This window comes from Daphnia magna, linkage group LG6 (assembly GCF_020631705.1).
Source record: "Daphnia magna isolate NIES linkage group LG6, ASM2063170v1.1, whole genome shotgun sequence".
Taxonomy (NCBI): Eukaryota; Metazoa; Arthropoda; class Branchiopoda; order Diplostraca; family Daphniidae; genus Daphnia; species Daphnia magna.
In genome coordinates, this window is record NC_059187.1 from 6,685,890 (window position 1) to 6,933,203 (window position 247,314).

General features: G+C 38.9%; 15 protein-coding genes, 3 long non-coding RNA genes and 4 pseudogenes across 21 annotated transcripts; 14 read left to right on the forward strand and 8 right to left on the reverse strand.

The window, feature by feature from the left end:
* The first annotated feature begins 2,744 nt into the window (after positions 1-2,744).
* On the forward strand, positions 2,745-4,292 carry LOC123473934. The gene has a single exon (XM_045175575.1). The coding sequence runs from the start codon at positions 3,096-3,098 to the stop codon at positions 4,290-4,292; it is 1,197 nt and encodes a 398-aa protein (XP_045031510.1). The 5' UTR covers positions 2,745-3,095.
* Positions 4,293-19,013: 14,721 nt separating this feature from the next.
* Positions 19,014-21,175, forward strand: LOC116924189. The gene is made up of 6 exons (XM_032930686.2): positions 19,014-19,308; positions 19,371-19,484; positions 19,559-19,657; positions 19,746-19,974; positions 20,034-20,461; positions 20,527-21,175. The coding sequence occupies exons 2-6, from the start codon at positions 19,398-19,400 to the stop codon at positions 20,617-20,619; spliced, it is 936 nt and encodes a 311-aa protein (XP_032786577.2). The 5' UTR covers positions 19,014-19,308; positions 19,371-19,397; the 3' UTR covers positions 20,620-21,175.
* Positions 21,176-22,490: 1,315 nt separating this feature from the next.
* Positions 22,491-23,969, reverse strand: LOC116924190 (trypsin-1). Its single transcript, XM_032930687.2, has 7 exons — positions 23,810-23,969; positions 23,540-23,747; positions 23,317-23,464; positions 23,128-23,244; positions 22,907-23,036; positions 22,752-22,847; positions 22,491-22,652 (listed from the first exon to the last, which is right to left on the reverse strand). Exons 1-7 carry the CDS (start codon positions 23,859-23,861, stop codon positions 22,573-22,575), a joined length of 831 nt encoding a protein of 276 aa, XP_032786578.1. The 5' UTR covers positions 23,862-23,969; the 3' UTR covers positions 22,491-22,572.
* A 4,875-nt stretch (positions 23,970-28,844) lies between these two features.
* LOC123473935 lies at positions 28,845-30,335 on the forward strand. The gene is made up of 3 exons (XM_045175576.1): positions 28,845-29,022; positions 29,093-29,203; positions 29,294-30,335. The coding sequence occupies exons 1-3, from the start codon at positions 28,845-28,847 to the stop codon at positions 30,235-30,237; spliced, it is 1,233 nt and encodes a 410-aa protein (XP_045031511.1). The 3' UTR covers positions 30,238-30,335.
* Positions 30,336-53,106: 22,771 nt separating this feature from the next.
* LOC123473936 lies at positions 53,107-54,442 on the forward strand (annotated as a pseudogene).
* A 16,826-nt stretch (positions 54,443-71,268) lies between these two features.
* On the reverse strand, positions 71,269-103,330 carry LOC116925950 (zwei Ig domain protein zig-8). The gene is made up of 6 exons (XM_032932718.2): positions 102,293-103,330; positions 100,872-101,052; positions 77,291-77,454; positions 75,820-76,075; positions 72,759-73,055; positions 71,269-71,589 (listed from the first exon to the last, which is right to left on the reverse strand). Exons 2-6 carry the CDS (start codon positions 100,954-100,956, stop codon positions 71,450-71,452), a joined length of 942 nt encoding a protein of 313 aa, XP_032788609.2. The 5' UTR covers positions 100,957-101,052; positions 102,293-103,330; the 3' UTR covers positions 71,269-71,449.
* Positions 74,094-75,213, forward strand: LOC123473649. 2 transcript variants are annotated; one of them, XM_045174710.1, is made up of 4 exons: positions 74,095-74,365; positions 74,443-74,650; positions 74,768-74,944; positions 75,006-75,213. In XM_045174710.1, the coding sequence occupies exons 2-4, from the start codon at positions 74,443-74,445 to the stop codon at positions 75,014-75,016; spliced, it is 396 nt and encodes a 131-aa protein (XP_045030645.1). In that variant the 5' UTR covers positions 74,095-74,365; the 3' UTR covers positions 75,017-75,213. The 2 variants fall into 2 exon arrangements, with proteins under 2 accessions (XP_045030646.1, XP_045030645.1); XM_045174711.1 differs by having other exon boundaries at positions 74,094-74,650.
* A 5,748-nt stretch (positions 103,331-109,078) lies between the features above and the next one.
* LOC116925009 lies at positions 109,079-110,896 on the forward strand. Its single transcript, XR_006647894.1, has 3 exons — positions 109,079-109,439; positions 109,510-110,159; positions 110,262-110,896. It is a non-coding gene; the product is annotated as an uncharacterized LOC116925009 (long non-coding RNA).
* Positions 110,897-113,017: 2,121 nt separating this feature from the next.
* On the forward strand, positions 113,018-119,454 carry LOC116926671. The gene is made up of 2 exons (XM_032933600.2): positions 113,018-119,149; positions 119,218-119,454. The coding sequence occupies exon 1, from the start codon at positions 113,660-113,662 to the stop codon at positions 115,823-115,825; it is 2,166 nt and encodes a 721-aa protein (XP_032789491.2). The 5' UTR covers positions 113,018-113,659; the 3' UTR covers positions 115,826-119,149; positions 119,218-119,454.
* LOC123466248 lies at positions 118,719-119,350 on the forward strand. The gene is made up of 2 exons (XM_045175577.1): positions 118,719-119,149; positions 119,218-119,350. Exons 1-2 carry the CDS (start codon positions 118,719-118,721, stop codon positions 119,348-119,350), a joined length of 564 nt encoding a protein of 187 aa, XP_045031512.1.
* Positions 119,455-127,632: 8,178 nt separating the features above from the next.
* Positions 127,633-129,436, forward strand: LOC116926910. 2 transcript variants are annotated; one of them, XM_032933836.2, is made up of 5 exons: positions 127,633-128,064; positions 128,126-128,229; positions 128,298-128,421; positions 128,485-128,975; positions 129,045-129,436. In XM_032933836.2, the coding sequence occupies exons 1-5, from the start codon at positions 128,020-128,022 to the stop codon at positions 129,412-129,414; spliced, it is 1,134 nt and encodes a 377-aa protein (XP_032789727.2). In that variant the 5' UTR covers positions 127,633-128,019; the 3' UTR covers positions 129,415-129,436. The 2 variants fall into 2 exon arrangements, with proteins under 2 accessions (XP_032789727.2, XP_032789728.2); XM_032933837.2 differs by having other exon boundaries at positions 128,126-128,213.
* A 455-nt stretch (positions 129,437-129,891) lies between these two features.
* LOC116934566 lies at positions 129,892-130,966 on the reverse strand. Its single transcript, XM_045174983.1, has 3 exons — positions 130,588-130,966; positions 130,444-130,526; positions 129,892-130,394 (listed from the first exon to the last, which is right to left on the reverse strand). The coding sequence occupies exons 1-3, from the start codon at positions 130,604-130,606 to the stop codon at positions 130,035-130,037; spliced, it is 462 nt and encodes a 153-aa protein (XP_045030918.1). The 5' UTR covers positions 130,607-130,966; the 3' UTR covers positions 129,892-130,034.
* A 992-nt stretch (positions 130,967-131,958) lies between these two features.
* LOC123473937 lies at positions 131,959-133,161 on the reverse strand (annotated as a pseudogene).
* A 224-nt stretch (positions 133,162-133,385) lies between these two features.
* LOC116925038 lies at positions 133,386-135,129 on the reverse strand. Of its 2 annotated transcripts, XR_006647986.1 has the most exons (4): positions 134,498-135,129; positions 134,351-134,437; positions 134,048-134,269; positions 133,386-133,973 (listed from the first exon to the last, which is right to left on the reverse strand). XR_006647986.1 is itself a non-coding variant. In XM_045174982.1 (2 exons), the coding sequence occupies exons 1-2, from the start codon at positions 134,208-134,210 to the stop codon at positions 133,603-133,605; spliced, it is 534 nt and encodes a 177-aa protein (XP_045030917.1). In that variant the 5' UTR covers positions 134,211-135,129; the 3' UTR covers positions 133,386-133,602. The 2 variants fall into 2 exon arrangements, 1 of the variants encoding a protein (XP_045030917.1); XM_045174982.1 differs by having other exon boundaries at positions 134,048-135,129.
* Positions 135,130-159,214: 24,085 nt separating this feature from the next.
* On the reverse strand, positions 159,215-163,103 carry LOC123473650. Its single transcript, XM_045174712.1, has 3 exons — positions 162,865-163,103; positions 162,528-162,763; positions 159,215-161,525 (listed from the first exon to the last, which is right to left on the reverse strand). Exon 3 carries the CDS (start codon positions 160,351-160,353, stop codon positions 159,259-159,261), a length of 1,095 nt encoding a protein of 364 aa, XP_045030647.1. The 5' UTR covers positions 160,354-161,525; positions 162,528-162,763; positions 162,865-163,103; the 3' UTR covers positions 159,215-159,258.
* A 951-nt stretch (positions 163,104-164,054) lies between these two features.
* LOC123473790 lies at positions 164,055-165,443 on the forward strand. Its single transcript, XM_045175129.1, has 4 exons — positions 164,055-164,592; positions 164,654-164,728; positions 164,821-165,053; positions 165,109-165,443. Exons 1-3 carry the CDS (start codon positions 164,392-164,394, stop codon positions 164,863-164,865), a joined length of 321 nt encoding a protein of 106 aa, XP_045031064.1. The 5' UTR covers positions 164,055-164,391; the 3' UTR covers positions 164,866-165,053; positions 165,109-165,443.
* A 98-nt stretch (positions 165,444-165,541) lies between these two features.
* LOC123473791 lies at positions 165,542-166,058 on the forward strand. Its single transcript, XR_006648063.1, has 2 exons — positions 165,542-165,603; positions 165,765-166,058. It is a non-coding gene; the product is annotated as an uncharacterized LOC123473791 (long non-coding RNA).
* A 17,900-nt stretch (positions 166,059-183,958) lies between these two features.
* LOC123473719 lies at positions 183,959-184,485 on the forward strand. Its single transcript, XR_006647987.1, has 3 exons — positions 183,959-184,176; positions 184,283-184,349; positions 184,421-184,485. It is a non-coding gene; the product is annotated as an uncharacterized LOC123473719 (long non-coding RNA).
* Positions 184,486-188,761: 4,276 nt separating this feature from the next.
* On the reverse strand, positions 188,762-189,324 carry LOC123473718. The gene is made up of 2 exons (XM_045174984.1): positions 188,938-189,324; positions 188,762-188,874 (listed from the first exon to the last, which is right to left on the reverse strand). Exons 1-2 carry the CDS (start codon positions 189,212-189,214, stop codon positions 188,789-188,791), a joined length of 363 nt encoding a protein of 120 aa, XP_045030919.1. The 5' UTR covers positions 189,215-189,324; the 3' UTR covers positions 188,762-188,788.
* Positions 189,325-193,866: 4,542 nt separating this feature from the next.
* Positions 193,867-194,545, forward strand: LOC116925032 (annotated as a pseudogene).
* A 29,354-nt stretch (positions 194,546-223,899) lies between these two features.
* On the reverse strand, positions 223,900-227,802 carry LOC123473802 (annotated as a pseudogene).
* Positions 227,803-230,437: 2,635 nt separating this feature from the next.
* On the forward strand, positions 230,438-233,075 carry LOC123473715 (uncharacterized protein DDB_G0283697-like). The gene is given in 12 exon segments (XM_045174979.1): positions 230,438-230,456; positions 230,459-230,512; positions 230,849-230,883; positions 231,074-231,106; positions 231,108-231,189; positions 231,192-231,280; positions 231,347-231,532; positions 231,735-231,803; positions 231,870-231,963; positions 232,021-232,098; positions 232,167-232,285; positions 232,822-233,075. Coding segments are annotated over 12 exon segments (972 nt in total). The 3' UTR covers positions 232,936-233,075.
* Positions 233,076-247,314: the final 14,239 nt, after the last annotated feature.

Here is a 247,314-nt window from a genome sequence, read left to right on the forward strand (position 1 = left end):
ATTTTTTGTAGACAAATCCTTGTCGAGTTTTTGAAAAGTGTTTCTCCTTTTGTCAAACAGATTCAGGTATTCATTTTAAATAGTATATAGTAAACAAAAAACCTTTTCGTTTGTAAAACCAGCGCCCCTGGTGGAAAAAAATTAAACTAGTTTTGTCGGATAACAAGATATGACCTTCCCTGTTTAAAAAAATTCTCCTTAATTAAATATTGATATTACACTATAGCCATTAACATAGAATATTAACGAAAGAGTTTTTTATGTAACGGAATAATTGTATTATGTACATAATGATTCCTTACATACGAAATAAATATCTATAAATAGGGCATGGTGCCATAAGACGCTATAGAAATTAGGGGCAGTGTTCGTTTATTTGTTGACCAGCATGCTGGTCAACAAATCCTATTAGAAAAAAAATTAAAAAATTAGTACCCTATAGCTTGTTATTTTGTCAGCAAAACTGTAAAATTTAATTGCTTTGCTGACATATTTGAGCCCGATTTCCCGGTCCGCGCTAGGTACCCGCCGCCGTAAGACTCAATGTAAAAAAGTCCAAAACAAGGCCCGCGTTCGGACACTTTTTGCGGGTACTGTATAATGACAAAAACATGAATTAGTTAACTTTATATACAGCTACCAATCACTAGCGCAAGGTATAATATCGTTTTTTAAACAGGCTAATCTTAAGACAATGCTTTGTCTTAAAAAAAAAGAGAGAATAAGCCCTCTTGGTAAGGCCGAAAAACCTTAGACTTAACATATAATGACAAAAACATGACAAATTAAACTTGAAATACAGCTACCAATCACTAGCGCGAGGAATAATATCGTATTTAAAACAGACAAATCTTAAGACAATGCTTTGTCTAAACAAAAGAAAGAATCAGCCCTCTTGGTAAGGCCGGCAAAAAAAATTAAACTTAACATATAATGACAAAAATATGAATAAGACAACTTTAAATACAGCTACCAATCACTAGCGGAAGGAATAATATCGTATTTAAAACAGACAAATCTTAAGACAATGCTTTGTCTAAACAAAAGAAAGAATCAGCCATCTTGGTAAGGCCGGCAAAAAAAAATTAAACTTAACATATAATGACAAAAATATGAATAAGTCAACTTTAAATACAGCTAACAATCACTAGCGGGAGGAATAATATCGTATTTAAAACAGACAAATCTTAAGACAATGCTTTGTCTAAACAAAAGAAAGAATCAGACCTCTTGGTAAGGCCGGCAAAAAAAAATTAAACTTAACATATAATGACAAAAATATGAATAAGTCAACTTTAAATACAGCTACCAATCACTAGCGGAAGGAATAATATCGTATTTAAAAAAGCCGAATCTTAAGACAATGCTTTGTCTGTTACTTTGAAAAAATGAAGACAAAGGTATGTCTTAAGTCGGTGAGCATATGTTGTTAGCTACATCCTCTCGAATTAAGTTAACGGTCGCTCCTGGATCTAGAAAAACGAAAGTTTCTATTTCCACTCCGTTAGCTTGAAGTAACACGGGAACGATAGCTAGGGAAGTGTTGATGGCCGTATCCCTGTTTATAATGGACATTGCGCGACCATCAGACGACTTTGCTGATGACTGAACTGGGTTTTTAGTTGCTGAAGTATTCACGGTATAAACTCGAGACGCTCCGTGCAATAAGGGATGGTGTCGCTGATTACAGTTCTAATCTTAATTTCACTGAGTGTCCTATTCCTCTAGAAACTTTAAGTTTATTTGCAAATAAATTTGGGGTAAGTTGGCCATGACACCTACGGGGTTGTTTGGCAGTGTTCGCTGAACTGAAGGGGAGGAGTTGTGGGAGGAGCTGAATAGACATTTGGTTGAAAATAAAATGAATTAATTGATAAAAGAAGGGTGAAATTTTTTTTTCACAATAGGGTACAGGCATGGAAAACAAAGTTTTTTTGTTTTTAACTAGGCTAGGGTAATTTTTCACGGAGATCATTTTTTCGAGAGGTTTGTAACCTCGAAAAAATTTATTTCGTGATATATATTCAAGTTTAAAGTTGTATTAGGCTCCTCCTTCCCAAATTTGGCTGTTCAGCCATCTTTGGTAGGAGGAGCCTAATTAGGGCCCCAAACAATGCTTACGACGCTAGAACGGTAAAGTCATTGAAGTCTTTTTGTTAGTGAGCATGAGTAACCATAAGTATTGTGTTGTGAGCACTTGCTCCAACACATTGAGTAATTATAGTGAATTCTTTACTTTCCCGAAAAACAATAAGAAGAGAGCTTTGTGGCTAAATAAAATTGGTTTTGAGGCTAATAAATTTTCACCAAAAACACATCTTCATATTTGTAGTCGTCATTTTGACGTGAGTATTGTTCATTTTCGGCATATTGCTTGACATGTGATGTTATATTATAATGTGAATGACATTGTTTTCCTTTTATTATAGTTGAAAATGACCTTAAAGATTACAACAAATATTGTAATAGAACTGGACGGTACAGTTTCAAGGAACACATAGTTCCACATTTGAACTTGTCGTTAAGTGATGGTAAGTCTGTAATTTACAGAAATTGTATACATAAATTTGTTTAAAGCAGTCGTTCTGCTTTTGTAGATGTGTCATCCACAGAAATTCAGTTATTTGGGGAAAGCTATGAAACAGAACTTTGTGCCAGTAAGTTCATGTTACTCAAATTATTTGCTGTTACACCTTTTCTAATTTATACTTCATTTTAGGCCCATCACGAGATGTAAATGATTCATATCAATGTGGAAGTGAACATTCCATACTATGTGCAAGTAGCAGTAAGTGTTGCTTTACCGTTTTAAATTCTTAAATGGTTTTAAATCTCTAAATTAGTATGTTTTCTTTAAAGGAGAATTACCATTTGAAAATGAGTATCTTCCTATACAGGCTGAAAGTTCACAGGGATTCCCTGAACTCATTGGTATTGTTGTGTAAAATGAAAGATCTACATGTTGGAATCTTATAATTCTCTATTTTACAGAACAAACAGTAAAAGTTCATAAAGAGACTCAGGTGAATCAATTAGATCTTCTCACACTAAAAGTAGAGCATCACACAACTGAGTGCGTTTCAGTCAAGCCAAGAATGCGCAGTAGAGGAACCCAAGTAAACGACAACATATTTGGCTGGAAGCTAGTGGACGCCGCAAGCAGCCCTATTTGTGCAACTAGAAAGAGAAAAGAAATGACGTCCCGGAACTGGATAGTGACGACTCCTATTTCTTCTAATGAAAAGAACAGCAGTACATGTAATCATGCATGCAGTACTCCCTTAAAAAGCCCAGCACATGTTAACACAACAAGAAAACGCAAGAGGCTAACATTCGACGAGAGTATGTCACCTGTTCCTTGTATTAGTGATCACGACGACGAGTCGTATCGTCTTCCCTCTACTATATGCGTATCTTCTGAAACCTCTGTAAATTTAAGCTCTCCATGTCCTTTTCATCTTCGAAATAGCCATGCTGAACGGGAGAGGGCTAGAACAGTAATGGAACGACATTCTAAAATTTACTTAGGAGTTGATCAAGATTGGCTTTCAGTATTGCACCTCATCACATACAAAATGGAAAAAGTATATAACAGTGATAGAATTCTAGACACTATTTACATTGTATTTTTAGTGTTACGTAAGCTTAAACTAAACGGAAGCTTTGATATTCTTGGCCATGTGTTCCACATTAGTGTAAGTCAAGCAGCAAAAATGTTTCGAAAGCATTTGCCATTTTTATCGGACCATTTCCAAGAACTGATTGTTTGGCCGTCCAGTAATTCTATTAAAAAGACATTGCCAGTTGGGTTTCGAAAAAGTTTTCGGAAAGTAGAAACCATAGGCGATTGCCTTGAAATTGAAATTCAAAAACCAACGTCAGCGTTTGCACAAGCCCTAACTTGGTCAAGCTATAAGAGCGCCAATACAATTAAGTATTTTGTATCAATAACACCAAATGGCATTTACAACTTTTGTTCGAAAGGGTATGGGGGACGAACCACCGATGAAATGATTACATCAAATTGCGGATATTTAAATGTCGTCAGACCACACACGGAAGTAATGGTGGACAGAGGATTTAAAAAAATTGAGCCTATGGTGCTTTCCAGGAAAGCAACATTAGTAAGACCACCAAGTGTATCTGCATCACAAAAGCTGTCCAAAAAAGATTTTCTAAGTGCTAGAAAGATAGCTGGATTGCGAATACATGTAGAACGGGAAATAAGGAGAATTCGCGAGTTTAAATTTCTTGCTCCCCATGCTGTTTTAAATAACCGTTGGTGTGTCTAGCTGACCATGCAATCCTCCTTGTATGTGGTTTGATAAATATGCAATCTAGTTTAATAAAATAACTCATTGTGATTGCATTCTCAGTGTAATGATTGTTGTGATTTCCCAAAATACAATCAGTCGTTACGTAATAGCTGTTTGCCAATAGATTTTTCCAAAAAAGAAAGAGCACTTTTCATATGACATCTTATTAATACAGGATTAAATAACACTTTAACAACTGTTATACTCTTCGACTTCTCGAAATCGGGAGACGCAACACAAAATAAACCTTTTTTCTGCCAGAAAGCAACATTTGTAATTGTATCTGAGTTTCACAGTGTAAAGTGATGTCTTCCCTTGAATTTAAGTAATTCAATCGAGATTTTGCATTAATTGGACATTTGATCTCAACCACATACTCTTCAGAAATTGCATCTGGAGATGCACCGAATACTGGGAACTTTGGTTTTAAAATTAAACCACATTGTTGAAAGTGAATGGAATATCGTTCTTGAAGAACTGCCAAAACCTAAGACAAAGTATTATAAGGCAAAATATTAACAAGACATCCAATATTTAATCAAACCTGAGATTCTAATCTTTTCCCTCGAGACATGGCACTAGTTTCCCTCAATTTTGCACCTTGTATTAAATTTATTAGAGACCCATTTACTGTCCTGCATTTAGAAGCTTGGTCTAATACTGATGCTGTGATGCGAGAGAACCTGTTAATAAAAATTTGTTTAACATTACATATGTGAAATTCAGCAAAGTTAGGTCAAATGAATACCTTAGTCTATTCCATAGTGGATTTTGATATTGATTTTTCGTAGCATCTTCAGCTTCTCTACATAGTTCTTCCTTCATCGTAGCTGAACAAAAAGATAAGAACTCAGTTATTGATGTTGAAGAAGGATTTTTGTTCTTGAAATCAATTGAAAGACAATGAAGATCAACTTTGTCAAATTTTCCTATGTCTAAAAAATGACGAGCAATTTCTGGAATCTTGAATGAAGAAGTAGGATTTTGAAAAGTTTCAGATCGATGTGCTCAATAACCTCTTTTAAAAAGCTTCCTTTTGGTGTACATTTTCTGTTGACTACATTTTTCTTTCTTGACGTTGTCAACTGACTGGCAAATATGAATTTTTCCTGGGACCCAACTTTAGATAACTTGCTTTTTTTCCAATAACATTGTCTTTCTGTGGGTGTTGGCTCCTCTGTTCTACGGTGAACCCTACCAAGAACAGCCAACTGATGTTTACATCCTCCAAGAGAGGAAACACAATCGAAACATTTCATCGAAACTATCTCTGATTTTTGAGCGTTTACGATCAATTCAACTTTGTAACTAGCACTAGTTACTTTATGTTCTGGTGCTATTGCGCATATTAGACTATAAAGTCTCCCAGTTCTCTTAACTTTCACATATCCTATGGCGGATTCGCCATACGATTCTCTCCCATTTCTTTTTGCTTTTACGTTTGATATTTCAGGGGAAATGAAATTGTCGTCTTTTGCGATAAACAATCCCATCATCACAACATCAACAAGTGGAATGTTGTCGTTATATGCCTTTTCATACCCATCAATTAATTTATGCGACATTTTAAAACCAAACTTCCCGCACAATAGAACAGCAGTGTCGTCTGCATTGTTTGGGCCCTAATTAGGCTCCTCCTACCAAAGATGGCTGAACAGCCAAATTTGGGAAGGAGGAGTCTAATACAACTTTAAACTTAAATATATCGCGAAATAAATTTTTTCGGGGTATCAAACCTCTCGAAAAAATGATCTCCGTAAAAAATTACCCTAGCCTAGTTAAAAACAAAAAATCTTTATTTTCCATTCGTGTACCCTATTGGAATGCCGTTTTTCACGAAGGCCATGTTCAGAATGCAGATTGCTCCTGGGGTTTTTTTTTAATGGGAGGTTCTTAGAAATCAATATATTTTTTTAAGTAATCGATAATTAATAGAACCATCCTCCATCAACCAATCAGCCCCATTACGATGATTTAACAAGAAAGCAGATTTATGTAACTTTTTACACATAAAGTGATATTTTTATTTAGAATTTAGTACTAAAATATAAACCATGATTTTTATAAATTGTACTTTAAAAGAACAACACATTATTTTATTAAAAACCAGCGAGGGTTCATACAACCCCACTATTTTCGGGTTTTTCAAGAATGGGGGTTTACACTATAATTTTTTTATCTCAACCAATCTTAAGCAAATAAATATAACAAAAATTCAGGAGCTATAAAACACAGTTGCCTATCGCTGACAACAGAAATATTTCAGATATCTTTAGTAAAAGCCAAGATATGACGATTTAAAAAAATGTACTAATCAGCCCCGGTCTCCCCTACTAGGTGCTGCCGTCACGTGTCCGTTGTTGAGCCATTTCGCTAGGTAAATAAGTTTCCGATACCTTAAAGTTTCTTTTGCGAATCACCACTGATATATACAACGATTAATTGACGATCTCGCCCTATTTTTTTAAATAAGACAAGTTGAAGCAATAGAATTCAATTTCCCTTTTATATTGTTAAGCCGGCATGGAAATCAACATACAATATTCAAATGAATTATTTCCTTCGAGGCTGTTGGTCAGTATTTCCGAAAAGCTGACTTGAGGTTACCGTGCGTACGTTCTGGGTCCTTGTGTTGCGGATTCTCCAGCTCCTAACGGGTTGTTCCAGTTCAGCAGGCACAAGTGTCTCCTCAGTTTCACCGACTTCACTTCTTATTTCGCAATCAGCAATATTATGGATGAAATCGTCCGGCTCGGACTCTGGAACTCCTGGAGGAGTAGGGGGATCCGGAAGCTGCTCGACTGGTTGCGGACTATATGGCCGATAGAAACAAGGTTTCTTTGGCACGATGGAGAGATAAAATCCGCTAGCCTTGGTCCAGTCTTCAAGCGTGATTGAGCCGATTCAACCAAAGCAACCCTTAAAGCTTCCGGTGGTTGTGGTGGTTGAATATAGGTGTCGATATCTCTACCAGCTGTGGAGCGAAAATAATCCAACCGTAGGCGACGCGGAGTAGCATCAGCAGCTTGTGGCTGAGAGATTGGCTCCACTGGCGGACGGAAGATACGGGATTGACTGGGTGGACTGACGGCTCGTTCAAATAAATTACGCTACTTTCTGTGAAGCTTGAATTTGAGGAAGCAGTTCCGGCGTAGAAAGCGCTAAATAACTAAAGTTGGCAGGAAAAGCTGTGTATAATTAAACCTTAAAAGTTTAGTTACGTGAAGCAGTAAGAGTAACAGCTTGAATGTCTTCGGTTTGTCTCCGTTGGGCGATGAGTCTTGCCGTTGTCTCGTTTGCAGTCTCTCGATATGCAGGTTCCCGATCTTTCATATGCTGGAAACGATATTGTTCCTGCCGAAAGCCTTTGCGGATCAGCTTTTTCCTCAGTTTGGCCACCGGGGTGTTCTTCTTTCGCGGAAGGGTGAAGCTGTTTTACTGAATGTCATCCAATAGGAATTTAATAAGTTATTATTGACAGCCCTGAGAAGGTATCGACGATAAACAATACACAAAACAGATGAAGTGTATTATCAAACGACGGCCCTGTAAAGGTTATCGACGATTGAGAATGAACGAGACGGAAGAAAAAGCAATTATCAATCGACGGCCCTGTAAAGGTATCGACGATTGATAATGTACGAGACGGATCAAATTAAATTAGCAATCGACGGCCCTGTAAAGGTATCGACGATTGATAATGTACGAGACGGACAAAAATTAAATTAGCAATCGACGGCCCTGTAAAGGTATCGACGATTGGAAATATTACTGACGAAAACTAACAATCGACGGCCCTGTAAAGGTATCGACGATTGAAAATATGAAAGACAGGCACAAAGGGAATTAACAATCGACGGCCCGGTAAAGGTATCGACGATTGAAAATATGAAAGATGGGCGAAAACGGAATTAACAATCGACGGCCCTGTAAAGGTATCGACGATTGAAAATATGACGGACGAAAATTAACAATCGACGGCCCTGTAAAGGTATCGACGATTGAAATTGTGCACAGACGAAAACGAAATGAACAATCGACGGCACTGTAAAGGTATCGACGATTGAAATGTGCACAAAAGAAACCAAAATGATCAATCGACGGCCCTGTAAAGGTATCGACGATTGAAAATGTGTGGTGGACACCAAAATATTACCAATCGACCGCCCTGAAAAAGTATCGACGATGGTAAATAGGACGAAATATGCAAATACTGACAAGAATTGATCAACCACCATAGGTCGGACAAAACTGCCAGATAACGAATGCTTACGTCCTGTTGAAGTGTCCAAATGATTAGCCGGGGTACCCAGGGATGAATGACCCCGTGGATGGACAGGCGATGGCGAAGTTGAACACAAACGATGTAGTTCCCGGTCGATGCACCAAAATGTTAACCACCGAAATAAACGAACTCGGAATGTGGTTAACTCAGTGGCAAAAAAGCCACACTGCGATGTATTAGACACGAACATGAGGTTACAACACAAAATAGGAGGTGACAGGTTGCGACTGTCCACCACGACGAAAACGAATAAGACTGATTCGTTGCTGCTTCTCCCTCCGTTTTCGACTACGACGGAAATACATGAGGGAGGAAAAACAAAAGAAGGGTGCTAATGCAAAAATTAGCTTTAAGTGTGAAAGGGGGTGAATGAGGTGGCGTAAATCTAAGGGAGGGTAACCTATTAGCAAAACCAAGGGATATTAGTTCAGCCAAGGTCAGTCAAGTTTAGACTTGTCTGCCCCTCGGAAATGGCACAATCGCACACACACACACACACACACACAAACACACACAGACACACACATACATAAAGACAAAACGTTAATTAAAATTACAATAAACCCTAACGACTTCTGTCTTTAACATACCTCTTCATACAACCATTAGGGAAAGTTTCTGCCGTTAAGTGGCAGCACCTAAAAAGGTCCCCTTACGCGCTCTTTATAGAATATATAGGTTGGGAAGCCGTCGCACCTTCGCCAAGTCGAAGGACCCGATTATTTAAATTTTAAACACTCACTCACGGTTTTCTATTTCATTGGATTTATACTTCTTTAGTTCTTGGGCAATGATAGAGTTCCAAATTTTCCATTTCCCTGGAAAGAATTTCCATTTTGGTTGGGTTTTCTGTTTTCCAATTTTTTCTTTCAGTTGGATTTTTATGAAAATGGGTGTGTGGTCACTGTCTAGGTGGTGTCCTAGATAGATTGACGATCGAGGAACAAACAGAGTCGAGATCAGCGTGAGATACAGAGTGGATTGCTTTAGACTAGTAGGGTCTGTCCGGGTGAGGATATTATGGGGGGGTAGGAAGAGAGAGGTTGTCAGAGGTGGCGAGAAGTTTGCTGAGTTGTCTTGATGTGTTTGATTTTATTTGTAGTGGATGTTGTCGACCAGTATGGGCTGTGACCATTAAAGTCCCCTCCTATGATGCATGGATCTTCCCGGGTAGAAAGATATGCAAGAAGGTTGTTTATAGATTCGTTTCCATTGGGACAATATATTGAAAAGACATCAATGTAATTTTCTAGTGATATTGTGATGGTAGCGCCTATAGTTTCGCTGTTTCCGAATTGGCTGAGAGGTATTCTTGTGGTTAGGATATCCTTTTTAACATGGAGAGCAACGCCTCCACCTCTTCCAGTCGGTCGATTTAAGAAGCAGTTTGTATAGTTTATAAAATTGGGTACATATCCGTCAGACCACCAAGTTTCGCACTGTAATACTAGGTCGAGATTGTATGACGCTAGGAATGATTTGAGCTCCTTTTTTCTTTGATCGGTTTAATCCTCTTGCATGGAACTGAAGGGTTTTTATTTTACTATGCATTTTGGCTTATACAGAAAAGGTTTACCCATGCGTCTGGTATTTCATCGTCGATGTCCATGTCTTTATCAGGGAAGTCTGGGAAGTTGAATATGGGTGTGTCAGTTTCTTTATCATTGGGAGGCTTAATCTTGTTTTTCCTTTTGTTCTCTATTTGACTTTGTCTTTTAGGTTTAATGTTTGCATGATCCAGGTAAATTTTTCTTATAGATTTGTCTGGGATTTTGGCCACAAGTATTCCCATTTTGTTGATGGCTTTTTCTGTTTGAGTTTGTCTTTTCTCAAGTTTATCCAGTCTGTTTTTTAGTTCTTCAGTTTTGGAGGTTGATTCGGGGTCATGCTTCTCCACAGGATATTGCGATCTTGTTTCAGGCTCAGTCAGGAGTTCGTGTTGGGGGATGTTGTGCTCCTGAGAGTGCTGCTGGTTGAAAGTTTCAGCCTCTCTAAAAGACGTTTGGAGCTGGACTGCTACTTTGATTATTACTTGCCTCTTTTGGTACAGAGGTCCCTGAGGGTTTATGGAGCTATTTCTTTAGACTTACAATTTATGCAGAAGCTTCCTCTGTTGCAGGATTCCCCCTCTTTTTCATGGCTTTGGTGTCCTGTTAGGCACACTGGTTCCATACGGCATCTTTGGTTGGTATATCTATGGTATTGGCATCACTGTTGGGAGTGGTTTAGTCTCCAGCATTTTCTACATTGAAGCGACCGAGGAATGTATGGTTTGACCGTATAACACCATTCTTGTATGGATATACTGCCAGGTACGTTTCCTTCAAAGGTTATTATCATAGTCATGTTATACCCTTTTCTTGTTGGTATGCAGTTGTAGTTTTCAGCTCCTGCCTTCTCCATTACTGCTGCCATCTCTGGTTCGTCTGCTAGTTCCGCCGGGACATTATGGATCACTCCTTTGCTTGCTCAGTCTGATTCACTGCGGGTTACAGTTAGTCTGTGGTCCAGGATTTCAGTGGCTTTAAGAAGTTTTTGTTTTTGTTCTAAGGTTTTGGGGTAGAGAAGTAGTAAGTTCCCAGCTCGGTTGGGTTGGATTTTATCCAGGTGGTAAAAAAGATGGATAAGTTCAAGAGCGAATTTCTTTTCTGTGAAAGGGAGTTCACAGAGGGTAATCTCGGAAATGAGTTTAAGGCACACAGGAGAGATTGATTCACAGGTTATTGAAGTTTGTTGAGGGGCCTGCCATGTTTAGTATGCTGTTGTTCGTAACAAAATGCTAAATCTGCTATTACTTTTTTTTTTATAAATTTTTGTTTTGTTTCTCAGTGTGGGTGTGACATGAGTGTGGTTTTATGAGGATGTGTAATGTGAGGACAAATTTGGACGCGTGGTTGTAATACCTTTGTGTGATTTATGTTTCACATGATTGAGTGTTTGGGGAGTGTGGAATGTGGTTACTGTGTGTATCGACTATTAAATGTGATCAAATTTACGAAGAGTTGGAGTTTTATTATTATTATTATTTTATTTATTTTTATTTTTTTTATTGGTGACAATGAGTTATTGCTTATGAGTTGGTGAGAATAGTTCACGGAGTGGACGTATGACTATGTGAAAGTGTGTTGTTAGGAGGATTGCATGGATGTAATTGGGTTTATTGAATTTTGTCTCGTGAGGAGGGATGAGGTGGGGTGTGCAAGGTTTCGGGAGGAGTATGCAAGGCTTGGGATAAGGGTGATACCGTGTCTCGTGTCTGGCTGGAATTTGACTTGGGATTGGAGGCACATTTAGGCTGGTTTTACAGCACTCTTACGATCTCACGTACTTCTATACTATATCCAGGACTTCACTAAGACACTTCCTCATAGTTTCTTATCGTTTGGAATTTTTATTTTTTTAAATACAATATTGACGGAATTTAATTGGAGTTGTAATTATGGTAAGTTTCTAGGTTTTTGTCACAATTACTTTAGGAATCGTATGACAGACACCTATCCTCGTCACTGGTTCGAAAGTAACTCTCCAAAACCCTATTGATCTGTAAACTCAAGTTCAGTAAGTCGTTCGATCCCACTGACTCATGAATATATAGTTGACTAAACAACACACTATCTAAATTCATCTGCTAAAAATTGCACTGCACCGCTTGCACTGACTGAAAAGGTCGGGCAAGAAAATGCAGTTTTTGAGTGACCTCGGACGGTGCCGGAATGCTACTGGAACGTACAAAATCGATGCACCGAAAAATTGGATTGCACTAAGATTACCACTCGAACAACTAAATCTCGGGGCAATTTCACCAGTGCAGAAAAGTGCAGCCATCCGAAATCGACACTAGATTCACTGTATGCTTTTCCCGTATGTATGTAGTGAAAGTGACCTAAACCAAGGCCTACTTAATACTTAAGTCCTGTAAACTCGAATACCTCCTATGGCGGTGACACGTTACCTGGCAACCACTAATCAGAGTAAAAACAAGGGTTTTGACGACACCAACTGGCGCTCGCTACTGCTTCGAAAACCTAAATCCCAGATTAAGCAAACACAGGGTTTAATTGTATTTTTTAATTAAGAGTATCTTAGAATCCTTAACTTTTAGTTAAAGAATTCCAGTAAGTGTAAATCCCCTCTTTGAAAGAGATTTGTGTCCACCAGTAATATTTTCATCATAACATTTCACCATTACAGATAAATTTGCATCTGTGTTGAGATGTTGGTTAAGGACTCCGTCTAGAGATTTATGGATATGAGAATGACGGTTCAAGGCTGTTATATGTCATGTTATCAATGTGAGTAAAACTTTATAAATTTTTTATTTGATATCTAAGTGAAAATTTTTGATCCGTTTATATTATTGTTATTTCGTTTAAATTTTACAACTATAAGAACAATAAGAAAATTTTTAATTAACATGATAGTAAAACTTATATTTTTTTAACGTACTATTTTTTTGTTTTTAACAACTCAATTGCCATATTGCTGTCAAACTATCACACTTTTCATTTCAAAAAATTTATTTCCTTTTGTTTTATCTTTATTCATGTGTTTATGTAACCATGACCATAGCTCACTTGATGTAATAGTTCGAGCCTGAAGCTTTGCCTATCTCGCCCGTTCAATCTTTTTGACGCACGCCCTACCTCCTTTTTTTCCAACTTGGAATGGACTTCAGCGCATTCTTCTGGTGTCGAAGAACAACATTTTCAAAATATGAACATGCGTTTTTTTAACATTTCGCTGATAACAATTGCGTTTTACTTTTATTTGCAATTTTTGTCTAAATTTTGTATAAATACAAAATGCTATGTTATTTTTCTTTTTAAGGTTTCCTTTTTTTAAATATTTATATTGTATATATAACGATTGACGAGAAGCAAAATTGCGCATTCTGTTTATGAATACTTATAACCAGAGGGTTTCATTATTTCATAATCGGCTCTTTCACGTCCAACCGATTAAAAGTAAGAAAAGCTTCTGTCGATAAGTGTATATGACAATCAACTTGTCGAAAAAATGGTTGTGAAGTGCATCGTAGATATATGCGGGAATTGTAGAGGGAAGGAGGTAAAGGAAATAAGGTTTATTTTGCATGAATAGCCAGCAGATGTAGTTTTGCGAGATCTTTGGGTAAAAGCCGTCCGCGAAAGTGTGTGGGTTACGTAATGGAATGAGATGCATTGGCGGCTTGTCTGCCATTTGTAGCAACCATTACCGTGAAAGTTGTTATTGCGTAGTAAACGGGAAGAGGTTGAAATCCCAATGAAATGCCTACTGAATTTCAACTGAAAGAGGTTTTACTTTAATATTTATTTCACCGAATCTTTTTGGTACTATTCTAAGTCGACTGCTAAGTTAGCAAGTTTACAAAAAGTATATATATTAACCTCAAATAAACTGCAAATGTCATTTCATGTGTTCCCAAACCACTTGGGGTTCTCAACCACCATCCAATTGTAAGGACGGGGAAGGAAAATAGAGAGTAGTAAAGTAGAGTGTGTTTCCGCTTTCCTTACTTTCAATATTGGGAATATTTGTATATGATGATGAGTTTTATTGTAGCACAGTGTTTTACAAAGAACGAGATCATGAATAACAAAACGAGTTTGATTAAAGGGACTTAATGGCACGTCAGACTGAAGAAAACTGATAAATACTAACTACGACCAACAGACAACTGAAACATGACTGAAACAAGACTCTCTCAAGACTAACACAAGACTGATACAAGACTGACACAAGACTGACTGACAATCGGGGAAAAGGGAAACATTTATACGAAGGAGCAAGGTCACTTAGGGTTAGGTGTCGCAAGGGAAATTAATATTTTGCGTGTAAATGTAACACCTATGTGAAGAATTCACACGTTTAAAGGCCAGGTAGAAGGAAGATTGAAGGCTGGAGCCATCGGTAGATGACCTATAGGCGGAAGAGGGGAAAAGGGTTGTAAGCGTGGGAAAGGAGAAAGAGATGTAAGGAATGCGGCTGGGCGTTCCTTACATAACATACTGTGCTTCAAGAATGCGTCCCGCAATCTATAAAAAAGATATTAGGTCAAAGCTGAATAAGGCAAACAAAGGTGCAACCTTTTTTTTTTGTTTTAAGAGGGGCCGTGTTTTCCGAAGCGGTGAGAATCAAGAGGTCCAAGAATGCGGAGATCCACCCGGTATCTGTAATGCCAGAAACGTCTGTAACATAGCCATGTCCAGGGCTGAAATGTCCGTAGATGCACGAGCGTTGAACTCGACGTGGTCTCTTCGGATTCAGACGTCTTCTTCAGTTCGTTAGCTCTTGTGGCTGAGAAGGAGTGTCTAAACCTAGTACACCTTACCTGTCAGAAAGGGGAGAATGGCGACTGGGACTATGTCTATTTCTTAGCACACCATCGCGTCAGTCGAAGGATAATGAGGGATGCGCTCCGTCTGGCGGAGGATAATTGTATATAATTTTTTTTGATATTTTTGTGCACCGATGAAAACCAAATTTGATATTAGACCTTTAAAGTTAGTTTTGAGGCTTAGGTTGTTGTAAAATATAAAATAGTCAAGAGAATTAGAAAAAGAATGGTGATGTCAGCGAAGTCATTTGAAACAGTAAATGCATTGGTCAATAGTCCGTGGATGAATCTCCTTTCCGTGATGGGTCAAATGTCCGTGGATAAATCTTTTTTCCTCGATGGCTGTTGAGCCACTTGTGCTGATGAACATGTTAGGGATAGTAAATTGTGTTTGGAGTACCGATGAGAATGGTGAAAACTTGGTCAAGAATTGGCTGTTGGAGATGATTGGTGACGTCGTCTTAATTTTCGATTTGGAATAAGCATAGAGGTATAATGGAGATAAGTGGTATTTTTCATCTTCGTATTGGGCCTTGGACGGCTTAATGGATCGCTGAATCGCTGAATACTGTTGTAGTAGCCTTTTTAAGTAGTAAGGTTTTTTTTCAAATTTCTTGAATTGCTCCCAATATTTTGGTAGAATGGACTTAATCAGGGTGTTGGAAAGGAGGTTGTTGAACTGCTTTTTGATGCATGATGGTCTAAAGTTATCAGCAGATGAAGCGGTTGTTCTAGTAAAACAAAGAGCCGAAGATTTTAAGGTAGTATTTGTTAGTGAATAGGTATTATCTTTGATATTGCTCGGTTCTCGATTTCAGTGTGTTTGAATTTCTTTAGTTGACGAAAAATAGCCATTAATCTTGATATTCTTGGAGAAGATTTGATCCTCGTTTTGTTGATGGCTGTTAAATCTTCTTGAACAACCGTTAAGGTAGCGCATTTTGTTAAAGATTCGTTTTTCTCCAATTTTGTCAAGGCTTTATTTGAGGATTGTTCTCCAATCGTTGTTGGAAGTTCAATGGTGATGGAAAAAAATTCGCTGGTGCCTATGCTTGTGTTATCTGGCGTTTGTTTGGCACTGATGGTTATAGCTGGTTCATGTGCAGGTACTTGAGTTTCAAACTTACGTGTAGAAATGTCTCTCAAAATTTTTCAAAATTTCTTCAATTGACGTGTAATTTTTTCGATCCATACTGTCTTGATCATCGTCGTATTAATCTTGATAGTTTTTTGTATTTTGAATAATTTTTCAGTTATGGCTAGGTGGCGCTAAAATGTTGGTGTACGTTAACGGAGGCACGGGTCTAAGTCTTCTTAGGGGTTCAGGGATCGAAGTTCACTGTCACCAAATGTAAAGAAGGGGAAGTAAAATAGAGAGTAGTAAAGTAGAGTGTGTTTCCGCTTTCCTTACTTTTAATATTGGGAATAGTTGTGTATGATGATGAGTTTTATTGTAGCACAGTGTTTTACAAAGAACGAGATAATGGATAACAAAACGAGTTGGATTAAAGGGACTTACTGGCACGTTAGACTGAAGAAACCTGATAAAGACTAACTACGACCAACAGACAACTGAAACATGACTGAAACAAGACTCTCTCAAGACTGACACAAGACTGACACAAGACTGACTGACGATCGGTTCAAAGGGCAACATTTATACGAAGGAGCAAGGCCACTTAGGGTTAGGTGTCGCAAGGGGAATTAATATTTTGCGTGTAAATGTAACACCTATGTGAAGATTTCACACGTTTGAAGGCCAGATAGAAGGGAGATTGAAGGCCGGAGCCATCAGTAGATGACCAATCGGCGGAAGAGGGGAAAAGGGTTGTAAGCGTGGGAAAGGAGAAAGGGATGTAAGGAACGCGGCTGGCCGTTCCTTACACAATTAAATCCCATGGCGATTTCGAAGAAAACAGCCTGGCCCACGGTTAACTCAAACATGAACCTTCAAATGCCGTTCATCAGACTCCAGCAATCACCTGTGGTTGTAAAAATAAGTTACTTTAATTATTAAACATAAATTAGCATAGAATTTGTTCTTACTTTTATGCAGACTGTTAAAAAAGTTACGTCCCCAACTTGTGACGGTGTTCAGGCTAACAGACTTAGGTTCCCAACTGGTGACTTTTTACTTCCGAATGGAAGTCCCGCTTCACCAGAAGTAGTTGAAGAATGGTGCTCTTCGACTAGCTGCCAAAATATGAAATATACTCATTTACAGTATCCTCCACAAAAATGAGGCACCCCCCCAGTAGCCCAAAAAATAAAACTTCCAAATGAGCGCTAGATGGCATAGTTTTTAATTGCAAAATACAAACAAAAAAAAGCATGCAACTTTTTTTTTGTTTGTTTTGACTGCAAAAGCGAGACGGTTGCCATGATTTCAGTATTTTTTGCTGCGAGCAAAATTTGGAAAACGGAGAAATTGAGAAAAAAGTCGGGGAAAGGCTAACCTCTGAATTGTTACCTTTCCCCCACCCCGACTTTTTTCTCAAGTTTTCCGTTTTTCATATTTTCTCGCGACATGAAAACTTATTGGAAACCATGGCAACTATTTGAAGCTGTGTGATTTCGACGGACGGGAAAGATTCCCGAAACAAAGAAGAAGATTTTGCCCATGCACAGACCGCTTGGCAACATCTTACTGAAAAAGACGCTTATCGTAAAAATTTAGCGAATGACAAAAAGACTTCAATTATGCTTTGAAGCTAACGGCTGGTGGAAGAAAAATTAAACATATTTCATTTGTCAGTTTGTTTAAATTAAATAAATCCTCTTTTCAAAAAAAAAATTTTTTAATTTTTTCTTGGATTTATTTTCGAAATGCTATAATTTTTTCCGTCTTTTAAAATCGTCTGTCACCAATAAGTTTTCATTTTGAATTTGAATGAATTTGAAGTGATTGTTTTTGAATTCATTTTTGAATTCAGCGTAAAAAGTTGAATATTCAGCATTAATTTCATTGTTTTTGGTGTTAGCGGGGGGGAGTTATTCGTTTTTGACAAAATTTTTCATAGAAACCAAACGACCCAATTCTCTTTCCTTATCTAGGCGACTTTTTTCGAGATTTTTTTTTCGTCACAAACGGCAAACTCCCGCCAAATTTATGAAACCATTAGATGTACTCAATTTTTTACACTGAATCCGAATCTGAATTCAAAAACAATCACTTTTCTATCTATATCCGTGTAATTCACGCCCGAACGCTTTTTCACGCTGGCGCATATTACTCAATGCTAACTACCTTCGATAACAATAAAATTAATAGCATTTATTCAACTTTTTACGCTGAATTCAAATATGATTTCAAAAACAATCACTTTTCTATCTATATCCGTGTAATTCACGCCGAACGCTTTTTCACGCTGGCGCATATTACTCAATGCAAATTACCTTCGATAACATTAAAATTAATAGCATTTATTTAACTTTTTACGCTGAATTTATATCTGAATTAAAAAACAATCCGTTATAAAGGCATGTACGTGTAATTCACGCCAAACACTTTATCACGCAAACGCATATTATACTATACAAACTACCTTCGATAATATTAAAATTTATAGTCTGTATTCAACTTTGTACGCTGAATCCGAATATGAATTGAAAAACAATCACTTTTCTGTCTATGCCCGTATGATTCACGCGAACGCTTTTTCACGCGAACGCTTTTTCACGCGAACGCTTTTTCACGCGCACAGGCCTAATGCTATGCAGCCTACCGCTTTATTCTTTTTCAGATTATTATTATTCCATTTTCAGACTTAAAGAGGAGGGGGGCTGAGCTTACACACCCAAACTTTAAGCTAACTGTTCGATTACTTATCTTTGATAAAATCAATTAAATAGTATACCATTTTCGTGATTCTCAGATCACAAAGATTACGCTGATGCCCACGGAAATGTTAGAAATAAGGTTTTGTTTCCCGAATATGTAAAAATTAATCAACCAATCGCCGTCGAGCACGATGGCGGGAATTATTTAGCGTTTTTATTATTTAGCGCTTCTTATTATAAAAACAAGTTGATAATAAACTGAAACGGATCTGTGAACGGAAACGGGTCCGCTCACTGATTTGAACAACGCGCTGCTTTGTCAAAAATCGGTTAACTGAAACGAATCCGATTATGAATCAGCTAGAGGCGCTAGAGGGTAGGCATAACGTTATTGCCTTCATGCGACTCTAGCGTTAGAGAACGGAAACCAATCCGTTCTACGGCCCTCAAAAAATCCGTTTTTTAACGACACGGAATCGGATCAGTATCAGTTCACTGGTGAAGACTGTGTTGTTAAGTAGGCCTTGTTATACGAGATAAGTTTAGCTCGAGAGTTTTATTGCTTAATATCGCGGTGTCTGCTATATTTGGTACCATGTTTGAATTTCCACATAGTTTTGTTGTTGTTTGATGAAGTTTTTTTTTCTTGCAGGAAGTTCACTGTATTTTTTTTTGTGCTATGGCGACGAATAGTTTTTTCAGTGAAGATGATTTACAAGAAAATGGTCAGTTGCAGAATCAACAAACGAGTATTGAAATTCTTAGGGTAAAATGGATATTTATGTCTAGATTTTTTTCTAATCTATTTGCTTTAATCTTTATTTACACTACTAAATGAAGGGAAAGAAGAGGAAACCTGTGAAATATATTCCTTCACCTAGTAAGCCTCCCCACAATAGGAAAACAATGGAATCAAGAATTGCCTCATTAAAATATTTGGTGAACATTTGTTTTTACATTTTCTTTTAGTATTTAATCTTAGTCAGTCATCATAACGAATAACTAATCTTGTGTTTTATATAATTAGATCAATCAATTATTTCATGAGAACAACTGCCACATTGTTGCCTTCATTGCCCAAGAAAATGAAGTAAGATGGTCCTCTGATTTGATATATCCAGAACATATTCCTGAATTGGTTCCAAAAAAAACAAAAGAAGGAAAAAAACAGTTGTCTCCCATCACAGAATTTATCGAGTCAGTTCAAGTTGAAGGAGTGAAGAAATTATGGACTAAAATCTACAACAAACAACAGGGTAAAACAACTACAATTTTCTTATGAAGATTACTTAATTGTAGCAATGATCTATTTTAGCTATTCGTGAAAAAACACCTGAATGGACCCAAGCTAAGAATAAGAGAATAATGGAAAGCAAGTCAAAAAGAGACGGAAGAAAAAAAACGCAGCTGGAAGCTGCTGACATGGCCAAGACAAACTTGTCGCCCGACTTTATTTTGAAACAAGAAGCTAACGTGCTATCCAGCAACATCATCGCGTCTGCAGCCAGCGGGGAAATAGTGCGTGATGGAGACATCATTGCTGAAAATACCGTTAACACTGAAGGGAATGCTGAGAAAGTCTCTCGTCAATGCGCGTTGTCTAACGAAACGGCTGCAAAGCCCGTCATTTCAACACCTCTAATAAGCTGCACAGATAAGAGAGGAGGAAAGCAAGTCGACAAAGTGTATTCGTGGCAAGGACAAATGTATTTTTGGTGTCCGTTTGCAAAACCATGCCCTAAGGTAAGGTCTAAATTTATTTTAAAGTAATTAGCCACTAAAGAATTAAACCTTTATTTTACATTCAGTATATCCTAACCGTTGCTTTTCCAAAAGACGCGAGGGTCATAAATCTTCCTGAGGATCCAGCAAATTTAAGAAATTGTTACGTCGACTTTTGAAACTCCGGCATAATGTTATCTTACGTACCTCGCTTTCCGTGTTCCCTTCCAAGAAGAATTTGTTGTTGCTATTCCTGAATCTATTTGCAATTTTCAATGAGCAAATGAATGGAGGCAAATAATATTTGAAAATATTTCTCTTTTATTCTTTTTCGCGCCTCCCTGGCCGCTCGGTTTCTGATCGGTTTCTGAACGGGTTGCGTAATCGGACTGCATAACCCAATCACATGCAGTAGATGTTTTATATCCTCATAACCAATATATTTTTTATTATTGCTAATATAATTAATCAACTGTAAGCCGACCAGAACTCTTTAAGTGTCCCTCTTTAAGCGACCATTTTACACAATGGCGCCAGATCTCCCGGACCCTATGCGACCCGCGGGGAAAAGTTAAGTTGACTCGATCGGAGCCAATGGAGAGCGGCTGATCACGACTGATTGTTGCTGAGCCCTAGCCATATGCGAACATATATTGAATTGTTTCTTACTTGTTGTGAATCATTAAAGATTTTTTCATGGAAAAGTCCGGAAATATACAAAAATTTTATCATTTATTTATTTTTGAAAAATATCTATTATCATCAATTTTTGTTTTCGCCGTTACATTTAGCATATCAGAATCTATTAAACTCGGTTCAATTGATAGTAAAATATAATAATTTCTGGAAATCCCATGAAAGTTTTTCTTTAAATTTTTATCGGCTAACAAAGAGTCATAGGACTCTTATCGAACTATGTGGCCTCGGTGGATTTTTTTTTCTTTCTTTGCTTTTCTTGTCTCTCTCATACGACAGAGGAGCTAATGCATCACGTGTTCTCTCTGGCTTCCCCTATCCTTCTAATTTCTAAGACTTATATCGCTATGATATTATGCATTGATTTAGATCCGATATGTTGATTTATTTTGATTATTCAATTATGATGAAGTTCTCATGGGAATGTGGCCTGTTAGTCAGGATTAGTTATTTTTCTTCAAGCAAAACTTAAAAGCTGCGTTTACATTGTTATTTGCATAATGTTGATAGAAAATAAAGCCAGCTTAGAAAGATACTGTATAAATGAACTCGTATTTAGTGATTATGTTGTCAAGTGTACCCAGTGTAAAATAAAATCATCAGAATCCATGTCTTCATCTTTTTGTATTTGCGAGGGGACGAGCCCTACACAGTGGCAGCACTCGCAGCATAAGAGCACAAAAAATAAAGAAGAAAGGAAAGAAAACAAGAACCCGCTGGAGTTTTTTCCTTTATGAAAAATGCTTATCCTTATACATTTTGATCCTACTCAAGGCCTAAGTGGGCGGGTACACTTTAGTAAAAATGTATCAATTGGTGTATTCTCATACACTAAAACGTGGGCACTGGGCACCATCACTTACATGTAGAAATTTGCGTTTACCCTAACTTCAAAGTGGCCTGAAGTGGCTAATCATTTTAACAGGGTACGGCAATAAAACTTTCTACACAAAATTTAGCTATGGCGCAAATCTGACCTTTAAATTGAGTAGGCTCTCTTTATTTAAAATATAAATCGAAATTACACAAACAGTTTAAATAAGAATGAATTTACTAGATAGAATTAAGATTTTAAAAATATACCATAATATAAAACATAGAATAGGCTTTCACAATTTGAAAGCATTTAAATAAAAGATAACTTAGCTAGATCTTTTATTTCCCTACTTTCGCCCACGGCCCATCCCTACCATGTTAATTTCCTTCCTTTAAAAGCAAAACATTCCGAGATCGCGCAACTCAGCATCCGTAATTGGTGTATATTATGTAAAATAAGAAAGTGTTCCCATTTTTTTTTTCTAAAATAGGAATTGCAGATTACCCCAAAACGGAAGCCATTTTTTACAGTGTGCCCTATGATATAGTACTATTTATTCCCTTATACGAAAACGTGTACAGAAGTGCTACAAAAGTTCAGCTAATATACTTTTAATAGTTTAATTGTTAGCGACAGTGATGGTGATCCAGTCGGAGAAGTAAGATACTTCTGTGTAGACGCCGTAGTAACCAGGTAAAGCTATATAAATTAGTAAACCACGAGGGAGTAAGGATGTTTGCCAAAATTCAAAAGATAGCCTACTTTGACACTATCAAATGATCTGAAATTAAACTTTACCACAATCTTTTCCCCATGATACGATGCCAATTAGCTGCTGTGGCTGACTGGTGAAAAGGGGTCCACCAGAATCCCCGTTGCACGAATCCAGTCCTCCTTTAAAATAAACGATATCATTAGTTATATTTCCAAGTTTCATTATCAAATGACGAAACCTTCAGGGACGCCAGCACAGATGAACGAGTCAAACATATCGACCGGGCCATAAGATCGTCGACACTCCATATCTGTTACAGTAGGAATGCTGACTTTATTCAGTACGTCTGGTCGATCAGGGTTGTTGAACTTGCAAAAAATCGAGAATTCCCCAAGTCAAATTCTGCTAGTTGCGATAACTTATGAGAATGATTTGTAGTTATTATGCCAAGCTACTTACTTCGAGATTACCCCATCCTGTGACGGTGACATTCGTTCCAGCAGGGGTCTCTTGTCCCATGGCTGGCAGAGCAATAGGACCAATTTTGCCCGAAGAAAAATCGAGTGGGGATAGCAGCTTTATAACACAATATTTTGCATAGTTATTGTTACGCGAAGAGATTTAAATATTGTAGATTGCCCTGTATACCTTGATTAAGACAATATCATTTTCTAGTGTAACCGTATCATAATCCGGATGCATAATGAACAACTCGACGTCAGAAAATTGTTCGTAGCCGTTGGTCGTTGAAAAGCTGTGTTCACCGGCAACTATCCTAGTGGCGCCGACTACAGCACTGAATGAAATTACTATTGTAATTAATATAGTCAGCATTGACATTGGCAAGAACTAATTTAGATAACGCTATTACTTCTCTGTGCAATGGGATGCACTAACGATCCAGCGCTCATTAATAATTGCCCCACCACATCTGTGACTGTAAGATCCGCCTACTGTTCTTGATTGCATAGAGACCATAAACGGAAATTCGTTCGGTATTGCCTCTTCACCGCCAACAATTAATGGATTGACAAATAAGTTTCGACTCCATCTTAAACTATTCCGTGTTGACGGAAGAGCTAAATGGTGAAAGCAAAGCAAAGTAGCAGTTATCTGAAGAAAACGGAATGATTTTTATTACCAAGTACGCATTGTAATAAAATTGCTCCAAATACAACAACAAATTTGACCATTTTTCTGCAAACCGTGACAGCTCCCAACAAACAAAATTTATGTTGCTCGGAAACTTTCTAGTCACTGCAATCTCTTATCGGTATCCAACCCAACTGTGATATATATATATCACTCTGGCAAATCGAAGTTTGTTTGTTTTTAAAAATCAGTCAACGCAATCCCCTAAATTTGTTCCTTACGTATCCTATCATGCCCAGCCATCTATCATAGATGAAAGATCTATCATAGATAATACATAATATAAGTGAAGCTTATCATGTCTGCTCTGGTTTCGTATCAATGAAATTTAGAAATATCTGAAAACCAAATGTGTTTTAAACTAAACCATAGCCTTTATGCGTAGGATTTTGCATTAACACGTGTCAGTTATAGGTAGGCACAAAGATAAGTAGATGGCGAACTCATTGGTCAATGGAAAGGCCAGCAGACAAAATATTCAAATTTTTCCACCTTACCTTGATCAACACAGTCTTCACCCGTAATTGGAAATAGATCCGTTTACGTTGGTCGCTCAAAACGGCAACTTGGTCTCCGCGAGACGGTCTCGAAGGGTCGAGACCGTCACCCATACATCCCAGTGGGACTATCCCGGCCCTCTGATTGGCTCTCTTCACCCTTACATCCTTCTATGTCTTTCTGCTTTCCGCTCCCACATTTTCCTGATGTACACAGTGTGGTTTTCCGTGGGGCTGCCGCTTTGATTTGTTTGTTGCTTTCGTGTATTTTTATTATTTACATTTATTGTTTGTTCTTTATTAAGTTTTACAAATACAATATTTTTACTTACATTAATTGTTTTTTTCATTTTATATACTAGATTGAATTAATTACCGGTGTGTTTTCTTAAATTAGTGTAAATTGTCATCCCATGGGCCTTGGGTTGGCGGTTCCAAAACCCGATCTTGTAATGATCGGGGAAACTATAAGTCCAAAACTTAAAAAACTTATAGGAATGGATATATCTGGATAAGATCTGTCCATTTCTGCAAAAATATTGCTTAAAAACTACTTATTGGAAGAGTAACCCGATTTGCCATTTTTCCGGTAGGTCGGTGCGGTTTAGCGGGTATCTTGTAATCCCCACCCCCGAATAATACTTAATATTTAAATAATTTTTTGCGGGAAAAGTATAAGACCAAAATTAATAAATTTTACAGAAATGGATAGATCTTATCAAGATATATCCATTCCTATAATTGTTAAAACTTTTGGACTTATAGTTTTCCCGATTGTCCCAAAATCGGGTGTTGAAACCGTTTTTCTCCAGCCCGCACCAACCCAGTTGCCCATGAGAGTTCATTCACAATAATTCTGATGGAAACACACCAATGTTTAATTCATTCCTGTTTTATAAATTGAAAAGCGATTTAATAAAGGTATAAGTAGTGTAATAGCATAAATTAATAAATTAAAAACAAAAAACCAACAATAACGAAAAAATATTCATACACAAAAAAGTTTAAAAAAAATTAATATTGTTACTTAAGTCTATTGGATCTAGTATATATATCTAGAGCGCAAAAACTACAAACAACGTCTTGTCCAAAATTTGTTTGTTTATGAAAATTATGTTAATTATTTTACAGAAATGGATAGCGCTTACTAAGAGCTATCCATTTCTGCAAAATTTATTAATTTTTTCCTTATAGTTTTCCCGCAATAAATTATTGAAATATGACGTATTTTTATGAGGGGGGTTCCTTTGACCCGCTAAACCGCACCGACCTACCCGTAAAATGGCGAAGCGGTTTACTTTCCTAATTAGTACACCCTAAGCAAAATTTTTGCAGAATTGGATAGACCTTATCAAGATTTATCCATTCCTATAAGTATTAAAACTTTTGGACATATAGTTTTCCCAATTCTCCCAAAATCGGGTTTTGAACCTTTTTTCTCCGGCCCGCACCAGCCCAATTGCCCGTGGATGACAATTCACAATAGTTATAATGAAAACACACCAATATTTAATTTATTCCTGTGCTATAAAATTTAAAACGATATAATGAAGATACAAATAGTTTATTAACAAAATAGTAAGTTAGAAACAATAAAAATAAACATAAATAATCATAAGTAAATAAACATGAAAAACAAACAAATGAAGGCGGCAGCCCGACTACTCCACACACGCCACAGCCCCACAGGCCACACACCACAAGCAGAAGGGGTGGAGGGGCTATAGGGTGAGGAGAGGGAGAGAGCCAATCAGAGGGCCGGGATAGTCCCACTGGGATGTACGGGTGACGGTCTCGACCCTTCGAGACCGTCTCGCGGAGACCAAGTTGCAAAACGGATACTTTGTGTCGTTACCAACGGATCAGTTTCCATTAACTGATGTGAATCCAAAGCAGAAAAAGGGGTAGAAATTTAGGAAATTTAGGGAAATCACGGAAATTTAGGGAAATCACGGAAATTTAAGGAAATTACGGAAATAAAAATAAGTGTCCTTAAAACGTCCGATAAAGTGTTGTTGAGGATTATTTAGTAAATTTTAACAAATTCAGGTTTATTAAAGGTGAATTAGTCGTGGACTGTTGGTAATTTCGTAAAAATTTACAAAACACCATTATTTGGAAGCATTTTTTTGTTATGTAGCTATATGGCAACTCTGTAGTCGCTAGATAACAAATATAGCAGACGACGTAAAGACTTAAAGGCGCTATGAAAAATCTAGAATTGGATGTTTTCTGTCTTTTGAGGAAGAATGGAATAAATCTGGCTTCTCATATGATCACTATCCTTAAACAACTAAGATATAACAACAAGGGATCAACCACGAGCCGATCGGGGTCGCTTTTTTCCAAATCGGGATTCATATTTCGGGGCATCGGGGTGGGGCTTTCGAGCTCAATCGAAGCACGTAATCAGCGATGCAACCCCGATTGCACCCAATCGATTTATAGTAAAACCTAATCGTTCGTGTATTTCAACCCGATTACAACCCCGATTATACCTTATTCTGCCTGCCTACCTCGATTTATTTTACAATAAATGCGGCTTGACATTATAAATAAAATAAAATGAAATCCTTTTCTTTAATTTGATTCCATTTTCTCTTGGTTTATCCGATGGGTAATAGTAGAAATCGCGGAAAAATAGAGAAATCACGGAAAAATAGGGAAATCGCGGATACTTAGAGAAAAGTACGGCAATTGCGGAAATTTAGAGGCTGTTCATAAATTACGTAGTACGCTTTAGGGGGGGAGGGGCTCTGAGAAAATACTACGGTTTGCTTCAGGGGGGAGGGGGGGTATTTCCTAGTTTACTACGTAGTGTGCGGAAAAAAAATTTTTTGAAAAAAAAAGTAAAATTTGCTGCAGTAGCCTGGGGGAAATGGGGAGGAGCTTCCAGACAGGCCTAGACATGAAGGGGGAATCCCCATTGAATGGCAAACTGGTTGTTTCGTTTCGTCTCAGTTAGTCGTTGACCCCGACCTTGGTCAACAATGTCTCAGCCTAATATTTACCAACAATTATTTGAGGCATATTGTAAGGCTTATCCTCAATCGAAGCACGTAATCAGCGATGCAACCCCGATTGCACCCGATCGATTTATAGTAAAACCTAATCGTTCGTGTATTTCAACCCGATTACAACCCCGATTATACCTTATTCTGCCTGCCTACCTCGATTTATTTTACAATAAATGCGGCTTGACATTATAAATAAAATAAAATGAAATCCTTTTCTTTAATTTGATTCCATTTTAGACAAGAAAAAAGAAACTTGCCAAAAAGAACTTAACAAAGAATGGGAGTCAATAAAATCAAGTTCAGAGAATAAACCGTTGTTGATAAAACCAAAAGCTGAAGAATATCTTAAAAAGCTTAATGCTATTGCTGCAAAAAAAAAGGTGGATTAATGCAATTTTTTGCCAACTCATCGATATCTCATTTAAAAACAAAAACAACCATAGAAAGGCCCCAAGAACTAGAATTTCAACCTGATTCGGATCAGTTTTGTGAACCTTTATTGACGGACTCTGAAACAGAACAGAACATTTGTTCAAAAATTACGAGTTCTGCGAAAAGGCCTGCCCAAGAAGCAACTAAAAATGAAATTGATCTATTAAATGGGGATTTGGTTGGTCTTTATAATCGACAAAAAATGGGCATGCTTACTATAGAAGAACAGGAAATTCTTAAGGCTAAGAAAAGAAAGCTGGATGAATGTAAGAAAAAACTTAAAAATTTACAAGATCGCCAACAAAATCAAAAAAAATTCCGTGATAATCGTCGAGAAGCTCTTAATTCAGCTGTTGTTGCTGACCCTAATTTAAAATCAAAACTGAAGATCAAGGACTCTGGCAGTGCGGGTAGGCCTCGCGTCGAAGAAACACAGCCTTTGTTGTTGTCTGAAATTGTCCGAATCGCTAGCCATGGATCAGCGGCTCATGAAAAGCGACAAGATGAAATCTATCGTAGCATCTTAACCTTGGATGATTTAACTGAGCAACTTACTAAAGACGGATTTCACGTGAAAAGATCATCAGTGTACCTTCGATTACAGCCTAAAAGGAGTAGTAGCCACCAAGGAAAGCGCCATATTGACACGGTTCCAGTGAGACTTATTCGGGCTCAGAACGACTTTCATAAAAGTCATCCAGATCAGAGACTGTGTCAAGCAACTATACGTACCATGGATGAACTTGCATCTCTTTTGGGACCGTCAGAAGTGTGCTACATCTCTCAAGACGACAAAGCAAGGTATTTATAATTTCAAATAATTTCTGGCCTTTTATTAGAACTTTTTTTCTATTGTCACTGTCTTTTTATTTACTGCGGTTATAAAATTAACGTGGAATTATTGGTTATTTTCAAAAGAGTGGCTATAGGGATAACGGCAGCAAATGTACAGGCCCCTATGCTTATGCACATGCAGTATCGGGTAAAACTTCCGGACCATGATCGGGTTGTCGCAGCTGGGCACAAGCTCATCCCATCTGTATATGCAGGCATAGCTGTTGACTGAAATGGCCTAGGAATGCCCGGTGCTGTCGGATATTCAGGTCCAACTTATGTCGCCATTCGCTCCGGCAAACATTGTTCTTCAACTGCTTTAAGTCATTGTATGGACTTTGAACGATTACTGAACCTCCCTGAATTCAACTCTATAACAAAAAGTTCAGATGAGAGAGTGAAGCCGATTGTTATGTTCTCAGGTATAAAATCAAATTGATGAATGAAATTTAATTTCTAACACTTTTTGTATAACTATTTTCTTTCTACTAGTTGATGGGGGTCTTGACGAAAATCCTCGTTACAACAAAGTAATTGAAGTTGCAATACATCACTTTGTGTCACACGATCTTGATGCGATTTTCATCTTTACCAATGCACCAGGTAATATCAACTTTATAACAATCCTATTGGATGAGATTTTTTACACACCCATATACCAAACGCCTTTTCATTATATTTTCACATAAAAAGGCAGGAGTGCCCATAATCGAGCAGAGCGAAGGATGGCCCCTTTAAGTCGCCCACTATCTGGGTTAATTCTTCCTCATAATTACTACGGGAACCACCTTGACGCAGCTGGTAAGACCATCGATGTGGACCTTGAAAAACAGAACTTTGAAAAAGCTGGGACTACTCTGGCAGAGGTATGGAGCGAAGTAGTATTTGATGGATATCCTTGTGTTGCTGAATATGTGGATCCGAATTATTATGAATTCAGTCAAGATCGGCTCAACGTGAAAGATCAGTATTGGTTTTCGGAGCATGTTCGCACGAGCCAGTACTTTACGCAAATTGTTAAGTGTAAAAATCTAATGTGTTGTATTAACGAGCCGAGAAGCTCATACTTGGCCGTTGTTCCTACGCGGTTTATTCCTCCTCCGATTCCATTGATCCAAACTGACAAAGGGTTAAAAGCTTCTGATCGAAGTGGCTTTGAAAGTCACGTCTTTCCTTCTTTATTTTTATCGCTCCATCTTTCACGCGACTTATTGCCTAATTCAACTAAAGAATTCCTTACGCTCCCTTATGATCGTTACACACCTACAGTTCAGTCGCAGTTATTGGATCGAATTTGCCAAAAATGTTCGCTTTATTTTGCATCGAAAGTTATGCTGAAGAGTCACATGATTGTACACAAAAAGAAGACTCAAAGCGCAAGTTCAGTTGTTGAGAAAGAGTTCATCGTCACAAGAACTAGACCTGTTCGCATCGCAGCGATGCGACAGAGAGAAATGATGGCTATCATTGTATCAGATGACAATAATGGCTTAGAAGCAGAGGACGCAGAATGGATTGACAAAGACGAATTGTATATTTCTGGAATCCCACCATTTGTCGAAAAGCCTTCGATCTTATCGTGCCCAGTTGTGACGCTTGAAGAGCATTTTGATAATCCATGGGAGAACGATGAGTGAATTAAAAAATAAGTCATATCCTGCCTATTAAATTGTTTATAACGCAGTTACACCCAGAATCAATCAATATTTGTGAGCAAATTGTTGTTTCATGTAAAAGTTAAATGGTTGCTAAGATACAGTTTTTTTAAACCCTTTATTTGCCTACTTTTTAAGATATAGTTTTTAGGGGGGGTCTTGCCGTTTACTACGTAATTAGGGGGGAGGGGGTTTCCGATTCTACTCAGCTTACCACAATAGGGGGGGAGGGGGTCCAAAAACAGTAAAAAAGCTACTACGTAATTTATGAACAGCCCCTTACGGTATTTTGGAAAAAACTAGAAATTATGGAAATTTACGGAAATCACGGAAATAGAAAAAAAGGCAAATACGGAAAAATTTCTCGAGGTTCACCCTGAAAAAGAGTCGGCGACCCCTCTGATTAAACTAGGACACGGTGTGTTTTTATTTAAATTAGTGTAAATTGTCCCGGTTTGTGTGGTTCCTTGTATATTCCATAAGTAATTTTTTTTACTTTGCTTCACTTATCCACCATTTGTAAGGCCTTGAACCCTCTAAATGGATGTTAAATCCACCAGCCGCCCACAAACTTCGTATGTAGCTCGGAACAAATGTGTTTCCCAATATCTTGGGAAACCAACGCCTCACTGACGAAATCCTGTTGACCGCCCTCACTCTAATCGAGAACATCCTCAACAGCCACAAGCTTACCCCGGTAAGCGAGGACCCGAATGATCAAGAATACTTGACCTCCAATCATTTACCGTTTGGCCGTGTGACTTTGAATCTCTTGCCTGATGTCTTTACCGAACACATCTCGACCTCGATTTCCTTCCGCTGCAGTTTTGAACCCGTGTTTTTCCTGCTTCAAAGTTGTCACTTTTTCGACGACAACATCAAAGTTTGTATTTTCGGTGTAATCTTTGTGTTTTGTGTTGGTGTCCGTGACGACACCCCCTTCTGGATACCCCCGTTTCCTGACGAGACGCATGGTTTTGCAGCCATTGTGTGTGGTTGTCGTGTTAGCTTTCCCGTTGTGCGATTGTCCGTCGTTTCTGTTGACAAGCAACCAACAGGCAATTATCCGAATACATCGGCTTATCTAATTGCAATTGTCATTTTTTCTTCGTTTCATCTCACACGCGTGGAGTGGCAACATTTTTAATGAAAGGTATCCTCGTGATCAAGTTTTATTGAAATCCGTCTGTATATTCGAACAGAGAGTGGACTACTCAAAGTCAGGTAGAACAATGGTATCAGCCATCTAATCACATCAATCCTAGGAGAGAACATCACATGTTAAAATAAAAAAATTTGCACTATTACACACACAGTCTCACCCCATATAGCACATTTCTGCCTTCGGATATCCGAATCATGGCCGAACATCCGTTAGATATCCATGTACTGAATGGGTAGTTCCAGGGATGTCCGTCGGCTAGTCACCTTGGAAGTGCAATGGATGTGCGAAAATTATATCCCATATAGCACATTTCTGCCGTCGGATGTCCGAATCATGGCCGAACATCCGTTAGATATTGTCGCGGGTGAAAAGGGATATTGGTTATCTCTTCGCAGATATGAGTCATCCGCTCCTTGGACAAAGCTGCGATCGTGGTGAAGAAATTATCGGGAGAAGTCCGCTCCAAGAAAGATACGCAGATATGCAGTCCGGAAGGGGAGTAATTCGCGCGACGGTATAAAACGCTGCCCTGAATCTGCGTTAGATGAGTCTCCATCGGGTGAGCTCCCGGAGCTAGGCTCCGTAGGAGTAGTTCCCTGGAGTCTTCAGACGCTCTCCGAGTTTGGTATGGTAATCCCTTATTGTTACTAGTTAAAAGTGAATAATTGTCTAGATTTAAGGTCATCACTACTTGTATTGATTTATGTTCATGTGACACAATACAAAGCCAGTGTGACAATATCTATGTACTCAATGGGTAGTTCCAGGGATGTCCGTCGGCTAGTCACCTTGGAAGTGCAATGGATGTGCGAAAATTATATTCTACGGACCTCCTTCCAACAGCCAAAAAGATTTTCAATTGTTTCATTTAAGGATCGGCCTCGATCCAATCGGGGTGCTTTTTTGCAAATCGGGTTTCTCATTTCGGGCCAAGGAGGCGTGGCTCAGGGTGGAAAATTCTTCTCCCCGAATTCAATTGGGGTTTGCAATCAATTGGATTGCAATCAATCGATTCATCAATGCAAAAAACATTATCGATTGACCCGATCTATCCGATAACAACCCCGATAATAGCTCGTTCTACCCGCTTGCCCCGATTTTTACTCTGAAACCGAAAGAACGGCATTTTTTTTTATTGCTTCGGGGCAACGGGTTAACCTCAAATTTTTCCCCGCACCGCCCAGGTTGAAAAAGTGGCACCTCATTTCAACCCCGAATGCACTTTATCGGTGCGGGGCGGTTAACTCGATTAGAACTAATTGGGGCCGATCACTAAGTTTCATTATTAATTGTCAAAATTTCTTGAGAGGGGGAAAACTTAACCGTGTTCAAATTTTTCCCTTGAACGTATTTTTATTTGAAGTCCAGCATTTAAAATGAAAAATTTAAAAAATAAAGGAGTAATGATCTATTTGCCGGATGGTTTATTTTAAAATTTATTACAAAAAATGAATAAAATATATGAAAGTCGTGAGTTTGTTTGCACAAGCTTTCCGTTTAGCTTACGGGAACCAAGCCATTGAAAAGTAACTCACAGAAAATAAATATTATTCGGCATCTAATAATATTAAAAGCAAGTATACTTATGATAGGATTATAATTTCAAATAATAAAAAACTACTTTAAACTTAATAAATCATGCTGAAGTTTAAAATTCAAAAAATATTTAGCATAAATTGTTTAATTTCAATTTATATACCTCTGGTTTAACCTAAGTTCGACATCATCTTGACTTCTTAAAAATCCTGTATGTGATTTGTTATCGAAAAAGCTCAAGTGTTTTACAACAATTCGATTGTATTGTTCGAAAATGATACATAATATATCTGTAGATTGGCACAGTGGAATAAGATTCGAATGTGATGCGGGAGACCCGAGTTCGAATCCTGGTATAGCCTAATGTCTGACGGCGCTGTTTAGGGCGGTCAAAACCAAAAAAAAAAATACATCCGTAGGACATCCAAATCGGATATCGGGCTGTCCGGAGGATATCAAAAAGATGTACTCAACATCCGACCCCGACATCTGTCGGACATCCGACGGACTGCCTTGTGTTATGTGGAATTCTACGGACCTCCTTCCAACAGCCAAGAAGATTTTCAATTGTTTCATTTAAGGATCGGCCTCGAGCCAATCGGGGCGCTTTTTTCCAATCGGGTTTCTCATTTCGGGCCATCGAGGCGTGGCTCAGGGTGGAAAATTCTTCTCCCCGAATTCAATTGGGGTTTAATCCAGGTACTTAATCAGGGAAGCTAACCCGTTGCAATCAATCGATTCATGGATGCAAAAAACATAATCGATTGACTGTTTCACCCGATCGATCCGATAACAACCCCGATAATAGCTCGTTCTACCCGCCTGCCCCGATTTTTGCTCTGAAACCGAAAGAATGGCATTTTTTAAAAATTGCGTCGGGGCAACGGGTTAACCTCAAATTTTTACCCGCACCGCCCCGGTTGAAAAAGTGGCACCTCAATTCAGCCCCGAATGCACTTTATCGGTGCGGGGTGGTTAACTCAATTAGGGCCGATCGCTAAGTTTCATTATTAATTGTCAAAATTTATTTGTTTCCAAAAGGGGAGAACTTAACCGTGTTCAAATTTTTCCCTTGAAAGTATTTTTATTTTAAGTCCATTATTTAATACGAAAAAAATAAATAAATAAAGGAGTAGTAAAAATATATGTAAGTCGTGAGTTTGTTTGCACAGGCTTGCCGTTTAGCTTACGGGAACCAAGCCATTGGAAATTAACTTACAGAAAATATATATTATTCGGCATTTAATAATATTCGAAGCAAGTATACTTATGATAGTATTTTAATTTCAAATAATAAAAAACTACTTTAAACTTAATAAATCATGCTGAAGTTTAAAATTTAAAAAATATTTAGCATTAATTGTTTAATTGCAATTTATATACTTCTGGTTTAACCTAAGTTCGACATCATCTTGACTTCTTAAAAATCCTGTTGGTGATTTGTTATCGAAAAAAACTCAAGTGTTTTACAACAATTCGATTGGATAGTTCGAAAATGATGCATGGAATGTATGTAGATTGGCGTAGAGGAATAATATTAGATTTTGGTGCGGGAGACCCGAGTTCGAATCTAGACATAGTATAAAGTTTTTTCAGGATTAGAGGTCCAATACATTTCATATTTATAGCCAAATGAAAGCCCGTTCGGATATCCTTAAAATGCCCGACGGCGCTGTTGAGGGCGGTCAAAACCACTGAAAGTTACATCCATAGAACATCCAAATCGGATGTCGGGCTGTCCGGCGGATATAAAAAAGATGTAGTCAACATCCGAACTCGACATCTGTCGGACATCCGACGGACTGAATTGTGTTATGTGGTACCTGGAATGAGCTAGGCTCATCAGTAATAGTTACGTCAGTAGGTATCATTAACTGTATCAATTCACATACAGTACGAATACAGCTTTCAATCACCAGGAGTGTGCACGAGGGCAACACTGACAGATACACAGTACAGCAATATGTTACTGTCGTCTAGTCAATCAACTAAAAAAATAATGTTATATAGCTAAATAGGGTAAAAGAGCGAATTGGGACAGCGTTTGGGCAAACAGTCTTCCTTATGGAGAATGCGTGTAAAGCCGATCTGCTAATTTTTGACAAAAACCCTAATTCGTGGGACACTTTTTCTAATTTGGGACAATCATATTTTTTAAAATTAATTCATTCATTCGATTCAGTTTTTAATTCTGAATCGATTTGCTTAGACACCAAACGGGGTGCAATAGGAAAATATTGCGAAATTTATGATTTAAAAAACCAAAACAAAGAGCTGTCAAAACGAGACTTCGTCTGTACAGGCCTGTGTACTTGCAATCGAAACTCATGTCAACCACAAAATATTTATTTTTTATAAATTTATATCATACTTTTCTCTTTAATTAGCCAATAGGCCATCATATCATGGTAAAAAAAAAAATAAAAATAAACGTGCCTGGAATTTTCGAGAAAATAGCATAGAAATTGCCGCAAGGATGCCGTAATGTACCAAGTTATGAACCGAAAAAAATCACCTAAAATTTACTATGTCCTAGCCAGTATCAAAGTAACCATGTTCCTAAAGTGTATCTTTTCAAGGCGGTAAAGTGTGTTACTACTGCAGGCCAAGAATATTAATCTAATTGGTGATTGATCTTGATCTCTTTTTTCCATAAGCACCCATGACGCTAAATCTGGACAGCAGACTACGTAAATATGGATAAGTTGTACGTAAATTTTGTTCGTATGGCAGTGACACAGTGGTAGAGCATTAGTCTGTGAATTCTACAGTCGTTGGTTCAAATCTGAATAGTGATAGAATATTACTAAGTGTTTAAGTTTTCAACTAAGTTTTTATTAACCATAAGGATTTCTACATTTTTTTGCCAAACATTGTTACTTCACCAAAAAGATTTAAAACTAAAATTGTTCCAAGTAATATTGACATCGCCGGATTCGCTTAAAATCCTTTTATCAATCGGAAGAATTCATCACCAAAGCCAGCTAACAATATTCATCTAATCTGCAATTGCAGTTCTCATATTTTTTTTACATCAACTTCCATGACGCTAATTTGGGACAGCAAACTGTACACTAAATGGCTCGTCATTATTTTAAGTTACGTTTATGATGATTATCAGCATCTGTGGCGTAGTCGTAAGGCGTTGGCTTGCAAACTCGTTGGTTGGAGGTTCAAAACTGCTTATGGTGTATCGCTTAGGTCTTTTTCTTGATTTTAGATTTTTTTTTCACATATTAAGAGATATTTTTTAATCATCAAAGACTCCCTAAACTGACACAATAACAGCAAGTGTTTGTGATAAATAGATTCTTTTCAGTTTCCTCTACAATATAATTGATTTTTTTACTGAAATCATGCGAGAAAAATTATTTAACTTGTGTTTGCAATTGTAATGTTTTTTTACATAAGCTCCCATGACGCTAATTTGGGACAGCAAACTGTACATAAAATGGCTCGTTATTATTTTAAGTTACGTTTCTTATATATAAGCAACTGTGGCGCAGTCGTAAGCCGTTGGCTTGCAAACTTGGTGGTTGAAGTTTCAAAACTGTTTATGGACCATCTCTTAGGTCTTTTTCTTGATTCTAGATTTCTTTTCACATATTTAGAGATATTTTTTTATCATCAAAGACTCCCTAAACTGACACAATAACAGCAAGTATTTCTGATAAATAGATTCGTTTCAGTTTCCTCTACAATATTACTGATTTTTTAAATAAAATCATGCGAGAAAAATTATTTAACTTGTGTTTTCAATTCTAATGTTTTTTACATAAGCTCCAATGACGCTAATTTGGGACAGTTGACCACATACTAAATGATGTTATAGTTTATTAATATATATTTTCAATGGTGGCATAGTCGTATGACGTTTGATTTCTAATGTGATTGTTGATGGTTCGATACCATATAGATGCCAGTTATGAATTATATTTTCTATATTTTTTTGAAATCACTTTGCGAGGTATTTTTGAATCTCAAAATAATACTTAAACCAACGCGATTTTTAAAAAATTTTTGATTCACAGATTTGTTCCAGAATCTTTAACAGAACTGTTTAATGTTTCACTTAAATTATGGGACAATACTCGTCTAACCTGCGATTGGAATTTTCATGTTATTTACATTAGCCCTCATGATGCTAATTTGGGACAGCAGACTACATATTAAATGAGAAGTTACATGTTTTCATTATAATACGTCATGAGAGCCGAGTGGTGTGGATGCTTGGCTAAGAATGAATGAAACTTGTAGCTCGAGGTTCGATCCCGAGGCAAGACATTCCTTTTTCAAGCAGGTAAAGTCTGTTTCATAAGGAAATTGCTGAGAAAGGCACTGAGGAGACTTCCAGGCAGTGTTGCCGTGTATTACAAACATGAAAATTAAATGTGTCTTTCAACAATGGAACCAGAAAAAATCGTGTAATTTTACAAAAGGAAAAAGAGTGGCATAAAGTACAAACAAAACAATTATTTTCTCGCCATCTTATCTTCCATGTTCCTGTTTCTTCAAAGTTAAACAAATAATAAAAAATTAAGGAAAATGATGGAAACTTAAAAGTTTTTGCTTACTTGACAAAGGTGTTCAAGCATGTAGGACAACAAAAGCTAGGAATGCCAAATTCTTCCAAGATGTCCCTTCGAAAACAGGCGTTATGGATCCACGAATCGCAAACCCTACATTGGTTGCAGTCATCCTCTGTACCTGTGCTTTTACACAGCATACAGAGGACGGTTAACAACGTTTCTTGGGATTCTTCGACAGAAACATTCCCGACTTTCTGTCTGGCTTGAATCTTTGAGGATCGCCGTGAACCCTCCACAATGACCTTTTCCGCCGTCTTTCTAGCCTTTTCCCCTTTTGTTTTTGGCCTGTAATGCAGATGAAAAGGTTGAACTAGAAAAATGGAGCATTAAGCATATAAAGATTTATGATCATACCCTGAAAACGCATCATCTGTGGACAAACCGGCGTGTGGGATATTTGCCTTAGATGGCCCTGGTGTAGGCAACGATTGAAAATTTCCGTTCCTATTAAAATTTTCTTAGATCGATGTTTCTTGAAATGAAAATTTTGACTTACATTTCCATGTATTGGAGATATCCTTCATCCACGTCATCGTCGAACTCCTCATCTAAGTATGGCGCAATTTTTTTCTTCAGAGCTTTTCCCTTTCCTACACTTTTCCCCGTTTGGTCTTGCCTCCGCTTTTCCACCTCCGCCAAATGTTTCTTGGCTTTCTCTGCTGTTAGGATGGCTAACGGCGGGTCACGCTTTCGTGAAGGTTTCGGAATCGTTGGTAGGGGGCAAAAACCAGGTTTGACGAAGGCCTGGATGTGGACACAGCTAGAGCTGCTAAGTGTAAAAATAAGCCTAGCTTAAGATGTCAAAGAAATATAGCTATTGTTGCCATTTTTCTCTGATGTTTCCAAAATATCTTTGAATAAAGTCTTTCCATAAATCGTATTTAATCCTATCCATATCACTCAGCTGGTCCGCGATTTTTGAAACTTGCTCGCCCTGTTCTTCTGTTCAAAGAATTTGTATAAACCTGTCCATGGTAACTGGTGAAATATTCTTTTCAAATTCTGCCATTATTGAGTGTCCACTCTTGAATTTTTAATAAAATATTAAGACAAATTGAAGAAATAAATATAATAAAACCTTACGTATACTGGGTTCAGAGAAGAGCCTGTACAATCCGATAGCAATCTTGATGCATTAACTCTAGTTAATGGCACCGAAGCAAGTGGCTGCTTTTCGCTATTGGATGCATGTTTAGACTAACATTAAAAATGATTTGTAAAAAAATGTTGCCAAGAAAGCAAAATGTAATGCAACAACAATCTTACAATATCAGAAAATCCGTGAAAATAAAGTTCCGATTCAGATGAAGAACTTTCTTGTGCAGGAGGATCTTCGCACCCGTCCAACGAAGAAAGAGGGACGCCATCGATATTTTCGGTGACCGTATCGCAGCTATCTGTCTCATAAGATTCGTCATCTTTTGATAAACATTTGGAAATTCTAAATGCAAAACGGTGTTGGTTAACAAGTCTATAAAACATTGAAGCAGGCCTAATTACAAACTTACTTCACAGCATCAGGATTCCACGAATACAAGCCACAAACTCTGAAACCCATACAAACCCATACGAAGCAGAAAAATTTTGCCACACTTCGTTGAGCAAATGGGCCATGTTTTTCACGTGACTTTGTTAGTTGGATGCTTTCCTGTCCACTCATGAACTTTAGCCTTCCACAAGCCTTTCAAAGGCTTGAAGAGGGCCACATCACAAGGCTGCAGAATATGAGTGGTGTTGGGGGGGAAGCAGATGAAAACGATGTTTCCGTACAAATATCTGAAATCCGGATATTTATATGACTGCGATGGCCATCCAGATACATAACAACGGGGAAGTGAACCTCCTTGATCTTCAGTTCTGGAATAAACTGATGCAGCAACCAATGGCAGAAGGCATCGACCGTCATCCACCCTTTTTTTGTGAAAAATGCTTTGAAACCAGGTGGCATTTCCTCTTTTGACATCCACCGCTGCGCCCTTTCGTAAGGATAGATAAGAAAGGGGGGTAAGATCTACCCTGCCGCCGAAAATGTCGTCAACACAGGAACACGAGTCTTAGCTGAACTTTTCAGTGAGAGATATACGTCTTTACAGCCAAGCTCTGCTAAGACTTTCCCTTTGCCTGGTGCAATGAGAAAGAAGCTTTCATCGCAATTGAAAGATCTCGGGGGGTCCGTGAAAATACTCTCTAAGCCATTGTCACTATGAAACAAAATTTAAAATGAATAAAAAATGTTACGATATGTTTTCATGCACTATGTGTTTTAATCGATAAACACACTACGAATGTGAAGTGGTGCATCTAAGTGAGGGTGTTACGGGAACGTAGATACTACAAAAAATTAAATGACGACCAACTTGAAATATTTTTCAACATGCTTAGCCCATTGCTGAAGGTCATGAGGAGTTATCTGGCTCTTCCGGAGATCTACAATTTCCGCCGTTCTGAGGGACAGGTTGTGCCACTTCTTAAACTTTGGAAGCCATCTTTCCGTCGGCCGATTGTTTGCGAATGCTGTCACCCTTTTTGCCTTATTCAAGGTATGCTGAATAAAATCCAGCAGTTCCTTGTTTGTCACCGGAAACCCTGCACTAGCCATACTCTGAATCCAATTTGCTACGATGATTTCGTCGTCTTCTAAGAGAACAGTTCTCTTTTATTCTTAACTGGGCCTTCATTGTTGCAATCGCTGGCATATTTTAAGTTCTTATTGTGCGAGTATAAGCAAAATAAAAATTAGCATTAGTAAATTTGGTATTTTATGAGAAGTTTTTACTATCTAGGAGAGACCCATATAGCACATTTCTGCCGTCGGATGTCCGAATCATGGCCGAACATCCGTTAGATATCTATGTACTCAATGGGTAGTCCCAGGGATGTCCGTCGGCTAGTCACCTTGGAAGTGCAATGGATGTGCGTAAATTATATTCTACGGACCTCCTTCCAACAGCCAAGAAGATTTTCAATTGTTTCATTTAAGGATCGGCCTCGAGCCAATCGGGGCGCTTTTTTGCAAATCGGGTTTCTCATTTCGGGCCAACGAGGCGTGGCTCAGGGTGGAAAATTCTTCTCCCCGAATTCAATTGGGGTTTGCAATCAATTGGATTGCAATCAATCGATTTATCAATGCAAAAAATATTATCGATTGACTGTTTCACCCGATCTATCCGATAACAACCCCGATAATAGCTCGTTCTACCCGCTTGCCCCGATTTTTACTCTGAAACCGAAAGAACGACGTTTTTTTTAATTGCTTCGGGGCAACGGGTTAACCTCAAATTTTTCCCCGCACCGCCCCAGTTGAAAAAGTGGTACCTCAATTCAACCCCGAATGCATTTTATCGGTGCGGGGCGGTTAACTAGATTAGAACTAATTGGGGCCGATCACTAAGTTTTATTATTAATTGTCAATATTTCTTTGTTTCCAAAAGGGGAAAACTGAACCGTGTTCAAATTTTACCCTTGAACATATTTTTATTTTAAGTCCAGCATTTAATACGAAAAATTGAAAAATAAAGGAGTAATTATCTATTTGCCGGATGGTTTATTTTTAAATTTATTACAAAAAATGAATAAAATATATGTGAGTCGTGAGTTTTTTTGCACAGGCTTTCCATTTAGCTTACGGGAACCAAGCCATTGGAAACTAACTTACAGAAAATAAATATTATTCGGCATCTAATAATATTCAAAGCAAGTATACTTGTGATAGGATTTTAATTTCAAATAATAAAAAACTACTTTAAACTTAATAAATCATGCTGAAGTTTAAAATTCAAAAAATATTCAGCCTAAATTGTTTAATTTAAATTTATACACTTCTGGTTTAACCTAAGTTCGACATCATCTTGACTTCTTAAAAATCCTGTATGTGATTTGTTATCGAAAAAGCTCAAGTGTTTTACAACAATTCGATTGTATTGTTCGAAAATAATATACGAAATATGTATAGATTGGCAAAGTGGAATAATATTCGACTGAGGAGCGGGAGACCCGAGTTCGAATCCTGATAAAGTCTAATGTTTTTTCTAGATTAGAGGTCCAATACATGTCATATTTATAGCCAAATGAAAGCCCGTTCGGATATCCCATGGACTACTACATCTAGAGGACGAGACTCTTCGAGGTTTCCTATGTCGGCCATGTAATTTTTTTTACATCAGCAGTGAAAAAAGCACAAAAAATTATTAGTTGACTTAATAAATGTTCCTATACTTGTAATTAATAGTTTTCTAGATATTTGTAATTTCCTTACAGGAGAAAGGGAAGAAAGTCCGTTTCACCGGTGCTACCTAGCGGCCAAGTTCCAGAAGCTCTTACAACTAAACGTCTGCGACCGGCAAAATTTAGAATAGCAGTCGAACCTTTGTATTGTTTTGTTTGTTTTGACAAGGACTTGGTAACTAGAACTTACATTAGTCGCTAGGGGGCACCGGTGAAACGACTTTCTTCCTGTTCTCCTAATACTAAAACTTAAATATCTATTTCATTTCAAAGATTTTCTAAAATCCATTTGCATAATTGTAACCGCCTTTAAAAGCTCTATCGATTGATGTGTTTTATATATTTCCCCGTGAAATTGACCCACCCGACGGGCTTTAAAACGGCGAGATAGGAAAAGAGTCCCATCCTCTAGATGTAGTAGTCCATGGATATCCTTAGAATGTCCGACGGCGCTGTTGAGGGCGGTCAAAACCAAAAAAAAAATACATCCATAGGACATCCAAATCGGATATCGGGCTGTCCGGAGAATATCAAAAAGATGTACTCAACATCCGACCCCGACATCTGTCGGACATCCGACGGACTGCCTTGTGTTATGTGGGGAGTGGGGCCAATTGAAACGCGGGGGAATTTAAACAAAAAATCCAGCTCTCGACGCATTAGAGGTAGAGATTTGCAAAAATTTGGGGTAATAGCATTAGGGGATGTTGATTTTTTTTTTAATTTTAAATTAGAAGCTCTCATAGTTTTTTAGTTTTCTCAATTAAATTAAATTTTGACTTCCACTTGATTATTTTTATCGTTTTATTTTTTAAATTTTACCCCCTAAAAAATAAAAACTTTTATTTTAAATAGTACAAAAATGATCTGCGTTCATTTCTCTACAAGTTTGTTGCATTTGTTTTTAAATAATTGCTTTTTAAATTACATAAAATAATTAATTTAGTGAAGACCCATGCGAGGGGCAATTGAAAAACCCCTGTTTTTATTACTAGCGATCGGCCCCGATTAGCCAGAATCGGGTTAACCGCCCCGCCACGGAAAAGGGTAATCGGGGCTGAATCGGGGTGCCACTTCGCCAGCTGCGGTGGGGCGGGGCAAAAAAAGAGGTTAACCCGCTTGCTCCGACGCCATTTGCAAAAATAGCGCCTGAATTCAAACTACGAAATTGAGTCGGGTTTTTATCGGGGCAACCGGGGTGAACTCCCTGATTTTCATCAATAATAATTGATTTCCACTCGACCGATTATATTTTTACGTCGATCGATTGTTTGCAATTGGGGTTGCATCCCCGATTAGGCACCCCGATACAACCCTGATTGGGACCGGGGTTTTAAAATTTTCACCCCGAGCCCCGAACACCCCGCCCTGAGCCCCAAATTTTGAAACCCGATTGGCAAAATGCGCCCCGATTAGAGTCGAGGCCGATCCCTATTTAGCACCCTTTGCGTGGATGCGCACCAAATCAGGACTCCTTTTCTTAAAACCGGCAACACTGTTCGGTAGCTCACTTATGGGGACCCATGTTGCTATAGCCCCGCCGACATGTTTCAATTGCCCCGACATTTTTGCGTTTTTTTTTTAGTTGTCGGGTAATCGGGTAGCATATGGAAACACCAAATTATTTTTATCATTATGCTAGCTATATCTTGGTAAATTGTTAGTGGGTTATTGGATACGTTTCCGTCGGCGACGCGGGAGATCCGCGTTCTAGACTTGGATGAGATAACTGTTAACAAAATTATTGCGTTTATGAAAACAGTGTAATTGTTTACGAATTAAATAATCATTAATGATATATAAATACGCGTAATTGCGCATCAATTTATATATCTCATCAAAATGTTATTTAATGATATTCATTAGTTAGATTTCCTCTGAATACTACTAACGCAAACAAGCTTTGAACGCGGATCTCCCGCGTATCCGACGGAAACGTATCCAATAAGCCACTAACAATTTAGTAACACATAGCTAGCATACTGATAAAAATAATTTTGTGTTTCCATATGCTACCCGATTACCCGACCCGATAATGGGGCTCGACTTCACCAACTGTGAAGTCTATAAATAGCAAGTTTTCTGTTAGACACAACACTAGGGTCTACCCCGATTGGTTTTGGCAACCGAATTCCGTTCTATTTTGTTTGTCCAGGCAGAGGAAAAGGAATAACTGTGAATATGTAAGTAAGCTAAAGTATTGATTGTTTGTACATATTTAATAGTAATTTCCAGCCGCGTTTATATTGAAACAATTAGTTGCAGATGTTTATTTCAATTTGGCACCAGCACCTTACAAAAACTGCGGAAAAAAGGGAAAAAGTAAAAAACTGAGAGAAGATTCGGGAGATGACTGACAGACTGGTCTCTCACTGACTACAGACTGTCGACTGCCCCCAAGTGAAGTATTTTTTTGTTTTTTATACCGGGAAACAGAGAGCAGGGTCAAAATGAGGTGAAGCATGTCCAAAATGATAAAGTCAGGCGGAAGACGACTGGCTTTACCGGCTTTACCTAGAGTAATAAAAGTAGAAAGTGCGTCATTCGGGGCAACGAATATAGGGTCAAAACAGAGCAACGGCTAAGAGATGCGGGCAATAAAAACAGCATGTTCAATTTTACCGTTTGAATTCGATTTCGGGAACACTACGAAAAAAACGAGGATTTAGGGCTGAGCGTAAGAGTAATTTTCCGCCTGGTGCGAGCGCCATCTGCCTATAAATGAGTTTATGCATGGAGTGAACACCAACACACCCACAAGAGGTGCTCTCGTCTGGTGGTCCCCGCAAAAGGGTTCATCTTTTCTGAGAGGGAAAATAGCCATAGTGGAGCAACCAGGGTTCTATAACTCTGAAATATAAAAAATTGAATTTAGGCAATTAAAAAAGAAAATATTTGTACTAAACAGCAATCAAAATTAGATTTTTTGCCAAACAAAAATAAAATTCGAAATTTTATTCGAAATTATACAACTTAAAGTTACAATGAATAAGTCAAATTTTTATTCGACGAATAACGAATAAATATTCGGTTTTTTGCGTTATTCTATTCGAAATTTTATTCGACAGAACACTGCTTGTTTCCCCATAAAACAACGCGGTCCGTCGGATAACCGATAGATATCGAGTTCGGATGTTGAGTTCATCTTTTTTATATCCGACGTACAGCCTGACATCAAAATTAAATGTTCGATGGCTATGATTGCTATTGTTTTTGCCGACGTAAACAGCGCCACCGGGCATTCTTAAGAAATTGGAGCGGGCTTAATCTGGTTATAAATTGGACATGTATTGGATATCTTATCTGAAAAGCAACAGAATTGTGTGACTAGATTTGACCTCAGGGTCTTCCGCACCACAATCGGATGTATGTTGTAAACGGCGCAGTTTTGATGGTAATTTCATGCCTTAAAGTGGCATGGGTGCCTTTCAGGCATCTAAGGCAAGTTACAGATAACGAAAAGGTGATGTTTGCTACTAGTGGCTCGTACTTCAGCTCATCGGCTAATCCCTCGTATACGTTATTTCTTATGTCGTAATTTTACTTTAGAAAACGGACAAACAACTATCAAATTTGTATTAAAAAGTGATAAATACCGAGTTTAGTAAGTTCAGATTTGCTTGTGTGAAAATTGTTATTAAAAAACTTCCTTAGTATATGCTGTTATATTGGCACTGCGATTGGTTGTGGTGACTGCTGTCTTCGTAGAATCAAGACTCCGATCTCCTGCAGCACGCTGCGCTGTGGTGCTGTCTCTCATTTCTCCCTGATGCTTCTAAAGGGGTTACCATGACTGAGAGATTTGTAAGATTTGGTGACTGCCACCCTAAATTAGCGAAGTTCCTCTCTGGAGCGCCACTCAGACCCCAAAGAATCATTCTACGTCCTCCCATTGCCTTGTTTATTTCTCGCTAAAATGAGTTAGTGCTGGTGGGTTCTTCTCTTTTTTGTAAACCGTTTCTTCTCATGGTGCCTGCTTCTTTCCTCATTTACACCTTCTGTTCGACTAGCTTCGCATGTCTATACCCGAATTCCAAACTGACCTCTTCCCGCTGTCCGAACGTCCCCTTTTTCCCGATCGGTCTCTCCTTACCTACACAATCCTTTCCTTGTGATAACAAACTCTTAATATAATTTCCTCTTCATCACCTTATATCCTGTTAGGACCCAGATAGGAAAGGTCGTCACAGAGAGGTTTCAAATCAAGTTGAAGTATGTTTATATAAAGTGAAAAATATCAAACGATTGCAGTATCAGGTAGCTTAGTGATATAGCATCGGGTTGATAAGAATAATGCTCATGGTGAAAATCTTGCTGAAGTAAGATATTTATGTATTTAAATTACGTGTAAATAAAGTAAAGTATATATCTTACTATTGAACAATATTTTACTTTAAAAAGTAAAGTTTTATATGTTTTAATGAAGTATGTATTAAAGTTTTAAATATTTTTTTTATATTAAAATTTTTTTTATTAAATAGCATGAAATCATAGCATGTAAATATTTTGTTATTTATTGTTAAAAAACAAAACATGCAACTCTGAAGAATTTCAGGCTGCAGACGGCAATTTTTTATCATTGTAACACGATATAACAGTAAGGTACACTATCGCCTACCCCAAAACCGGCGGGTGTTTACTAAGTGGTTCCAGGATTCCCCGCCAGGTTCACTAGTCTAGCAGACCGGTCGTCTACAGAAGAGATAGGGCAAAACACCTTTTTTAATTTTTAGAATTTTTTGTATCAGTTCGTGTAAATGCCCTAGGGCTCCTTTACTTTCCCGATTTTTAGGGACCAAAATCTAAATGACGGTGTAATTTGGGATTTTTTTTTTACTTTTTAAATTCACCCCATTTTCAAAAATTGCGCGCTTTGCGGCGTTGCCTAGTATTCAATATCATTTTTTGTATCGACCAGTGACAGACAGTGAAGCAGAGCAGTGGTTGTAAGAGGGAGACGCCGATTATAAGTTATTGCTGCTGGCTGACGCTGTTTACGGTATGTTTCTTTAAGAAATAGAATTTGCTTAACATTCATTTACGGATTTTAAATAATATGATTGTTTTATTAGACTCTAAATGCCAAATAAATGCTTTATTTTCGGCTGTTCCACTGGTTACGAAAAGAACAGGAACAATGAAAGAGTACCAACATTTTCAGTTCCCAATGCCGACTCTTCTTTCATGAAGTCGAAAAAAGCTGCTAAACGAGGCAGGTCTGACAAGACGCTGAATACAAAAAGAGTTAGGCAACGCCGCAAAGAGCGCAATTTTTGAAAATGGGGTGAATTTAAAAAATAAATAAAAAATTCCCAAATTGCACCGTCATTTAGATTTTGGTCCCAAAAAATCGGGAAAGAAAAGGAGCCCTAGTGCATTTACTTTTCTAACAAACGAACTAATAAAAAAAAATTCTAAAAATAAAAAAAGGTTTTTTGTCCTACCCCGCAAATATATCGATCTGCGATACTACCGCGATATATTCACGTATCGCGATAGTCAAACCCTAGCGTCAATTATAGACGGGAATTAATTAACGTGTTTACAAACAATGATGTATTGTTTTATGTTAAAGCTAACCTATAGTTGTCAGTAAAACGGTCTGGAAACACGCTCGATCAGCTTAATATCACAGCCAAAGTTGCGTTTGAGGACATAACACTTTCTGCAACCTGTCTATATCTCTGACTACATGGCACGAACGGCTTGTTCACGTCTCAATGAATACTTTTTTTTAACTAGTCGCAGGCTTAAATTTCAAGATTGATTGTTCAGATTATAAAGCTGTTTGTATCGGATGCACACTAGGAAAAATGCAACTCTGTTTCTCATTTCCTATAGAATGAAAAAGAGGTATTCGCATAGGACATCTAATTCATTCAGATATAACTAGGCAATTTAAAAGCCCTAGCCCCCGACGTAAGGCCTCTCCCCATTTTATTATGAAATATAATCCGACTCAAGACCCCAGGTTAAAAAATTTGTTAGTAATTTATCGACTTTACGTCCCTGTCCGCCGACGCAATGTCCCTTTGATTTTATTAAATATTATCCCGACCCAAGACCCCGTGCTTAAAAATGTTAGTAACTCCGACTGAAGTCCCCATATTAAGACGTCCGAAATCGTAAGGGCCAGCGTGAACGATTAGAGAACGGATAGCTGAGTTGGTTTTATTTAAATTACATTTTATAGGTCAGACGAGGAAGCAAATCAGATCATACTGATAGAATGTAAAAATAATAGAAAAAATTCATGGAAAATAATTGTAAATTTGGTCAACTGGAGTGCGACAATAAAAGCAAGGGTTGACTGTACCGCGGACTAATCACGGTACATTACACCGCGATTACATTACAACAACATTACATACAATCTAGGTTGCTCGCACATTCATGGCAGACAGTGTGCCCACAAGGAATAAAAACTTTATTTTTAGGGGTTAACATTGCACACATCACAAATGTGTGCAGGCTGTTGGGCTGGTTCGATATGAGCATGGTCAACAGCAACAATAAAAAGGGCTGCAATTACAGGCTCCATAACAACAGGAACCGTGGCAGCCACAACAGGAACCCGACGCGGTTGACCTGAAGATCTTCGAGCTGCAGGCTCAACAGCAACAATTTCTGCAAGGGCTCTTCCCGGAATTTGTACCTGGCGTGGGTGGCCTCGGGGTCGTCGGAGAGGCTCGTTACCCACATTCGCATTTTTAATCAGGAATTTACGGGGGCGACCACGGCGACGCATAGCTGGAACTTCATCGGCATTTTCAGCTGACAGCTGGTGTCTACGGAGAAATTATGTCTAACTGGAGCTTGCTCTTCGTGAACTATACCAGCCTGGTTCTCAGGATTATCATTTTCTGGCGCTAGATGGGGCAGCTCATCAACCGATCTATCAATCTAGAAAAAAATTAACAAAGTAGTTATTACCGAATAGAACAAAGTATTCATTAAAGTGAACCATTGTAAGATAATTAAGTTATCTGATCAAGTACGAAAAATTCACCAATTACGTCGAGAAACTGGTACAACTGAATGGCGCCGGTTGTCAGTTGTTCTGTTAACTGTTTGATGTTACGGCCTGAAAACGCATCTGCATCCGTATGTAGTCTTCCATTACGGTGTATGATCCGTAGCAGAAATTCCTGAAGCTGTAGGCTTCAGCGAGCTAGACGTCCGGCTAGATCCTTCTTGGTTAGTAGCCAACACAGAGCGTGGTTATCGGTCACCACCAAAGTATCCATTCCCCATATGTAACTCCGAAATTTCTTGACGGCCCAAACTAAAGCGAGACACTCTTTCTCCGTGATCGAGTAATTTGACTCACTTGGAGACAAGAGGCGAATCACGTAGGCCAGGGGCCTCTCGATGTTGTTTACGCGTTGTAGTAACACCGCTCCTAAACCGTAATCGCAGGCGTCACGGTGTATCTCGAACGGCCTTGTAAAATCGGGATAGGCAAAAGTGGCCGCACTCACTAGAGCCTGCTTCATCAGCCCAAAGCTGACTTCTTGCGACTCTTCCCACACGAAGCAACCACCGTTTTTAAACATGTCCGTCAGGGGTTTGGCTGTGTGTGCAAACTGAGGAATGAACCGGCGATAATACGAGCAAAGCCCCACAAAACTACGTAAGCACTTCAACTGTTCACTCGGCTTACATAGGGTCGACGGAGAAGGAAAGTTTGCGACCGCATTAATTTTTTGGGGTCAGGCCTAACTCCATCCCCACTAATGACGTGGCCCAAGGCCTTGACTTCGCTGGCCCCAAACTGACACTTCACCAGCTTAATTTTCAACCCAGTCTTCCGCAAGGCGGTCAACACTTGTCGCGCTCGCACCAAATGTTCCTCCGCATCAGCCGCGTAGATGATGATGTCGTCCAGGTAAACGAGGCAAATCGTCCATCTCAGACCGGCTAAAACCAAATACATCATGCGTTGAAACGTTCCCGGTGTGGAGGCCAACCCGAAGGGCATAACCAGAAACTGATAAAGCCCGTCGGGGGTGACAAACGCCGTCTTGAACTTATCCTCTTCGTTTAGTGGTACTTGCCAGTACCCACTCTCCATATCCAACGTCGAGAAGATGCTAGCGTTCCCCATCCGAGACAACGTCTCTTCGATCCTCGGCAACGGGTAAACATCCTTTACTGATATGGCGTTGTGGCGGCGATAGTCGACACAAAAACGCCAACTTCCATCCTATTTCTTCACTAAGAACACAGGTGATGCCCATGGGCTGGTTGAACGTTCAATTACACTTCGGCTCAGCATTTCGTTCACTTGTTTCTGCACAATAGCCCTCTCTTTTCAAGCACTCTTGTAGGGAGACTGATGTACCAGCGTAGCTGTACCAGTATTTTTACGATGCTCTGCAATCTTGCACACCCCCAGTTCTCCCTCCTTCAAAGCAAAACTAGTGTCAAATTCCTCGAGTAGCTCAACCATCTTCTCCACATCAGCAGGGGAAAGCGTCGATGCTACTTGAGCCCGAAAAGCTTGACGAGGAATAGAGTTCACTCTCGACGTAACATATGAGTCGCTTATTGACTCAGCTGAATCCTCCCCAACATCGTCGCCCAGCGAATCTGGCGTCTTCCCTTCATCCACGGTGACAATGGAGGGTTCCACAGCCTCCATCTGCCCCAAAACGGTCCCCTCCCTTAGATAGGCGCGCCGATTGTTTAAGTTAACCATCAACACTTGTCCTAACGGTTGATCCGAAGACAATAGTCCTTTACCCACCGTCACCCCCTTGGCTCGAGCCAGATGTTCCGAGGGTTCAATCATCCACGTTGCCTCATTGAGAGTCGTGGCTTCTATCTCCACCGGAACAATGGCTCTGGGCGGAAGCATTCTACCGTCTTCGTGACCAATCTAGGTGCTTTCACGGCCTCTAGTTCTTCGATTACGTTAACGGGTAAGTCTCCGAGCAATAATTCAGCGCCATTCGGGACGTAATTTATTTGGAGCCGCTTGAACTGGCTCAAAAAATCGTTGCCCAGCAGTAACTCGATCCCTGTCATTTCCAATAGAATTACTTTTCCACTGGCCTTCATTCCTCTATGCACGATTTCTAGCTCGAGGTCTCCCAGCGGGGGAGCTCTCTGGCCGTTTACCATGATTACAGACGGTCCGTCCCATCCCATACGACGAGCTCCTTGTTTCTCTTGCAAGCTCGGAGACGCCACCGACACCACCGCTCCGGTGTCAATCACGGCCTTGATCCTTATTCCCCGGCACACTACCTCTTCGGTTATCAGGCGAGAAGAGTCAATAAGCAGTACGTCCGCCTCTCCTGCGTCGTCTTCGTCGACCGACACCATGCCCACGGTGTTCCGGTCATCTTCTTCGGAGTCCCGTCGCCTAGCCTGCCAAGCCTTTCCATCTTCCTTACCCCTATCGTTTCTCCATCTGTTCTCTCCCTCGTCTCGACGATCACTCCACTGACCGCCCTTCCCATCTTCTTTCGGGGCCACACTTTTCTGGTCTTGGCCCTTCTCCGCCCTACAGAAACGTGCGATGTGCCCCGCTTTGGCACAATTATGACACATAGCTTCCCATCCGAAGTCCGAGATGCGAACGACACATTATTTTGAGGTCACCCCGAGTTTCCCCGTCCACCCTCCGGCCTGGGAGATTTTGACACGCGTTTTAACTCGGCGATCTCAGCTTTCAATTCCAGCACCAGGTCTCTCAATTCGGTCCCAGCTTCCTCCTTTGGAGAAGGTAACCCCTTCATTGGTCCCAACACGCTCACGGCCCATTCGGGCCGAATAGCCAACACTGACGCTTCCGTGTGCAGCTGCACCGCAGTCAAGAATTCCGCTGTAGTTCTCGGGCTAGTCACCCAGATCTTCTCGACAAGGGTAGGCTTCAAACCACGAAACAGATAGTCCACTTTTGTCTCTTCCAACATCCCTGGGTCTACCCTCCGACACAAATCGATGACGTCGTAGAAGTATTCCACCCCTGCTTCGTCTATCCTTTGCTTCCGCTGTCGTAACTTTGCCTCTTGATAGCGGCCATAATCTTGCAGCTGGAAGGCGCCAAGAAATCTCGTTCGTAGTCCGTCCGTCCCAGGCACAGCCACCACCCCCGGCGCTGCTGCCACTGCCGGTTTATCCCGCCACACCACCGGCGCTCCCGAGCAGAGAAACCATTTCCTAGCCGCCCCATCCAGCTACATCCCAAAATTCCTGGCCATTTCAGCTGGTCCCCAGCGGTTACAGAGAGCCTAGGGTATCCCATTTTACATTTTTTGTCGAATTTTTTAGCGCACTACAGGATTTGGGTTGTATTTTTAGTCAAAAAACGCATTCCACTAGTTTTTCCAATAAAATAATATGTAGGGTCCCCACAACGCAAAAAAACCTTTTTTTTGTGTTTCGGGTCTCATAACTCCAGAAAATTAAAATTTTTAATGCGCACTGAAGTAATTTATGTTCATTGGTCAATTTTAAATACATGTCTCAAATTTCATTAAGAAATATTAACATTTAGATATCCCACAAACAGTTTTTATTTTAACTGGTTGGCAACGTTGGGAAAAATGAAAAAACCCGCCAAAGTGTAGTACAGAAAAAAGTATTCAGTGGAAGGTGTTTACTAAGTGTGGCTTAAGCAACTAAGGAGAATGTCAAAAACGACTAGAAATTCTCAAAAGGAGGTTTTAGAAGAGTGGCAAGTTTTGAATATTGCCATAGCAATAGTATTTGTTACAACCTCTTCGAACACTGGCTGATTAAGCGGCTGTGTCATATTGATAGAAAAGCGTCTAGGGAAAGCTTTACTATGGTTCGCTTGTAGGCATCATGTCTACGAAGTACATGTTAAACATGTATGTGATCATATCAATGGATCCAGATATAGCCCTTCTGACTTGCTATGTGTCCGATTCAGCAAAGAATGGCCAAACATAAACCATCAAGAAATTTCGGTTAATAAACGTACTTAAAAAATTTTTCTTGATACTAAAAACCTATACGGTCACCTTAAGGACCTACAAATGCTTGATAAAGGTGAAATCTGTGATGAACTACGAGCTATAGCTGAATCCGTTGGTGAGTGGGGCAATAAACTGTTGGAAGAAGACGTTTTCCCCCGCGAGGATTACAGGGAGCTGGAGCGAGCTGGAGCTTACTTAAGTGTATCTTGGCGTGGTTGTGTACCCTTTCAAATTTCGAAAACCAGGTGTGTTCTACGAAGCATAATGAATGAAATGATGTGCTGTTTTATTAACTACTGTAGCTTAATCTCGTTTGCTCTCTTTTTTTAAAACAGGCGCCCACCATCACGCTAGGTTTATGGCGTATGCTATATACTATTTGAAGATGCAGCTTCTATCCAATTCATTCGAAATGTCTGTTGATGAGGTGCGAGGCGTCAAAAGGATGGCTAATTTCATAGTTTTGTTTTATACAGGAGCATTTTTGAAGTCCCGCCTTGCATCTGTTGCCCCATCATCCGATCTAAAGTTTCTGTCATTGATGAAAATCTACGCCAGGGAAGATAAGTCGGCTGTAGAAGTTTGTGTTAAATCTGTTTTGAACCATTTGTGGTATTTGTCAGAACAATTAGTGGTTTTTGCAATATTTGATCACGATCTACCTTCGTCACTTAAGCCTCGCTTACACTAGAGGTTCTTCTTAAGTTTTTAGTTCCTTAATCTTTTAAGTTCTTAAGAAGTTAAGCTAAGTTTTTAATTTTTCAACTTACACTGTCAAGTGACTTTTTTTTTAAAGAAGGTGGAGTTAGTTTTCGTGCAAACGCAAATAAATATAAGCAGACGAAGTGCTATTTTTGTGTTGATGTTGAGCGTCATCAAAATGGATAACTACGATTTTTACGTGTACCAGTGGAAACGAAATGTGTTGTTGGATTCACAGCTCTTTTATTTGCGGTAACTCTACTTAAAAAGAAATATCTTATTCGTAAAAGACATCCGAAATAAAACTACAAATATAATAACCTTTGTGGTGGCACCAGTGCAAAAAAATTTACGAAGAAGTACGCACTAGCCGAATATTCCTATTGGCTAGAGCTTAAACTTTCCTAAAAGTTTAACAACTTAAAAGCTCAAATATCAAACCAGTTTGATATTTAAGATATTAAGCTTTTGAGTTATTAAGCTGTTAAACTTTCAAAAATTATTAGTGTAAGCTAGAAACTTAAAAGCTTAAGACCTTAACTTCTTAAAATTAAAAGCTTAAAAGCTTAAAAAACCTCTAGTGTAAGCGAGGCTTTAGACTAGACATGGTTTCAAGGCTTCTGTGTATTTCCCGCCCAACACGTTACATATCGCAAAAGCCTAAATTCCCGAAATTTGATCCATTGCTAATTAATTTCCCAAGGCAACTCATTACTTTTCTAGGACCAAGAAGCTGGTTGCTTTTTGATTTGCTCAAGCTTAAAGAAGAACAATTAGATTGGATGCATTCTACATCAGTTGATAGCTGGGAAAAAATGACCGGATATAAAACAACGGAAAAAATTGTTCGCTCTCTCGAAGTCGTTAACGATTTTGCCGAGCGCGGGATAAAATTAGTTTCTGATTTTAAAGACGTATGCAAAGATGTCAAAGAGCAGGAAGCTCTTTTTCAGGTTATAGAAAATCACCGCAATCATTTTAGTTCAGCTACCAAAAAATATTTCAAGGGTGTAGTATAAAAATCTGTATGGTTTAGCGAAGAAATTCAATAAAGGAAATAAACAAACTGTTTGTGGGATATCTAAATGTTAATATTTTTTTATGAAACTTAGGACATGTATTTAAAATTGGCCAATAAACATAAATTACTTCAGACCGCATTAAAAATTTTAAATGTTCGGGAGTTATCAGACCCGAAACACAAAAAAACAGTCCAAAAAACGGTTTTTTGCGTTGGGACACCCTAAGAGAGCCGTACTCTCATAACGCTCTAGCCAATCCACTGCATCCTCATCCTTCCTTCCGTAGAAGATCGGAGAAGCCCGCGACTTCAATTGAGGGGCAGGTGGTCGTTGGGCCATAACTAATGGTGACGCGGTCCGAGAAACCGCTGAACTGCCTGACGACTCACTCACAAGGTCCTCTTCGTCTACCGAATCTGCAAGTGATGACTCTCCCGAGGATATGGGTCGGCTTCTCCAACCGTGCCAATCCGAGCCCTCCTGACTGGTGCCCTCTTCCACCTCGGGAGTCGCTCTGGGCCCTACCGCGTCCTCTTGTAGGTCGCCGGAATCCCACTGAAGTGACTCCGTGTAGTAGGCCCCTTCTATCCCCGCTTCCACCAAGTTAAGCCTACTCTCGCCTTACTACCTGGCAGGGGTGGATAGGTAGCGGATCGCTCTTTTGCGCCCGCCTCTTCTCCCGAGTCGTCTGGATCCACAACCGTCCGTTCCCCTAGACCGCTGTCTCTCGGCCTCCGCTGTCGCAAGAACTTCCGATAATTGCACCCCCGATTCGCCCTCTCTCCAGAACTCCCGAATAGATTCCCTGATTCAGCTCCGAGGCACGGGGCGGGGTAACTAATCACTAAAGTGGTTTGCGTCCCAGTACTAACACAAACTTTGGTCGTGACTTCCGGTTGAGCTTCCGTTTCGTTGGCCCCCCTACGTACCCTTACTTCGCCCTCGGGTGATGCTTCAATCCCCCTTAACCGTTTACTTTGCCGCAGTGGACCAGTACTCATCTACACCCGATCATTCAGGATCGACGAACCCCCCGGTAGACCTATTTAAACCCGCATAAAACAAGACAAGATCCGCTTTCTTACTTGAGTTGTGGACGTTCAAACGAATAAGAAGCTCGGTCAGGCCTGTGGTCCTATACCCAAGCAATTTAAGGTACCAATACACACTGGTCACACCTTCCAAGGACCTCTCAACTGCCCCTGTCTCCTAGTTTCTTACTCTCTCACTTCGTCCCCTAACAACTCAGAATCAAGCTCAATGATCTTACCTTATTTTACAAGGTCTACCCTGCATCTCCACCATGTAACGAGTTATCGCCGATGGGTTCGGTGAATCAATCTCGGTGTATTAAATGTCTTGCGATTGGATTTTTCCCAAGGTGGCATTTCACACGACCAGCCGCTAACCACTGATCTTCTTAATAACTGCTTCCTACTTCCTGCTTCCAAAAGCTGCGAGCCGCACCCTCGAGTTCATTATATTGGTAAAAATCTTCTACGCGAGCTAACATCTTTTAAAGTCGAGTAATCATTTTGGTCGATGTCAACCCAGATAACACACACCTGAGCCAAAGACGTCCCATAGATGTCAAGTTGGTACGATTGCGACGTCCTATGGACTCCCCGTTATTTAACGTTCTTGTGTTTGGGACTGGTTTTGGATGTGGCAATGTCCGCCTTGCCAGCATCCAATTCCTGTTCCTAGTACAGCCCATGGGACGACTCTTGGACGGGGGATGTACGAACTTTACACCAGTTTTTAAATCATGGTATGCATATGGGATAGGTATAATATAAATGATTTTCCTAAATAAATTTCAGTAATGTGACTACATATTTTTGGCTTATTTTTTAATCTTTAGTAAGACAGTAATAAATATAACAAAAGGATATTTGTAAACAAATCAATTTTGTATATTTTCCCGAAATCTCAAATAAACAAGCTTCTTGTTTTGAGATCAGTTTCAAGTTAAATGATAAAAAGGTTTAAATTAACAGAGATAAGACTTCTTCTTTTGCCAATAATTTGATTAACACGGGACAACAACATTTACAGCACAGTTTAAAAAAACTTCACTATCGTCTTGAAATTCACAATCATAGAAGATGTCTGTTACTACGACATTTTCTTCCACATAGAATTCTCCGTCGCTTTCACTCAATGGATCAAAATCTCTTCCATTAATTCCACTTTCTCTTTCTGATTTGCCAGAGTTTACGTCAATATTTGAATGGTCACTAAAGTCACTCTCGGGAACCACATCTCCATTTTCCAACACATTAACCAGAGAAATATAGTTGTTTTCAACAAATACGTCGTTATCATACAACCCTTTAATTGAAGCCAGATGATTCTGGAGTTTTCTTCTTTTTTGCCATCCAGTTAAACCTATAGCAGTCATAACGATCACAAGTCAAGGAGATGACGTAAAATAATCAAATTGTTTCGTCGACGACCCCATAAACTTTACATTGCTCACATGAGGTTGCAAGCAGACGACAACTGAAGTGGAACAGTAAAGAGGAGAAGCGTTGCCATATCATACCTTTCTATGACCAAAGAAATTGAAATATTTGAAAAAATTAAGCGTATAGACCTATACCGTCTCTGATTATAAATTTTGAATATGGAGAAATTTAAAGAACGACGTTGACGAGAATTTTAATAGATAAGTTGTGAAAAAACTATTGAATGATGAAGCTGAAGCCATCTAGTGAGCATGACGTCAAAAACGATGGGTATGAAAAATATACCCGCGTAAAAACAAAGGACTCGATTAGTGTAAACATTTCCTATAAGTGTTTTGTTAAAGCCAAAATTTAATAAATGGTACGGATAAGGTACATCCACAAGGGACTGTGAGAATTTATCGCGTAACGATGCAAATGACTTTATTTTTGTTTTAGAATGGATCGCTTTGAGATGTCTTATACTGGAGCCTGTCTCAGACGTCCCATTGGTACATCTTTGGGATTCGATTGGGACAAAAATTCCTATCTGGGAAGTTGTCTCGTTCATTGTGCAGTTGGCGTCGGGAAACGTTCGGTCCGTGAACGGCATTCGTAAATTTGCGCTTGGTTTCATTTTTTTTATATTTTGACACGAAGAAATGCTGACGGTGAACAACAATCATGACTCGTGAATAGTTACGCTAAGGTTTCTAAGTAACTACTTTCGATGAAGTAGATATAGTGGCAACTTTATATAGAAGATAGTAGAAGTAGATATAGCGATTTACTTGTAAGAAGAAAAAGATGTCGAAAAAACGATGGAAAATGGGGTCTTGGGTCGGAATAATATTTCATAAAATCAAAGGGGCATTGTGTCGGCGGACAGGGACATAAAGTCGGTAAATTACTAACTTATTTTTAAACCCATGGTCTTGAGTCGGGTTGACATTTCATTTTAAAAATATGAAGGGGGCCTTGGGGGCTAGGGGTTTTAAATTGCCGAGTTATTCAAAATTAAAACTATTGTTTTTAATGTTAGGGGTCTTGCGTCGTAAGGAAACCCACATAGCACACTTCTGCCGTCGGATGTCGGATTAATGGCCGAACAAGCGTTTGATATCCATGTACACTATGAGTAGTTCTAGGGATTTCCGTCGGATAGCAACAATTGAAGTGCAAATGGATGTTCAAAAATGTGATTCTACGGACGTCCATTCAACAGTTAAGAAGATTTTTTGATGTTTTGTTTTTGATTGACAAAACAATTTTTGTTTAAAACTAAAGGGGACTTTAATTTTCCACCACAATGTGTTTGGCTTGGCACACGAAAGGGCTACCTTGTGTTTGGGGGTGTTTAAGACAAACTCTTGGCTTTTATAAAAATCTTGAAAAAAAAACTATAATGAGAAGTTAAGTTTTACGGTTTCATTTACATTTTTTTATATCTGTGTGCTCGATAATTTGTATGAGCGATTCGTAGTGTAACAGGAACAGCAAAATAAAAATAATAGAATGAAAATAGTACAAGTCTTCGTAAGTTTTAAATTATTTTATAATTGTACTAAGCTGATAATTATATAAGACAGCTGGTGGACATCCCCAGCAGCAAATATTTCACAAATATTTCACAATAATTTGATTTAGTAACAAAATATAGTTGAAATGCATATGAAAGGGATGGCAGAATGGTCAGAGACTCCGACTACGAAGTGGGTGATCCGGGTTCAAATCATGACTCGGCTATGTTCATTTCAATTATAGTGACTTATTAATATCCAAAAGAAGTCCTGTCGGATGTTCTTAGAATGTCCAACGGCATCTTCCCGGTAGGTCTTGTAATATCTTCAGTCTATATTCAAGAGACATCTAGTTCGGATATCGTGCAGTCCATCCGGACATCCTACGGATGTCCGTAGGATATTACCCTTATCCGTGATTGATAAACTGTGGATGTCCGTGAGACCGACCTGTGCTATGTTGTGAGGGGGTCTACGGTCGACACCCTCCGGGAATTTTTGTCAAAGGCGTCTAAAGTCTCGTTTCCGATCAGCCTAACTCACTAGCGAACCTGGGGCCGAATTCCGAACCTCGTTTTAAGCAAATTCTTACAAGTTTTTTGCTTAGATCGCGAAAATTCTTAAGCTTAGGAGCCAAGGTTGATTCTGAACACCTTTTTGGACCGCCTTAAGTCAAGAATTTTAAAGCTTTTACTGTTCAAGCCAATCAAAATTTTTGCTTGGTAAGGCACCTTTTCGTTTGCTTGAACAGCAAAAAGTTACCCAAAAGTTTCCTTGATACGAAAAAGTCGGCTAAAGGCCATTAAAAAGTTGCTGATTAGTACATGTAGGGTGCCATAACGTATTTGTTGACATTGTTTTGAATTACAGAATGGACCAAAATGTTTTGTTTTTAGATGAATTGGAAGAAGAGCTTGAAAATATTGACGGTTTCTTAGAAAGTGAATTCAGTGTCAGTTCTAGTTCAGCAGAAAGCGATGCCGATGGTTTGGAAAGCGAAGATAACGAAGAACCTTTGCGAAAAAGACAGAGAATGGCATCTTTAAGACCATTCTACGAGCAGAGAGTTGATATTTTTACTATTTTCGATCCTGAAAGAGTGAGGCGAACATTTTGTTTTAATCAAGCATCCATATTGTACATAACAGGTAAGTAAAACTTTTGTATGACTACATCCAAACAATACTTTTTTTTTGTGTCGTAGGTTTGATTGAACAAACAACGGAAGTCGGTCTGCAACATAACGTTGTTGCCCAATCCCCAAGTCCTTGCTGCCCTGCACTTTTACAGCTGTAGCACGTTCCAGTCTGTATGTGACAATGTACACAAGATGAGCCAGTCTTCAGTTTGTCGAGCAGTCTTTGCAGTCTCAATGGCTTTGTGCAAAATTAGTCGTCAACACATAAATTTCCCAGCTAATCTAACACAAGTATTTATATTATAAATTTAAAGGTGTTTCCTATATTTACATAAATTCTTTAATTTTTTTTTGGTTAAACGAGGATTCAAAAATATGGCCAGGATTCCTGGCATTATTGGGACCATTGATGGTTCGCATTGTGCAATAAGAGGCACTGACGACGACAATGAACAAGTAGATGTCAACAGGAAGGGCTACCATTCAATAAGTGTGCAGGTTCTTTTTATTTTTGTCTAAACAAAGTTATTAATTTTGCGTAAAAATTCCATGCGTTATCAAAATAGGCCATCTGCGACTCAAACGGACGTTTTATGAGCATATTTGCAGCTAAACCAGGAAGCGTACACGATTCGACCATCTTTAAAGAAAGCGCGATTGGGAAATCTTTGAAGAGAGGTGGCTTTGGTGAAGGTTTTCTTGTGGGAGACAGTGGGTATACAAACACACCATATCTACTAACACCCTACCCACATCCATCCAGTCGGCAAGAGGTAAGATGATAGGATGTGCTCTAAGTGTACCTGTGTACAGTATCCTGCACAAAAAGGTGAACACCGATTTATTTTGAAAAAACCCTTCTGTGGGTAGAAAATATTAATAGTTTACCTTTTTAAGGAGAGGTAGGGAGGTTATGGAGCAAAATCATCATAAGGGGGGGTAATGTCAGTCCAGACACTTAATTTTTGCCCTGGGTATTAAATGTCTGGAAAAAGTGTAGACTGTATCATCGGTAGACTCCCCTACCCCTACCCCGCGTTTCTTAAAAGATCTGAGGTCTACAGAGATATATGCCCACCACCTTAGTTCCAAATTTGCTTAAAACAGCTGAATAAACAAGGTCAACACTATATAGTTGATGATTCACTTTCATTCCCAATAATCACAATTGTTCTTCACAAGCTTCGCTTGTTCGAACAATTTACAATTATTGTAAATTCCGTTCTCATCAACTATTTAGTGTCTTCAAAGCACAATATTTAGCAGGATAAATAAAATTTAAATAAATAAAACGGAAAATGTTATTAAAAAAAAAAAAATCGGGATAAACCAGTCTGACGATGAAGCCATCAGGACTGCTGACTCTATAAGATTTTGATTAGTCGACGTCTCCCGGCGATAAAATTTTGAGAAAGTTGACTCGCTGGCCCAATGGCCTTGATTTAGGATCGTCTGAATAGGGACTCCGGCTGACGCTGCATTTGACGCAGCCGCTCCTCTAGTGGAATGAGCCGAGAAGATAGATGTGTCTATGCCAGCTTCTTTTAGCTGGTCTTTGATCCAGCGGCCTATAGTAGAACCCGTTACCGGGTTATGAGGTTTATTGGAACCAATAAACACACCTGAATTGTTGAGAGATGACCGAAGGTTGGCCGTTCTTTCTAAATAAGAGCGGAGGCATGCCACCGGACAAATAAGTGGGTTTTCCCACTCATCCAATGAGTATCTCATGAGTGGACCGGAACGCTGGCTCTTTCGAAGGACCCCTAGGTTAAAAAATACTTTTGTGGCAGAGAACGAAACAGAGTCGAGCTGGATGGAATTCAGCTCGGAGCATCTGAGGAGTGTAGCTAAGGCTAATAGAGTGACTGTTTTGCGGGCCAGTTGGATAAGTGACATATTCCTTCCGGCCGTGGAGACGAAATGATTGATGACCACGGATGGGTCCCATGTAGCGCTGTATTTAGGAATCGGGGGCTTGCCTTGGTAGATGCCCTTCATAAGCTGGACTACTAGTGGGTGCTTTCCGACATCCTTGAGGCCTGAAGCGGTTAAATTAAGGGAGGAGGATAACATAGACCTTTGAACATTAGTCGTGTTGTAACTCTTGCCCTCTTTAAACATTCCGGCCAGGAAGCTTAGTACCTCCTTTACACCACTAGACATGGGATCAGCATCCCGTCTATGGCACCAATCACACCAGTTGACCCACGCCGAATGATATGCAGCGTTGGTATTCGCTCTTGGTGCGGATAATAACAGTTCGATGACTTCATCCGAAAACCCTTGGCTTTTGAGGCATCCCCCGATAGCTTCCAGGCGACTAGTCGGATTGAATAGTTGGCTGTGAGCTGGTGACATTCCCCCAGCGGGGATGTCAGCAGATCTTTCTCCGGGTGTAGCATGCGTGGGGTGTCCGTCGCCAGTTTCAGCAAATCCGGAAACCAGGGTTGGCTCGGCCAAAATGGTGTTATTAGAATTATTGTTGCCTTCTCCTGGACCAACTTCGTTAGGCAGCTCGCGATTAAGTTGAACGGAGGGAAGGCGAAGGCTTTGAGAGACTTCCAGTTCAATGTAAATGCGTCCGTCATCCATGCGCCCGGCTAAGGGAAACGGCTGACGAATATTGGAAGTTGCGCATTCCATGCGCTGGCGAAGAAGTCTACTTCCGTCTTCCACGTCTGATGAATTTTTTGGAATGCGGATGTGGATAGTTTCCAATCGCCTGCTGCTACAGGTTTGCGGGACTCTGCGTCGGCTAAAAGATTCGACGAGCCTGGAAGGTAGATGGCGTGAAGATCGATTGAACTGGCTTCACACCATGAATAGATCTCCAGGGCCGTTTCGCAAAGGGCGCCTGACTTTAAGCCGCCTTGTCTGTTGATGTAGGATACTGCCGACGTATTATCTATGCTAATCTCGATTGATGTAAAAGATGCCGAGGTGGCGAAGCATTTAATTGCGTTAAAGGCTGCTATCAATTCCAACTCATTTATGTGTCAGCCTGAATCAGTTGTGGCATCAGTGCATATAAAAATTGAGGGGGGAGGTGCGGTCAGTTTCCGCCCTGCCGAGAAGGATGCCTTCGAAATCCACCAGTCCAGGTCGCCCCTGGCTTTTTGCGAAAGAGGAAACCGGGCTGAGAGGTCAACCTTAGCCGATTTTGAATGTTTGGCGTAGAAGGCCTGAAGATTTCTGCAGTGCGCCGGAGCGTAATTTACTGAATGAGCGGCCCAGTTTAGAATCCCTAGCAATGAGGCTAAATCTTGGAGTGATGGAGAGCCCGACTTGTACGCAAGAGTTCACATTTCCTTTAATTTCTCTACTTTCTTTGATGGGAGGGAGAAAGTCATAGCGATCGTATCCATGCCTAAACCGATGTACTCGAGGGACTGAGTTGGCAACATTATTGACTTTTCTACGTGAATAACGAAACCGATTGACACGAAGAGGTAGAAAACTTGATTAACAGCCTCTTCAGCTGATTCTTTGGAATGGCCTATGATTAGTATGTCGTCGAGATAGATGACGAGACGCACGCCACGCTGTCTAAGGAAGCTAACGATTGGTTTCAGCAGTTTGGTGAACACCCCGGGTGCTGGACCGAGGCCAAATGGCATTGAAATGAATGTAAAAAACTTCTCTCTCCATTTGAACTGAAAGAGAAACCTTTGTTCTGGGCAGAGGGCAATGGTAAGGTAGACGTCCTTCAAATCTATCTTTGCTAGCCATTCCCCTTGCCTCGCCACGTGACGCACGGTATTTACGCCCTCCATTTTAAAATGTTGGTGTGGGATGAACTGATTTAAGCCTTTTGAATTCACAATCGGCCTCCATCCCCCCGAAGATTTTGGTTCAACAAAGGACCCGCTTATGAAACCGACACCGTCTGAAGGGGTGATGGCCCCTTTTCGAAGTAGAGAAGAAATCTCAGTGTCGCAAATCTCTAGTTGTTGATCGTTCATTACTGCATTACGTGGGATCTTTTGTTGGGTGGGAGTGGAGATGAAATCGAGACTGAGGCCGTGTTTGACCGTACGCAAAACCCACGGGTCGGAGGTGATTTTAACCCAATTGTCAATTAAACGAGAGACTTGACCGCCAAAAGAGTGAGATGAATTTGTAATGTACCTGTCACGTTGATCGGTGTAAGGGTAGGAATTTCTCGGCCGCTGCTGATTGGAAGTAGAGTCTCTAGCAGGGTCCGGGTGGCGATCCTTGGTGGGTGGAGGCTTCTTGTTGACCTTGGAGATGCCTTCTTGTTGACCTTGGAGATGCCTTCGAGGGTAGATTGCGCCTTCGCTTCGTTAACTAGGTGACGTAAAAACTTCCGACCGAAGAGGTCTTCTTCTCCCGACCAGATATCGCTTCTATCCAGAAGATTTATGAGCTCGGGGTAGACTTGGGCGAAGATGTTTTGCCGGCGAGATTTGATAATATCTCGAAAAAGTGTTGCCCAAAGCCGGATTGCGCATTGGGTTGCGATAAAATCGCTTTTCTTCCTCTTCTTTAAATTGGCGCGACTGGCTAGATACAAAAGAGGCTTGATTAAATCCAAAATTTTGTAAGACAATTTCTTGAGCGTCTTCTCCGTCGGATCTATGTTGGTTTTAGAAGCGTTGGAGTTTTTTGAAACTTTCAGTCGTAGATAAATAGATTCGTCCAGAGTGGGGTTTACTAGAAACTCGGACTTCCGCTTCAGGGTAGGTTTAAACGCCTCCCTACAGGCTTTAACTTTTTCGTCCTTGATGCCTGTGACGATCCATTTGGCGAGTGAAGTGGACCCTGATTTGGAAAATTAGAATTTTCGAGTGCTAAACTTTGAAAGAAAACTAGAATCTGAGCTAGACGAGTCGGTGGAAGACTCAGAGCTTGAAGAGTTTGAGTTGTCAGAGCCTGAGCCTGACGGCATTCTTGCTTGGGAGCTAAAAAAGATCTGAGGTCTACAGAGATATACGCCCACCACCTTAGTTCCAAATTTGCTTAAAACAGCTGAATAAACAAGGTCAACACTATATAGTTGATGAGAACGGAATTTACAATAATGATTATTTAGTTCGTAAACAATTACACTGTTTTCATAGACGCAATAATTTTGTTAACAGTTATCTCAAACAAGTCTAGAACGCGGATCTCCCGCGTCGCTGACGGAAACGTATCCAATAACCCACTAACAATTTACCAACACATAGCTAGCATACTGATAAAAATAATTTGGTGTTTCCATATGCTACCCGATTACCCGACCCCATAATGACAATAACGAGTAATGGAAAGACTATTTTGTATTACAAAAATTGTTCTACTTAGCCGGGGGGGGTAGGGGAGTCTACCGATGATACAGTCTACACTTTTTCCAGACATTTAAAACCTAGGGCAAAAAAAAGGTGTCTGGACTGACATTACCCAACCCCCCTTATAATGATTTAGCGCCAAACCCGCCCTACCTCTCCTTAAAAAGGTAAACTATTAATATTTTCTACCCACAGATGGCTTTTTCAAAACAAATTGGTGTTCACCTTTTTGTGCAGGATACTGTACAGTATCCTGCACAAAAATCCGAACACCGATTTAATTTTTTTAAGCCACCTCTTGGCGGGGTAGCGGGTTTTTTTGTTTTTTTTTAAGGGGGAGGGTAGACGGGGTGATGGACACGACAGGGTAGGGTTGGGTAAGTCTAGACATTAAAAAAATGCCTTAAGGTATTACGCTTTAAGGCAAGTTATAGGTCAGGACATTTTTGCAACCCCCAGGGTGGTGTGTTTTTTTAAACGACAGTTGGAAATTTAGGGCTTGGGCTTGGTAATGTTGCTTACCGAAACAATTTAGTTTATGTTCCAGCTGCCTGTGAATGTTTACGTCGTTGTCGATGGCGTAGGTGTAGCCTTTCTGAATGTGATGCTGGAGATCGGTGTTTGATTCCAGATGAGGTGATGAATTATCGTCGTTAGCTTACGATAAATTCTCGTTCATATATAAAACAAATTTTCATCGAGCAATATGTTTTTTTTTGTTTATTAAATAACTTAAAAAAATAATAATTTACTTCGTTCTAAAAAAAATAATATTCCCAGCATATGCGAATGAAGAATATTATAAAGATACCAAATATATTGTAATTCCTTATCGGGAATTGAACACTGATCTCCGGCATCGCAATCAGAGGCTCTACACATATGCCATCGGTATCGACAAAATTTTGCACAGGCAGCTGTGTAATTTATTTTGGGTAAGGAATATTACACAGCCTAAATCCAACATTTCCAACTGTCGTTTAAAAAAAAACACATCACCCTGGGGGTTGCAAAAATGTCCCGACCTGTTACTTGCCTTAAAGCGTAATACCTTAATTCATCGGAAAAAAAATTTTAGACTTACCCAACCCTGCCCTATATGTCCATCACCCCGTCTACCCTCCCTCTTAAAGAAAAACAAACAAAAAACCCTTTACCCCGCCAATAGGTGGCTTTAAAAAATTTAAAAGATGTTCGGATTTTTGTGCAGGATACTGTACATAGTTGTACTATTCTTTTCAGATCAGATTCAATAATGCTCACAAATCCACAAGATGTGTGATCGAGAGGAGTTTAGGTATGCTAAAACGGAGATTTTATTGCTTACATGTTAAGCTACGACTGAGACCCGCCAGGTACTGCAGGTATTTTACATAGTACCATTTTACCTACATAATCCGATGTAGATTTCGAGAATTATGAAATGTTGTTAATTACTTCATTCCACAAATTAAATGCAGTCTTTTTTGACAGGGTTATTCTGGCATGTTTTGTCCTTCATAGCATAGCTAAGGAGAGAAACGAGGCCGACTTTCTCGATGAAGATTTTGAAGCTGATGTTGATGATGAAAACCAGGATAATCCAGCCCCACGAGGTGCAATCACTGTAGATCAAGGTGCCGGAAGAATAAAAGAGGAGACAATGTTGCGAAGGGCTGGTTCCAGAAAAAGAGATCTATTAGCCGCGTTACATTTCGGCCCTTGAATTTATTTAACGACCTTGACTGATTTACGTGGACTTCTAGGAGCAGAAGTAACTTGTCAGTTACTATTGAAATTTAAAAAAATATCACTCTGAACAAATTGTATTTATTTTTATTTAAGTGAAAAAATTACAGGCCTGCTTCGCGTGGATTGTTAATTAAGCCGAGAAGATCTTCGGGAATTTGTGCGTCAGTTAATTTGGGTTCCAATCTCAATGCCCTAACCTCCATGACGCTCTTTAGAACTTCTAGTCTTATAAGACAGATTCTTTTAGATGAATAAACCTCCGAGCGTTCACAGGCTAATCTCTTCGCCCTCCTTTGCGTTTCACGCAAACTTAGCGGTGTTACGCTACTACGGCCAGCAAGTCGAAGTCCGGCAGTCGGAATAGCAGATTGATTGTCACTCGCTGGAACACGCGGGACGGGAGTCGAAGGTACAACCGGGACGGGAGTCGAAGGTACAACCGGGACGGGAGTCGAATGTACAACCGGGACGGGGGTCGAAGGTACAACCGGGACGGGAATCGAAGGTACAACCGAAACGGGAGCCAAAAAAACACGTGGAACGGGAGTCGAAGGAAATGGTTGACCGCGACTCGGAGTATCACTCACTGTTGAGGGGCCAGCACCATCCTCAACTGGATCCAATATTATAATTTCTCCATTGGCATCCACAAACCCAGACAAGCTTTCAAAATCATTTTGGTTCTCCACATCAAAGGATCTAACGTCGGAAGTTGGCAGATCCATAGGAACAATTTCGTCATTTTCGGGATTGTAGTTTTCACCGTCTATGGCATTAGTATCTATTCCCCCTGTGATGAAGTTAACAGACAGGGCTGGGTTTTTTTCTCCAAATACATTTTCGATAATTTTGACATACAAGGGCTTAAGTGTGTACTGCGGACCACCACCAGTCCCAGTTATAGATTTTCTATAGGCACTCAATGCCTTGTTGGTCTCCGTCTTTATATTACTCCATTTTTTTAACTTCTTCGATCGTTTTGGGTCTGTCGGTAGGAGCACCAAGTAAAATACACTCAAGTGTTTTGTCCCATGCCTTCTTCTTTTCGTCTTTTGTGACAACGGCACCAAATTTTTTCCATAGAACATTCCATTTTAAGATTGAGGCAAAGTTTAAAACTATTTAGTAAACATTGGCGAATTTTTTCTATAAAAGTGTTATTAAACTTATTGCCTTTCTTAGTGCGAATTCGAACACTAATATTTCCTGTTGTTGGTTTGACCAGTTATTCTTATCACCATTATTGCTTTTATTGGCCATATTACAGCAAAAACAAGTTAAACTCGAAATAATAGGTCGTAGGTCATGTTACCATTAACAAGAATAGATACAAACTAAAAGGGTAAACACTCTGAAAACAATGTCGCGTGTTAATTAAGACGACTCCTTTTTGTGCCCTTAGGTTGAGCGGAAGTGAACCCTATTGGCTGATTTTATGTACCCCCGTACCCGCCCACTAAAATTTTGACTCAAGCTAAGAAAAAAGTGGCGAAGAAAATTCTTGCCTGATCAAGAAAAAACTTGCCAATCCAACTCAAGTTAAGCAAAGTGGCCGACGAAGTAGAGTTCGGAATTCATGAAAAGAAAACTTATGCTTAGGTGGCTCAAGACAGATTGGCAAGTTTTTTTCTTTTGCTTATGCTTAGACCGAGGTTCGGAATTCGACCCCTGGTGTGGAATCTTTTAACCCCTTACTAAACAGCTGCCGCTCTGGAGATAGGACGATCGTGTTTTTTCCAATTATATAGTGGCAATAGCATGAGTACTTGCACTTGATGTTGAGAAATTGAGGGATTTGTTGGTTTAGGATAACAGACACTGAATTGTGAATGCCAATAAATGTGTTGCAAGTGTAAGCACAAAATGCATTTAAATTGCACGTAGGCAAATCTTCCTTCTCAACGGCCTCCATCAGGGAAGAACTGCTACCCTTGGCTGTGGCATCTTTTACATCCATGAAGTGAACAGGTTCAATAATGAAATGCCACTTACACTTTTCCCAGTAGTAAACAATAATGGCGAGTTGTTGACATTGGAAATATCTGTAGGTTTGTCTATTACTACAAACCAAAATTTTTCAGCAAGTTTTGTTTTCTGTGCATCTTTTACGTATGTTCCAAATCCTTGCAAGAAAATAGAACCATCAGTGGTTGTTAGTATATACCACAGTTATAAACATTCAGTAACCATATCTGTTTGAGCATTTTGTTTTTTCCAGAGTTACCTTAGGAAGAATTTTATCATCTGGAAACATTGTTTTCAACAAGGCCACAAAGCTGTCAACCAATAACAGTGAAAAATTATGGGATGCTTCATAAGCATCCCATAATTACTATTTCATTTTCGAAGAACTAGGATAAGTTGATATGCTGTTCGAATTTCGGATGGAGGATAGCGACTATATGATAAGTCCTTTTAATGCTCATTTGGTCAATGAAGAAATTACAGCTCTATCAAATCTTACTCCTCGTGATTTTTTCCTTACAGCTAGAAAATTTTCTTCGTACATGAAGTCTACAGAATAGGCTCAGGGGATCGGCTACACAATTTCTGGCGTTTTTACGGCATTCTGACATTAAAGATTGATAACTCGAAGGTTTGGTTAAATTCAAAACGGATATGCAAAAGAAATCTTAAAAGCATTTCTCCATCACTCGAGTACATTATATGGCAATACTTTCATCACCTATAATATCCACAACCTGATTCATCTAGCTGATGATGTAATGCGTTTTGTCCAAAATTTCATCGGTATCATTAAGCGCTTGTTGCGTAAAAGTGGAAGACCGCTGCAGCAGATATTCAAACGTTTGTTTCGAATGCAAATGAGTTGACATGCATCATCTTCCGTTGAAAGAACTGGACTTAAAGAGGGCATTTTGCTGCCCAAAATGAGTTAATATTTTTAGTCTCTTAAAATTGAATGATTTTCTTTCAATTTTGAATGTGGTAACTACTGTGTTATCATGACTGATAAACCTTTTGTTAAAATTGAGAACTTTGCATTACTTTTTTTTTCATCCATATTAAATTCCACTACGGACGTTTTTAAACGTAAAATGCCTCTTGGTCTAAATTCCGTCAGCAATCGGTTGGATATGGTTGTGATGCTAGCGATATGTCTGAATACCAGCCATTATTACCTCCTGCTCTTTCTGAAGGAGTGAATACCCGACAGGAACGGTATCAGCATGGTGGTCGTGGAATTGGCACTTTTCTATAGCAACACAGCCAATCTGGTCCGTCTTGGGGAGGTAATCTGCAACGCGATACGTTTCAAATATTTGTTATGCAGTAAAAAGAAATGCATGAAGTACACCAAAACATCTTCCCACAAGCAAGCGGACTACAATCCAAGCGGTAATCACAAAGTCTGAATGATATGCCACACGCAGGTAAATTATAGTAGTGAGAAAAATTAATCAATGTGATAACTCTTCTATTTTAATGTTTCAGGATTACGCGAAACAAATTTGGAATTTCAAGAAGTCCATTTTAATGATATGACTACGAAAATCGACAATCTTTTGAACTCAGACTGAAACCGTGCATTTGTACTATCCAAAGTTTGGAAGAGAACAAGGACCAATTTTCATTGCCTATAAATTGTTTCGGTGCTATAGAAGATGTCGAAAGTATGGGGTGGTAGTGGAATCGCAAAGTTTTTTTTTAAATAGTTCATTAACGAATAGGAGATCTAAAATAGGTTTTTTTTTATTCTCATGCATCTCAGAATGGTTGGAATGACCCCTCTCACGTCCTGCGTCAAAAATTTCTTTTAAAACCAGGGAATTTGACCATTTATTGGTTTTAGACTGTTTGTTTTAACCGTTCGGTGACCTCTACATTGCGTGTTTTTTACCATTAAAAAATCGTTTGCTGTACTTCGTTTACTACGAAACGCTTTTTAAAAATCGTCTTGTTTATATAGTAAAAAAATTTGAATCGAAACGGTTTTGGGTCATTTTGAAGATTTCAAACCCTTTTTTAGTGCCGTGGAATAAACAATAACTGGAATATTGGATCATTTATTGGATTTGTCGTTCGCAGTTTTTGCAAACTAATTCATAAGCACCACTTGAATGTCATCCTTCATCTGTCGTGGTGCGTTTATTTTTCCTGATAAAACAACAGGCTTCTATGTTTGGTCTCGATGTGTTTATGCATCTTGCTTCCTTATTCTCTTGCACCAATTGACGAAATGTTTGATGGAGAAACATATCTAATGGTGGAAATTTATTGCCAAGTGTTGAACGAAATTGATTCTCTAAAATTACTTTCGCTTTTGGAATCGTAAGTTAATATCCGCCATTTGCGATGAAGCAGTGCTGCTTCATGCTAGCTCTAGGCTAGCAGACGACGTTAAGTTTCATATCAAAGTAGAGAGAACCTCAGAAGTATGGGGTACACGAAGAAAGCGCAAAGCCACAGTTCAATAATCCCCACACAAGGCTCACAAGTTGACCCTCTTTACGCTTGGTGCTTGGTGCTAGTCCACTTTCTAAAGCTCTCTATAACAGCACAATTTACCTTTGCTGCTGGTTACAAATAGTCTTGCAAAACTACCTCACTCGCAGATAAAACTAATTATTTTGCGATGATTTCTCAATGATGTAAGAAAAAAAATTTTACTGTATAGAGAGCCACATAGCAAGGAGTTTTTTTCTCACTACGGAACAAAGTTTTTCCGTCCACTTTCAATTCCAGCTTTATTATGGCTACAAAGAAACGATAATACAGAATGGAGAAATAATGTGTCGTACATTACGAATACAGCTGGGACAGTTGGTGTCAAGGAGGCAGCCGAAATTAATTATACAGAGAACTGGATATTTCACATTTTGTTATTTCCAAAATCAAACAAAATCGCATTATCTATAATAATTGTACGTTAAAACAGATACAAATAGTTCAATGAATATTCGTGAAATTATTGGTGTCCAACAACTTGAATCCTGAAGTAGTAGTGATATTCCTGTATTACCATGTTGCATGGCAGCTGGATGTTCACCTAAGAAAATTAGAAAGAAATCATAAAGGTTTGAAAAGATTTTGAAAGATTTATTTTTAGTGCTAAAATTTAATTTTTTACAACAGACGATACATATTTATAATAATAGATGGTCCACATAAAATGTAACTTTCGCATTTATTCGAATGTTTGGGACACAAATGTCTAAGCAAAAACAACAATGTTGTTGTGTTTTGTTGTGGATTGTTGAAAAATTCTTAGCCTTGTTTTTAAGTCCACAAATCCCTTTTCTCCCAACATGGTTGTTAGGAAAGTTCCATAAAAGAGAGCTTAAGTTCTATTTAGACCAAAGTTGCGCATAGCTCACTGAAAAGCGAGCGCGCTCCAAGCTTTCCGCTCAGTGCTTCAAAGTTAGCGGATTTCCGCTCTAGGTCGCAAAAAAAATAATAATAATGAGCGCGCTCTTGCTCAATTTTCGCTCTCGCCCGATGCAAAAAAAAAGTCCCAATCAAAAGCGACTTTTCTTAGTTTAGGTGGCATGGAAAAACTTGAAGTTCTTTCTTAATCTTCAATAACTGATCTAATTTTTCAATATTTAAAAAGAAATTATTGACACTTTTTCATGTTGCAATTTTTTGTGTCTTTTGCGCATATGAGTAGTTTTTTCACAAAACTTTTGCGTTCATAGATAGCGCACTAAGTTTGAGCCGAATTTTTTTATTGCCGACTGATAGACGGCGTTTTTGTTCGAGGGAGTCGCTCAGTTGGTCAAACGCAAGCTCAAGCTCGCGTTTTTTTTATTGAGCGGCTCTTGCTCGTCGCTCAGTGAAAATCACGAGCGAGATCTTTTTTCGCTCTCGCCCAGAGTGCGCTTCGCCCAACTCTGATTTAGACAAATTTTTAAATGAGAATGGGAAATATTTACTTAAAACGAATACATACTTAGTACAGAGGACATTGCTGCGAGTTTATTCCCTCCATTTGTTTATGTTATAATTCTATTAGGTTCTTAAGTTCTCTTAACATACGAATATACGAATAACCTCATATCTCTATCCTGGGAACCTCCTAAATGGCTTTTAGCTTTCTGAACGCCTCGTGGCTGGTATAATTTTTAAATTTTCTAACCTTCCTGCTCTAAACCACGAAGTTCGTTCCTCTTGTTTAACTCACGTTCAGAATGCACTTACCCCAACCATGATACGTACCGTTTATGACATGAACCATAGTCGATGCTGGGTCAGCAGCCGTTGTTAGGCATGTGTAGTTTCCCGAATGAGTTGACTGTAAGTTGCTTATACGCAGGCGACTGGTAAGTGTGGATATGGAGGAGTCGAAGTGTTGGTCTATTCGAACAACTACTTGACTGTCATCAATAACACTTAAATCGTGATACCAAAAAATTGTTGCGTGTTCCACTGCTTGGGTAACTAGGCAGGTTAGGCTTAGCGTGCTGCCTTGTTTAACATACATGTCCGAGGAACCAATCATTTTCGCCTTAGATTCTGTAAAAAAAAATAGTTAATTTAATTTTAATTGAATCCGTAAGTTTTCTTGACATGGAAAGATGTCAAGAAGTTTATCATCTCTTAGTTAATCATCTCTTCCTAATGTTGTAATGATAAAAAAAAACAATGCTAGTAACATTACAAGAAATGTTTCAAGTTACATTTATATCCATCAAAGAAAGAAATCAAATGAATCAGGTTTTCGTTTTAAAATATCCCTTACATGACCTAGCCGAACCTAACCGAACCTAACCTAACCTAACCTAACCTCTGAATCAATTTTTACCATGACATACAGTACCCGCCCTTAGTATCCGAACGCTAGGGCCATTTAACCCAGCGTCTTATGGCGAATGGTGTATAGCGCGGATAGTGAAATGGGGTAGGAAAAATTAAATAAAGCTACAAAAAAAATTTCTAGTGTTAAATAAACAATAAGCTATCCAGTACAATTTTTTTGTTATTTTTTACCTACAAGATTTGTTGACTAGCATGTTAGTCATCAAATATCCGAACACTGCTTCACCCTATGGGGTGCCAAATGACACAGGGGCACGTTTTGTATCTTGTGTATCGTGCATCGTGTGTAGCGCGGACAGGGAAATGGGGTAGTAAGAATTAAAATAAAGCTACAAAAAAATTTGCTAGTGTTAAATAAACAATATGCTAACCAGAACAATTTTTTTAAATTTTTTTACCTAAAAGATTTGTTGACTAGCATTCTAGTCAACAAATATCTGAACTCCGTTTTCTACCTATGGGGTGCCAAATGACAAAGTAGCTAGTTTTAATAATTTTTTCTTTAATACAAAGAAATATTTTCTATTTCCCAAAATTATATGGTTAAATAAAATATTCATTCAGCTATTTCCCCTTATCTGTAATTATACTTAAAATTAAATGCTTTAGGAAAACGAATTTTTTAAGTGAAGAGGGTAGGGGAGAGGGGGGTTAGTTGTCAGGTGGGGCAGGTTGTCTTTTTTCTAGTTAGACCACTTAGAAGTGAAAACAATTCAAACTTTTAATGTGAACTGTGTGTGACAACTTATAGAGGGCTCTCCCAAAATTTCACAAAGTTACGACGCACTAAGCAGAAATTACAGTTAAACGCGTGGTTTTGGTGGCAAAACTTTTTTTCGAGCCTCTCAGAACTTTTTGTTTGGTGTTAAGTGTAGGCGAATTACAGTTTAAAAACAATAACAGGCTTTTAAACGAATAGTTCAACTATTTAAAGAAAAAACAATCGAAGTTGTAAAGTTTTCAACTAATAAAGTTTTTATTTTATTTGTGGAAAACAAAGCTGTGGGGTAAGTTGGCCAAAATGTAACGGGGTAAAGTGTCTTAAGTGCCAAAGATTTTAATTTGTTTTATTTATAATTTGCAGATGAGAAATTATATACGAAAAACCGAAAGGAATAGGAATATTACTCCACAAATAATAAGAAAAGCCGCTCGTCTGGTAAAAATGGAAAAATGGAATATTGTTCATGCTGCAAAAGAGTTCAACATACATCAGAGAACTCTTTCTCGATATTGTGCGACCATGACAGATGAAGATCTTGACAGTGATTCAACACCGGCCTTTAAGATTGGTTATGATAACTCCAAGAAAAAAAATATTTAAGCCTAAGCATCCCTTTCAAAGCATGCATTCCAACATTTCATGCATTCCAAGTTCATAGAGTTTACGTAAATAATTTTAAAACTAGATTTTCCAGCCAAGAAGAAGAGCTTGGTTTGCTTGGTTTGCCAAGAGCCTTATTCGGGAAGCACAACTTCCTGGATTGAATGCGGCCAAAGTAAGGAATGGGCTCAAGAAAAATGCGTAAGCGAAGAGAGCGTAACTGAGCAGCATTACTGGTGTGACAATTGTATTCAGTCTCTAGGTAATTATAGGAAATATTATCAGTAAACTTTCTAAGTTCTAATTGTGAAATATTGATATAGGAATGCACTAGATCACTACGTAGCACCCAACGACTCAGAAGATGTGTTTTCCTACCAAAAACTGTTCCCGTTACACAGAAACAATGAAAAATTGCAGACAACTTACCCCACAGGTTCAGACAACTTACCCCAGCTATGGGGCAATTTTGCCGTCTTTTTTTTCTCTTTATTTTCTCATTTTTGAATGAATAAAAACTTGAAATGGAAATATTTTACAATCATTTTAAAGATAATTTTAATCTAAATCTTTTTGTATTAGCCTCATAATTTATACGTGGCAGAAAAAAATCAAAAGAATTCTAAAAAAATTACTCTGTCAACTAACCCCCCTCTCCCCTACTATGATTTTTCCCGTCAGACATAGTTTACCTCGTTTCAACTTGAGGCGCTGGATTCGTTTTTTCTTTTTTTATGAGCGACACTCATTTGCATGTTTTTCAAAATGAAATAATAAAAAATCGCCTTTTGCCTTTCGAGACGCAAATCAAGCTTTAAATTCAAATAACAATCCAAATTTAAATAACGAGAAAAAACAAGTATTATCCGTAAAACGCCATTGGAACCACAGGTAGTTTCAGACACCAACAACAACCCAATTTGAAACATTTTTCTAAAATTGACCACACTGGATGTTTAACTCGTCTATAGTTATTTTTTAAAAGTCAGATTAAATATAAATCGATGTCACCTTTCTAATTACCAAATTGATGTGATGGTTTTAATAAGACAAACGTAAACTTATTACTGCATTTTTTCTCGAAAGAAGCTTAATCGGTGTTACAGTGAAACTAATAGTATGTAAATCATCACTTACCAACAACGTTCAGGTAAAAATTTTCCGATATACGGGGCTCAGTGCTGACTTGACATTCGTAGATTCCTGAGTCTCGGGGCTGAACGAATTTAATCTGCAAAACCCAATCTGTTAGGCTCTCATCCGTTCGTGAATACTCGGACATCGCACGCTGTAACACGCTGAATCGTTGATCAGAAGTGTATGTAAATAAGCCTGTTGTCAATATCACGGGTCGAATGATTCCATTTAATTCTCGCTGTCTTATCCAAGATACCTACATGAATATATTTTTGAACACAACATATATTCAGGCTGTAATGTCTTGATTTTCCGGTTATGTAAAGTAAAGGTTTTTTTATTGATTTAGATAGATTGATCAAAAACATCTTTTACTTTTTTTTACAGCAAATTATAATTCCACATAGCACAGGTCAGTCCCATGGACATATCGCAATATATCTAATTTGGATAAGGGTGACATCTTACGGACATCCGTTGAACTTCCCGACCTCCACATTGAATATCCCTCGGGTATCGACTGAATATTACAACCTCTCCCGGGAAGATGCCGTCGGACATTCTAAAGACATCCGAATGGGCTTCTTCTGACTTTAAATAAGACGTCTTTTGCAAAACCAAATATTCCGAGTCGGGATTCGTGGGAGCCTCTTTCTAATTAGCCATCACATTCATTGTTAACGTAGAAATCTTTTGATACTAATTCGTAATATTGTGAAATACTTATTAAATATTTTTTGGTTATTCCTCATGTAGGTTGTTTGGTATTTGTCATTCTTAAAAGCTATAATTAAATATTTGCTACTGAGTACTAACCTAACTTACTACATATACAAAATAATTTTAACTGTAATCTGCTTATTAGTTTACCAAAAGCTAAATTTAGTCTCAAGCCCCTCAAACCCAAGCTAGCCCTTTTTTTTGCCAAGCCAAACAAGTTGTGGTGGAAAATTTAAGCACTGTTAAGTCCCCACTTTTTTTAACAACATTTTTTTTGACAATCAAAAACAAAACAATTGTAAATCTTCTTAGCTGTTGGAAGAACGTCCATAGAATCTAATTTTTGGACATCCATTTAATGCACTTCAAATGTGACTAGCCGGTGAACATCCCTGGAACTACCCATAGAGTACGTGGATATCTAAGGATGTTCAGCCATGACGTCTGACGGCAGAAATGTGCTATGTGGGTTTCAATCTAAAAACATTGTCTCAATCCTCCAATATTTTTTAAAATCTTGTACTAACCCATTGAAAATGAATGTTTCATGTGATCTATCTAGGAAACTAATAAGAGTGCAGGTGCATATACACATTGAGATTGAATGTATGAACTAATGTATCCCGATAAGTTATTGTGTTGCAACAAAATTTTGATTGTGTCACATCTGTGTACAACCTTATAATTCTTAACTGGGCTGTCGGTGAAGGGTAATACCAAAACAAATATCCCAATTAATAAAACAACTTACAGCTTTCCCTCCCAAATCCTTGACTCTGCAGTGGAGAAATGCTGTCTGAGTTGAAATGGCGGTTACGTTACGCTGGAAATCAACGTCGAAGTAAGGTTGCGGTCCCTCGTGTTCTTGGGCAGGGTTGGAGCCCCTTCCTTTTACGGGAATTAAATCCCCTGAACCTGAAATAAAAGGAGAAACAATTTCAGCCTTTAAACCAAGGCCAAAATAATTTCACGGAATCCACCCTAAGAAAATACATTGATTGATATAGGTAAGGCTGTTAACGGTTCGTTGTCGACCAAAACAAACCAAAAAATTCTGATGGTCTGACTCGCAATGAACATTCAGATCGGGTTCAATCCTTTAAGCAGGTAGCCAAATTATGCAGAGATCGATTTTTATGAAATCATTCCGAAAAAGGGATACATTCTTCCTGGGAGTTCTGTATTTTTTGTAAAATGACGTTCTTCTGGTCACAAGATTTCAAACCTAACACCAAAGCTAAAAACTGTGAAAGCCTACGTTGATCAGTGGTTCATTTTTCGTCTGTTGTATATGTCAGTAAGTTAGCAACCTTACGGTTGAAAATCCCATGGATTCGTCTGAATTGCTCTTCCGTGAAGCAAGGAATTTATAGTTGATTATGTTGCGCACTGGGTTTGCGAGTTAATAGAAGAAACTGGGAGGAACAGAAAACGAGCCTTTTCTTGTGTTGCTCAGTAGAAAAGGAAATAAATCGCATTGAAATTGGCAAAGAAGAAATAGCAAAGCCCATATACTTTCATGTCAAATTTTTTAAAAATTCTATGAGATTTTATACCAGAGAAGAAGGAGAGATGGGTAACTCCATGCTAAAATACTTGTGCAGTTTTTGTCATTTTTTGGCTGACATTCTCGCCATCCTACGACTGAGACAAACCTTTTTGTACATATCCACCCTTTTGTAATTTCAGGGCACCATTTCTCCACTTTTTCATGGTGTTTCTATCAATGATAGGATTAAAATTCATTAACGAATGAATCATCAATAACTTGGATAAATAAAACCAAAAACCAACAGTAAGAACTACAAACTGCTTCTCCCAGACTTCAAATGAAGCTTATGACCTTTCAGTTTTTTCCCTATGGTTTTACTCATCTCTCCTTTATTTCTGTTTTTTACAGAAACAAGACCATGACCGTCGGTCAATTGTTAGTTACATCACCTCCTCGGCAAACAGTCTACAGTCTGAGCTCTCCCTCTCTGGATGACAATCACTTCCGCTATTTTCACCATTTGCGAATTTTTATTACCAATTTTCCAGCATTCTATTTTTACATGACCTCAAAGAATGCTGATAATAGAACTCCCCTTCTTTAGAACTCCAGATACAGTGTAATTCCACCGACCGGTTTCTTTACTACCACTACCGGAAGGTACTGGCGCAACGCACGCAAAGAGAAGTTTTATTTTTCAGCGTCGCGCCAATACATTCCGCAGTAACCCGAGTCTTGGGTAACCCGGGACGGATCCCTATTCTAGACACATAAACAAAATAAAAACAAATAATTTCACACTTTAACATTAAATATTCACTCGGTCAAATAAAATAAGAAAAGTTCCTTAAATGTTACCTATCAATCGAGGAATAGTTTCCCTCTCTTCTGACTCAAATCAAGACAAAAGATAAAAATAAATTGAAATAAACTAAAGACACCCGGAAATTACACAGGGACAGGAAAACACGGAATAAAGACGGTTGATTTCTGCGTAGCCGTATGGAAAATTCTATTCTTTTCGCATTGTGAAAAAGGTGTATTGCTAGGGCTCGGTCCCGTGTCCAATAGGTAGGTATTTGGTCGAATGGGTAGGTCTTCTCAGCCAAAACAATGGATCCGGTAATGGTTTTTGAGACTTTGTACCCACTACCTATCCGGGTTTTACGTGGGTAACACAATTTTGAAACCGGTTCTAAAACCCAGTTCCAAAACCTGTTTAGACCTGATTTTTCCCACGATTACCTGGGTTTTTCTCAAAAATTTTGCCATTCGCTTTCAATTTCCACCACAAGATGGCATTCATCCACAGGAAACAAACTTGTTTGTAGGACAAAGCCCATCACTCAGTCGAGTTCCAAAAAAACACTCAAGGGCTCTCGGTGTTCGCGCAGTTCCCGATAGGGTTAAGCGAAAAAATGTCTTAATTGAAAAATTGTTAAACGACAAGTAATAAGAAAAATCAGTGCGTATTTCTGTATTTTTGACTCAGTACTTTAAGAATTACGAAACAATTTGTTTCATGATGATTCTCACCAACAATTCTGGTTTCCTATAAAACAAATATAAAACTATTCAAACATTTTAAAACAAAATGAAGGTACCAATTTAAATGAAAGAATTGCTTTCTTCATTTTTTCAAGCCCAACGTCACCTAGCAACACAAAATCAAGCTCTTTTTTAAAAAAGCAACGCTATCTAACGACGGGAAAAAACCTAAATTGAATTTAATTTTATTTCCTGCGTAACTAACAAACCCAAAAATCAAAAAAACATGACCAACCAGTCAGCCGTTATCTCAGCTTTGCAAAAACGTTAGTAAGGGTGCTGCCGTACTACCCTCACCAGCATTGGTGGTCTAGTACAGTGTAGTACACATGAGGTCATTTTGATAGAATCCCTATCGGGAAATTTTTGTGTTTCAATTTGCTTGGAGTCAAAAGCTAGCCCGGTCTGACCCGGACTGTTAAGCACAAGACGTTTCACGTGCAAGTAAAATTTGCCAATGTGTTCCAGTACCGGACATTTATGGTGCTAATGTCGTCGTTATCCCACTTGTGATAAATGTCAGCGAACCCTGTACTCTAGGGTGTAGCACCGCCGATTGTTTCAAAAATAAAACGTCCGCACACTGTTTTCTCGTAAATTAAACATTCAAGATTTTATTTGACAGTTAGAAGTGCTTTGAAACGCTTATTACTAGCTCTATCAGCATTAAGATCTATAATGTCGTTTAGAAGTTATAAGCAATTAACGGAGAAAACAGAAAAGAGAAATGGAAATATATAGTGTCAGACTCTTTTAGTAAACCAAGAGAGAGTAAAAGCGTCTGCGTATTATTGCAGAATAGTTTCTGAAACAAATCGTCACCGCAAACATGATTAAACTTTTTTTTTATGTGTCATGCGATTAGTGTCATCATAGGTGGTTGACATGTGTTTGGTCAAGTTTCCCGTAGGGACAAAAAGAGCGTCCGAAGAGGTTCAAACGTGAGGAATAGCTTGGGCTTTAAGGTGGGGGAAAAGGACAGCCTGTGGCTAGACACAAAATGACAGTTTAGACAGCAGAAAATGCCTTATGCTGTTGACGCAGTAAGGTAAGGTTGATTCGAAAAGGTTTTTTATTGTTACATGGAATTTCGTTTTATCTTTCTTTAATCATAAGATTTATCTATTTCATTTAATATTTAGTTTCATTACTCTTTTACTATGCAGACGCATGTTTTTTTTTACTTCAAAATTTTTTCTTAGCTCGTCGGCTTTTTGACAATCTATGAATGTTAAGCGAATTAGCATAAAATCATGTACAAGGATTAACATAAACTGTTGGGGTCATGGAAAGAGCTAACGTCTTTTCCTCCATGAACGAAACAGAGCAGCAGTTCGAAAATTTCTCTGGATTCGATTTAATCAATAACTTTTTTAACAGAAATGCCAATGGTTTGGCATTTTTTACCGCAATTCAAAACCGCGAAACATTGTTAACTTTGAGATTACTCGATTCTACTGAAGGTAAATAAAGACATTTTTTGCGAGTGTGAGTAGCTCTGCCTAACTGGTAAACTGCCATTGATGTTTAGCTTTATGGTCGACCTGATCCTTGGCGTTTCAGGGAGATGAAGATGAGTAATGAGCGACCGGGAACCTTTAGTCACACTTCTTTATAATAGGGCAAGGAATAGAAGAATGCAATTACCCAACCTACTAACACATGGAAAAAGTAATTCTGCCTCCCAGTAGATGGCAAAAGATTGAACTGTTCCCATTTATGGAATAGAAACATTGAACGTTAGGAGTTTTGACACAGAAACCAAAAGTTACGAAGGCTTAATGCAAAACTGTTAGGTAATTACCTTCAGCCCTGTCGGGGATTTTACCAGTAAAACTTAAAATTGAACCGTCGGGTACGACAGGAAAAATTTAAATTTGGGGTCACCAATAAACCTATACATATCTTTGACCTATATCCCGCCTACGTATATCCTCAGTTCAGGATGCCAGTGGGCAAGGCAAATGTCATCACATTCTCATTTATTATCACCTTTCACCAAATGAAAATTACTGTAAAATGTTTTTGTGTATGTAGTTAACTATTCACTAATATGCTGCATTTACTCGCGCTAGGATTTCTCCATTTCCCGTCAAGCAAACCAGTACGGGATAGTTAGCTTAAGGCAGCTGAACGGAAAGAAAAACACAGTTTCCAATTCAATAAGCTTCTAATAGAATACTACCAAACAAATATTTCCCAATGAGACCTTTGCGGCCTTGGGCTGCTAGTCGATTTTGCGGGATAAAGATTACAGAAAAAATCTTTTTGGGTGATCCTCACCGATCAAACGAGGAAGAGGATTGGAAAGATGATGAAGTGATGGTTACGCAAGAAGCTCCCTTTGCTCCTTTCAGAAAAGTACTATATGAAATGAGGTTCGGTAGACTAATACTATTGTGTTACGAGCTGTTACGAGACTGATGTCTATTACTTAACATCAATATGCCTAAGAGCAGAAATTTTACATTCCTCGAAGACAGGCTTTTTGTTTTTTTGAGCTACATCATTCCTATTGCAATTTGAATGGGAAGAATCGCAGAAATAACAAATAGCTCCAAAAGCAGGTCACTCAAGACGTACTATCATCAGTTATTCCATAGAAAAATACCGTCAGTGGACGCCCTGTGGGAAATTTTCTGTTGCTGGGACATCTGTCCACCAACTTTTCTCAGAGCAAGATTAAGCGAGCATGGCTTTGCTTGTATTCCCAATAACTATTCTCTTCAATTTCTGGAGACGGTTTACTGATAAACGGAGGAAAGCAGGGTTTTGACAAGCAATAAGTGCGACGAGGTGAACACTTAAGGCCGCTGCCCACTCTATCTAAGGTTTAACTATGAAGGCGTATCATGGAACCGTATGATCTAATGACCATTTAGTTCAAAGATGGATAACGTCTTTGCTATCCCGCTAGGGTATGAGGTGAAGCATACGATGCCGTCGCAGTTGCGGAAACATAATGTGTAAAGATTCTTGTTACAGTGTATAGGTAATTGAGAATAGGATGGTCTGACCTTGGACAGCAAACGAATTTTGGCCTGTACAATTCGAAACGTATACGTATGCATGGCCTGCCGGAATTGATTAGAAACATCAGAGGTCTGCCACCCTCCAGACAGACAGAGGCATATATACAGGGACTTGCTTAACATTATCTGAAGTTATTCGATGTTAAACAATCCGAAATCATACATAAATGTTTAACTAGTTCTCAAGGTAAGCATCTCTTTCATATTTTCCGAAGAACTTATATGATCATGCTTGAAAGCTTTTTTACTGTTTTTTTTTTGCGGGCATCTGCGTTTCGCCAATATTGGCAGGTAGAACCCTTTGAAAAGAGTGCTAAATTTTGCCTCAATCTCATCCTCGTCTGAAAAATGACCACTAGGCTCACATTGGGCGTGAAGTGCTTTACGATAGGGGGCCGTTCACAAAATACGTAACGCATTTTTGGTCAATTTTTGACTCCCCCCTCCCCCCTTGTAACGGTCCGTAACAAAGTTTACTACCCCCCCTCCTAAAAATACGTAACAAATGTTCAAACCCCCCCTCCAAAACCAGAATCATATAATTGAGAGAAAAAGACTGCAATGGAGAAAATACCATTTAGCAGACAACAGTTGTCATGACAACAACAAAAAAAGAAGCTAAACAGCATTTTTTTTCTTTTTCTGCAGAAATTAAAAGTTCCACGAAATAATTGTTCTGGTACGTAACATTTTATGAAACCCCCTCCCCCTTTGTAACAAAGCGTAACAAAACCAACGACCCCTCCCCCCTTTCGCGTTACGTATTTTGTGAATGACCCCTAGGTAATATTTCCAAAAACTTCTTGTGGCGAAACATCTGAACCTACTACCTGCATGACACATGTGCAACTTATTTTTTTTTCGAAGATAAAATAAAAAAAGTTAAATTCAACCATTGAAGACCTCAGCATCGGTCTAAGGCTGGACAGTTGGTCACCTTTTCAGATGGTTTGAAATTCATATTGAAGATTACTCGAGTGCTTAGATGGTTTTTGGATTTGTAGTTGAACAGTTTGATTCTGAAAAAAGTGATTTTATTTAGATTATTCTTCAACGCTCACCAATAATAATTTTTAAGCTGTACCGATGTTAACCAAAAGTTACAGTTAAGTCAACTCGTTATCATTTCAGCGTTTGGGATGATTTTTTAACGAACGAGCCAGTAATTTACGTGTTTTTGTTTCTTTACTCAGGGCTAATTAGTTTTACTTGGTCAATAAATTATGTATTTACTGAAGAAATAATAAAAATTACTTATAAACAATGTGTTCCCTGCTCGAACTTACCAGTATTATTAAGTGAGCCATTTCAAATTTAGTGAATGATATATTCATGCAGCCTAATCAAAACAAATCAGTCTAAATATATCAGTTTTGTTCTTTTCCCTTCCCTGCTGCGACGCCTTCATTATTAATTATCGGAACGACGTAATGAGCATTTCGGTCGTTGACAAGCCGATCATATTTTTTAAACCTTCAAAGACACTTGCAAGTGTCCTCACTGCCCTCACACATTTGATTTTAAAACGTAGCTTTCACTCTTTACAATATAAAAAAATATGGAGAAAAAATAATGCGTCTAGAAAATGTAGCTCTAACGTAATCAATCTATACGGGGCCTAATGTTTCTACGTTGAAAAATATAGTTTGCAAAATAGCTTGGGATGGACCAGAGCTTGCCATTGAATTATTGGACCGCATTTGTTAACAGATCTTCGCGATCTCTGTGCTTTAGTGTCGCAAAACGCGCGAAAACGTCCCGAAGAGAAGAAACCTCCCCTTCTGTGGATCTAGCCTACAAGAAGACTAGATAGATAACTTTCAGAGTGAATGGGACGTGATGTGGTATATGGTGAGAGGCAGTCCCCTGTCATTCCATGGTATGTATTTTTCTACCATTTGAAAAGCGATAGCTTTTTTTGCTAGGAATTGTTACTATACACCCGCCCTAGCGATCGCTAACTGTGTTACCTGTGAATCCACTTGCACAATTCACACAGATCAATACGTGATTCTATTTCTCTCGCTAGTTGACTCCGTTTGGCGGTACGGGGCTACCGGAACGGCGAGTAAGTTATAGTCTACATTAGCACTAGGTTTTTGCATCTGATTAAGATCTCGTTCTCACAAAGAAGTACTCGGCAAACTGGTTTGTACTGCGGATGAAGTACGTGTCGTACGTAGGATCTATATATTAGACGTCTGTAGTATTCAACGGTCAGTTTGAGGCAGCTGGTTGAGATTCCTAGCAAGTTCTGTCCCCGCTTTTATTGGCATAATTCCCATTGCGCCCTTCTGTGATTTCTGTCCTGCGTATATATGTACAGTACGTGTATAGGGTATAGTATGCACAGTTAATCGTACAGTAGAACGCACGACAAAGCGTATAAGTAGCAGCTATACAAGCTTCTTCGCCATGAGAGCAACCCAAACGAAACAAAGGTTAAACAACTGCTATACGCGTGGCATAATTGATTGATTTTATGCGTGTTGCGTGTACCAATCATGTTTCGTTTTCTTTTTTTTTATGTTATTTTTACGAATTAAAGCTCAACCTTTTTGACAGGCTACGCGTTTTTCTAACGACGTCTACCAAATTCCGTGGCTCTATCTACAGGCTAACCGAAATCTGCAGTGACGTATTTCCATTTCGGAAGAAAATGGCGGAAAACGGGAAAACCGTAATATTTGAAATGGGGTTAAGGAAAATGCACCTCAAGCTAAATAGAAAGAAAATTAAGGCAGAGTTCTTTAATCACCATCATTAAGCAAGGGTTTTAGATTTTGAACTGAAGCCAAAACTCTGAACGGGAAGTCAAGTTTCCAGCCACATCAAGTCTTAAAATGAAAATTGTCATCCATCTTAGCCTGTTGCAGCATTTGTCTAAGTCTTCTCTACCTGTCCAACTTGAACTCCTTTAAATGATGTTGTAATTTTAGCAGAAATGGTGCTATTCCGTTGGTCTGCATTCACAACTGCGTCATGTAACCTAAGTAGTCAATAGTTTTACTGTAAACATGCGGCTCTAGACTATGCCTCTGTTTGTACAGATCAAATGATGAATCGGCGATTCGCTGAAAGTCGTCCTTGAATATTTTCTTAATACTCAATGAAATTGAAATTGCCTTTTCTCTTGTAAGAAGTTTAAGCCCGTTTAACAACCATATTAAGCTCTTTTTTTCATGATAAACTACAAGGAGTCAAGATCTGGAGAACTAAGGACGCCAATACCACTCTAAAACCTATAAAATCCCTCGTGCCAAAATCCCTAAATGCCAGCATCCTTGAAAAATCATGGAATAGAATACTGGTATATGAAAAACTAGTCGTACTCTTTACCCCAAGCAAGAATCGGTAAGCTCCGAATACTGTTCCATTAATATGATTGACGACAATCCCTATAGTGACTACCATTGCTGACATTTTTCACAACAACCCCCCCCCACCACCAATTCCGATAATCACTTGGTCTAAAGTGTTCAAATTTTGTGTGAGGATGGAGGTGCCACGTGTGTGTTGGGATATTCGTCATCCCCGTGAAATTGATCAAGGTCTAGGTTATGGTACGACGGCATCCATTGATTGTCCTTACAGAAAAACAGCAAGTCAACAGCGTAATGACTTTTGCGTCCTTCTCGCTTCACATTGATGTATAAACTTTTTTTCCCCACCGATCGGAACCAGCCAGGACTGGAGAGTAGTAGGCGTTGCACGGGATTGCACAGAAGTCTTGGGAAAAGTCCGTTCGGCGTAAACAAAAGCTCGATCCATCAAACCTCTCGTTCCTAGATTAACCCCCTTTTTTCCCCTCTTCTCCCACGTCCTTTGCCCCTTTCTTTCTTTTTTGTACTTTTACTTTTCTTTTTCTTTCTTTTTTTTTTTATATTCTTTCTCTTTTTTTTTATTTATTTATTTCGTCTACTTGTTTCCGGAACCAGCAGGATTGTCTAGTCACCGAGTTACTCGCCTCTGTTGCGTGTAAGGCTTCGTTTCCATACTTGGTAGCATGAAAAAGCTTGGCGAAGCGGCAGCCGAATAGCGAATCGATAGTTGCTTCAGTGTAGTAGTAGTTCGACATACCGTCATTCTGCTACGCCAAACTACTTGCCTGAGAGCCTCGAAGCACTCAAACCAGCGCTAAGACGTTAAGTTCAACACCAAGCGGTATTAAGGCATTCAATCCAATAACAACTTTGGGTAGCGCGCGGCCTCGGCAACATGGAATTACGTTTACTGAGTTCTTAATGCTTCCAAAGTATTGCTAAGAAATGGGTTTTGCCATGACGCGGTTGTCAGAATTCGATAGTAGTTAACTATAGAAACACGACAGATAGCAAAAATCGAAATGAGCAAGTGCAAACATGCCTCATCCTGTTTATGTTCTCTTTCTCCTTTTTCCTCTTTATTTCTTTTTTTTTTTTTATTTATTTATTTCTTTTTTTTTTCTTGCTCATTAATTCTTGGTCCGGAAAATGGCAACGTTATTATTCCGCCGCCTCGCTTCGAAGACTAGAAATGCAAAGAAATGAACGAGAAAAAAAAAAACAAAAGCAAATGCTTGTGCAACCATTCAGATTCTGACTCGAGTCTTAGTATTTCGTTTCCTTTTTTATTTATATAGTGTATTACTTTTCTTTTTTTTTTTTTTAGTTTTAGTTTTTTTTTGTTATTTTGTTTGTTTGTTTTTTTTTTTTTTTTTTTTTTATTATTAGATTTTGCCACTGCCTTGTAATGTTGGCCTGTTGGGTTTTAAGTAAAAGAAGAATGGCTTTGCCTAGACTCCGCCATGGTTACGATGGCGGAGTAAACATCTGGCAGAAGAAAGTAATAACAACCTAAAACGCACGCCTCCTCGTTGACGGAGATTGGCGACGCTCCGCCGCTAGCAACTGATGGAAACTGCCCGAAGACAGGCCAGGTCGGCCAATATTGGGCTATTTCTAACTAACGACTTTCAGACAAAACTTTCCCTGTGCAGGAAAATTGTAAATTTTAATAAGAAGAGTTAACTGATGTTTAGATATGCGTTCAGGCATAACTTACTACTTCGTTTAAAGTAAAGGGAAAAAAAAAAAAAAAACTTGAATCATAATGTGAACATCTCGTGGGCTTAAATGTATCTTTAGTTTTATTCAAAATGTCGTGCCAGCCGCAAAGTGACCTTAGCGCAGTTAACTATGTGCATCGTCTCCCACGGAAGCGCCGCAACCTACACGTGAATGGTATCAAGCTTATAGCTGTACAGTTTTACAAGTAAGGAGTTGCTGGTTTTACGTGCTTTGGCTTGGGAGCACACGCTCTATCGCTGAATCTTGATTTTTGACCTGATGATGAATGCCTTCTTGCTGCGCCTGGATTCTTCCTTATCTCCCCTTCCCCCTTTTTTTTTTCCTCATTGCTTTCTATTTGTGTTCTCTCTGTGACTTTCCTCCCACGCCCCTTCTTTCTTACCTCCCATTTTTGCTGGTTGCCGTCCGCCCTTTTTTCTTCCTCATTTTTCTTCGCTCATTTTTTTAACTTCCTTCCGCATTATGTGCCCGTCTTTTTCCCTCCGCCCACAAACAGTATAAAATAGGAAGAGTATAGAATACTAGAAAAGTAAGTACTGCTGCGCATCTTGGATGCCCCATGCAATCTGTACGCATAGAACAATGCCTCTGATGTTTCAATTGCATAGAAGGGCATAAAAGTTGCAAGCTTTCTGAATCTTTAATGCAAACTATAATTGTCCAAGCATTGAGCTATACAAAACAAGTGTAAAGTATGCGCTGATGGTCACTGGTTTTTTTATATACGCTTAGAAATCAAGGAACAGGTGCCAATTTTCCCGTGTTTCCCTGTTGGCTGTTTCCTGCTCAATAGCGATATATCGACCGATGTCCGGATGCCACCATAGCCGACTACCAGAAAGCGGCGACTTTGAACTTTTGCTCTAAATAATCAATGTGTCAAACATGGTTCTATAAACGGATATATAGAATTCATCCCTTTTAGGTTTATGACCTGAATATGTCTATCAATTATGAGCTGCAATGTCTACTAATCGTGGCATAGTTCTATGTATACCGTATTATGTTCGACAATGACCAAATTCAGTCATAAGTTTGTTCGGAATTTTCTATATTCTCTTGCGTTTGTTTTTCTTTCTCTGTGGATTATGATGGTTATTTGAAATCATAGCTGCAAATCAATGATTAGTTTGTTGGACTTTAAACATTTAATACGACCTAAGTCTTCGGATCGCTTCTATCAGCCGAATATTTCTTCTCCATTCTGGTTGTATTCGTGCCACTATAACTTGTCACTTACAAATTTTTGTTGTGTTGGAGACGAGAAGAAAAATAGAGGGTCGATAGAGATAAGTGAGATAGCGAATAAAATTGATGGGAAACGGAAAGGGTGGAAAGGTTTACGATTTAGTTATTGTGGAATTGTGGATCTATAAAATCCTGTTAGGTTACAGAGACCAAACTCGAACTTGCTCAGTGCAGTTCAGAAAACAGAATTTTAAAAAATGCACTAAAACGTGTGAAAGTGAAAAGAAACAAAAAAAAAGTAGAAGTAAATACTGCAGGAGCTGGAAAGGGTATGCGCTCCAATTCGAATCTCCAGTTCGTACTGCTTTTATACTTCTTGGTTGAGAGGTAGCAAGAGTCCGTGGATCCGTGACTGCCAAGCAGACATGGAAGAAATACCATCCGAAGCAGCATCCCAGTCGGCTATATAGCACCAGCAACTTGGCCTTCAGATATACTGTATAAGTCTTAAACAGCTTCTTCAAATCCCCTACGAGTTGCAAACTGCTCTGGTGTAGTCTACAAGTTGCACGGAAAGTTCTCCTGTGAGCCGAAAATCACCAAGATTCATCTCCCCAGCCGACACATTTGAATCACTATAGTTAATCAAAAGTGCGCTGATTCAAATTCTGATAGTGGAGGATGAAAAATGGATGCCTTCGATTTCCTCAGTTCAGATATTTTGAATAAACCAATAAATCAGTTATTCCATTAGCAACGACACTGGGTTGCTTGGCTGGCATAGTTTACAGATCTGTATGATGCGTAGTAAACTGAGCGAGACACCATTACAAGTTCCAAGAACTAAAGGCTATATACCGTTGATAAAACGTGGCGGCAATATTAGCACATTGACGGACTGAATTATGTGTCACAGAAGTTAGTGGCTGAATCCATTGACAAATGACTCATCGTCGTAATTAATACAACTGGCGACCCAAATTGTCTCAAATAACAATCGTTAAAACACGCTACAATCACACGTAACATATGCGATTGCAAAATTCGTGGAAGCGTTGCAGTTCAACTGTGGAAGAAGATGAAACTCATCAGCCGGCAGTCGACCGCTCTTGTAGTTAGTTTGGCTAGTTCTTTCTTTGTCTCTCTCAACAAAGAAATCTAATACGAATAGTTACCATAGTGAACGATGCGTTGGAGACCAATGTCATAAGTGATGCGATCACATTTCGTGTTCGAGTAGCAAGAAAGTAGAGAGCCGTGTTGAGCTCAACTGCTCAAGGAAGGAGACAACAATGGGGCAAGAAAAGTCACGCTAGACTTGCACAATGAATAGGAAGTTATGAACGTTCACGTTATGACAGTGTGAAAAGAATTCGAGTAGAATATGACATTTCCAAACTATTTTGGTATATCTCCAGGAGCGTATATGCGTTACGCGAAGATGATGCTCGTCAAATGCTTTGGAAAATCGGGAAAATCTAAAACAATCTAGATGATGTTTGATTTCATGGGTTTAACTCAGCCGCTCGTGATAACGATAGGGAACTGACGTTCAGGTAAAATCCGAACACAAAAGAACAGGGGGAAAGAAAATTCTAGGGAAAAGTTGTTTGTTCGTTGATTTTCTTGTTCATCGCCTGTACCTCCTTTCTTTCTGTTACGTTATTCCTTTTCATCAATCTGCTCTTGTTGTCTTCGACACTTCGCATTAGACGTAACGCTATTCTCGGTATCCGTCTTATTGATCTGACAACATGCACTGCTTTCTTTCTTTGCCCGCCACTTGAAAGACGTACGTTTTCAGAAAGTTTCCTCAGAAAACGGTTCGATTGGCACTGAAACCACTTTACTGGCACCTTAATAGATTGTTTTATTCAAGTTGAGATGAAAACAACTGCGGTAAATGACACATCGTGCAAGTAGAAAGTTAGTCTTCTTTTTACACGGCGAAAAACTTTTTATTTTGGCTTTATTGACGACGACCAATGTCCAAAAAATCAATAAAAAGAAAATAGAAAAACGAGCGTCATTCGAAAAAGAAAAAAAAAAATAAACAAAAAAATAAATAAAAAATTTATTATGAGGTTACTGATGCGTACTTTGAAAACCAACTTCATAAAATCAAAGTTGAAAACGTTTTAATGTTGCGGAAAACGGGTCGAATCAATAAACTGCTAGACGCTATTGCAACTCAAAGTTTGAGAGAAACAAACAATGTAATAGAAGACATTTATCCTGAGCTTTAAATGTGAACCTCCACCCTTTAGCCACTTTCGTCAGTGTTTGCCCATTTCCGTACATTCTTATACACACAGCATACGATTGTGCGCCGTCTCATAGAATTTTAATTGAGTCACATCTGCGAGGCTACAATTAAGTCACGACGACTACCACAAGAAAGAAAAAAAATCCGTCTCACGAATTTCGCGTTTGAAGAGCGCAGCCTAAAACTTCATGTCGTAATTGAATTAAGATCCTCAACATCGTACTTTTGCTTTGATTGGTACTCTGATGGAAAAATCGATTGCGTGCACCGTCACTGTTTGTATCCAATAGGCCTATCGCTGTGAGTCGTACAAATACAAAAAGAACAGGGCGACTCCACGATAATTGAAATAAAAAAACATAAATTGATAAATAAACAGATGTAGCTAATTATTCTTCGTCTCAGAATTCGGAAATCACGCCGTGTCAAAGAAGAGCTTAAAAAAAAATCACCAGATTGCAGTGTATATTCTTGACAGGTGGTAATTGAAACAGGCAAATGCTATAACCAGTAAGCTACGAGATGCTCTGCGTTTTCATTGGTTACCCTATATAGCTGAAAATAGCAATGTATTGGAGAGGTTCAGAAAGTTTGCAAGTCGAGGACAGACTGTCATATGCCAGCGGCGTGTTCAATTATCCATATCACAATCTCGACAAATGCCATTGATATGCACAGCTATTACTTTCGAGTGGACTTGCATATTAAGATGGAGACATGTCGTATCCAACTATGTTTAATGCAACCAAGGAGATGTACAAGATAGAGCTAAGAAGAAATCGCAATTTCTTTACCAAGAACCAACAACTGATTTATTAAAGCTTGAAAATCGCAGTTTGCATTAACCTTTCAAAGAGAATTTTGCTGTTAGACCTGCCGTGTGCTCTACTCCGAAAGTGCATAAAGGAAATGGGCGTGAAGGCTGCTTTTATTGTAGTTTAGTAAACATGTACCACGAAGGATCAGTCATTATATTGCTTCTTCTTGTCATCGACTTTTTTGCTGATACGCTGTGACGGCTCCCCTTTCTCACATCGTCATCAATTAAATGTGTCAATGACTCTGACTTTTGCTTTCTTACCGTACGTGCGTGTGCCGATTCAGCACCAGTAATGGCTTGTATAGAGCATTCTCGAGTTCCAAGCTACGCTCAAATGCGTATCCGAAACGATGCGGTCTAAACATCTGCTCACCGTCTGAACTTTCAAATAGCGTTATCGACGTTCAAACGGCCATGCTTCCTTTCATCTTTGAACGAGACATAAAAAAAAAAAAAAAAAAAGAAAAAGAAAGAAAGAAAAGAAAAAAAAAGAAAGAAAAGCAGAATAGAAAAAAAAGGGGGAAAAAAACTGTTTCAGCATTCACCCGTTGGTAGTGGCGCTTCTAATCGATTACGGACTAGCACTTGGGGCAACCTCTTCCTTCCCATCCATCGCGCTCCTCTATTCCTGTCCCTGATTTCAATCGCCTCGTTGTATCTCTCCTTTCGCCCCGCCAGGGTCTTCAACTGGTATTTTGTACGTACGCATTCTGTAGTCAGCCCGCACCTTGTTTAGTATTAGCGTCGCCTTGAAATGAAAGGACGCAGTATCGAATCAATCACTTCCCAAGCCAAATGAATTCGGGGCTAGTGTAGAAAATCGCGAAGCAGGCGACTTTGAGGCCCACGCGTAAGAAGACGAAGGCGGGAGGCATTTATTGAAAAGTTAAAGAAAAGACACAAGTAAAAGCGAGGACAAATGAGGGTCAATGATGATGGGCTTCATGCTTTCTGATGGCCCATTACTGGCCTCCGTCGTGGTCATGCCCTTGGAACGTATAAAAAACCACCGATCCGCAATTGCTGTCAATGGCGGACCTATTCTACAATTTGTCGTGTGTCCGTGACACAATAGCAATCGATTTTGGGCGGACCCTCTTTCTCACTCTTATCGGACCGAAACCTTTCCGTCTATTAGGTAATCGTGTGTTAGGTAGTTGTCCGTCTATTCACTCAGTCAGTCTTCAAAAATCGGTTCACGGCCGACATGGGGTCTGTGTCCCACTAGCAGTGAGAATGACAGTAACTGGGGTGTCGACAGGACATTAAGTCGATTTGTCTCTTTGAGTCCAATAAACGTGTCGACCACATCAGCTATACATCTATACGTTCAGTTTATGACTTTGGATCCTCACGTTACTGACAACGCGTATTGCAGGTTGAAGTTATAGGAATATTCATTAGATTCGTTGCGTTTCGTTCGAGGCTCTGACGCGTGTGACAGCCTGTATCTTGTACCACGTACCCGATGTCTGCTGTTGTCAATAGATCTGTATTTTCACTGATGGTTGAGTCAACCGAATTGAATATAACAGTGCAATGCAAGTCAGAGAGAGAGGGGGGGGGGAGGGAAAACTATAGACGTGATGGGAGCAATTGGTAGCATGCGAGAGACGAATAAACATGAAGAGAAAGTCAACATGGCCTGACGGATTGGGATATACGGCTGAACAGAAGACGTTGCCTTTGCTTATAGATTCACAGCGGTAGCGACGTCGTAATCGGCCAAAAGGGCTCCCCGAACGCCACTACCTTCCAAGTTCGAACAATATGGCGCAGACAGTAAAATGTTAGGTGCGTGTGTCGTGTCTGCCTCGTGCGATATATTGCGCAGCGTAAAAAATTCGACGTCACCACATTTCACGAAATAACAACTTCGAACCTACTGGGGTCGAGTACTCGGCTCCTACATAAAAGCACACGAATAAAGTAATATGGACCTATCCAGGAAAAAAGAAATTAATTCACACTCCTGAGGGGTTGTCATGAATTGCAAATAACTTAAGCACAAGCTTGGTTGAGTTTAGACGTATCTTAAGCGTCGGCTGACTTCCTACGTGCAATTTTTTCCCGTTGTCTTTGTGTGCACAGAAGTAAACCTTACTATACAGGTTTCTTGAGGCTACGTTACATCTATGCCCAATAGGCCTGTTGCTTAACAAGCAAACTTCCTATGACAACAATCCTGAGTTGCTATGTATATTCAGAATTGTATAAATATGATTACTGGTCCAAAACGAAAATATCCCGTCTGGAGGCAACGTAGTCGGTTTACACTTAAATTTGCATCATTTGGATTCGTATCAGATGAAAGCGAAAATGAATAATTAAAAGTGATTGCTCCGTCATTGAATCGTTACGGTAGTAGACCTAATTAGATGCAAAGACTTAACACTCCACAGTTCGTATTTTTAGTCGATGAACAATTGAAAAATTTAATTTAATCAATGCGTGATGCTGTTTTGTTCCATTCTTTTCACCGTTTTCCATGTCAAAGCAGCAATTTGGCTTAACTATTGCAAAGCGAACGGAGCTGAGACCAAACAGGAGAGAGAGCAAATATTTAAAACATAGAAGTTTTAAATAAAGATTGGCGTTGCATTCGTAGGTTATGGCACAGGTTCACGTTATAGTCGACACAGGCAATTCGTGCTAGTAAAAGGAACGGGTAAATCTAAAATAGCAAAAAACTGTTTCCATCCCAACAAAATACAAAGTCAGTGTAAACACACCAATAGCGAAAAACTTCTTGAAAAAGCGGCTGGATCGAAGCTTTGCAAATAGACAACTTCAAGTACAACACAGGGATTAAGGCAAAGAATAGATACACAAATAGTCATAGAAAAACAGGACTAGCCCAGTACCGTACCAAACATAAAGAGACAAAGAAAACGAGAGATTGCAGGAAACTCAGAAGCACATAGCTGAACCGTAACTGCCCGTACAGAAATAACAGGATAATCGGAATTTAGCCCTTCGCTCTCCAATCAAACTTTAATTAAATTTAAGATAAGTCTGTTGCTGCGAGACCAACGAAGACCTGGATTTGCCGTCTCAAGGATCTGGCGTATACATCCGTTCAACAATAGGCCAGCTTCAATGTGTTTCATAAAGGGGAAAATGCCAAATAAATCCTGAGATGGCCAAAAAAATCGGACATCGTCGTATATATCCAGTTTGGTGGTCGGTATAAGCCCTGTCGAAGATCGCCCTGTAAGTTATAGCCGAGGGTAACCGTTGACAATAATGCGGCTATGGCTTCCATTATAGCCTCATGAGGGCAGTCAGCTGGATATGGAGCCTATCTGTTATCCGACTGTTTGGCCTGTGGGCTTACCTGTTATCAGTTGAATGAGTCGTGGACAATAGAAACCTTTTGTTGGTTGTTGTATAGCGCAGCTCGAGTCGCCAGTTTCGGTAATCGATAAGGAGACAGTCCCCCCCTCCCCCCTCCAACCGCCCGTCCCCGAGTTGTAAATAATTTTCAATATCAAGATGATTTCTTGAGATGTGGAGGCCTATGGCGTCTATAATAACGTTGGCTCGCAGATACTAGCATATTAGGATTCAATCTGGTATTAGTGGCTGTTTTGTGTGCTGTTCGATGATTCCATTCCCTTTGCTTTCATTTCAGAATGGCCATGCCTCAAAGTCGTCAAAGGAAAAAGTCATCACATTATTTAGCCACGTCCGCACCAATAATTCTGTATCGGAATTGAAAAGAGGCATCCTTCACTCTATAGATGCGTCGACTGTGCCTCCCCATAGGAACGCCCATGACGAATAATGATTACGTTCCTGACCGAAGTTATCGTTATAATGCCATAGAACGAATTCAAGCATAGGCTAGGTTATATGAAACGATGAAATTGGAAAAAAAAAAAAAAAAAAAAACTTTGGTTGCCCAGCATTTTAAAAGCCTTAAAAAAAATCGCAAACACCGGATGGCGGCATCGACGCGGTGGCGATGGTTGGCAAATTCACGCAGGCGCAACCCGGAATATTGATGCCCTTACGCTTTTAAGCCACAGTAAATAATATTACCAGGCTGAGGATTAGTTTCCCTACTATAAATAGACTTGAAGTAAATTGAAAGCCAACAAAACCTTAAAATGTTAACCGAACAGCAACATTAATTGACTGTTTATATGTCGTTAAGGTTAGAAATTTCGCAAGTTCGCCCAGATCAAAGGACCCACCTGGCTAGTCAAAATGAAAAGTGAAAATTACGGACTTGCCTGATCATATAACAGACATACGTTTTATGAGCGCTACAAATCTGCTACAACTACACTGCTTAATTCATGCCCTTCTCGGTCGGAATCTGATAGTTAAATTATGTGCATACAGCTCTACAGACTGGTTTCGCTCCCTTGCTGGTCTTCTCCTATTCCGACGCCTAAACGAATTCTGTCGCCATTTACGTGCGTGTGAGGCGAAAGTTAAAAAACCAAACAGAAAAAAAAAAACAAAAAACAAAAAAAAACTCGTGTAATACCAGACAACGGCAAAGACCTCCACCCTCGTTGTCACTACGCAATTATGCATGCAGACGAATAGCATTGAAGACAGCCATGGTTCTACTATAATAAACGACCCAACTATTCAACACGTAATCAGGATGCATGTCAGTGCCGTGACTGGTCGTACTAGGGGGATTTCATGACATCAAAGCTAAAAGTTTTGTTGTTGTTTTTTGTTTTGTTTTTTTATATTTTGTACACATACGTAATTTTGCTAAATATTCATGTACTTTAGTTCAGCCTTTAAGGTGGTTGACTCTTATTTCCGGGCGTACAGCACAATAAAGTTAGGAGCGCACCGTAGGTTAAAAGTACGACAAGAACGACTTGTATATAGGCACACCAGTCAAAGAAACGGATCATCTGGCCTGTAGTTCTTCACTTTTTAGTGTACACACACCTAGCATGGAAAAAGTGCCGTATTTGTTTTGCTGTGTTTAGAAGCTACACAGCTCAAGTGCAGGATTAGCGGCTGCCGAAACGGCTTGATGCCCCACTTCTGTATAGCAAAAGTGGTAATGATTTTCTCGAAGTGACTCGAACAGAATTCACCAACCGTGGCGTTCATTAGTGAATCGCGACCCATGACTGGCTGCGAGTGAGTGACGTTAGCAAGGGGCCACGGATTGTGCGACGACAAGCAAAGAGCGGCCTGTGTGAAGGAGGGGATTAAGATGCAGTATTTACTTTTGTGAGAATGGCAAGGGGGGGCGCCAACTGGCAGAGGGTACAAAACACAAGACAATAAGCCCAAATTTGTACCTTTTGTTCGCTATGCTTTTGCCTTTACTCGTCGTCGCTTTCACATTGTCATCTATCGCACGACTCAGTCCGCTGTATTCATTAAAGAAAAAAGAAAGCTTCTGACTAGCTTTTTCTTTTTGCAATTTAGGAATTAGACAACCTGAGGTAATACGTGACAGGATGCATCATTCTTATGATTACCTGATTGATTAGACCTATTTCTAGTCGTTTCATGTTTGCCTTCAACTCAGAAGAGCGGACCCGGAAAGTAAGAACAAAATGTCTCTGAAAAAGTCCTAGATTAAAACATCTATGTTGTGTTACACAAAAAACGTGGGCCCCGAACAGAGTGAGTGGGTCTAAATAATGGATTTTCTTTAGTTATCCTAGAGGACCTCAGCAGATCTCGCAATTACTTTAAATAATTTCCTTTTTGTTGGGTTTTACCAACGAAAGGTCTCCAAATAAATGAACAATTCTGCTGATGCCTTCATAGATTAGTAAAGGTTTCTCCCTTCCATGTCAGCTGTATTACGCATTCTGTTCTGCGCGTTAGCCTTTGTCTCAGGTCACCTTTCTACGATAGAGTATATGACAAGTTCAAGGGTGCCCGTTTCTTATCGAGCGTTTGTCACGGGTGGCATCAAAGCTCTCTTGGTTTTGCGCAGAGCCTATCAGCTTTCTATAGTTCCTCATTGTCTTCCAACATAATAGGAAAATCCATAAGGAGCATCATGGCAATTAAGTCTTTGGGGGAGAGGTAAACGCACTAAAAAAAAAATAACAATCAAAATCCAAACAGATTACTATTCCATTCTTAAATCTTATATAGTTAAAGTTGACCAAATATTGCATATTAATAACCCATTGAATTGTTTAAAGGTCAATGCGACGTGGTGCTCAGTTGATATCAGAGGTAATGAAAGCCCGAAAAAACAAAGAATCGCTCGGAGATTTCTAAAAGAAATTCTTAATAGGACCAAAGACTGATGACTGCGGTTGATTAATCGTTTTTAATGGGCTCCTCGTCAAGAACCAAGGAGTGGTTAGTGAATTTTTAAAAACCATGATTTGCCATTTGTCTTTTTTTACAATGAGAATTCAAAAACGAATGGCGTGGAGTGATGGAGAACCATTTTCGGCGGCCGGGAAGGGGAGCGGGGTTTTCCTGCACAGTGTCGATAAGTCAACAAAATGATTTCCGTCCAGATATCTAACTGACATCAAACCGTAAAAACCCTCGCGCCAATCAGTGCCACGATAGAAGCCATATTGTCTAATTAAAGCGATGTTGCCGATCGAACACATTAAGGTCGGCCGGGTCGGGCATTTTTTATATTTAATTATTAAATCCACGTTTAGATTTCACATCTTTCCCTCTCGGAAGAATCAACTGCAACAACAAGCTCGGGTTATAACGTGCTCTCTGAGATTTTGCGTTTGTTTCTCTGAAAAAACTCGTCATTTATTTTAGAAATCCCAAAGGTAACAACCGAAAAGACAGCCGTTGATTCTTCTCTGTTTGCCTACGTTCGTCGGTACATGCTTCTGGCGCTGGTGGCGTGAATGTGTGGGAGTGTGGCGTTATGCCGATGCACTTGTACGTGTATCTGTAAAGACGGGTCATGTATTGATGACCCATGTGTGAGCCAAGTTCTGTCAGATACGACATCTGGCCAGGATCGCTTCCGAGACATATCTGTCAGTATGGGTCCATGTCAAGGAGGAGAGTTGGTCAGGGGCAGCCGTCATGGACCAGGCTTTTGCTTCTGGCTCAGTTAACGCACCGCAGACGTATGTACATTTATGTATCGGGACACAAAATCATGGAACACGGACGATTGAGGCACGTACGGGAATTGGTTGACGACCTAAAACCCAAATCACCCGGGATTCGAAAGACTCGCACGCGGAAGCGCGACGTTGCTGAGCGTCATGGACAGTTTGGTGCCACCTCGACCTCAACTCAGGACGTTTTGTATACTGTAATGTCTGTAAAGTAAGACTGTGACATTGGAGACGCACCAATCCACTGAGTATAGCGCTCCTGCCACGGAGCTATGGTTTTCCGCTTTTCGTGTTACGTCATCCGCATAATAAGGCACCCAGTAATGCACTAAAAACGGAAAGGGGCGAAAATGTAATCGTTGTCTAGTTTGCCCTTTGTTTCAATTTCAAAATTAGTTCAACACACTTCCTTGGCAACAAAAGCGCAAATGGAAGTAGGGGCGAATGAAGAGGAGGAGAGACAAGTAAGAACAAATTGGGAAGGAACGGGGGAAAAGAACTTGGAAGGAAAGCGTCAAAGAAGTCGGAAGCAATTTTAGTCAGTTGCAGCCGTTTACGCATGATGTGGTCGTGACAGACGTTCATTCATTTTTGTTAGCCTTTTTTTTTTTTCCTTTTTTCTTTATTTATTTTTCTTTTTTTTTCTTTCTTTCTGGCCAAAATGTAATAGGCTTTGGCTGCTTGTGTCGACCAGTTGTGGCTAAAGGGAATCTTTATCTTTGGTCAAGCAAGTCAAGTGTTGTTCTTGATGACGTTTTTGTTTGAGACGCTAGTGACGAAGTAGCGAGATTTACTGTCTGACGTGGTCGTCGACGACAGCCAGCCCCAGCAAAAAGAAAACTCTCATAATATGAGAGAGTGGCGCAGTGTCGCTGGCACAGTGACATGGCACGCAATCCAACAACAAAATTTCGCGACAATAACAAAATGAATGCACAAATGGAAAAGGGAAACGTGAAAAACGAGAGAAAGATGTTGTCTGTTTATGTAACGTGAAGATAGTTGAAATCTGGAACAGGTCGAGGGCGGGGGTGGGGGTGGGGGGTGGTTGAGAATGTGCCTTATATCTTGCGTGTTCCGCAGGCCGCGAATAACATCGGTCTCGTTATATAGACCTTTATTGCTCTAAATTCCTAGCGTTCTCCGTTTGTCAGAGTAAAACAGCTATTTGTTTGCTGGCGACAAGCGTGACACGGCTAAGAACTATGCAACATCTCATCATTTCCACACTGTAAATCACTCCTATTCTCACTCCAGTTCACGTTTCTATTCTCATTCGAGCTATGGAAGAGGCATGCAAATGCATAGCCTCTTCTACTCTTAAGTCTTTCTTTTTTCTTTCTTTCTTTCTTTCTTTTTTTTTCTTCTTCTCGCCGTTCCGCGTATCCTGCTTTGTTTGCCAAAAACGGAAAATGAAAAGAAGGAAGGCAAACAAATACAATTGAACCTCGAGATTGCACCAGCAAAAAAAAAAAAAAGAGAGAGAAAAAAAAAAAGGGAAGAGGAATATCAAAGAGAGAGGGAAAGAGCGAGAAAAAGACAAAAGGCACTATAGAAAGAATCAGAAATACAAGAGGGACATAGAAGAAGAAAAAAGGAACTATCAAGAAAAATAAAAGCTACAAGCGAAATAAACGGATGGAGGGCGACTGAGCAAAGAGGAACTAAAGAAACAAACAAAAAAAAACAAACAAAACAAACGAAACAAACAAAAAAAAAATCTGAAACCCTCGTAACCTCGTCGCTTCGTCTAGCTTCATAGGATTTGAGAGACGGGTAAAAGTAGGGGCGTAGAAGAGACTGTGGCAGTAGTGATGCTATCTCTGATTCTCTATAGCCTACATTATATGAACTGTACTTACCATAAAGTGAGTTGCTGGTGGACGAGACCGAGCTAAGATGTCCGGAAGCTGAGCACAGGAAAAAGACTAATCCGAACCACTCCATTTTCAGACGACAGAGCCAACGGAGTAAAGAAGAGGCGAGCAGAGAGCAAAAGATGCGAAGAGCGAAGATATAGAACGAGGCGTAGAAGTGAAGAGCCTTTGTTGAGAAGAAGGGCAGAAAAAAACAAAAACAAAAAACAGAACCGGTCACTTTGGTTTGCTTTTGTTTACCCAGTCAGGCAGTCAGGTTTTCTGTGATTGTGACATAACAGAATTTTCGCGCCCAGTTATAAGATCAACTGCGGATGAGACGTCACTCTGCCCTTCCGCTTCCTTTTCTTCGCTTGTTCGCCCACTACTTATGTTCAAGCAGTGAATCTTTATTTCCTTTTTCTTTTTAGATTTTATTCATTTTTATTTTACTTTATTTGGCTCTTTGTTTGTTTTGTTTTGTTTTTTTATTTTTCATTCCCACTTAATAGACCTACTGTTTTGTTTTTTATGGGGGGTTAGTCCACTGCAATAGCCAAAAGTAAAGGGTCGTAACAGATCATCCGCAGTTGAGGCTAACATGTTGTAACGATAGTGCTGGCAATTTGCAACACAAAAACCTAAGGAAGGGATTCAAGAATAAAAGTCGATCAAAGCGCCGTTGTGGCCACAGTGCGCAGTGATTCCTCCGGGTATCTCAATGCAAGCCCCAGCGAGTCTAATTAGCTCGGCGAAAAGTTTTGTTTGGTAGATGCTGCTCCTACAATTCCTACATATATGTACGAATGTGCAGGTCCCTGTGCCTTGTCGGAATGAAAAGCACCGGGAAAACGTGTAGAGAGGTGAACTGCGCAACAGCCAATGAGGACAATAGACAAAAAGAAAAGGGCTATAGGATCGCATTCCGTTTTTTTTCTTGATAGCGCGATAAATCCCCAAAAGCAACTGGAGTCAGCAAGCTGCAACTAGAGGTGACGCTGATTGTTCACAAGAGAGAGCTGGCGCAAAAGAGAAACGCAAGAAAAGCATTTGTTTTGTCCGATCCGCTCATGTTGTCAGCCAGTCAATAAGTCGAACACTCCGCTCAGCGCATCTCTCGCATTTTCAGACAAGCGTCATACTATACAGTCGTCTTCTAATGATTTAGAGTCGACGAAAAACGAGCGAGTGATTGGCTAGCGGAAATGCTAGGAGGCGGTACGCCACCAGTCAGTCTTTAAAATCTTGTCGGTCAAAATAAAAACCAATAAGGAAAAAAAATCAAATAAAAAAAAATAAGTAAATAAATAAAATAAATAAGAATTAATCGGTGGGTGTTATTCGACGCTAAGCCTCTACCTATCGACAGCGATTCGTTAGTTTCAAGCGTCCGGACTTTCGTATTCGTCAATGTCATTTTCGCTCACCTTGGTGTGTTCGCGTTTGTTGTTCGCAGTTTTCCTCTACAGGACATAATGTGCACTTTGCACCATGGGTCGTAGTTGGTTTGTCCCGTTTGAAACACAACACTGTTGTTTGTTTAGTTTATAGACAAACGGGGCCCCAGTTGACTATTGGACAGTCGATAGTTCGTTTGGACGGGTTTCCTTTAAAAACAGTTTTGCGCAGCAAGCTTGTCGGACATGTCAGACGTGGACAGATAGTTCCTATTTCCTCACTACCAGGCTGCAGCGATGTACTTTCTCTTCCGGCAAAGTTATCGGGCTCTCAAGTTGAACGTAGACCAAGTCCAGAAGCTGGCCGAGCTTCATCCTCAAGGCACGTACAAGCCTTAATCGAATGGGAGGCGCTTTAATAGAAGATTGAGAACGCCGGGAAGAAGAAAAAAAAACGCACAAAAAAAAAAAAAATAAACTAAAAAATCAAATAAAAAACGAGAGAGAAATGCCGATCAATTTATTAAAAAGGTCTATAGGCGACATAAATCGCCTTGAAAGGGTAAAAGGGAGTCTGGCGAGCTATATTCAGTCACTTTGTTCAGTCGGCCTAAAAGCACCGGCCTCCAGTAGTTCTTTGTAGTTTTGAGCCAATTCTTCTCTTCTTCTGCCAAAAGCCCGCGCTCACTCTTTCGCACCTTATAGATGGAGCACCGCAGAAGCCCAGTGGTCAAGGCGACGCAAGCCGAATGTTAAACGTTTACAGAGAAGCATACAGAGAATGACAAGTACCGCGGACGTAGCGTTTGCCACTTGCTCAGCGTCTTGTACAGTCGCCAATATAGAACAGAGAGCCACACACATGCACACACACACACCGTCGGTTGTTATACATAGACCAGTCACAAGGCTTATAACCCGGTCAGTACACTATTCTTTGAACTGCGAAAAAAATAAAAATAAATAAAATCAAATCAAAAAGAGCTAGATATACTAGATAGTCTTATATCGGGAGTGCCTAGACAACACGACTGTGCTAAAGGAAGCGAGCCACGGAACTGAGCTCCCGGCTGTAAGCGCGCCGTACTGGAAATCGGGAGAGAGTGAGAAACAGAGTGGGAGAGAGGGAGTTGCAGGCAACCGGCTGATGGTGCCTTTGTGCGTTTCCTCTAACTGGGATGCTTGTGTTTTCATTCTTTGATACGGTTCAGTCATTTGCCTCGCTCTTCCTGTACACGCGACATGACGACAGTCTTTGTGCCACATGCAGTAAACAGCGCTGCAGAAAAAGGGCCTCAAAGATACAAAAAGCAACAGGCGGCAAACAGGAATGCCAATCCGTCCCGATTGGCTGCTTACGTCAGCGGTGTCCAGTGTGCCAGTTGCTTTCTAGACCTTAGGAGGAAGGCAAATTGTTCGAAGGACTTCAGCTCTGGAACTAGACATATCGTCGTACAGTAATTAAATAAGCGATTCGAGTCGCATTCAATTACGAAAATGTGCCGCAGTCAAATCAATTAGAAGCGTCACGGCGCATATACTGCCCATTGCTTTCTAGAAGGGTCCGTTGGGTCCCGATGGGTGTTTGTTATAAGCGCATCTTAACGCCTTACATGCCTTACATGCAACAACGTACGGCGCATGTCTTCTGGTATGCTTGTATTACAGTGTGCATGTATACCGTCCGTTAGTTAAATACTTCTCCTTGTTAATAGCAATCACCGTCCAACTGTGTTCCGACATCTTTCCGGATTGCCTAGATCAGGCAGACACCTCACTATATCCACCAAGTCCCATGTTAGTAGTCATTTTCACATCAAATTAAAGGGGATATTCTCATTTACAAATTATGTGGATTGGGGAAATATTATTAGTTTCCCTCCTTCCTAAATAGATTTTTCTCTTCATTTCGCTCCGAGTCTTATTTCCGTCACTTGTTTATCATATAGAGCCCAGGTTGCGACGCATATTTTTCTTTGCAGTCGTGCCGTTGCCCCCATTTTCCCGTCTCATTGATTGGCGGATTTGTTTTTCTTGGGCCAGCGGGATCCGACTGACACACGTCAACAGCCTCTGGGAAATGATTGGTTACCGTGTATGATGGTGCTGTGGTGGCTATGGTGCCTATATACTTTGCCCCTGCGCTGCCCATGTCGAGTCGACTTTTTTTTCATCAGGATTCAGGAAGTTGCGGTAGCCGACATTGGTCGCCCTCGTTGGTCTTCAAACAAGATTTGTAACGAGACTCACAGACTAGCAGCCCCCCCCCCCCCTTCTCTCTCTTCGGAGAGGAACGAGGAAGGCTGCTGCCAGTGTTATCGGAGAACGGGTTATATTCTCGTCGATATCTAACGAAATGGACAGGCGGAAGCTTCGACCCCACAGTGATGACGCCGGTAGTGCGTGAACGGACAACAACAACGGACGAAAAGAAAAGAAACAAGAAGAAGTAAGATAGATAGAAGGGAAGAAAGAGAAAAACAAGATAGAAATAAGCAGGCTAAAAGCGTAGCAACAAATAAACAAAATCAACTCTCTGCCAGGTCCATCCCTTTTTTCCCCTTTGACTGTTATATCGAATTGCGAGCTCAAGTTGCTCGTTACACTGTCTCCCACGCTCGCATGACGGCATGCACGCTATACTGTACGGACTCCATGGGGCGCTGTTGTGTACTGTTTCTCTTCTGCTACGCTCAGTATTCGCAAATGATTCCAACCCCAGACAATTGGATTTCCTCCTGGCCGCCTTGCATCTGCCGCATCACATCGGTTCGCAGCACGTCTCTTCAGGTTTTTAAAGAGCTCGGATTGTTCAGATTTTGCATAAGCATCGACCATAACTTTCTTAAGTGTTTCCAACTAAAAAAATCGGGCTTGCCTATAGTTCGCTAGGAAAGGCTAACGCGAAACCAGTTATACCCTAAAAAGGTCTACCGCAGTTTAATGAACGTAGATTACCGTACTCTGGTCATTGATAAATGCTTAAAAGAAAAAGAGCTGCAAAATAAAGTAGAATGGGCGACCAATGCGATTGAATTTTTTCTTTTCTTTTCTTGTGTATGCTGTGCAACATATGGGGTCTTTAGCCTAACTGACAGCCTGATGTATGTATAGGCTCTAGATAGATAATGCTTTAACGATATCGCTTCAATAACCTACAATTCAACTCGCAGCTCCAGAGGATTTTCGGTGGGTCGGAGTGTATAGGCTTTCCGCCCATTCTATATCTTGCAAGGTATCGATCGGGTTGTCTTCTTCTCGTGCACTGTGTAGTGTATACACAGTACGCGAATAGACCTAGTCAGTCCTATCTTACACTAGCTCTTTTCATCGAATTCTCTATCGTCCCTTTCCATTTTTTTTTTGGGGGGGAGGGAGGGTAGGGTGTGTGCAGTCTTTTCTTTGTCGCTGCTGCCTTGCCCGCCTCCCGGCGCGTCCTTCCTGCTGCCTGCGAAACATATTTCAACTTCAAGGCGTCTAAAGACAGTTGAAGCCTATTTCCGCGCCGACAGTGTCCTCCGTGAACGGAAGTAAAGCTTGGGTTTGGCGCGGATGTTGGCCGTGAATCATTTAATCTACGGTGAATGTTGTAAGAATCAATTGAACGGATTGGCCGCATCATCCCCCCCCCCCGTCTCTCCTCAGGCATTCCATAGCTAGCGCTTCTTCTTTTGTTTTCCTGCCTTTGTTATCACTTGTTATTATTGAAGATTTGCATTACCATTGCATGTAGTGGCGAGGTTGGTCGTGATCGGTTGGAATGGCAGTGAACAGTGGATGATCGAGCAGTGCAATTATTTAAATGCAGTATAAACACGAGGAAACTGGTGTAAAACAAGAACAGCAACAGATACAGCTGTACAATAAAATAGGCAGAAAACTGTTATGCTGTAGGTAAATGGTCCATCCGCTTTACCCTAACCCCCCCAATCCACTTCCCTAAAGTTTTAAAGTTTTATGTTTTCGTTCTTGGAATCAGCAAGGATTTGTATAAGAACAATGACGTACCTTCGTCTCGTTTGGTATTGCACAGGGAGGCACTCAGGTCTTTGTTGAATGCATTTAAAATGCCTTGGATTTTCTTCCTTTGGTAGTTGCTTAGTCAGTGACACATATCATTTTTGGCCCGACTGCCACTGTTGAAATAAAACTGTTCAATCATCTGGCGAAGGCTTTGTATTAAGACTTTTAACAGGAACGTATGCGCTACACAATGCATATCAATGATGCTTTGTGGGACCTGCACGAGTGGAAGCAATAAGACGCTTTGACAACAGTTGGCAATCGCCTAATAAGCAAAAAAACCATATTATTGAGAAATCCATTAGGATCCGGCTTCTTTTTAAGAGCTGACACAGGAATGAATTGATGTGCCAATGAGGTTTTACAATACATGCCTACTATTAGCTTAGAGCCTAGTTGGCCTTAATCTGGATGATAAAAGGACGAACAATCGATCGACCGAAGAATGGAACACGCTATTATCAAATTAGATTCTACCTATAAAGCTTGTATTTGGCAATGTCGCTGCTATTGGTGATAAGCTTTATTACACTGCTGGTAAATAAGGAACTACGGTATTAGCTGTATACTCAATTGCCTGGCTGTCCCATGATTGAAAAAGAAAATTGACGCTGGATTTACCACACAACGGTAATCGTTTTTACGTACAGTATAGCGATGGTTTTAGCGAGAAATTCCGAATAAAAATTTATGGCTGTCTTGTCCGTTGCGTTGTGTTGCAATAAAAAAGAAAAACTTTTCCGAAGGCCACGTCTATTTCGGCTGCCATCTCCGGAACCAATACTACAGTATAAGGTAAACGCGCCCCGCCTGACATTTTTATTAAGGGGTGGCCATTAAAGCTTGAACTAGGGAGTTTTAAAATTATTGCGAAGGGTTACCGATGACATATAAATATATTTTTTCTTTCATTTGTAATTCTTCCATGCGTAATTCTGAATTGTCCTAATGCGACCATATAAGTTCGCCACACTTCCGACCGGTAATCGATTAAGACTTCAACTTTGCTTTAATCATTCATTGCCGCAAATGATTGAATTGTTTTCCAATATGCCACAGCTATGCTTCAAATCACATGCATTGTCTAAGATGAAAATATTTTTGTTTTTTTTATTATATATTCCCCCCTATCTGCTCGATTCATGGCGGACGGCTGGTGAAATGCCGACGTACGTAAGGTAGAACGCCAACAATAAATACTAGAAGCTCACGCTGTGGCAAATTCTCATCCCAACAACCTGATTGAAGATAGTCTTTCGATATAGCGCAGGAGGTATTCCCCATTCGCTGTAAAATACCGCTAGAGATGTTATTACAAGTTGTACGATATGACAGATAGGAAAAATGCCGAGTTTTGAGATAGCCGACGTAAGAGTCTACGATATCCTAAAGGCATAAGCTCTCTCGTAGACTCGTCAAATCTCATCTGAATCTGAATCGATTCCATTCCCTTCTTGTCCGTCTCCTGTCCTGATTTCGGGTGAATGAACATGTTGGCATCGTACTCCTTCCAACGACCAGAATCCATATCGCTGGATTTACCAGAGCCATCTACGGATGCACTTTTTGATTAGTCGTCCTTTTCTAAAGGATAAAAGAAGACGATAAAAGAAGGCCAGATGCGTTCATAGAAGAAAGAAGAAAAGAGAATTATTAACAAGAAAGAAAGAAAAAAAAAAAAGGAAAAAAAGGGTGTTAACACCTTCACAGTTCAATATTGTAAATATGAAATTGGAGAAAGGCGCAAACAAGGAATGAAACAAGGCAAGGCAAACAATGCTTCCAGCCTCCCCCTGATCGGAAGCCACTTCAGTAACAGCGAATTCCATCATTCCGGCGCTCATGGCTAGACAACAGCCAACTGATCTATCTTTATCGATCAGGCCGTATCAGAGACTTACTTTTTTTTTTTTTTTTTTTTTGTGAGCGCCAATATCACATCGAGCTATAATGCAGAGTATCAGCCATGTTGCATGCCGACGGGATTCTATTTAATCAGCGAGCTGCGTTGCAATACAATCAGCAGATGGGACCCGGGTGGGGCGCGCCTTTTTTTCCCGTAGCAGATATCATAAGTTCGTTTCAATCTGGTTCTATCAATTCTACTTGGGAATACACCCGAGAAGCCTAACAACAATTTCGGTACAAATCACAACAGTGTTCGTTAAACTTTTTATCCTGCGCTTTATACCGCTAGTACAGACATGGAGCAAGGGGGGTACGTTTTTGAAAGGAAAAAGAAAAGTGGGCGTCTTCGCATTCATTTTGGTTTTGCCTACGCTCATTCAAACAACCCGAAGGAAATATACTAACGTAATGTACAAAGTTGCAACTGTGTAGGCACGCCATTGGAATGTACAATAAGCTTTTGTATGAAAAGAAATAAAGGTCAAAGAATCTAATAGCTTTCATGCCGTACATACTGGTTGACTACGTCGTTTATTGCTGTTGTATCCACAGCGCTACCGACGGAGTAACCAAGCTATACGAAATGCTATATCGATGGATATCTGGATGCCCTGATGTTCGTGGCGTGTCGTCACCGTCTAAGGTGTCGCTTTCATTTTGCTAAGAGGAAATGGTGTCACGCTAGTTAAACAAAGGGCTGTGTACCTGACAGGATTTTGTATTTGTTGTTGTTGTTCTGCACCTGTCTATCTCATCGCCAGATATATTGGATGTCAGTTCGTCACCACTGGATCTATTATGCAGTTTAATTAGTACAGGTTGACGTCATCCATGACAAAGAGGTCGTACGCAGTTTCATTCTTTCAGCCAGCAAGCTAAGGTTTAAGGCTTACATAGAGGCTACGTTAAATGCTGCATATACATATTTTTTTATGAAGTAAAATGCGAAATGAAATTTCAGTTAAATAAATTATTCTTTGGTATTGCGTCTACGCTTGGGATGACGGAGCTTGTTGGCTACTAGTTGCTAAACTTTCTTTGAATTACAATCCAAGAAAGACACGTGATGGAATCATGGCGGCAGTGACGGGGAAATCAGTAAGCGAGCAAACGCTAGAGTTTTCTGGCTCAAAAATGTAGGTAAAAAGATGACAATTGCAAATTGTTTCTTGGTCAGTTGCTCTATGAATGACACGAATCACGTACGCTTCATTTCGTTGGTTTGCTTCAATACTTGTTCGAACGAGTTACATTTACATAAATTTTAGGTGTATTTATTACTAGACGACCATTAAAAGACGTATTTTTCTTTTTAGGAAACATAAGGATTTAACGCTGTTCAAGTTAATTTTGTACATTCCACAAAGCGAGTGTAAATACAGAATCTTAAAAAATCAAAGAACAGCCAATAATTTGCGAAAGTGTTGGTGAAGATTTGATCAACTTCACTGCAAGACCTAAGGCAAGAGGATGAACAGTTTCGTTGCTGTGCCAACCCAGCATATGCTTCCCGTTGGCACTTGAAAATGAAATCGTACCCAAGTCGTAAAGACATCAACTGAATAAGTGACGGATTAAAAAAACAAAAGAAAAACAGCCTATCAGCCCGTTTTTTTATTATTAATATTTTTCAATTAAATAAAAAAAATATTAAAAAGATTAACGATGATGCTCCAATATTTGATCACTTCGTTGTCTGTGATTTGATTAAAAGCCACTAGCTCCGACGACTAATTTGATGTGCTTAACCACTGAATCAGAAAAGGTTTGTTTGTCTACGCATCGGCAAATTTCTGACGCAAATTTTCCTATACAAGTTGTGTGGAATAATGAATAACTGAAGTAGTTGTTGAATATTACCCCCTATCGTTTTCTTCGAAATTAGGCCTGTCACACTTATCAAGTTCAGTCTTAGCATGATTAACGACATTTTCGTTTATTAGGGTGGTCTCTGGAGTTTCATGAGGTAAACTCTTGATATTTCATAATGCTTTTCACTCATAAAAAATAATAAGCTACTAGACTATAGAAATTATAAAATATAACTAAATTTAAATTACAAAAATAGTTGGATAAGGTCAAAAGCATGTTTTCAAGCCCAATGCAAACCTAAGAGAGAAAACATAAGTGTAACGGTGAACTCTAAAATTGCTCAAAAGATCTCAACGAAGGGATTTGGAGGTAAGCAAAATTTAACATATTCACTGACACAGCATCAACTTCAATTTGACAAGTTTTCTCTTCTTTAAGTCTTAGGATTCTTTTAAAATGTATTATTGTATCTGAATTCACTCTTTTTGGATAAATTAAAATAATGTCTATTGCGGAAAACACAAACATGAAATTAATGCAAATTCTGATAGCAACAAAGATACATACACATTAGCATTAGCTACATGACAAGTTATAACAATCTTGCGTCATGAAGTTTTTTTTTTCAGTTTCAGCATTACTTGCATCATGAAGTTTTTTTTTCAATTTCAGTGTTAGTTGCATCAGGATTGTTTGTTAGCTGGGGTGATTTTGTAGTTGAAGAGAAGGGACATGAAGTTTTCTTCTCCAACTCATTACTGTTTACATTTCCTATTATTTGTTTGTCTTCTTTGGACCCCCATAAACGCCAGAACTTGATCACCATAGGTTGCAAAAAACGGTGCCAAATGTAGAGGAATACTGGAATGACAATACAAGGTATGCAGACCATTTGTGAAGTTCCTAAGACATGGTATAAAATCATATATAACAATTAAAGATGGAAATTAAATGTTTGGCTGCAAACTATACCTTAGAATTTTTAAAAGAACAGTTTTAATTGCTTCTTAGGCAGTGCCTTTAGAAAGTTCTGTTATTAAGGGCAAAATGATAATATCTATTGCCACGATAGTCTGTTGATGAAGTACACTAGGAGTAGTAACTAGTGTTGGGGATACCGATACCGATACAGCGGGTGGGTCCAGACAGTATCCGATTGAATTACTTTCGATCACGTGATCTCTGACAACCAATGATGTTGCGGAAATATTAGTCGCAAGTGAAACCACTTCAGGCTGTACAAGAACTTTGATAATCAGCTGTTCGAAAAATAATTCGATTGGATACCGACTGGACGCACCCAGCGATGTATCTATAATTTTAGATATTCGATATCGATACGATCCGATGTATCTGAATATCGGATCAGCGCCATCTAGCGGTGGAAATAAAAACTCGATAAGCGGCAATATATAGGGTTAAAGTCTATTTTACCCGACCAACGTAAATTAAAGTAAAGTAAGTTAAGTAAAGTAGTTTACTTAACTTGTATACTGATTTAGTCACTAAATATACTGAACTGTATATACCGAATCGTTCTCTATTTACTGAGTGTCAGACTTATAAAAGTTGCTTTAGAATGACACTGTTGCCAAACCAACTCCATCTCGTTCAGGGACCTGAACGCTGTCAGGCAAAATATGACGACAACTCCTGATAGGGTTCAGGTCCCTGGCCTCAATTTGCAGCAAGAGATAGGCAGCTCAATTCGCTATACTAGCGCAACTTGCCTTTCGCATTCAGTTGCAACTCCATCTCGTTCAGGGACCTGAACCCTGTCAGGCAAAAACACAAAACCCCCGAGCCGTTATTTTTTTGTTTTGTGTTTGTTTTTATTTATGTTTATTGTTTATTTTTATTTCTGTTTCCTTTCCGTAATACAATGTCTTTTAACTTTATAATTTTTTTTCATTTATTAGAATATTACTTAATTAAACACCGGCATAATTTCATTAAAATTACTGTAATAATTGTGAATTTCCACTCATGGGCATTCGGGTAGTGGAACCGGTTCCAAAACCCGATATCATTACTGTGTACCCTATTTGACTTGTTTTTTGCAATACATCATAGTTTTATTTATTTTCCTTCACTTGCACACCCATTTTAAGTTAAGGCTGGGCCATATCTTTTAAAGTAGGTATTTTAAACGAAAGAAAACCGCTTGATAAGCACCTACCCGAGTAATGACCCATCAGCTATTTTTCAGGTAGGTAGGTCGGTGCGGTTTAACGTGTCTAGGGTAATCCCTCTATCACAGTACACAAAATTAAAATAGCTTTATAGGTAACAATATTAGGTTTAAATAAAAAATTTTACAGAAATGGATAGCCGATGATGGGGGCTATCTAGTATCTACTTCCGTAAACTTTTTACTTAAAAAATACCTAACCGAGTAGTAAACCGATTGGATATTTTTGTCGGTGTGGTTTGACGGATCGTGAACTAAATGAATTATAATCGGTAAACCATAAGCTCTATATTTGAAAAATTACAGGAATGGATAGCTCTTGATTAGATCAATCTATTTGTGTAAAATTATCGCATTAAAAAATTTTAATAGAGTAGTAAACCGAGTTGCAACTGAATGCGTAAGGCAAGTTGCGCTAGTATAGCGAATTGAGCTGCCTATCTCTTGCTGCAAATTGAGGCCAGGGACCTGAACCCTAACAGGAGTTGTCGTCATGTTTTGCCTGACAGCGTTCAGGCCCCTGAACGAGATGGAGTTGTGCCAAACGTAGTAGTGAGGCGATGTTGCCGTCATTAAAGTGTAGTATTTACTAAATTGTTCGCTTAGCATGAATACAATTATAATGTAGAAAGTATGTTGGGTAGCTGTGTGGTAGAGCACTGAATTAGTATGCTAGATGTCATAGGTTCAAATTTTACATTTTCATTAAATTTCAAATTTTTTTTTCATGAACTGGTTTATATGAAGTAAATATTTAAATAATCGAAATTGTGCTATGGTTTTCCTTTTTTGTTTATTGTTGTTATTTTATATTTAGTACTTGTGGCGCACCAGCGCCAAAGGAAAAGAGAAGCGGCACCGTGGCAGCGAAGCAGACGAAAAAAGGCATTTGCCGGCGACATTCTTAAAAGTGTAGTCCTGTCTTTTTCGCTGAACAACAAAAAAATAGAAACTCTTTTTCCATATTCAATCCAAAGTCGTCCTGTGTCTTATTTTCTTTCCGTGAAACAATATTGCGGATTTCCCCCATCCGTCACATTGGTGCCGAAACCCATTTGACGAACAATTCAGGTGACAAGTGGAAACAGAAGAAAATCTCTCAAGGTTTTTCGAACAAATCGAAAAACATATTCCCGTCAATTACGTGAGTCAAGCAAACATTCACTGGCCAGTTCGGATAGTTGACACTTTTCCCCAATTTCATTGATTCGTATACTCGCCGGCTGTTACACGAAAGAACTACGCCACCAAACAAAAATTACGCTATCGTATAAGACGAACTCCCAATACTGCTTCATACTCGCTAATTTTCCAGCATGGCCGTTGAGGGCCAAGATCATATGGTCGACGCTCAGGCCCTGTTTGCCACGCGGACGACAGCAAAGCGCAAACACACCAACACCGTAAAGCGAGCTTGAACTTTAATAGGAGACGCCGCGTCTCGCGCCGACCTCGACGACTTTATGCCAACGCTAACTGATGCCTTCAACGAGCTCGTCGATATACACGAGCGTTTCGTGGCCGCTGCTAACCTTGACACTGAAGAACTGGAGGCCGCCCAAGCGTACTTGCAAAGGATCCAGCAGCTGCATAACACTTGCGTCGAAGCACTCAATCGCGTCCGTCAAGTGAGGGTTGGTCGTCAGGGATGGAATGTATCCAACAGCGACCATGAACCTAATCGTTCTAATCCACACGACGACCAAACGGAATCGCTCAGCAATACCATTCAGCCTTACGATTCGTCAGGTGCTATTCAACAGCCTGGACAGCAAGATAACACCAGTCATCTAAACGTACCTGATGAAAAATTTGACGCTACTGCTCAATTAACGGCAGCGAAAAGACGAAAGCTCGATCTCGAGTTCTTGTTGGTTCAGAAAAAAGTTCAGCAAGAACGAGAAGTCAAAGATTTGGTGACAAAAAACGAACGTGAACAAGAGGATCTTATGATGCGAATCCGTCGCGAATCGCAACTTCTTGCGGGCCTCGGAGCTGTAGCGTTCGAAGATTACCACTTAACTTCGTCTCCATTGCAAACTTATCAGAACAATCTTCCTAAGGCATTCGTGCCAACAAACCCCAACATCGGCGATATGAGTCATCAAGTTCCTGTTACGCCGCGTCATCATTCATCCTATCGCGAACCAAGGCTAGTAGTAGCTAAGTTTGACGGCGATCCCCGTAGATGGCCGAAATATGCGGCTGGTATTAAAGCCACTCTAGCCGACACAGACTTCACGGAGTCAGTGAAACTGCTTTCGTTCCAAGAAACTTTGCTAGAGAGTATCCAACGAAGAATGGCGAATATCTTCACTGGCGGCTATTCGTTCGAATCAGCGTGGGCTCAGCTCCAAAGCAAATACGGCGACCCAGCCTTGATTATTCAAGCGCATAATCAGTACCTCCTACAGCTTCTACCTTTCAAGAACGATGACTTTGATTCCCTTTTTCACATGGCAACTGCCGTGCATGACGCATTTTCGAGCGTAGGCCCTGAACACATCGATTTGTTAACTTACTCCACGGTAGTTGGCTCCCTCCACGTCAAGCTACCGATGAATCTTCAAACTGATTGGGGCAAGTATGCCTACGAGTTGAGACGAGTTCCATCACTAAAGGATTTTGACAGCTGGATCGACGCAATTGTTGGTGCGGAAGAGCTTCATGGTGCCAAACTATCTTCGACGGGCAATGCAAACGCAGAAAAACCACCCGCTCCCGGTTCGACAAATAGAAACAACAGCAATCAAAATCAATCGGGCAGCAGCAACTATAACAACCGCAACCCAACTATCCTTGCACAATCGTTATTGGATGTAGCAGTCTTCCCAGAGTGTCCTGCCTGCAAGAAGAATCCAGGCCACAGGCTCGAGATGTGTAACGTTTTCAAACGAATGATTGTCAACGCTCGCGCCGCATTATGCGCCTCCAACAACCGCTGCTTAAAATGTCTAATTCACGGCCATTACACCCGAAAATGCAGAAGACAAAACGCTGGTTGCAAAGAATGTGGTGGGCCCCACTATTCGTTATTACATGGAGCTGATCGGCAGTTTCCGGAATCATCAACCAATAAAGGTAACAAGCCTCACGTATTTCTCGTTAAATCCATAGATAGCGGTGTACGGCCAGTTTTATTGGCTATTGTTAAACTGTTGGTTGAATCATTTGACTCAGTTCGCACAACCTATGCTGTCCTTGATCCGGGTAGCGAAGCAACCCTCGTAATACGCAACTTGGCAAACTCGCTAAATCTGAAAGGTCCGCCTTTGCTCGTTCGCTTCGGTTCGTTCTACGACTCGCTTTTAATCAAATCCAATGTAGTGACGTTCAAACTTAGCTCACTGGATGGGAAACAAACCTTGGAGGTGTCCAACGTCTTAGTCGTCCCAAAAATTACTCTGTCCCGGCGTAAAATTGATTGGCCCAGTATCAAAACTAATTGGGAACACTTGTCCGGCCTCGAACTTCCTAGTATCGATTCGTCCAAAGTCGAAGTTTTAATCGGAATGGATTTTCCATCCGCTCATCAAACGCTCCGAGTCGCCTTACCGATCAAAGGTGAAGATGGCCGTACAGCGCACCAGACTTGCTTCGGTTGGGACGTCGTTGGCAAAATACCTTGATGTCTCGTTACCGGCCCTAGTAAGAAGCGAAGCGTTAATTTAGGTTACGTACAACCCCACTCATCGGCTTTCGAAGCTTCGGGAAACTCGCCATGCAAAAACTCACCCGAGCCTCCAGCTGCTAACTCCATTTCCGACGAAGACGATCAAATGCTAGCCATCATCAATCGGTCTATGACGCGCTTAAAATGTGGTTACCAGATCGAGCTGCCAGTAAAACCGAACCACCCGTTAATTCCCAACAACAGAAGCCAAGCTCTTTCGCGTTTCTACGGACTTGAACGTCGCCTTCTTGACCCGAATATGCGCGGCCTCGCCAAACAATACGAAAAAAAGATAGATAATCTCATCGCTTCCGGCACTGTAGTCCTTGTGGATCGGTCAGAAATCGACAAACCGGCGGGTTTTATTTGGCATTTACCGCATTTCTTCGTCGTAAACAACAACAAACCGGATAAAGGGATTCGATTCGTTTTCGACTGCGCCGCTCGTTACAAGGGAGTATCTCTCAACTGTTTTCTATTGCATGGACCCCCATCTATTCCTTATCTGGTTGGTATCCTACTTCGAGCGCGCCAGCATTCCGTCGCCCTTTCGGCCGATATTACTTCATTTTACCATCGTATCGGTGTTGACAAAAAGCATCAGCCACTTCAACGCTTCGTTTTCCGCAAATTTGGCAGCAATTCTCCGATCCTCACGTACCAGTTCACGACGTTAGTATTTGGTGAAATTAGTCATCATCTGCCTCCGTTCAAACCTTGCAACGCGCAGCGAACGACAACGTCCGTTTTCCCCACGTTGCCACCAGATTAAAGGACAATTTTTACTCCGATAACTTTTGTGACTCTTTCGAAACTAAGGAGGAGGCTTTAAATTTTGCGAAAGATGTGACGGAATCTCTCGCGTCTGGTGGTTTCGCGTTAACCGGTTTCGCTTAATCTTCCTTGCGAGTTATCAACAGTATACCAGCGCATCTTAGATCGACACCAATAGCGGATCTTAACCCGAACGCCTCGCCGGTTGACTTTATTTTTGGCATGGAGTGGCATCTCATCGACGACTCTTACAGAATCAGGGTAAAGCAAATGCCCGAAGTATCTACAAAGCGGGAATTGCTATCAGCCATTTCCTTGACTTTCGACCCTCTCGGTATTTGCCTTCCAGTGAGGTCAGGAGCGAGGCTCCTGTTTTAACATATCCATCGATTAGAGCGCGAGAAGAAAATGCCTCGTGGCTGGGACCACCCATTGCCTGAAGAAGTTCTGGCAAAGTGGAAAGAATGGACGAAAGGACTGAACAAACTGTCTCTTATGTATGTCAGCCGCTGCTTCCACCCGACCGAATTTCCTCTCGACAAATCAGTGTTTACGCTAATTATTTTTGCAGACGCCTCATCAGTAGCATACGGAGCCGTCGCTTATCTTCGCGTGAAGTACGGAAACAGAATGCACGTCAGTTTTATTATGGCAAAGGGCCGCCTCGCGCCTCTCACCCCTATTACGATTCCGCGACTCGAGCTAAAAGCCGCCGTCCTGGCCGTTCAAATCTCAGCAATTATCAAGAAGGAGCTTCGGCTCATCGGAGCTTCGGCGGAGTTTTATTCGGACTCAGAAATAGTGCTACATCAGTTGCGCACCAGCCGCCCTCGTCAAACAGCGTTCGTCACGGCAAGAAGAAATGAAATTCTTGCACACTCGTCGGCAGACCAATGGCATTATGTCTGCAGCGAAGACAATCCCGCGGACGCTTGCACACGGGGCGTTGTTCCAAAAGATTTTGGGCCAGGCTGTCAATGGATCACCGGACCTAGGTTTTTGTCGGATCTAGCGTTCGTCCCAGTAGCGTTCCATCCGCCTTCCGTTTTGGATGATGAGGAGACGGAGCAAGTCGTTTGTGTCGGTCAGCTAAGCGTGGTACAACCATCTCGTCACCCGTCATTTCTCGTAGTATCTAAACTAATTGCTCAAAGTACCCAGCTCAACATCTTGAAACGTCATGTCGCCCAAGCGTTACGGACTGATCCGGATTCCGTCAAGGAACCAACCGCCGATGAGCTTGCTAATGCCTTTCACCTCTGCCTAGCCATCTCGCAATAAGAGGCATTTTCGCGCGAGACCGTTGCTCTGGCAAAGGGCGACTCGATTCCCAGGAATTCGATCCTGAAGCGAGTGGGGCCATACATCGACCCCGTCGACGGTTTATTGATGGTGGACGGGTGGCTTCAACACGCAGAGCTCCCTGCTCGTACTCGTCACCCAATCATCATAGCAGCAGACCACCACCTCTCCAAACTCATAATCGAAGATTGTCATTTTTTGAGTCCACCATTCTGGCGTGGAACATACGCTGAGTGTTGTGAGGCAAAATTTTTATCTTCTCCAGGGACGAAGAGCGATCCGTCGAACCCTTGGAAAGTGTGTGAAATGTAGAGTCCTTCATGCGCTGCCACAGGCTCTTCGAATGGCCAGTCTACCGAAAGAACGCCTCCAAGCATTTACCCGCGTATTTACTAACATCGGCTTGGATTGTTTTGGTCCCTTTCAGGTCGTCGTCTGTCGGCGAACTGTTAAAAGATATGGTTTGCTAATAACCTGCCTCTCCACTAGGGCCGTGTACCTAGAGGTACTAGACACAATGGATGCTGACTTTTTTATAATGGCACTGCGCCGCTTCATCTCCCTCCGCGGTCACCCTAAAGTGATATTCAGCGATAATGGCACAAACATCGTCGCTGGAGAAAAGGAGCTGCGAGAAGGAATCAACAACCTAAACTCTGTTCGGGTTACAACCGAGATGATTGACCGAGGGATCGATTGGCGGTTTTCACCACCGTCAGCACCATCGTTTGGTGGCATTTAAAGAGAGACTAATTAGTTCAAGCAAGAAGGCCATGAAGGCCATTCTGGAAAATCAATCCGTCACCGACGAAGTTCTGCGGACAGTTTTCGCAGAAGTCGCGTCCTTGTTGAACTCCCGCCCTCTAACGAACGTTTTGACCGACCCGGCAGAACCAGAGCCTCTCACTCCCTTTCACTTTATCTTGGGCTGTGCAAACCCTCACCAGGCCCCTGACTCTGAAAGCGCCTTTGACGGACTCTCAAGAAGAAAATGGAAGCAGGCGCAATTCATTACCGACCAGTTTTGGAAACGCTGGATGCGTGAGTACCTGCCCAGCTTGATTGAAAGGAAGAAGTGGGACAAATCGGTCCGACCGCTCCGTGTCGGCGACAACGTCTTGATAATGGACGAAAACACTCGAAGAGGAGAGTGGCTTACTGGACAGATAACAAAAGTCTTTCCTAGTAGCGATAACGTTATAAGGTAGGCTGCCGTCAAAACCGCTCGATCCGTACTAATCCGCCCCGTTCTTAAATTATGCTACATTTCAGGTCCTCGCCCGCAGGATTGATTCCGCCGGCCAGCCGGACTGTGGCACACCAGCGCCAAAGGAAAAGAGAAGCGGCACCGTGGCAGCGAAGCAGACGAAAAAGGCACTTGCCGGCGACATTCTTAAAAGTGTAGTCCTGTCTTTTTCGCTGAGCAACAAAAAATAGAAACTCTTTTTCCATATTCAATCCAAAGTCGTCCTGTGTCTTATTTTCTTTCCGTGAAACAATATTGCGGATTTCCCCCATCCGTCACAGTACTATTTATATTTGGTATAGTATAGCATATAGTATGTATATTTAATATTCTACTATACTTTAGTGTAGTATTTACTAAATTGTTGTTTTAACCTGAATACAATTATAAAAAACAAGTATGTTGGTTAGCTTTGTGATAGAGCACTGGATTAGTATGCTGGATGTCATAGGTTCAAATCTTACGTTTTCATTAAATTTTAAATTTTTTTTTCATGAACTAGTTTATATGAAGTAAATATTTAAATAATCGACATTGTGCTATGGTTTTCCTTTATTGTTTATTGTTGTTTTATTATATTTAGTACTATTTATGTTTAGTATAGTATAGTATATAGTATGTATATTTAATATTCTACTATACTTTAGTATACTACAAACTATACATTGTAGTATATGTACTTTACTATACTAAACTGCACAAAAAAACCAGTACTAATATGAATTTAAATATACATATGTAGTAAATGAGGTAGCTTAGTGGTAAAGCACTGGACTGCTGTGAGAGAGACCATAGGTTCAAATCTTACATTATCGTTTTTATCATTCATCAATTTTTATTTAAATTAAGAAAATTCAATAATTGAGTAATTGAGTTTTCATTTGGTGGTGTATACGTTCATAATAACAGTCTGGTTTCAAGTATGGATATCAACGGATCTATTTTTCTGACCTCGTCAAGTGAATTTATCAAAAGTTACAGTGAAATGTTGGAAAACTTTATGGATGTGAGGAAAGTGGATGTGTAGAATATATATACGAACAATTTTCTACCCCGTGGGACTGCCATCTAGCGATTTACAATTTTTGGCATGGAGGAAAACTACACACCCGCAAGATGCTCTCCCATCGGGCGGAAAAAAACATGATGACTCAAACGCCCAGTCATTTGGTTGTTAGACTTGATGGTGTGTGGTATATAATTTTTAATACGGATAACTTATATTGGTAAATATTTTATTTTGACTATACTTAATATACCCACCCAAATTTCCTGTTTTCTTCGCTTTGCTTGGCCTTTGTCCCGCTTAGTTTCTTTAGTAGTATAATTAAAGGTTTAGTTCATTAAGTTTAAATTAAGTTAAGTTAGTTAAGTTAAATTATTAAGTATACTGTATAGACTTTAGTACATAGACATATAGTATAATAGATATACTTATATTGCCGATTTATGACGGATCCTCCTCTTCATCCTCCAGTACAGATATATTTAACAAAACAACCTAGGGGTCAATCCAAGCCGACCGATGTAACCAAACGAAAGCTAGTGAAAAACTGGATAACAAACTTGTATTTAAATTTATCAAAAAATAAAATAATAGGGACAAAAATTGAAAAATAAAAAAACACCGATAAAAAATGCTCTACGGCAAAATGAAAAAAAAAACGTTTTTCATTTTGCGATAACTTAGAAACTACTGGGAAAAACACAATAAAATTTTGAAAATCAGTGTTTTATAACTATATGAATCCACTGTCCAAATTTAAACAAAATCCGTGACTTACCCGCGCCCAAGATCTGACGGATCGGCGTGGATTGACCCCTAGAAGAAATATTACATGTCCATTTTCTCGAAAATCTTGGGATTTGAACCATCAAATCCCGGGTTACTATTCGGTACCATACCACTGTCCCACCACTACATGTTCATGCAGTGGGAAGTTGGGACAAGATGAAGTTCAATATATCGATACGTATCGATACGAGATGCAAATGGAAAATATTGAAAACAAAGAAAATCAAAAATAAAACCCATCTTCGGATTTGAACCCTAAATGTACATGTTTCCAGTCGCAGATCTAACCAATGCTCCAGAATTTTGCAAAACAACACATAATATTAATAAACAGTTCTGTTTCAATTTTAAAATTTTATCTTCGAATCTTCAAAACATTATTTAAGTATGACATTCGCAAATTTATTAATAGATGTTTTCATTGCTTTTATTTAGTATAGACCAGTTTCGGATGCTGCGTTGCAAAATTTAAAAAAATCCAGGGGGGTTTCGATTGCAGGGGGAGATAGGAAAAAAGGGGGTTTTTGATTTATTTACCCTAATACTTTTCCAATTCAGAAAATGTTCTAGAATACTACACTTTAAGACATTCTGCGTCTTCTCCAGTCATTTAAAATAATTAATCATCCCTAGTTTATCCATGAAAATTATTTCAAGTAAAAGGCTAGGGATGCTGTTTAGTATTTTTTGCGTTTCTAGTGTCAAGAAAATATGTAAACATGGGTGATTCAAATGTTAGCAATCTAATACCTCAAACAATAAATCTAATTAAACTGTCCGACTACGCGTATGACGATCTATTTTAGGAAGGAACGTTTCTAACAATTTGATCGATGTCTGTCACATTTGGTCTGGGAAAAGGTATGGACAATCGATGTTTACTTTTACCAATTTTTCTAAGTAGATATCCTTCTCTATCTGCACAAGTCCATTGGCGTAGTCGGACAGATTAAATAGATTTATTGTTTGAGGTATTAGATTGCTAACATTTGAATCACCCATGTTTACATATTTTCTTGACACTAGAAACGCAAAATATACTAAACAGCATCCCTAGCCTTTTACTTGAATTAATTTTCATGGATAAACTAGGGATGATTAATTATTTAAAATGACTGGAGAAGACGCAGAATGTCTTAAAGTGTAGTATTCTAGAACATTTCCTGAATTGGAAAAGTATTACTAGGGTAAATAAATCAAAAACCTCCTTTTTTCCTATCTCCCCCTGCAACCGAAACCCCCCTGAATTTTTTAAATTTTTCAACGCAGCATCCGAAAGTGGTCTATTAGTATATATTTAGTAGTATTAGTATTCTCTTCAAGAATTGAGCCCCGGACCACAAATCCACTCTCCGCTTACAAACAGATATGCCATTTTTACTAAAATTAATTTTACAAACTAAAAAAGACATGATTTTAGGTTTGTTGATAATTCCGATACGGAAAACCAAAACAAAATTCAGAAACCAAAAAAATCAAAATGTACATTCCCGGATTTGAAATACAGGAATATCCAACCACAGCCCAAGATTATACCAACTAACCATGATAATGGTAAATAATTTACAATAAGGCAGATCAAAATTTCATGAAGAATACCGATACCGATGATTCGAAATATATATTTTTCAATTGCAATATTCATTTCAAAAAAGATTTTCCTTATGTTTCCTACTGACATCTCAAAATAAGCATGTTTATGGAATCGAACATCATACTACCAGTTCACTGGGCACTACTGTACACTCGCTTCCATAAATATGTAGGCCACCGCCCGCGGGTTGTACCGCTTCAAATATACCTTTACGGAATGTTTACTTAAGCTTGTGAAAGGAAGAAAATAAACTTGAGGGATGGGTCAGCAAAACAAAGTTTTTTATTTTAGCGGAAAATTTTTTGTTACAGTGTTTTAGGCAAAGATCAATATTTCGTCCACCCCCCTTCTTCATTTATTACTTCTTGAAGTCGCCGTGGCATACTTTCTATCAGGCTTTCGATATACGTTTCATTACGCATTAACTTTTGCCATTCAGAATTTACTAGGGCGTATAACTCGTCAGCTCCATTTGCGTCGCGTGCGTGAAAAGGCAATCCCTGTTCATTTCTCGATTTGTTGAGGGCAACAACAAGATGACCCCACAAATTTTCGATGGGATTCATATCAGCTCCTTTCACGGGCCAATCGAGAGCAACAATTTCCGGGTGTTCAACTAACCATTGTCGGGTAGTGCGGGAATTATGGACAGAAGAACTAATAAAATATAAAAAAATAAAGTTATCTGCATTATGATTATTATTGTTGTTATAAATACTTGTCCTGAACAAAAACGACAGGTTCCCCATTTGGATATGCTTGGCGAATGTAAGGAAGTAGAGTTCCTTCTAAAACATTCGTTATGTATTGCGCTGAAGTTAAATTATTTTGAACGCGATACAGTGGCGTTAAGCCACCCAACCACACACCACCCCACACGCTTACAGTTGTTCGTCCGCTTCTTTTTATAGAATAGATATTCTTTTTGTTGAATCTCTCATTCTGATGTCGCCGAACGCGGATCTGACCGTGTGCTGCCGATGACCACGATTTTTCATCAGTAAAAAGAACCCACCTCCAAAATTCCACGGGATAGTCAACGTAGCGCCTAGCAAAATGTAGTCTTCCGGCTCTATGTTCCGGAGTTAGAATGTCTTTTATTGCGGCGATTCTAGATTGTAAACCCGATTCATTCAATCGTCTTGAAATAGATTGAATCGATAAGAAATTTATGCCGGCTTTAGCCGCGACGTCAGAAGAATTATCAAAATTATTTATAGTGGCTATAAATGAAATGGTAATTATTAATAAAATTTAGTAAAAAATTAAAATTATTCATTAAGACGATCATACACCTGAACATGCCAACAAAAAATCTTCATTTTCGGAAGTCAATCTTGGAGCCCCTTCATCATTAGCATAAACCTTCAGATTTCTGTCTTCGTTATATCTTTTGATCCACAATTCCACTGATTTTCGATGAATTTGTAATCTACGCGCGATTGTGCGCTGCCCTATGCCGTTTTTATGAAGTCTAATTATTTCAATACGAATTGCATCAGTCAATCTGTAAGATTCACGGTGAAATTCTTCATGCGGACCAAAAACTCGCCCACCTACTCTTGCCATTTTTAACACAGTGTAGCTTTTCATATTTGTAAGAAAAATTTTAAGGAAAAAAAGCCTTGAAATAATAGCTTTTTTGGTTTTCATACTCATCCCATCATTATTTTGGTTTCATATGTAACCCCTTCCTACTCTATTGTCGAATATACCATAAAGGCGCGCATAAAGGTATTTTTGAAGCGGTACAACCCGCGGGCGGTGGCCTACATATTTATGGAAGCGAGTGTACCACAGAGCCAGTCTCTACAAAAAACCATGCGGTAAACTACGAAAGACATGAATTGAGGTTTATCGATACATTCCGATACACGCAAAAAAAAAAAAGAAAAAGAACAAAAAAACCAATAGTAAAAATTACTCCGTGTGAATAGTGTAAAACCCCTACTTACTTCATCTTTAAGTAAATAGCTTTTACTCGATTAAGGGAAGCTGCGGACTTCGTTCGATGGTATATTCCCGTAAAATGTTAACATGATTCAAACAAGTCGATAAATGTCTCAAACGATTGGAGGCATACATACAGGCCGTAGCCGTATAGCCAGCGTCAAGCACAACAAAGACACAAATAAGACAAGTTTAAACGGGGAACGAGCAAGCCAGTAGCAGGTCGAATAAACGACCTGACACTTATCTCGCGAAGGAGTGAATCAACACTAGACTGGGTGAACAGCCCAGCGTTGACTAACGAAGAATTACAATTGATGGGGTTTTATACGACAAACAAAGTCAACGCGATCACCAACGTAAGGTGAGCGTAATGAAAGGATGGAAAGGAAAATGACTTGTTTCCAGGAATGAGAGGGAGGATATTTTTCCAAGAAAGAGTGAGCTGATGCATTCCTTACAATAGAACCTACTACTTTCAACGTTACAATTCGCAATCACAGATTATACCAACCACCCAGATCGACTGTGTTATACTTGGTTATAGAATATAAAAGCGAAGAAAATTATCTATACCGATATTTAAGAAATAATTAGATCGAAAGATTGGGGTTTCTCTGAAGAAAAACTCTATGGAAAAATTAAATTACTTTATCAAAAGAACATTTAGTATATGTATACATTCTACTGCGAGACTAGAACACCGGACAAAGAATGACAGATTTACAGAGCTCAGAAGCGCTAGACCGTCCCATTGAGCTAAACGGATATTGCAATAAAAACAATCCAAACGTACCATTCAAACCTTCTACGATACCGATACATCGATACATCGACGATACGCCAATACTCCGATACGATATATCTAGTATCTATAGAATTTCGATGTATCCCCAACACTAGTTGTCGCCTTGTTGGTCTGGAATTTAAAGAAGAGACCACCTATTCTCAGCTAGTGTCACTAGCCCGTGTTCAACCATGGACTACTCTAACTAAAGAACGGGACTCTTTCGCTATCTCACCTTGTTAAAGGGTGTCGGGTGGGCTATTTTCATGAAAAAAATGAAAAATACACCATTAAATGCAGCTTTAAAAGGCGATTGTAACCATCAAATTTTTTCTTTATAAAACATATTATTTAAGAAGATATTGCGATTTAAATTTTGGTAGGAGGGGGAATTGGGAGGGGCGGCAGTGCCATATATCAACCAAAAATCGCAAGTTCTTGCTGATTGACAACTGAACTCGAATTGTCGGGTGCCATCTATCAACTGAAATCGCATGATCTTGCTGACTGACAACTGAACTAGAAATCGTAGAAAGAAAACAAGCAATGAGTTAGGATTTTTGGCTCCCAGATGGCACCGGGGACATTCCACGCCAAAAAAACCAATCGATGGCGCGTCAAAATTTAGATTTTGATAAAAATTGGAGTGTGTATTGGAAAAAACACCAACAATTTATTGTCCAATTTTTGGATTTTTCTTTTAATTAGTTTAAGAGTTATTGCGATGTAAAAATCGCATTTTTTCATTTTGCCGTGAAGGCAGAAAAAATTTTTATTTTTCTTTTCTCTTATTCTTGCCTCTATTTTTCACTCGATTGTGATTTTAAAAATGTCAATCGATTCCTTATTACTTTCTTTATATAGTTCATAAAATAATTTTATTTTTAATAAAAAATTAAATGTATAGTTAAAAGAATGAAAAAAAATTTCTCCCAACTTCAAAATTCTGTATCACAGAATGCTTGTCGATTGAGAAACTTTAATTTTAACCACATGAAAGAAGAACTTTCATTTATCATTATATAAAAAAACCACGTGACCTTTTTTCTTTATAGTTGATAATTAATTCAATCTATAAAGGGCTCTTTTTGCATTTCAAGACATTTTTTGGGCCCTGAGCATTCTCCCCCCATGAACGTCGGCCATTTTGGGAGGGGAGCGATTCCCCCTTTCATATCGTAAAAACGACCTTGAGACAAGCGTTCATGGGGGGAGAATGCTCAGGGCTAAAAAATATGTCTTTAAATGCAAAAAGAGCCCTTTATAGATTGAATTAATTATCAACTATAAAGAAAAAAGGTCACGTGGTTTTTTTATATAATGATAAATGAAAGTTCTTCTTTCATCTGGTTAAAATTAAAGTTTCTCAATCGACAAGCATTCTGTGATACAGAATTTTGAAGTTGGAAGAAATTTTTTTTCATTCTTTTAACTATACATTTAATTTTTTATTAAAAAGAAAATTATTTTATGAACTATATAAAGAAAGTAATAAGGAATCGATTGATATTTTTAAAATCACAATCCAGTGAAAAATAGAGGCAAGAATAAGAAAAAAAAAATAATATTTTTTTCTGCCTTCACGGCAAAATGAAAAAATTCGATTTTTACATCACAATAACTCTTAAACTAATTAAATGAAAAATCCAAAAATTGGACAATAAATCGTTTATGTATTTTCCAATACACACTCCAATTTTTATCAAAATCTAAATTTTGACGCGCCATCGATTGGTTTTTTTGGCGTGGAATGTCCCACCGGCGGCCCACCCAATTTCCCGATTTTCTGGTACAAAATAATTAATATGTCTTTAAGGGTTAATTTTCAATATAGGGACATATGGTAAGTGAATAATTATTTTTTAAAACTGAATTAAATAAAAAATAAAAAAAAATTACATGGGTTACATAGGAAATGTCGAAGAGTCCCGTCCTTTAGTTAGAGTAGTCCATGGTTCAACAAGGTCTCTGAGCAAGGCCTACTTATTGCTTAAGGCCTGTAAACTCAAATACCTCCGATGGCGGGTAGGCATTCCCTAGTAAGAGCCAATCAGACAAAAAAACAAGGGTTACGACGACACCATCTGGCGCTCGCAATTATAGCCTCGTTGAAAAAAAACCCCCAAAAAACTTGAACACTTGTAATAGTTACATGAAAACGACAAAGATAAAACAAAAGGAAATTAAGTTTTTGAAATGAAAAGTTTGCTAGTTTGACAGCAATAGGGCTGTTCGACATCTTTTTTGACATTTGTTGCCATCGCGGCAACGCAGCAATCGATGGTAGATTTCGTCTGCTATTACTGTATTTTTTTATTGTGCGAAATGTGAATAAATTTGAAGGTTACAGTCGAACAATTAGTGTTTAGTGTCTTTATTTTCTTTTTCTTTTTTTTTATTATTATAAAAATATGTCGGTAACCAACTATGCAAGTGGACTGCAAAGTGATGCGAAAACTCGCTATTTAGATAAGTTAAGACTGATAAATTCTGAGTGTCCCTACTCAATTCCTAATACAATGTGGAAAAACGGATTGGATTGTTGCCCAATTGTTCCCAAAATAACCCCCCCCCCCCCAGACATATTCATCTATTTGGAGGCATCAAAAAGTTACCAAAACCACATGGAGGCACTTGGTGCATAAAAGGGGCTTTCTTTTGAATCAGAGCAGGCTGTGAGAGATGGCTGGGTAAGAGAGTTTATGGCAATTGTTCTGGCAACCCAAGTCGTATTGCTGAAGGCCAAGGTATATTTACGTTAAACTACATTCCCATTAAAATATTTAATTATAATCCATTCATTCTAAGGTCTCACCTTCTCAAGCATTAAGTGAGAGCCCACACAAGCCATGGGCAGCAGTTTCCAAACAACTATGCTCGGTTATTTGCGAACATTGTACGTGTGCTGCTGGGTGAGCTAAATTTACCGTGTTAAGCAGAAATGATCATGTTCTTACTTAAATTTAACCTCTTTTTTTAGATTGGGAGAAGTGTGTAACCATGTTGCTGGCCTCCTTCAAGTTTGCATGGTGTCGTCACAAATAAACGAACAAATAAGCTGCACTGAGCAGCTGTGCACTTGGTCGGGAACTTATTCCAAGCCGGTAATAAATTTCAACGCAGGGAATATAATAATGAATAGTTAATTACTGTTTTTTAACAATTAGGATGTATTCAAAAAAATAACAGACATGGGTGCCGTATGCATGGAGAAATTGCCAAAAATTAATGTTCCATCTAAAGAGGACATCACATTGCTTCTATCGAAACTTGAAGAGATGCCGGGTAAACCGACAGGAATTTTATTGGTTACCGATAACTCAAAAAATTTCATCCATCCAGCGTTAACAATAACCTTGCCGAAACCAATTGGCTCAATGTTTAAGATGGATCTTATGGGATGCTCGTTGACACAGCTAGTGGAAAAAAGTAATGAGCTTTACAGCCAAATTTCAATATCGTTTGAGCAACGAGAAGCTATTTCATCATTAACACTGAATCAAAGTGATAGTAAAAATTGGTTTCGGTACACAGCATATCGAATAACAGCTTCGAAATTCAAGTGTGTGCTAAAAACAAGTATTGAGAAACCATCCATTTCTTTAATAAAAGAAATTTGCTACCTAGAAGCTTTTAAATTTACAAGTGAAGCGACAAGGTTAGTCTCGTAAAATTGTAGTCTTATTTGTTATAGACCTGACTAACTATCGTAAATTTGTTTTTATAGTTGGGGCTTGAAAAAAGAGTCAGTAGCCTTGGAGGCATTTGAAGAAAACTTGAACCATATCAATGAACATCCTGGATTTACTCTCTCAAGAGCAGGTGCACTCATTTCAACTGCATTCCCATTCCTTGCTGCATCACCCGATGCTATATTTAGTTGTCCGTGTCATGGCAGCGGAGTTATCGAAATAAAGTGCCCGTTCAAATTTAAGAACGGATTGATAAGCACAGCAGCCAAAACTAAAGGTTTTCCTTTGATTTACAACGAAGAGACCAGAATGTACTCAATGGACCAAGATCATGCATACTACTTTCAAGTTCAGCTCCAGCTTTGCTTTTTTTGTGGTTTATACCGCTTTGGATCTGGTTTATGATACCGTTCCCTATGACGCAGATCTACTGTCGGCGTCAATCCCTCAAGCAAAGAAATTTTTCCTCGAAGTCATAATGCCGGAAGTTCTAGGGGGATACTTCTACTTAAAGTCAACCATGCGAACAGAAGTACCTCACAACAACATTGTAAATCAATACCTACCGTGTTACTGCCAAAAAGAATTACCTGGAAGTTCAAAAACCGTGTTTTGTGCGGACGAAATCTGCAAGAGGAAGAAATTTCACGAATTATGCATAAAATCGTAACTGAATGCACCGAAAAGGATTACAAAGCTTTGGAAATGTGATACTTGCAGGAAAATTAATCGTGCCGCTGCTCCAAAAACAAGGAGACATACCTTACTTCTTGTTCCTGATACCAATCCGGTGCAGAGAAATGTTCTTTCAAATGTTACCAATGTTTATAACTAAGATGTGATAAATGGAATGAAAAGTTCCCTGGTAAAAAAAGATAAGAAATGTATTAAACCAAGATTACAAAGATTGTTACACCACAGATCATATTCGTATGAATTAACACTTTGTATTTTTTGTTGGATTCATTCAAACGTTTGGGTAACATTACTAACTGAGGGAACCAATGAAGAACATGAATTGTAAATCAAGCAACATATACCATTACAATCTTATCAATTAATGCGGAGTTATCATCTTTACAAACTGCAAGAGTTGAACGATGAATAGGACCTTGCAGAATACTGAATCTTTGTTTGGTTGCACCTATAACTCTCTCTACATGTACTATTATCCTTGCAAGTCCTCTCGAATCCTCAACTTCTTTGTTTGACAGCTGTGTTTGTTTACCAAGAAAAGAAGGAATCGCAAGAGTTGCATTTTGTAAGGCAAATGTTTCATGAATAGTGAATCCACGATCAGCCATGACCAAATCCCCATATATTAAGTTTTCCAAGAATCCAGAGTCTTCAACTATGTACTTGTCACTACAACGCCCTCCATATCCCTTTGAAATAAACGATACAGTTCCTTGTGGTGTGACTCCAATCAAGTACGGTGTTGTGCGATTTGTATGACGAGTAAGTAGATGCCCTCTCCTTGATTTTAATTGGACGTTGACAAAAAATCTCGAAGCAATCTATAATGCAAACGCAATTACAAAATTAATCTCTAAAAATTAGTGGCATTGTACACCTAACATTTTCTCTTGAAGGCCATGAAATTAATGCTGGAACGTAACACACATACATAGTGTGAACCCAAAAAACGTTACCCACATATACGTTTCCGTGGGCGACGCGGAAGATCCGGGTTCTAGACTTGGATGAAATAACTGTTTACAAAATTATTGCGTTCATGAAAAAATGTAATTGTTTACGAATTAAATAATCATTAATCGTATATAAATACTTTTTTCAAAATTTTAAATATTATATATCTCATCAAAATTTTATATAATTATATTCATCAGTTAGATTTGCTCTGAATACTTTTAACCCAAACAAGCTTTGAACGCGGAACTCCCGCGTAGCCGACGGAAACGTATCCAATAAGCCACTAGCAATAAAGTAATAGATAGCTAGCATACTGATAAATATAATTTGGTGTTTCCATACGCTACCCAATTACCCGACCCGATAATGACAATAAAGAGTAATGGAAAGACTCTATGATTTGATTTGATTTAATTAAGGGGATGGATGCTGTGCTGCTGTTGCAGCAACTGGTCTTCTGTACAACGAAGACCTTCCGCACCGGCGTACGCAGTCGCACAAATTGGTTTCCAAAAGAAAAAATTTTTTAGGCAAGTTGGGGAGGGGGGGAGAGATGGGGATTTTCACTCAGGCCTGGTGTTTGATGCCCGAGCATCTGGCGCTGTGTGATGAAATCATAGTTTGTAGGTGGCGGTGGCGTTGGCTCTGCCGCACTGACTAAACGTGGATCAGTCGTGATGTTTGGCTGGTGGCGATTTGACTGTGATGCTCGTTGACTGTGGTGTTCGGATTTTGCTGAGACTCCTTCTTGTGACTTGGTAGTGTAGGCGTTCACTAGGTTAATATATTGATATTTTGCTTTATAGGCAGTTTGTTTGTGTGGTTGTTGCGACCAGGATGTTGTTGTGCTGTTGTTTCCTGAGGTGTTTTTGCTGTTTCGTGCTGGGCTACCTTACTGCTATATGACTGTGGTGTTTCTTCCAGTGGTGGCGAACTTAAATATTTTTTTTTCTTCGTTTCTAGTTACTGTATTTTGTGTCCCACAGGTTGTTGTCAGCCGTGACTGTTGCTTCGATTATCTCCCCTTATGATGCTGGCAGTATATAGTTGTAAGTGTTACATTGTCGAGAACTGACTACTTTTTTTTTTTTCAGATGACGAAATCCAACGTTGATGATTTTTCTCTGTCACTCTGGTACTAAATGGCGTGTTTAGCCACTTTGGAGAGCGAGTTAGACGCTTGGGTAGAGCCATATCTTGGTAAGTTGCGATTATTTTTCAGATTATTTTTTTTTTCTTTTTATTTTTTTTATTTACAAAAGGGAGTGAAGTTAGCCCTTATCAGTATCTGACGTGCTAAACTATGTTGACGATGCCTGTTTGGCTTAGGAACTTTGCAACCACGTTCTGTAGTTTGAATTGGGTCGATGGGTCCACAGTAGGGTTGAGGCCTATTATTGTGTCTACGTTGACGGGTAAATTGTTTCCGTCCATGAATTGGCGCAGGGTGTGCCTGTGGGCTTCATGTTTCGGGCACGCTACTAGGACGTGCTGGATGTTCTCAATTGCTTCACACCCGTTCCGGCAGCTAGGATCGGCCTCCTGGTCGATTCGGTGGGTGAAGGAATTCAAGTAGTTGTGTTCGGATCTTAACCTGTGGAGGCATACAGCGACCTTCCGATTGTTGTGTTGGTGCCACTTTATGGTACCCAGCCTGGTTCTCATTCGTATGCAGCTCTTTTGGCACGAGCGTAGACTCTGGAGGAAGCTCGCGGCCCAATTGGATTTGATCGTAGATATAATTTCGCTTGGAGATAGTCGGTTGGTGTTTTCGTTGCTGTTTTGATTGCCACATTCTTCTGAAGCTAGTTTGTACACTTTCTCGTTTTCATCTATCCCCGTATGGCTCGGGATCCAAATTAGTGTCGTCCGTGTACCGCTGGATTTGAGGCTCGCGATCAGTTCGCGGGTACTTGTGACTGCTTCGTTATCAGATAACGAGGATGATGCTACTGTTTGCATTGCTGAGCTCGAGTCACAGAACACTATTACTTCAGGAGGATAGTCGTCGAGGTTATATATGTGCTTGAGCGCTTACAGTATGCCGTTCGGTTCTGCCGTGAACATACTAGACCCTACGGTTAGGGTCCACGCCTTTTCAAAACCTAAGGACGGTATATATACCGCGCATGTTGTTTTGTCGGGGTCAGCTGATTTTGCACCGTCTGTGTAGACCCTGATCGTGGAAGGTGGAATTTGTTGGTTGAGGGCTGAGAAAAGAGTCGTCGTCCGTGTTCTACACGCCGTTGCCTGTTTTTTGGTTAAGGGGAACCAAGCGGTTCTGCACAGAGGAAGTCGGCTAGGTGACGGGTATTGGTATTCTGATGGTAGCGCTGATTGGGGGAAGAAAAGTTTGATCCCTAGCCCTTTTATTGCTTCGTATTCTTTTATTAAGCCGGGGGTGCTTCTAGTCTTCCAAACCGTTTCGGAAGTGACGAGTTGCATAGCCAGTTCGTACATGGGGTTGCGGGTCTTGTGGCTCATTTTTACCAGGTACTTGCTTGTTAACCATCTGGTTCTCCACAGAAAGGGTTCTGTGCCTGTTTCGGCGTACAGGATTTCCACCGGTGTGGATTGTCTCGAGCCAAGGATCGTCCTAAGGATAGAGCGGCCAATCACATCTAGCTTCGCCAAGTTAGACTTGCTAGAGCTACCGTAAGCATTTGTACAGCATGATGAGCGTTTGGATTGCTTGGCCTGGTTTCGCTTTGGACATTAAGACTCTATTTTGTATTGCAAAAATTGTTCTACTTAGCCGGGGGGTAGGGGAGTCTACCGATAAACAGTCTACACTTTTTCCAGACATTTAATACTTAGGGCAAAAAATAGCTGTCTGGACTGATATTACCCAAACCCCCTTATAATGATTTTGCGCCAAAACCACCCTACGTCTCCTTAAAAAGGTAAACTATTAATTTTTTCTACCCACAGATGGCTTTTTCAAAATAAATCGGTGTTCACCTTTTTGTGCAGGATACTGTACATCATCCATAGTTTCTCATAGCTATCAATACCAGTATAAAATCCTACAGCATTAGGTACATTCTTAATGGTCTCCTCAACTGTTGGTCGCTGTTCTAACGATTTTTCTAGCAACGCAATTCTATTGTTTGAAGTACTTAATTTACAATTGAGTTCTAAAATACTATTATTAGCATGCACAAGTTGGTCTTCAACAACGCTTAACTTTTCTTTTAAAATGTTAAGCTGCTCAATTAAATCTATCAATTGATTTACAGGATTGATTTCAGATGAATCATTAGAAGCGAACTCTGGATCAGTAACGGGTTCACAGCAATTGTTTAACACAGCTGGAAGTTAAAAACGATAATTAAAAATTAGTATTTCATTTGCTTTAGTACTACAATTTTTGTATGATACTTACGTGATGTTTCTAATAGAGGACATGCTGAGATATTTTGTTCGGCGTCAATTGAGGGTTCATCATGCATTTCCATTGGCGATTCAGCAGATGAAGAAACAGTAATCAACGTTATGGGTGAATTACAGTCACTTCCCACAGTATCTTCAGGTAATAAAACATCCATCAATGCAATGGGTGGATGCTCAGCGCTGTTTTAATTTGCTTGAACTACTTGGTCACCAACTATAATATAAATAAGTTTAAGACGTGAAAACAAGGACAATGAATCTATCTTATATATGGCAATGAACAATGATGCAATACCTAAATGTAGTTTTGGCTTTTTAAATCCCAAATTGATAGACGGTGCCCAATCAACATGTTTGTGGTTGAATTGACCACTTGGCTTTCCTACAGAAATGTATCAAATTGTCTTATGGTCACTAGTGGTAATAATTTAAATAAGATTACCTGTTACAAAATGAAGTGAACACACATACAGGTTTTTTTGGATATCGTTGATAAAATTTATGTTCATCCTCTCCAACCACAACTCTCTTCTTTCCCTGTCCTTCGGCAGACTGAATAATTAGATAGTTCCGCTTTTTCTGTTGCAACAATTCGACATTTACACATTCTGTAATTGCTATACATTCTCTTGATGTGAAATCACAATTCGTGTCGAAGCAGACGAAATCTACCATCGATTGCTGCATTGCCGCGATGGCAACAAATGTCAAAAAAGATGTCAAACAGCCCTATATGGCAATTGAGTTGTAAAAAAAAAGTAGTATGTTAAAAAAATATAAGTTTTATTATCATGTTAACGAAAAATTTTCTTCTTGATCTTGTAGTTAATTGAATTAATCATTTACGTAAAAAATTATAAACGGAATTAACATTTTCACTTAGAGATAAAATAAACTCACATTGATAACATTACATAAAATAGACTTGAACCGACATACTCATATCCATAAATATCTAGAGTCCTTAACCACCATCCCATGCGAATTTGATTGTAATGGTGAAATGTAACGATGAAAATATTACTTAGTGGACACAAATTTTTTTCAAAGAGGTGATTTTTTACACTTACTGAAATTCTTTAACTAAAAGTTAAAGATTCTAAGATACTGTCGCGGGTGAAAAGAGAGATTGGTTATCTCTTCGCAGAGATGAGTCATCCACTCCTTGGACAACTCTGCGATCGTGGCGAAGAAATTATCGGGAGAAGTCCGCTCTATGAAAGATACGCAGATACGCAGTCCGGAAGGGGAGTAATTCACGCGACGGTTAAAACGCTGCCCCGAATCTGCGTTAGATGAGACTCCATTGGGTGAACTCCCGGAGCTGGGCTCCGTTAGAGGAGTTCCCTTGTTTCCCTAGAGGTCTTCAGACGCTTCTCCAACTTTTGGTAATGGTTATCCCCTTTTTGTTCGAGTAAAACCATTGTTTAGATTTAAGTCATCACTTTTTGTATTCATTTGTGCTTGTTTAAATACAACCAGTGGGACAATTGGTATAGACGCAGCTCTTTACCCGTAAGTAACGAATTATTGCTGAAGAGTTATAATTTTTGAGACGCAGCTCGTTGCCCATAAGTAGCAAATTTGTGCTGCAGTGTGGCAATTGTTGAAGACGCAGCTCGTTGCCGGGGTGATCGGGCGGTCAGGGCGGCTGCAGAGACGTTAAGACGGGGTGCAGGTAATATGGGGTGATCTCAGGTCGAGGAGATCAGGGCGGCTACAGGGACGTCAGATGGGAGTACGGCAACAACGGGAATCTTTCTGTCGGAGTGATCGGGGCGGCCACAAAAATGTAGAGAACTAACACGTTTGGGTATCGACACAGTTTATTCTTTCTTAGTACGACAATACGACATACACCCACGCACGCTATGTTTGCTACTGAATGACTAACTCGAACATCTAAAAAACGGTGGGTTTTATACCACACTCAAGATGCGGACGCTATAAGGTTAGCGTGGGCAATAAAGATGAAGGAATGTGCCACTAGTTCGCGGGACATGTGAACTGGTGTTAAAGAAGGAACACAATCACTGATAAGACTGGGTGACATCGACACCTCGGTCAAGCGGAAGATAACCATAAAAGAGATAGCGAGGGAAAGGAGGTCAAGGGTGGGGGAAAAATATGAAAGAAGTACAAACATTTAACTAAATGCAGTTAACTAAATTCTAATCAAGTATAAAAACGTACAGATATATACAAATTAAATGCAGCAACTTAACTATAGCAGGAGTCCTTACACTATATACTACGTATAATATATATTAATAACTTAACGTTATCCGTAAAAATATAAATATGGAATAGACAAATTTTACAGAAATGGATAGCCCTCAAGACGTATCCATTTCTGTTAAATTATCGCTTTAAAAGGATATAATTGAGTAGTAAACCGATTGGTTATTTTTTCTATAGGTCGGTGTGGTTTGACGGGTCTCAGGGAATTTCCTGCCCGTTTGTATCCGTCCTGTTTTGTATTGCAGAAATTGTTCTACTTAGCCGTACTTAGCCGTTTCTTGTAGTTCGACCTTCATGAAACCCGTATAAAAACTTTTGTTCTATAGAAAGTAGAGAGAGTCACTTTTCACAATTCAGTTCCTAAAGAGTTGTTCCCCAATTTTTTGTGCTACTGAAATATACTTTACTAGAAACGACAATGAAAAAGTAAGTTAAAATATTAATAACTTACATTTTCATTGTCGTTTCTAGTAAAGTAAGTTAAAATATTAATAACTTACATTTTCATTGTATCAATTGTGTCATCGAACTACAAGAAAATTAAGTTGAAACGTTTGAAGGGTAAATCAGTCTGTAAAACGTCTAAGGAAGAAATTACATAGAAAAGAGGGGCGTATAGAAAATTAATGTTACGTAAGAATAAAGGGTAGGAAAAATAATGAAAATAATAAAGAATAAATTGTTTTGGTTCTTTACAATACTGTACTCTGCCAAAAGTATTGTTGCCAGAGATTCCCAACTAGTTTTCGGTCACATTCAAGAAGTGGAATTGTAGGGGATTTTTATTTAAATGTGTTTCTCTTCTGTCAACGCCTCTGAATTTTCATCCAGTCTTCAGCGTGGAATTATATGTTGGCGTATGTTGGCGTATCTGGAAAAGCTAAAATAAATATCCAAATGTCCTTACTTTCACAAAATGTGCAAATTAATCCCACTTTGTTGATTATGAGGGGGATATTCCTATTAGAAGTACAGCTCTGCTAAGTTTGTACGTACAGTAGGTGCCAAAAGTATCCGAACACTTCGCGTTTTCAAACCATTTTATCATGGGTTCAAATGACGGAGCGCGCTTAGCGCGATTGAGAAAAAAAGGGTTAAAAAATCCATTTAAGTCAATGAAAATAATTTTGTGTCCTAATAATAGATAAAGGTATCTAAACAAATGTTTACAATTTTTTTATGACTTGTAGCTGCTAGCCGGCATATTAGTGCACAAGTATCCGAACGCGAGTTTTCCGCCTTGCTTCCTTATGGCACTACGTGTCTTCTTTATTATTTTTAAAAATATACCAAATATAATACTATCAAAGGCTAACTAGGCTTTTTATGTGTTAAAATACGTAACCTACTCATTCCGGTCACTTGTTATGCTTAAACTTAAATCTCTTTTTGGTAATTAATTTTTCCGTGGCAGGGTATGTGTCATTTTCTGATTTTTTTCCTGTCAGAAAAATAGTTATACATTGCGCAACTAGGGGCGCGGGTATGCGCTATTCTTTATGAGATTTTGCGCATTTAGAGACAAAGGCTACCTAAATTTGCATGATTTTCAAGTAGACAAACAACGCACCCCTAGTTTTTGACAAAAGAGCAACTCCACTAAGGCGTCCAAGATCCTATTCTTATTTGAGTGATGGTCTTGCGTGAGGTTGAGAGAACTGAACCTGTAGACTGTGATTCCCGTGCAGTTTACACTTATTGGGCCAACCGGTTTTGCCGATGGCCTTGCTTGGGTTATATGGCTAAAGAAAATCTCATCACTCCAGCGATAAGTGCAGGTAGTGAAAGGGCCTTCAGCGTGGACAAGGATGTTTTTGGTATTGTCAGGATGAGTCTAAAAGATGAAACCGTCTAAGCTCTTATCTGTCCACGTTCGTGGTACAGAATAGGATTGATAGCAGAAATGGACGTTCAACCATTGTTGGAAGAAAACGCTGATGAGAAACGTCTGGAGAAATATTTTGAGTCTGAATCTGCCACGAAAGATTTCGTGGCAATAGACAGTTTTGGCCGTCACGCAACGACACCTTTCTTGGCAATAGATTCAACCGGGTATAATCGCCCACTGCGATGGAGAAGCAAGACCCATCGCTTGTTTTGGAGTTTCAACTGTTAGATGTCACTGATGAAATTGTTGTGTCCGCGAATCCTACATGGATCCACATCAACACTCAACACACACCAACACGAATACAACATCTCCGCAAGTCAATCGAACGTTCGCAGTCTGGCTTAAATTCTATTTCGAAATTCCTACAGTACCTACCAAAACTCTTTGGAAGCCTGAGAGAACCTTGCGTTAAAACGCCATTTTTGCGGTTCTCTCAGTGCTACAATTTTTACCCAAATGATACTATTTTTTGTGTGTACGTTCTCATAAATAGTGAGAACGTCCCTAATTTTTTCAAGAATTTTATTTTAATGGGAAGGGTGGGTGAAAATTCGATGAAAAAGTCTTTAGAAAGCCGAGAGGACCTTATGCAAATGAGGCCACTTTGGCTTACTTTATTGAACAAACAACTAGGGCTACGAAGATGCAAGAAGGCTTAAAAAAAAAACTTCGTTAGTTCTATCTTTACCCTAATTTTCAGATTTTTCTCTATTTATTCTACGATTTTAGAGTAGTTTAAAAAACGAAATTATGAAAATCCCTTTTTTGCGGCATCAACCAGAGTTGCCGAATCCTTAGAAACCCTTTGTTTTTTTTCCTACAGTTTTACAGCGTATATTTTTAATTTTTCAAAAAACCTCACTAGGGGCGCTCATAGCTCAATTCGTTTGGGGTAGGGAGAGAAAAATGCGCAAAGTTCAAATCTTAGGTTTCTCTCTTAATTTAAATAATTTGGTCTTTTGCTACAGAAATGACTCATAGGGCTTACAATATTGGCAGTATGTAAGATACAAACATTTAGGACACATCTAAAAGATGGCTGGTGGTTTAAGAAGCCAATTGTGTATTGAAAAACGAAGTGAAATAATCACCTTTTTTAAGTTAAAATATTCAGTGAAAAAAATTTGCGAATTAACTGGGTGCAAAATGTCAACAGTTTATTATACTATTAATCGATTTAAAAAAACAGGTAGTTGTGCAGATTTACCACGAAGTGGTCGTCCCTCCAAACTAAATTACTCTGATCACCGTTACTTAAAGTTGTGTGCGTTACGTGATCGTCGCAAAACTTTGGCCGTCCTAACAGAGGATTTTAATCATGGACGCAAAGTGCCCGTATCGCATTCATGTGTCAATCGCGCTTTCATGGAGTCTGGTTGGCAGAGTAGCTGCCAGAAAACCTCTACTATCCCAACGCAAGGTTAAAAAAAGATTGGCATTTGCAAAAGAACATGTAAAATGGTCCCGAAAAAAATGGACAAAAGTCCTTTTTACTGACGAATCCAAGTTCGAACTCTTTGGCAGTAAGCGCCGCATGTTCGTCCGCAGACGTTCTTGTGAAAGATTCAATGAAGAATGCCTTTTGCCCACGGTAAAGCACGGTGGTGGGAGCATCATGGTATGGGGTGGTATATCGGCTAATGGTGTAACACGACTAAAAAGAATTGTTGGAATAATGGACCAAAAAGGCTATCATTCCATATTAGTGCACACAGCCATTCCAGAAGGAAAACGACTCATTGGGAAGGGATTTGTTTTCCAGGAGGATAATGACCCCAAACATTCATCAAAATTTTGCAGAAACTATCTCAAAAAAAAAGAGAAATTGGGTACCTAGTTTTATAATTTTATTGTTTAAAACCATTATTTTCAATTTCCATTTTAGGGGACATCGTAAGGATGGTTTGGCCATCCCAGAGTCCCGATCTCAATCCTATTGAAGCAATCTGGGACTATATCGATTCCCGTTTGAAGAAAAGTATGAGGACGTCTAAAGAAAAAATGTGGGAAATGGTGCAAGCGGTATGGAAAGATATTCCCCTGGACATTCTACAAAAATACATTTTTTTCGATGAGAAAGAGGTGTATGGCAGTCATACACGCAAAAGGCGGTAACACTCGCTACTAAACAATAAATAAAACGAGAAAAGCATTTCGTTTTCCAAAAATTTTATTTTATTTGAAAACACGTTGTACTATTGCAATTAACTGACGTTAACCCAGTCTCCATCGTTTTCTATTACTTTGCGTAATTTCTGAGGAATGTCAAGGATTACATCACTGAAATAGCCTTCCCCATTCAAGTCGTTAAAAACTTGACAAATTGCAATCCATAGTTCATTTATATTGCTTGCTAATGTCCCTGCAGTTTCAAATCGATGGATTATTTCTCTCCATACATTTTCAAGAGGCATCAGGTCCCCTGATTTCCTTGGCCAGTCTGACAAAATTTTGAGGTCATTCGACTTGATATACTCCTTTACTGATAACGAGTAGTGGACTGGGAAGTAATCATGAACGATTTTCTGTCCAGCACAGTAAGGAAGTACATGAGTATTCAGCAACTCTTTGTACTGTTTTGTATCGAGTCTGCAGGAAAGTTTTTTTATGACATTGGGCACGATATTCAAACCAATGCAACTCCATACAGGGACTGTGTTTGGAATGTTATTACCATGACTGCTAGAGTATAAATTTATATGACCATCAACGTCAAATCTATAAAAGAAAAGTTTGAGGAATTAGTTGATGTTATCAAAAAAAAAAAAACCTGAAAAAATATCATACGAAAAACGTTGTTCGTCAACGAACACAGCCTATGTCCAAAAATGTTCTTGAGAACACAAATATTTTTGCGCAAATTGCCTCCTCTGCAACTTTGTCTCATGATCAAGGATTGGAATGAAGAATGCCATTATTAAGTTTACTCAAAAAACACACAAAAATAGGTGTTTGAAACTTCACTTTTGAAATTGTTTGTTTGGCTATTTGCTGAAGCTGCACTAGACAAGGGAAATATCAAGCGTCATGAGCGCCCCTAGTGAGGTTTTTTGAAAAATTAAAAATATAAGCTGTAAAACTGTAGGAAAAAAAACAAAGGGTTTCTAAGGATTCGGCAACTCTGGTTGATGCCGCAAAAAAGGGATTTTCATAATTTCGTTTTTTAAACTACTCTAAAATCGTAGAATAAATAGAGAAAAATCTGAAAATTAGGGTACAGATAGAATTTTTAAGCCTTCTTGCATCTTCGTAGCCCTAGTTGTTTGTTCAATAAAGTAAGCCAAAGTGGCCTCATTTGCATAAGGTCCTCTCGGCTTTCTAAAGACTTTTTCATCGAATTTTCACCCACCCTTCCCATTAAAATAAAATTCTTGAAAAAATTAGGGACGTTCTCACTATGTATGAGAACGTACACACAAAAATAGTATCATTTGGGTAAAAATTGTAGCACTGAGAGAACCGCAAAAATGGCGTTTTAACGTAAGGTTCTCTCCGGCTTCCAAAGAGTTTTGGTAGGTACTGTATTTGTCACGTCATTTATCTATTTAAGGTGTTGGGCATTTGACGTAGGGGTACTGCCATCTAACGGTGAAGGAATAATACAAATCGTATCTAGCTTGTAATTTTTTTATATAGGCGCAACGTAATAACTTATAATCAACATATTGTAACGATCCGCCGACTAAATCAAATTCAAACGGTAAAATTTAACATGTTGCTTTTATTGCCCGTATCTCTTAGCCATGGCCCGGTTTTGACCCCAAGTTTGTTGCCCCGAATTACCCACTTTCAACTTTTATTACTCTAACGGTAAAGTCAGCCATCTTCCGCCTGACCTTATATTTTTGGACACGCCTGACCTCATTTGACTTTAAATTCGACTCTTTGTTTCGCCGTATAAAAGAAGAAAAAACTTCACTAGTCGGCAGTCGGTGGGAGACCAGTCTGTCAGTCTGTCAGTCTTCTCCCAAATCTTTTCTCAGTCTTTGACCTTTTTCCCTTTTTGCCGCAGTTTTTGTAACATGCTGGTGCCAAATTTTAAATAAAACCGAAAAAAACAAACTATTTCCCTCCCCCAATGGTTTCAATATAGACAAAGTAGATAACCACCGATTCGACGGTGCCACTGAACCTGTGCTGCCCTTGAGCAACCTAAATTTTTTTGTTTTGTGTTATTGTTTCAATAATTGTTTGTCTTCATTCGTTTCAATATATGTAACACAATTGTAATGACTTAATTGAATTGAATTTAAACGTAACTTAATTGTTTTAAACTTAAAGTCCTCTGTCTAAAGTGGTGTACCGCTTTTCCTTCTGTTGACCTCTTTTTCCTCCCCAGCTATCGATTTTATTGTTTTATCACCTTCTTCCGTTTGACCGAGAAGTCAATGTCTTCACTTTTTCTCGTGACCTTGTTTTACACCAGTTCACATTCCTTCGTGAACTGGTGGCTTGTGTTTTCTTTATTATGGCCCACGCCAACTTATCGTCCCCGAACCGAGATGCAGTATAAAACCCACATCTCTTTCGCCCCCCGTGTCAGTTCCCTTTTAGCAATCGTGTGCAGCTGTTTGTTTTGTGTCCCCTGCTGTCGTGTAGAAACTTTAATAGCAAGTGTGGAGGAGAAAAAACGTTTCACTGCGGAGACTCGTTGTGTACGTCACGTTCTTTCGTTTACCTGTCGCTTCTTTACTACTAGTCCAACCCATGCCACTAGATCCAACGCCACGGCCTCTACCCAGTGCCAACAAGATATCGACATGGGTACACCCGCACTTGAAGTAGTCTACCACTTATCCTTCCTCTCTTTCTACTAGTGATCATTTCATATACGGGCAGCCGATGTGACTTAATGACGGATCATAACACAAATTCTCGTTCACCACCCACACAGTCTGGTCAGAATCTTCCCTTTTTTGCACTAACCATATACTTGTGAATGTAGGCCTATTACGTGTGCAAATAAATCAGTCACGTCAGACGTGACTGACTAATTATTGCACAATGCCTTTTACCGTTAACATATTTGTTTTATTTATTAGAATATTACTTAATTAAGCATTGGTCTGCTTTCATTGAAATTTTTGTTTATTGTGAATTTTCCCCTATGAGCATTCGGCCGCTTTAACCTACCTACCCTAAAAATGACCGATCGGTTATTAATCGGGTAGGTACTTTTCAAACGGTTTTAAAAGTTGTAGATCAGCTATACACAGGGCTCTACCCAGCAATCATGGGTTAACCTTGACAAGCTTAATATCGGAAGGTGCTGGCAAGATGGTAAAAAAATCGCAAAAAACACGTTTTACGTGTGGCGCATCAGTTCCTTCTGGTATTAAGCTGGTCAGGTTTAATCAATGAGTACACCGGGGCCTAGCCCTAGTTTTCGATTTTAATGAGTGATTTTACTGATAGGCATTTTGCAATATTCTATGGAACTATGGATGATGATGCATTGAGAGGAACAAAAAAAGTGAGGAAACAATTTTGATTTCTGCGAAAATAGCACCATCTATGGTCGTCTTCATTACCTTAAGGGTTTATATCCACTTTTAATAGGTTTGCAATAACGATTTTAAAATAAAAAACACTGTGGGCTGGTGTTACTGGTTACCCAATAACCTTCTACAGTCTATAAAACCACAAGGAAAAAAACGAGGAGCCTAATGCTTTTGCTGTGATTGGCTGGTGGGGTTCGGGTTGGGTGAATCAATGGGGTGGGCTTTGAAAGACTACCCACACAGCACGCTGACGGCTTTTAAAGGAATTTTATTCATCCTTACGGCACTAATAGGATTTCTTAATTCTTCATAAAATCTTACAATGACGACTTTAAGACGATTTTAGCAGGTGTTGATGACCAGCAAAAATTGCTCAAATACACGGATTTTTATGGTCACCAATGGTCTCATTGAGGCGTTCACTGGGACGACTTTTTGCTCTAGCAAAAAAATACGCTATTAATATTCTTCTCCCATCGGATTCAAACGCGGGTCTCCCGCATGACAGTCGAGATATACGCAACATCAAATCACAAGATAGTTGTTTTTAGATTGACAAATTATGCAGTGAAATAATTTTGGCTTCCATCATTAAGAAATGAAATTTTAAATAAAATTTAGCATTTATATAAATGGATACTTTGCGCACTTTGACCAAAATACCAGAAGATAAACATAATTGTTATGAATTTTGATCATTGGACTCCCGCATCGTAGACAGAGCATCTTTTTCTTAACCAATCATTACGTATTGAAAAAAGAAATTATAGATTTTTATTTCATGTGGTGTACGTAATTCTTACAAAGTTGAACCCAAACGCTACATTGGTTATTGTGGCAACGTGGCTTCAAAGAAATGGATCAAAAATATGACGTCTTCCGAGAGACATAATTTATTTTTAAAAACGAACGTGGCTTAAGCGCGTCCTTATACCGTCCTTTAGCGGTCCAGTAGGGGAGAGCGGGGTCATACTGGACAAAAACTTTGTTTTGTCTTTAATTCATTGTGTAACATTGTTATGCTGAAATAAATTAGATTAGTGTAAAGAACATTGTTTAAATAACATTAGGGATTTTTTCATTGCCATACGTCATATAGTTTACGAATCATTGAATTTCGAAAAATAGGGATAAAATTGTTGTTGAGGAAAAATGTGTTGTTGATGTAAAACTGGACAGAGTGTGTCCCATACTGGACACGGTTAATTGCACTAAAAGTTTCTCGTTATAAATGTTTAAAAAAATTTCACTAAATACTTCATCAATAGAACATCTTTTTTAGCGTAGATTAAATTTCAAAAAGAATAAATTAACATGAAGAAAATTAACGAATGAAGATGGGGGGGGGGGGAAGACTAGCCAATTTCGATACCAGATGGAGAAGTGGGAGGGGCATCTTAGATATTGTGTGATCGATTCTTGATCGATTGTTAGTGAAACAAATTTGTTGGAGCAGACAAGACTTTTGGACCATGACTGGACCAACTTAGGCTTCACCCATAAAAAATCGATTTCGTCCGATTGTACCACCAAAACCGTGTCCAGTATCACCCCCAATGAGGGTCTATTTTTAATTCATTAACAACTCTTAAACCAAAAACCGTAAAATTTTTTTTATACTGGCTCTGTGTAAGTAAATGAATTAACTAGCTTCTTTAACTATTATATTAATTTTTAACGAGTCATAGCGTGGGTAATACCAAAAAATTTGCTGTAAATAAAAATGAAAAGACAGCACTCTTTTTTTGTTTCCTCTATAACTCGAGTATTTTTAAGAATTTCACCAATTTTTTTTTTACATATAGAAATTGACATTGATAACATCCCAGTATTTTTGTTCCCCAGTTCATTATCACTAAGACCCGTAACTGCTACTGTTCTGTTTAGTACGTGTCCTGTATGACCCCGCTCTCCCCTACTGCACGTCCTAGTAAGACAGATTTAGGATGAGTAACTGCATTAAATTGTTATGTGGGTAAAACGTGAGCCAAATTCAGTAGGCATTTTGGCGGGCAGTAAGTGGGTCGAGGGGCAGAGACCGTGAGGGGGAGCAGTGGAAACGAAAGGGTCGACGGACTACTACAGCGGGCATTTTGGCAAACAGCGATTGAGACGACTGGTAGAGTGGGGGTCAACGGGCAGAGACTGTGAGAGATTAGACGGTCTGAGACAACGAATCGATTGACGCGCAATTACAGCGGGCATTTTGGCGGGCAGATTGAAGTTCGACGGGCAGATACTGGGAGGCATAAGACGGCCGGAGACAACGACTCGATTAACGGGCAATTACAGCGGGAAGATTGACGTTCGACGGGCAGAGACTGTGAGGGATAAGACGGCCAGAGACATGAATTCGATTGACGGGCAGAGACTGTGAGGGATAAGACAGCTGGAGACAACGATTCGATTGAAGGGCAATTACAGCGGACATTTAAGGGAAAGATTGAAGTTCGACGTGCAGAGACTGTGAGGGGGAGGACGGGCAACTACAGCGGGAATTTAGTCGGGCAAAGAATGGGGGGGTTTCGATTTGAAAAGAGGATAGAGATTCGACGGGGAAAGAAATGGCGTTGACCGATTGGCAGTCTAAAATTTTGAAAAAATACCCCTGTAAAATACGATAACGCCACCCGGCCCTGTACGAGCCCAAAGTTAAAACGTGGAAATTGGAAAATTTTCAGACCACGGTCGTTGCTTAGAACGGGTGGGTGCATGAGCTGAAGGGCAGATACTGTGAGGGGATAGATGGGTAACTACATTTTGACTGTGAGGAAAGGACTGGCAAGGGCAACGATAAGTTAGATGAGCAACTACAATGATTAGTTTGGCGGGCAGGGATGACGACCAACTTCAGTGGCCATATTAGCGGACAGTGAGTGGGTTGATTAGAAGAGACTGGGAAGGGGTGGGCGGACAAAAGCAAACAGTGAGTTGAGGACAAACTACTGAGAGGGCGTTTTGGCCAGTAGAGACTGGGTCGGCGGGGAAAAAGTAGGTCAACGGGCAGAGATTGTGAGGGATTAAATGGCCACAACTGGGTCCACGACGGGCAGTGACTAAAGCGGGCGTTTTGGCTGAAAGAGGCTTGGCCGATGTGCAAAAAGGGGATCAACGGCTAAGACTGTGAGGGATTAGACGGGTAGAGACTTGAGGGTTTAGAGGGGTAAGATGCAAAAAATACGTCCTACGCGCGGGCCCAACGTTACTAGGGTTACTTGGGTGAATTGGTGAGATGGGCTTTGGAAGACTAGAGGGTATATGGAAACGTGAAAATTTGCAATTTTTTAGCTTTTAACGGGTCGGCGCCAACACGTGAGCCGACGGGCAGATACTATGAGGGGATAGACGGGTAACTACATTTTGACGCAAAGACTGTGAGGGAAAGGACGGGCAAGGGCTACGATAAGGCAGATGAGCAACGACAATAGGCAGTTTGATGAGCAGTGAGTGGGTCGACCTGGCAACTTAAGTTGGCATTTTGGCGGGTAGTGAGTGGGTCAATGGGAAGAGACTGTGAAGGAGTAGACAGGGAAAATAAAAAAAATAAGTCGTCGGGCAACTATAGAGGGTGTTTTGGCCGGCAGAGACTCAAACGACGGGGAAAAAGGGGGTAAACGGCAAAGACTGTGAGGGATTAGACCGGCATAGAATGCGAAGGTTAAGGCGGGCAGAGGTAACGATGGAGTCACCGGGAAACTACAGCAGGCGTTTTGGCAGGCAAAATGGGTCGACGAGCAGAGACTGTGAGGGGTAGACAGGCAGAGGCAACGACTGGGTCGACGGCCAACATCAGTGTGCATTTTTGCGGGCAGTGAGTGTAGTCTTCCGATTGTTCCTGTGCATATATCGTCGTGCAATTTTTCCCCAGTCAAGAAATTGGTTTACGTCTTCAGACGTTTAGACCAATACAGGATAACAAAAAAATACGTTCGTTGAACTACCACGGGGAACACATCATCGGTTGACATCACCAGCCCAATTGCTTCACCGAAATGCACAAGCCACCCTTTCAACACAAATAACACGGAGGCAGATCCAAAACCTGATCGTTTAATCTGCAAAACAAAAAGAAGCATTTTCCATTCGTTATCTTTACGAATTACTCACCGCAATCTTGCTTCTTGCCCTGGGAATATTTTGCCTGGTACACGATAAGTATACGATAAGCCGTCCATGAACAGCACGACAGCCCTCCATCCGGAGAACACGGGAGGGAAGAAGCGGCGATGCAAGATGTTTAACAACTTTTTCGCCCCAGGTATTAATTGTCTGGGAAAAAGTGTAGACTGTATTATTGGTAGACTCCCCTACCCAATGCTGACAAAAAAAAATTCTAATACGAAACAGATTCTTTTTTTTACTCGTTATTGTCATTATCGGGTCGGGTAATCGGGTAGCATATAGAACCTCTAGATTGTTTTAATTGGTATGCTAGCTATATGCTAGTAAATTGTTAGTGGTTTATAGGATAGGTTTCCGTCGGTGACGCGGTTGATCCGCGTCGCAAGCCTTCGAAATCACCGGTGTGGATTTCGCAGGGCCGTTGTACTAGAAACACTCAGCATTACGTAAGAAACAGAAACAAGCGAATCTTACAGCCTCCACGGATCCCCGTCAACGGATGATTCGGCTTTGGAGTCCAGAGTAGAGCATCCAGATATGGAGGCCCTCGAAGAATCTCCAGCCACGGAACCAACGGAGGAAAACGAAGAATACCAGGGCTGCCACGAACAGGGTAATTACTCTTTTTTTAGGGTTTTTCGATGGTCGTTTTTCAAAACAGGGTAAAACGACTTTTTGGCCGAATTATACCCTTTTCTTAGGGTAAAACACTTTTTGGAAATTCATACTGCCAAAGGCTGTAAACTTCCTTGACGAACAATTATTTGCTATTTATCTTTCATGTTTTGGTGCTCCGCCGGTAGGGGACTCTACTTGTCCATATAAATGGCTAATGCCTAATGGCCTAATCCTATAATGATGTGTGTGTATCCTGCTATACGGCCTTTTGAATTTTGGCTGCTTGTCACGTTAATGACGTACCTATACGCTATCTCGCATTACCTGATGATAAACTTGAACGAAAGATGATTAAAAGCACGATGAATTAAAAAGATATGAATTTGAAAGAAAGCTTTAAACTGGCAGAAAATTTCTTATCATTACCAGAAAATCCCATAGGACTAGCATTGCTTGATTGTCTTGAAAGCGGTCTTGATGATCTTTTTGAAAAAACAATTTCAGATTGCCATGCATCTGAAATTGTTGAGTTAGTCGCTTTTGGAGTTGGATATAATGAAAATGGCTCAGTATTATTTAAAATTGATACCAATGAAGAGCTGAAAGAGGACTCAAGCAAAAACTTGGCAGTCAACGATGTTGACATCAGTATCGTGGCTGAGACAATCCCAAAGCGCAGTCATGAATCTGTTTGCGACAAGACCAAAGATTTTCCAGTTGAGTATTATAGTGAACCTTCCTGTAAAAAACAGAAGCCCACAAATCAATTTTGAAACCAAAAGAGACGACTGGCTATTTAAAAAAAAAACAAGTTCCAACGATATCAAATGAAGTTGTCGAATCAGGCCAGTTTAGACAACCAACAACTTTGACCGTTTCAATACCTCCTCCACATATGGAAATTTTGAAAGCATTGGAACGTCAAACTGATGTAAGTGCTTGAGTTATTGTAATAATCAAAAACTTTTATATTAATCATTGTTTCACTCCTTAATTTCCAGAGTATGAACACGAGTGAGCAAAGTGTACATATAATAACAGGGTTAATGAGTACGAAGAGGACCAATTGGGCAAAACTACTTACAGCAATAAATTGAATCAAAGCAATGTTATAGGTAATGGGATGTATATATTTTTTTTCTATTGACATTTCACACAAAATTGAAACAGTGCTAAATATTTGTTATTTTTACTCTTAAGAGCCGACAGTGGTCGATGTGCCATCAGACAACCTTTCAACTAGTTTGCCATCAAGAAAAGCGGACGAGAAGAAAAAAGACAACAAACGCTCCACATTTTCTAGCGCGTACAAGCCTCCATTTGCTGAAAAGTGGTTGGGACTAGCCGAGTTTCAACCTTGGCTTTAAAAAGAATACTGCGAGTTAAAGGAATACTAGCGGGCGTACTGTAGCGATTGCTATGAATATCTAACAAATGGGAAATCTGAAATAAAAACCGGAATTGAAACGGCCAAGCACAAAAATTCCATCGAGTTGAAAGCCAATATGTCAAAAGAAACTGTTCAAATGGCGAAATACGTTGCTAATGGCAGCAAAGAACGAGTGGCAGTAATGGAAATGACGTAAGTTTTATAGATGCGCTTGAACCAGTAGAAAAAAAGCTGCACGCTAAGGACGAAGTAACGCAACATATGCATCTCGGTAGAACCAAGCCAACCGCAATCATAAATGATGGTACTGACCATACATAATAATTTATGTAAATATTTTTAAAAATGCTTTTATATTACAGGCTTTGGAATGGGAATAAAATTACGGTTGGCCGCCACTCTCCGTGAAACTTTTTTTTCAATAATAATTGACGAGACAACGGATGTTCAAGTTAACAGCCAGTTGGCTGTGATAATCCAATATTGGGATAGCGAAACTCTAACCTCCGCTGTACATCTACTGGATATGCTGGTGATGGCAGTTGCTACGGTGGTGGTGCTGGTGGTGGTTTGCTTGTCCAATGCCGTAATTCAACAACTTAATTCCCTTCAAATACCTTTTTTTCGGTATGGATATATTTACATATTTACATTAAGCATAGGCTTTTGAGCTCGATAAGGCCTACTTGTCAAATGGCCTACTGGCTTCTCGGAAGATGGCCTATGACTGTGGTCATTGGAACTATTGACCCCGACGGGAATGTCCTATCGTATATAGCTAACCTAACTTAACCTAAACTATCTACCTAACCTAATGTAACCTAGCCTCACCTAATCTAACCTAGTAACCAAAACTAACTATACAATAGGCCACTCGTCGGGGTCAATAGGGCAAATGACGACAGTCATAGGCCACTTCCAGGGAGCCAGAAGGCCATTTGGCAAGTAGGCTTTATCTCTCCTTCTCTTCGCAGTATATAATGTTTTTTTTGGTTTTTTTTTGTTTTTTTTTGTTTTGTTTATTAGGCCTATTGGATTTTGCTCAGACACATGTAATGTCATGTATGGTAGGCACCATTCAGTCTCCACCATATTGTCCGAAAACATCCCGGGCATAGTCACCATCAAATGCTCGTGCCATTCGATACATTTAGGTTCGTCATACGCTTGTAAGGCACTCCCGGATGAAGTTGAATCCACGTTGCGTAGCTTATACGCGCACTTTAGCCGAAGTTTGGCTAGAAGACGGTCATTTTCTGCCTTTCAAAAGCTCATCAAAGTTGCCAAACACTCGATTCTTTCTCCCGGACAGACCCGCTGGTTGTCATTGGAGCAATGTGTACTGCGAGTTCTCGAACAATTGCCAGCGCTCATTCTCTACTTTAAAGAAGAGGACGAAGACGATCAGTCAAAAGCAACTTTGACGATTATAAAATTTCTAGAGCATTCGCTGACATCTCCATTCTTTTTATTTCTGAAATATGCGCTAAGGTGTTTGAACGAATTCAACACTTTATTTCAATCAGAAGCTCCATTGCTCTTTAGCGTGCGTGCTGAAGTAAAAAAACATTAAAAGATTTTGCCAATAATTTCATGTACAAATCGTACACAAGAACTACACCTGCAAGGAAGATTGATCCTTACCTGACTAATAAATATTGTACTGAAGACGAGCTTTATTTCGGTAATTTTTAAATTAGTAAACAATAATTAAGTACGCATTAATTGCTACTTTTAACATTTATTATAGGTCCTGATTTCAGCTCAAAAATCAGTAAAGATATTCCGGATGAAAAAGATCACGCTTTGTTGGTCAAGTGCTGTAAGAATTTCTATATAACAGCAATTGTACAGTTAAAACCCCGATTTAATTTCGATGACCCTCTTTACGATCTTCTGGACTTCCTTTCGCCAAAAAAGCTAGGAATCTTACTCCAGCAGGCCTTTCCCACCTTTTTTAAAGGCTTCCTGTACTAAAATTGAATTGCTATTCGTTCCAGGCTGCATTAGAATGGTAGTCTCATGCCAATTTGACTTGTGAAGAACTCGGATGCCCAAGTGAAGTCTCGGTTCTTTTGCTTGATGCAGAAACGTACTTGAGAAGGGTACTAAGTTTGAAACAAACACTATCAATTTTTTAATTTCCAAATTTGAAAAAAATTATTGTTTTCATGCTTTCGCTACCAAGTAGCAATGCCAGTGCCGAAAGGGTATTTAGCGCACTAAAAATTATCAAACTGAGCTCAGGAATAGCCTGCCTAATAAGACTTTAGTAAACATAATCCGAATAAAACACTGGCTAAAAGCTCTTGGATGGACCAGTAGCACAGCGGAATTGGTTAAAGACTTGATTGAGAGAGTTTTGAGTGTTCGGGCCAATAAGCGTTCACTGGATGAATATGAAAAAGAGATCGAAATTTTTATTTCCTCTGTTTCGGAATAAATTTTAATGTCTATTGTTTCATTTTCACTGCAAAAAAGTAAACCAGCAATAAACGGTATATTCAGCTGCAGTTAATAATTTTTCATAGTAGAATTCGATTTTGTGAAAAAAAGGGTTAAAATGGGGTATTTCAGTAAAGAAGGGGGTAAAAAATAGGGTTTTTTCGATTTTTTGGACAGGGAAATCAAGAGGGTGATTTCAATTTCGAAAACGAGTGAAATAGGGTAATCTTGCAACTACTTTCAGGTTGTGGGCGCTTTGGCCGTGGCTGCCCTGAAGAAAACCCCAAATTGGGCCAACCATATTGCGTTCCAATGGTCGTGCATGTTTGGAATACGACGAGCTAGAGGTCAGTCTTATCGAGATCGAGAGCGTGGTGAATGCAGTTAAGGAAGGTTACACTTGCACAGAGTCTAGTCCCTTTATTATTCAAACTATCAAGCATAGTTAGATACATGAGTCACACACGTTGTATAGCATTGCATAGAGGGAACCATACCTGGTAGAGAAGTACACAAAGATGTCGTAGACACAGAGATTACTCAGACAGCAAGATAGTAAACTAGCCTCCCAAGTCAAAGTCCGTGTGGAAACTACTAAACAGTATCCCACTTAACTTTTGCTTCAGGCGGGGAGAAGCGGGAATTAGGAGGAAGACAGGTTTGATTTAAACACCACCTTTAACAAATGCCCGGTCACTCATCTACGTGGCAGAAGGGAGCGACGATCCGCTCCCCATCACCCCGAACCGGTTTCTTAATAATAGCCATTCGAACTGCACTCCGCCAGAGCAAGCAGTAAACCTCATGGCTCCCGACGCAACAAACGCGAACCTTCTGGAAATGGATCGTCAATGTAGGGAATATGTCAGATACGTCTGTGAACGTTTCGTGACAATTGGCAAGTTCCATTATAAGGGAGGACCCGGTCGTAAGATCCGGGTAGGAGAAGTTATCATCATTCACGACGACAACACCAATTGCCTTATGTGGACGGTAGGCGTAGTAAAGGAGCTAATCACTAGCAGAGACGGGTTGATCCGTTCAGTTATGGTTAAAACGCTGAACGGGAACCTAATCAACCGCGCCATCCAATCGCTGCATCCCCTAGAGCTGCGTGAAGACCTACCGGAAGACGTCGAGGTTCCACCTACGGCGGAGCTGGAGTCGGAACAAGAAGAGGTATCTCCATCCGTGTCCGCCCCGGATCCGGTAGAACAGGAAGAGCCGTGGGCCACGTGCTCTGGTGGGGAAAAAAAGTATGTATGAATATACCGTATTCCCAATAGCTTACGACCCGGACTATGCGCCGGACACGTATCCCACAACGTTTTCTGTCGTATGATTTGGGTGGCCCTGGGTAAGGGGCCACCATCTTAAATTGATTTGGGTTTAGCCCCGCCCTCGCTCTAATGGCCGTTACCATATATAGGGCAAGAGACATTCAGTTGCCGAATACACCTCACGCAGTAGAAACTGCAACCAGTGTTCCCGTGCTTTATTCTCTTCATCTCCAATTTCATCTTTGATAACGTAAGTTGAGTGCACGGGCTGAACAAAACTTTACAATTATACAGGGAACTACGAAGGAAAATGTAACAATCGTGGGCGCTTCCTGGGAATCCATTAAAAATGTAGAAAAAGTACCATCATAAGGGATAATGGCCATGATTACAAAACTGGAATTTTTATAGTTGCGGTACGGTTTCTGGTCGGTTACAAGGGGATAAAAAGGAATGTGGAAACCACATTTTTCCTTGAACTTTGACGCTATGTATGGCATTTCACTTTCAGTAGACTACTTGATAAAACGTGCTTGATGTTTAAAAAGAAATTGGCACACCAATGCCATTGCATTCCAAATGGACGGGTCTGCTCTATCGAATTTGTCCGCAAGCAGTCTTATTGCACGTTGGTTCCCCAGGTATTTCAGGGTGATAAACAAAACTTCTGGATTAGCCATAGGTTCATTACCTCCATAATATGTTTTATCGGAGAAAAACTGGTTGAGAACTTATTGAGAGCCTTAAGAGGTAATTGAAAGTAGCTCGGCTTTCTCTGAAGTGTCTCCAAAAGTCACTATCGAAGTATTCCATTATGGCCGTGAGGTATCGAGTTTGTCTGGGATGGGGTTCTTGCATTACGCTTCACAAGATAACTATCTTATTGTTTAAGTCTTCAGATGATTCTGATGATGAACTAGCTTCCATCAATATTTTTGACACACACACAATCGCCAACAAATTCTTAGCATCCATGTTACTAGGAAATCTGGAAACTATACGTAAATAAGTTGTATTAAGCATTTAAAGTAATATAGATAAATATAAATACCTAGAATTAAGCAACTATGGTAATTATTGTAAGAAATAAAATGTTGCTTTGTGGTGACGCTCAGACATGCCGCGATCGATTGTTGATCGAATTCGATTTGATCAATCGATCGTTTTTCTCCTGATCGTGAGCGAGCGATTTATCAACTTCTCAGATCGAGATTGAAATCAAGATCGAAAGGTTGTTGATTAATTTTGATCACTAACAGAATGCCATCTATGATTCGGTCAGTCAGCGGTAGAATTTAGTTTGATAGAGGTCTCTTTAATTCCCATTTGGTTTACCAAGAGGGTCTAGTCACCCTTTATTTCCCAACCTCTTTTTTCGTTTTTTTTGTTTTTTAACATTGCAATACCAGGTCAAAATTTTTGTCAATTAATTGACAATTCAGCCAATTAATTGAGAAATATTTCGATTAATTGCGAAATCACTTAATTAATTCGGAAAATTATTGATTAATTTATAACTAAGCAATTAATATAACATTTTATTCGCAATTAATGGTCTGTTTCAAATTATTCTTAAAAAATCGTAATATTTAGCAAATTAATTGATTGCCAATAAATTAATTGGCAATTAATTGAAAGATAATTATATTATAAGATAATTAATTGAAATTAATAACATTTCATTCGCAATTAATGGTCTGTTGAAAATTATTCTTGAACAATCGTAATATTTAGCAAATTAATTGATTGCCAATAAATTAATTGGCAAATAATTGAAAGAGAACCAAAATAATTGTTTATCAATATCTAATAAATGAAAAATCAAACAACCTTTAGGAATTAATCGGTTTATTATGCATTACAGCTAGTCTTTATCAAATACAAAGTTGTTTTCTAAGCAATATTCTCGTTCGTTCATATCTTTCATCAACAAGCATTTAAATTGAATTAATGCAGCATCAATGACTACAATTGGGGATTAGGGGTGTTCGATTATTTTTTTATTTTATTTTAAAATTCCTTCTATGTAAAATGCTTCTTGTTAATAAGAATAATGAATTAGTGACAATAAAATTACATAATATTCAAAACATTTTACCCGGCGACCTCTTAAAATTGAAGTTTTTCAATTTTGTTCTTACCCTAGTGGATAATTTTCTAAATAACGCGGCTAATTAAAAAAAAAAAAAACTAAATGGTGCAACTTGCAGCTGACATAATAGGCTGCTTATCTACAAAGAAAATTTTTTTTATGTTAAAGTGGTTTTTGAAATATCACACTTCAAGTGACATTTTCTTTCGTCTTACGGGGAAATACATAAGTGGCGCTGCAATCGCCTATATTAAATTAAGTTTTCTCTAACAATTTTTTTTCCCGAAATCGGGAATTGGTTATTCCTGTAGAAGAATAAAAGAGCTTTTTTTACAAGTAAAGTTTGTATTTGTTAAACTAAAATAAATTAATTTACATGAGCACAGCAAAAGTTTTAAGTTTCGCCGCTAAAAGTGGCGCCAAATTCAAAAGCTTTCGGTATTAAAAGATCGGATTCCACTGAAAACAACTGATTTACGCCTGTTTTAATGCGTTTAAAATATTTAAAATGAAATATTGTCTTTTTTCATGGCCAATGTGCTTCAGAGAACTTAGGGTGACTAATTTAACCATCCGCTCGACAGCTTGGGTATGATTTGGATAGTCACCAAAATCAAAAGTATTATTTTTAACCATAGCTATTAAATTTCTTTTACAAAAACGCATAGTTAGTGGAGGTTCTTTAATGGAATTTTTGAACGAATTCCAATCAACCAAATCCGAAAAACATTTTGCATCAAAATTAATAGTAGGGCAAGTGAACTTTCGCACAGACGAATCATTAAACGAATCTTTTCGCAACCGTCTTGCATTAAAAATTAGATTAAGGGCAAATTTTCGGTATTGAAGATTTTGGTGGGACAACATTCCTATTAAAATACTTTCAGAATGGGCGGAAAAAAAATTTATAGCTAACACGCAATGGACTATTTTTCTCTCTTCTGCCCTTAGCACTTTCGATAGCTTGACTATATAGAAAAATTTTTCCGCTGCATCTTGCAATCTATGGTTACATTTAATGTTGAACCACGAAGGGGCATAAACGTTCAAAATGAAAAATACCAATCTAAAAAAACAGCAGAAAACCAAAAAGAAATCTTTAAAAGTATCACCCAAAGAAATTATTTTAATCATATATACCTATTCAACTTATCAGTTGATTTTTCAGTTGAAATATAAAGCCGCAAAATTCTGTTTGCTTTTGTAAGCCATCTGGCTTCACTGAGCTTTCCGGGACTTCTTAGTTCAAGGCCTGTTGGTATTATTCCAGTTTGAACTGCAAGGCAAATGTCATACAAATATTTTTGGTCTTCAGTAAATTGGTTTGTAACTGCGTCAGGGATCTGTTTCACTCGGCCTCGAACTTTACAAAACTTGGCAAGTTCTAGATTAACCAATTCTGCATCAATAGCTGAACCAATACAACCAAAATAGGAGGGTGGCCCTGTTGTTTTGCCATCTAGCTCTTTAAATATATGCCGAAAAGGCAACTCATTGAGGTGAAGTTGACAAATAGCTCGCTGAAGGGGCCTTTTTAGGTGCAGCTCGAGAAGCCTAATGGCCCCATTTACGCATCCAGTGTTGACCGCTGTCCCATTAGCTCCAATAACGTCCAAAGTGTTGACCGACTCAGTGGCTTCCACGATTCAAAGTAGTTGTTTTGCAATACCGATTGCTTTGCCACTTATGGGCGTAAAATGGTCAACATATCGACTCCCAGGTTGGGACAAGACAACAATGTGTTCTTCACGGGTAAAGGATTGAATTGAATTTTCACGCACTAGCGTTTTGTCTTTTCTTCCGTCAAACGCTAAATAGCCTAGGCCTTTCAAACTGCTAATCTCCTCGGCCAACTGTTTACCGAATTTTGAAAACTGTCTGTCAACTTTACTAGCAGTAAGTTTCGTTGATGGATTTAGAAAACCTGTAAAATAACAATTGGATGAAATAAGAGTAACTATCCAATTTCACTGATAAGATTGTCTCTATTGTTACCCATATCTCGAAGAAAAGCATTCCCCAATTCAACCGCGCCATTCTTCCCGATTTCAAATCTATTTGATGCTACTACTAGTGTTGGATAATTTTTAATATTGTAAACTGCTTTTGTAGGGCTGGCAAGTTTTCAACAGCAATATTTTCAACCGTTTGACGCTGTCGTTCACAGAGAATGAAACATTAACCCGTGGGAATATACAAAAGGAAGAATTAATGATGGGCGTGTTTTGTAAAAAAATATAAGTTTTGTTAGATAATTACATCTTCCTGAACCAATTCGTCGATCAATGCGTTATTTTGTAGTGGAGCTGTGCTTGCATTTCAGGTTGTTTTTTTTAACGCCGACTCTTCTGTCGAGCATGCTTCCGTTCAGCTCCTTGCAGTCGCTTAGATAATTCTAATGAGTCAGCCAAGTCAACCTTATTCAAAATTACAAACATCCTGGTTGACTTTTGATCTAAGTAAAAGTTCAATTCATTTGGTGGAATTTTAAAATCGCACTGGCACTTCGCATGATCCACAGATTAAACGGCAATCACTTTAAGTGCATTTGACTTAGGTTTGTAACATTTGCAACTGCAAACATCAAATAGCTCATCAATGGAACTTTTGAATTTTTTGGATTCAGCAGATTCCCTGAACTTAAAACTGAAATGCCGTTGCACATTATCAAACTTTTCTATTAATCTATGCACCATTTTAAACAAATTAGCTTTGGTGATGGTTGGAATTGAAGCTCTTTTCCAAATATCCATAACTTCGACGACCATTTCGGAAATGATCCCACTCTTAAAAAACTTTGTTAATTTTCGGACATCCTTTTTGTATTTTTTGAATTCAAATAAACACAACACATCTCTCACTGTAGGTAATTGGTTTACTGGCAATGCATAAATTTGGCCAATGAAATAATTGTTTGTTGCTTTTCACGTCAAAGGAGCCATAATGGACAGTAAAACGATTGTTATGTAAGCAAGAAACAAAAACTGAATGACCTTGGTCTTTCCGAGACGCTTTTTCAACTAACTCTTTGCCTTCTGGTAAAAAAAGGCGCGATTCGTATTTGGCGCGAAATATTAGCGGGAAAAATCCCAAATTTTGTTTAACTTATAAAGTATCTGTAATATTATCAGAAAAACATCATTTATACATGTAAAAAAAGCTCTTTTATTCTTCTACAGGAATAACCAATTCCCGATTTTGGGGGAAAAAAATTTTTAAAGAAAACTTAATTTGATATAGGCGATTGCAGCGCCACCGATGTATTTCCCCGTAAGACGAAAGAAAATGTCACTTTAAGTGTGATATTTCAAAAACCACTTTAAGATATAAAAAATTTTCTTTGTAGATAAGCAGCCTATTATGTCAGCTGCAAGTTGCACTATTTAGTTTGTTTTTTTTGAAAAATTAGCCGCGTTATTTAGAAAACTATCCACTGGGGTAAGAACAAAATTGAAAAAATTCAACTTTAAGAGGTCGCCGGGTAAAATGTTTTGAATATTATGTAATTTTATTGTCACTAATTCATTATTCTTTTTAACAAAAATCATTTTACATAGAAGGAATTTTGAAATTAAAAAAAAAAAAAAAATCGAACACCCCTATTGGGGATACAACATTTCTCTTCACTTCTTGTATGAAGGAAGTTTAAGGGAGGAAACAGGATCATAAATGGAGGGCACTTGACTTAAAGCTAACTGTTTGGCTAATACTATCACATTTGAATAATCAGATTGCTGCCCTGTCCGATCTTTTATTTTAATCAGACAATTTTTATCATTCCGGCAATTACATTTTGTATTTAATAGAACAATCTTAAGAATCTCATAAACTTTCCGCACATTTTCACCGTGCGAAACAACCGAGTTATCTCTTTTATCATTTTCACTGTAAAACTTTGTTGAAAATTGTTGCCCTATGATTGCCATTCTCTTGTAAGAAAAGGCAAACATGCAGTTTAAATTTGGTAAAACGGTTTTCACAGCTAACCATTCAGATGCTGACAACAACACAATTTCCTTTCCCCCAAGTGGCTGGCAAATAAAATTAGCTGATTCGTCTACGTGAAATGACAAAGGTGAATCTAGGAACTCGTAAAAGTCACGCACTACATCAGCTGCAAAAGCAATGAATTTTCTACTAATATTTCTATAATTTCTTCTTGCTAAAGAACGGCCAAATATTTGATGGTTGACGAAGGTTATACCGTGAAATTCATTTTTTAACATGTCTCCGGCATCTTCAAATATAAAGAATGAACTGGACCATGGAGCTACCCAGCGTTCAACATGTTCGATTACATGTTGAAGAATATGTATGTTGTAGCTAGAATTCTCCTGCCCATATAAACTAGGTACTAATTCAATGAATCTGTGGATAAGCATCCTAGCCGTGGCTAAATCTAAAATTGTTAAATTTTTCCCCAACAATAAGCGAAATGTATTTACCAATAATAGCCAATGATTGTAATAAGTACTACTAAGGATCCCTTTGAGAGCAATTGGAGAGTGAAATAAGAGCCAATTTCGGTGCTCACTAGCTTTCAACACATAGAGGAATTTTGCGATCGATCTTGGGGTTCGTCTTATTTGGTTTTGCGGTTTGATTGATAATAAAACTTGGTCAATCCATTCGGCACGTTGTATATAATAAGGAGCACCAGTTGATGTTAGCCACAACTTTAGAAATTGAAATGTGGCACCCAACAACGAGCAATGCATATATCTGGGGCGAGCCCAGATAGAACATTGAAAAACGGAAGAAGAAATAGAATAGATGGCCCCTTCACCCCATGAAAATGCGTCAAGTTTCGTTCAGCACAAATGGTGGCATGTTGTAAAGTCATGGCATGAGTTCTTAGTTCGGGCAGAGGAGTTTTTTTAGGATAGACCTGAACATGACCATTTCCTTTCTTAACTCTAGTTCCGGTGTCAAGACAATACCCACAACCATATTCCCCGTTAAATTGATTAATATTTGCAACCATTGTACGTGCCGGAGCGTCTATTACACCAATAATGAGTCTAACGCGAGAGACATGACTAATACCGTTCCGTATCCAGGTGAAACCTTCGTGATCTAGTTTTTGAACTTCTTGGACAAAAGGGAGAATAAATGTTTCTGGTTTGGGCTTCGATTCAGACCACAGTGCTGTCAATGCCATAAAAGAGGGTTTCAAAAATACATTTAACTCGTTAATCGTTACAGTTACTGGCCAAAATTCCTTATTTGATGATTTTGAATAACGGACACCGTCCGTGCTGAATGTCGCCGTGAAATTGTCCCCAGCAGACAGGAACGATTTAACTTTAGGCCTCTGGTATGAACCACAAGTATAAACTTCTCCTATTTAACCGTTGAAATTTCCACGTAGAATGTCTTGCTTAACTTTTGAAATGTGATCCCACAGATTAGTATTTTCCAACATATCGCGTAATTGTGATTCTAATGAACTTGAAAGGAAATAACTGTGTTTCTTTTCAAGCTCCTTCCTTTCATAGTTTAAATCGCAAAGCGTACAATATAGATGGGTAACTTCTTCCCTGCCGAGATAGCCCTCACAGGCGGGACACTTGAAATGAAGAACAATGCTGTGTGACGTGAAGTTGCCAATGATTTTATCAAAGAAATAATTATTCTATGGAACACATCCTGGCACCATTAAATATAACAAGTGCAACAAGCAATCAAGGCAAGACTTTGACAACATATAGCGGATTAGGAAGCTAGAATTAGAGATAGTAATTCTCCTTTACCCAAAACAAGTGAAGGGTGGATAGGTTCATCATCCGTTACTGTTGGAGAAGGCGTCGATTGCTGATGGCTGTGCGCTTCTTCGTCACCTGCAACCACCACACACTGTGTGTTTGCATCCAACTCGTCATCTGAATTCCTAAATAAAAAATAAAGATGTGTTAGGGGAGAACGGGGTCAACTTGGACACGGGTCATATTGGACAAAGACCCTAAGTGCTACATGTTACGGAAAAAATTTTTGGTTTTTAATTTTTGTATAGACTGCAATGTTTAACGTTCTAGAAAAAATATTGATTAAAATCGAATCATTATTGTTCTTGTTATCGCAGAATAAAAAAAATGGCTCTGTTTGATGTAATATTTTTCCCTATTACTGTTAGCATTTTTAAAGTGAAAAACACTACAAATGAATAAAATAATGATATGTGAAATAGCCAATTCATTTCTTTAATGATTGATAAAAAACTTAAATTTTAATGCCTTTCCAGTGTTAAGTTATTAACGAAATACTAAATAGCACCGGGTTGGGTCATTTTGGACAAAAATTTTTTGGGTCAAATCAGACAACTACGATATTGGAGTGGGAGGTGCTTGTGGAGAAGCCATATACGCCCGTTTGACAAATCGATACTCGATACTCTGTTAAGCCCTCCCATTTTACTCTAACCGCCTACAAATTGTCCATTTCAGCCCCCTATTTCGTAAAAATGACATAACTCTCTATTTTTCATTTCTATTGCAAATATTTCAATATGAATGAATAAAATATTGAATAAGCAGTCTACCCATATTTTTTTAGAATTTATTTTATGTCTCCTTATGAGGAAAACTGGCAGTGTCCAATCTCACACCGTCCCTGTCCAGTTTTGCCCCGCCGTTTAAATAAAAACTTAAAAAAACCGACTTTATTAAAATCCTTATAACTCGTTTATTTTAAGCCTTAAAAATTACTAAAAAATTTTGGAGTTACCCAAGAAGGTGCTGCACCATTAACTAAAAATAGATATTAGAAAAAGAACATAGAAATCTATATAAAGAGGAAAGAAATTTTTTGTCCAGTTTGACCCCGTTCTCCCCTACTACTACTGAAAAGAGAATTTCAAACGTTATGCCACATAATTCCTGAAAAAAGGTAATACGTGATGTATGGATGATGTAGTGGTAGAGGATCACGGTTGTCTTCGTCTATATTTCTGTTGTTGTCTCCATTTATTTCTGCTGCTCGTGCGGAAGAGGGCATTTCGACTATTTGTGACTGTCCTCCAGTGGTCCTCAGCCGCCCATTAAATGTGCTTCGAGGGATGTTGCAGGCTTCGCCACCTGGCTCTGCACCGTATCTTCCGTAACGCTTTGGCCGTTTAATTGGTGCCATGATCTAAGAGGAACGAACACAAATTAAATTATTCTTGAAAACTGAATTTTCATTAAATGGAAGTAAGTAAGAGAATCGTATAACTGATAAACAAAAACTGTTACCTTTAAAATGGTTTAAGTATACGATGAATTATCACTCCACCATAATCTTCATGCTACTATAAGCAGCTTAAGCTGCTACTGATGCGATGACACACACAGCTTGTTAATTCATTTGTGGTATCCTGACTCAAAACCTTATTTCAAAACGAATGATGGCGAAAAATTATCAATTCTATTTAAAAATACACACTCCTTGAACCTTGACAATTTGACAGTCTGTAGTATTAAGCAGATAAGACGACGCTGTGAGGCGTTGCCGTCCAGACTGCTATTGCTGCAATTCTTACTGATGTCAAAAACTCAAAACATGGAATAGTCTAATATTTGCATTTTTATATTACATATTTTCAGTGCCCCGTTCTTTATAAATTTTTTATGATTATCCTTGGATAATATCTGCAATTTAGAATAAATAAGAAATAAATATGTAATTTCTTCATTTAGAAAATATGACAACGTTGAACAAACAATAGCGTCAGTGCGTCCCCGGCAACGCCATTCCTTGTCCGTACTTTTCTTGTGTAAACTGAAATGAAGCTTGAATCACTCTTGTTTTGTGTTTTAATGTGGAGATTGTATAATTATAAGCCTGAGTTATCAATATTTCATTTTCGTCTCCTGTAATCCTGATTAAGGTGAGTCAGTTGTTTTACGAAGTTCCCTCTTTTTGTTGGTCATGCTGATGGCCGGGCACTATCAGTTTTGTTTTGTTGGTGTATGTCTGAGCCGTAATATTTGATCACGATCCTGACTGTTTTTTCTTTATTACGAATCTGATTTGTATTTTTTTAAATATAGAATGGGCATCTTAGATGGCTTCCCTGCCTTTGCCATTTACGTGTTTTAAGATTCATATGAAGTTGGGATTACTTCACTCATAGACTGGAATGGTTCCGAAGAAGATGAATTTGATTTTTCTCTTGAACATGTGTTCTGGCCAGAGAGACCGGAAACCACCAAAGGTTTTTTGTTTCAATAGTAAGTTACTTTTTTATTAGTGCAGAAGTTGTGTGCCAGCAGTGATATATGTACAGTCATGCGTGCAAGTTTCCTTAGCAGGCAAACGGGTCTATATCCTTTCATTTTGTTTTGACGGAAGGGATACTATGGTGCCTACCATACACTCGCTTTTTTCCATTCTTCTCTTCCTCTACGTCTCAGTCAATTTTCCTACTTTTAATTTTGCACTTTTTTCGCGGGTTGCAAAGAAAGAGAAATAGGAATAGCATAAAGGGGTACGGTAGGCACCAAACTATCCCCTCCATCAAAAAGAAATAGAAGGATATAGACACATTTGCCTGCTAAAGAAACTTCCATGCATGGCTGTATATTTCTTTAATTCACAGATAGTAAACTGACTCTTCGTGGTATTGCCAAGGACATAGCCAGTGGGGCGATTACTATTGAAGATGTTGAAAAGAATTATCTAGCTCCTGCCCTGCCCTGATCTCAGGAGTCTGACGGTGCTGCCAGGAGGAGTAAAAGAAAAAAAAACTTTCTTTTAAGAAGAAGGAATGTGTCGAAATTATGGCAGCTCCTCCATCAAATGCAGCTAAATCGCCAGCCGCGAAAAAAAGAACAATGAAGTCCCAATTCAATTCACAGACGTTCAAAATGCTGAGTAACAACAGTGCTGCTAATGGAGATGCCGCCGAAAGTGACGACAGCATCCAGCAGTCATTAAGCAGCAACAGCTCTTATAAGAAGAGAAACGTACATGATGATGAGGTTGGGTTATTTTTTTTAAATTTTTTAAACCTATTGCTAAATCTTATTGTTTCATATTCAGGATTATGATTTCTTCCTCGATTCCGATAAGGATTCTCAACACCGAAAAGAAGCTAGGAAACAAATGGAATACGAGGTAATGAAGGACAAGCTGTGGTTTTATGAAAGTAATAGGTCAACATTCCTTTACATATTGCATGAAGTTTAATAAGAACTGTGCTTATGCAGGTTTTCTTGATCTCCGTGCTCAAATATTTGTCATTTGTGAGATGAAAAAAAGAGTCGTAAAGCTTCACTCTGTCGGGCAATCATCTGTGTCATCACAACATTCGTCTACTTCTTCCTAGTCCAGCAGTTAATCAAATGATGAAGCCAACAAAAGTGATGATGTTGTCTCTGACTCTCTTGCGTATCCTGCTACCTCCAGCCCGTGTGATGAATCAACATCGCACACATTTGAAGTATTTTTTATCTCTGTTTTGATATTTTTTTTTACTAATGTGAGTATTACTATAGGTTGGAAAATCCGGGACAAAGTTTCCCATTTCAATGAAAGTTGTGGAAAAGTTGAGCAAGGATGCCAATATAAATTTATATATCACGAGGCTACTGGACTATCTCTATACGGAAGAATTCATGGCTAAGACTACAGTTACGAGCAAACGAAACAAGTCAGCCAGCCCATCTGAGGAAGGCCAGCTAGACTAGAAAGAATTACGTGAAATAATAGTGTCGCGGGTGAAAAGGGAGATTGGTTATCTCTTCACAGAGATGAGTCATCCGCTCCTTGGACAACGCTGCGATCGTGGCGAAGAAATTATCGGGAGAAGTCCGCTCTAAGAAAAATACGCAGATATGCAGTCCGGAAGGGGAGTAATTCACGCGACGGTATAAAACGCTGCCCCGAATCTGCGTTAGAGGAGTCTCCATCGGGTGAGCTCCCGGAGCTGGGCTCCGTAAGAGGAGCTCCCTGGTTTCCCAAGAGGTCTTCAGACGCTTCTCCAACTTTTGGTAATGGTTATCCCTTTTGTTTGAGTTAAACCATTGTTTAGAATTTAAGTCATTACTTGTTGTATTCGTTTGTTCTTGTCCTAATACAACTCGTGTGACAATAGGTAATGGTTTTTATTTCAATGTTATTCCTTAAATGATTAACAACTTTTTATTTCTAGACGTCATAAACAAGCGATTCCCGCCAAGCGACGTAGATGCACAGGAAAAACTCATTCGTACAACAGTTGGGGTGAAGTTCAACAATGTTGCAGCCAAGTTAAAGAAGCAGCGGCTTCTCTCTGATGGCTGACCAAATTGTTGAATTGCCGAAAAGGAGCTTCTTCCTGCAATTGCCAGGCTTTGTCAAAATTATTGTTGATTTCAATTGTTTCGTTTTCGTTTTTTCATGAATTGTTGAATGTAGAATTGAATCTGCTAAACCTAGAAAAAAATACAATTTCTGAACCGACCAATTCTGGTGTATTTATTGGGAAATTAATTGGATGTTATATAGCAATTAATATCTTGAAATTCATTTCTATTCCTAGTTGGATGATTCTAAGTATGTTGGCTGGTTGGAAAAGCGAATCAGAGGGTAGGAGATACATGACCCATGTTGGACATTTCCTGTTTTTGCCTTTTCTTTCCTACCCCCTACAGCAATTACCTCTTTTTTTTACAAATCATTCTTTATTCTATTCCCCACTCCCTCTTTTTTTCTCACTGTTTCTTAACGATAAATACAAAAGTTATAAGGGTATGAATTTTTCGGTCTTTCTTGTTCTACCCGGGGTTAACTTGGATACGCGCATGTACTAGGTTGGGCAGTGTATTTACGGGAGAATAGCATTGGCCAAAAATTTTAAAAAAATTACAGAGATACTGATTAGGGCAATTTGTTGGTTGCATTACTAGGTACCTAGTTGTGACAAATACGAATCGGTGCGGCTGATATCTTCCATTTACCTATTTCACTTACTCCGCTTTTGTTACACTTGAACAAAATGGACAATACTTTTAAAATAGAAATGGCAATAACTGGGAGGTTACACAACGGGAAAAGCCGCAACAATTTCAATTTTTTCTTATACGGAAAGAATAAAAGAATGAAAGACTTAAAATAGGCGGAACGAAATACATCGATAATCGATAATTCATATTTATCGCCCTCATCCTAAATTTTTTGAAATGGAAAGTAAATTAATGACCATATAGTTGCATTCTAGACCAATTAATTGTCTGTATACCGGGACCATTACTTTTATTTTTATTTTGGACACTAAGCTAAATTCAACGGGAAAAAAATGTCAAAACATTCACCCCAATTTAAATCAACTGTTAACCTGGTACAAGGTCCAATATGGGTTCGGTCTCCCCTACTCAAAGAGAAACCGTTCCTTATTGTATCCCATTTTTTATAAAACTAGATTTTCAGAACTAAAACGTCATAAAATGACATCAAAGCATTTCAGAAGTGTCCATCTGATTGCTTTGATTAAAGTGCAAAGAAAAGAAATTGCTGATGCTTGTATACATCATTCACAAGAAAACAATATTGTCTTGCTCGGCACTCGTTAGTGTAATTTCATTGCGGAAAACAACTTGCCGTTAAGTTTAATTGAATTTTTAACCACTAGACCGTATTTGTGTACAACAGAATTTAGACAATAAGAATTTTGATTTTTCAATACTTCGTATTTCCTCTTTTAATATTATTTATTTTATGCTGATACAAGTGACTTAAACGCTTCGTTTTCATCCGTTCTAAACCGTATTTCTTTGACTATTTTTTTTTTTATTTCGTCAGCTGGGATTATCCGAGAATATCGTTTTCCGGGAGTGGACACGGTTGATCTTGTTTCTATGGGTGCCGGCTTTGAAATTGTTTGTACTTTAATTTTTGAATTAATGCACTCTAGAAGTGTCTTCGGTCACAGTCGTTGAACTTCGGATGTTCTAGGTTGAGGCTCTGTGATGAATTTTGGTGGTGTTGGTTTTTTCCGGGCTTTGGCTAGGGCCTCCTCTCGAGGTCTGATCGCCTCTTAATCTTTCCTTAGTTGTGATGCTTCCAGAATTAAATTTGCGTGTATTTCAGCTTCCCTCTCTTTGCAGTGCTGTGCTGTCGAAATTACTGCCGCATGCGAGGCTCGAACCTTATTCAGCGTATCGAGCTGGGATTTCTCCTCTCGACTCAGTTAGGACTTGGTGCTCTGCGATTCTGGCACCGGCCTCTAGTACGGGATTGTTATGTGGCGGTCTGGTCTGTGAATCCTTTGTTCTGGGTAGGGTTCCGGTAATCTAAGCTTTCTGAATATGCCTTTTGGTACTGTGGCTTCAAATTTCTTCCAGAGAGTGTACGATCTGGCCCCTGAGTCAAGAAGGGTTTGCAGGTGGTTAAATACTGCTTTCTGGTGAAGTGATTGTATATTAGGGCGTTTCATTCCCGACGATTTTTTTTTGTTTACAACGGCGTTTGTGGATCGGGGTTTTTTTATATGTGAAAACTCCGTTTATTTTTTATTTCGAGGGAGAAAATTTTTTTAGGGGTTGCGCTGTGTGAAAAAGCGTGAAAAACAATACTTTTTATTGGTTTTTAGCCCGTCGCACGTTAACCGTATGCATGAAAATTACGGCGTTTGGGGAGATAATAGCAGATGATATAAGCTAGGCTTTCCCAAAATATCGCCCATTTAAAATAAAATTAAGGGGTCGCGCATTAAAAAAATATATGCAAATTTTCAGAAAAATCGGGAAAATATTAAGTGCTTATTATAGCCGAACCATGGGTTCTACTGCATTGATTTTTTTATTGCACGTACATATATATATCAGTAACATTCACCCCAAAAATTGAAAAAATAAAATTCAAATTAGGGGTCCCGCGGTCAGATTTTATTAATCATGATACTTAAAAATGGAAAAAAGGACACAACGCAAACAAAAATTTAATCAAATTATCAAGCAAAATCATAAATTTAAAAGAGAGTTCTGGGTAAAAGAAGGAAATTTTTTTCTATGTTCTTCAACACTTTGAAGTAAAAATTGGAATTGCTCTTCGTCTTGGGTTATGTGTGAAAAATCTTCAACTAATTTTATAGCGCGTTCTGCGCAGTCATTAACAACTTGCAAGTTAACACAGAAATTTCTTGCAAAACGGCAATCAAACATTAGCTCCCAATATTTCGGTGGAAGTTGAAGCCAGTCCTGACTATTAGTGAGACCAAGCAAAGCAAAAATAAGCCAAGATCTTGGTCCTATTAAAGATGATAAAAAAGGAAGATTGTAATCGTCAATAGTTGGAAATTTTGGCTTTCCAACATTATAAACGTCCGGTCGTGGGGTTGAAAACAGTTTTTTCGCCATAACAGATCGTGTAAATGATGCCAATTCTTCATTGAATAACGACAAAACTACCAGTTCTTCAGTTAAATACCAAAGGTGTCGTTTGATTGATGTTATGACTGGAATGGCGAGATCGGGATCTTCATCACTGTACGAAATAATTGATGATAAAAATTTCAAGTCGTCCAGGGGAGAAAAAACAGCTATGCGTGATCGTAGAAAGTACTTGGCATAAAAAAAGTGCAATAAACTGAGCCATTTTATGAACCTGTCTCCTTTCTTCTGAACACTGAAACTAATCCGCTCTGTCATTAGCTCCATTTTCATTAAATAAATTGATTTACTCATGAAACGAGCGTGATGCATTGCTCCGGGTTGACGGAGGAAAAATTTTCGAGCAGGAAGTTCCCCACCACCAAGGTAGATGAAGACTAGTTCAATCAATTCGCGATAATCCTCCAGGGGAAAAATATTTTTCAAGATACATTCTTTGGTCCACTTGAGAACAGTCTCAGCTTGAAAACTTAGTTCAGTCGACATTTCCGGCCATTTGAAGAGGTTCAAATTACTTGTATCTCGATCCAAAATTCCCCATTCCGCTTGAAATTTTTTAAATAGCACGTCTTCTGGGCCAACTGTTTTTTCTTTTCTTATTGCTTGCCAAGCATGTTTGATGTGTAATTCGGTGAAGTGATGACGGCAAGCGCACCAAAGAACGGCCTGTTTCAGTTCCTTTTCCATCAAAGAACAGCATCCATTTCTGATCCCCGAATTGCTGGCTGTTGTGTCGAAACAAAGCCCAATAACTTTGTCTTTTAAATACCAATCTTCAAGCATACCGAGAGTTGAAATCATTTGAGATCGGCCAACAGAATCGCTGATTGGTGGAATTCCGATTATCTTAGTTCTAATAGTTATTGAAAAAATAAATAAATTGCAAATATAATATTAATTTAAGGAATTCTTTACCCTGAATTACTTCCGCTAATAATAACAGCAATTCTTTCTTGTTTTTTATTAGAAGAAGTTTGGAAGATTTTCGTATCCCAGTGAACGATAAGATGTTTAGGATTTTCTTTCAACCATTCCAACTTAATAGTTTTCGCTAATTCTGCCCGAACTGATGATCTTTTTCTCCAAATGGATGACTTTGACAAAGAGAAATCACTAATATTTTCTCTCCCAGAGTTGACGATTTGCGATGTAAGCAATAGTTGATTTGAAATGGAAATACCGCATCGATCAGCGACTTGAACGGAAGTCGAAATTAATTTAGTTGCCGAAAATTGAAGATCAACTGTCACAGGTTTTTTTCTTTTCTTTGGTGACGGCAATTGAAATTCATCTTCTTTGGAACTAGAATCTGACGTTTCACTGTCACTACTCTTCAATGTGATAGTGGTATCCGTTAAGGGGCTACGCGATATTTCCACTATTTTCTCTTGGTGTAGTACTCTAGCTATTCTTCTGTCTTCACTTTGACTGAAAGCTTGATCTTTATTTGAAATATAAAAAGTCCGACTCGTTTTCTGATTTTCATGAAAATTCCAGTCTTCCTTCCAGTGTTTACGATGAGATGAACGTAGTTGATGATACGCGTCTGTAGCAGATAAGTCACAAAGACTGGCAAGGACTTTTTCAAAGCTATTAATTTTAGTTTCAATGAGTTTACTTGGTTTTTGGCGTCGAGACAGCGATATTTTTTTCAGGGAATTCCATTGATTGTACAAATGAATGAGTTGGTCGAGCTGATGTTTTCCGTCCTTCATTCGAATAGCTGCTTTATTCCACACACATTCTAATTCAGTTAATATAACCTTAAATATATCTCTTGCAGATGTATTTGTGTCATCCCGTCTGAAAAATAAATACCGAGATATTACATGTTGATTTGTCGGCAGTCTGCTTGCCTCTGCCAAACTTTTTTCATGAAAAGATCCAACGATCCAAGCAGTATGACTTCTGCGACTCATTCGCGTATATAACTACCTTTCTGAGTGTCTGCCACTGTAGTGTATAACTATTAGGGCGTTTCATTTTGTTGCCAGACAATAAAAAAATTAATGGGACGTTGCATGGTGTATGAAATATAGACCGCGGGACCCTTAATTTTGATTTAATTTTTTCAATTTTTGGAGTGAATGTTACTGATATATCTATGTACGTGCAATAAAAAAATCAATACAGTAGAACTTATGGTTCGGCTATAATAAGAACTTTATTAATATTTTCCCGATTTTTCTGAAAATTTGCATATATCTTTTTAACGCGCGACCCCTAAATTTTGTTTTAAATGAGTGATATTTTAAGGCTAGCTTATATTATCTGCTATTATCTCCCCAAACGCTGTAATTTTCATGCATACGGTTGACGTGCGACTGGCTAAAAACCAATAAAAAGTATTGTTTTTCACGGTTTTTTACGCAGCGCAACCCCTAAAAAATTTTTCCCCCTCGAAATAAAAAATAAACGGAGTTTTCACATATAAAAGAACCCCGATCCACAAACGCCGTTGTAAACAAAACAAATTCGTCGGGAATGAAACGCCCTACTGACCATACCTGGAATTAGATGATAGACGTCAGGGTAGCGTTGTTTTCAACGTTGAAACAAGATTCCTTCGGTAATGTCCTTCGGGCAATTTTTTTGAAAAAAAATTGTCTATAGACATGTAACGTGGGCCAAAGATAAACAGATTTTGGATCCAAGATTTCTAAATTTCAATCAATTTATAGTGTTCATCTGCTGTAGTCTACTGTCCGGAATTAGCAACACGGGAGCTTATGTAAAAAAAATGAAAATGCAATAACGAATTTGAAGAATTTTATACAACAAATGTACTACCGAATGCAATAGTTTTTTAAAATACACTTCTGGGAATCTAACCATATCAATATTGGCTAGGATAATGTAAGTTTAAGACCTATTAAGCGACTTAAAAAATTTTTCCAAAAATTAGAAAAACAATGACATTTGAAGAAAATATGTTTTATTTCCGCATGAGTATTGAACAATTAAACTTAATGATGCCAGCGCAACACCTTACCACTATGCTGTTATTGACATAATGCGACTAGTATGAATAGCAGTTTAATTTTACATCATCTGCAGCAGTATACTGTCCGGAATTAGCAACACGGGGACTTATGTAAAAAAAAGAGAATGCAATCGTGAATTAGATGAAGAGTTTTCCTCAAAAATAGACAACAAATTGAATTGTCTTGTAAAAGCAATTTCAGGGAATGTAACCATATAAATATTACTTAGGATAGTTTAAGTTTAAGACATACTAAGCGACTTAAAAATTTAACAAAACATACGCATAAAAAGGAAAAACTAAATAAATTTTGTGTTTCAAAGAGCATTGATCCATTGATCTTTGTGTTATGAGCCCAACACCTTACCGCTGAGCGATCACACACATACATGTGGATATAGCATTAAAAATTAGTTATCTTGTCGCCGCTGTGTAACTTTCTTCTCCATAGTCTCCGTTCTGGCAGCATGTTTACTACTGCAATATAAAAAAATATATACAAATCTACTGCTTAAAACATTTTGTTAAAGAAAACACTTACTGTTTAGTGACTGTTATACAGCCTTATGCACTGACTGCAATGCATTGACAGTTGTAAGGTTACGCAAACAAAATCAAATTCACTGCCTAGGATTCGGCAACCAGCTAGGTAACAATAACGCAAATTAATTTTTTAAAACTGTAATAGAATCAAATGAAAAAACTACTATACCACGTATCGAATTTTGACAGAATTTTGTACAAAATTTGGGGACGATTGGTCATTCAGGGAAGAAACGTATATGGAAATACATAATGGACATTAAAGCTTCTGAGATCTACTACTACTACCCTACCCCCTATACCCCACACCCTAAAATTGTTATAGTCCTTCGGTATATATACATATATACCCTCAGGGGATAAACCCATTACGTATCCCTCCTGATGACTCCAATTCCCAAATTACCCCGCCATTATTCATTTTTTGGTTTGAATTTCCATTTTTTGTTTTAAAATTTGTTTTTTTTGTTTCCATTTTTAACCCATTTTTTTCATCCAATTTGGTTTTTATTCCCATTTTTGAAATCATCGTGCTTTGGGCTTCAATTTGAGTGGTAAACTTTGTCAAATTCGATCTATGTAGGGCCTGATTTTTCACGTTCTACATTTCCAATTTTTTTATAAGAATCACCTCTCTTTTTTTATATACCCCTTTTCCAAAAGTTTACACTTTGATTTCCATTTTTAACTCATTTCGGATATTCATTTCCCATTTTTGAGCACTGATTCTAAATCGCCATTCTCTTGGCTTTCTTATCATGTGTCTCTTTTGGATATTACCATCTTTTTTATCCTCCCTTACGGCCATTTTCCTTACCAACCACGGCTTCGCCGCGGGTTTGCCATAAGAGCCTGTTTGTTTTTTAAAATCACCTTTTCGGGTACTTCTAATTGACTCACGCCATTGTTTTTACTCTTATCTGAACCAACATCTTCTTAGCTTCATTTTGACATGTTTGTTATTAACATTTCGTCATTTTAAGATTTTTAAGTCTAAGATTTGTGATGCTCCCTGGCCGCTAAGCGTGATTTCACCTTTTTAAATGTGTGACCGCTTTAAAATTTTCGCACGACGTTTTCACGGTGCTTTTCTGAATCGCCATTCAATTCCGCACCATAGGCTACCTTTGGTTTTGGAATATCTTGATTAATTTTGATTTTAGCCGCGAAAATATATGGACCTTAGACTCAGTTTTGGTTTTTTCAATTTGATTGGTCTGTTTCCTCGAATCGATAATTTCTTTGGATTTTGTTTTCCACTTTCCATGTTCCTATCTTTTCGAAAGTTAACTTCACTTTTTTGAAAGCCCCAAATTTTCAACAAGCATCAATTTTGACTCCCATTTTCGGGCACTTCCCGTTATGCCACAATAATTTTAATCACTGATTATTGTTTGCCACTCATCTGGCTATCTATTCATGTGTTTATTTTTATTCCGTATGCATTGTTACTTACCTAAACGGCCATTTTTTTTTAACCACCGCGGCTTCGCCGCGGGTTTACCATTAGAGCCTGTGTGTTTCTTTTAATCACCTTTTAAGGTATTTCTAATCAATTCACGCCATTTCTTTTGCTTGTTTTGGTTTCAGCACCTTCTTAGCTTCACTTTGATTGCCCGTTTTTTAACAATCCTTCATTTTGTGATTTTTAAGTCTAAAATTAGTGTTGCTACCCGGCCGATGCACGTTTTTTCACGTTTTCACGTGTTTGACCGCCTTAAAATTATTGCACGACGTTTTCAATGGTCTTGCCTGACTTGCCATTCAATTCCGCACCATAAGTTACCTTTGGTTTTGGAATATCTTGACTGGTTCGAAAACTAGCTCTGAAAATGTATGACCCCTTTTGGTTTTTTACAAAAATCGAGTGCCGGCTCTCAGAAAATTGCGGTTTTTTCCTATTCTGATTGATTTGCTTTAACTTAACTCGATTTTTTAACACGTTTTCATGTTACTCGTGCCAAGGACCACATTCTGATTGGTCTATTAGTAAAAAAACTCATGTTTATTGATCTCGATCTTTTCGATTTCTTCTACTGTTTTTTGCCTAGTGAATTTACCACCTTTTTTGTGTACCCTTCCTTTAATGTCTTTAATTGTTTTTTTAGGCTATCTCTTGTCACTTTTGTGTGAACTTGTGCATATTCTTTTGTTTGCCAGTATTTTGGCTTCCATTTTTTTGTGCCTTTCTTTTTTGTTTTCTTTCACACTGATTTCGCAAGTGTTGCAGCTGGCCCAAGTTCAATGAACCTTGCGTTTAACCTTGGACCCTCAACGGATTGGAGCTTGGACTTCCCACGGTGCGACGTCTGAAAAACGTGCACTTCGGCAGCCATCTTTTCCAATCAGCGCACGAGATTCGCCACACCCACTGGATGCTGTAGCCCAGCCTACTTTTTTGCCGGCTATTTAATGTTCGCAATTTTGTATGTTTGAGTTCTTTCTGTTTCGACTTTTATCCCAACTTGAGGCTTTGTAGCCGTCGCGATTGGGTGTTTTAAATAAAAGTTTTTTACAAAATTTAGAAAGCATCCAGTGTTTTGTTTTATTTTATTTTACATCCTTTTTTGTTGTGTAGGGCATTTGGAAAAGCCCTGTTCTACTGCGTTACACTTTTTTGGTGTCTCTGTGTCAGTGTTTTAGTGCTTTTCCTCTCTTGAAATCGACTTTTGGCTTTTTCATTGGTTGATTTTCCATTTGATGACGACTTTTTTGAACCTGGTTACATTACTCTTCAAAATGGTCGCCCAGTCATCTGGAAACAATTCCGCCACTGAACCCATTATGTCTTTTTCTCCCCACCCTCCCGTCCCTATGACCGCCCTGGTCTTTCTCAACAATATTCTGGCTTCGACCGAAGTTTTTTCAAACCCGAAAAATTTGATAGACATTTTACCATCACCTATCACTTTGAGTACGGCCATTGATCCTAGAGTTAATCAACTTGCCCGCATTATTGCTGACTACTCCGCCATTCTACAAGCGCGGCAGCATCACGCGGTTTTACTAGCTGATGATAGGCCATTTTTTGCCCCTCTTCCACAAATCATTCGGTTTCCAGCTGTCCACCGAACAGTTTCCGAAAATTTTATTTCCAAACTGAATGCTACAATGAGTGCTTGTGCCCGCGCACTAAGTACCCATCTTATTGAGGCTAAAGAACTCGCCCTTGGAAAAATTTTGGACGCCAAGTCAAGATCAAATTCAGGCCATCATCGAGTACAAGAATTAAAATTCGCCTTAGGTGTCTAACCGTCCACAAACAAGACGGCTCTCTACTCGATTTTTACCAACCTTTGGGCTCATGGAACTGTTCACCGCCCCGACCTGCTCAACCCGTTACACCAATTTTTGTCAACAGAGCATCTCAAGCGGAAACTATGGACACACCGGTTTTGAACAAACGTCCGACTAGAAAATCGTCGCGGAAAAAAATTGTTCCACCCCAACCCGTCAACAAGCGCCCCGTCACCGGAACGCGACCCGGTTCAAGACCTATGAACCAACCTTCAACGGGAACCAGTTTGGATCGACTTTTTCCAAAAATCGAGGCTCGTCGACATCATCAACGACTTTTTCATCACTACCCACACCCCATGAAAACTCGTTCACATGGGTTGAAAGAAGAATTTTTCTCCGACGGCGACGGAAAATTTTTTCACAACAGACACTTTTAAATGAAATCTTACTGAATGACGCCCAAGCTGAACTTAGTGTTTCCATTAAGCAAGGCTTTCTTTTGGGCCTCTCGTTTATTCCCTGGTACCCTTTTGACCAAGATAAACTCAATATGGATCTTCTAAATTTTAAGCGTCTGATCAACCTGATGCTCTTTTGGCAAATTAGAAATACGGTAAAAGCTCCCAGAAGTGCCGTTTCTGATTACCTAAAATCGTCTTGGACACCTGATGGCCCCCTAACAGCTGATACTCCAATCTGGAAGGATTTTTTTGAACGGTGCAAATTTGTTTCACGCCGTTTCAATAATGGTTTACCAAATGTTTTACAAGATTGGAAGCTGTTCACTCGTGACCCTCGTTGGTTTGTCCTTAAAGCCGACAAGGGTGGAAAAACCGTCATTTGGAGCCGAAAAAACTATAGTTCCGAAGCCCTCCGCCAACTCGAAGATGTCGCCACTTATCTCCCGCTTTCGCGCACCGCTGCTGAAGACAAGATGGCGGACTTAAAGAAAACCAAACTCCACTTGATCCAATGTCTACTCAAGTCCACTTGTATTACTGCCAGCGAATATTCTCGTCTTCGTAATGAAGAATCAAAAATTCCCTGTATCTATTTCCTTCCTAAAATCCATAAAGAAAAAAGGTTGGATATGGGAACTTTTCCTGGTCGTCCTATTATGGCTGCCATTGGCTCGCTCTTTAAGTCTCTCGATATTTATTTGGCAACCCTTACTTTTCCGTTGTTACCCAAGATTCTGTTGATATTGACTGTTATCTACACAACGCCATCTACCCGTCATGTCTCAATGCAAACCTACGCAGACGACAGTATTACGTTCTGTTTAGGCACTTGCCAATCTCATAACGTTTTATCTGTTCTTTATTACGTCTCTCGTACGTCCAAGCTTTGTTCTCTTGAGTTCTACTTCTTCATCGTTTGATACTGAAAGACGTGTGCTATTTCGTTCATCCTAATCTGAAATTAACAGGTTATGGGCCCAGAGTTAAATAAGTTTTTCCGACATGTCTGACTCCAAATCCAAACTAAGCCACATAGAGCAATTTAACGGCACTAACTTCCAGCTGTGAAAGTATAATTGCTGGCTAATTCTTGAACAAAACGATTTGCTAGACATAGTAGAGGTAATTTCACTGAGAAACATATTATCACTTGTTAATCAGATCGTTAGCCCACTTTGTTCTATTGTAACCTTAACAGGGAAAGTCAAAGGAACCTGAACCTCATGCAGTATCTGGCTCGATCACTAACTCCAAAGAGATCAAAAAGTAAAAAAAAAAAGCAAGATACAGATGCCAGGGTGATTCTCATGACAACTATATCTCCCAAAGAGCAACAAGCATTTGTGAATTGCAAAACCGCCAACTCAATCTGGGTCAAACTAGCTGCCCAATATCTACAGAATGCTTCAGCAAGCACCCACGTACTACAAGCAAGATTTTTTCATTACCAATTTCTAAAAGGACATAGCATGATGTCTCACATTACCGCTATTGAAGGACTCGCTCAACAACTTGAAGATTTAGGTAGCCCTATGTCCCAGTCACAGATCATGACCAAGATTGTCTCGACTCAGCCAACTGCTACCCATCGTTTCAACTTTCTCCGAGACCGCATCGGCATGGCTTCCTCTGTCACCATTTAATCTATACGATATTTTTCTTCTTTCTATTATCAATCCTTATTTCTTGATTACTCGGTTTGAGGGGGAGTGTTGATATTGACTGTTATCTACACAACGCCATCTACCCGTCATGTCTCAATGCAAACCTACGCAGACGACAGTATTACGTTCTGTTTAGGCACTTGCCAATCTCATAACGTTTTATCTGTTCTTTATTACGTCTCTCGTACGTCCAAGCTTTGTTCTCTTGAGTTCTACTTCTTCATCGTTTGATACTGAAAGACGTGTGCTATTTCGTTCATCCTAATCTGAAATTAACAGATTCCACATTCGTTAATGGACACAACCTCGCTCATCAATGATGTTAATAAAATTAAAAAATTACCATCTGAAGCGATAATTTTTTCGGCTGACGTCGAAAGCTTGTATCCCTCGATACCGTGGAACGAAGGTCTGGCAGCCAGCCGAAAATTTTACGAAAAAAATTTCTAATTCTATGGCATTGGTGCCTTGAGAAAAAATGGCTTCCTCCCCCTCCTCCTCCCTTATTTGAGTTGATCCTCAAAATGATTTTGGAAAGCAATATTTTCCACTTTCAGGAAAAATTGTGGTTCCACCAACTTAAGGGTACGGCTATGGGGTGCAGTATGTCGGTATACTTTGCTAATTGCACTATGTATTACCGGACTGCGTGCATTTTACCCCCTCTGTCGCCCCCAGGTCTTCTTTACCTGGGGCTCTATATTGATGATTTGATTGGTATATGGGTAGGACTTCCCGAGACCATCACCGAAATTTTTCGGCCTATAGTTGATGATGATATCCGTCTGACTTTCGTCATCGGCGGTAAATCTATCGAAGCGCTCGACCTTACCCTCTCCATTGATCCGGATGGTTCCATCTCATCAAAACTATACAAAAAATCTATGGAAGGTACCCTATTTGTTCATTGGGACTCTTATCATACGCTAGCATCGAGAAAAGCAATTCCCTATTCCCAACTTATTCGGTTGAAAAGAAATTGTACCTTTTATGAAGATTTCCGACGCGAAGCAATCGTTCTTTTGAAACGTTTCCGCAACCGGGGTTTCCCTTTTTTGGTTTTACAATCAGCCGCAAAAAAGGTCCTTCAGGTTTCAAGACTTCATCTCCTCCAAAAGTCTTTACCGAAAACTAGTGAAGACAGAATGATCATAGTTGTTGATTTTGATAAAAATTCTTATCGTCAACTTAAATTAGAGATTGATCGATTTTATAAAAAATTATTATCGTCTCCGATCATTAAGGAAAGGGAAGTTTTGTATGGTTGTCCAATCCCGCCTGCACCGCCGCTAATTGCTAATCGCGCAGGCCCATCTCTGGGTTCAAAAATTGGACCAACGTACAAATTGGAACAACCCGTTTCCTCTTCCCCTTTTTGAATTTTTGGCATTCCAATTCATATTTCCCCTAGCGTTCAGCTCGGGACACGGCTGACCAATAGGGCGTTTCATTCCCGACGATTTTTTTTGTTTACAACGGCGTTTGTGGATCGGGGTTCTTTTATATGTGAAAACTCCGTTTATTTTTTATTTCGAGGGAGAAAATTTTTTTAGGGGTTGCGCTGCGTGAAAAAGCGTGAAAAACAATACTTTTTATTGGTTTTTAGCCCGTCGCACGTCAACCGTATGCATGAAAATTACGGCATTTGGGGAGATAATAGCAGATGATATAAGCTAGGATTCCCCAAAATATCGCCCATTTAAAATAAAATTTAGGGGTCACGCATTAAAAAAATATATGCAAATTTTCAGAAAAATCGGGAAAATATTAAGTGCTTATTATAGCCGAACCACGAGTTCTACTACATTGATTTTTTTATTGCACGTACATATATATATCAGTAACATTCACCCCAAAAATTGAAAAAATAAAATTCAAATTAGGGGTCCCGCGGTCAGATTTTATTAATCGTGATACTTAAAAATGGAAAAAAAGGACACAACGCAAACAAAAATTTCATCAAATTATCAAACAAAATCATAAATTTAAAAGAGAGTTCTGGGTAAAGGAAGGAAATTTTTTTCTATGTTCTTCAACACTTTGAAGTAAAAATTGGAATTGCTCTTCGTCTTGGGTTATGTGTGAAAAATCTTCAACTAATTTTATAGCGCGTTCTGCGCAGTCATTAACAACTTGCAAGTTAACACAGAAATTTCTTGCAAAACGGTAATCAAACATTAGCTCCCAATATTTCGGTGGAAGTTGAAGCCAGTCCTGACTATTAGTGAGACCAAGCAAAGCAAAAATAAGCCAAGATCTTGGTCCTATTAAAGATGATAAAAAAGGAAGATTGTAATCGTCAATAGTTGGAAATTTTGGCTTTCCAACATTAAAAACGTCCGGTCGTGGGGTTGAAAACAGTTTTTTCGCCATAACAGATCATGTAAATGATGCCAATTCTTCATTGAATAACGACAAAACTACCAGTTCTTCAGTTAAATACCAAAGGTGTCGTTTGATTGATGTTATGACTGGAATGGCGAGATCGGGATCTTCATCACTGTACGAAATAATTGATGATAAAAATTTCAATTCGTCCAGGGGAGAAAAAACAGCTATGCGTGATCGTAGAAAGTACTTGGCATAAAAAAGTGCAATAAACTGAGCCATTTTATGAACCTGTCTCCTTTCTTCAACACTGAAACTAATCCGCTCTGTCATTAGCTCCATTTTCATTAAATAAATTGATTTACTCATGAAACGAGCGTGATGCATTGCTCCGGGTTGACGGAGGAAAAATTTTCGAGCAGGAAGTTCCCCACCACCAAGGTAGATGAAGACTAGTTCAATCAATTCGCGATAATCCTCCCGGGGAAAAATATTTTTCAAGATACATTCTTTGGTCCACTTGAGAACAGTCTCAGCTTGAAAACTTAGTTCAGTCGACATTTCCGGCCATTTGAAGAGGTTCAAATTACTTGTATCTCGATCCAAAATTCCCCATTCCGCTTGAAATTTTTTAAATAGCACGTCTTCTGGGCCAACTGTTTTTTCATTTCTTATTGCTTGCCAAGCATGTTTGATGTGTAATTCGGTGAAGTGATGACGGCAAGCGCACCAAAGAACGGCCCGTTTCAGTTCCTTTTCCATCAAAGAACAGCATCCATTTCTGATCCCCGAATTGCTGGCTGTTGTGTCGAAACAAAGCCCAATAACTTTGTCTTTTAAATACCAATCTTTAAGCATACCGAGAGTGGAAATCATTTGAGATCGGCCAACAGAATCGCTGATTGGTGGAATTCCGATTATCTTAGTTCTAATAGTTATTGAAAAAATAAATAAATTGCAAATATAATATTAATTTAAGGAATTCTTTACCCTGAATTACTTCCGCTAATAATAACAGCAATTCTTTCTTGTTTTTTATTAGAAGAAGTTTGGAAGATTTTCATATCCCAGTGAACGATAAGATGTTTAGGATTTTCTTTCAACCATTCCAACTTAATAGTTTTTGCTAATGCTGCCCGAACTGATGATCTTTTTCTCCAAATGGATGACTTTGACAAAGAGAAATCACTAATATTTCCTCCCCCAGAGTTGACGATTTGCGATGTAAGCAATAGTTGATTTGAAATGGAAATACCGCATCGATCAGCGACTTGAACGGAAGTCGAAATTAATTTAGTTGCCGAAAATTGAAGATCAACTGTCACAGGTTTTTTTCTTTTCTTTGGTGACGGCAATTGAAATTCATCTTCTTTGGAACTAGAATCTGACGTTTCACTGTCACTACTCTTCAATGTGATAGTGGTATCCGTTAAGGGGCTACGCGATATTTCCACTATTTTCTCTTGGTGTAGTACTCTAGCTATTCTTCTGTCTTCACTTTGACTGAAAGCTTGATCTTTATTTGAAATATAAAAAGTCCGACTCGTTTTCTGATTTTCATGAAAATTCCAGTCTTCCTTCCAGTGTTTACGATGAGATGAACGTAGTTGATGATACGCGTCTGTAGCAGATAAGTCACAAAGACTGGCAAGGACTTTTTCAAAGCTATTAATTTTAGTTTCAATGAGTTTACTTGGTTTTTGGCGTCGAGACAGCGATATTTTTTTCAGGGAATTCCATTGATTGTACAAATGAATGAGTTGGTCGAGCTGATGTTTTCTGTCCTTCATTGGAATAGCTGATTTATTCCACACACATTCTAATTCAGTTAATATAACCTTAAATATATCTCTTGCAGATGAATTTGTGTCATCCCGTCTGAAAAATAAATACCGAGATATTACATGTTGATTTTGTCGGCAGTCTGCTTGCCTCTGCCAAACTTTTTTCACGAAAAGATCCAACGATCCAAGCAGTATGACTTCTGCGACTCATTCACGTAAATAACTTCCTTTCTGAGTGTCTTCCACTGTAGTGTATAACTATTAGGGCGTTTCATTTTGTTGCCAGACAATAAAAAAATTAATTGGACGTTGCATGGTGTATGAAATATAGACCGCGGGACCCTTAATTTTGATTTAATTTTTTCAATTTTTGGAGTGAATGTTACTGATATATATATGTACGTGCAATAAAAAAATCAATGCAGTAGAACTTATGGTTCGGCTATAATAAGAACTTTATTAATATTTTCCCGATTTTTCTGAAATTTTGCATACATCTTTTTAACGCGCGACCCCTAAATTTTATTTTAAATGGGCGATATTTTAAGGAAGGCTAGCTTATATCATCTGCTATTATCTCCCCAAACGCTGTAATTTTCATGCATACGGTTGACGTGCGACGGGCTAAAAAATAATAAAAAGTATTGTTTTTCACGCTTTTTCACGTAGCGCAACCCCTAAAAAATTTTTCCCCCTCGAAATAAAAAATAAACGGAGTTTTCACATATAAAAGAACCCCGATTAACAAACGCCGTTGTAAACAAAAAAAATTCGTCGGGAATGAAACGTCCTATTGTATATTGTCTGACAGTGTGAATAATAATGATTCGATTTTTTGTACAAAGTATACTACTTACTTCATTCAAACTTCTTCGCTGTTGCTTTGATGACAACAGGACGAATGCTTATTGCAACATAGATTAGCCAAACAAAAAGCTACCATCATTTTTCGATTTCGTGGGTAATCAAAATGTTTTTAGTATTGATTGACCTTTTACAAACTGGCGGGCTAAAGTTTATTGACGATATCCTAGATCTCGTTCAATGTGAGGACGCAACAGCAAATGGCCTCATTTCAGCAATAATAAATCTATTTACAAAATTATCTATTCCATTTGAAAAGTAGGCTGCTTTTCTTTTTTCACCTTTGCTGCTTTAAAATTATAGTGCCTTTTTTAAATTAATATGGTCGTGGGATTAGACACTTGTTATGTCGTGTTTTGAAAGAACTATTCAGTGTCGACCTTAGAAGGAGACCTACTTCTTACCTAAAAGAAGTAAGATAAAATCTATTGCACTCCGGAGTCCGGAGCGCTCTTCTGTCATAAGCGGCTATTTCACTCCGGAGTCCGGAGTCCTCTAGCGGCGAATGTTGCTATTGCACTCCGGACTCGGTTTCGATTTTCTCCCCCGGTCTAGCTGTATAATATGGTTTAATATAATAATAACCTTAACGCAAACTAACTTCCTTTTTTAAAATATAAGCCTCAATTTGTAATCACGTCAAAATCATTTCTCATTTTGTTTAATTTTACCATGTTTTGATCTAACTTAACTAGTATTAAACTCAAGTAAACTAACAGCTAGGGTTTATTAACACTGAGTCCACCACTCAATCAGGCCAAAATTGGGGGTTTTGGGGGTTTACGATTTTCGGAAAAGGGTGACGAAGGCATCGCAGCCAGTCCCCGTATAAACCATTTTGTGCGGAATTTTGCGGAAAACACAATGGTAAAATCCGCAATGTTGTAGCTAGCATAGTTTTTAAATTATTTAATAAAAACTAAGGGACCCCCCCAGAAATTGTAGTGTTTTTTCTGATTTTTGACATCAGTTTTCGGGCAAACCAGACCTTTAAAAAAAAATCTAATTTTTTAGAATGAAAGATTTTGCCCCCCTCCAGAGACATCTCGCCCCGTTTTTATTTTAAACGGTTATTAGAAGAGATATTGGTAAATGAAAATCTTGAAAATTTTTCTTCATTTTCTGAAGATTTTCGCCATTGACAGACGTCATTTCGCCACGCCATCTAGCGGCCGATTTTGGAAACAGCAAGGGAGATCTTTTCTTCTCGCCATTACTTTTTTTTCAAACTCCAACTATCGATACCTAACCAAACCCAGCTGTAGTACATCGATACCATTCTTTTCTCAATCATTCCGCGCAGTCACTGTCTAAACAACAACAACAAGGTTGAAATGTCCTCGCAAGAAGATTATTCTGATTACTGTTGCACATATTGGTGTTTTCAACGTTTTATGATGGCATTCCTTAATTCCTATCTTGCATGTTGACTAGGTCTGTCTCATTACTACGGATTTGTTTTAGACGTCACTGGTATGAAGTCACTGGTATGAAGTTTCTGGTAACATAAGTGTCAGACATGTTTACTTGTTGCGTGAATCTAACTTTTATTTTTCTATGTGTGTTGACTAGCTCTCTGCTTCGCTGGGATTTGTTTTAGACGTCACTGGTATGAAGTCACTGGTATGGAGTCTCTGGTAACATAAGTGTCAGACATGTTTACTTGTTGCGGGAATCTAACTTTTATCTCTTTAGGTTTGTTGACTAGCTCTCTGCTTCACTGGGATTTCTTTTGATGGCAATGGCCCAGGTTCTGCAAGTGCCATGCAATTTCTTCTGACTATTACAATCAGGTATTCCAGTTGCCTGGTTTACATCTTTCATAGTTACCATGTTGTTTGAAACGTCTTGCAAACAGCACAGACACACTCTTTGCGCAATTAGGCAAGTTAACGCGTCTGTCTCAACTACTCATCCGATCATAAAAAGTAATTCTTAGGAAAGGGACAATAAGTGTTGCAATTAATGGTAGGTTTCACGTGTTTTTATTCGCTTTAGCCTTATAGTAGGAAAATTTGCTCCTTATTTGAGCGTCCGTAAGAGTGACAACAGCAAATCGAGCTTTCAGGGCTGTAACTGCAGCGGTGGGTTTCAGGGATGGGTTGCTTAGAGCAAGATCTTTAATGAAGTTTGTTTGTTCATCGTCTTTGGATCCTCTTGGCCGGTTATCTCTCGTCGCTGATTTTTTTTGTGTTTGGAGTTTGTTTATTTCGGTGCGAATATCATTTTCAGATGGCAGGCAAAATTCGTTCGGATATCGCGACTCCAAAATTTCAAGCATTTGCGCTGGACTCTTTTTGTTCTTCTTGTCGGCTTCTCCGGAATTGTAGAGGCTTTTAATGTCACTCCGATAATCTTCCACGTACTTCGTACCGTACATTTGCCCTACTTTCGGTCTCTTTGCCCAGCCACAACGGAATGTAGGATCGAGATAATCTTCTTGAGTCGGGAGATAGGAATCTGTAGAAACATCCGCGTTATCTGATATTGAGCGAAAGACAATATCACCAGCATCTTGTAACTGTAGTGCTCTTTTCATAGCATAAGTTTTCATGTCTTTATGACGATTTAGGAAGTCGACAGTTGTAACCGCAGATGAAATAGTTTTCTTTTTCCATTTCGCTGATCTTTTGGTGAGGGCGTTGTCAGTCAAGACAGTTATACCGGTTACTTTTCCTTCTACTTTTTCGGGTTCAACTGGGGGATTTAGTTCTGTTCCTTCAGCTTCAACATCGCTGACGTCTGAAATAGATTGATCCGTGTCGTTTATTGATTCTGCGTCATCTAGTTGTGTGATGGGCAAAGATTCCTCTTCTTCTAGCGTTATGTCTTCGTCTGAGTCTTCGTCAAAGGCAGTTTGCTGTACTGTGGTGCATCTTCGTTCCGATGGAAGTACACAGACAAATTTGCCTTGTCCTTGATCTGTAGTTAAGAAGCACAGTTATGTAAGAAAACAAAGTTTGTGAGTGAGTGACAAGAAGGGGAGGGACGTTGCCAAGTATGACTGGGAAAACTTTACCCGAGTGTTGAAAGACGCGCAACGAAAAATCAGGAAGGCTGCTAAAGTTTTCGGGCATGGTTTGGGTTGAAATATGACGTCCAGTTACATTATCCTGAAAGTAAAATAGCACATCGTTTGCTCTACCAACGTACTTCTTTAGTTGCCCATCTAGCGCAGCAAATTCAACTTCAATTTTTTGCAGCCTTTCTCTGTTGAGCGTAACTAATTCGGAGGTGCAGTTATGCAATCCGCCATTTGCTTTGAGAGCAACAACAACTTGAGCAGGAGTGACGCAATTGTGACCTTTCAGAGAAAATAATATTAGTAGGTTTCACAATTAGGCCGCACATTACGTAATTACCTTCTTTACACCATGAAATTATACGTTGCATAGAACGAGCGAAATGTGCGTCGAGAACCGATTTCCCGTCCTGCGTTTCCGTATGGATAATGCGTGAAATTTCTATACCATGAGCATAGGATAGGTATGGTATCAGCAACATCAACATCGTATTCTGGTAGCACCCCGCATTGTCGGACTGTAAAATTATTTGATCGATGTTTGGTAGATGTTTTCTGATGGCCAATATTACGGCCTCCAAAATAGAGATAACGGCAAGTTTGTCTTGTTTATTTTCGTTGTCGACGATGTGATCCAGGTACAGTTTATTGAGAAAGGGAGCTGAAGTCTCTTCAAAGTTTTCCATAGTGTAATACTGGACCATCGATCCATGCCAGCTCATGCCTCTCTTCCCGTAGTGATCCACGGTTTTCTCTCTGAAATAAAGTGGATCAAGTTTCATTTTGTAATCGAGAGTGATCACACACAATTTTTTCCCGTTATTCACACATTCGTCTTTCATGTGATCAAAAATCTTTTGAATTGACATTTGCTGGTTGGTGACGCGCATTCGATGACCCATATAAAGCATGGCCTTTTCTTCGCAGCCGATCAAAGCCTTTATAGCTGATTGTGCTGCGTCAAATCCGGAACCGTAAATTTTTCTTTTTAGGTAATGGAAGCAACAGAAAAGATTACGACAAGAATCACAAAGGTTTTCAGGTGCCGTTCGATCCTCGCCGAGACCATAACGTATGTCATGAGCAGTACACGGTATCTTTTCGACAACACCATTGTTGAAGCCATATGTCAAGTAGCGTTTGAAAACTTCCATTTCAACCAAAAGACGCTGTCGTTCTGTAGCGCTACCACTGAAATGGGTGATGAGCTTCTCTATTATGGCAAAGCTGTCATTCACCAAAAACCCAGTAACATAATCTACAGCTCGTCTCAATATTGCATCAGAATGAGTAAGGGTATCTGCGATCATAAAAAAACTTGAACGTTTAACCTTGTTCACTTCAGTAATTTCTTGCGTTGCGATGTATTTGCAATACATGTTTGCTCTTGTTGTTTTTCGAGATACAGCGGGAAAAATTTTTTCAACTCCATCTACTTTCCAACGTTTCGTTCCCCATGAAAAGAAGGAAACATTTTCGGAAGAGAGTATGAAAGTGATGGCCGAGTCAACAGCGACAGATCGAAAGCGGCGAACACTTCGTAGCGTGGGTGTAAGTGTCTTCCCGGATAACAGTTCTTGCATATCGCACTTCCCCTTTCGGAATCTGTCTTTACTTATAGTCACATTTCCATTCTTGTCACACATTTTTTTTACTTCCGCCCGTGTCAGTGAAGAGCAAAGCAAAGCTCTGGTTGTCCGCAATTCTACTGTTTTTTTTTTACTGCTGATGACATAGTCTTAATCATGACATGCGACACGGATTTACTTGACTTTTTTGTAACTCCTTTCTCTCTGAATTCTTTTACAGTTGCCGCCAAGGAAATTTCTGCTGCTTCGCCACACAAAATATTGGAAATGAAAGTAAACATTTCTTTGTAAACTTGGAATACTCTCGTTTTCATGGATTTAGCTTGTGGTGAGTTATCCATCCATGTGGTTACACAATAACGCTTTGCCTTAGCAGGCAAATGCCGTATAATTGGAGAATTTGGATCCATACCTAATGCTGTGTACATGCCGCGTGGATTTTTGGAAAAATCTGTGCCGGTATTCACATTTTCACACACCTGTCTATGCTGCCCCAGTTGGACTTCATTTCTTCGCCGTTTACTTGAAGACGGCACATCACTTTGTACTGCATCTTGACACTCACAATTACACCGTCTGCAATTATTGCAACTATCGCAAACTGCTGATTTACATTTACACGAGAGGCCTGCCATTTCTCTACTCCACTTGGATAAGCATGCCTGGCAACTAACTTTACTTTTGGTTTTTATTACCATCCCTCTTTAGCTTAGCTTTTTGGTCAAGTGTAAAGTCACAGGATGGGTAACGTGAAACAAAGGAAATGAAAGGGTAAGGGTAAGAAACGGAAGAAAAAACCAAAAGAAAAATTATCGGTTGTCCCAGTGGGACCAACTTCCATGGATCTTGTAAACTTTCAAGCACCAACTCGACATGATCAGTTTACATTACCGGAAAAATCTTATTTCATAAAACAATTACGTCCCATTAATATGCATTTCTTAATTAGTTCGAATGAAAGGTGAAAATATGAAATCCGGCATCCGTACACGACATTCCAGTAAAGCTCCCGTAGCAAATCCTCTCAGAAATCTATCCATTTGACTTCCGTCACATGCGCCCGGCTCTGCCAAGTCAGCCAAGAAACCCACTACAAGGTAATTCTGAAATTGAGCTATGGAACACAACATGAACTGAATTTCAAAACATTAAATTCCAATAGGATCGCCATCGCATTACTACTGAATATCGTGAAGTGTGTCGCCTCTTGACACGCAAGCCCCCTCAAAACGATTCAGGAAATGAAGGTCACAGACTTTGGCAACTACTAAAGACGATAATTCAAATATTATAAAACAACAATTTCATTTCTTGGTGTGTATTAAGTTGCTAATACATTTCAGTGTTAGCCTTGTCTTGTGTTTTCATCCTTCTAATTTCTGCCTCAAGAAGGGATTTCAGGATTTTTTTATCATCTATTTGACACAAGAATAAAAATGTTAACGATTGACATGGGATAACATATGCATATTTCATACCTCCAGTAGCAAATACTCTTCCAATGTATGTTTCTGTAGTCACTGCTTGTAAACAGCCAACATTGATGTTTACTTTTACAACAATTGGGCCGTGGAGCTCTCCATTCAACAGCATGTCTTTCGAAATTTTCCTAATGTCAACACAGTTATAGTCGTTCTCAACGAACTTGGGAGAACTCCAGATGACAGCTGCATAACGTTCACAGCACTCGTCATCTAACTTTTCCCCATTTTCTGGTTCATGTTCAAAATCAGAATAATCTTCTTGCGAGGACATTTCAACCTTGTTGTTGTTGTTTAGACAGTGACTGCGCGGAATGATTGAGAAAAGAATGGTATCGATGTACTACAGCTGGGTTTGGTTAGGTATCGATAGTTGGAGTTTGAAAAAAAGTAATGGCGAGAAGAAAAGATCTCCCTTGCTGTTTCCAAAATCGGCCGCTAGATGGCGTGGCGAAATGACGTCTGTCAATGGCGAAAATCTTCAGAAAATGAAGAAAAATTTTCAAGATTTTCATTTGCCAATATCTCTGCTAATAACCGTTTAAAATAAAAACGGGGCGAGATGTCTCTGGAGGGGGCAAAATCTTTCATTCTAAAAAATTAGATTTTTTTTAAAGGTCTGGTTTGCCCGAAAACTGATGTCAAAAATCAGAAAAAACACTACAATTTCTGGGGGGGTCCCTTAGTTTTTATTAAATAATTTAAAAACTATGCTAGCTACAACATTGCGGATTTCACCATTGTGTTTTCCGCAAAATTCCGCACAAAATGGTTTATACGGGGACTGGCTGCGATGCCTTCGTCACCCTTTTCCGAAAATCGTAAACCCCCAAAACCCCCAATTTTGGCCTGATTGAGTGGTGGACTCAGTGTTAATTATGGATATTTTATAAATTTTTGTTTCATTATGAATGAATAGTTCAGAAACGCATTTGTTGTGTTTACATGGTTTATTTGAAAACAACAAAGTGAGTCACCCTCAGTCACCCCCTTGACCTTGTTTGGCTGATGGTTGCGCCGGAGTTCTCAGAACGGGGTTCGAGGGGTTGTTTACGACCTTGAATAAACATAGTCCAGCAACGTGACTCACCTTTTCCGCTGAGCCGTTTTTCTGCTGATTGATTCACACGTAACGTGTGGAGCTGATTTTACGCTAACCAACCATGCAATGAATTCTCTTATTCCGATAAACTATCTGCTTTTCACATGCTTCATATCTTGAAACAAACAAAAAACCACTGTTAACATACAGATGCATCTAACTTTATTTTTGTGAGGGTAATCTCAAACGACATTTTCACGGGAATTGTGAGTGAAAAAACAATTCGTATTTTCGTGTAGTTTTACTCTGTGCGTTGTCATAACATGAAAACAGAAATGAGTCTGATAATGAAAAAATAATTGATTCTAAGATGGAGAAGAATCGGCACATGCTGCGGCGTCGATCAAAGATCCTTAAAGAGCGGAATATGGAAGCGACTTCTCCGTTGATGTTGGGTTGCTTTGGGTTCAATCGCCGCGGCAGTAATCATAAACAATGTTAACAAGCCCTTTTTTTTTGGCTACCAAGATTTTGTAACATTTCTCTTCGAAGTAGGTACCCGTTATATAACAACGGTGGCAAAAGAATATTCCTCAATCGAGTTCAGTGCCTCACTTCAGAATGTCGTTGCTCAGTTCACTTGCCTTAAATCAGACTTTTGATAGTAATTCAGAGATTGCAGAGTTTATTAAGCAGCTAGAGACAGAAAATGTATATTTGCGTCGTGGTCATTGTGAGTCACTTCGTAGTTACAACAATGACCAAAGAAATACTTGACGAAAAGCTGGAGTTTAAAAGAATTCAATACACATGCCCTCATTTCGGTACCCATCAATCCCGATCAGTAAAAGGATTGCGACTAAACCAAAATGTGATGCCAAATAATTGTCCAGTGCAGTTTAGATTTATTTTAAATCCAGTAAGTGAAAAGTTTGAGATCTAAGTTTTGGATCTGGAGCATCAGTATCACCCTGTTTCTGCGGAACATGTGAAAACGTATGCAATATTAAAGTAAGATTTAGTCTTTCATTTGTTTTCAAATTTTGTTTATTTTCTCGAATGACCTTGTGGCTCAGTAAATTGGTGTGCAGTTCAAATTTGCTAATCTGTATTTTACTCGATTAATGGAAAAATTTGTAATACAGGCGTATGAATCCCGAAGCCCTTAGTTTCGCGAATGGTGCGCTTTCTGCCGGCGCTCAGCCGACTAAAATTCGCAAGATACTGCAAGATAAATTTGGTTCCAACCTGATTAGCAAAGATCTGATTAATATGAAGCAGAAATTAACAGGTTAGCAAACCCACTTACTAGACAAAAACAATCTTCTTTGAACTAATCAAGAACCAATTTTATTCTGTTTTTAGGGAATTTGGAAGACGATTGGAGCAATGCAGTTCGCTTCCTAGATAGTCTACAACAAGATCCTAACAACGTCGTGAAAGTGTTGCACGACACCGCTATTTTCGTGCAGTTAGAAAAGCAACGCGAACTGTACAAAATGTACGGCAAAGTCGTTGAGGTAGACGGAACTTATAGAACGACACAAGCTGGATTTGCGCTGTATCACTTGCTGATAGAAGATGATAATGGCTTCGGTCAACCCGTTGCTTTTTTCTTCATCAAAGAAGAGACGACGGAAGCAATTTCTGAATGTCTGCAAATATTTTCAGAGGTAATGAATTTGTTAATTAAATTTAAAGATTATCTTATAATCAGACTTAACTGTACTTACAGAATAACGACGTCTCCATTACAAAAGTGACCATATCCGACAAAGATTGCACCGAGATAGCCGCGTTGGAGAACTGCTTTCCTCATGCGGATCACATCCTTTGTCAGTTTCACGCTTTGAAGGCTGTAGATGTCTACATGAAGAAACAAAAGAACGGTGAACTAGTAGACAAAGATAAGATCCACGAGATTATTAAACAGTTTTGTGTGGCTCTGTATGCTGAAACGCTGGGTGATTTTGAAGCAGCCAAAGCGTAAATGTTGAAACAAGGTAAACGAGAATTAAAGAAAATCAATGAAATATTTTAAAATATGTTCATACTTCGTAGGTTCCGGACAAGGAAGCAGCCTCGTATTTCGAAAGTAACTGGTTCAACATTGCCGACAAATGGAGTAACCTTGGACGTCGAAATATCCCAACGTTTGGTAACAATACCACTAATCGTCTTGAACGGTAAAACAAGTTATTCACTTTTCATTTACATCACCGATAACGTAATACTTGAATTACATGCAGATTTCACCACACTATCAAGGATGTCCTCCAGAAAACGAAGCAATTGGCGGAAGTTCTCCGCAACTTAATAGACATCGTTTTGATACGCCTTTCTTACCGACGGTTCAAACAGTGCATACGAGAGGTAAAATTCTCCAAGAAGGAAAAGCATCCGTTGCTGAAAAGGTTTGCCGACATCATTTCGCCTTTTGCTTGTGACCACCTCGAAGAGGAACTGAAAATAATGAAAGCAACTTACAACTTCGTACTTAATGAGGTAAGCATATCATTTTTTAATGAATCAAATATATTAATTCTGCTTTTAGGAATTATCAACGTACCAAATTGCTTCCCGCTACACTTCATACGAATTAAAACAAGATCTAACCGGCTGCACATGCAAGTTTTTCCTGGATTTTTCTCTGCCTTAATCATTTTCTAATCACTGGTTAAATGAATGTTTGGAGAAAAGAAAAACTAAAATTATTATCGATAACTTTAAACTTATTTTAAAATTCTATATTACAAGAATGAAGTGGTCGTTTTCGCAAGCGTTTCATCGCCATCTGAAGTTCACCGTCCCAAAAAGACTCGGCTGCGTGCTACGGGGAAAAGCCAATATATCATGGCCACTAACGTTTTCCGTAGTATGGCCGACACGATGAGTAAACTAGCAGCCTTCGACTTCGAAGTTCAATTGCAGTTCTTCATTAACATTCACAAATTAATGAAGGAAGGGAAACCCCTTCGAGTAATGGAAGACGAGAAGCAGGAAACCAAGAATCCTTCAAACAACGTATTGGTTGATTCTCCGACTGTTGTGGAACGTACTGAAACATCTACAGCAAGGACCAAGGTTTAATGAAAAAACTTAACACACAGATGGTATTATAACACAAAATACCTTTGAAGGTATTTTCTCAGCCTTGGGCATTACTTCCTCTTCCCGTTGCCCCTGTCAAAAGAGTCCGGCCAAAACAGGACAAAGGATATTTCTCTGTCTACAAGAAGAAGGTGAAGGATGCACGAGCCGACGTTTCGCAGAATCAAGAGAGTCTGGACGAGGAGTAAATGATCAATGAAGAGGAAAACATGGCGTTGAACATGGAGCAAGAGGCTCTTAAAATGGAACGCTCCGTTGGCCCAGCAACAGTTGACATGTCTGAAGAGGTAGTGGAACTATTAATTATTTGATGTTTAACGTATAAAAATTAAATTTTTTCCTTACATTGGAATAGCCTCTGTCATCAGCTGCTACCTACAGCCCAATGCGTGTTGACTCTAATCAGTCTGTAACGGATCTTATTCAAACTGAAAAAGATGACGTAGACGCCGAAGTTCCGCCGATACAGTCCAGCGAAAGCCCAACTACAAATTTCACCACTGTTACCCACAGCCCTATGCGTGTTGACGCTGATCAGTCTGTAACGGCTCTCATCCAAAATCACAAAGATGACGTTAATGCCGAAGTTCCGCCGATACAGTCCAGCGAAAGCCCATCTACAAATTTCGACATCTCCGACAGTCCTGTTTTGGTAATTACATATTACTTCTGGCAAAATTTTTTTTTTCTGATTTAAAAAACTGTTACCTATGCAGATTCCGTCGCAAGTTTCCCCAATTCGATTCAAAGGTCGAAAGCCTGCTAATCGTCAAATGCTCTTTGTGGACGACGTTACCGAGTTAACGAAAACCAATCAACTGACGTCGGGATACATAAACGCGGCCCAGTCAATCCTCAAATTGCATCACCTGGACATCGGTGGTTTATTTTGTTGCACCATGGGAAGCCTACTCCAATTTCCTCAGGCAGAGGGCGACAAGTGGGTGCAGATTGTGCATAACGGGTCCAACCACTGGATGTTGGTTGCAAAGGGGTTCAGCCAATCAGACCACGTATTAGTATACGATAGCATGCCTGGAATTCCCTGGAATAACGAACATGTCCTTAGCTGTATATATTCCCTCTTTAAAACTCCTGAAAAGGAAATGACTTATGTTATTATGAATTCCCAGCGCCAAAACAACGGGTATGATTACGGAGTGTTTGCCATTGCTTATGCGACAAGCTTAGCAAATGGAGGAAGACCCCGCAACAAGATTATACGATCCAAAAAAGTTGAGGAATCACCTAGTGGAATGTATGAAGGCCGGCAAATTGTCTCTATTCCCGTCTTCTTTAAGAAGATCAAAAAGGTCTCGTGAGGTAGTGAAAAGAGTAGAACTTTATTGCGTTTGCCGGAGAACAGGATACGAATTGCCTTCGGACGAATGGAGGTTCATCGGGTGTGAGATTGTGAATACTGGCGTAGTGGTGTCACCGAATGTGTGCTGAAGACTATTCTGGGAATGATGATGATGAATGGCTTTGTAGCAACTATAAAAATAAAAACTAGTGATTATTTTGAAATTCATAATTGTAGCATACTGAACTCAGACCTGATGAAATAAAGTGATGATATGATTATATTATATAACTGATGCTGCTTAATTCTTATTTATCATCTCAGCAATAAGACCTGAAATATACGAATAAATTTATGAAAAAATATCTAATCTTTGATAGGCTAATAGCTGCATACCCAACAGTCTGGAAAATTAAACTGGAAAGCAAATTGAGGCCAGCAACCGTAGGAATAATATCTGGAGTTCACCATTATCACATTTTCCTTTGAAATCGTTAAAAACTATGATTGAGGCTTGATGAAAACCAAGTATTTAACCTTGGAAGAAAAGATAAGCAATTACGTATTGCTATTGTAATTGTTCCAACATACAGTTTTGGAATCTGCATTCCTTTACTTCTTCAACAAGGAATGTTACACATACAAAATGTTTGACTGCGTCTTTGATGTTCCCAAACTTCTCATGCAAACTCAGCAGCATGGTGGTGTGTTGGCAAGCGTGAAAATCACTTATCTAACCTGAGAAGTCAATAACAAGATATTAGAATCATCAATATGGTTTGTAACAGGGAATGTTACACTTACAAAATGTTTTGCTGCGTCTTGGATGCTACCAAATCTTCCCTTGAAACTTGGCAGAATGGTGGTATGTCAGCAACTGATTGAAAATAACTTACCAAACCGGAAAATTCAATAACAATAATTGATATTACAATCATCATACCAAATATAGTTTATAACGGGGAATGGTACACATACATGATTCGTGACCGGGATAACTTTAAAGAAAGAAAATGACTGCAAGAATCAAAGAACGATCACGAACGTCTGCATCATCAAGTACAGTAGCGCCACCTGGATCCGGAGTGCAATAGTCACATTTGCCGCTAGAGGACTTTGGACTCCGGAGTCCAATAGACATTTCTGACGCTAGAGCACTCCGGACTCCGGGGTCCAATAGGGCTGACCAAGAAGTAGTGTCTAATGTGTTGACAATCCTCTGTTCGTGCAATTCTGTATCTTTATGTGCCTGATATGCCTTCAAACGCCTAGCCAAGAATACGGAGGATGTTATAGGAATCTACTGCCCTTTCAGTTGAATATAAGCTAAATAAAGGAAGTTCATCAAACTTCAAGACTACGTACAAGCTGCTCAACACACCATTTTGTTACCCAGCCAGACGATATAGCTAGCTCTCGGCCCCGATCGTTATCGATCGGGGCGAACCACGGTTTGCCGGCCAAAAATCACCAAACCGTCGGTTCGGTTTAAAAAAAACAAACAAAAAAAAAGTTGCATGCTTTTTTTTGTTTGTATTTTGCAATTAAAAACTATGCCATCTAGCGCTCATAAGTAATTTTTATTTTTTGGGCTACCGGGGGGGTGCCTCTTTTTTGTGGAGGATACTGTACTGGAACAGGATGTTATCTCTAGGACTCGATGGAAATCGAAGATTTTCCAATCCCAGCTTTTGTATTTCTTTTCTTTTCTCAATGTGTTCCGCAATGCTATTGATGAAAGAGAATTTAGTACCCTTAAGCTAATTAAAACGGACCACCGTAATCCACTCCACAATGTGACTGTTACTTCGATTTTGCGGATTAAGCACTGGAATGCAAACGAAGATCATTCCGCTTCTAATGTCGTCATTAAAAAGGCGCTGCAATTCTTTTCGTAATTGTGATTCTCAAAATAAGTTATTTGATTTGTTAATTTTCCTAAATAATAAAAACACAATACAAAAATCAGATCTTACTATGATTGTCGGTTTAATTTTTGTTTAAAAATAAAAGAAATTGTAAAATGTTTTTTTCTGTGTTTTTTTTTAAATTAAAATTTGATGTTTTTTATGGTGTTTTCTAAAATAAACAATATTTTTGGTTTTCTGGCAACGCTACAGCGTTTTCCTCAATAGAAATGTGTAGGCAGCAGTGTAATGCTTCCAATTCTGCATTGATGAACTGCAGATAGAGTAGTATGCAGTATTCATCTTCGCTCTTGAATTGTATCTGGATGATTTTTACCAGTCTTCGAAAATATAAATGTGCACCCAGGGTCATTCCACGCCAATCCAACAAATTGTTGGCGCGCGGAAAATTCCGATTTGGTTCAAATTTGGACCATATATTCTTAAACACGAAAAAAAATATAACTACCAAGTAAAAAAAAAATTATCTTGAACGGTTCTTTAGTTATAGTCGTTTCAAAATTGTGTTTCTTCATTTTGCCGTACGGCACCACTAAATAAAAAAAATTATTTAAATTTTTTTCGTCCTTGTTTTTTATTTTTTGAGAACGAAACCACAACCAATCGATAGAAAATTTTATTCTCTATCGAACTGATATAAATTTTTTATCAAAACTCAATTAAAAAGAAACAGTTAAGAACATTTTAATATTAAAAAATTGGGCATTTTAAAATGCAAATAGCGTAAAGGCATTTTAATGCCATTGCATTTTAATGCCAATTGTTTTAACCAATTAAGCATCTTTTCATCTTTAATTGATATTATTTTCAAAAAAGTATATGTTATAGTTAATCCACAAAAATTGTTGAAAGACAAACCGATTTTTGGTTTTTCGCCCTTTTATCAAACCAATTTTGGGTCCCCCTCTCCCCGACCTTGGCCTTGGGGCTCAGCCGGATTGATCTAGGTTCGGCATCGGATTGCCAAATTGCTTGTTTTTCAAATTAGACTTAAGTTTGATTATATTCATTTTTTTAAGCAAACCAAATCAATGATCAGCAGGTCTCAACGTGAACTTTTCTTGTAGCACTATAACGTGTATTATGGTATTTTATAGGATTTTATAGCAATAATATTAACAGTGTATTCATGAGCGAATTGAATTCTTTTTATTTTAAGCAGCTTAGTTACAATTTTTCAATAGGAATTGATTTAATAATCTTGCATTTTTTAAATAAACAAATCACAAATAACATTATATTCAGGTTTATCAATTTTAAATGAACGATCCCATGTAGAATTCTTTTCCAATGTTTCTACTACTTTCAATACATCAGTTATGGGAACCCATGCTTGATCCTTCTTGTTCTTGGTCGACTTAAATCCTTGTAAATTTTCGTCTGGGCCTGACGGACTGAAAAACTGCATTTGGCACTCAAATAGGTTGTCATCTTTACCAATAATTTCCGACAAGTACCATAGACCATTTTCTTGATACAAACATGCTACGTGCGTCCCTATAGCAAGTGTGTTGTAATCTAACACAGTAGATTTCTCTGGCTCCGGCAAAATTCTGAATGTTTTCTGGTCAGCATTTTCAGAGACGTTATGCGCGTTGATTTCCAACATGTTTTTTGATCTGATTACTTAACACATCACTAGACGGACAAGAACCATATCTAGACATCATACATGAATGATTATTTAAATCACATACAGCTTTATCCATGAACATGCGAGCAATTTTTTCACTTTTACAAAGAGAATCTATCATCAACTTAACGTTTTGATGCTTTTCGCATACGCAAACAGAATGTGTACCTGGCGCCCCGACTTCAATAACGTGTTGTGGTCTTAGTTGAAAGAATTTTGCGAGAACGCAAGGTTTCATTTGAAGGGAATTAGTGCAGTACTCTTTGTACTTAAAGTACAGCTCCATGATATTCAAAAGAAGCTGCCTTTTCTGGAGACGGATTCTTTTGTTTCCATCTTTCACTGATTTTACATCTTTCATACCCGGCATCATTCTACTGTGGTCGTCATCGGTGTAGAATTGTTCTACGATTTTTTTTTTCGTTTTCACCTAGACTTCTTGATTTCCTTGGGTTCGGAGTTGACAGTATTCCATTTTCTTCTTTTAAGATTCTCGATCGCCGAACTTGATTCACAGTAACTTGAAAAAAATTTGCTGTTTCTTGAATGGACCATGAGTCCAATGCCAAAGTCAACAAGGAGAGAATTTCTCCGTGTTTTTTTTTTCTCCTTTAGTTTCGTACATCGATCTTTCAATTGCAACATTAGTCTCTTTGTATCGTCACTAGGATAGCACAATTCACCTTTATTTCTAGCCGGAATAACGGGAATGTCATCTCCGATAATGGAGGACTGAAACACTTGAACTATTTTTTCCGAGCATTCATTTACTTTGACTTGGAAGTAATCAAGTTTTCTCGCATGGGATGACTTTGATTTGATTTTCAATGGAGTAAGATCTAAAGCTTCAAGCTGGCCAGCAACTAGCTTGGCTAGTTGCGTTGAATGTAGATCTCTTAAATGGTGAGAATATGAAGCCATCATCAATTACTTTATCATCAAGTGATTCCAAACTAGTCGACGCTGATGATACGGATGCACTCGCATTGTTTTTCCCGTTCAAAATAGTTGTGATTAATCGTTGCTAACACTCCACACAAAGTTTTTGACCAGGATAGATGCTTTATGGTAATTTGTTCATGGATGTTGCATCTGCTTGCTCTAAGTTAGCAGTTTTTGAACCTTCGCGCTTTCCACGCTTTCTTTTCTTGAACATTCCATGTAGATTGAATGGGTCAGAACATTTCGTTGATTTGAACTGTTGATGAAAATGTGACGTATAGGCAGCCTTGTGATAAAAACAAATTGTGTCAATGGTCTGCATATTTGTGCGATAGCATATAGTTCTGCATTCGTCATTTTTTTCATCAAATGAAACTAGTGATCGGTCAGTTGGGACGTATTTATCACTAAAACAATTGTCACCGAATTTCATACCCACTGAACACAAATTACAAGCATTAGCTATTGAAGAAACCATAGTCATGCTGAAACAAACACTTAACACTATCACTATATCACCACATTAATTGAACCAAGATTAAGTTAGAAGTTCTCTTTTAAGCCTAAAAGCACCAACTTAATAGGCGTCCTCAGTGAATGACCTCTGCTGATGAACTAATCATCCCTAAGATAATAAGCGTATGACATAAAAAAACTTAATTAATTGACTTTGAGAACTAAGATGAGTAGAAATATAGAAAATTGAGGAATAATACACGTTATAGTGCTACAAGAAAAGTTCACGTTGAGACCTGCTCATCATTGATTTGGTTTGCTTAAAAAATGAATATAATAAAACTTAAGTCTAATTCGTCTAGTTATGTGTTAAGAAATGAGCTGGCTAAATATCTGAATTCTCGGACTGTCATTAATTTTAATCAATGGGAGAATACCGATAGAACGACATTGTCAACGCATGAATTGCCGTCTGAAGAATTTCTTGATGCGTTAGTGAAAAAAGTAAACAAACTAACCACGCACCACTTTGTGGCAAAAAAACAAGCGAGCTATTGTCGCGAGGTGAAGCAAAATCTTATGTCTAATGAGTGTTTGTTGCAAGGAGATTTCTCCCAAAATTTCAGTATGACAGTTCAAGACGCTACTCAAAATATGTTTTTTAATGCTCCTAAGCAGGCGATTTTACATCCATTCTTAGCCTTTGTCAATATTTCTGGAAAATTTTTTCCTTATTTAATGTGTGTATTTAGCGTCAGTTGAAACCATGATGCTGTGAGTGTTAATTCTTTTTTGAAGCCCGTTATTTCCTATATAAAAAGTGTTTTCTCTGAAATTGATGTCATCAAATACTTCACCGACGGCGCGGCTTCTCAATATAAGAACTGCAAGAAATTTGCAAACTTATTACATCACGTCGAGGATTGTGGAATGCGCACCGAGTGGAATTTTTTTGCGACGTCACTTGGAAAGGGCCCTTATGACGGTATAGGTGGGACTATAAAACGTCTGGCGTACCGTTATAGCCTGCAAGGTGGAAACATTCAGACACCCTTGTCACTTTTTCAATGGGCATCATCAAACATTGCAAATATGAAAATGATTTTTGTTGATTCCAACTCAATAATTGAAAATGAGAAAATGTTGGAAACTCGATTTCGTGATGCTAAAACCCTACCTGGAACACAATCTTTTCAAAAAACATGTTTGAAATCAACGCGCATAACGTCTCTGAAAATCCTGACCACAAAACATTCAGAATTTTGCCGGAGCCAGAGAAATCTACTGTGTTAGATTACAACACCCTTGCTATAGGGACGCACGTAGCATGTTTGTATCAAGAAAATGGTCTATGGTACTTGTCGGAAATTATTGGTAAAGATGACAACCTATTTGAGTGTCAAATGCAGTTTTTCAGTCCGTCAGGCCCAGACGAAAATTTACAAGGATTTAAGTCGACCAACAACAAGAAGGATCAAGCATGGGTTCCCATAACTGATGTATTGAAAGCAGTAGAAACATTGGAAAAGAATTCTACATGGGATCGTTCATTTAAAATTGATAAACCTGAATATAATGTAATTTGTGATTTGTTTATTTGAAAAATGCAAGATTATTAAATCAACTTCTATTGAAAAATTTTAACTAAGCTGCTTAAAAAAAAGAATTCAATTCGCTCATGAATACACTGTTAATATTATTGCTATAAAATCCTATAAAATACCATAATACACGTTATAGTTCTACAAGAAAAGTTCACGTTGAGACCTGCTGATCATTGATTTGGTTTGCTTAAAAAAATGAATATAATAAAACTTAAGTCTAATTTTAACAACAAGCAATTTGGCAATCCGATGCCGAACCTAGATCAATCCGGCTGAGCCCCAAGGCCAAGGTCAGGGAGAGGGGGACCCAAAATTGGTTTGATAAAAGGGCGAAAAACCAAAAATCGGTTTGTCTTTCAACAATTTTTGTGGATTAACTATAACATATACTTTTTTGAAAATAATATCAATTAAAGATGAAAAGATGCTTAATTGGTTAAAACAATTGGCATTAAAATGCAATGGCATTAAAATGCCTTTACGCTATTTGCATTTTAAAATGCCCAATTTTTAAATATTAAAATGTTCTTAACTGTTTATTTTTAATTGATTTTTGATAAAAAATTATAACAGTTCGATAAAGAATAAAATTTTCTATCGATTGGTTGTGGTTTCGTTCTCAAAAAATAAAAAACAAGGACGCAAATAATTTAAATAATTTTTTTTTTATTTAGCGTTGCCGTACGGCAAAATGAAAAAACACAATTTTGAAACGACTATAACTAAAGAACCGTTCAAGATAATTTTTTTTTACTTGGTAGTTAATTTTTTTTTCGTGTTTAGGAATATATGGTCCAAATTTGAACCAAATCGGAATTTTCCGCGCGCCAACAATTTGTTGGATTGGCGTGGAATGACCCCCCAGGAGTTTAAAAATTTTCTCTGGTGAAAGTTTTGCGTTTGGCTTTTGACACTTTGTTTTATGATATTCCCTATGGTATTTTTCTCCAAGGTAAGTTTCAGGTCAATACATTTTTTGCAACCCCCCAGTGTAGTTTTGTTTTTAAAGCGATCTTCAGATATGTGGTGTTTGAGATTCAAAAATATAGCTTACTTATACAATTTAGCTTAGGGTTAAGCTGCTTGTCGGTTTGTCGTCACGTATGGCGTGTGGGTAGAGCGTCGGACTATGACTGTGATGATCGGTATTCAATGATCTGTAAGGTGCTGTAATGAAGTATGCACTATTACGAATATTGCGGTCCGAAATAAAACACGTTTTCATAAAATTATATTTCTTTCGTAATTCCTCTCTGTTTAAATATTTTCAAAATAATAAAAATCTGATTCACTCGTTAGTATTATAAAAAGTTTTTCATATAAAAGCGAGAAATTCAAACCTCTTGCCAGGGATCAAATACCAATCACCTTTGTCGCAGCCAACTTGTCAACACATACGCCATGGACTACTACATCAACGGCAATTAACAGCTAGAACTTAAGCTATTTTAATTAATAAAAATAGTTAACAGCTCAAGCCTCATAGTCGCTTTAAAAACCAGAAACCCCTGGGGATTGCAAAAATAAACTTACTTGTCTGTAAGTTATCTTTGGCATAATACCGCAGAGCATATGTAAAACAAAGTGTCTAGACTTACCAAACCCTAACCTGTCGTTTTCATCACCCGGTCTACCCTACCTCCTAATAATTATATCAATATATTCTTAATATAATATTGTTGTATCTGCTCTCACTTACCGGCGGAAAAGCCTTCGTCAACTCCACGGAGTGCTGCAGCGTTCCTATAACGTTGCTAGGTCCCAACTGGTACAGAATCATGTCCGTAAGGTTTTAAAAAGAGAATAGTGAGTTATTATAAAACTTAGAACCGGAGAAGAACGGATTACTTGCTCTTACTTAGTAAAATACTTTTTGGTGTCTGACTTGGAGATAACTCACACTACTGGGTATTTTATGTTATTGTATCTTGTATGTGTGTATTTGTGTGGAACTGGAATGCCATAAGCATGGCCAGTGATACATGTGCCATGGTAGAGCGGGAATAGTTCTGCCATAGCTAAGTGGACACTATGTATGGTGTGGTAAAGCGGATACAACAGGCACGGAGTGCCAATAGTGTATTTGAGATGTCTAAGTCTGTTTTGTAACTATGTTAGGACTGTGAGCCGAGTTTGGCCTAACTGAAATACAGATTTTGTAAACATGGTGTCAGAAGTGGGATCGGGTCTCTGAATGATCAGATTTATCTGACCACCCGAATGAACATCCCAAATACTTAATCTATTCCTAATCATTTTTAATTTTTGTGTGTGTCAGACGTCGGGTAGTTGTTAACCATTCTATGTCTATTTTTTTTCATTCATCTCTTCTAATCAGAGTGAAGGTGTCTGTATTCCTCCTAATTATATATTCCTAAATTGCAGAAAATGATCTCGGGATACTAATAGGCATTGTTCAAACCCAAAATGAACTACAGCAGCAGGTATTCGAACAAAGTCGACAAAACACAAATGATAGTGTCTTGTCTTTACCAACATACAGTGGAAAAAAAATGAAGATGTACTTAATTTTGTTGAAACGGTAAATCGAGAAGCAACTGCTGGCAATTGGCCTGAAGAAAAAAATGCGTTTTTCAAAAGGAGCACTACGAGAGATTGCTTCTGAGTGACTGGCTTCATGATGCAGAGGTGCCACAAGACTTGGTTGGATGGTCATCTGCCCTTTGCTCAGCGTTTCAAAAACGCTATACTTTTGGAGAGTGGGAAGATATAATCAGACGTCGAGTGCAACTCAAAGATGAGTCTGAGCCTCAGTATGCGCTTACCAAAGCTAAATTGCGTCACCATTGCCCCTATCCCATGTCAGAGACTGATCTTATTCCTTATCTCATCCAAGGAATCAGACATCAACAGTTTCGTACAGTACTTTTACAAAATTTACCTGTTACCGTCACGGCGTTCATCCATGTATATGGCTTATTGGAACAAAATTGTGCTCGAACACCAGAACAAGAAATACATCACCTTTAGACGCGTATCGAAGAGCAAGCCCGAGAAATGGCTGAACTCAAACGACACGTGACTAAAACTCAACGATTTCAACCTTATAACCAACCGCGATCGGGTCGACTAATGGGCGTTGCAGGAAGAGAAAGACGTTGCTTCCAGTGTAGCCAAATAGGACACATGAAAAGAGATGGTCCTATCATTAACAAAAACCAACGGACGGAAAACGACAAAACCGGACCATTGGGCAAGGTCCAGCAGTAAATGCTTTAGAATTCCCAACCAACCGACTCATTATCGACGTAAACATTTCAGGGATAGAGAGAGTCAACGCAATGGTAGACTCAGGTGCTTCCATCAGTGTAAATGAAGCATTCTTTCGCCATACCACTATTTGCAAGTATAAAATCTTAACCATAAATGCTAATAATGGCTGATAGTCGTTTGGTGGAAACTACTGGAGAACTGATGGCAACAGTTCAATGGAGTACAAAGAGCGAGGAACTAAAAATACCAATGCTACGAGAATTTTCGTATGATTTCATACTTGGAACAGATTGGATCAGTAAAATCGGTGGAGCATCTATCCCTCCATCGGCAAATCCATTAACGGTCAAACCGTTCGATGAACATGTGAACTCCACTCCACCTGAAGTTTATGTTAATGACCATTCTACTGTTATGCCACCTTCATCTCTAGCATTCCTACCGATAAGATATCCAATTGGAAACCAAGATATCATCTAACTAACATGCCTTATTTTCAATCGAGCTTACTCTGCAGATCAAAGTGACGAATGGGTAGTTTCAAATTGTATAGTCACCGCCGTAAACAAGTGTTTTTAACCTATTCTCAACACATCAATAAAACCAATAGCTTTCAAGATGGAAAGGGAAATTACCAGAGTGGAGATAATTGAACCACCCGAAAAGCATTCAATAGAGAAAAGAGGGTATGTAGCCTTTCCAGCGAGACCGATTCAACACCAGAATTTTTTCTCAGGACTTTAGAAACCGTGCTGTCAAGGTTTGCCACTAGAGGTCAGACCATCTGAAGCTAAGGGGAGCTTGCCCACAAAACACACAGTCCTTTATCTCAACATGAAGCAAAAATATGGTGTCAGAAGTGCTCTAACTTGAATGACCACGCGACGACCACGTGTTGAATAAAGTGTTGCAAACCTCTTAGTGACGATTAATTAAGATGGTGAGTTCACTAAAATCCCCTGAACGTTTCGGTTTCACCGGAGATTTGGCCAGTAACTGGGCTGTTTACTGAAATGCTTTTGAGTGGTACATTAAAGAAACTAGGAAAGGCGAAACAGATGAGGAAGTATTAGTTGGGACATTGATTACCGAACTGGGCATATAAGAGCTAAAGATTTACAATACCTTCGTGTTTAGTCCAGTTGCAGATGCAAAAAAAAATCTGTCCGGTGTTGGAAAAATTTGCAGCTCATTTCGAGTCTCGGCGCGACGAATGTTTCAAACGTTTCAAATTTCTACTGCGTCATCAAACCCCTGGGGAATCGTGTGAAACATGGCTAGTCGATTTGAGGTGCTTAATCAAGAATTATGGCTACGCAAATTTGGCTGACTCAATTTTGCGTGATCAACTGTTGCTGGGCTTAGCCGACCCTGACTCGGGAGAAAATGTTGTTTGAAAACCCCTTAACTCTTCAGAAAGAATGTGAAATTTTCTCGGGAAGCATCTCAAGCTCAGTTGATGCAGATGAGAGCAGCTGAACCACCTGGAAAAGATTCTGTTCACGGTCTACAAGACGGCAGTCCAAAGTCCAACGGAGGTAGACAAGCTAGCCATGGTACATCAAGCAAGAAGCCTCAGTCAGGTACAGACCACAAATCTTCTACAAGTTACAGATCATTTTCCGAGTGCTAGAAGGGAAAACTTTTCCATTCCCCTGGACGATGTTGTGCGGCCAACCAGGAGTGCCACGACTGCGGCGAGAAAGGACATTTTTCTCGTTTTTGCAAAAAGTCGAAGAAGGTTCAAATACTCTTTCAAGAGGAATGTGAGCCAGAGACATCGGATCCGCAAGGGGAATTTAGCATCAATGAAATCTTCTCCGGTTCATCCGTAGACGAATGGATTGAAGCGTTCCAGATTGAAGGAAAGAAAATGGACGTTAAACTAGATTGCGGTGCCACCTGCAACGTTCTCCTTAAAGAACTATTCATACGTATTCCCCACCAACGACGCCATCTGCGCCTGGGCCCAAAGGTGTACAGTTATGGGGCCTCTGGTGGGTATCTGACAGTGTTGGGGATGCAAACATGCAAAGTGGTACAGTACCCGCCCTTAGTATCCGAACGCTAGGGCTATTTAACCCAGCGTCTTATGGCGAATAGTGTGTAGCACGGATAGGGAAATGGGGTAGTAAAATTTAAAATAAAGCTACACAAATGTTTTCTTGTGTTAAATAAACAATAAGCTATCCAGTAATTCTTTTTTTATTTTTTACCTACAAGATTTGTTGCCTAGCATGTTAGTCATCAAATATCAGAACACCACTTCTCTCTATGGGGTGCCAAATGACACAGTGGCACGTTTTATAATTTTTTTGTATTACACAAACAAATATTTTCTGTTTCCCCCAATTATGCAGTTGAATTGTATATTCATTATGCTATATCTTTGTATCTGTTATTATACTAAAATTTAAATAGATTAGGAAAGGGAATTTTTTTACGTGAAGAGGGTACTAAATTTTATCCGTAAAACATAGTTTGTCTCGTTTGCACTTGAGGCGCTGGATCTGTGTTTGTTTTTTTAATAAGGGACATTTTCAAAATGAAAAGCAAAGAATCGCCTTTCGCCTTTCAAGGCGTGAATCCAGCGTCTCAAGTGGAAACGAGGTAAATTATGGCTGACGGGGAAAATTGTAGTACCCTCTTCACTTAAAAAAATTCCCTTTCCTAAAGTATTTCACTTTAATTACAGATAATAATATTAGATTAATAACAGATACGGGGATATAGCTGAATAAATATATCATTTAACCATATAGTTTTGGGAACTAGAAAATACTTCTTTTTGTAAATTGACTTTGTTGTAGTTGATGAGCCCAGCCAGCCAGCGACTTTGAGCCTGCTGACATGCTAATTAATGGATATCATCAGGAGAGTGCAGTATCCTTCGGTTCGCACCAAGAATACTGAAAAACAGCTACCTGACATTGTAAAAAAACGAGACGTGTTTGAAGGTCTCGGACGGCTAGCAACCCAGCATGAGATCAAGCTCAAGCCAGGTTTCCCTCCGGTGGCACACAATGCTCGCCGAATTCCCTATCGGCTACGAGATCCAGTAGCGAAGAAATTGGGTGACATGGAGGCTACGGGAATCATCACTAGAGTAACCGAGCCGACAGATTGGGTCGGCCCGATGGTTGTCGTCAGCAAATCAAATAACCGGCTTTGCATGGACCCATCCGGGCTAAACAAGGCTATACAGCGGCAATAGTTTTCCATGCCTTCAACAGAAGAATTATTTGGACGCATAAGCAAAGTTCGATACTTTGCCGTTCTAGATGCAACCTCGGGATTTTTCCAAATTCCGCTTACAGAAGAATCATCATACTTGTGAACCATGGCAATACCGATTGGCCGTTTCCGTTTTTTGCGCCTGCCATTTGGTATCAAGTCGGCGCCGGGGGTGTTCCAGTGCGCAATGTTCCAGCTATTTGGAGACCTGGAGGGCATTTAAATATACTTTAATGATTTTCTGTTATGAGGAGAAACCGAAGAGCAGCTGCGTGAGCGGTTGGCAGCACAGTTTTCTCACTGCCGCCACCACAATTTTAAACTGAATCTGTCCAAATGTGATTTTTTTTTGAAAAGTTATCATCTATGACAACCGGTTTCGCCACGATAAAAAAATGTTTTTTTGTTCACCCTATCTTTTTTTTGTACTCACGGCTATCTAGCGCTCGATTTTTAACTCAGTTTCCTAATCATTTAACAAAATATTTTAACGGATTGTCCACGTTGCTCAGTCTCTCCAACTGCATTCAACTGTTCATATTGCTGAGACTATTGTAACAGAATTCCAATTCTGCAAGCATGGCTTCTCTAATTTATCTCCCCCACATCCCTCGTCACACAGCCTCCACTTGAACCTACCCTAAGACTGCAAGCAGCAACAGAATAGACCTTTTTCCCATCGACTCCCTAAAAGACACCTGCGCCGCCCGAAGACATATTCTTACATCAGCCGACTAAGACGAAAGCACCCTCGTCTAGCCGGAAATTCCTCGAACATTTTCTTACCTGTTCCCACGCCTAGAATATTCATGCACCTGCACCGCACGCGCCAGAACATTCAACCCCTTTTTAGATTAAGATCACAATGCATAAATAACCGTAGATATAGAAATATTTTTACTAATTATTCACTTAAACCCTAGTTAAGTGACCTGTCCGAACTGTCACCACAGTTCAGGGGTGGCTTTAACACAGGACTATAAAATACTAATTTATACCTCAAACTCACGCTTTCTCCTGTAAATATCTCGACTTTAAACTATAATTCTTCCTACCCCTTCGTGACTCATCCTAGCGGATGGATACCCTTTAACCTCCCTAAAATTCGACTTAAGTGAGTTGGCAGACCTGTCAACTCGAGTCGGGGGTGGCTTTTGCACGGAGCCTTCTTTCCCTATTGTGTTCTTTATTCAGGTCATGGCCGCATCTTTTCCATATAAAAGGCCGTGACTTTTCTCTCATAGTTAGTTCTGTTGGTTCAGACAGTTCTGTTGGTTCAGACAGTTCTGTTGGCTCAGACAGTTCTGCTAGTTCGGACAGTTCCGTTAGCTCTGTTTAGCTTGTTAATTCCTTTAGTTCCTCTTGAGCCCCTTGCAGCTCCTGCCGAGCTCTGAGACCCAGTTTAAGGTACCAGTCAGTTCAGTTAAGTTAATTCTGTGAATTGGAACCTTCCCTCACGCATTGCTCAACTGTTACAATTGGTATGTCACACCTCTATTTATTTATATCTGTAGATTAGACTTAGTAGCCAATACACTTGCATTGTGGATCAGCCATCTCCTTTTTATTTATTTAAACCGCTTTTAATTTAATTATTCCGTAAAAGAAAGAATGAGTAAATCCATGATCCCTTTACACTATCATATTGCAAGCCTGTTAATTGCCCTTACTTCATGTAATTCATCAACATTGTCTGGGAAGGCAATAGTTGGTAAGTCATTGGCCATTATAAAATGGACTAATTTTTGTTGTATTAAGCAGAAAGGTATTGCAGTCCACGTGTTCAGATTAATGAGTCTCTCCAACAGCATTCCAGTGTTCACGTTCCTGAGTCTATCACAGTACAATTCTGCTAATTGTCTTGGCATCAGTTATTTCATACGCATTGTCTGAAGGCAGTAGTTGGTTAGTCATTGGCCATCACGTTGAACTTGGAATGGTTCATTGGAATTATTGAGTGGCATGGACTATTTTTGTTTTGTATTACGCAATGGGGCATTGCTGTCCCATTACAATGTGAACATCGGGAACATCTAAGTCGAGAAAACGCTACACAAGTAGTCCATCAACATCAAGAAAATCTCATAAAATGGCTCACTGAGGAAATCTAGCTCTAGAAAAATCTCTTGGAGTAGATTGACGTCAAGTTCAAGTTCTGATATGTCTCTTTCAACCAATCAAAATTGCTAGAGAAAAAGATCACGAAGTAGATCGACGTCAAGAGCATGTTCCAATTTGTGTCGTTCTACAAGACCATCAAAATCCTCAATAATTCCTCCAACTCACGAAAACTTTACAATTTCCTCTTGGCTATTCGATATAGCTCAACGAAACTTTTCATCGCAAGAAGAACTTCTAAAATCTTTGACCTGATTTATTTGATTTGAATATTGCCCAACGTACCGTTATGTTTTTCAAATCGAGATGAATTAACTGCTTGAAGTTAATGAATAAAAACATAAAAATTAAGACGTTTCATTTTGTTATTCTTACCGTTACATCTTCGTAAACGAGTACGATTTGTTTACGTTCTTCGTCACTTGTTTGATGAATTGCCCCTTCGACTACGAGTAATTTAGTTACCGCTTGAATCTTTCCTTTCATGGAAACATGGAGCTATGAGTGGTCTTGTTTAACAGGAAAAATAAACGCGACTGCAGCTTTTCGTCATCTTCGGGAATAAACGATAGGTGAAGGGATTAATTTCTCATGGAATGCCGCTTGTCGCACAACGAGGAACATACTTTTTGTGAACGAGAACACCAACTCACTAGCAAGGTTAGCATTAGCTTACCGTGTAATAATAAAACGTCATTTTTAATGTTTACTCGCGTTCCATTTCCCAAACTTTAAAGACAATGGGTCTAGTAGGTTTCAGTGAAAAAGCAAGTTGAATGTCATCTTGGATGCCAGTTCAAGAAAGATTAGGCTATAGTAAGTTGAAATTGGTTACAGTAGAACACACACCTCCTGTTTCTGTTTCGTAACACTTAAGAAAAGAATGAAATGGGGAAGTTGAAAATTGGTATTTTCTAATATACATTCCAATTAGTTTGCGATACCACCAGTAAAACATACATTACAACGAGCGAATGTCCCTTTCATCACCCCGGACGGAGCTACAGATAAAGTAACGGGATCAGACATGACTGAAAAGCTTGGTCAGTTCGTTTGTCTGCTATTTTAAGAAATCTGCCATAGAGTTCATATAACATAATTTTGATACTGTCTTTTTTTGTCTATCGCTTTATTTATCGCTACAACACATTCGATGGTAGTCTATATACAATCCTGGTGTCCTATTGTTCTTGTGATATATTTCCTATATATATATTTTTTCTTTCCTTTTTCGGGGGGGGGGGAGTTCCTTCAATCATTTCGATTGAAAAAACGAAGTTGTCAAAGATCAAATGTATTTTTACACGTATAGGCAAACATTGAGGTTTCCATGTGAATTCCGATTGCATGATGACCAAATAACCACCATTGAATCCGACGAGAAATACCACGTACCGTCCAGGTATAACAATATAACAAGGGAGGTTATTTCAACTCTCTATTCCCCCACCTTTATATCCAGTCATGCGTGGAAGTTTCTTTAGCAGGCAAATGGGTCTATATCCTTCTATTTCTTTTTGATGGAGGGGATAGTTTGGTGCCTACCGTACCCCTTTATGCTATTCCTATTTCTCTCTCTTTGCAACCCGTGAAAAAGGTGCAACATTAAAAGTAGGAAAATTGATTGAAACGTAGAGAAAGAGAAGAATGGACAGAAAACAAGGGTATGGTAGGCACCATAGTATCCCTTCCGTCAAAACAAAATGAAAGGATGTAGACCCATTTCCCTGCTAAAGAAACTTGCACGCATGACTGTATAAATGCTAAAAATATTTAGCAGGCAATTTGTTCTGAAAGATATTTTCATCGAGATTGTCAATAGTGAGCGTTCCTGCTGAAGTAGTGAAGTTGCGTGTTTAAAATCCGCTGCGCAACGTTTTGGTTCAGTCGGAACTGGGGAAGGAAGTATCACGTTGACTTAACACAAGGAAATCGTTCTACACTCTCTAAATTTTTTATAGTAGTTTATTATAGTCTTGGAACCCTTGCGCTTATTCCTGTAACCAGGTGAACTACATTTTCTCTTTTCTCCTTAAAACTAGATCTTAAATAGCTTAACATTTCTTTTTCCCGTGCGGTTAGCTTTTCTTGCCGTACGGTGCCGAGTTGAAACAACGCACATATTGCTGCACGTAGGATGTGTGCTGCTAGATGTGTCGAAGAAGAGTAGATGGGTTCCCCAATATATTTCAACAATCAAGGATGTTCAATTTCAAATTCAAGGTGAGACAATATCTGGTGTGACACGCAGACTTGCGTGCCAGCCCACGATTGTACTTGTCGCACTCTGTACGGGAAAATCATTCCGCCGTGTTGAATTCTAGAATCAGACTACGTTTGCGAAATTTGTCAGTGCCGGGGTTAGGAATACGGCAACGATAATTAACGATGCGCTTCCAGTTGGTCAACATGTCCGATCGACGCTGCTAAAATCTAGGGTAATCACCAAAACCGTGAACCATCAGTCCCACGACGACTACAACTTCTGTTCACTCTGGTGTGATTGCATCAACGAATATCGCAAACCCGCCTGGGGAGATAACGAATCAAAAATCGAAACGCAATTGAATAAGATGGGATTTTGTTAAATGAAAGAGTCCCCGACATTCAATGTCATACATAAACAAAAAGGAAAGTCTTTGCGGCAGTAAAATTTGATTTTGTCGAAGACTACATGTACAATCAGTTAGGTGTGGGTTGGCTAGTCAGTAAATAGCTGGGTCGTCTTGATAGTGTTTATTCACGAACACAACAAATATAGTTGAAAACACTTTATAAATATTACTATACTGTCATCTAGTCAATTTCATCGCAAATAAACAATAAAATACATATTTACGAGATCATTCCTGATATTTATTATAACAAATATTGAGGAAGATAATGTTGCACCAAAGATCTAATTTCGATGTAAGAATGAGTTACATTTTGCTTGGTAATTCCTGAAATTGGGAATCTTTGATGAACAACATTTTGACGATCTTCCATAAAAACTTCCAAATATTCGCAACAATCTGGGATGTCAACTTTGACGTATTTAATCATTTTGTCACTGTCGTGTATATGAGTGTCAGCAATAAATGTCGACAAATCCTAAAACAAGGAAACAATGAGGAGACATTACAAATAAATTCATACATACATAGATATTTTATTTACCTGATCTAATTCCGTGACCCTGATGGAATTCAAATTTATATCAGTAGCAGATGGTGATTTGAATGCCTTCAAAGTGAGAATTGGATGTCAGCTAGAAATGTAATGATTTAATTCGTGTAGTACATGATGCTTTTGACCGACGAATTCATTGTACCATGTCATGCTCACTTAAGTAAAGACTAACTTCTGTAAAAAAAAAATTTTCATGGCACTCGACAATTTCAGTAAATGAACCATTTAAAGTTCTATGTAATCGCCAATGGCTTACCAACTACTGCCTTCAGACAATTTGGATGAAATAACTGATGCCAAGGCAATTAGCAGGATTGTACTGTGCTAGACCCAGTAAGATGGACACTGCAATGCTGTTGGATAGGCCCAGCAAATGTGGACACTTGGACTGCAATGCCACACTGCGTAATACCAAAATAAATTAGTCTATGGCACTCAATAATTCCAATGAACCATTTCAAGTTCAACGTAATGGTCAATGACTAACCAACTACTGCCTTCACAGACAATGTGGAGGAAATAACTGACGCCAAGGCAATTAGCAGGATTGTACTGCGATAGGCTCAGCAACGGAACACTTGAATGCTGTTGGATAGGCTCAGCAAGGTGGACACTTGAATGCTGTTGGATAGGCTCAGCAAATGTGGACACTTGGACTGCAATACCACAATGCGTAATACAAAAAAAAATTAGTCCATGGCACTCAATAATTCCAGGGAACCATTTCAAGTTCAACGTAATGGTCAATGACTAACCAACTACTGCCTTCACAGACAATGTGGAGGAAATAACTGATGCCAAGGCCATTAGCAGGCTTGCACTGTGATAAGCTCAGCAAGGTGGACACTGTAATGCTGTTGGATAGGCTCAGCAAATGTGGACACTTGGACTGCAATGCCATTCTGCATAATACAGCAAAAAAATTTTCATTTTGTAATGGCCAATGACTTACCAACTATTTCCTTCCAAGACAATGTGGATGAATTACCTGAAGCAAAGGCAGTTGACAGGCTAGCAATATGATAAACTCGGCGATATGAACAGTTGAATGCAGTTGGAGAGACTGAGCAACGTGGACACTCCGTTAAAATATTTTGTCAAATGACTTAGGAAACCGAGTTAAAAATCAAGCGCAAGATGGCCGTGAGTACAAAAAAAAGATAGGGAGAATTTTTTTTTTATCGTGGCAAAATCGGTTGTTATAGCCATGGTTAGGTCACATTATTATGGAAAGGGGACTTTACGCCGATCCGGCTAAGATAGAGGCGATTGTCAACATGCCGGAACCCCGTGACAAACAGTATCTCACTCGCATCTTAGGTATGGCAACCTACATCGACAAGTTCTGAAACAACCTGGCTAATCTCACACGCCCTCTACGGGATTTGCTGAAAGATGACGCCGAGTGGATCTGGGAGGGGCAACCCCGCGTGGCTATGGTAGGATTAAAAGATACGTTCGCATTACTTCCCACCCTACGCTTGTACGATCCGGACCTCCCAATGGTAGTTTCAGTGGACGCCTCGTCAACTGGGTTTGGCGCTGTTCTACTTCAGGACGGTCAGCCCGTAGCTAATTCCTCAGGTTCCCTAACGGATATGCAGAAGCGCTACCGTCAAATTGAGAAAGAGCTGATGGCCGTCCAGTTTGGGCTACATCGCTTCCTACAATACATCTACGGCAAACCCATCGTCGTTGAAACGGATCATAAGCAACTGGTAGGTCTGGTGGACAAACGTATAGCAACTTGCTCTCCCCGAGTTCAGAGAATAAGGCCCCAGCTTCAATGTCACGACTTTGATTAAAGTACAAGCCAGGACGCGAACTTAATATCGCTGACACTCTAAGTCGAGCCCCTAACCCAAAGCTGTATACGGAAGACGTTGCCCAAGCAAGTGAGGAGCAAGTTCACGCAGGTTTGGATGCCGTAATTCCAGTTCTTGCTACACGAGCCCGATACGCCGCCGCAACCGCAACTGATCCATGTCTTCGAGTTGTCCGGGATGTCTTATCACGCGGCAGGCCAGAACACAAACGACAATGCCCAGAGCCGGTACGGCCATTTTGGAACGTCCGCCTTGGCCTAGAGATTGATGGCTTACTTCTGAAAGGAGAGCGGTTGGTCGTCCCAAATGTGCTCAAACAAGAAATTCTTAAAGAGGTGCACGATGGTCACTTTGGCGAAGTTAAATGCGTCGAGCTTGCTAAGTCGGCTGTCTATTGGCTGGGATTCACCAAAGACATCCATAACATGGTAGCCGGCTGCGCCATCTATCAAGAGAACAGAAATCGGAATCCTGCTCAACCCTTATTTCCGGTCGAAATTCCGGAACATCCCTTTCAAAAAGTCGGAACAGACCTGTTTTAAGTCCTAGAGCAGACTACTACAGCAAATTGCCGTGCGCTGCACCTCTTCACAGCCTTACTACATCAGCTGTGCTATGCGAAATGAACCGAGTATTCTCGGAATTCGGGAATTCTACCCCAGAGCAGCTTGTTTCGTTTCGTTTGTTGTTTCGTTCTGTTTTTTTTTTTTTTCGGGCACCACAAGATCCGACACACTTCGTCGAGCCCCGAATATCCTCAGTTCAACGGTATGGCTGAGCGCACGATCCAAACAGTAAAACAAACATTGTTGAAAATGGTTGATGGTGGTAGTTCTTTTTGGCAAGCCTTTGGTGGCTATCGGATTCACACCAGTCTCGGACAAGTTGCCGTCAGCCACCGTGTTGTTGCAAGGTCGCACCCTTCGCGGCACCCTGCCATTCCTGCAGGCAGCCCTACAACCGCAGTTCATCAGTGCATCGACGGTAAAAAGCCAACTTCAGCTACACCAAGCCAACACCTGTTTCACGAAGGATCGCTCACCTGACGTGCGTGGATCAGCGTTATTGATTAGACAGCCAGTCAGAGTGAGGATATCCGGAGAGTGGCTTCCCGGCACAGTTAGTGGCAACTGCGAGAATCCGCATTCATACATCATCAAAACGAAAGACGGGTGATCATTCAGTGTTGCCACCAGTGGCTTTCTAGAGCCATTTTGGCTTTTTTTGTTTGAAAATTGGACGATTGGCTTTTCTAGTTTTTTCTGGCTTTTAGGCTATTTCTGACTTTTTCTGAAATTTTCTCATGATTTGGCTTCATAATGGGCTTATTTTAGGTTTAGCGCAAAAAATATTTGAAAACATAAATTTGGTAACTTTAACTGCAGTCGGTATAAAGCATATGCGTATCAGCAAATTCAGCATGACAGCATTGAATTCAGGGGCAGGGCTTCAGCTTTCGGAAACCGAACGGAAACCAACCCCAAAGTCATTCGCTTGCTCTTCAAACAATTTCCGATCTTGATAGAAGAATGCGATCCGGCAAAGGCGGATCTTGAATGAGGTGAACATGCAAATATACCTATAACTTTCTTTGGAGCTGACTTTGGTGGGAATTTCGAAGCTTTGCCAGTCGAAGAATACTGGGTCAAAGTATTTTCTGTCACTATTCCTGTTACTGCGCGATCAAAGAAATCTGAACCAAAATTCCGTAATTTAGAAATGTGCATATCTCTACTACTTTTCATCCCTTGCAGTAACGTGCTGTGTGAGCGATGCTTTAGTCAGATGGTCCCTACCATCACTCCTCATAGGAGCAAGCATCATCCGCAGACACTCACAGCCATTCTTCAAACTCGTTATCGGTTAAAAAACAAAAATGAAACTCCTGCCACCGTGACAATTCCGCAAGAGCTAATCAGACTAGCCAAGAAGGTGCAATCGAACGTTACTATTTCTTGCCTTTAATGTCTTGATGAATAATGGGATTCGTATTTTTAAATGTCAAATTTAAAAAATGTCAAATTAAATGTCGTAAATTTTCAATGTCTTGCTGCCTGATACTCTGTCCAGGTCTGATTATCTGTCTGATCTATGACGTCTCAAATTGAATCCTAGTGGAAAACCTAACCAGGAAAACCAAGAATACACCAAAAATACTGATCTTACTAATTTGAATAGATATTTTTATTTTGAGAAAGTTGCTTTAAAAGTTGCTTTTTTAAACATGTCAAATGGTTTTATTTGCTCGATATGGCCACTTTTTTGGTTTATTATTATTATTATTATAAGAATATTACATATTATTTAGAGAAAATTATTTTGTGGCAACATTGCGATCATTTCGCCGAAATCGGCGGGCCATTGCCATTATCCGGAATACCGAAACAACTCCGCAGACCCAGACGCAGAAATCGCTGTTTTCAGTTCCCCGTGTTTCACCACCTTCTCCCTTGCCGGCAGCACAACCACTGCAGTCATCGGAGAAAAATCCTAACCAAGTAGAGAGTCCGTTAGACGCATTGTCACCCACGTCTGCAACAACGTTTTATGGGTTTCCACCGTTTTCCCCATTCATTCATCACGGTCCGGCCCATATGCCCGACCCTCGAACGCCTTGTGGTTCCGCTAAACTGCCAACTGGAGTAGCCGATACTTACCGAACTGGTCGGTACTACCCGAGCTGGCCAGCGGTACTTGGCGCCACCAAAGAAGATATAATCTTCTCATCGGTTCCCATTTTTTGGTTTTTTATCCACCTCTAAACCCTGAATGTTCTTAAATGGATGTATGCATTTTTTTTTCTTTTTAGAATCATGGATCCTGGAAGTCTGTCACATTTCACTGTTTATTGTCCAAAACTACCGTGTAAAAGGTTAGCCATTATAGGTCAGACGATCTGAAGCTAAGGGGCACTTTCCCACACAATATACAGTCCTTTGTCTCAACTTTAAACTTTAACACGTGCCACTTAAATATCGTTTCAAAATGGGAAATTTACTTACAATTGTTATCTTTTCACGAACACCAGGATGCCCCCTTGAAAAGTACTCCGATCTCGAAGCATCACTTCAATACGGGAAATCATCCCCCCATACGATCAGCTCCCTACCGAGGTAGTCTTCTGTAATGCGAGGCTATTTACAAACAAGTTGGAGAAATGCTTAAAACTGGGATTGTTAAACCATCTTCGAGTCCATGGTCCTCACCAGTTGTCATGGATCCAAAGAAAAAAGGAGAACTCCGTTTTTGTATTGATTACCGGAGATTAAATGCAATCACGGTCCGTGATGTATATCCCCTACCGAGGATTGACGACTTTTTAGATCACCTTGGAGGAGCTACAGTATTCACTGTCTAGACTTAAAAAGGGGGTATTGGCAAATTCCTATGAGTGAAGAAAGTCATCAAAAGGCCGCATTTGTCACGCCAGACGAGCTCTATGAGAGTACCCGTCTACCTTTCAGTCTCTGTAATGGACCTGCTTCATTTCAAAGAACGATGGATCAAGTATTGACTGGTCTTAAATGGAATGTCTTCTTGGTGTATCTTGATGACCTGGTCATCTCGGGCAGGACCTTTTAAGAACATCAAGACAAGTTGGAGACTGTATTTATAGCCCTGGAAAAAGCTCAGCTTACCCTCAACTCAGAAAAATGTGCCTTTGCCCTACGTCAAATTTTGTGCCTGGGTCATCAAGTAACCGCTGAGGGGATTACTCCTTACCCAGGAAAAGTCGACGCTTTACTAGACTACCCCTTTCCTAAAGATGGTCAATCTAAAACTAAACTGGTGGATCTTCACAGTTTTCTGGGCGTGATATCTTATTACCGCCCCTTTGTGGACCATTTTGCCTCTCTAGTTGCACCGTTACATAACCTTTAAAAAAATGTTTCGTGGAGATGGGACCGAGAACATTTATTTTCTTTTTGAAAAATTTAAATGCTATCAGTTAATGCACCTATTTTGAGCCATCCTACAGAAGGAGGACTTTTTGAGGTTCACGTTCACGTAAGTGGAACCGGCCTTGGCGCAGTATTGATGTAGTCCAACCCAACTAACATGAAATCGCATCCCATTTCTTACCTCAGTCGCAGGCTGTCACCAGCGAAATCAAACTATTGCTCCAATGAGTTAGAATGTTTGGCCCATGTATGGGGATTATGAAAACTACGCCACTATTTGTATGGCCAAACCTTCAAGGTGAAGACCGACAACAAAGTTGTACGTTTGTTGTCCCAAAAGAAAGATATTAGAGGGAAACTGGCTCGCTGGAAACTAATCTTACAAAAATTTGATTTTTCGATAGAGCATCAGAAGGAAACAGAAAACAAAGTTGCTGATGCCTTGTCTCATCACCCGGTTATTAGAGAGGATCTACCACATCCACAAGTTCTATGGGTTGACTACCATTTTGGTCATTATTCAATAGAATAAATAGCAGCATGGCAGCAGGGCGACAGTACTATCCGTGAGCCACTTTTACATCTCACAATTTTACGATCGACTGAAGAGTCACAAAACAAAACGAAATTTTCAGAAAACTTCATCCTTAAAGATGGTGTGCTCTACAAGAGAGGTGAACGAGAGTTAAAATTAGTTGTACCATCTCTCCTTCGACGGGAGATTATTCTTAATTGCCATGATACACCGGACAATGGAAATTTTGGAGTCCTGAAGACTAAGGCAAAAATCAGAAAGAATTACTGGTGGCCAGGTCTGTCTCTTAGCGTTCAGGCATATGTGGCCTCATGTTCCTTTTATCAAAAGAAGAAGACCTTGACATTATCCCCTGTTGGAAAACTTCAACCCATTACAATCCCAAAGAAAGAATTCGCTCTTGTGGGCATCGATCACATTTGCACTTTCAAACGATTCAAATTGGGCAATAGATATATCCTAGCAGCTATTGATTATTTATGTAAATGGATCATTGCTAAACCCGTCACTAGTTACAGCCGCAACATTCGTTCGGGAATTCATGAAAACGGAAGTGATCGCGAAACACAGCTACCCTGAACGTATCTTCACTGGTAATGGTACCAGTTACACCACCAAACTTCTGCAACAACAGTTACAACAATGGGGAATTGATCAGTCCATCATTACCACTGGACACCATCAGTCAAACGGACATGTCTAGAGAATTAATCAAACTTTGGTCAGGGTGTTTAAGGCTTTTGTAAACATTACCCATTCTGATTGGGATACCAAAATTTCTATCACCACCCTAGCCATCAACATGGTCAAACAATAAAGTACTTTGTCTCACCCTTTGAACACGAACAGTCATGCTTGCAAGTTTCTTTAGCAGGCAAATGGGTCTATATCCTTTTATTTTGTTTGGACGGAAGGGATACTATGGTGCCTACCATACCCTCGTTTTCTTTCCATTCTTCTCTTCCTCTACGTTTCAGTTAATTTTCCTACATTTAATGTTGCACCTTTTTCGCGGGTTGCAAAGAAAGAGGAATAGCAATAAGGAATAGGGGGAAGGGGGAGGGGCACCAAAGTATCCCCTCCATCAAAAAGAAATAGAAGGATATAGACCGATTAGCCTGCTAAAGAAACTTCCAAGCATGACTGTATATGGGAGGCTACCAGAGTTTCCTTGTGAACGACAGTTTCCATGGCTCCCTCAAGATAAAGAAAACTTTCATCGTTGTATGCGTCGCATTGCTCAATTTAGGAAAGAATTACAATTGAGGCTGGTGACTAAACGACAGGCCGTCAAGAAAGGATATGACAAAAACCGAAGACATCACCCACATTAAAAATTAGAGATCTTGTGCTGGTAGCCCACACTCTTCGTTCCCCTAATTTAACTCAAAAACTGTTGCCGAAATATATTGGACCGTTTCAAATTGCTGAACAACGGTCTCCTTTGATTTACCTAGTGGAATCTCTTCCAACCGCCAGAAAAAGAATGTGGTGACGTTTTTCCGCCAATGCTACTCGACTAAAACTTTTTTAAAGTCCCCAAGAGTTCGACTGGTCTCCAATGGAACCGAAAGTTGGTTGATTGTATTGTCTCCTAGGAAACCCTTTGTTCTTGTGTCTTTGCATCATTCTACAATGCCTTTTTCGTGTTTGATAGTTCTTTGTTTTATTCAGTTTTTCTCAATTAAAACTGGAGTCAGGAAAGGCTGTGTTGCATCTGCTTTCACTTCGCCTTCGTCAACTCAGCAGAGGGCTGAAGCGTTCCTATGACGCTGCTAGGTCCCAACTGGGACAGAATCTTGTCCAGAACGTTGTAAAAAGAGAGTAGGGAGTTATTATAAAACTTAAAACCAGAGAAGAACGGACTACTTGCTCTTACTTTGTCAAATACTTTTTGGTGTTTGACTTGAAGATAACTCACACCACTGGGTATGTTATATTCTTGTATCTTGTTTGTGTATTTGTGTGGAACTGGAATGCCATAAGCATGGCCACTGATACATCTGCCGTGGTAAAGCGGGCATGGGTGTACCATGGTTATGTGGACATGTATGGCGTGGTAAAGCAGATAAAACAGGAACGGAGTGCTAGTGGCGTATTTAAGATATCTAAGTCTGTTTTGTAACCATGTCAGGAAGTGTGAGCTGATCTTGGCCTAATTGAAATACAGATTTCGTAACAATATTCTTAATATTAATTAATAAAATATTCGAAAGACGCGTTAGCCTGCCAATACGTGGCTTAAAACCTTTAAATCGGTATTTGAATTTTTGTGCAGGATAACTGTACATTTTTGTGTCAGGATTTAATCTACCTAGTTCTGGAATAATCGTTTTTTTACACTAAAAGTAAAATAAAATGTTTAAATATTTTCCATTCCCAGTAGTTCCCTCTCGTGGTCTCCGGATCGAGAGCTGCCGTTCTTTTCATGGGTGGCTAAACGCATACGGACCGTATACGATTTGTATTCCAGGGAAATTATTTTCAAGGCAAGAAGCAAAATCACGATGACTAATTTCTAAGGGTAACCAGTAAGAGATACTTCTTTTTGTTTCACAGGTTTAACAATTAGGTTGTGGATCTGCTCCCTGGCCTTTCGGTTGAAAGGGGGGCTTGAGCATTCGATGTAGCAATTGACTGATGATGTTAACCTACGATGTGTTCTCCCTCAGTAGTTTTTTGCTATCGCTGCTATTAACATTCTGAAAAAAGGTTTTTACTGAAGTTAGGATAACAGCTTGTAATTTTGCACCATTATGTTGATTTCCATACCGGCTGGCAAACCCATTTTGCCGTTCGAGCGGTGCATCCCAGAGGTACTTCAAACATTCCTATTGGTGGTAATTTGATGTTTTAAGTGGTGTCGTTCGTCGAAGTTGGTAAAAACGATTTTATGCGGCTTCGTTGCTGAATAAACCAATGGGTTTGCATCCATGTAAACGCCTTCAGGGCCATGCCATTCCGCATAAATACGGCTATTGCGCAGAATTTTCGAGCAGTTCTCTGGCTGATAACTTTGTGAATCTTGCATAGAGGGCGTTTTATGTTGCTGCAATATTGGAAATCATCGTTGATCGTTGATCTCTGATCGTTGTCGAGGTCCCCAGACACAACAAAAATAATCTGGCAAATTTCCGAACAGAACGTCATTGGTTTCGTTATCTGAATCTCCTGAAAGGTTGATGACCTGAAAGAGCTTGTACTGCTGGGCGTGGTAAAAATTCAACATATGCTCACCGACTTAAGACATACCTTTGTCTTCATTTTTTCAAAGTAACAGACAAAGCATTGTCTTAAGATTCGGCTTTTTTAAATACGATATTATTCTTTCCGCTAGTGATTGGTAGCTGTATTTAAAGTTGACTTATTCATATTTTTGTCATTATATGTTAAGTTTAATTTTTTTTTGCCGGCCTTACCAAGAGGTCTGATTCTTTCTTTTGTTTAGACAAAGCATTGTCTTAAGATTTGTCTGTTTAAAATACGATATTATTCCTCCCGCTAGTGATTGTTAGCTGTATTTAAAGTTGACTTATTCATATTTTTGTCATTATATGTTAAGTTTAATTTTTTTTTGCCGGCCTTACCAAGAGGGCTGATTCTTTCTTTTGTTTAGACAAAGCATTGTCTTAAGATTTGTCTGTTTTAAATACGATATTATTCCTCGCGCTAGTGATTATTAGCTGTATTTCAAGTTTAATTTGTCATGTTTTTGTCATTATATGTTAAGTCTAAGGTTTTTCGGCCTTACCAAGAGGGCTTATTCTCTCTTTTTTTTTAAGACAAAGCATTGTCTTAAGATAAGCCTGTTTTAAAAACGATATTATACCTTGCGCTAGTGATTGGTAGCTGTATATAAAGTTAACTAATTCATGTTTTTGTCATTATATGTTAAGTTGAATGTTTTTTCGGCCTTACCATGAGTGCTGCTCCTGTTTGTTTTTTCTTCAGACATAGGCAAGTCTTAAGTTTTTTTCAATAGTTATTTAAAATTAAATTTTAAAAGTATTTATCAATTTCATCAAGGAATTTTACAAATATTAATTTGAAATAATTTATGATTATAAATTTGTGAAGTCAAGCAGTCGACATTTTTTCCCCTCCCCCTCCCTAGACGACGAATTCGACTGCGCCGATCCTTTCGGCGAGCTCCGGAAGCATTGCTCGACTTGGCGGTATGGGCAGTATGGTTCAAAACACGGTCTAACAGGAGAGGTAGACTAACGCCATAAGAGCTTTTTGTCTCAGTAGGGTGGGAGGGTTATACATTTATTTTATCCCTTTTCAATTCACAGCATAAACGTCCAAACGTTTATATTCCCTTTCATAATTTTCTAAAAAATGTTCTGTTTTAATGGTATGGGTGTCATTTAAAATTTCAGACACAGCCTTATCTTAAGTCGCAGAGCATATGTTGAGGGTTGCACATTTTGAGAATTTTTTTTCTTTTTAACTTAGCATTTCTTTAAAAACTTCTCAAATCCAAGAATCTTTCATTTAAAAAATACTTCAGACAAAGCAACGTCTTAAGATTTTATCTATTTTTACGAAAGCGCTATTACCATGTAATTTTGGGGATTATGCAAATTTTTACTAACTAAGAATTTTTTTAATTAACTAAGCCAATCTTCATAAGGAATCACAATCGGAAGCATCTAAATTAACTCTAAATAGTACCGAAGTAGAAAAAATTATGTAACTAAACAAGGAAAATCTTATTTTTTTTGTAATTTAAGTTTTATTTAATCAAGAAAAACACAAATTATTTCTTTTTTAGTCAAAAGATCTTTATTGTTTAATATTAAAAGCCAAAAAAGAAATTTAAAAATTTCAGACAAAGTCTTTTCAGAAGAATTACCTTGGTGTTTCGATTCGTTTGTTCGGTTGACGTCTCTCAAGCACCACAATTAGTTATTATTTTAATTTTGCAACGGGACGGATCAGAGAAAAGGTTCTCTTACTTTTATTAAATACAATATTGCTTTAAAAGAGTCAAACATTTATTTTTCATAACTTTTAGTAAGAATTATGCAATTTGTATTCTAAATTATATTGCAGATTCATCATCTTCCGAATAGCTAGATGAGCTTTCTGTTTCTTCATCAGAATATTCGGATTCTGAGAGAGAATCGTAATTGTCTTCATCAGATGTGTCAAACTCAAATTCTGGTTCAGAATGATTTGTTTGTGTTTCACATACGAAATCTGAAAAATCCTGGTTGCACTTTAAATTAAATGTTGTTAGAGCCATTTGAATTTTTAAATTAAGATGATGAACTTCAGAAACTTTCATGACGGATTTCCCTTTCGCAAATTTCTCGTCTTCTCCGGTATGTTTTTGACTTGGTTGTTGTAGTGATGACCGTTTATCAATGAGGAATCGCATGTAGTTTATCATTTCATTCTTACTCAATGTAATTTCCTCCCTTGCTCTTTTCAATAGCATCCAACAATCAACAATATTATATTTGTCGGCAAGGGAAACTGCAAAAACGACGAAATGAAGTTTTTACTTAAAAAAGTACAATTTTTTTATTTTTACGTGTGGGAAAGTGCGTGTCATCCCGATCCAGAACTGTTTCCCAAGGAAAGACACCTTCATTGAAATCCTCGTAAGAAATTGGAAGCGTTGTATCCTTAGAATTAATTAATTCAATCGTTTCCAAAGCCTTTCGTTTAGTTTCCGTCAAAACCCGCCTTAATTTAGTGCGACTCTTCGAATTTTCTTTTTTAGTACAAGTTCGATACTCTGAGTAAGTAATGCGGTCTCAATTTATTTTTTGTAATATACCTGCTTCTTTAGAGATAGAAATGGAAGTAGTCTTTAAATGAGCATGTAAGCCCTCCAGCATTCTTCTCAGTGTATCAACTGTAGTCTTTTTGGTTTTTCTTTGGTCAAGAATTGCCTTAGCTTTTGTCTCCAGCTCCTTGTGAATCAGTGGAAGATCATTATATACGAGGTTATGGGTTTCCAACAATTTCTCGAGTTTTGGAGTGCCTTGTTTGATTTCCTTTCTTGCCTAAGAAAATTTTCGTTATTTTCAAATAATTATTCAACCTGTATTGCAAAGTTGTTTACTTTTTCTAGCTTTTTGCGTAGAAGGAAATGCATATTTTCAATTTTACCCCAGTTCCAATAAAGAATAGCTAATGTTAAAAAATCGTTTCTGTCTAAATGAAGTAAGAGTAAAATCGTTGAATTAATAGTTAACAATGCAACAATGTTTGCTAATAAATACAGTAAGAAGCTCTATTACTATGTTTGGCCATATGCTTTAGCACATAAGCATATAGATACAATTTGGAGAAAACTTGCTCGTGCTCTTCTCCTCCAGTTAAGCCCATTCCAGTTGTCCAGCGGGGATTCCATAAAATCTGTTTTGTACATATATATTTCAAGCTTGAGAGAAGACTTTGCTTCATAATTTATTGATATAATACCTTGCATGGCAATTGATGTGCATTCTTATGCATGATAGGCAAGATTCCTGTCATTTCACTTGTTAGATTACGGTATTCAGGAAAATGACGAGCCACTTTTGTTTTCATCCATTTCCAGTATTGGCATACCACGTCGTAGCAGAAGAATTTGGCGTTACTTTTCATGGCTTCGTTGTGCATAAATGCAGTATGGGTCCACGATTCACCTTTAAACATGTTGATTGCGTATGGTACAACGCAGTGCTTGCAAGAGCTAACGACGAGCCCAGTCTCGTCATACTTCTTTTGTTCATTGGAGTCTTCTCTTGCGGCCTTAAAAGCCGATCCCCCACACATCTGTTTCTTTTTTGTCTACAAAATAAGATATGGGAATTAAAAATACTATAAAATTATGATTAATCATATCGTAGTCCAGCATGTCAAATCTAGTAGTTTCAAATGAAATGTAATTGCGTACAGTAGAAACTTTGTTGTAAATCCTTTGACGGAAATTTTCAACTTCTGTATCGGATTTGATAACTAAGTTTCCAAACCTCGCCTGTGGCTGTTCCATTCTATTGAAATAATAAAACTTAAGACCAGTCTTTGTCGTGTTTTCTTGTACACGCATCTTACGTTCTTTCGTTTTCTGGATTGTGCACTTTTCCAGCCGAGCTTAAGCGCCTCAATTTTACGATAGCGTCAGAAGATCTGACTAAAGGTTCTTTCCCTTAACTTGGGCAATGAGTTTTGTCTCTTTTCAGCACTTCTTGGTCAATATAGTGGCGACAGGTTTCCCACTCTCTTTCCGCAGTAGTAAATAACGGTACGTTAATCGGTCCATTCTTCCAAATCAACCAAATCATAATTATAACAATTGAATAAATTGTACTGCTTTGTGTCACGTACCCGTCCATATTCTTTAGATACGTCTTCAAGAGTGCGAGCGTACATGTTCTTTGAAGAACCTGGACACTTGTGGGAAATGTGATACCCTAATAGAAGTGCCTCTTCTGAAAAAAGATATGTAACTTTCTCTGATAAACTTGCAGGGAAAAAACCAGAAAATATATAGTCGTCGATAGTGGCTTTCCTAACAGTATGGCAACTATCACAAACAAAATTAGTTCCCTTTAACAGAAACCGACCTGTCCAATTATTTTTTAAATTATTAGATAGTCTTTAGAATACGTTCTACATTGAATGTTATTTTTACCTTGCTCAGTGACAACCACGATTGATTCTGTGAGATTGGGTGTAAGCGACATCGATCCAAGGCAGTTTACATCACAGCATTTAAGAGGCACAAAGCATGGTAAACAAACATCTGTAAAAGAGCATAATAGTTGAGAAACACGTGTGTCTGAATTTTTATTTTTAGACAGATACCTTTTGTTATAATGTTTCCTTCTTCATCGATAAAATGATGGGGCTGTAATGTTTCCAGGGTTTCGCAAGAACACAATAGTCTTCGATGAAATGGCATGCTGGAGTGTGTGTTTGCATCACATTGATGGCAAAGGTGTCTTTTGGCAGGTCATACATCTCACAGCGTAGAAGTTCAAATCACCATGACACTGGTCACATTTTGAATGAAATAGTGGCTGTCTTGATACATATTCTGTAAAAATTCTTCTTCTAGCATGCTGTCCCCATGCACCAAATGTTTGTCGTTCTTGCCATGTTCGATGTTGTCTTACCTGCATGCTTTCTAAGTCGTTTTTCACTTCTCTTCTTAGCTTATCTGCAAAGATACAATTTCACTTTATTTATATAACCAAAATAAAATTGTACTGGATTTTCATAGTAACCAAGATCTTCAAGGCTGATAGCTGATGGGAATTCATCAGTCGCTATGTCATGTGCTGAATGATGGGTAGTGAATGATGAAACAGTTTGTGGCTGTTGTACGGATTGCGAAGAATGTTGAAGGGAATCACCACTAAGAGTTGAATTTTTTTTTCTTCCTAGTTTTTCCAAGATAAGTAAAAGTTTTTCCAGCAGTGGAACTAGACTTTACTTTTACATTGTTCTTCGACTTGGAAAAATGCTCGGATAAATGATGATACTTTCTTTTCCTCTTGGGATAAACATTTTTCTTCTTTTTCTCTTCTGTTGATGAGGTTTCGAAATCACTTTCCACATAATTTTCCGACTCACTCAATGAACTTACTTCTGCCATGACAAATTACGTAAAAATGTATGGTGCATTGGTGCGCCGTTTGTAGCAGCGAAATACAGATACTTTTTTCGTCAATCCAACCTTAGTCTGCTATCGTCGTCTGCTTAACACCGTTGCTATGCTTTCTTTTTTGCTGTGATCTTTTTTTAATTTAATGAAAAATGCTACCTTTTAATTGCAAAATAAATCAACCGAAATAATTAGAATTATTCTTTAATATTATTTTGCATTTCCCCCCCTTTTTTTACATAAAACCCATGAAAGTTATTCAAACGGCTAGCCACCTAGCGGTCCAAAACATAGCCACATTCACTCTCCCCCTAGATGGCTAGGGATAAGCGCTGAGTGGCTGAGCCCGCATTGCGCAAAAAAGGATCAATTTAGCGCAATTCATTCCATCATATAATTTACGAAAAGAACAAGCGCTAAAATCAATATTTAACGCTACATATCACGCATTGCACTAAATTTAATTAAACGGACGTGCAAAGTAAACCAACAATTGCGGCGACTAGTTGGGCGAGTAGGGCGTGCCCTTTCGTTATTTCGGCACTTATCGCGGCGCCTTGCGTTATTTTTGCGTTGTCGATCGCCCGTTGTTTTTAGCGGCTCGCACGAAAAATAATTATATTAAATGTTTCACGCTAGATCTAGCGCTATCTAAGCGCGCATGGCGCTAGTGATGTAGTTTTGATAAACTTGCGCGCGAAGCGCTATATTTAGCGCAATTCACTTCATCGCATTATTTATAAAACGTGCCAGCGCTTCGGTTATTTAACGAGTTGCGACAAAAAAACAATTGCGGCCACTTGACTAGTTGCGCGCGTCCGTCTATTATATTAGCGCTAGTCGCTATCGAGTCCGTTCTCTATCTTAGTGCTAATCGTCGCTTGGCCAATGTTTAGGCGGCTCGTTTGGCGAAAAATGTCAAATGGTTTGCGTTGGATATAGCGATATCGTTGCGCGTATGACGTTAGTGATCTATAGATCACTCGACTACGATGCGTTGATTTTAGGCCAATTTTTTCTATCATATGACTTACGAAACGCGCAAGCGCTAAAATAAATGTTTAGCGCTGAATAATGCGCATCACATAAAATTTGATTGAAGGAAAATTCTCGGCTGAAATAAATTGCGTTTATATTTTGCCGTTTAATTCCGGGCTGGCCGGACTGCCCCTTGTCGACGACACCCAGAATATAAACTGATGAATTTGTTGGCGATTGATCTGTCCCATATGAACAGCGGCCCATCTTTGACGGCTTTTCCTATTTACGGACGCATATATGCCTTCGCTGCTCAATAAATAAATTGAAGATGACCCACCTTCAACACCGGAAGCGGTTCGAGCTGGAGTAGCCGCTGTTGGCCAGCGCCAACGAGGTGAAAAATATCAAAAACTCAGGTGACTTAGCATGGTTTGCGGATATTTTTTTTAGCCAGATGTATCTGGGAACTGGGAAGCGCCTTCTTTTCGCTCTCAATAGCAAATGGCTGCGAGCGGTGGCCGCTGAGTTTTTCAAATGTTCCGTCTATGTGGTGCGAGCCAGTAGCCGCTGCCGGTGTTGGAGGTGGGCCATCTTCAATTTATTGGACAGCAAGGGCATACGGCTATAAAGGAACGACGGGTCGCTAACGATCAGCTACTCTGGGTGTCGTCGACAAGGGGCAGTCCGACCAGCCCGGAATTAAACGGTGAAAAACTAGCGCAATAATATTAAGCCAAATATTTGCTAGATATGCGCCCGGTTAATTAAATTTAAAACAATACGCTTTAATAAGGGCTAAATTTTTATTTTAGGGCTTGCGCGTTTCGTAAATTATACCATGAAATAAATTGCGCTCAATTGATACTATCGTGCGCAACTTAATGATTAGCACCCTCCTGCGCTCTTAGTAAAGCTTGTTCTAGTGAAAAATATTTTACCTTATTATTTTTGCGTATATATTATAAAAGGTATTGCGCTAAATTTAGCGCCTCGTAGTTTATCACAGGTAAATCACTAGTGCCATACGCGCTTACACAGCGCTAGATCTAGCGCGTAATATTTGACTTAATTATTTTTCGCGCTACATATTTATTTTTGCTGCTTATTTGTGTTTGTAAATTATGTAATGAAATTCAATGTGCTAAATTTTACGCATTTCGCGCAAGTTAATCTTAAGTTAATTATTAGCGAAATGCGCGCATAGAGAACGCTAGATCTAACGCTAACAATTTAAAATGTTTGGCCGCGAGCAGCGAGCCGTATAAAACAGTGGAAGGGCGACGATTAGCGCTAATAATATAGCCAACGGACTCGCGACAAGCGCTTATATCATGTACAGGCACGCTCTTCTCGTCCATTGGCCGCAATCGTTTTCCCTTTCGCAACATTTTATTCGTCGATTTTTTTAAAATTAACGAACCGCTTGCGCGTTTCGTAAATAATACAATGAAATACGAATATTGCGCTAAATATAGCGCATCGCGTGCTACTTTATCGCAAACAAATCGCTAGTGCCACGCGCGCTTAGATAGCGTTAGATGTAGCGCAACAAATTTCAATGGATTTTTTTTCGCTTATAATGAGCCGCAAAAAATAGCGGACGGACCAGCGATAAGCGCTGAAAAAACGGACTCGCGTTACTCGTGTGACCAGTCGCCTATGGCACGTTTTTAGTGCCATAAGTAGCACCTGAACCCAGCACCTGAACCCTCAACCTCAACCCAGCACCTCAACCCTCAACCTCAACCCGGCACCTATCTATTTTCCGGCGCTATTTTTTCAAGCTACTTTGTCAAGCTATGCTGACATCTAGCGGAGGGAAAATTAAGCGACCCCGAACTTACATTGTGCCCCCTAGTGACAGAAATGTGGAAAGTTGTCTGCTACACTTTTTTTGCTTAAGCAGTCGCGTGGCTTTTTCGTTGGTGTTAAATAATATGCGTTACATTAAAGAAGGTAATCCGGTCTCATTTATTTTTATTGAACCGAATGTTATTTTTGGGGTAGAGCTGGTTATCCAGTCCCATTTTTTTATTGTGCCACATCTTTTGTTTAATTTGACATTTTTTCTGAATACTGATGTGACGTGTTGGGGAGCTGGTTATCCAGTCCAATTTTTGTTATTTTACCACATCTGATATTAAATATTAATTATGATATTTCATTTATCAAATAACAAAGTAAAGAAATTCTGACCAGTTATATATTGATGCATACAACCCATTACATCATAGTTTAAACAAAGCTAATAATAATACTCCTGATTACTCATTGCAGAGCTGAAATACTACCTTTTACATTACCTATTCAATGTAATGTCTGATGGGCCAATAATCTGTGTCATATGACTTGCACTTCTTGAAAATTTACTCACAGAACAAAGTACATTGATCATGTCATAGTTCTTGACTGCAACTCGTTGAACAAGCTGTAAGTACACACATACAGTTTTTGTATCATTTCGTAACTTTTACTGACTGTTTATGTTTGATTCATATGCAGATTTTTTTGGCATTCACAGTCAAACATGGAAGATTCACATTCACTCAGCAATTCTGAAATTGTTCACGATGAAACAGATCTAGCTGAAAAGAGGCTAAATGAAGCCATGGCACAAAGGAAAAAGAATTACAACACATGAAAAATATAATGGGGAGACAAATTAAACAGAAGAACAAAGAAGATCGAATCAGAATTTCTCAGTTCAAAGTAATTTATTTGTCATTAATTTGGTTACGTATGCCTACTTAAAATAATTATGTTATATTATTACAGGAATCCTTTAAAGGAAAAAAGGAAGTACCTAATCGAAATAAACCATGGAAAACTATCGAATGGCAAAACTATTGGAATTCTTTGGGTAACCACGATCAAAACAACCTTGACAGGAGGAAGTCGCACTGCCACAAGAGTATCTACACCAAAATAGATGAAATGGCTGAGAACTTCAATGCTCCAGTTGTATGTTTAATTCGTTATCCCAACGGAACCCAACATACCAAATATGTTTTAGCCAGTGGTGGGGGAATTCAGTTTGCCCAATCAGAAGATGGCATTCTTATAGATCAACTTTGGGTTCGACATTGGAACAAAAAACAAGGTTACTTTTTTGCTAGTGTATTCAAATTAGAAATTGTTTTTAAATTAAAATTATGTTTTTCAGAGAAAAGACAGAAGTTGTGTGAAGAAAAGGGCATATGGCAAGAGAGAGCCAGCAAGAGAGAGAGAAGAGGTATTTCTTGTTTCCTACAAATTTTTATAGCTGTGTTAACATTTGTATTCTAATTTAGGACTGAAGAAAGTAATCGACCAAGACAATGAATCACTACTTCATGACAATCCAAAGCAGAGAAACTTCATTGAAAAAGGAGCCAGCAAAAGAAATAGAACAGGTTTTCATGTTTTCTAGTTACTTCTATACCTGTGCTAACATTCATAATATAATTTAGCAAAGAAGAAAACTATCGAACATGAAAATGAATCAGTACTCCTCGAGAATCATGAGCAGAAAAACTCCATTGAAAGAGGTAGAAAAAGCATTATGCTAATAAATTTTGCAATTATTAGTGCTTAAAAAATTTTTAAAATTTTAAAGGAAAAAAGAAAAAGTCGAAAGAGAAAAAAGATGAAAGGACAGGAAACAATAAAATGAAATCATCTAAAGAGAGAGCAGAAGAAGAAGAAGAAGAAGAAAATAACAAAATGGAGAAACAGGTGAAGTGTAGTACAAAATATACTCCTCCGTCGAAAAATGCAAAGCAATATCCTTCACCAAATTGCCACGAAGGTAACAACAAAGATAATATTATTTCCACTCAGGTTGTGTTTAAATTATTGATTTTTCAATGGTGTGTACAGATGTGGACAGTTTGCTGACATTGCAAAATGAGAGAAATAATTTATCACCTCTTTCCTCCGCTCCTCTTTCACCGTCCAGCACAAGGTCTTCGTCTCCCAATTATCAACACCGCGAAGGTATAATTTATATCAGTCGTCTTTCAACTAAAATTCTGATTATTTTAGTATTTACTTCTCTACGGTACAATCAGAAGGGGAAATATTTGGGCCAAGCAACTCTGGAATTCCTCCGCAAACGACATTGAAGCGGGTGGCAGATGGTACGGCGGGTACTGCGGCTGCTTCTCTTATAAAATATCTCGTTTTTAATAAAGACCCCAAATTGGCAATTGAGCCATGCGTAAAGGTCAGACGTTTATCTGCGCCTTTCCAAACACAGGGAAAAACAAGAGGAACAAGACGAGGAAATGGAAGGTTGCCTGGAAGACCGAAAGGACGAGGAAAGGTCCCAGCAGGAAAAAAATTATAGAACAGAAGTTCGTCTGATTTGTTCTCCAATACGCTGATTTGTATTTCAATGGAAGTGTAATAATATAAAAGCGTTAATTACCAAGCATCGAAACGTTTTTTTATTTGTTGCGCTATGATAGTCGAAAACCACTTCTTTATTTCCTTAATTTAAATTACAGTTAAAAAATGAACATACCACCTTTTAAATATATAGAGTGGTTCGAGGTAGGGCTGTGGGCCGGGCCATGAAAACCCGGGCCACAGCCCGGGCTAAGAAAAAAAAAAACCCAACTCGACCCACCGAGGAATATTTTGTACGGACCGGGCGAGGGGTTGAACCGCCGGGTTCGCGGGCCAACCCGAGCGGTGGCGCCATCTAGTAGTCACATAGAGAAGCTCGTTATTCACTATGCCTGCGGCCTCAAGAAAGACCTAAAAATATTGCCGCCAAATGCTCTACGAGAATTTCGTTGCATGAAAAGTAGGATAAGTGGTAGAAAAGGGCGTTCGTGTTCAGAAGACATAATTGTCGTGTCAATGTTGGAAGAAGAAGATAATTAAGAAAATTAGGGAATTTTTTAAAGTTTGTCAAAAAAAAGTGTGTTTGACCCGATTTTTTACCCGGGCCGTTACCCGGCCGGTAAAAATTTATTGACCCATTGGCCCGGGCCGAACCCATTTACTCAGTTGGCCCAACCCTTTCCGACCCGCGGAAGAAGAAAACCCCATCTAAAAAAACCATAAAAAAACCGCCAAAAAACGTCCGTACCACAGCCCTAGTTCGAGGTTGCCATCTAGGATAGGTCTTTCACCCAGTTTGGTGCAACCACATCCAAAAAGCATTACATTGTCCATAACAAAAGGGTACGAATGGAAGGACAGTAAAGGAAGGGAAGAATAGAGTGGGGAAGAAAGGGGTTGGTCCCTCTTTTTTTCACTTTCCCTTTGTCTTTCCATTCCTACACTTTTATTATGGACAACGTCAATGTTTTCCATTTGGTGGTTGCACCAAACTGGGAGAAAGACCTATCCAAGATGGCAACCTCGAACCACTCTTTAGAACTGATCGAAAACCATGTGTTTGTTCATAACACATTGCTATTTCTTAAGTAAATAAGACAATCTCCGTATCAATACATTCTAACTTAACTACCCAGCAATCTTTTTCATGACCGTCAACGTATGCTCACCAACTTAAGACATAGCTTTGTCTTGATCGTTTTTAGTTCATAGTCCTACGTTAATTGCAGTTTCCAATATTTATAACTTAACCTTCACAATATATATATATTACAATACATTTTATTTTTTTGACAAACAATTTAGTTCATAAATTTTAAAATAAATTAAAACAACGTTTTTAATAGAGGAAGGGACTTGAAATAATGTAATGTGAAAGGTAATTGAACAAGTTTTTTTAGTATAAATTGTTGTGACGTATTTAAATGAAAATCCTTCAAATTTTAATTTTCTCTATATTTTTATGGTTGTAGAGACTGAATCAAACCTGTGGATACCTGTGGATTCCAAAGGTAATCGGCCTGAGGAAAGAAGAGGGAGAAGAATGGGTACCCTTTTTTTAATACTTTCCTTTTCTCACTTTTCTTCCCTTGGGCCGATTCTCTTTGGATTTGGTAACCAAAACAGTAAACAAAAGGGGAAACATAAAAATTTAACAGATTTCCTTTTAAATACGTCACAAAAATTTATACTAAAATAAAGCTTGTTCAATTATATTTCACATTACATTATTCCAAGTTGTATTCTGTTAACTGGAAAGGTTTCGCGAATATTTGTTTGCGACACCCTCTTTTCCCTATGCGAATTACTAAAGAGAAACACGAACTAGAGGGAAACTTGGCGGATTCAAAAGGAGTGCGTTAAACCCCCCGAAACCAAAGGGGTACACGTCAGTCACTTCCTCTATTAAGAAAAACAACATATCTAAGGGTCGCTTCGTTTCTATTAACAAATTATTATCAATTATTCTTTAACCAATAATTATTAAAACAAAAACAATAAACAATTATCCATTGGAAACTCTAATGATGAAATGATGAAATTAAATTAAATTATTAACAATTATTCATTCAAAAATTAATTGTAATCACAAATTATTTAAAATTATGCATTGTAAAATTTAATTTGAAATTTTCTAAATAATTTTATATTTAATTTTAAATAACTATTGAAAAAAACTTAAGACTTGGCTATGTCTGAAGAAAAAACAAACAGGAGCAGCACTCATGGTAAGGCCGAAAAAACATTCAACTTAACATATAATGACAAAAACATGAATTAGTTAACTTTATATACAGCTACCAATCACTAGCGCAAGGTATAATATCGTTTTTAAAACAGGCTTATCTTAAGACAATGCTTTGTCTTTAAAAAAAAGATAGAATAAGCCCTCTTGGTAAGGCCGAAAAACCTTAGACTTAACATATAATGACAAAATCATGACAAATTAAACTTGAAATACAGCTACCAATCACTAGCGCGAGGAATAATATCGTATTTAAAACAGACAAATCTTAAGACAATGCTTTGTCTAAACAAAAGAAAGAATCAGCCCTCTTGGTAAGGCCGGCAAAAAAAAATTAAACTTAACATATAATGACAAAAATATGAATAAGTCAACTTTAAATACAGCTAACAATCACTAGCGGGAGGAATAATATCGTATTTAAAACAGACAAATCTTAAGACAATGCTTTGTCTAAACAAAAGAAAGAATCAGACCTCTTGGTAAGGCCGGCAAAAAAAAATTAAACTTAACATATAATGACAAAAATATGAATAAGTCAACTTTAAATACAGCTACCAATCACTAGCGGAAGGAATAATATCGTATTTTAAAAAGCCGAATCTTAAGACAATGCTTTGTCTGTTACTTTGAAAAAATGAAGACAAAGGTATGTCTTAAGTCGGTGAGCATATGTTGTAAAAATTGTGGACATGTTTGAAGCGGTAAGTTGTTGGCCAAAAAATCGTCCCTTGAAATGAAACATTCTTTTGGTAGTTGTCTATTGATTGTTTTGATGACTTTGTTGAATTTAGCTGGAGAGACGATTTAAGGGGCTAAATGCCCGTTGGCTAGTAAACTGAAGCCGCCATGGAGACTATTGGCCTGCTGCTGTAACCACAGCAAGATGTGATTAATTGCTTTAAACGTTTCATCCAGTTGGAAAAAATAACTGAAGTGGTTCAGTTCTAGAACCCTCGTAGCTCTTTGATCAGTTTCACGTTGGTTCTTGTTTACTCCTGGGTCATTCCACGCCAAAACATCCAGAGTTCGTTGCGACATCTCACGGATTTTGATAATTTTTGGTGGGTGGGTTCTTTATAGTTAGAAAATAAGGTTTGCCAAAGGATTTTATCCTAATATTATTCGTTCGGATGATATAGGGGTCCAAAGTTTCGATTTTTTTAAAAAAGTCGAAAATTGGGTATTGAGCGCAATAATTTTTAAAACCGATTTAAACTAAAGAATCAATTTTTTTTATGATTAGAATATAAAAAGGGTATAGAAAACTTAATTTAAAGACCATTGCGACCTTTATCAGAAGTTATTATCCCCCAACGTCATCAGTTAAAAAAAATGAGTTTTTGACAAATTTCATAAGCTTTTTGAGGGTCTTAAAATCATTGTAGGTGTATGATTTTTCTACCAAGTATAGTACATGATTAAGACATTTGACTGTTAAAAAATAAATAGTTTATCTTTTGTACAAAAAAAGATATTTATCTTTAAAGTTAGGAAAAACCCCAATTTTGACGAAAATTGGTCTTTTTCAAAAAATTATATCTCAAAACTATAATTTTTGTTTTATATGAAACTTATAGATACTATTGCTCATTGTGTCTTCTAAAACTCTAAAAAAATCAAAAAATTAGAAAGGTATTATTTTTTGTTCTCAAGATATGACGTTGGGGGGATAATAGCTTCTGATAAAGGTCGCAATGGTCTTAAAATTAAGTTTTCTATACCCTTTTCATATTCTAATCATAAAAAAATTTATTCTTTAGTTTAAATCGGTTTTAAAAATTATTGCGCTCAATACCCAATTTTCGACTTTTTTGAAAAAATCGAAACTTTGAACCCAACTATCATCCGAACTAATAATATTTGGGTAAAATCCTTTGGCATACCTTATTTTCTAACTATAAAGAACCCACCCACCAAAAATTATCAAAATCCGTAAGATGGTCGCAACGAGCTCTGGATGTTTTGGCGTGGAATGACCCTCCTGTGATTCGTTCAAGCCCTGTTGCTTGTTGTCAACGATGTGGATTACTTCACGGGATAGGAGCTGTATTTGATTGTTCATTTCATCTAAATCCTTCTGTGCTGAGACTTCAAAAGTAATTTAAGGATCGATCCTCACCCGTCGTCGAGACTTCGGCGGCTTCTTTGATTTGTCATCAGTTTGTAGGTTAAAAATAGCGTTTTCTCTAAGAATCAGTGAATTACTTGCTGATGTGCTCACCAAAGTAAACGGCGCTATGAAGTTCAGATACCTAGCTGGAGGCTTCTGTTACGATTGCGCCTTCCAGCTGAATTTTAAGTGATCTGTTCCGGAGTGGAGGTTATAACGTCATTCACACTAGAGTCTGGTGACGCGTTACTGTGTTTAACTAATGTGTTTTCCTCTTCCGTCTGGGAGTGTGGATCAGTCAAGGCAAGTAAAAGTTTGCTGTGCTGTCTAAGTCTAATGCGTACGGTGACTGCCATTCAATAGAGACTACATCAAATTACTTCATTCATGCAACGTGAAGATTTCTGTTTTTCTTGGCCGGTTGCAGAAATACTTCATAATTCACTTCTCAACACTTTGAACAGCCCTAGCCAACGAATTTCTTGAACTCGTGCCATTCTTATCTTTACCATTTCTCTTGCTTTAGATAAATCAACTAGTAAGTGATATGTGAAACTCATTGCAACGTCCTCTTTCTTCCAGCAATGGGTTGGGATCGGCTTTCTTTCTTCCAGCAATGGGTTGGGATCGGCTTCCAATTCTTAGTTGATAGGAAGTCTGGGCTAACGTCCGTAGAGAAGATAAATTGTTGAGTATCCTGCAGACTCTTGTCATACCCAGGGTTGTTAACGATACTTTGAAAAATTATCACCGATTTCGTTACCGATACCAAGGAAGTTTTTTATCGGCGATTCCGATTCCGATACATTTTTTGGTCAGTATCGGTGTCACCGATACCGATTTTGTTTTTTTATTTCATTGCAATTCAACGGCAGCACTTTATGGCAAACCATGTGAGGCTGAACAAACAGCCTTTATAGATAGGGAAACGAGTCCAAAGATCGCAAATTATCACACGACTTGTTTTTAAAGATTCTAATGATCTTATCCTCACCCGGGAAAACATTTTTTACGGTTTTGGAACAGGTTTTGGGGATGAAAGAAAAACTTTAAATTTAATCGGTATATAATAGAGGATCTATAGGGCTAACTTCGTCCCCTACATCAGCTTGGACCATTACTTATTTCCTTATTAGTTCGGCCATATTTACTGTTTTTACGCCATCAATTTCTTCTTCCGATAAAAAACCATGTAACACCCAATTAAATTTAAATTTAGTGTGAATTCCGGAAGCAAGACGCAGTTTATCACAGAGAAAAAAATTACTAAACCTCTTTTCAACGCCATCGAGTAAAGCCGCAGCCAAAGGTTCACAGACTTTTAGGTTCTCAGAATTTGTAAGGTCAACAATTTTTCTCTTGATCACGACAATGGAAAGTAACACATGCCCAGCTGTAACTCGATTACCTGTTTTCCCTTGGAAATTTTATAAAGCTGTGGCGATTTGCTTCATAAGCATAACGTATTCTTTCATAAACAATAGCTCGCTGTTACTTAAAATCTGCAATGCCGTTATAGTAGTGTTGGCGACTATCTAAATTTTTTAACGATATATCGATATTTTTAGATAAATGTTAGATAGTCGAAATTTTTAGATATATCATTGTATCGATACTTTCCAAGTAGTTTTTCCCATACTCAATAGATGGCGTATTGTCAAATACAAAAGATTTAGAATAGATTCATACCCATCGTTGGATTTGAACTTTGAACCTTTACCATATGATTGCTGTCTTCATCCACAGAGCTATTGAGAAGATAAACAAACGTGCCATGCAAAAATTAAAGATTTTTTTACCGAATATCGATATAAATTGCACAATAAAAATCTGAACTGATCATCGTCTGCTTTTCTTAAGGCTAAACAGTATGTTAGAAAGCTGGTTTTATCTATATTTTTATCGAATTTTACATAAATTTTTTTTATTTTTCATGCTAAACGAAAAAATTAAGATGATTTCTAATTGCAAAATAGTCCAAACGCAAAGAACACGAAAAATAAATGTTAATACCCTATACGAAATAAAAGATGTGAATGGAGTGAGATTTGAACTTCGATACTTTGATTCCCAAATACTGTATGATACCACAGAGCTATAGTTGCCTGCATTAATGTTCAGTTTATGCTACAGTTAAAATAAACTATATGAACGACAATCGATATAATTTTCCAAATAGAAAATCAAATAGAAAATAGTAAAAAACAAATCTTCAAATTATCAACGATTACGACTGTCAAATCACCATTTTCCCAGACTAATGTGCAATAAAAAAGTGATGTTGTTTATTGCGATCAAATACGGATCCTTGTTGTCATGAGCATTGTCTTATACCACTATGCCATTCAAGTTAGTAAAAGTTGCGTAAGTAAAAAAGAATTGACTGTTGTTGGTTAGTATCGATACAAAATGCAGACGAAAATCTAAAATTATCGTCGTCTGTAACACTATACTTGGCTGGATAGTAAATTTGTTTACTATTTATATCAGGGTTGCCACAGCAATGACTAATTCTTTTTAAATTAAATTAATTACTAATTCAAATTACAATAAGAAACATTAGAATTCAAAAAATATAGGTCTGTTATGCAACCGATTTATAAAATCCCGTCAAAAATCATTTAAGCAAGCTTTTCCCAACAATAAAATCGCTGAAAAACATTCTTCGATCAGGTTTAAACCGAATACCTCAGTATTGATAGCCTTGTATTATACCACTGTGCCAACACTCTGTAAATTTGACGCAGCACAACAATGACTTTGTTGTTGTTGGGTAGTATCGATACAAATTGCAGACGAAAATCTAAAATTATCGTCGTCTGTAACACTATATTTGGCTGGATAGCAAATTTGTTTAATATTGATATCATGGTTGCCACCTCAATTACTAATTGTTTTTAAATTAAATTAATTACCAATTCAAAGTACAATCAAAAACATTAGAAATCAAAAAATATATGTCTGTTATGCAACCGATTTATAAAATCCCGTCAAAAATCATTTAAGCAAGCTTTTCCCAACAATAAAAACGCTGAAAAAGTTTCTTCGATCAGGTTTGAACCCACTGCCTCAGTATCACTAGCCTTGTATTATTCCACTGCGCCAGCAGTCTATAGTGAACTTTCAGCATAAAAAAGATTAATTGCTGTTGGGTAGTATCGATACAAATTGTAAACAAAAAACCAATCTTTCCGTCGTCTGCTAGCTTTCAAATGCGTTAAAAATGTATTTACAAGAGCCAATCATCAAGAAAAAATATACAGTCGCTTCTGGATTTGAACTCCGAACTTTATGGTCACCGACCAAGTCATTAACCTGATCATGACCTAATCATTTTTACAAATTCTCGCCGCCATAAATTTCTTGTTGACGACTACCGATGCAAATTAGAAAAACTGCTATTTTTTGGTTTTACTGTTTTTTGGCTTGTTAGTAGTACCGTGGTTACCACAACTCACAATCCCTTTTGCATATAATTTTTAAAATATTATGTTACCGTGTTTTTTATATTTATACAATCATGCACGCAGTATATTTTTTGGTCAGTAGATGGGGATAATTAGATACTTTATCGATAATCGTATCGTTATCTAAAAGTGGGCGTAGATAATTTGTATCTTACCAAATTAGATAATCGCCAACACTACGTTATAGTCACTCAGTGAAACAATAGAGACTTCGTTTGAAGACGAAGTGTCACTATCGAGTATCGACCGATACCGGACCGATAACTTACCAATACCTTTTTGCCTTTAGTTATTACGCTTCAAGGCAAGTAACAGGTCGGGTAATTTTTTCAACCCTCAGGGTAGTGTGTTTTTTAAAACGAAATTTGCAAATGTTGGAGTTTTGCTGTGTAATATTCCTTGTCCAAATACTAGCTATCTTATCTAGCTGCCTGTGCACATTTATATCAATACCCATGGCATATGTGTGGAGCATCTGATTGCGACGCCGGAGAGTAGTGTATGGTTCCCGATAAGGTATTGCAAAATGTATAGAATATTTATAACATTCTTCATTCAAATCTGCTGGAATGTCTTTAGAACGAAGGGAACTATTTTTTTTTATTATACATACAAACAAAGCACAAATTGCATGATGAAAATTTGTTTTATATATGAGCGAGCATTCTTTGTTTAGTGATCACAATAATTTGTCATCCTTTGTGTAATCGAACACCGATCTCCAGGATCACAGTCATAAATGCTACACCTACGCGATTGACAACTACATAAATATTTAAAGGCAGCTACGACATAAGCTAAATGGTTTCATTTAGCAACATTACCCAGCCCAAGCCCTAAATTTCCAGCTATCGTTTTAAAAAACACAACACCCTGGGTGGTTGCAAAAATGTCCCGACCTGTTACTTTACTTGAAGCGTACTACCTTAAGGCATTTTTAAAAAATGTCTAGACTTACCCAACCCTGCCCTGTCGTGTCCATCCTCTTCCTTAAAGAAAAAACTAACAAAAAACCCGTTTCCCTGCCAATAGATGGCTTTAAAAATTTAAATCAATGTTCGGTTTTTTGTGCAGGATACTGTACGCCTTGACCGGTTTGACTGGGCAATATTCTTCTTTGGGCAGACAGGGAATGGTAATTGATTGTAGCGGTCCAGCGTGCTGGGTTTTTCTAGGTGTTAGCAGCATAAACTCGGAATCTCCATTCAGGAAAGATATCAACGGTAAGTTAATGGAAACCAACTCAGACACTCTAAGAAGGGAAGTTAAAGCAAGCAAGACCGCTTTCTTGCGGGTGAGAAATAATTAGGGGAGACCGGGGCTATTTGGGATAGGTGGGACATCGCCGTTTTTGGCATGTTCCCATTTTTTGAAAATATTAATTTTTTAGCCAAACATGTGAAATGTTGTTACACACGTTGACAAAAAAAATTATTAAAATCTTATAATTTGTTTAGGAGATGGAGGGAAAAATCTGGTTCATTCCATTTTGAGTGAAATCCCTCCCATTTAAAAACACAAAAAAGGGGTACTTTCTAAATACGTTATAAAAAAACCAAAACAAACATTGAAAAGAAAATTCATTCTCCTTTTTTTGTGTTTAGATTTTTTTGTGTAGCTGTTATCGTTTAGGTGTAATAAGTAAAATGAGTCAAGTGGTTTTTGCTGGGCAATTTAAGACATCGAGATTGGGGTTGTTTGGGACGAAGTCCATTTCCATTCTCCGACTATTTATACTAACAATTAGCTATTTATAACATGTAACTATCGATTACCAAATAATCCCTCCCTTTTTGCAGCTAAAGCCAACCCCCATAACAAAAAAGGAAAATTTTGAAGAAAAAAAAGTTTAAAACTATTTTTAGAATTGTAACAATTCATTTTCGATAAATTTTACACATTACCCGACGCGAAATATAATTCGTAATCGAATGGCTATAATAACTTTAAATAAATCTAATTATTTTAGGATAACAAATAATTTTATGGAGCTGTCCCAGGTAACCCCGTAATGTTTTAGTGTTCAACAATAAAAGGTCTTTCATTAAATAATTTGCTAGAGAATTGTGTATTGGACAAAACCATATTTTAAAAATATCTTTAAATAGAGGACATGATAAGGTTTAACATGAATACAACAAGTTTAATGATAATTTATTTTTTTAACCAGTAAAAATTCTTAAAGTTAGTTTTTATTTTTTTTGTCCCATATAGCCCCGGTCTCCCCTAATGTATCTATGTACTTTAATTGTACTATAGGATTTTCCCACTTCGTGTAACCCAGCAAGGAATTCTAGGACAAATGTTAAATGGACTTTCAAAGGATTTTCACCCCATCGAAGACAACAACAGCCTAATTTCTCAAGGCCGATTCGTATGTCGAGTGCGTAGTGGTACAACCTCCGGCCACAAGAAGGGTGACCAACGGGTCCGAAAATCTCTTCCAACGGAAATTTCGCCTGACAATTTCCAGGGGGTTAGCTGTAAAGTGCTCGTTTGCAACAGGGGATGTGTTTTGCCTTTCGCTGACACCAGAAGATTGGTTGACGGCCGGAGGAGACAAGGAACGTCGCAGACCATCTCTAGAAGGACTGAGAACCATGGTTGGGCCGGCCATACAGGACAAACCATAACTATATTAGCCTTTTCTCTTCTAATATTTTTAATGCATCTGGAGATCAATGCAAAAGGAGGGAACGCATAGCCGGAGTGGCATTACCAATTGAGGAAACAAACCTTGACGTCTGCTGCACCTTGTTGTGGGCGCCTAGAGACAAAGGATGGTAATTCTGCGTTCCAGATCTAAATAAGTCGATTTCTACCCGCCAGATATCGTTTAAGGGCTTAATCCTAAGCCATTTAGCATCCAGTCACTCATGTCACAGTCTGTCCTCGATTCCTTATCCACCTTCACGTTAAGTACCCCCGCCAATTGAACCGCTTCGGTCGTTAGCTTTTGTTGCTCACAAAAAATTTATAGGTATTTTGCTATAGCAGTCAGCTCGGCTGACTTAGTGCCCCCTCCCTTGTTAAGGTAACACACTGCGATGAGGTTATCTAAATACATCTGAATGAAAAGTTGGTGCTATCTTTGGCAAACGTCTGTAGGTGTATAAAGACCCAGTTAGCTCTAGACAATTGATGATTGATATGCAAATTGAACACGACTGTCCACGGTCCCCGCGTTGTCACACTGTCACAAACCGCACCCCAGTCCGATAAAGATGCGTCGGACCAGATTTCAATGTCGGTTTTTTTGGGGAAAAACTCTTTCCTATTCACCATTTCCAAATTATCCACCCACCAATTGAAATTGGTTTTTGATTCTGGAGATAGCGCACAATTTAAGTTCAAATTGTTTTTTGCTTCATAATGTTGTGATGAAAAAAACGCTGTTTATTTTTATAGGACAACTGGGCGAAGGGAATGGATGGTATATCCCAAGTAAAATTACCCAAAATTGACGCAAAATGCACAGAGAAACTTTCCCAGCAGCCAGAGGTTTCCAACACATTTCTCTCACCTCTAAAACTTTAGTAATCGGAAGAATATAAGAAAGGATAATCTAACCAAATCAATAACCACGCCAAAATACCCACATTTTTACGCCACACACTACATATTTTGGGTAGGGTTGATTAACGATTTTTTCCAATAAATAAGGAATCCCAATGACTGCAAAACAATTAGAGTTGTTGTAAAATCCGATCGCGTTCCTTCCTCTGATTCACTCATAATCAAAAATTCGTTTAGATAGACAACCAGCCGTATGCCTTGTTTTCGTAAAAAGGCTACCACCATCACGATCAACACCACAAGTTTAGTAAAAATTCCAGAGGCGGGGTAAAAACCAAAAGCCATGTAAGAAAACTAAAAAATCCGACCCCTCCATGAAAAACGACGGTATTTTTGCTGAGAACTATGAACATGTACGGTTAGGTACGCGTCCTTCAAATCTAGCTTTACGAACCAGTCCTCATTTGTTACGAGAAAAACGTACAGTTTCAAAATTTTCAATTTTGAAATGCTCGTATTTAATGAATTTATTAAGGGGTTTCAAGTTAGCGACAGGTTTCTATTTTCAGATTTTTTAGGGAAACAAAAAAAGGCGCAAACCAGCCCATTCGACATAGAGGACAGCTAGGAATAGAGATCAATGAGTGTCGGACCCATGTCTATTACTTTCAATTGCGTTCGAATAAACGCCTCTTCTCTTGCGTTAACGATTTTTAATACACCTTTTTCTCTTGCGCGACGACTCATTCAACCGTGACGCAATCGATAAATTTTATTCTTAAAAAACGAACGGAAATTTATTCCACCCAAGCTTGGATTGTTCCGTCAACACGCCCGCCGAAAGTAATGACGCAATTTCTTAGAAAAATCTTTGAGGATGATAGAAGACGAAAGAACTGCCTCTGCAGCCTCTCTCTATCGGGTTGATGAACTGGAACCACGGGGATCATTTCTGGTTCCGTTATTGGGCATGCCACTTCAACGTGGTCTGTCGGAAGCCTGTGCTGCATCTCGTCTGACCTTGCCCTGATCCACACTTCACTTCATTGACGCCACGGACGTCTATGATCCCCCTGCTCTTATCTTTTTTATCTTTATCTTATTTAGCATACCACTCACCAGTAACTTCTTTCGAAATGTCTTTGATAAATTCGACACCATCTGGTTCAAATTTTCCATGGCCCTGGCGTTCTCAGGGACCTATGTGGTTCTGCGCATAGTAGCCGTCGAAATCGTAGCCGCGAAAGTCGTCTTCATCGTGTGGGGAGTTTTAAGCTTCCCTTCGATCATTGTACCGATAAGGCACAGGTGTTGGTTCGATGTAACCGAATCGCCTAAGAGGTGATCTCTCACGGAAGTCACGATGTGGGAAACCCCCACTATGCCCGTGAAAAATACGATTGTCATAGTAATAACGAGAACGCCCACGATTTCTTCCATAATTAAAAGGAATTTCCTTGTTGGCACTATAATCAAACTGTGAATTGACAAATTTGATTCGTGAGCCTAACCTACGTCGAGGGAAAAATTGGCGACGACATTCTCTGACAAGAGCTTTAAAAAAGTCTGGTCGGAAAGGGGCGTTGCAAGAAATGAGTTAACAAAAGTATTTAGTCTTACTAAAATAAAAGTACTTAGCAGACTAACAAGCTAAAATACATACTCTACACCCTTAGGGTCAAAAGTAGTAACTTTCAAAAGTATAATGACCTTCAACCGTTTCTAACTTTCCACGTGTTTTTTAATGATTGTATCACAGGACGACAAAACATTTTTTGTGCATGTTCCCCTGTAACTTTACAGTCTACAATATTCTTGCCTTTGCTGTGTTTCGTACATGCAAATATCATGCCACTACACTGTTTTGATCAAGCTATGAGCAATCCAAACAGAATAGAAAGTTATTCGATTACAAATGTGATATTAAACTGCAATACCTGCTCAAAAAGTTAAGTAAATCAACGCATTTATTTGCAAAAATTCTTCTGATTCTTTTCCTTATTTTTAACGTGATCATTTAAAAAATGTTTTCTGAATAAGTCATTTTCATAGTTTAACTTCGGAATTACATGTCTTACTGAATGTTTCTTCCTTAACCCAAGTGACCGTCGTCAAAATAGTTTTACTGCAGGCGGACACTGGCATCGATGCTCTGCCAACCGGCTAGTGTAACGAAGCCTCAAAATATATATTCCTATCCTTCACTTATTATTTCCTTATTACTAGTATTCACGTATTATCCAAATGTTGTAAACCGCGTAGCAACCATAAGCAATACGCATCGTAGAATTGACCCAGATGAACGCCTGCTGTCTTACACACATGTGACGCAAATCACGTCATTAGATAAACATCCGTTTGATCAATCACAAACACGACGCAAATCAAGCCATTAAATAAACTTTTTTTTTATTGGCTGCAAACGCAACATAGCGACACGTCAATAGCCTCACGCCACTTTGACGAGATGTGAGGTTTCGTGGTGAACCCACTTCTGCAGGGGTTTCTTCTCTTCTTCCATCGCAGTCATATTGCCGCCTTAAGATTCCATTTGCTGTAGACAGGTGTAGTAGGATGTCATTGATCATTTCTTCTTTAGGTTGAAGTTGCACCTTGCGTCTTTGTCGTGGTTGTGGAACTGGAGAAGTCATATCCGTCCTAAGACAATTAACAAAATTTAATCTCGATTGATTTTATTTATTTATTTAATTTTCTTAACTATGTAAAAAATTTTACCAGTGCAAATAAAGAACTGAGATTTAGTCAACATTCTTTTGCAATTGTTGACCCTGGGGTTACTTTTTTGCGTTTACCCTACTACCTTATGACGTAAGGTTAAAATTATAGCTTTTCTAATCCTTCCCCACCCCATCTTTCCTACCAGTTTAGAGGCTCATTACCCTTCGAAATTAAAGAATTAGTATAGAGAAAACGGACTAGTACAAAGGAGAATGTAAATGTTCTTTAAGAGCAGTCCTATTTCTCTTAGTCCAATTTCTTCAGGAGAAATATGACGGATATTTTTCTGTTCTTTTTCTCCAGTCCTATTTCGCTTCAGTCCTATTTCATAGGT

Coding starts and splice junctions, on each gene's coding strand:
- LOC123473934 (XM_045175575.1), top strand. CDS start 3,096: ATGCGCAGTAGAGGAACCCAAGTAAACGACAACATATTTGGCTGGAAG.
- LOC116924189 (XM_032930686.2), top strand. CDS start 19,398: ATGGCGACGAATAGTTTTTTCAGTGAAGATGATTTACAAGAAAATGGT. Junction 19,658..19,745: donor TTGCCTCATTAAAATATTTG/GTGAACATTTGT, acceptor TTATATAATTAG/ATCAATCAATTATTTCATGA. Junction 19,975..20,033: donor AATCTACAACAAACAACAGG/GTAAAACAACTA, acceptor GATCTATTTTAG/CTATTCGTGAAAAAACACCT.
- LOC116924190 (XM_032930687.2), bottom strand. CDS start 23,861: ATGGTCAAATTTGTTGTTGTATTTGGAGCAATTTTATTACAATGCGTA. Junction 23,245..23,316: donor ATGATATTGTCTTAATCAAG/GTATACAGGGCA, acceptor TGTGTTATAAAG/CTGCTATCCCCACTCGATTT. Junction 22,848..22,906: donor CTGTGCTGGCGTCCCTGAAG/GTTTCGTCATTT, acceptor TTTATTTTAAAG/GAGGACTGGATTCGTGCAAC.
- LOC123473935 (XM_045175576.1), top strand. CDS start 28,845: ATGCCCGGTGCTGTCGGATATTCAGGTCCAACTTATGTCGCCATTCGC. Junction 29,023..29,092: donor GCCGATTGTTATGTTCTCAG/GTATAAAATCAA, acceptor TCTTTCTACTAG/TTGATGGGGGTCTTGACGAA. Junction 29,204..29,293: donor CATCTTTACCAATGCACCAG/GTAATATCAACT, acceptor TCACATAAAAAG/GCAGGAGTGCCCATAATCGA.
- LOC123473649 (XM_045174711.1), top strand. CDS start 74,443: ATGAGAAATTATATACGAAAAACCGAAAGGAATAGGAATATTACTCCA. Junction 74,651..74,767: donor AACACCGGCCTTTAAGATTG/GTTATGATAACT, acceptor TTTTAAAACTAG/ATTTTCCAGCCAAGAAGAAG.
- LOC116925950 (XM_032932718.2), bottom strand. CDS start 100,956: ATGGAGTGGTTCGGATTAGTCTTTTTCCTGTGCTCAGCTTCCGGACAT. Junction 77,455..100,871: donor CACCAGCAACTCACTTTATG/GTAAGTACAGTT, acceptor CTTTTATTTCAG/GTTCAGGGGATTTAATTCCC. Junction 76,076..77,290: donor AGGATTTGGGAGGGAAAGCT/GTAAGTTGTTTT, acceptor ATATTCATGTAG/GTATCTTGGATAAGACAGCG.
- LOC116926671 (XM_032933600.2), top strand. CDS start 113,660: ATGCCAACGCTAACTGATGCCTTCAACGAGCTCGTCGATATACACGAG.
- LOC123466248 (XM_045175577.1), top strand. CDS start 118,719: ATGAAGGCCATTCTGGAAAATCAATCCGTCACCGACGAAGTTCTGCGG. Junction 119,150..119,217: donor AGTAGCGATAACGTTATAAG/GTAGGCTGCCGT, acceptor GCTACATTTCAG/GTCCTCGCCCGCAGGATTGA.
- LOC116926910 (XM_032933836.2), top strand. CDS start 128,020: ATGGCAATTGTTCTGGCAACCCAAGTCGTATTGCTGAAGGCCAAG. Junction 128,230..128,297: donor CATTGTACGTGTGCTGCTGG/GTGAGCTAAATT, acceptor CTCTTTTTTTAG/ATTGGGAGAAGTGTGTAACC. Junction 128,422..128,484: donor CGGGAACTTATTCCAAGCCG/GTAATAAATTTC, acceptor TTTAACAATTAG/GATGTATTCAAAAAAATAAC.
- LOC116934566 (XM_045174983.1), bottom strand. Junction 130,395..130,443: donor CATACAAATCGCACAACACC/GTACTTGATTGG, acceptor TTTATTTCAAAG/GGATATGGAGGGCGTTGTAG.
- LOC116925038 (XM_045174982.1), bottom strand. CDS start 134,210: ATGGATGTTTTATTACCTGAAGATACTGTGGGAAGTGACTGTAATTCA. Junction 133,974..134,047: donor TCCTCTATTAGAAACATCAC/GTAAGTATCATA, acceptor TTTAACTTCCAG/CTGTGTTAAACAATTGCTGT.
- LOC123473650 (XM_045174712.1), bottom strand. CDS start 160,353: ATGCATTGCTCGTTGTTGGGTGCCACATTTCAATTTCTAAAGTTGTGG.
- LOC123473790 (XM_045175129.1), top strand. CDS start 164,392: ATGGCAGCTCCTCCATCAAATGCAGCTAAATCGCCAGCCGCGAAAAAA. Junction 164,593..164,653: donor GAAACGTACATGATGATGAG/GTTGGGTTATTT, acceptor TTTCATATTCAG/GATTATGATTTCTTCCTCGA. Junction 164,729..164,820: donor GGAAACAAATGGAATACGAG/GTAATGAAGGAC, acceptor GTGCTTATGCAG/GTTTTCTTGATCTCCGTGCT.
- LOC123473718 (XM_045174984.1), bottom strand. CDS start 189,214: ATGTCCTCGCAAGAAGATTATTCTGATTTTGAACATGAACCAGAAAAT. Junction 188,875..188,937: donor AAGAGTATTTGCTACTGGAG/GTATGAAATATG, acceptor TGTGTCAAATAG/ATGATAAAAAAATCCTGAAA.